This window comes from Staurois parvus, unplaced genomic scaffold (assembly GCF_062004578.1).
Source record: "Staurois parvus isolate SC_StPar_1 unplaced genomic scaffold, SC_StPar_1.0 ptg001451l, whole genome shotgun sequence".
In the NCBI taxonomy this organism is placed as follows: Eukaryota; Metazoa; Chordata; class Amphibia; order Anura; family Ranidae; genus Staurois; species Staurois parvus.
The window spans coordinates 895548-1183905 of NW_028319247.1; the positions used below are offsets into that span (position 1 = coordinate 895548).

The window sequence follows — 288358 nt, forward strand, 5'->3', positions numbered from 1 at the left end:
TATGTCTCTCTTTTATTTATTTATTTATTTATTTATTCTTTCATTATTTTCATAATGAATGCTGGACTGAAAACTGTATCAGGAAGCTGCTAACATGTCATACCTCCAGGACTGCCAGGTGACAGTACATCTGTGATCATTTTTCACATTAAACACGATGCTCTAACTGTTCTACCTGTGAATCGATAACCTGCTAGTTACTGCCTGTATAGAGAGAAAACAGGTGGCGCACACACCTAGTGCATTATCCAAGGTTTATTGTAGGAGTGAAAGAATAATAAAAACATACAGACGAAGCATGTATCTAAAAAGCATAGAAAAATGACAATGGCCACAACGGCAGGCAAGGTGTTCTCACTGTCAGTGCGGTCAAATGGCTGACGCGTTTCGGGGACGAATCCCTTTCCTCAGAGCTGATGACCAACCTCTGATGCTGTTGTATGATGAATGGAAAGTGAGAGCCTTGCTGTTGCTGTTGTTGATCAACTGCTTTTTAGATACATGCTTCGTCTGTGAGTATGTTTTTATTATTCTTTCACTCCTACAATAAACCTTGGATAATGCACTAGGTGTGTGCGCCACCTGTTTTCTCTCTATCCAGTGGCTGATTTCCCTGTCTGAGGAGGGCTGCACCCCTGAAGCATTTCCTTTGGTTGTCGCTGTCCTGGTACCCTTGGCCTCCCTTTTGGCTGTGCATATCCTGAGGCGCTGGAGAGTACATACGATATCTAGTTACCGCCTGTGCCTACAGGAAAGACTTTTCCATATGGGTGTTACATTGTGACAATCAATCAGTGTATGTTTCCTGTATGCCTACTAAGTGTCCATAGAAGCCAGGACAGGTGGAGTGTATATATTCTAAATTTCACAGGACAAGCAAAAGTCCTTTTGTGTCCAGCATGACCTATTCCTTTCACTATAGCGCTCCCGTATCCAGTGCTGTGTTATCAAGGCCGACGACAATGCAGATCTGAAATATCACAATCTTGGTACTAAATACAGCATATCCGCAATCAGTTACTAAACTGCTCATGCAAATGGCATCCTATCTTCCAGTCAGTCACTAACTGGCACATTGACCAATCATAGAACAGTGATTCTGGCAGTGATTATTCCATACTCTTAGTGATTAATGGCTAGCAATTTTTTTTTTTAATCAGGTCATTTTTATTTGCCTGATTTTCAAGAACAAAATTAACAGTTACAAATAACTATTTTTAGAATGAAAAAGATAATATACTTCACCAGGGCTGTGACTTGAAGATCATGCAGCCCACAAAGGAGGTCCGTCATACACCAAAAGAAATAAAGTTACAGTAAACACTACCCATTCAAGCAGAACCATGGCTATTAGTTCTGGGCAAAACATGTGAGCTACTAAAAATCTCCTGTGTTGGTTAGTAATGAAGACCTGAATGTTAATGAGCAATCAGATATTACTGGGCAGATGCCAAAAGTCATCAGGATGTAGGAACGGCACCTCCTATTTCATGTATGTCTGCTCTGTGTTGTGCAAAAACTGCAACATCATAAGAAGAAAAAGAGGGGTGGGCTTACTAATAGGCTGCAAGGCTGGGCCGGTCTGGGCCAAGGGGTGGGCAGAAGGGGCGGCCAGCTTGGGCGCCCAGCAGGAAGGGGTGCAAAAAGGACAGGACCTGCAATCTATGCTTCTGAAGTTGTTCACAGGTCATGGGGAGGGAGCACTTTTCACCATGGATGATGTAGGACCCTCTCCTGGCACTGGTAGGACAACTTGGGCCACCTGAAATATACAGTAGCCTCTGGTGCCACCTCTGGAACACTTCTTCTGAAAACTTACCTGCAAATTTGTGTTCTCAGATCCTATTTTTGTGTTTTTTTCAGACGTGTCCTGCTGCTCAGTCAGAATGAGAAGAACGTTTCCTTTCTGTGAAGATGTCCGTACACATGCCGAATATTCATACCACGAAACTTCCAACTTTCTGAAACCTCCAACATTCAAGATCCAACCTACCCACATTCTGAAACCTCCAACATTCAACATCCAACCTACCCACATTCTGAAACCTCCATAGCCAAGGTAAGGAAAACCAAGACCTTCCTTTCTTCTTCTACTGCCGCTGATTTACAAAAACAAGGAAAGCGTCTGCGTGACTCAGAGCGATCTGATTGGCTTTTAGCTTTCGTTATTTGGCCTGTAGAAGTGACTAGTGGAATCTTACCGGTTTCTTGATGAGAAAGACTCTTTCCTCTAATTAAAGACGCTTTCACACCTAGGAACTTTTTGTTGTGTGTGCGGCAACAAGTGTTGGATTGAGGTAGCCTATTCACTTTCATTGCCCACTTAACAAGCCTCAACACATGAAAAAAAAACGCACTTGCCCTTCAGCCAATCACAACGCTTGGTGCATTTATATCTGCTGTAGTGTGGATGCATTTGTTTACATTGTTTGACCTCCTTCACACAGGCATACCTAAGGCTCGGTTCACACCTATGCAGTTTGGGTTTGATCCGTTTGTGCAGTGCTATTTGCGTTTTTGCCACGTTTTTGATGCGTCAACTTGTTCCTGGGCAGAATAAAACACATAAAAAACGCACTACATGCTTTTCTGCATTGTCTCCATTGAAGTCTATAGAACCAAAAACACAACGTTTTGTGTTAAAAAAATACCCTGACGCACCGGGTGAAAACGCAGAGATGTGAACCTGTCCCATAGGAAATCATGTTAAATGGACTGCTGTGCGTTTCTGCACAACGCAGCGGAAAACGCTTAGGTGTGAACCTAGACTAAGTGTACATCTGTGCGAAGGACCATGTTTGCCTGCGTGTACAGGTAGTCCAATCCATGTCACCGCTGCTGCTCCCAATTTGACATCCACGTGGGCGTGTGTCCCCAAATGCAGACAGTGTGAGTTTGGGGACACGCACCCACACAGTTGTTATATTGACACCAGTGGCCGTGTCTGTGCAGCCGTTGGGTCCCAAAAGACATGAATGGGAATGCCTGCATGTAAATACACAGATCACCTGAGCATCCCATGCAGGCAACCACAGCCCTTCGCAGAGATGTACACTTAAGTACGCCCGTGTGAAGGAGGCCAAGCAGTGTAAATGCACCCACAGATGTGAATACAGCATGCGTTGTGATTGGCGATGCCTTTATATGCATCAGGGTGTCTTTTAGATCAGTTGTTGTGGTGTCTATACATTAATCCTGGGTTCACACTGATGCGGTGCGGAATTTGCAGCATTTTCAGTGAGAATTCCGCACCGCATCAGAATCACACCCCATTCATGCGAAGCGCTGCAGGTGTGTATGTTAACAACACCCCGAAAGCGGTCCGCAAAACGCGGTGTGATGTGCAGAATCGGATCGCATAGCTGTGAATACCTGTGCAATCTGATTCTAGTGCGGACCCAATAAAGGGTTCTGCACGTTTTTGGTGCGGTGCGAATAAAGCCATACAAAATGTATGGCTCTGATCGCACCGCACACAAATCGCGTGTGATTTGCAGGGAATGCGGTGCGGTTTCTGTGCGAATCACATGCGATATACCGCACCGCATATATGTGAACCCGGGCTTAAAATGCACAGTAAGAGCCCATTCACACTATCAGTAGTGCATGGCAACGCACAGTACTTGAGTTGGTGTGGTGCCATTTATGCTGAATCGCACCTTGCCGACACATGTGTGCCGCAGCATAGCATCTGGTGTCTGAAAATGCTGCATTCACAATTCTTGGTACATCATGATGCAATGGGATACCCTAACCCAATTCACACCAATGTGCAACACAACACGCATCAGTCTGTATATGCAGTGGAGCATGCTTGTTATACTCACAGTGGACTTTAATGGGTTGATCCTCTGCATTGTGCAAAAAGGCTGTTTGATCCTGTCTTCTCTGATCCTCCTTTTCTTCTACTGTCCTCAGTCCATCTGCTTATAGTGCAGAGCTCTAGGAGTCACTCTGCACATGCTCACTTTAGTGTGTATGGGTAGAGAGTTTTTCTTTTTCTTTTGGAGAGTGCATGTGATCAGCACAGGGCCAATCAGCGCTGTCCAGACTGAGGGTCAGGGGTTATGCAGTCTCACAGGACAGTCAGAGAAGAATGAATACTCCTGCAAGATTAACCAGTGCTCTGCTGGACACTGATAGAAATCACAGAACTGCTATATACATCTGACAAGAAACGGTATTTAGCAGTTTATATTTACTAAAATAATTATATTTCCAAGTTCTGTGTACTGTGGGAGACCAGATATAGTGAATGCGGGGTCCTGGGAGACCGGATATAGTGAATGCAGGGTCCTGGAGACCAGATATAGTGAATGCAGGGTCCGGGGAGACCAGATATAGTGAATGCAGTGTCCGGGGAGACCAGATATAGTGAATGCAGGGTCCTGGAGACCAGATATAGTGAATGCGGGGTCCGGGGAGACAAGATATAGTGAATGCGGGGTCTGGGGAGAGAGGATATAGTGAATGCGGGATCCGGGGAGAGAGGATATAGTGAATGCAGTGTCCGGGGAGACCAGATATAGTGAATGCAGAGTCCAGGGAGACCAGATATAGTGAATGCAGGGTTCGGGGAGACCAGATATAGTGAATGCAGGGTTCGGGGAGACCAGATATAGTGAATGCAGGGTCCGGGGAGACCAGATATAGTGAATGCAGGGTCCGGGGAGACCAGATATAGTGAATGCAGGGTCCGGGGAGACCAGATAGAGTGAATGCAGAGTCCGGGGAGACCAGATATAGTGAATGCAGGGTCCTGGAGATCAGATATAGTGAATGCCAGGTCCGGGGAGACCAGATATAGTGAATGCAGGGTCTGGGGAGACCAGATATAGTGAATGCAGGGTCCGGGGAGAGCAGATATAGTGAATGCGGGGTCCGGGGAGAACGGATACAGTGAATGCAGGGTCCTGGGAGACCGGATATAGTGAATGCGGGGTCCGGGGAGAGCGGATATAGTGAATGCGGGGTCCGGGGAGAGCGGATATAGTGAATGCGGGGTCCGGGGAGAGCGGATATAGTGAATGTGGGGTCCGGGGAGAGCGGATATAGTGAATGCAGGGTCCGGGGAGAGCGGATATAGCGAATGTAGGGTCCGGGGAGACCAGATATAGTGAATGCAGAGTCCGGAGAGACCAGATATAGTGAATGCCAGGTCCGGGGAGACCAGATATAGTGAATGCAGAGTCCGGGGAGACCAGATATAGTGAATGCAGGGTCCAGGGTTTAGTAACACTTTACCCAGCTCAGCAGAACAGGCTTATGTGGATGGACTCTCAATGACTTCATACATCCTCCCCATTTTTATAATAATGGAGATAACTCTGTGATAATACAGTATGTAATATTCATGACCCATAGACTGACACATCTCTGTTCGCTCCTTTTAGATAACGTTTATAAATGAGTTTTCTGATTGCCTTTTTCCTGTGAAAGATTTGTCAGATTGAATCCCTTTTTTCACAAGGAAAGAAGGTGGGAATCCCCCCACCCCCCTGCGTCTCCTGTCAGGGAAACCCCTAATATAATTGTCCACCATCCTCTAACAAAGCCGATTTCACACTGATTGACTAAGGCAGGCGTGTGCGGCTGGCCTTCCCACGTCGTGTCGGTACTGCGTCCTGCGCGGCATTAAACTTGGAAGTGCTAGGCTCCCTGATCCTTGTCCTTTGTCCCTGCCAAGTAATTGGCCTTGTGTCACCGGACCCCCATAGCAAAGAATGGGTTTACCAGTGCAGAATAAATTCCTTTAAAGGGATTGGGGGAGGTGTTTTTTTTTTTCTCCGAGAAATCTGTTTGTGATTAACATGGACAAAGCATTGTACAAAATTCTAGTAAACAGACGAAAAAAAAATCCCCCCCAAAACCCTCCATCTAGACCCCCCTTCTTCCTTGCACTGCACCATTGATGAAGCAGAGGCAGGATCAGATAGTTCCTGATTAATAGCAGAGGCTTTCTGACACAACCACAAGTTCTGCATGTCCTTTCAATTAGCAGTTCTTTCCCATTCCCTATGCCAGATCCAGGGGGGGTAGTAGAGGGTTGGGACTGCTGAGCAGTAAGGGTAAGGGGGGGGGGGGGAGGAGGAGGAAGGTACCCTCAGCTGGAGTGACAGAGGTGCTCCACACTTTGGAAAGTTTTCGGAGTGGATCCCACCCCTCCTTCCTCTCTCTCTTCCCCTCACTGTACAATTCATAGACAGAGCTGCTGCTGAGCTGGCTTTCCCCGATAAGCCTGTTATCTGCACCCTGCATGTATGACAGCTGCAAACAAACGCCAATTGCAGCCCAAGCTGGACGCACGTACGGTCTGAGCCTGCGAGCGGGGAGACTGCACGGTAAGACTCGTGGCTGAAAATTATTAACGTTTCTTCTTCATTGTGGTTCTACGCAGCATTTAGCCCAAAGAACTACAAGTCTCAGAGTGCCCCTGAAGGACAGGCTGAGACTTATAGTTTCTGCTTGCCTCCAGATTGGGGTACCAGTAGCGGGGGTGTCATCTGTAGCACACAATGGCAGCTCATGAGCTGGACTTATTTTTAACTCTAGTTGGAAAAGTCCCGGACTATTTCTAGGACTTCGCTTGGAACGGCGCTTTTGGTGTTTATTGGTGCCAAGCTTTAAAACAATCAATCGCGTTGGCAAGTAAAAGCTTCATTAATTCTGGCGAAGAAACATTCGCAGAAATGACAGGACCCAATCCCTCTCCTCCGCTCCGGTCCAATGGTTGACAGTCATGGAATTTTGGGTTCTTTTCCCTGCCAAGGAGGATACATTGTGTGCTTGTTTGGTGGTTTTTGTCCTATACAAGGATCCTCCAGTCTTCACAGATATTTTCTATGGCACGTTTGGATTGGGCAGTTGATGTGTCATGATCAAGGTAATGCTGAGTGCTGATTGGTGGGTGTTTGATGATTAAATGGAATAGGCGGAAAATAGCGAACCTCTCTAGGTGCAAGATAGCAGGTTCACAACAGGGATAGAAGTATTGCCGCTCTGTGTACAGTATAAACAGTATGATATTAAGAAGAGGAAATATAATGGGGAAAGAGAGAGACTGCTCCGAGCCTGCATTTATTTATGTATTTATTGTTTACAATTTTAGGTTTATGTTGTCTTTTTATTATTATTATTATTATTATTATTATTATTATTATCACTTTATTTAAAGTTTTATCTGACTGTAGACCTTTGTTTATCCCAAGCATGTTTAACTCAGACCTTCTCCCACTTCAATAACATCCTCTCAGTTGCCTCCTTCCTCACCCCCTCTTACACAATTACAGTAAAACTTTTTTTTTCTTTTTTTTTTTAACTTAAGTACCTTTTTTTTTCATGTTCACTTCCCTAATCCCTGCCTAGGCGACAATGACAATTCCGCTGTATCCTAAGATTACTACGCCAAACATCCCAGGGGGCAGTGTGCTAGATTTTTCATATGTGTAGACATGCTACAGGTCTATGCCAACTCTCTGGCAGGTCCCCATGATGTGTCTACAGGTGCAAAGACATGCTACAGTTCTATGCGATCTCTCTGGCAGGTCCCCATGATGTTTCCTCATGTGCTCAGACATGCTACAGGTCTATGCCAGCTCTCTGGCAGGTCCTTATGATGTGTCTGGTTGTGTACAGACATGCTACAGGTCTATGCCATCTCTCCGGCAGGTCCCCATGATGTGTCTGGTTGTGTGCAGACATGCTACAGGTCTATGCCATCTCTCTGGCAGGTCCCCATGATGTGTCTGGTTGTGTGCAGACATGCTACAGGTCTATGCTATCTCTCTGGCAGGTCCCCATGACGTGTCTACAGGTGCAAAGACATGCTACAGGTCTATGCCATCTCTCTGGCCAGTCCCCATGATGTGTCTGGTTGTGTGCAGACATGCTACAGGTCTATGCCATCTCTCTGGCAGGTCCCCATGATGTGTCCTCATGTGCTCAGACATGCTGTTTGTCTCTGCTTAATCTATTTGAAGATGGCAGCATGGGTGCAGAGCAAGGGCAGCTTGGCCTAGAAGACAACCCTGGACTACATGGACTAGTGTGTCTGTATGTTTATTTGCATACAGGGACAAGTGTTAGGGATTTAACATTTTGTTTAGGAATATATTGGGTGAAGTTTCTCTTTAAATTCATTTGGTATTGACTGACTAATGACATGTGCTGGATGTCTGTTCGAAGCATCCGCTACCTTCTCTTCAAGCTATTTTAACTCCCCCTGACAGTCTCCTCTGTCTCTTGGGGATTTCTGTGCTGAGTTCAGGTCTGTACACCTGCTGTGCCCATTATAAGGGGTTCCCACCTTCCCGGGTCTGTACACCTGCTGTGCCCATTATGAGGGGTTCCCACCTTCCCGGGTCTGTACACCTGCTGTGCCCATTATGAGGGGTTCCCACCTTCCCGGGTCTGTACACCTGCTGTGCCCATTATGAGGGGTTCCCACCTTCCCGGGTCTGTACACCTGCTGTGCCCATTATGAGGGGTTCCCACCTTCCCGGGTCTGTACACCTGCTGTGCCCATTATGAGGGGTTCCCACCTTCCCGGGTCTGTACACCTGCTGTGCCCATTATGAGGGGTTCCCACCTTCCCGGGTCTGTACACCTGCTGTGCCCATTATGAGGGGTTCCCACCTTCCCGGGTCTGTACACCCGCTGTGCCCATTATGAGGGGTTCCCACCTTCCAGGGTTTGTACACCCGCTGTGCCTATTATGAGGGGTTCCCACCATCCCTGTGCTGAGTTCCTGGGACTGTATGTCTGCAGTGCCCATTATGAGGGGTTCCCAAAATCCCAGAGTGCCCAGGACTCCTCCACTGTCAGAATACACTGATTGGCTCCTAATGATCAACTTCTGTTTAATGGGTACAGCCATACATGGATCGAAATTTGGCCAGTCCATTGCTGAACTGAGCAAATCCAACTATGACCGGCTTAAGAACATATATAGGTTTCAGTGATGGTGTCTTTTCATCAGATCACATTGGCACATTATACTACAATCTGTAAGCTGTGTGGATGGTTCCTTTTCTGGGGTACTTTCCTCCCTCCCACCTATGAAGTGGCTGTAAAATAACTGTTTATACGACCAGATGTGGTCAGCTCAGCTTCTTCATCCTCCTTGTTTTATATCTGGGTGGATTTGGTTCATATTCTGGAGTAGAGAAGCTCCCAGGACATTCTATTTCAGACAATCTTTCCATGTATTGCGTCCCATAGGCCAACCATAGACATTTTCCAGTAGGATGATTCTGTTTCATGGATAGCGGCTGGACAGATGGCCTCAATCTCCTAATTATTATTTGTTCTTCCTCGGATTTTGAGGGTTACTTCCAGTCTTCTCCCACAAGGCAAAAGATACTTCTAGGTCACGTCACTTTCATCCAGACTGGTCCTACTGTGTGATAGTATATCTGTGCGGGGACATTAGAGTGTCAGCTCCTCTGGTGCAGAGACTGATATAACAGACTCAGTGATCTCTGTACAGCGCTGCGGTATATGTCAGAGCTATATAAATGTATAATAATAATAGCGTGTGACTGTGGGGGAGGAGACATTAGAGTGTAAGCTCTTCTGGTGCAGAGACTGATGTGACTGTGGGGGGGGGGGGGGAATTAGAGTGTAAGCTCTTCCGGTGCAGAGACTGATGTGACTGGCTTAGTGTTCTCTGTACAGCACTGTGGTATATGTCAGAGCTATATAAATGTATAATAATAATAGTGTGTGACTGTGGGGGAGGGTACATTAGAGTGTAAGCTCCTCTGGTACAGAGACAGATGTGATTGGCTCAGTGTTCTCTGTACAGCACTGCGGTATATGTCAGAGCTATATAAATGTATAATAATAATAATAGTGAGTGACTGTGGGTGGTGGACATTAGAGTGTAAGCTCTTCTGGTACAGAGACTGATGTGACTGGCTCAGTGTTCTCTGTACAACACTGTGGTATATGTCATAGCTATATAAATGTATAATAATAGTGTGTGGCTGTGGAGGAGGGGACATTAGAGTGTAAGCTCCTCTGGTACAGAGACAGATGTGACTGTGGGGGAGGGTACATTAGAGTGTAAGCTCTTCTGGTGCAGAGACTGATGTGACTGGCTCAGTGTTCTCAGTACAGCACTGCAGTATATGTCAGAGCTATATAAATGTATAATAATAATAGTGTGTGACTGTGGGGGAGGGGACATTAGAGTGTAAGCTCCTCTGGTACAGAGACTGATGTGCCTGGGGGGAGGGGACATTAGAGTGTAAGCTCCTCTGGTACAGACTGATGTGACTGGGGGGGAGGGGACATTAGAGTGTAAGCTCTTCTGGTACAGAGACTGATGTGACTGGCTCAGTGTTCTCTGTACAACACTGCGGTATATGTCAGAGCTATATAAATGTATAATAATACTGTGTGACTGTGGGGGGACATTTGAGTGTAAGCTTCTTTGGTGCAGAGACTTCACACTTGTTCCAGGATAGTGATTTGAAAGTTTTGAAGCCACTGGATCAGAATGACAGGTTACTAACCTCTCTAGAATACTCAGATAACAGAAAACAACGCTCCTAAACCTCAGGCTTCTAGCAGACATCCACAGGACGATCAGCATTAGCAGCTTCCACATTTCTCCCATTGCGGGTCTCTCTAATGATACATAAATGTATGACCATTGGTCTACAGGTGATTGTGGCAGAAAGGTAGCTGGAAGGGGTCCTGAGTTCAGCCGCATCTTCTCATGTGTACAGCACATGTTCCTATCTACTCCTCTGGGGAACAATCATTGCTGTACAATACTAAAACTGGCTGCAGGCGCTGTACGTTCTCCACATGTCAGTGATGTCTTACAATGGAGGGTCGACTCATGAAAATCGGTCGTCTCCTTTTTTCATGCTTGCCTCCTTCACCTTTTTGTTTTTAGGCTGCAGTTACTATCTCAGTTTTTCTGTCTTTTCTAATTGGGGTATTTATTAAAAAAATGAGAGTACATTTACACTGGAGCATAGGGGCGGCCAGGAGTGGCTGCTGGCAGGAATCAGTAGATCCTGGCTGGCAGTGCTTATCATCAGTACCTGTACACCCTGTGTGCAACCAACAGCAGCTGTCAGATTTGTACTCTGTATGATTCAATGGCCAGTCTTGCTGCTGTTCGCATATATCTGCTCATCTGGGTGGTTACATATGAATGGAAGGGTTGCACACTAGCTTGACTGGTGTTTCTGTGGAGTTTTGGTCACAGCTAATGGGCCAGGTTGTATTCAGCTATAGTGTTGCTGCATCCAGCGACAGTGTTTAGCCACTTCTAAGCACAGTAACCGCCATTAGCCGCCCATGTGAATGTAGCCTTATTGTACACTGCACTATACATTGGGGTCATATTCTTGTTAAAGTGGTTGTAAACTGCTGAAATGAAAAATGAACAAAGCAAATCCTTCTATAGTGTGTACTTGCCTCAGTGCAAAACATTTAGTGTGATTTCTGGCTGCTGTCTCCTTCCTCTGCTATATGCATGAGTCACCTCTGACATTTTATGGGGACACCACAAGACCTGTAGGGATGGCCCCAACCTGCTCCCGCACAGCAGATGAGAACAGCCTCAGCTCTGCCTGTTTCTCTAAAGTGTGTAGAGGTGGGTGTGTCCATTCCCTACACTCAGGCCTCAGATTACACTCAACTCCCTGCTCTGTGCTGTGAAGTTTGTGACCTCAGATCCTGCCCCCTGCCTTCCGAAGCTGAAAAATACTGTCTAAATTCTGTACTTTGACCAGCTGTAGATAAACGATGGCTGCAGATAGACAGGTACAACTTATGTTTCATCTCTGTGTATCATCTGAGACCAGTCACATCACTGCGTATATGAAAGGGTTGACAACCACTGTAAATGCAGCTGTATTTATTTGAATGCCACTGCCTGAGGTTGAACTGACAGTTCAGGGATTTCCTGCAGTTCAAATGCAGCTCAGTAGGAACTGCGTCCAGAGATGCAATGCAAAGCAGCCCCTCCCCCCATAGAAATACTGATGTGCAGCCAATGAGTGCCTTCTGTTTGTGCGCATTTTAAAAGCGCGGTCAGCCTGGCGCACCGGTAAAAAAAGTTAATACTTCCTAATATTCTTTTTCATTGATTTTTTTTTCCTGTGTCAGTGCCAGGTGGGGCCCCGGGTGTACAGAAATACAGAAAGGCCTCATTCATGTTGTCACGCCCACTACTCCGGGCACCGGACCAATACACTAAGACCATGAATCTGTAACCTCATTCATCTACCCAGCAATACCTGGCAGACATTGGGCTGTTTAATATTTTTAATGGGTCACTCACCAGTACTCTCCGCAGATTGTCACCACTAAATAAACGCTGCCAAGAAAAATGTCGGAGATTGGCAGAGCCCCATCGAGAGGCATGTATCTGTAAAACGTTCTCCGAGTCTCCCGTGTGATGATATTCCCAGTCTGGGGGGGGGTCAGAGACTGATGACGTCATAAGGCAGCCTCTTTGTAAAAAGAAACTTTATTGCACTTTCTCCTGCTATTATATTTACTGGAAATGGGCCCCTGTGTCCTTGTCCAAACTCAAAAAAGCCTATGAAAGAGGTACCAGGGGCATCTCATGGGGCCCCCTACTGACCCCAGGCCCTCGGGCAGTACCCGAGTTTCCAAATGGTCAGTCCGCCTCTGTATGGCGCCAACCGTTTGCACAGCGCTTTACAAAATGAACATTACAGTTACAATACAATTTGGTACAAGAGGAAACAGAGGGCCCGGCTCGTTATGTTTTGTTTACAAGTCAGTTATTTTTGGTCGAAAATTACTTATAAACCTCAAAAATTACATATATATATTTCAGTTATTTTTTCCAAGGGGTGTGCCACCAAATATTACGTGGAGGGTGCCAACAATTTTGTCCAGTCCATTTTTGGGGGTTTTGCGTGGAATGTGTCAGATTTGGCTTTTTGTGCACTTTTTTGTGTCATACCAATGCAAGCAAAAGGAATAAACATGAAAATGCCGATACATTTGTAACTGTAAAAATATTTTGGGTGACGTGGTGCGTTTTCTGACAAATCATTATTGAAATATATTGAATACGGCCAAAATTGTAGCATTTCAAATATATGTCAATATATTTGGGAAGAATATTTTAAAAATATATTTCAAATATATTTTTCTTCCATATGGGTATTTCTGACCCCTTAAAGCCTAACTCTGGCCTCGGGTCCCCTCCCCCCACAGCGGAGCTGCCATGCAGTTTTTATTAAAACTATTCCCACACCTGGGCCCCCCCCCCCACCACAGACAGAAGCTGACCCCACTTTTCACAATCTAAAGCCCTGCCTCCTGTGTCACCTCCCTTCCTCCAGCTTTTTATTGGTTGGACTATGAATAAATGTCACATTATTGGGAAGGACCTCCCTGCAAGCTGCTCCCCCTGTTTCCGAGTCTTCCAGTGGCTGAAACATGTTAGGATGACAGTGGCGTACAACTGAAGGCAGATGCCTCATCATCCTGGGTAATCTCAGGTTTCGGTCACCTCGGGGCCCGGTCCACCTCCCACTACGTCTGCTGTCTTTTCATAGCCTGATTTATTATTATTATGTATATGACGAGTTGCACTTTGTTTACTAAGAAGTCTTTTGTGGATCTGCAAACTTCTGAAAAGTAAACCAAGTTTGTTTGGAAGGCCGAGCCAAGTTTGTGAGTGTCTGCTCATCTAATCATAGCGGGGGGGCTACAAGCGCCGTATACCGCCCCCTGTCCGCACACGTGTCCCCCGCCATGAAGGATTTCATTGTGCTCTCTCGTTTGGAGCACAGAGAGGAGTACAGAGAACATCAGACTAATCCGCAGACTTCTCTCATTTACTACTGAGAGTTATTTTTTTAGGTATTTGTATAAATCTGAACTCCAGAATAAGCAAAAATTGTCCAAAGTCCATTCATCGTGTGTATTGTTCCTCTAATCTCAGTGTGTATTTCCTCCAGATCTGTGCAGTCATCCACTGTGAGACTTCCTGGAATAAAGACCGCTCACTGCTGCTCTCTCTTGGTGCAGGGGGACTGGTCTTGTCTCCGCCCCCTCCTGTAGTTTTCTGTAGTTTTCGGGTAGCCTGCAGTGGGTGGGGCCTGCTGGGTCCCTCCCATAGCTCTGTTCCCTGCACAGGCTATGATGATGTCACTGATACTTTTACAAGGTTATATCTGTATTTTTAAAGTCACTTAGTGCACACAGGTTGGGTTTAAACCTTCTGGCTATTGAGGAATATATTTAAATGTAGGTTTTTGTGCTTTAAAAAGAACCAATCATGATTAGGTTTGTTATTGGTTATCTCTCGCCTCGACTACTGCAACTCCCTCCTCATTGGCTTACCTTTACATAGCCTATCCCCCTCCAATCCATCATGAATGCTGCTGTCAGACTCATCCACCTTACCAACCATTCAGTGTCTGCTACCCCTCTCTGGCAATCCCTCCACTGGCCCCCACTCAGTGTCCTCCACCCCTCTCTGGCAATCCCTCCACTGGCCCCCACTCAGTGTCCTCCATCCCTCTCTGCCAATCCCTCCACTGGCCTCCATTCAGTGTCCTCCACCCCTCTCTGCCAATCCCTCCACTGGCCTCCATTCAGTGTCCTCCACCCCTCTCTGCCAATCCCTCCACTAGCCTCCATTCAGTGTCTGCTACCCCTCTCTGCCAATCCCTCCACTGGCCTCCATTCAGTGTCTGCTACCTCTCTCTGCCAATTCCTCCACTGGCCTCCATTCAGTGTCCTCCACCCCTCTCTGTCAATCATTCCACTGGCCTCCATTCAGTGTCCTCCACCCCTCTCTGCCAATCATTCCACTGGCCTCCATTCAGTGTCCTCTATCCCTCTCTGCCAATCCCTCCACTGGTCTCCATTCAGTGTTCTCCACCCCTCTCTGCCAATCATTCCACTGGCCTCCATTCAGTGTCCTCCATCCCTCTCTGCCAATCCCTCCACTGGCCTCCATTCAGTGTCCTCCGCCCCTCTCTGCCAATCCCTCCACTAGCCTCCATTCAGTGTCTGCTACCCCTCTCTGCCAATCCCTCCACTGGCCTCCATTGAGTGTCTGCTACCCCTCTCTGCCAATCCCTCCACTGGCCTCCATTCAGTGTCTGCTACCCCTCTCTGCCAATCCCTCCACTGGCCTCCATTCAGTGTCTGCTACCCCTCTCTGCCAATCCCTCCACTGGCCTCCATTCAGTGTCTGCTACCCCTCTCTGCCAATCCCTCCACTGGCCTCCATTCAGTGTCTGCTACCTCTCTGTGCCAATCCCTCCACTGGCCTCCATTCAGTATCCTCCACCCCTCTCTGCCAATCCCTCCACTGGCTTCCACTCGACCAAGGAATAAAATTCAAAATACTAACAACAACTTACAAAGCCATCCACAACTCTGCCCCAGCTACATCACCAACCTGGTCTCAAGATATCAACCAAACCGCTCTCTTCGATCCTCCCAAGACCTTCTGCTTTCTAGTTCCCGTGTCACCTCCTCTCATGAACGCCTCCAGGACTTCTCCCGAGCTTCTCTCAGCCTTTGGAACTCCCTACCCCAACCTGTCCTACTGTCTCCTAATCTATCCACCTTTAGACGATCCCAGAAAAGCTTTCTCTTTAAAGAAGCCTATCCTGCTTCTAACTAGTAAACTGCCTTTTATTTCCTCCATCAGCTCCTGTATTAGAGCACCCCCCCTCTGGAGGAAGGAGCACGGGGACACCTTTGGACAGCAGCATTCTTAGTCTGGGGGAAGGGGAGTGTTAAATGGACTAGCAGATTTAGTTACACTAACAAACTGAAGCCACACTCCACCTAACGCTTTATAATCATTTACAGCAAACATTTTTTTTTTTCCTTTTGGGATAAAGGTTGTACATAGATAAATAAAATCTGACCATTGTAAGCACCCCTGTCAGTGGTGAATGGTTTGGCTGATCCCTGTAAACCGACCCATTGTGCTTATGAAAAACAGTATTGCTGACTGGATCACCAGATTAAAGATAAAATTAGAAAGCCTGAAAAGAAAACTAATGCAGCCACCACATCCAAGAATTGGTGAACTGCAATATAATAAATGTTTACTTTTGAGTTTAACACCTCTTTAGAGTGGACCATTTAGTAATATCACAAGCCTGGCATGTCATTCTTGAGCTCCGGTTAGTGACTTTTCCTATGTTCAGATAAAATCATTAGTCAGCTGCAGACAGGAGGAAGCATTTCCTCAGGCTCCCCTCCCCTCCCCCACTGATCAGACTGTACATTGTTACTTTGTAGCAAGGTAAGAAGCTGCAGTAGGGGGTTGATCTGTGTCAGACATTTGTGAACACAGTCAAGAACTGAACAGAAAGTGGATGGGTGATGCCTGAACAAAGATGGTGCCTTCCTTCTGAAGAGGAAAGCAGATGAAGCATTGTCAGTGGGAGTCCTGGGATCTCTGTGAGAGGTAACAAATAATTAGAAGTGTTAGATGGATATTGATGAGCATGGCACACATACAAATAGACCTGATGGTGCATTTATTTTAAAATTGGACCTCTTTTATTTGATACTGTTATGCCTTCTTAGATGCTGGGAGACAGAATGTGAGGTGAAGTGGTTGAGGGCGGGGCTTGAAATTTTGGGGTTTATTTACTAAAGCTGGAGAGTCCAAAATCAGACTCCCTTCTGCATAGAAACCAATTAGCTTCTAACCTCAGCTTGTTCAATGAAGCTTTGGCAATGAAACCTGGAAGCTGATTGGTTCTATGCAGAAGGGAGTCTGATTTTGGACTCTCCAGCTTTAGTAAATAAACCCCTCTGGGTCTATGCCCCGCCCCTTCTCATTCTTGTGGACTTCAGTGAGTCCGGAGGAGGGAGGTGAGCAGAACATGAAAGTTTCTTAGGCGGGTCTGGGGGAACACAGGGGAGTGTTGATTGCACATCATTTCATCCATCAGCACTTTACAGACTTGGTGACACCGAGCTGGACAAAACGCAGCATCCAGGGAGCCGATGGATGTACTAAGCCCTGCACTGGCTGTTCACATAACCTCACATTAATCTGTAAAGCACATGTCAGCATCACCACATATTATAATTTTCTGCTATACTGGCTCTACTCCAATCTCAGCCCAGGTATAGATCACATGGTCTCTAGCTTTGGGGTGCATTGTGGTTGTCTGACATCATTAGAGACTGCAGAGAATGTATTCTTTTTCATACCCCCCCTAGTAGATTGTAAACTCTAACCTGCAGGACCCTCTGATCCCTCCAGTATTCATTGTACTGTAATTGTACTGTCCGCCCTTATGTGCTAAATTGTTGGCACTATATAAATCCTGTATTATAATAATAATAATCAGGTAGACTTTGCCCCCCCCCCCCAAAAAAAAGGATCAGCAGACATCAGAGCTGGCATTTGGAAAGGAAAAATATCCCTGCTCTATGAATCTATACAATAATGAACTAGATATAGATACATTGTTTTTAAAAGCTGTAAGACTTGTTTACACTTGTGATTGATGGAAGTAGGGGGTGGTAAAATATGTAAACCATGCGGCTGAGACCACCCCCCTCCCCTCTTCCAGCAGCCAAGGCTGTACCCATGCTGTAGTACACTCCCTTTTGTGTTTGATGGACACTACTGGACACCGAATGCAAGTGAATGGGGCCCCATGCAGCCACTCTGCAACTGTGTGCATTGCATGTGGTTGTAGTGCAGCATTTGTGGGGTGAACACAGGCGACATATTGCCTCCTCGCTGCCTGTCAACTACCTCTGAAAAGCAATCTGAGTGGATGTTGCTTTTCAGAGTAGCAGCAGTGAATGCCGCTAGTGGAAACGTGCTCTACCACACATTTGTAAGTTTCTTTATTAAGGTGATTTATTTTCATTAGGATATTAAATATTAAATATATAGAAGTCTCTTTTAGCATCTGCCTAAAGCTGAGCTATCAGGGTGGACAGACTTTTGTTTAGGATGGGGCCGGGGAAGTCACAGGGGGGTGTTGGGTTGGGGTGGGGGCCCCCTCCTATATCATTCTTGTTTAGGTCAGTGGATGCTTCTGTGTCCAGGCCCTGATAAAGGTTGTGTTGTCCCTCTGAAGTCCCTGGCGGGAGTGTTGCAGTGATTGGGGACTGCGGAGTGACTCGGCACTTTGTCTATTCATTATCCTGAATGCTGTGCTACCCCCAGGAGAGGCGGCCTCCATGCATCTCCATCCATCTGTGAGAATGGAGCCCGACATTGTCATCCCTCCTTCACCCATCTGACTGACTGTTTGCTTATTGTTGTCATCTGAGCTCCCCAGGCCCAGCGATTGTTTTCTCCGGGGACAATGACCTTGTTACTTGTGGCACTCACATCCATTAATTACACCCATGGAGCCTGCTCTCAGGAATTCTGCAGACGCCTTGTTTTTTTGCAGAAATGGGGAGGCTTGAGTAATTGAAGGCCAGACAAAATATTGTTCTTACTTATTGGATAGAGTGAGGAAGAATTAGACCCTCTGTTTAGTTTTTATTGTTATCTGGGCCTCTGTTAAAGTGATCCTAAACCCCGGACCCTGCATTCACTATATCTGGTCTCCCTGGATCCTGCATTCCCTTTATCCGCTCTCCCCAGACCCCGCATTCACTATATCTGATCCCCCCGGACCCTGCATTCACTATATCTGGTCTCCCAGGACCCCGCATTCACTATATCTGATCCCCCCGGACCCTGCATTCACTATATCCGCTCTCCCCGGACCCTGCATTCACTATATCCGCTCTCCCCGGACCCCGCATTCACTCTATCCGCTCTCCCCGGACACCACATTCACTATATCTACTATCCCTGGACCCCGCATTCACTATATCCGCTCTCCCCGGACCCAGAATTCCCTATATCCGCTCTCCCGGACCCTGCATTCACTATATCCGCTCTCCCCGGACCCAACATTCACTATATCCGCTCTCCCCGGACCCCGCATTCACTATATCCGCTCTCCCCGGACCCCGCATTCACTGTATCCGCTCTCCCCGGACCCCGCATTCACTGTATCCGCTCTCCCCGGACCCCACATTCATTGTATCCGCTCTCCCCGGACCCTGCATTCACTATATCCGCTCTCCCCGGACCCTGCATTGACTGTATCCGCTCTCCCCGGACCCCGCATTCACTATATCCGCTCTCCCTGGACCCCGCATTCACTGTATCCGCTCTCCCCGGACCCCACATTCGCTATATCTGGTCTCCCCAGACCCCGCATTCCCTATATCCGTTCTCCCGGACCCTGCATTCACTATATCCGCTCTCCCTGGACCCCGCATTCACTATATCAGCTCTCCCCGGACCCCGCATTCACTATATCCGCTCTCCCCGGACCCTGCATTCGCTATATCTGCTCTCCCCAGACCCTGCATTCACTATATCCGCTCTCCCCGGACCCTGCATTCACTATATCCGCTCTCCCCGGACCCTGCATTCACTATATCCACTCTCCCCAGAGCCTGCATTCACTATATCCGCTCTCCCCGGACCCCGCATTCACTATATCTGCTCTCGCCAGACCCTGCATTCACTATATCTGCTCTCGCCAGACCCTGCATTCACTATATCCGCTCTCCCCGGACCCCGCATTCACTATATCTGGTCTCCCCGCACCCCACATTCACTATATCCGTTCTCCCCGCACCCCGCATTCACTATGTCCGCTCTCCCCAGACCCCGCATTCACTAGATCCACTCTCTCCGGACCCTGCATTCACTAGATCCGCTCTCCCCGTACCCGGCATTCACTATATCCGCTATCCCCGGACCCTACATTCACTATATCTGGTCTCCCACAGTACACAGAACATGGAAATGAAATTATTTTAGTAAATATAAACTGCTAAATACTTTTTCTCATTAGCAGTATACAGCAATCTTGTGACATCTATCAGTGTCTAGCAGAGCACTGGTTAAAGCTTGTAGGAGGAGTTTTCATTATGCTCTAGGAAGATACAGGACCCCTGGCCTCTGTCTGGACAGTGCTGATTGCCCTGTGCTGATCACATTCACTCTCCCAAGCAAAAAAAGCTCTCTATATGTACAGTGTTTGGGTGTTAAAGTGTTCTTAAGCCCAGGACCCTGCATTCACTATATCCGGTCTCCCACATACACAGAACATGGAAATGTAATTATTTTAATAAATATAAACTGCTAAATACCTTTTCTCATCAGCAGTTTGACCAGTCACTGTCCAGCAGAACACTGATTAAAGCTTGTAGGAGTTTTCATTCTGTTCCAGAATGATGCATGACCCCTGACCCTCTGCATGGACAGTGCTCATTGGTCCTGTGCTGATCACATGCACTCTCCCAAGAAAAAAAAAAATCTTTAGCAATACACTCCAAACTGAGCATGTGCAGCTTGCCCCGAAGGCTCTGTACTATCAGCAGATGGATTGGGGACAGTAGAAGGGGAGTATCAGAGAAGACAGGATCAAACATCCTACACAATGCGGAGGATTAACCCTTTTAGGTTCCACAGTGAGTATAACAAGCATGCTTTGCTGCATCTACAGACTGATTGTACTGTTGTGGGTTTAGTATCACTTTAATAATGCCTTCTTTCAGTTTAGATTGTAAAAGCTGGTTAGTGGTGGGTGGATCTTCCTGAAAATGGGAACTTTTATGGCCAGCATGAGTGTTATTACAAGTGTCTATACTGGGCCATCGGCTACAAGTCTGTCTTATATCTACTGTATATGGAGCAGCTTCTGTTTTACCTATAAAAGCCATTAAATCTGATGCACACAGCACTGAGGAACAGCCTGGGAACATTTATCACCACTCCGGGTTTTATGCAGAGAAGATGACAATAATGGGAGCTGAGCGGAGGCTGCGACATGTCAGAGCTGACAATGAAGTGCAGCGTGATACAGACGGGATATAAACACAAATGACAATGTACAATGTATCCTGCTCTGCTTCTCTTCAATGACACAACATACAACGCAGCCAATACAATGTAGCAAGGTCATCTGTAACAAGCACCCACCGCCACTAATGGGGCTCATTCACATTGGGCAATGCCAGTCCTAACACACAGACCAGGCAATATCTCTTCTATCCTTCTCCTTCACTTTATACAAATAATCTGAGCTGGTGTGTGCTAAAGAGAGCAGAATATCTTACGCTGACCTAGGGGAAATACTCCAATATAGACAGAAATAAAAACACTTTTTTAGTTGAGTAGGCAAAGACTAGAACCCTGTCACCTTTTTATTATTGAATGCATCCTTGTTGCAGATTTGTCCTCACTTCCTGCCTGCTGAGAGATTATGAGAAATCTAAAGTGTTACTAAACCCACAACAGTAAAATCCATCTATGCAGTAAAGCATGCTTGATATACTCTGCATTGTGTAGGATGTTTGATCCTGTCTTCTCTGATCCTCCCCTTCTACTGTCCCCAATCCATCTGCTGACAGTACAGAGCCCTAGACCAGCTATAGTAAATGCAGGGTCCTGGATTTAGTAACACTTTAAATTAAATGATAAGTTCTCCTTTGTAAAAACGAAAAAATTCACATATTTTTTGCAGGTTAAAAAAAAAAAATATATATATATACAGTTGTGGCCAAAATTATTCAACCCCCACTGAAATTGAGTGTTTTGGCCAGTTTGACATTGCTTTTGATCATTCAGTCATCTTGCTTACATTTACATTAAAGAGGCACTTGTAGGTCAGACAAATATAACATAACAGTTATAATGAAATAACCACAAATGTCTTTTCTGTGCTCACAGCATTATCAGTTTTATTCAACCCCCAAGTGACATTCAATCTTAGTACTTAGTACAGCATCCTTTTACAGTTATAACAGCTTTTAAACGTGAAGCATAGCTTGACACAAGTGTCTTGCAGCGATCTACGGGTATCTTCGCCCATTCTTCATGGGCAAAGGCCTCCAGTTCAGTCACATTCTTAGGCTTGCGCACTGCAACTGCTTTCTTTAAGTCCCACCAGAGGTTCTCAATCGGATTTAAGTCTGGTGACTGCGATGGCCACTCCAAAATGTTCCAGCCTTTCCTCTGCAACCATGCTCTAGTGGACTTGGAGGTATGCTTGGGATCATTGTCCTGTTGAAAGGTCCAACGTCTCCCAAGCCTCAGGTGTGTGACGGACTGCATCACGTTTCCATCCAATATCTCCTGGTACTGAAGAGAATTCATGGTACCTTGCACACGCTGAAGCTTCCCTGTACCTGCAGAAGCAAAACAGCCCCAAAGCATGATTGACCCTCCACCATGCTTCACAGTAGGCAAGGTGTTCTTTTCATCATAGGCCTTGTTCTTCCTCCTCCAAACATAGCGTTGATCCATGGGCCCAAACAGTTCTAATTTTGTTTCATCAGTCCACAGAACACTATCCCACAACTTTTGTGGTTTGTCCACATGGCTTTTGGCATACTGCAGTCGACTCTTCTTATTCTTTGGAGACAGCAAGGGGGTACGCCTGGGAGTTCTGGCACGGAGGCCTTCATTACGCAGTGTGCGTCTTATTGTCTGGGCTGAAACTTCTGTACCCACATCTGACAAATCTTTTCTCAGTTCCTCAGCAGTCACACGGGGACTTCTCTCCACTCTACGCTTCAGGTAGCGCACAGCAGTCGAAGTCAGCATCTTCTTTCTGCCACGACCAGGTAGCGTTTCAACAGTGCCCTTTGCCTTGAATTTGCGAATGATGCTTCCTAAGGTGTCTCTTGGTATGTTTAACATCTTTGCAATCTTCTTATAGCCATTGCCCTTCCTGTGAAGAGAAATCACCTCTTCTCTTGTCTTCCTGGACCATTCTCTTGCCTTCACCATGTTTGTAACCACACCAGTAAATGTCTAGAAGGAGCTGAGTATCACAGTCATTTTAAAGCTGCCTAATTGGTGCTTATTATGCTTGATTGCTGCTCGGTGACATCCACAGGTGTTTTCAATACCTGATGGAAAGCACCTGTATGAACCTCTGTTCTTCAGAGTGGTAGTCTTTAAGGGGTTGAATAATTGTGGCAATGAAGAAACCACATAAGAACCATTTACTACTGTATTACATAAACAATTGATGTCATTTTAGTTGCATTTGGGTAGTTACAACGTCCTTGTAGGATTTGATTCTGAATACAATTCCAAATGTACACTATAGTCCCTAAACCCCTTTACAGCATTGGGGGTTGAATAATTTTGGCCACAACTGTATATAAATACAGTGGGTGCTGAACCCATGGTGCTGATTGTTGGGGCAAGGTCAGATGAGTCTGGGCATTTAAACCTTTGAGATTGACATCACCTGGTCTGCCCAGTTGATGATTGAGAACAATCCATGACACAGGCAGGTATCAACTTGGCAAAGGGGGCAGTACAAGATATTAACTCTGCAGGGGGCCCAAACTTTTGCAGACGCCATTTTTTTGTTTTCTGTTATTTTGAAAGTGTAAATGATGGAAATAAAATCTAACTTTTGTTGACATATTATAAGAATGTCTAATCTGTAATTTGATGCCTTTTGGAGATTTTTCCATCTTTCCTTGGCTTCTTTATGCACATTAATACAAATTTTTAGCTGGGGTGCCCAAACTTTCGATCCCCACTGTACATATATATTTTTTTTTTACTAGGAGCCTGTAAAGCATTGCACCCCGGTGAGCAGATTACGGGTGCAATGTGAGGCTCCTGCAAGGTTGTCAGTGTAGGTGTCTGCTGATAGGGGCAGACAGTTTCACAATGACAGGAAGCATCAATGAACTGCCTAGAGAGCTCACCAGCACCCTGGTAGTTCATTAAGAACTACAAGCTGACAGCCGCAAAAGCTGTTGCCATTTGTAGTTCTCCCATTCACAGAACTGAATGACGCAGCCAGGTGAAACGGAAGATAAACTGATCAGTGTGAAAGGGCCCTAGAGGGAACATGTCACTAAAATTACAAGTCTGCATGAATAAATTACTAACCTCACATTATACAGGCATAATGCAGCTCCCAACTGTCCCTGATTTGGAACAAAGTCCCTCTGTCCCTCTTTCCTCCTCATTTGTCCTTCATTTTGGTCTGATCTGTATAGTTGTATATAAAATGCACTCTTTATATTTGTAAAAATGTTTTGCAATGCTAAACCTTTCATCCAATTTCTAAATGACTGTATTTGCAAATGTCAAAAGCCAGTATAAAGGAATAGTAATGTTAAAAAAGGAGACTGTTTATCCTCATGGGTCCCTTCATGGTTACCTCCTGGTAGTTTGGATGCTCAGGCTTCACCTTGTAGCTTTCACTCTAAAACCTTGAATTAAGTACTTTCTTTAACTGCCCTTTCTGGAATTTACAGCACTTTAAGATATTTTTTTCTGAGGTTGTTTCGGTACTTTGCACTCATTTTTGCTGTGGTAGTAATATACTGGGGGAATTTTATCCCATTAAATCATGCAGGGTAGCCCATTTTCCATTAGTAATGGTTTACCCTGCGGTGTTTGATTCTCTTCAACATTGCCTGTGGCCTGCAAGGTTGATAGGGATCAGTTCTTACCATCCAAACACTTGACTATTGAGTGTCCTCCAGTCATTCTGTATCCTACCCATGGCCCTGACTAATAAGTCTACCCTGTTGGCCTTTTTTCCTTCCATCCTCAATGCAGTACAAATGGTGCATTTAATAGCGAGAGGCATTGTCTTAGCTGTCTGAGCCCAATACTTTTGCTAATAGGTGTCCCTCGTTCACATCTCAAAAAGTTGGGAGCAGGGGCGGACTGACCATTTGGAAACTCAGGCACTGCCCGAGGGCCCGGGGTCAGTAGGGGGCCCCATGAGATGCCCCTGGTACCTTTTTCATAGGCTTTTTTGAGTTTGTGCAAGGACACAGGGGCCCCATGAACCCCTATTGCCCGGGGGCCCCATGAGTTGTCAGTCCACCCCTGGTTGGGAGGTATGTACAGCAACAGTATACATTTTTAGAAAGGCTGCCCCTTTTATCCTTAAAGGCCATCCTTGAACTCCAGTTAATAACTTTGTCTAAGTTCAGCTGGTGTCATCAGTCTTCTGCAGGCAGGAGGAAGCATTTTCCCAGTCTTCTCCTCAACCAGTGATCAGACTGCAACATTATAAATCAATGTGGGAGACTACAGCAGGGGCTGATCAGTGTCCGTCATTTTTAAACACAGTCAAGAATTGCACAGGCACCTGGATTTACATGATTATATCTCTGAGCTGGCATCCCACCCTGGGATGTAGTTGGTGACCCTTGATGATGCCTATGCAAAGATGACATCATCCTACTGGAAAGAAAAAGCAGCTGAAGGCATTGTCAGTCCTGTGATCTGTGTGAGAGGTATTAAAGATACCTACATATGTTATACTGACACATTACTGAGCATGCTGCACTTATCATAAAACATATTATCTGATTACAGGTTCACTTTAAGGTTCTAAAACAAATGGACCATATTGGCAGTTTTAATACTAATGTGTCCTCACAGGTCCATGTTAGTTCTTGAAGGAACATTTCATTTTGGGGTTGAGCCATAGCTGCTGACTAGCTATGACTAGCTCGGCCACTTACCTCCCCAAAGCTCCCCCTCTTCATATTTTTTGGAAAACCTCTATACATACCTTTTTTTTCTTGAAGTCTTCTTGCTGAACCAATGATGTCACCCCAGCTTCCTCTTCTTCTTCCAGTGGTGACAGAGTGGTGGGTATTCCTCATTACGTGAGGAACGATTGTCCTACAGTACTGAGTCCCAGCCTGAGTGTTGGTGTACCCCCTTGGGGATGTGGGGTGTAAACGACAGGTTGGGCTCATATGAAATGGGCAGAATGATGCCATTGTCATTCTGCCTAAAGAGGACCTCTGGTTCTGGGCCAAGAAGGCAGCTGGGGACATTGCTGGAGCTGAGAGACGGTAAGTAGAATTTGGGGATTTTTTTTTTTTTTTACACAGAGATCAGTTTTTAAGAAGGGCTCTCACTTTGTGTGTCTCTTCGTCCATAGCTCATTAGTAAAGTGAGAATTTTTTTATTAAGATCAGCATTGTTATAAATAACTCTGATTATTGGCTGAAGGAGCCTGGTGTGCAGAAAATAAATCACATCTAGAAGACGCCGTCCAATACAAAGAGCAGATGAGCCACATTCCCAGCCAGCTTTCTCCTCTAATAAACATACAAACACTCCAGGCCATTGTTTAGATGGTAAATCCATGTTATGACGAGTGGTTTTTATTATAATTCCCCATAACCCTTTCACATGTGTTTCTGTACAGAGAGCTTGTTAAGGAATAGCTTTTTTTATGAGCCGGGGTTATGTTTTGTTGAATGCACAGATGAGTATGGTTAACATAATTGTGCCCTGGTAGGGTGATGGTTGAAGCCATCTCTTTTTTTATTATATTGTTTTTTTATACAGGATTTATATTGTGTGGCACGTTACAAAATAAAGGGAGACAGCATAGTTACAACACAATTCAAGATAAAGGTGTTCATAGGGCCCTGCTCGTAAGAGCTTACAATCTAAAAGGGAGGAGCAAGTGACACAAAAAGGTAATAACTGTATGAGGATGAGTTGATGGTGAAGGTAATAACTGTGTGGGGATGAGTTGATGGTGAAGGTAATAATTGTGTGGGGATGAGTTGATGGTGAAGGTAATAACTGTGTGGGGATGAGTTGATGGTGAAGGTAATAATTGTGTGGGGATGAGTTGATGGTGAAGGTAATAACTGTGTGAGGATGAGTTGATGGTGAAGGTAATAACTGTGTGAGGATGAGTTGATGAAGAAGGTAATAACTGTGTGGGGATGAGTTGATGAAGAAGGTAATAACTGTGTGAGGATGAGTTGATGAAGAAGGTAATAACTGTATGAGGATGAGTTGATGAAGAAGGTAATAACTGTGTGAGGATGAGTTGATGAAGAAGATAATAACTGTGTGAGGATGAGTTGATGAAGAAGGTAATAACTGTGTGAGGATGAGTTGATGAAGAAGGTAATAACTGTAGGGATGAGTTGATGAAGAAGGTAATAACTGTGTGAGGATGAGTTGATGAAGAAGGTAATAACTGTGGGGATGAGTTGATGAAGAAGGTAATAACTGTAGGGATGAGTTGATGGTGAAGGTAATAACTGTGTGAGGATGAGTTGATGGTGAAGGTAATAACTGTGTGGGGATGAGTTGATGGTGAAGGTAATAACTGTGTGAGGACGAGTTGATGGTGAAGGTAATAACTGTGTGAGGACGAGTTGATGGTGAAGGTAATACCTGTATGAGGATGACTTGATGGTGAAGGTAATAACTGTGTGGGGATGAGTTGATGGTGAAGGTAATAACTGTGAGAGGATGAGTTGATGGTGAAGGTAATAACTGTGTGAGGACGAGTTGATGGTGAAGGTAATACCTGTATGAGGATGACTTGATGGTGAAGGTAATAACTGTGTGGGGATGAGTTGATGGTGAAGGTAATAACTGTAGGGATGAGTTGATGGTGAAGGTAATAACTGTGTGAGGACGAGTTGATGGTGAAGGTAATAACTGTGTGAGGACGAGTTGATGGTGAAGGTAATACCTGTATGAGGATGACTTGATGGTGAAGGTAATAACTGTGTGGGGATGAGTTGATGGTGAAGGTAATAACTGTGAGAGGATGAGTTGATGGTGAAGGTAATAACTGTGTGAGGACGAGTTGATGGTGAAGGTAATACCTGTATGAGGATGACTTGATGGTGAAGGTAATAACTGTGTGGGGATGAGTTGATGGTGAAGGTAATAACTGTAGGGATGAGTTGATGGTGAAGGTAATAACTGTGTGAGGATGAGTTGGTGAAGAAGGTAATAACTGTGTGGGGATGAGTTGGTGAAGAAGGTAATAACTGTGTGGAGATGAGTTGATGGTTAAGGTAATAACTGTGTGGGGATGAGTTGATGGTGAAGGTAATACCTGTATGAGGATGAGTTGATGGTGAAGGTAATAACTGTGTGGGGATGAGTTGGTGAAGAAGGTAATAACTGTGTGAGGATGAGTTGATGAAGAAGGTAATAACTGTGTGGGGATGAGTTGGTGAATAAGGTAATAACTGTGTGGGGATGAGTTGATGAAGAAGGTAATAACTGTGTGAGGATGAGTTGATGAAGAAGGTAATAGCTGTGTGAGGATGAGTTGGTGAAGAAGGTAATAACTGTGTGAGGATGAGTTGATGAAGAAGGTAATAACTGTGTGAGGATGAGTTGATGAAGAAGGTAATAACTGTGTGGGGATGAGTTGATGAAGAAGGTAATAGCTGTGTGAGGATGAGTTGATGAAGAAGGTAATAACTGTGTGGGGATGAGTTGGTGAATAAGGTAATAACTGTGTGGGGATGAGTTGGTGAAGAAGGTAATAACTGTGTGAGGATGAGTTGATGAAGAAGGTAATAACTGTGTGGGGATGAGTTGATGAAGAAGGTAATAACTGTGTGAGGATGAGTTGATGAAGAAGGTAATAGCTGTGTGAGGATGAGTTGGTGAAGAAGGTAATAACTGTGTGAGGATGAGTTGATGAAGAAGGTAATAACTGTGTGGGGATGAGTTGATGAAGAAGGTAATAGCTGTGTGAGGATGAGTTGATGAAGAAGGTAATAACTGTGTGGAGATGAGTTGATGAAGAAGGTAATAACTGTGTGAGGATGAGTTGATGAAGAAGGTAATAACTGTGTGAGGATGAGTTGATGAAGAAGGTAATAACTGTGTGAGGATGAGTTGATGAAGAAGGTAATAGCTGTGTGAGGATGAGTTGGTGAAGAAAGTAATATTTGTGTGAGGATGAGTTGGTGAAGAAAGTAATAATTGTGTGGGGATGAGTTGATGAAGAAGGTAATAACTGTGTGAGGATGAGTTGATGAAGAAGGTAATAACTGTGTGAGGATGAGTTGATGAAGAAGGTAATAGCTGTGTGAGGATGAGTTGATGAAGAAGGTAATAGCTGTGTGAGGATGAGTTGATGGTGAAGGTAATAACTGTGTGGGGATGAGTTGATGGTGAAGGTAATAACTGTGTGAGGATGAGTTGATGGTGAAGGTAATAACTGTGTGGGGATGAGTTGCTGTTGCATATTTTCATGATTGTGGGTGACATACATCATATTACAGTATCTGTGAGCATTCACCATGGCTGACCCTCGGTAACATAAGATGGGGTGAGTTTAGTGTTTGGGATTGGTTTGGGATCAATGGGAGCTCAGTGTCAGGATCAGGAGTGTTTATTTTATTGATTGTCTCTCCAGAAGGATGAAGCCATCTTTGTTCAGGCATCATCCAGGTTCTCCATCTACTTCCTGGACTGAGATGCTGGATCAGAGAGTGATGTAAATCTTGGTGCCTGCGCAGTCCTTGGCTGTGCTTACAAATGTCTGACATAGATCAGCCCCTCCTGCTGCCTCTCACCTTGTGCTGCAAAGTTACAATGTTGCAGTCTGATCACTGAGAGGAGACAGAGGAAATGTTTCCTTCTGCCTGCAGCAAACATCTTATCTGCTGTTGGTGTCTGCTCACTTTGAATTTCCCTGAGCTGGAGTTTATGAACAGCTGTTTAATAGAGATGAGCGAATCGAACCAGGCGAACCGGAATTCGATACGAATTTCAGGAAAAATTCGATTCGCGGCGAATCCGAATATTTGCCTACTTCGGGTGCGCGAATCGGATTTTTCCCGATCAGCCGGCAAAAGTGTCCCTGCAGAGAGCTCCGCTATTTCTGACAGTTCTCTGACAGAAGGAACACATGTACAGTGGTTGAAACATTGTATCTATTAGTTTCCATTTAGGATACAGATGTTTCAACCGCTGTACATGTGAAGAAGCTGTCAGAGAACTGTCAGAAATAGAGGAACTCTGCACATACACTTTTTGCCGGTTTGGAATTCTTATTTTCATCCTACTTCTTCTTCTTCTTCTTCATCCTCATCCTCAGAAGAAGAAGAAGAGGATGAGGATGAAGAAGAAGAAGAAGAAGAAGAAGTAGGATGAAAATAAGAATAATTCCAAGCCGGCAAAAAGTGTATGTGCAGAGTTCCTCTATTCTGCAGATACACTTAGAGGAGCTCTGCTGATACACTTAGAGGAGCTCTGCACATACACTTTTTGCCGGCTTGGAATTAATCTTATTTTCATCCTACTTCTTCTTCTTCTTCTTCTTCTTCATCCTCATCCTCAGAAGAAGAAGAAGAGGATGAGGATGAAGAAGAAGAAGTAGGATGAAAATAAGAATAATTCCAAGCCGGCAAAAAGTGTATGTGCAGAGTTCCTCTATTCTGCAGATACACTTAGAGGAGCTCTGCTGATACACCCCCCCCCATCCTATCCATCACTACTAACATCACCACCATCAATCCCGCCCCGCAAGCCAAAGTCCTTGGGGTCATTCTGGACTCTAACCTCTCCTTCCAACCTCATGTCAAATCACTGACAAACACATGCAGGCTCCACCTCCGCAATATCGCCAAAATACGCACCTTCCTTACCCCAGACACCGCTAAACTACTTGTGCACTCCCTGATTATCTCACGCCTTGACTACTGCAACTCCCTCCTCACCGGCCTACCCCAGTGCAAACTCTCCCCGCTTCAGACCATCCTGAACTCAGCTGCCAGACTCATCCACCTCACCAGCCGCTCCACCTCTGCCACCCCCCTCTGCCTCTCCCTCCACTGGCTCCCTATCGCCCAACGCATCAAATTCAAACTACTCACTCTGACCTACAAAGCCATTCACAACACTGCCCCTAACTACCTCACCGACCTGATTCCCAAGTACCACCCTACCCGTACCCTTCGCTCTTCACAGGACCTCCTTCTATCTTGCTCCCTGGTCTCCTCCTCACACGCACGTCTGCAAGACTTCTCCAGGTCCTCCCCCATCCTCTGGAACTCACTACCCCAATCCATCAGACTGTCACCTTCCCTCCTCACCTTCAGGCGCTCCCTGAAAACCCACCTCTTCAGGGAAGCCTACCCCACCCTCACCTAACTGCTGCTCTCCTTCATTCCTCCTACCACTCCATCCCCCACAGCCACTTCCTCCTGTACCACTACCCCCTCCCTCCCAGATTGTACGCTCAAAAGAGTAGGGCCCTCTTACCCCTCGTGTGCTGTTCGTAGTTGCTGTAATGTTTCATGTATTGTCCCCCCCTCTATTGTACAGCGCTGAGCAAACCCTTTGGCGCTATATAAACTCAATGTAATGTAATGTAATGTAATACACTTAGAGGAGCTCTGCAGATACACTTTTTGCCGGCTTGGAATTAATCTTATTTTCATCCTACTTCTTCTTCTTCTTCATCCTCATCCTCAGAAGAAGAAGAAGAGGATGAGGATGAAGAGGAAGAAGAAGAAGAAGAAGTAGGATGAAAATAAGAATAATTCCAAGCCGGCAAAAAGTGTATCTGCAGAGCTCCTCTAAGTGTATCTGCAGAATGTCATTTATGGAAACAAATAGATACAATGTTTCAACCGCTGTATGGAGGGAATGTCCCAGAACTGTCAGAAATAGACAGAAACTGTCACAGAACTGTCCTTCTTCTCATCCTTCTCCTTCTTCTCATCCTTCTCCTTCTTCTCATCCTTCTTCTCATCCTTCTCCTTCTTCTCATCCTTCTCCTTCTTCTCATCCTTCTCCTTCTTCTCATCCTTCTCCTTCTTCTCATCCTTCTTCTCATCCTTCTCCTTCTTCTCATCCTTCTCCTTCTTCTCATCCTTCTTCTCATCCTTCTCCTTCTTCTCATCCTTCTTCTCATCCTTCTTCTCATCCTTCTCCTTCTTCTCATCCTTCTCCTTCTTCTCATCCTTCTCCTTCTCCTTCTTCTCATCCTTCTCCTTCTTCTCATCCTTCTCCTTCTCCTTCTTCTCATCCTTCTCCTTCTTCTCATCCTTCTCCTTCTATTTCTTCTCATCCTTCTCCTTCTCCTCCTTCTCCTTCTCCTTCTTCTCATCCTTCTCCTTCTTCTCATCCTTCTCCTTCTTCTCATCCTTCTCCTTCTCCTTCTTCTCATCCTTCTCCTTCTCCTTCTCCTTCCTCATCTCCAAGGGCATTTAAATTAAAGGTACAGTGTTCTGCACTAATTTAAAGGCTCTCTGAAGCCTAGAAACCCTTTTTATAAGTTAACTTCATAGCGAATTAATTCGCATCGAATCGAATTTCTTCCTGGAATTCGCCAAATCAGCCGAATCGAATTTTTGAAAAATTCGCTCATCTCTACTGTTTAACGATAAAGGGTTTAAATGATACTATTGCAGCATATTATGACAATTTTGGAATATATTCATCCAGATTACAGAACAGGTTAAATTTAAGGAGAAGGTTAACACTGAACTCTGCCCTACCTCTATTTCCTTTACAACCATGGTGGATGGATCTTGAAGTATATATGGACATTTTAATACCAGAAAAGCAGCCAATGAGATTCCAGCTTCCACTACAAAGTGGCGTGGGCCCTGCTCTTTGCACGTCTCTATAAAGAGTGATCATGTAATTGCTCACTCTGCAAGTTCACACTAAAGTTATTCTTCCAGCATAGCCATGGCCTCAGCATTTAACACATGGAGACCTCCAAACTTCTTCTGTCAATCTGTGATGTTTGGCATCTCATCAAGTCTTTTGGTCAGCGACCCCGATACAACTGAACTAACATGAAGACTGCATGAACCATCTCAGTGGAGGCCCTTGGCTGTCCTCCGTACAAACCCTCTTCACACCGACTCTTGGATGGAGAGCCCTTCCCATAACTGCGTGTTGTTACTGTAACAAGACTCTTTCTGGTGGTTACACGGACTCCACACGCGGGGGCTTACTGTCAAAACCCAGCGGATTAATCCCCTTATCAGGCATCTGTCGTTGAGCGTTGATGGTACCGTCCATGACATCGTGGGCTGTGAGAATTTCAGGATCCTGGGAATTGTCCTCCCTTCTACTTAGTGTTCCATTTTACTGAAACGTTCCATTTTATCTACACACAGATGTTTCAAATTCCTCCTACACCTTTCTTTATTCATACAAATGCTCAATACTTTTCATCTCCTTGCATCCTGTTAGCATCTTAGCTTGTTCTGCACCAGGGGCGGACTGACCATATGGAAAGTCGGCACTGCCCGAGGGCCCGGGGTCAGTAGGGGGCCCCATGAGATGCCCCTGGTACCTTTTTCATAGTTTTTTTTGAGTTTGGGCAAGGACACAGGGGCCCCATGATCCCCTATTGCCCAGGGGCCCCATGAGTTGTCAGTCCGCCCCTGTTCTGCACCATTACCGAATATAAGAGCAGTAATTGGAAATCGTCCTCCAGTGCCCTGTGGTTCTCGTGTGCAGAGATTAGTAACAGCGGAGGCTCCTCTCAGCATGTTATGAACCTGCACAGAGGAAAGCGTTCTAGTCAGGGGCGGACTGACCATTTGGAAACTCGGGCACTGCCCAAGGGCCTGGGGTCAGTAGGGGGCCCCATGAGATGCCCCTGGTACCTTTTTCATAGGCTGTTTTGAGTTTGGGCAAGGACACAGGGGCCCCATGATCCCCTATTGCCCGGGGGGCCCATGAGTTGTCAGTCCGCCCCTGGTTCTAGCATGATATTGGCTTCATTATACAGTCCAGGTTTATCCCATTTGCAGAAATAGGACCTAATAGAGCCACCGAAAAGTCTCAAAGACACTAAAAGATCAAAAAAGGATGTGTACTGTCTATAGAGACTTAAACTCTGAGAGAAGCAAACATTCTCCATATCCATTCAGCATGTGTATTCTTCCTCTAATCTTGGTGTGCTTTGTGGATTTCTTCCAGATCTCTGCAGTAATCCAGTGTGAGACTTTCCCTCTGTGCAGGAGCTTCCTGTAAGAAAGGCTGGTCACTGCTGCTCTCTCTTCTTGTGCAGGATGACTGGTCTTGTCTCCACCCCCTCCTGTAGTTTTCTGCAGGCAGCCTGTAGTGGGTGGAGCCTGCCAGGCCCCTCCCACAGCTCTGTTGTCCACATGAGTTTTGTACAGGTGCTTCCTGTAATAAAGACTGATCACTGCTGCTTTCTCTCCTTGTGGAGGTTGACTGGTCTTGTCTCAGCCCTTCCTTTAGTTCCCTCCAGGCAGCTTGTAGGCAGGGCCTAAGTTGGGTATCTTGTTTGGGAGGAATCGGTCACACACAGAATGTGATGCATTGAGAAAGCTCCTTCGTACAACAGAACAGACAGTCTTTGGCACTTTATACAACAGCACAGTGAATATTAAGCATCCGCATATATCAAAAGTTACCGGAGGACAGCTTCAGTTACCAGGGATAGTGTTCCTTGGGGGAATACTGTAGGAATGATTTCTGCAATCTTTACTAGCCCTATGCTACCGGATCAGCCATAGCAGTGAAAATTCTGATGAAGGAGCCTTCCGTGAGCTTTCTCTGTGTGAAGGGAACCGATCCTATTCTGGACACTGTTCATCAGATTGGGTTCCTTTCCACGTCCAACCACTCACCAAAACTACACCAAACTAATGTGAGTTCCCCTATTTAAAATGGTTCTGTCAGGGTCCGGAACTGAACCCAGGACGTATGCTGTGTTCAGCAGTAACTCTTCTTCCTGAGCCACCTAGAGTGCTGGACAGCTCCTGGACAATTCCTTGAATGATCTTGCCTTGAACCTTTTTCGTCTTGAACCTTAAACTCTTTGCTCCTCACATGAACTTTCTGATTTAAGTCGCCACACTTCCTGTTTGCCACATTATTGTGCTCCCTCCAACCAATATCTTGCTCTTGTGACTCCAACTCTGTATATTCGCTACTACTCATCACCGCCCCCTTGGCTTGTTCTTCGACTATGCTTCAGCTTGATCCCAACCTGCAACCAACCATTACCAATTTTTGGCTTGTTTACGGACTATTCTTCTGCTTATCTCTACCTGCTACTTCTGCTACTGGATCCCGACTTGCTCACCTGGTGGGACGATCCTGAGAGCAACGACCTGGTACTAACAAGCAGCTAAACCTATCTTCACCTTTAGGAGCTCTGGTGGGGTTAGTACTTAGACTCCACACGTCAGGTGAGCCTGTGTCATCCACCAGGGTGACCATTTTGAATACCTATCTTGCTGCTCGATGGGTGCCTTGCTATTGCTTAGTCTCCTGTCGAGACACTGAATGGAATCTCAAGGGGCCAATTCCCCTACAAGACCCCTTCTTCTCAAGGCCACCTACAGGTGGGAATACTAACTGTACCTGCCTCCAAGCCTATAGTAGGTGGAGCCTTCTGGGCCCTTCTATTCTCTGTACAGGTATCACTGCTGCTTTTACAGTGAAAAGTCTAGTGTCTGGAGTTAAGCTTTAAAGAGACCCTGTCACCATGCCTATGCAGACAAGGCACAGATTTACGTCCAAAGCTATAACAGGACAGTCGGGCACAATCCCAACTGTTTTCAGTTTAGCTCCAGGCATAAACATGAACATCTGGCTCTCCTGAGCATTCTTTATTGTCTTATAGAGTGGGGAGGAGGCACAGTTCTGGCTCGGGAGCAACAATACCAGCCAGGAAAGGTTTTCTAATTCCTCCAGTTGGAGTTTGCCTTGACTTCTCCTGGATATGTATGAGATTAAACAAATTGGACGGTGAGCTTTTCTTTCATGATTTCAGTACATCCAAAAGGTTTTCAGCTCCACCCAAGTAGAAGTCTCACCTCTTTGGCTTTGGATCTGAACACCTCTAGGCACGCAGTCTGTTGACATCCCTATTCCCTAAATGACTTCTATTGTATTCAAATGAGAGCAGTCTGGAAGGTGTATTCCTCTCCAGAGTTACAAGGGCAGCATTTTCTGACTCAAAATAAAAAAAAAAATAGATGTTTCCACAAGGACGCAGTTTATGTGGGTTTTTTTTCCAGCACTGAAGCCAAAATAATTAAAGAGCCTTAACTAACCCTGCAGTGCCAAAACTCTTTCCATCAGTTCCAAGGCGCATTTGTCTTCCCCGGCACCTTTCATAAGTCAGCCTTGATGCTCGTTATTGGCAGCTAATCATTAAAAAAATTTTTGTTTGGGGGGGTGGGGGGGGGCTCTTTAAAGGTATCCACACCTTAATGGATGGTTTTGGCAGCCTCTTCTACCCATACCAGACGGGCCATGTGAAGTGTGAGAAAAATGCGGACAGATCTCCATCCCCTTGAAGATGTTTTTGATATGTTCTCAAACTGGCAGCAGCTAGCATTCGAAAAGCCTCAACAAAGCTGTTTTCACGCAGGAACGCTTGAATCCTGTCCAGTAAGGACGCTTGATTTGTGAAGTCGTCCGCAAGTGCTTAACGTATAGCTAGATAGTGTTACAAATTGAGGCCGATTCTACATGAGGAATTCTTGATTTGGGAGTGGCGAGACATTTTTCTGTGTTTTGATAAAATAGCGTTTGTTTTTTTTTTTTCCATGACCTTACGATAGGTTTTTTTTTAAGTCTGTGTTGAAAAAAAGTGCTCAAGTCGATAAAGTTTTGTGACCACACGTGCCCTGATGCCTGCAAGCATTATACCACTTTAGGCATCACTTCTGCGTAGCACTTCGACCTTTTAGTAAGCGTTTAGGTGGGTGTTTTTTGACCCTCCTGCTCAGCAACCACCTTGTAGAGAGGATGGAGGACAGAAGGTGTTCATGTTCCCCTTAGTCCTCCTTAGGTGTCATTGGTGAGCAGCTATCTGATTGGACGCTGCTGCACCGGCTGACCTCCACAGCCATCTTTAGTGAGGGCAGTGTTTATAAACAGTACTGGCTCACTGCAGTTGGTGCGCATTGTGTGTGTAGTTAGGATAGGGACAGGAACCCGCTGGTTAGGGAGAGTGTGCCTAGTGTAGGGAGAGGTTCCAGTAGAGGAGGGACAAGATAGGGACTCCTCGCCAGTTCCTCAGTGAGGAGCCTTTCTGTTACAGATGCCTTGTTGGACGACCGCCTTCTAGCTGCCTCTCCATGTGTTGTTGGCATTTCGTATATACAAGTATTAGGTGTGCCCCTCTGGAGGTGTCAGAGGCTGTTGCTGAGGCCCCCTATCTTTAGTAGGTGCCCCCCCCCCTCACTGTTTTAAGGGTTTCATCGCTACAAACAGTTGAGCCAGCAGATGAGGTTTTTTTCATTTGCTCCTGAGATTTTTGTGTCTCTCAGAGATTCCACATGTTGTCTATCTGCTCTCCCAAAGTGGAGGCAAAGTCAAAAACTTTTTGTCTAGTGTTGGATAAAGTGAGGACAGATTAGAACTAGAGCTCTCGGTGGCACCTTTAGAAGGATTTACCCTCACTTCCTGTCCTCCTGACAGTGGTTTCCCCAGGCAGGATGTATGGAAGGATCTGCAGCAGGGATACAGACAGAAATAAACATTCAACAGGGTTTCTAGCCATCCCCTATTCTGGTAAAAGAAGTTTTATTTCTGTCTGTAATTTTGGTGCAGAGTTACCCTATGTGGTAAAATGATGTCCGCAGGACAGGAAGTGAGGGTAAATCTCTCTAAGAGATCCCCAGATAGCAATAAAACAATGACAGAGGTTTTTACCCTCCCCCTTTTGGTTGAACATACAGACACTTTAACCCGTAAAGGGATTCCTGCTTTAAGTGGCTGTTAATGAAACACAATATGTTACCACTATCACCTCTGCTTAGGTGTAGTGCTGAGGTAAAGCCGGCCATAGACGGTTTGAATCTCGCCCAGTTCAGCAGGGACCGGCTGAGATTGGAAACATCTATGGGCAAGCTGATTGTACCCAACTCAATTGTTGTATGATTTGCGTACAACCTGCATGTTGGATTTTTACGTGCAATTTTTGCCAGCGGCTATAGCTGCTATCAGTAATCACTGTGTTCTCCTGGAAGGGATGGCTCCCCCACGCCCCCCAAACAGGAGAACACAATAGCTCAGCAGGAGGGATTCAAGTGATTTTTCTCTCATGAAACCTGTGGAAAGAAAGAAAATCACATCGTCTATAACCTGCCTTAAAGCTGTAATGAGAGCCTCAGATTTATAGTAAAGGAGTTAAAAATTGATTGTTAAACACCCAACACGTTTCAGGGGCTCTCACCCTTCATCAGGGCCTAAAATCTGCAAGGATTTGAAATGAAGGGGCTCAGTTAGGGTAGCGGTCAGAAAGGATAGAGAAGCTGATGCTCAACAGGTGCACCTACTTATTAGGCCAATAGAGTGTAAGCTCCTCTGTGCCAGAGGCTGATGGGAGGAATTTGTGTACTGTGTACAGCACTGCAGATTATATCAGTTCTACAAATACCTGAAATGAAAAAACAAAAGAAAAAGAGGATTACAGAACCCATCCCATAGCTTTTACTGTACATTTCCAGCTGTTGAAATTGGCAGTTGATAATGGGTGTGCACAACTGAGAACCGCAGTTTAATGGCGTGCGCACTTCTCGATTTGCGAAACACACCTAAAAATAACGTAAAAGTAAAAAGCGTCGGATTGCAGGAACATGTGAATTCTCATTGGATAGTATCTGTTTTGTTATCTTAATTCCTGGGATTTTCCATTGCGTTTCCCCCCGCCGCTCTCCTGATTCGCTCCCTTTCTGCCATCACAGTTTGCTTCTATAGCCCGTATTCTTTAATAGCTCCCCTGGAATGCACAGACAGAACAATACATCTGCTTTGGATAAAACATTAATTTGCTGCAAATCTTCAAGATGCCATCGCTGTGCGCTCCGTCATGGCTGCCCAGAGACTACACTCCGAGCCAATAGTCTTTGTGGCCCCGCCTGGTGCGCAGTCATGGGCCAAATATACAGCCGTGCAGGGTAATCGACTAGCGTTTTACAGTCGCCCCGTGGCTCCTCTATTACCATTATCCCAGCACTTGGAGAGGCGTTAGTGGCTTATTAAACATTCTTGTAAAACACGAGGTTGAGTGCCGAGCCGTCGTATTGAACTGTTGCCTTTATGCTTCCTTAAAGTCATAACTACAACTGCCAATGCTGAGGATTTCACTTTATAATATGGAGGTCTCATCATGTATGAGGTATGCCCACTAATATGTATATGTATTTTTATCAGTACTGTATATATCCCCCTGACTATGCCTCTGTCTGCTTTTGTTTCCAAAGCACAGCACCATCTTTGTTCAGGCATCATCCAGGGTCACCAACTACTTCCTAAGCTGTGATGACAGCTAACAGATGACACAGTCATGAGCCCCTGCTGCAGCCTCTCACCATGTGACTTGGTGCAAAGTCACAATGTTACAGTCTGATCACTGGGAGCTATGGAGGAGACTGAGGAAATGCTTCCTCGTGCTGCAGCCTCTCACCATGTGACTTGGTGCAAAGTCACAATGTTACAGTCTGATTATTGGGAGCTATGGAGGAGACTGAGGAAATGCTTCCTTAGCTGCAGCCTCTCACCATGTGACTTGGTGCAAAGTTACAATGTTACAGTCTGATCACTGGGAGCTATGGAGGAGACTGAGGAAATGCTTCCTCGTGCTGCAGCCTCTCACCATGTGACTTGGTGCAAAGTCACAATGTTACAGTCTGATTATTGGGAGCTATGGAGGAGACTGAGGAAATGCTTCCTTAGCTGCAGCCTCTCACCATGTGACTTGGTGCAAAGTTACAATGTTACAGTCTGATCACTGGGAGCGTTGGAGGAGACTGAGGAAATGCTTCCTCAGCTGCAGCCTCTCACCATGTGACTTGGTGCAAAGTTACAATGTTACAGTCTGATCATTGGGAGCTATGGAGGAGATTGAGGAAATGCTTCCTCGTGCTGCAGCCTCTCACCTGGTGACTTGTTTCAAAGGTACAACATTACATTCTGATCACAGGGAGCTAGGGAGGAGACTGAGGAAATGCTTCCTCATGCTGCAGCCTCTCACCTGGAGATTTGCTGCAAAGTTACAAAGCGATAGTTGTTGTTACCGGAACACAAAGTATGAAGAAATCTTCCAATGGGGACACCTGTCCTGGGATTTCCCCTCATTTTGGGGGAGATTTCTAATAATTTCCTCTTGTGCCGACAGGGACAGAAATGGAATATAAATCCAACTCTTTTCCAATCCCCATTGTGGCTGGAGCTGTAACTGTGTAGCTGTGAGCATGCTGCGCCCCATGAGCCTGCGAGCGTCACAGTGATGACAATACTCGGGTTTATCTCTGTCTGCCCAGACTTCCTCTGTACCCACATGGAGGGGCCGTACAATTGTGGCGTCCATAATCCCTTGTCATTTCCTATCTGTCAGAGTCAGGAAAAGGCTGAAGTGCCATCTGGTGCAGACAGACAACACTCATCACAAGGATACATACGGCGTGTCAGCCCCACTGATGGAAGGATGTTCTAGGAAGGGGGGTGGTAATACTAAGGGGATATGTTATCATGGTGTTAGTGCTCCTCAATGGTGATCTCTGACGTTGAGGTCCTGTGTCCAACTCCCTCCATGGATCCATCTGCTGCCCATCGCTGCATTGTGAAATCTGTTTTGTTTTCGCAGGAACAGTGACTTCTAAAAAGCTCTCACCTAGAACGGTTCCTTTCATTTGACACTGCTGTGTCTGTGTCCACTTTGTAGAGATCTATTTCATCCTGATCTCCGGCTGTCCCTTCCACCCAGTTGTACAGGTCCCTCTGGCTTCCTGGACTGAGATGCAGCTTCAGAGATGACAGTCATGTAAATCCTGGTACCTGTGTTCACAAATGTTGGACACAGAACAGCCCCCTGCTGCAGACTTGTGACTTGCTACAAGGTTGTAATGTAACAGTCTGATCACTGACGGGGGGGGGGACTGGGGAAATGCCCCCTCCTGCTTGCAGCGGGCGGTTGACCTCAGCTCAGTCTATGCAACTGTACTGGAGCTGAAGGATGTCCAATTTGCACCTAAGTAGGGGTGCATCATGGTCCAAAGTGTGGAGTTAGTCTTTAAATCTGACCTCCGGCCTTCCATTCAGTCTTGCTCAGTTGTAGGGGCTCCTCTCACTGTGAGCCTCTCACAAGCTGCAGCAAGTCAGATAGAGCCCGCCATATCTCCTGGCTGAAGGAAGTCCAGCATCATCTAGCTCTTTCCTCACCAGCCTGACTGTCCCTGGCCCCGCCCCTTTTCACTGTTTGAATCTCAGCTCCTCCAGTCGTGGAGTTCAGCATCACACGTTGGTTGTTACCCAGGGTGGTCTGTTTGCAAATGCAGGCTGCCTAGAAACACCCACTCTTCCAGACTGACACCCACCTTTCAAGGCATTTTGATTTTTGCTGAGATTATGTCATCATTCCGCTGGTCCCCCAGTGATCAGACTGTACATTGTAACTTTGTAGAAGGAGGAGGAGGCATTTCCTCAGTTTCACCTCCCCCAGTGATCAGACTGTACATTGTAACTTTGTAGAAGGAGGAGGAGGCATTTCCTCAGTCTCCCCTCCCTCAGTGATCAGACTGTACATTGTAACTTTGTAGAAGGAGGAAGAGGCATTTCCTCAGTCTCCCCTCCCCCAGTGATCAGACTGTACATTGTAACTTTGTAGAAGGAGGAGGAAGCATTTCCTCACTCTCCCCTCCCCCAGTGATCAGACTGTACATTGTAACTTTGTAGAAGGAGGAGGAAGCATTTCCTCAGTCTCCCCTCCCCCAGTGATCAGACTGTACATTGTAACTTTGTAGAGGGAGGAGGAAGCATTTCCTCAGTCTCCCCTCCCTCAGTGATCAGACTGTACATTGTAACTTTGTAGAGGGAGGAGGAGGCATTTCCTCAGTCTCCCCTCCCTCAGTGATCAGACTGTACATTGTAACTTTGTAGAGGGAGGAGGAAGCATTTCCTCAGTCTCCCCTCCCTCAGTGATCAGACTGTACATTGTAACTTTGTAGAGGGAGGAGGAGGCATTTCCTCAGTCTCCCCTCCCTCAGTGATCAGACTGTACATTGTAACTTTGTAGAGGGAGGAGGAAGCATTTCCTCAGTCTCTCCTCCCCCAGTGATCAGACTGTACATTGTAACTTTGTAGAGGGAGGAGGAAGCATTTCCTCAGTCTCTCCTCCCCCAGTGATCAGACTGTACTTCGTAACACGTCACAAGGTGAGAGGCTGCAGCAGGGGCTGTTCTGCGTCAGACATTTGTGAACACAGCTAAGACCCGCACAGGCAGTGGCTATACATGGTTGTGGCGTGGCAGTGAGGTATAATCTAAATGTTATATCTAATGCTCAGTCCTCTTTGATTATATTTCGGAAGGAATAGAAGTGGATAACGAGAGTGTCTAGCGGTGGATGATGCAGAGTATCTCTCCACCTTGCTGGAAGTCGATGTTCTGCAGCGGTGTCTGTCCATCGCTCTTCTATGGTGAGAAGTGAAGGATTCTTCTAGGTGGGGAACATGACAGACCTCAGTACTGGAGCTGGCCATGCAAGGGGGTGCAGCTATCCTCTGAAATGTTCCCCCTCTTCTCAGGGACAGATCTGTCCATGTACAGCCCACCACCGCTCCTTCTTCTGCCTTGTCCGGCACTGCCCGAGGGCCCTGGATCAGTAGGGGGCCCCATGAGATGCCCCTGATACCTTTCATGGGCTTTTTTGGGTGTGGTGTGAGTGTTGGCGAGGACACAGGGGCCCCATGAGTTGTCAGTCCGCTCCTGCTTGTATCATCAGGGTTTGATGACTTAGTGGTCAGCACTTCCTGACCAGGACACTATCTGTGCCTGCGTGGGTTTCCTCTGGGTAATCTGGTTTCCTCCCACACTCCAAACACATGCTGGGAGGATAACTGGCTCCTCTCCTGTTTGGTCCTAGTAAGTCTATGTGATCTAGGGACCTTAGATTGTAAGCTCCTGGGGGCAGGGACTGAGGTGAATGTAAAATGTCAGCGTTACAAATGCCTGTAAGGATCAATATTATCAATAATGTATCCTTGTAAAGGAAATGTAACCTGAACAGCCAAATCTAATACAAATGTCAACGTATTTATATTACAGATACTTCTATATCGCCGTCATTCTACGCAGCGCTTTACATATATATTGTACATTCCCTCAAGGGGCGTACAATCTAATGCAGATCATAGACGGGTTGAAAACCGGCCACTTTAAAAAAAAAAAAAAAAAATCGGTCGTTCAATAGGCCGACGTTACCACTATGGTAAAAAAAAAAATCAGCTGATTTTCTTCCCATCTACGGCCGGCATTTAATTACTTCTGTCCCTGCAGAGAGCTCCGCTATTATATTTGACATGAAAAAGTATTGCGGTTGAAACAATGTATCTATTTCTATCCATTTTGGATACAGATATTTTTATTCAGATACAAATAGATACATTGTTGCAACCGCAAGACTTTTTCATGTCAAATATAATAGCGGTCTGGAATTCTTCTTTTTCTTCTTCTTCTTCTTCTTGCAGGTCACGGCTCATGCGCAGATTTTTTATTGGTAAAACGATTGGCCGATTTGCCCATCATTGCCGGGAAAATTGACCGATCGGCAAAATCGACTGATTTTTTTCCAGCTTTGTGGATAAAAAAAAATGTGCCAAAACTCTGAAAAACGGCCGACCAATTAACCCACTAACGGTGTGAAAATCGGCCAATTTCTTTTTTGGCCAAAAAATCAGCTGATTTTCGACCCATCTATGGCCTGCATAAGGTCTCTAACTCACATTCATACATATACTAGGGACAATTTAGACAGGAACCTACCAGCATGTCTTTGGGGGTGGGAGGAAACCGGAGCACGTGGAGGAAACCCATGCAGGCACAGGGGTAACATGCAAACTCTAGGCAAGTGGTGCTGTGGTTAGGATTTGGACCAATGACCCTAGTACTGCCATGCGGAAGTGCTAACCATTTAACCACTGTGCTGCCCATAACCACTGTGCTGCCCATAACCACTGTGCTGCCCATAACCACTGTGCTGCCCATAACCACTGTGCTGCCCATAACCACTGTACTGCCCATAACCCCTGTGCTGCCCATAACCACTGTGCTGCCCATAACCACTGTGCTGCCCATAACCACTGTGCTGCCCATAACCACTGTGCTGCCCATAACCACTGTGCTGCCCATAACCACTGTGCTGCCCATAACCACTGTGCTGCCCATAACCACTGTACTGCCCATAACCACTGTACTGCCCATAACCCCTGTGCTGCCCATAACCACTGTGCTGCCCATAACCACTGTACTGCCCATAACCACTGTGCTGCCCATAACCACTGTGCTGCCCATAACCACTGTACTGCCCATAACCACTGTACTGCCCATAACCCCTGTGCTGCCCATAACCACTGTACTGCCCATAACCACTGTGCTGCCCATAACCACTGTACTGCCCATAACCACTGTGCTGCCCATAACCACTGTGCTGCCCATAACCACTGTACTGCCCATAACCACTGTGCTGCCCATAACCACTGTACTGCCCATAACCACTGTGCTGCCCATAACCACTGTACTGCCCATAACCCCTGTGCTGCCCATAACCACTGTACTGCCCATAACCCCTGTGCTGCCCATAACCACTGTACTGCCCATAACCCCTGTGCTGCCCATAACCACTGTGCTGCCCATAACCACTGTACTGCCCATAACCACTGTGCTGCCCATAACCACTTCAAAAGTCCTTTTCAGTCTCTTCTAAATGTGACTTCGCAGTAAACTCGGGTGATCCCGTCATGAAGGCCCTTGTTCCGGCATTTTTTGTTGTGGGGTGACAACTGTCCCTCTATTGTGCTCCTGTGTTGTCACCCTGTCACAGCTGCCCCTGGTGGAGACTACAAGTGGCTGCGCTATGTCGCCTTACACAGACATGGTTCATCGCTGTCACTATCAGTGCAGGTTCACACATATGCGGTGCAGCACATCACTTGTGATTCGCACAGGAACTACACCGCATTCCTGTGCAAATCACGTGCGATTTCTGTGCGGTGCGATTGGAGCCGTACAGTTTATATGGCTGAAATCGTACCGCATCCACACCAAATTCATGCAGGACCCTTTTTTGTTGTCCAAAACCAGAATCGGATCACAGGGGTGTTCACACAGGATTAGAGGGACAGGTAGATGGTCTGCACCCTGCCTGCTGAACATTGTCTGCTCTCCGCAGAGCTCCCGCTTTACTGCTGCAGGAACATTCTTCACGTTTCTCTTTTACATAAACTACGGCCTGAGCTGCACCGTCTGTCTGTCCTTGTCATGGTGGGACTAGGAGGAGCAGGACAGTTGTTCATTGTCCACATTTCTCTACACAAGTCTGTCAGATGCCTTCCTGTACTCCCCCCCCCCCCCCCCTCCCCCCATCCTCCTATACACAGACCTTCCTTCTTGGTATTTTCATTTTTAGTTCCTTCTCCTCCCCCCCCCCCCCCCCATCAACATGCTGATTACATTTTCATGACATACCTTGATATCATTACTGGGTCTCTGTGTTCCTCTATGAAATGCAGATCCTGGCTGTTGGGAGGGGCCACCAGGGTGCTGTACTTAGCTTCTTGAAAACATCCCAGCACCCTGCTGTGAGGAAAGGCTGAGGAGGGAAGTACGAGATGATGCTGGACGTTCTCCAGCCAGGAAATGAGGCAGGCTCTGACTTGCTGCAGCTTCTAATGCACATTGTGACAACATAACCTGATAAAACAGCACAATGTAATACAACTCACCAAACCAGCACAATGTAACATAACTCACCAAAACAGCACAATGTAACAACATAACACAACATAACTCACCAAAACAGCACAATGTAATACAACTCACCAAAACAGCACAATGTAACATAACTCACCAAAACAGCACAATGTAACAACATAACACAACATAACTCACCAAACAGCACAATGTAACAACATAACTCATCAAAACAGCACAATGTAACAACATAACACAACATAACTCACCAAAACAGCACAATGTAACAACATAACACACCAAAACAACACAATGTAACAACATAACTCACCAAAACAACACAATGTAACAACATAACTCACCAAAACAGCACAATGTAACAACATAACACAACATAACTCACCAAACAACACAATGTAACAACATAACTCACCAAAACAGCACAATGTAACAACATAACACAACATAACTCATCAAAACAGCACAATGTAACAACATAACACAACATAACTCACCAAAACAGCACAATGTAACAACATAACTCACCAAAACAACACAATGTAACAACATAACTCACCAAAACAACACAATGTAACAACATAACTCACCAAAACAGCACAATGTAACAACATAACTCACCAAAACAACACAATGTAACAACATAACTCACCAAAACAGCACAATGTAACAACATAACACAACATAACTCACCAAACAGCACAATGTAACAACATAACTCATCAAAACAGCACAATGTAACAACATAACACAACATAACTCACCAAAACAGCACAATGTAACAACATAACACACCAAAACAACACAATGTAACAACATAACTCATCAAAACAGCACAATGTAACAACATAACACAACATAACTCACCAAAACAGCACAATGTAACAACATAACTCATCAAAACAGCACAATGTAACAACATAACACAACATAACTCACCAAAACAGCACAATGTAACAACATAACTCATCAAAACAGCACAATGTAACAACATAACACAACATAACTCACCAAAACAGCACAATGTAACAACATAACACACCAAAACAACACAATGTAACAACATAACTCACCAAAACAGCACAATGTAACAACATAACACACCAAAACAACACAATGTAACAACATAACACAACATAACCTGACAAAACAGCACAATGTAACACATAACACAACATAACACAACATAACCTGATAAAACAGCACAATGTAACACATAACACAACACAATGCAGGAAAACAGTTCAACAGAAGATTACATTACAATGTCCAATATCCTGGCATATTAGTATTTCCTCTTCTCTTTGTTTGTAAATCTCACACTGTGATTGTTAGTCTCCCACTTACATAGTTTTTGTTTTTCCTGAGAATGCCTTTAAAAAAAATGATGTTATAAAATAGTATTTTGGTTGTGTTGTTGTTTTGACTTTTGTGATGTGTGCTTTGTCACACGTTTGTATTTGTTGTTTGTTTCCTGCTTTCTTTGTGTGTTTTGTGATTAGTGGTGAGGCTGTGATTTTTCTTATACATCTTTGTTGTTGTGTTTTGTTACATTTTGTTGTTTTTGGCACCCAGAAAATTGACATTTTATTCCTGGAGTCCTGGAGGTTGACTTTGTGTACCAGGCCTGGAATCTGATAGTAAAAGCAGTTGTGGTGGGGGGTGGTATAATCATTGTGTGTATAAACACTGGAACAGGATGGTTGCAGGGGGGCAGTGACACTGGGAATGCTGATTATGTGCTATGATAATGGAATAGGCCGATGCCTCCAGTGACTCTGGATGCTGAGAGTGACCACAGGGTGGTGGAGTCAGGAAACGGGGTCACCAGCTGTAATGATATCGGATGCAGGGATCACACTGTCTGTGTATGGGCTCCCCGCAGAATTAATGGCATGTAATGCGGGACTCTAAAATAATGGATACAACACAAACCAATAACCTTCCTTTACGTCTATCAGTATCCTGAGTACAATATACAAATACCACCGAAAATAAAAACCCTGAACTATGGTCCTCTACTTCAACCCACATTACAGGATCTCCAGAATTATGACCGTTCCTTATGTTCCTGGTTCGGTCAGATCAATATATTGAAAATGGATGTTGCTCCCCATTTTCTTTATTTGTACCAGACTCTGCCTATTACCATCCCCCGGCCCTTTTTCAGAAGGTTGCAAACTGCTTTTACGAAGTTCATCTGGGGTCCTCAGAAGACGAGATTACATAGAACGATTTTGACGCTTCCTAAGCAGAAGGGCGGGGAATCTCGATATGTGTCTTTCTCATACAGCGGCGGTTCTTACTCGTCTGTTAAACTGGTTCCACCACGCCTCTATGAAGCAGTGGGTTTCCTTGGAACAGGTCATGGTACCGTGTGACCTTTTGGCGCTTCCCTGGATAGTCGCTACATCTCGGAGTCCATCTTCTGCCTTACTGTTTCTGACTGCCCATCTTTTGTGAACATGGGATAATGTGGTCCTGCGGCTTGGGGTTTCTTCCCTGCTTGGCCCCATGACCCCTCTGTTTGGAAACTCCTGGTTTCCTCTGGCTCAATCTCCCGGACATTTCCTTTGTTGGAGCAAGGCCACTCATAGGCATTTGGTACAAATACTTCTTCAAGGGAGTCTTCCATCCTTCCGACGTTCCTGCACCCTGGGTCGGGCCTCCTTTGCCCAATGGATGGAGTATAAGCAGCTTTGCTCCTTTATGCTTACTTTTGCTGATTTTGACTTGCTGACCAAAGACTCCACCCGCTTGAATCCTTGTTCCTTCGGGATCTTCCTCCCTTGTGCCCTCTTTCTGTGATTTATCAGATCCTTCTTGCTACAGTACATCCGGATCTTCCACCATATGCCTCTAAGTGGGCTGGGGCCCTTGCTACCCAGATATCGCATGAGGACTGGCTGGAATCCTTTACCCTTACCCATCTTTTGTCTCAGTAGAGTGCAGGAAACCAATTTCAAGTTGCTCACTCGGTGGTAGAGATGTCCTACCTTACTTCACAGGATTTTTCCTTCCATCTCTGTTGGCGCTGTCAGGCTGCCCCCGGCTCTCTTCTCCATGTCTGGTGGGAATGATCCCCTATTCATGTGTTTTGGGATCTTATTCTGCGAATCTATTCTGCGGGAACAGACCAGATGGTCTCCAATACGTCTCAAGTTGTTCTGCTCTCTATCCTGCCTGGCTCTTTCAAAAGTATCAAACGCCGACTTCTGCGCCATTGTTTGACGGCTGCCAGGCTGGTTATACCTCGCCATTGGAGAACTAGCTGTGTCCCGACTCTTTTGGAGTGGGTTGAGGAGATGGGTCACATTGGACGTATGGAGTCACTCTTGGCTCAGGAATTGGGCACTTCGGAACACTGTGGTCAGACCTGGCTTTCCTGGAATATGTATAGGGAGTCCTCCGCACTCCGCGCTCTCTTGGCTGCTTCAGCGGGAGTTATCTTTTCTCTCTCTTTCCGGTCCATACTGGATTGTTGTCCCATTGGGCGCCTTTCCTCAGGTGAATCTATTCTTCTTCTCTTTCTTTTTCCTCCCTTTCTCTTTTTCTTTCTTTCTCCCGTTTGCGCATGCGGGTTCACTCGGCCCTGACACAGGTGTACGCTGTAGTATGGCCGTGTGACTGAGGCATTAGGGTTCACACACACTCACTCACACTTGACTATTTTACCAACTCTTGCCAAACGCCCCTATAGCATTTGGCAAGCGTTGGTCCGGCGTTTGCGGAACATTTTTAATGCTCGGCAAGCACTCCGCAAATGCCACATGCGCGGTTCAGCGGCGGTTGCTAGGCGTTTGCTGATAGTTAAACGCCCCACAAACGCCTATAATGAAGTTTAAATGGTGTTACCGCTCCGCAAACGCCCCACAACCGCGTCGCAAACGCCAGTCGGGCATTTGTGGAGCGGCACCATAGACTAGAATAGGAGGCTTCAACGCCTCCTGACTCGTCCAGAGGCGTCCATTTTGTCGCGACGCTACCGCTCCCGTTAGAACAGCACCATGTGCTGCAATGTGCAGCATTGTCCGAAGCGTTTGGGAAGTGGTAAAAAATGCTTCCCAAACGCCTTTCTTCCGCCTGCACACAACGCTAGTGTGAACGTAGCCTAAGATAGATTTACTTTCACCTAAATCGTTCCTTCCAACCCCTTTTGAGTTCCACACTTGCCGCAGATGGCTGTAGACTTCTAATACCCATTCTTTATCCCTGAATATAATTCTCCCTTTACAAGGCAGAAAATCTTGCATTGCAGCTCTGTAATGGTTTTGCAGTTCTGGGCCAACACCACAACAAGCCCTGGAAGTGTAATATTGGCGCACTGTAAATGGCGGGAGGTGTCGGGCCGGCAGTGAGACGGCTTTGTTGTTACCGTGAAATCGTCGGACTGGCGCTGGATCCCTATGAAAGAGCAGCCATTGAGGAAAGAGATTTTCTTTTCCTCTTTTTACGGTTTGATTTGATTAGTCTCTGCGGTCCCCCATAATTCACCGCAGACCAGAAATGTGTGAGACGGTAATGGGCCTGGCTGATCCAATACAGACCTACTGGCTCGCGGTTTCCACGCTTAACCTGCACATGGCTGGCACATTCTCTATCAGTGAAGAGGATCTGAGACTCGCTGACCCTAGGTTCACACCTATGCATTTTTCAGAAACGCACAGTAGTCTATTTAACATGATTTCCTATGGGACACGTTCACATCTCCGCGTTTTCACCCAGTGTGGTTTTTGGAAACCATCAGGGACTTTTTGGAACGCAAAAAGTTGCATTTTTGGTTCTATAGACTTCAATGGAAACGCTGTAGAAAAGCATGTAGTGCGTTTTTGCGTTGTTTTTGATGCATTTTGTGTTTTAAATCTGCCTAGCAACAAGAAAAAAAAGAAACCGCAAAACACATCAAAAACTTGGCAGAAACGCAACACAAAACGCACTGCAGAAATGGATCAAATGCAAACTGCATAGGAGTGAACCCAGCCTTAAGGTAAACGGGTGATGTGGGCGTTAACTGTCATTTTTTACATTTTCATAAACTTTTTTTTTTAAATGCAGGCCATACACGGGTCAAATTCCGAACAAATTTTCTTTAGAAAATCTGAAATTTTGTGTGTTTTGTAATCCAATGGCGCCACCTTTGATTTAGAAATTTGACCAACCCGGTCACAGCTCACGCTCATTTCTTTTTCGATTACATTTCTTGCACGATTCTCCCATCATTGATTTAGAAATTTGTTCATTTTTAAAAAAATTTCCAACATGCCCCATCACTCAAATTCGATGGTCACACGAAAATCGACCATTGCTATGGCCCACTAATGGTGCGAAATTCAAACTAAAATTCTTCGAAAAGATTTTCCGTGTATGGCCGGCTTTGGATATAATGGGAAAATCATCAAAGTTTTGGCAGGTTTTTATTTTGATCTGTGACCCCATTTAAGAGATTGTGACACCCATACAATAAATAGGGGGAGGGGTTGTCAGTGGGAAGGGAAGGGATATAGAGGGCTGATCCCCCCCCCCCGTTTGTTTTCCAGTTGGGCCTTAAATCTGACCTCCGGCCTCCCCTTCAGTCTTGCACAGGTGTACCGGCTCCTCCCCTTCAGTCTTGCACAGGTGTACCGGCTCCTCCCCTTCAGTCTTGCACAGGTGTACCGGCTCCTCCCCTTCAGTCTTTCACAGGTGTACCGGCTCCTCCCCTTCAGTCTTGCACAGGTGTACCGGCTCCTCCCCTTCAGTCTTGCACAGGTGTTTCGGCTCCTCCCCTTCAGTCTTGCACAGGTGTACCGGCTCCTCCCCTTCAGTCTTGCACAGGTGTACCGGCTCCTCCCCTTCAGTCTTGCACAGGTGTACCGGCTCCTCCCCTTCAGTCTTTCACACGTGTACCGGCTCCTCCCCTTCAGTCTTTCACACATGTACCGGCTCCTCCCCTTTAGTCTTTCACAGGTGTACCGGCTCCTCCCCTTCAGTCTTGCACAGGTGTACCGGCTCCTCCCCTTCAGTCTTGCACAGGTGTACCTGCTCCTCTCCTGGACTGAAATGGCTTTCTCTAATTTCACTGCACACTGTGAGCTTCTCACAATGTGCATTAGAAGCTGCAACAAATCAGCTTCTCATTTCCTGGCTGGAGGACGTCCAGCATCATCTGGCACTTTCCTCCCAATTTCAGTTCTTTCAATCATGAAGGCTCAGCATCACATGTGGACGTTACCTAGGGTGGGCTGCATGCAAATACAGCCAGCCTAGGAATGCCCACTCCACCCATCAAGGCAGTTTGATATTTGTGTAGCGTCCTCCCAGATAGGCTGATAGGAAAGTTAGGTAAATTTAGTTCCGTTTGGCTCCCCTGTAATTAATGGAGCTGTTTGTGATTGCTTTGGACTGTTCTGGGCCCTGTAGGCTTGTTTGCTTCCCCTGTCTTCTGGAGGATTCCAGAATATAGTGGGTTGGGAGGATGCAAACCAGCAGTCTGAATATGTATGCTATCTCGGCCAATCCCTGGTGGAGGGTGCCCAGTAGGTGGCTGGAGAGTGCATATATAGTCTGGGGCCTGAGACCGGTTTTCGGCTAGGCAGTCAAGCTGAAGTTCTGCCTGAGTTCACCAACGTCCCAACTTCTGCTGACCTGAGGGGCCACTTGCTGAGATTTGCTGCAACTATACAAGGGATTGTCTTCCAAGGATCCGGTCTGGAAAGGTCACTAAGGGAAGTCTGTTGGATATTGGAAGGTGGCATCCAAGTATCCGGGTTTCTGCAGCTGCCTGGCCTGGGACATTGCATATGGTGTCTCTGCGCTGTCCATATCTGGGGCTACCACTCAAGGGACTGTTTGCAAGAGTAGTTTGGCCTGGCTGATATGACCCTGAACTGGAACAAAGGAACTTGGGGCAAATCAGCAGCCCTTTTGGGGGTGAACACTATATTGGCATAACACCTACCGAAAGCTAGATCACTGCTTGCATCAGGACTGAGGACTCTTGACAGAAGCACTGAGGCAGGGTGCTGTGATGTTTTCAGGAAGTTATGTACAGCCCCTGCTGGCCCCTCCCACCAGCCATGATCTTGCCTGCATTACATAGAGAAGCACATGGACACAGTGATGACATCACTAGGCATAAAATAATACAGAAACCAGGGAAGACAACATAGAAGAAGACTAAACTTCGCACAGAACCAACCTTATGTCATTGCAGAGTATTGAATGAATTGCAGATTGCTCCTCTAAATTGATGGGAAATCTTCCTGTTTATTGAGTCCCTCTTCATTTTGCTGAGCCTGTTTTGCCTGCGTCACTGTCATGGACCATAAACAGAACAACTGCTTTTCTCAGAAACTGTTTCCACAAATGGCTGTCCTGACACCCGGGAGGTTAATGCCTTTTAATATCGTGTCATCAGAACAAGCTATGTGACCCAACAATAAACAAATTCCTCAGCCCGATTTGTCCTGCCCTTCAGGGGGGAACAACCTCCGGCCCGGCACTGAACTTCACAGACAGAAAAGTACCGATGATGCAGAAGAAGCGTGGGAACCCGAGGAATCCGAGAAACTGTTACTTTTGGACATGTCCGGAAAGAGCAATAAAGCAAGCTGTGCCATTGTTTCCATTATCACGCATTGCGTGTTTTCTGACTCTCGTGCCGAAAAGTCTGTTCTACTCTGTGAAGAGATGCTAGTCTGCCTGTGTATTGATTGGCTGTATGGGACAGCTGTTCTTCTGGATGCAATTTCATTGCACAGTCCTACTTCTCCTGTCCTGGATGCTGGGTGTCATTCTCGGTATCTGTTCTTATTCTGTATGTATTGACTCTGCACAGTCCTACTTCTCCTGTCCTGGATTCCGGGTCTCATTCTCGGTATCTGTTCTTATTCTGTATGTATTGACTCTGCACAGTCCCACTTCTCCTGTCCCGGATGCCGGGTGTCATTCTCTGTATCTGTTCTTATTCTGTATGTATTGACTCTGCACAGTCCTACTTCTCCTGTCCTGGATGCCGGGTGTAATTCTCGGTATCTGTTCTTATTCTGTATGTGTGGACTCTGCACAGTCCCACTTCTCCTGTCCTGGATGCCGGGTCTCATTCTCGGTATCTGTTCTTATTCTGTATGTATTGACTCTGCACAGTCCCACTTCTCCTGTCCCGGATGCCGGGTGTCATTCTCTGTATCTGTTCTTATTCTGTATGTATTGACTCTGCACAGTCCCACTTCTCCAGCCCTGGATGCCGGGTGTCATTCTCAGTATCTGTCCTTGTTCTGCATGTATTAACTCTGCACAGTCCCACTTCTCCTGTCCTGGATGCTGGGTGTCATTCTCAGTATCTGTCCTTATTCTGTATGTATGGACTCTGCACAGTCCCACTTCTCCAGCCCTGGATGCCGGGTGTAATTCTCAGTATCTGTCCTTGTTCTGTATGTATTAACTCTGCACAGTCCCACTTCTCCAGCCCTGGATGCCGGGTGTCATTCTCAGTATCTGTCCTTGTTCTGTATGTATTAACTCTGCACAGTCCCATTTCTCCTGTCCCGGATGCCGGGTGTCATTCTTGGTATCTGTAGAAGTGTGTTTAGTCCCCTCTAACCTGTTATGGTTCATCCTATCAGATTGTGGTCACAGTACTGGCTGTGGTACAGTTTTACATCACATTTCTCATGGTTTATACATTTTATTTATGGAGCTAACACTTCATTTGTCAGGATGAACATTACAGACATTCCCCAGACCTAGGAAGAGGAATGATGCTGTCACAACCTATCAATACAATGATTAGTCACTCCTGGAATGAGTCCCTTATCCCATGGAGCCGCGGGATCCGTGTCCTCCTAGCACTGCAGTCACAGATCTGTTCTTTAATTGGGGTCCATATAATACTGTTGCTGCAAAGAGGTTTGTTATAAAGTGATTCAAAACCTTCAGTTTTTTTTTTTATAAATACATGTCTTACTTGCTCTGTGCGATGTTTTTGCACAGAGCATCCTCAAACCTCCTCTTCTGGGGTCCCCTGCCAGCACTCCAGGCTTCACAGCCACTTGCTGCAGGGGCGCTCCTGCCAGCTTGATCCAGAGCCGCACTACCTGAGTCCATAAACACGGCTTGGTCCAGCCCCCCACCGCACCCTTGCGCAGGATTTGATTGACAGCAGCAGGAGCCAATGGCTCTGACTGCTGCCTCTCTGTCCTGTGAGGAGAAAGAATGGAAAAGGCAGTTGTTTTCAGGCACAGCGCTGGATCGAGATCAGGCTCAGGTAAGTATAAGAATATAATCACAGTAGGTTACAAATCTTAATACAAAGGATGTATTAAAACCATAACGCTTTATAACCACTTTAAGGTCGCTGCAAAAGACAAGATGGCAATCTTGGTGCCCAGGAGGAAAAGATTATTTCAGGATGGAGCAATGTGCTCCATACGTTAAAAATGGTTTTCCATTTCCCTGAATCAGCTGCAGATTTCAGGTTCTGAGGGTGCGGGTTCTTATTTTTTGTTCGTCTTTGAGTTGAACTCAATGGACATGTGTCAACCTATGTAACTATTAGTCGTGTAATAAAGAGCTTCTGTAGTTTTGTTGGTTTTTTTTTGCTTATGTATATCGCTATGTATCTCATTATTAAGGAATAGCTATGTAGCAATTCTCTTCTTGGATTGGTGGAGAATGACCCCCTAAGTAGTGACACAGGCCTACATTTCAATCGCAGGGTCTGTTTGGGAGAACAATAAGTTGGGGCTCAGTCACTTTAATCTTTTTACCTTTTATTGGTGAACGCAATTCTAGGAGGGAGGGTTTAGAGGTGCAGAATACCTAAAAGACAACAACAGAAGATCAGGTATTCTGAAGTAGCGATAGTAATAGTTATTACCTTTTGTACCACTTGCCCCACCCTATTAGATTGTAAGCTCTTATGAGCAGGGCCCTCTTAACCCCTTGTTTTTTATTGTAGTGTAACTGTACTTTCTCCCTTTATATTGTAAAGCGCTGCTCAAACTGTTGGCACTATATAAATCCTGTATAATAATTCTAGTAATAGAAGTAGGCCTTGTTAGAGTGGCCTCTTCCTAACTACTGGCCCTGTGAGAGCAACCTGTCAGATCTATGACCCTGTACCAGCAGTGGCAGGTCTTTCTCAAGTTGCAGAGGATCCGTCTACTTTAAGCAGAACTTTGTGTTAAAGGGAAAGTTACACTTTATGCCCTCCTCCCCCTTATCGTTTGGCACTTTTTTATTGTGGGGGGGGGGTTTGTTAGCTGGTACCAGGTGCCCACTCCAACTTCTGGTGGTAACGCCGAGGCAATTCCACCAGAAGTTCTACTCCCTTTTCTGCCTGCAACCTTCTAGGACACATCATAGGTCCCAGAAGGCTTCAGGAGCATTCACGAAGTACAACGTTGCAGTGGGAAGCTGGCCATGAAACCGCAAGGAATTTACAGTATTGGTATCTACTGACTTTTCATTTTTTTCAAACAGGGCGTAGATCTTCTTTAATTTGGTCTTTGACCCTTTTGGAGCAATCAGAGATACCTTGATTGATGGGTAATAAATCCTCCTTACAATGTTCTTATGGCAGGTCCTGCCCAGTTCCTCTGCAACACTCTTCAGCAAGAAGATCCTTTCCCAGACCAGCTTCTTCCAGATATCCACTCCAACAGACAACTTAGGTTTTTGAGCCTCTAGCACATGCCCCAGTCTGTGGCAAGGCCCACATGAAGAGGCACTCTTAAGTACGTAATCCTGCCCAGACAAAGCCCATGAGGAGAGAGAACCATCTCAAAGGGTCTCCTAGATATTTATCTCCCGAACCATACAAGAACAAGAATCTAAGGGATTGCTTGGGTCCAGCTTCCCACACTGCTTGCTGGAACCTCCTTTACCATAATAGGCAGAAGCAATGATCCTAAGGAGCTTAGGGAAGACCTTCAGAGCCTGTCTGGTTACAACCTTGCATCAAAACCCTATAACTTGGTTAGGGACACCACAGCATAGGGCAGGGTCCCTACAGTTAGATATTTTTTAGGTTTTTTTTCCTATCAGTGGCCATATATTATATGAAATACTGTGATTAAACTACCAAAGAGAAAGCAGGTGAGCCCATGAGTCACTCTACACTGATGAGTACACAAAGACATTTGGTTTCCTTTGTGCGTACTCTCTTTTTTCCCCTTGTCATAGAAAAGTAGAAAAAAAATAATCGCAAAAGCAAAAAAACCAATCTTGAAGTTGATATTGGTGGGTCATGGAAGGTCTTCCAGAGGCCAACACTGCAGGAATACACCCCATGCCGGAAGTAACGCTCTCGTGGTGAGTATTGATGTCCTTTTGCAGCTGAATTGCAGCAGGTGTCCACAACATTTTCCACCCCCAGCTTCATGCCTCTTAATATAAGCAATCAGAAGTCGTTTGGACAGTTTAGAGTTTAATTCTGCTTTCTGCAAATATTTACTTAGTCCCTGAGACGCCTGCAATTTATCTAATAACTCATACGGAAATGACTACAGATGGACCTAAAAATGTGTTACCCAAAAATAGCACCCTAGGCAGCACTTTGGACTTGTACTTGTCTAGGGAACAGGCACATATGAAAGGATGCTGAGAATGCTTTTATATAATGTAATTCTATATGCACAGAGCCCTGTGTCTGCAGATTAAATATCAGAAAATATCCAAAATACTTGGCAGGACCTTCATGATTTTAAGGAAGTTCTCGGGACAGCAAGAAAAATGATAATAGTAAGTTGTAAGACTTGCTTGGATTTTTTTTAAAAGTTGTGATGAGTTAGTATTGCTAACCCCCAACCCCTTCTGAAAATGGCAGCTGCCTGACTGTTGAGGTCAATAATCTTGGTACATTTTTGAGTCATCATAGATAAATATAAGCCGGCAATTCGGTGGACTTAAACGTTGAAAATCTTTAATGGTTAAACAAGTACATCCAGTAAAGCCCCGTGGCCTTACACATACCATGCTATGAATAAGGCCATGGCAGCTGAAATGCGTTAGCATTGTTTTACTGGATGTACTTGTGTAGCTGATAAGGATTTTCAACTTTTGAGTCCACAGAGTTTCCGGCTTATATCAATCTATGATGACTCAAAAATGTACCAAGATCATTGACCTCAACAGTCAGGCAGCTGCCATTATGAACGTTTGAGTCCACCAAATTGCCGGCGTTTATCTACGTTCAAAGTATTGAGGGACTGCACACAGGGCTGCTGTTAGAAACCACAGGGCCCCATACAGCCAACCTAACAGGGCCCCCTTCAAAAAAACAAAACAAAAAAAAGCACATTTTACGATGCTTCAGTTATGAATGAACACAGTGAGTGATCAGCAACGATCACTCATTGTGTTAATTCAGGAAAGGAAGTGGCTGGTTAGTGTACCATATTTACCCCCACTCTCCATCCTGAAGGATCCTATTGTGTACTTGCAGCTGCCGGTGGGAAGGAAAGGAGGGAAGCTGGCACTGTGGGGTCCCAGGCAGCTGGGTGAATCAGATGTGCACAGGGAGGGTGATCGGCTTTGGTGGATGGGGGTTGGGGGCAATTACCATAACTGATCCCCTGTATGACTCTTTCTGCAGCAGCTGAAAACCAGCAGGAGGGAGAGGAGAAGAATCAGGCTTTCAGATGCTGCAGAGAAAGCCATACAGAGCATCAGTTCCAGTAATTGCCCCCCCCCCCACCGTGGCGATCACCTTCCCTGCGCATATCTGATTGACCCCGTTCCTGGCCCCCCCTGCTGGCCTGGGCTCTGTACAAGAGGACAGTTGGTACTCCTTATCCATGGCCCTGACTGCACATCCCAACCATGAGTGCCAGTGTTCAGCCTTGGATAGCGTCACCAGCAGTAGAGCTTGGGTATTGTATTCAGTGATTTTTGAGTCATCGACCCCAAACTAGTATGCAGATTAGGATATCCTATCTACTCAGCAGGAGGCACACATTAGAAGAGGACAAATACGCCAGACCCCATATATTATTTATGTATTTATTTCAGGTACTTATCTAGGGCCATCAATTTACACAGCGCTTTACATATGTATTGTACATTCACACCAGTCCCTAACCCTCAAGGGGAGTACAATCTAAGGTCCCTAACTCACATTCATACATACACATACTAGGGCCAATCTAGACACATACTAGAGCCAATTCACCTACCGGCATGTCTTTGGAGTGTGGGAGGAAACCGGAGTACCCGGAGGAGACCCACGCAGGCACAGGGAGAACATGCAAACTCCAGGCAGGTGGTGCCGTGGTTGGGATTTGAATCAACGACCCGAGTACTGCCAGGTGGAAATGCTAACCATTTAGCCACTGTGCTGCCCATTATATAATATACAGTACACAAAGGCGGTGACTTTCTCCTATATATCTAAAACATACGCTGAGCTGACATCTAAATGAAATGTGCAGATTTCAGTTCAGAGTCTCCCAATGTCTGTTTGACATCAGCCGGTTCCTTAGCGTTGCGTATTTTTAGGAGAGTGACATAACCCGCCTGCTCCAGTCCAGTCACAGAGAATTTATGCTGAACGTATTAGCAGCCGAGAAGAGCGCGCTCCTAATAACTTAGCCGTCAGACAGCGGTAAGGAAGGCCTCTCTGGAAAGTGGAGAGGCCTGCCAGGACTCGCACAACATCCAAATCAATGCTTCATCTCATATGAATGCGCTTCCCATCCAGAAATCGTGGTGGACACTTCCAGTCGTCTGCCCAGCGCATACTCAATAAATATACCTTGGCGCTGCCTGAATGTTCTGACCCTGTAGAGTTAAAGCTGAACCCCAGACTAATAGAAAAGACACACACGAATGCAGTTTTACCATCAATAGATCATTAAAAAATTTTTATAGACTACAACCTCAATTTAACCTGGTTCAGCTTCTTGCAGTTCTTGTAAATCAAGGCTCTATTGTGTGAGGAAGAAGCATTGAGCCAATCAATGTTCTAATAGCAAGCATTCTGATAGGAGAAGAGAGCAGAGTGAGAGAGAGATGAGCTCAGCTGCTTCTCCTTTCACTGTCTCGTCACAGGCTGGGGTTGGGTCAAGGACCAGCTAAGGACTCTATTTCAGCTCCTTGAGACAGAGCTTCTTTCCTTTAGCATCCAAGGAGAAAAGGCCAAAACTTGACCTTACCATGAGCCTCATAGGATGCAAGTCCTGCCCTTTTTGCACCACCCTCATGCGGAAGTGTTCAAGTCAGCCACCTCTTCTGCCTACCGCTTGGCCCAACTGTGGCTGCACCAATTGCCAAGATCAGTACCATCACATACACTCAACAGCCACTATATTAGACCCACCTATTCAATTGCTTGGCAACACAAATTACTAATCAGCCAACCACATGGCAGCAACTCAATGCATTTAGGCATCTAGAAGTGGTGAAGACGATTTGCTGAAGTTCAAACCAAAATTCAGAATAGGGAAGAAAGGGGATTTAAATGACTTTGAATATGGCATGGTTGTTGGTGCCATACGGGCTGGTCTGAGCATTTCAAACACTGCTGATCTACTGGGATTTTCACACTCAACCATCTCTAGGGAAATGGAGACTCATCATGCCAGGCAACGTTTTTCCAATCTTTTGTTGTTCCTGTTGTTAGATGACAGGAGTGGCACCCAGTGTGGTCTTCTGCTGCTGTAGCCCATCTGCATCAAGGTTCGACGTGTTGTGCGTTCAGAGATGGTATTCTGTATAACTTGGTTGTACGGAGTGGTTATTTGAGTTACTGTTGCATTTTAAACCAGTCTGCCCATTCTCCTCTGACATTAACAAGGCATTTTCCTCCATAAAACTGCCACTCACTGGATATTTTCTCTTTTTCGGACCATTCTCTGTAAACCCTAGAGGTGGTTGTGCGTGAAAATCCCAGTAAATCAGCAGTTTTTAAAATACTCAGATCAACCTGTCTGGTACCAACAACCATGCAACATTCAAAGTCATTTAAATCTGCTTTCTTCCCCATTCTGATGCTCGGTTTGAATTTCAGCAGGTCGTCTTCACCACGTCTAGATGCCATTGAGTTGCTGCCATGCGATTCGCTGATTAGCAATTTGTGTTACCAAGCAATTGAACAGGTGTATCTAATAAATTACCCGTCGAGTGTATTACACCTACCTGAAAATTCGGGTATTTTCTTCACTCCTGGAAGCTAATGGGGCAGCAAAGGAAGGCTGAGTATGATGCACTGGGAAGGGGGAATTCGAGTAAGCCTGCTGCTTTGCCTGGCTTTGGATCTCTCGCTCCCTCACTTGATAAATTCTGGAAATCTTTATCTCTGTCTTTCTCTGATAGAAAAGAGGATGTTGGGTAAAAGGAACTTTGCAGATTTTGAAACTGCACAACAGAATTTTTTTAATGGCAAGTTGCTAGTTTGGACAGCCCTGGCTGACCATTCTCAAGGGAATGAACCAGGGGCGGACTGACAACTCATGGGGCCCCCGGGCAATAGGGGATCATGGGGCCCCTGTGTCCTTGCCCAAACTCAAAAAAGCCTATGAAAAAGGTACCAGGGGCATCTCATGGGCCCCCTAGTGACCCTGGGCCCTCGGGCAGTGCCCGAGTTTCCAAATGGTCAGTCCACCCCTGGAATGAACTAATAAAACCTTGTATGGTCACCTATCTTCATGTGGAGGTAGGCTACTGCTGTCCAAGTGAACTCCCCACTCACGAACACCTTATTAATACCTTCTTCTAGCCCAAAACATTTCTTTCAGAGGTCCTGATTGAACCTAAATGAGCCAGCTTTGGAGCAGATATTGTATCTGCACCTGATGGTAACATTGCAATTTTTATTAAATATTTTCCTATATGCAGATCTGGTAACACGCTATGTTTATGTTCCATTTTATATGACTTAGCTATTTGAAATGTGATATTCCATTTGGGAATGTGGCTTTGCGGTCAATGTTTAGATTAATGGATGATAGGTTTTTCTTTGATTTGGACAATACCCGCAATACGATACGTTAGATGCAATTATGCTCCGGTCTGGCTCCCCAAGGATCCCCTGAAGTCCTCCTTTCCACATTACAGATGTACTTCTATATGCATTGATGGTGATATTGTCGTTTGCAGTAACTTTATATACACAGATTCTATATACAGTATATTCTAGAGGAAATGGGCCGCTGGCCTAAGAAATGGGTAGAGTTGTGCACACTGAATCCACACTGTGCGATGTATTCATATTATGGATGCCAAGATATCCGTTAATGGTAACGTAGTCACAATGCCACCCTTCCAGAACATTGGTGTCATGCAGTTGGCTCTGCCAAGTGGCGTTGTCCTTGGAACCATGCAGGCAACATCAACTGGAAAGACAATTAACCACAACTCAAGGAACCCCTATTAACCTCTGGAGGAACCCTGGTTGAGAATGGCTGATCTAAACACCACCACTATGTCTTTTTGGTTACCATTTGAAATATAGTGTTCGTTTCCTAATCCAAAAATATCCTAAATAGTCTGTAAAGCCAAAACGTGTGTTTTTTTTTTTTCCCTTTTAGTTTTTGGATGCCCTGTCAGGTTTTCATTGATGTCCCTGCTGGGGTAATTCAGGCTCTGTCCTTGTCACTATGGTCGCTCCATGCAAAATTAAAAATAATAGGAAAAGTTTTGGTTTTCAGTACTTGTTAATTCTTGTCACGCTTGCCCTTTAGTAGACTGTTTCTTTAGCTGTGCCTGGAATGTCAAGTAATTATTTATTTGTTCTCGACATCTGCATCCACATAGCTCCGCAGTAAATATTTTCAGCACAGCGCGCTCGGAGAAATGTAAACTTGCTATAACTGGTACTTTATATGGAATCAGAATTTCAACTTTGTTGTTGTTTAGATTCTTTTGCTCTTTATAAAATCAGAAACAAATGTTTCTCGGTGTTGATGTCGTTGTAACCTGTTTGGGTCTGCAGAGAGGTCCTGGCCAAGATCTGCCTGGTTAATGGTGCAGCACAGCCCGCGCAGGGTTTGGCGCTAGGTCCCGTCTCCCCCCCCATCCAGAATCTTTCATCTCTTGTACGATGTCTTTCCAAGCTGTGCAGGCCAGAGCTGGCAGACAGTCAGCTGCAATAACCTGGATATTGCGCTGTAATATAATTGTTCCTCCGATAGGACAAATGACTATCACACTTGTGGCTTTCCTGTCTGTCTCGTCGCTTTCCACATTAGATAGCCATGATGGATGTCTGCAGTAAGGCTCCAGCTACATGGACCATAAAGGGGAACTATAGCTTGTTGTCAATGGCTATGAGATACTTAACAACAGCCTTTCTCAACCAGGGTTCCATTAGACCCTAGGGTTCCTCCAGAGGTTGTTAAGGGTTCCTTAAAGTCTTTGTAAACCTCTGAAATGAAAAATGTACAGAGCATATCCTTCTATAGTGTGTACTTGCCTCTGTCCAAAGCACCTAGTGTGATTTCTGTTTGCTGCCTCCTTTGTCTGCTATCTGCTTGAGTTACATCTGATAGGTTACAGCACACAGCCTTTGATTGACATCCTCAGATGTACATGTTCCCGTATGAGACTGTGTAGAGGGGTGTGTGTATGTGTCTGTTCCCTCCACTCGGGTCTCAGATTATACTCAGCTCCCTGCTTTATGTTGATAAACATCAGATCCCTGCCTCCTGGAGCTGAGAAATGCTGTGTAAATTCTGAATTTTGAACAGCTGTAGAGGAGAGATGGCTGCAAATAAAAAGGTACAACCTGTAGGAGGATTTGTTTCAACTCTGTGCTTCACCTGAGGCTAGTCACTTCACTGGGTATATGGAAGGGTTTACAACGCTTTGGCCTCCAATCTTGATTGTACCTACAGTTTCAGGACAAATGCTACTTGGCAGAAACAGTGGCAAGACACCAACAATCTTTTTAACTTTTTGTAAGGGGGCATTCTGATTATCACTGTAAAGGGGTGCTTTCTTACCACTGACCACCAATGTAAGGGGCATTTGTCACACTGATCCTCTATGAATTGGTTTTACCAGAGGTTACCTGAGACCTGCAAAGGGTTCTTGTAAGCTGAAAATGTTGAGAGGCTGTTTTACAGGGCACAGCCTTATAGCGCTGAGTTGGTTCCCCGTCATGCCATCCTTGGGTGAAAGGGACAGCTTTCCCCTTTTGTGTCAGTATGCTTTAAATTAATATGGCAAACCATCCCCTTACTCTGCTGGCTGTTCATTTGTAGGTGTACGGCCCTATGCTACGGCCTATATCAACCAATCTCGTCTACACCATCTATTGCCATTGGTGGAATCATGAAAACAGGGTCAATTGATACCTTTTTTTTATAGGTTCAATATTTAGATTAATTACATTGTCTGCTTTTTGAAATAGCAGGTCTTTTCTGTAGGCATAATTACACCTTGCCTGATGAAAAGTCTCTTAAGTGTTAGCATGCTTGCCTTGTGGCATCCTATTCATTATAAATGGCCTACCATTACCACACAGATTAAAAATGTACATGACTTTTTTTTTTTTAAATGCAGTACACCGCAGTACATGTATATGCAGTGTGTTGTGCGTTATGCACTACCATACAATGTATTGAGGTGCCATTCACAAAGAATGGTGCCACAATATACCACGCACGGAGCAGGGGTCATTCCTTGTTGTAATGCTCATTAATGGTTTTAGCTTGCTTTTCTACAATACACGAGTGTGAATGGCCTAGCATCAATATATATATATATCTTATCTATTATATGTATGTTAAGTGCAGAATCTACTGGTATGAACTTCCTCTTACAGAGATTACAGTATTCCCCCTGACAATGCCTTCATCTGCTTTTTACTCTACAAGGGGACCACCGTTGTTCAGACATTATCCCGGGCCACCATCTACTTGCTAGACAGAGATGTCAGCTCAGAGGTGACACAATCATGTAAATCCTCGTGCCTGTACAGATCTTGGCTGTGTTTACAAATGTCGCACACAGGTCAACCCCTGCTGCAGTCTCTCACCTCATGACTTGCTCCAAAATTGCAAAGTACCAGTTTTGCCACTGGAGGAGAGGAGACTGAGGAAATGCTTCCTCTTGCCTGCAACTGACATCATTGCAGCTTAGGCAAAGTCACTGGACTAGAGCTTATGAACAGTTGATTAATGATCAAGAGTTAAAAATGATACCATTGCTGCATGTTATGTCGATTTATTCATATGTTCATGCAGACTATAGTTGCAAGTTGGCAGTCTTGTCAGTGGGGGAGAGGTGACTGAGGAAAAGAAATGCCCGCAGCGATAAAAGAAGAAAAGAATTAGCGAAGGGCAGGCATGACTAGGCCCAGAGTGGAAAGAAAGACGTGTGAGGGTTAATGATTGTTTAGAGTTGGTAAAGGATAGCTGGGGGATCTGGTTGGTAGAGGAGAGTGTAGGTGGGGTCTCCTGCAATTTAGGGTGGGGTGTTCTGGGGAGGGGCGTCAGTTGGGAGCTGGACGTGGGAGAGAGAGCTTCCCTCCCACCCGCCCTGTTTGGTGAATGTTGTGTTACTGCTGGGGGGGGGTTAATTTGGTTCCTGGGCGGTGGTTGGTCTTTGGAGGCGGTTCTTATCTTGGAGGTACAAAATGGTGTGGGACCCATCGGTGGTATGGGATGCCCGGGAACATTCCCAGTTAACCGAGGTTTAACTGGAAGGTGGTGGTGCTGCACTGCGGACGGTATGGTTGTCTCCGAGCTGGTTGGTTGCGGCTGGAGGCCTAGTGGAATATGGTTGTCCACAGGTGCATTTTGGATCGTTTTGGGGGTGCCTTCAAAGACCAATGACAACTCTTTATGTTTTCTGTTATAAGGAATGGTTGATGTGTTTAAACTTGATTTGTTAATAAAAGGCCGTGCTGGCCATTTTACTCCAAAAATTGGTGTTGTGTTTTTTGTAAGTATAGTAAGTAAAGGGGATTGGTATGGAAGGGTAAAGGGTAACGGTGGTGTAGTGGGGTCTGGATGAACCTATCTCGGGTGCACTAGTCATGCTTCCTCCTGTCTGTAGCCGACTGATGATTTAATTTCAGCCCGGACAAACTGACTGACGTTCAAGGATGGCTTTTTACAATAAAAGGTGGAGATTTTGTAAAAAAAAAAGGATATTGTTGCTGTATATTGTAACAGGACAGAAAATGACTGACAGGTTCTCTTTAAGGGTAGCTTGTTTTGGTACAAACAGGTTTTTAGGTGTCCTGGTAACAGTATGTTCATTCTTTCTGCAGGAGCCTCCAGGAAGGATGTCGGTGAAGCTGAGGTTCACCTCTCCTAGCGATGGTCTCGCCGCGGTTGGCCGCAGCCGGTCGTTTGCTGGCTTTAGCACAATACAAGTTCGACAGTCCTCGTAAGTAACCAAGCTCGGTCACTAGCCACACGCTTTACAGCCATAAACGTCTTTCATTAGACCTGCAGCTCTGGATCCCATTAGAGCCCTTCCAATTTTTCCTGCAAAGCTTGTGTAAATGGTCACCATCCAGCGTGCCTTGATTGATGGGGGTTCCAGCCCCGTAAAGTCTCCTTTTCAGATTACTTTAATGCCTTTGTGGTTTTCAGACACTTCTGTGTGAATTCTGTGGCACCTTTACAAGGCTGCCTAAATCTCCACGCCTCCCAGGGGTCTTTAGAAGATCTCGGAGATTACCGCCATGCCGTGTTTTACCGGACAGGTGCACATTGAGCGTTCCGACAGCCACATAACTCGGGATCTTTGCAAAATGGTTTCTTGATACCCTTTAATTCAGAATAAGTGCGGCGGTATCGTACTATGGCAGCAGACGCCCGGCAGGAAGCCTGTAAAATCCATCTGTCTGCCGGCTAGTGAAACTTTAGGTATTTGATGTACGAGGAGGGACTTGGAAGCCGGTGTGAGGAATAATGAAATGGATAAGACAAGTCATTTCAAACTTCTGATGGTGTGTAAGATATAAACCAGAGCGTGTTCCTGATGACTAAGCCTTGTGTACAGGGATGGGGCAACCTGGCCGAGGCAATGGGCCACTCTGTGATATCTTAAACACATGGCTTTATCAATGTGTAAACTAACATGTTAATGCCATTTCAATATTTTTTTAAATTTGCAGCTTAAATAATCCCTGGTGATCTTGCCATAAAGGTTCTTTTCAGGCACTTCCTGTTATAGGGTGACAACGGCCTGTCTCTATCTCCCAATTGTGCTCAAGCATTGTCGCCCTGTCACACAGGCTTTAAGTGAAGGCTACTAGCGGCAATTTCAATGCACATTTGACAGCATTGATTCACTGTTGTCATCATTAGGAAGTCGGCCCTGAGAAATGCCATGCAGCCATCAGTGGAGTGCATTTGGATGGAAAATGGCTGCAGATGGGCTGCAGGAGAGCAACACAACTGAGATGTAACAAAGGATGAAAAAAGTGATCTGTTCCCCCATCTCCTCTGTGACAAATGAGGCAAGATGTGATGAAGATTTTGTCATTTCTGCTTTCAGAGCTGTCTTTTCCCAGCCATTACAGTCAGGGAAGCAGCTGATCAGACAGATCTGTGTTTGATCAGCTGATGTCAGGGGGGACATCAGGGGTCTAATAGATTCCTGATGTCTCCATAAAGAATAATAAAAGTGTAAAACATTTAATTGAAATAAATGAAAATTGTTAAAAAAAATTTTAAAAGCACCCCGCCCCCCTTGCTCACACATAAAAAATGCAAACATGTACATAGGTCCAACACAGGGGCGGACTGACCATTCGGAAACTCGGGCCCTGCCCAAGGGCCCGGGGTCAGTAAGGGGCCCCATGAGATGCCCCTGGTACCTTTCATAGGCTTTTTTGGGTGTGGTTTGAGTGTGGGCGAGGACACAGGGGCCCCATGATCCCCTATTGCCTGGGGGCCCCATGAGTTCTCAGTCCGCCCCTGGTCCATCATGCATATGTAAACAGTGATTGCACCACACATGAGATATTTCTATGAATATCAAAGTAAGGGAAAACATTATGGCACCATAGCTCACATATAATTCTAAACTGCTAACCTGCAGCGACTTTTAAATCGTCACCTTTGGGCCATTTTAGGTACTATAGTTTTTGCCATTTCACAGGTTTGTGCAATTTTAAAACATGATATGTTTGGTATCTACGTACTCTATGCAAGATAATTTTTTACCAAAAATTGGATATTATATTGTGTTTGTGTGCACTAAAACACATTTGGGTGTATTTTTTTCCAGAAAAGTTGATAAACTTCTGCACAAATATCATGTGACACAATATTGCAGCAGCCACCATTTCATTTTCCAGAACCTCTGCTTTCTGAAAATATATAATGTTTGGGGGTTCTAAGTAATATTCTAGCAAAAACAAAAATGCTGATTTAGCGTGCGTAAAAAATGAAATATTTGCCCTGGTAGGCAAGCGGTTAAACAAGCGTTTGTTGGTGACATGCAGTTCACAGAGAAAACAAATTAACAAAGTGATGCCATTGTCATTTCTTTAGTTCACTTTTGTTTCTCAAAATGTGGCCGTTGTCATTTTCCTTGGAAAACAGACCCCCAAAAGCTTTGAGATCTGAAATGCCTGACCATGTGAACCATGTGTTTCAGATGCTTTTCAGGAAAACATCATTCTAAAAAATAGTGGTGGCTTCACAGAACCCAGCCAAAGAAAAATGCCCTGGCATGTCAGAAATCCGTCAACATCATGAAGGGTTTCCAGGCATATCACAGTGCTTATTTTCTGTTGATTGGTGAGGGTTTCCCTGCTGAGGAATACTGCCAGTCAACTATTTTCACAGCATTGCTCTACTCCAGGCTAGTGCCATTCAGAGAGCCCTCATTGTTGGAACACATGCAATTTCTTCAGCGTAGTCTGTCCAAGGTCTGTGCAGGTCGGCCTCAGATTTTCTAATCCTTTCTGTGCTGGAGCAAGCTGATCGATTGGAGATGCTAGTCAGTGCTGTTTAATCGGAGAGATCCTCGCCAGTCAGCGTTGTGACACATAGACACATTTTCCACCATTGGCTGAAAGTGGAAGACCACAACAATGCGTTGAAGAGTCTTCCAAGTTGTTTGAGACCAAATGTAGAAACGTCCAAGCCCTCAGGTGTTGGAAGAAAGACAGCTGGAAATAAAAAGGGGACCTGGAAAGGTGGACCAGAGCTGGATCATCATAACGCAAATTTGGTAGGAGCCTAGGGCCCGGTATATGTACCTGGGGGTCCAACTACAACCTCCATAATCCTGCAGTAAACCAGGGGATGGTGCAATAGGTCAAAGCTGTGCAATTGCCTGTTACTTCACAAGAGAGATTGCACCTGTACTGTTGGCAGTTGATGTCTGATGGGGCAACCCGTGCCAGAACAGACAATGCAAATGGGGCAACTTCTCTGATCATATTGAAATCCTAATCAATGTCAGTGGAAGGGGGGGATGCAACCTTTCCTTGGCCCCATTATTTTAGTCGGACATATTGCCTTTTACTGTTCATGGGTCCTAAAGAAGTACAGGAGGAGCCCAGTTTTGGGACAGGGTTGTGGATTGTGTTTATGAGTCACCTAGGTTATCTACATATCATGAGAGGCTCCAGGATTTGTGTCTGTTTATAAAGAAAACTTTGTTGTTTTCTCAGATCCTAAGAAATTCTGGTATGGGGCCTGGAGGCTTTGTAGAGTAGGTCTCTGCAATAGAAGTGGTATTATACTCACCTCTCTGGTAGGTCCTTTGTCTTCTATCTTCACTCTGTTCTGCCACTGCAGCCTTCACCAGACTCTTCAGAATCTGTCAAGTTTGAGATTGCCGGTTGCCTGTGTGCCCCACTCCATCTTCTGACCCCTATGTCATAGGACAAGAGCAGTAAAGTAGGAAGGAAGCATAGCATGGACTATAAGGACATAGGCATCCAAAACTCTGGAAAGTGTTGAATGCTGAGGACTTGGATGGAGGCTGTAGCAATGGAGTAAGGAAAGGGAACACTTTTACTCTTCTACTGCAGAGAGCTGCATTGGGGATTTTTGGGGGCCATCAACAGTGTTGCTTTAAAGTTGAAATCCAGGCAAATAGCTAACTACACTGATAAAATGAATACACTATATTGCCAAACGTATTGGGACACCCCTACAAACATTGGTGAAAGAATGGGTCGCTCTCAGGAGCTCAGTGAATTCAAGCGTGGTACCATGATAGGTTGCCACCTGTGCAGTAAGTCCATGCATGACATTTCCTGGCTACTAAATATTCCACGCTCAACTGTTAGTGGGATTATAACAAAGTGGAAGCAACTGGGAACAACAGCAACTCAACCGTGAAGTGGTAGGCCACGTAAAATGACAGAGTGTGGTCAGCGCATGCTGAAGCGCACAGTGCGTAGAAGTTGGCAACTGTCTGCAGAGTCAATAGCTAAAGACCTCCAAACTTCATGTGGCCTTCAGATTAGCACAACAACAGTGCATAGAGTGCTTCATGGAATGGGTTTCCATGGCTGAGCAACTGCATGCAAGCCTTACATCGCCAAGTGCAATGCAAAGAGTCGGATGCAGTGGTGTAAAGCACACCACTACCGGACTCTAAAGCAGCGGAGATGTGTTTTCTGGGGTGCTGAATCATGGTTCTCTGTCTGGCAATCCAATGGACGTGTCTAGGTTTGGCGGTTGCTGGGAAAACGGTACTTGCCTGACTGCATTGTGCCAAGTGTAAAGTTTGGTGGAGGGGGGATTATGGTGTGGAGTTGTTTTTCAGGGGGTTGGACCCCCTTGTTCCAGTGAAGGGAGTTCTTAAGACGTCAGCATACCAAGACATTTTAGACAATTTCATGCTTCCAACTTTGTGGAAACAGTTTGGGGATGGCCCCTTCCTGTTCCAACATGACTGCGCACCAGTGCACAAAGCAAGGCCCATAAAGACATGGATGAGCCAGTTTTGGGTGGAGGAACTTGACTGGCCTGTACAGAGTCCTGACCTCAGCCCGATAGAACACCTTCTCATCCGACATCAGTGCCTGACCTCACAAATGTGCTTCTGGAAGAATGGTCAAACCTTCCCATAGACACCCTCCTAAACCTTGTGGACGGCCTTCCCAGAAGAGTTGAAGCTGTTATAGCTGCAAAGGGCAGGGCCAACTCAATATTGAACCCTATGGACTAAGACTGGGAAGCCATTAAAGTTCATGTGCGTGGAAAGGCAGGCGGCCCAATACTTTTGGCAATATAGTGTATATAGAAGTTGTTTTACATGTCTATCCAGTCCTGAAATTTACAAATCTCTGCCAGCCCTGTCTTGCAGGGAAGGAGACATGACTTTTTTCTGCTGAAGTTTGGTACCACTTCCCCCAGCCTGTGAATGGACAGGAAAAGGAGGAGCATCAGCAGACTAATGAGCTCTCTCCTCCGATCAGGAATGATCCCTGCACAACTGACTCCTTGTGCTGATTCTCTCTTTCCCATTCTGAGCGCTGCTCCACGAGGACTGATACTAGGTCAAATTCAGATACTTAAACTGACTGTATAAAAATATACATTAAAAAATATATGAATAAGTACATAGCTGCATTTTTGTGCCTCATATCTTCCTGGAGTCCAGTTTTAAATCGGTGTTGGCCTATAGCATTTACAATGAGTGGTAATCCTTGGGGAATACATGAAGTGAAATGGTTATCCCTCGTAGTGATAAGACTTCCTGTCTGTTCTGTAGGAGGAATCGTCCTATCTAGAAGAGCCAATAATAGAAGACAGTAACACATGATTAGGTTGATCTCCATCAGTGATTTATATGTGAATTCCTGTTATGTTACAAATTAGCATTCAGTGATAAATATGTTCATTCCTGTTCTATATGGGAATTCATACGTGTTTATTACCCACCTATTGTAAACCAGCCATGTCACAACTGGAGTCCACATATCGTGTTAAATATAATATATTATCTCTTCACAGATTACGGTCTCCTCTTATCAGCTGGGTTTTAGGATGTTTATGGCATATAGTAAGTAATTGTACGGAATTCAGGCACCATGTGAAACCCAGACAATGGTACATTCCTAAGTGATTAAAAATAAAATGAAGGGGAACAATAATGTAAAACTGTCTATAATCTAGAGTGGATTGTTTCTGCATTGCCCTTAGGTATCTGTGTCTGCAGTATTTATTTATTTATTCCAGGTACTTATATAGTGCCATCAATTTATGCCGCGCTTTACATATATATTGTACATTCACATCAGTCCCTAACCCTCAAGGGGTGTACAATCTAAGGTCCCTAACCCTCAAGGAGGGTACAATCTAAGGTCCTTAACTTACATTCATACATACACATACTAGGACCAATTTAGACAGGAGCCAATTAGCCTACCAGCATGTCTGTGGGGGGTGGGAAGAAACTAGAGTACCCACAGGAAACTGGCACAGGGAGAACATGCAAACTCCAGGCAGGTGGTACCGTGGTTGAGATTCGAACCAATGATCCTCGTGCTGCCAGGCGCAAGTTCTAACCATTTAGCCACTGTGCTGCCCCAGTAGGCAGCCATTCCTGTATAGGGATTGGTGGGTGATCAGCTCCAACTCTAGTCTATTGAGAGCTGATTGATATTGACTGGATAAGGTCAAATCTGTTCCCGAATGAGCCCTGGATGGACTGTCTGTTGTTCCCCATGGATGTTAGATTGTTGGCCAATTTGGCTGAAAGAAGCCTGATGAGAAGCTGTCACCTGATGCATGTAATGCAGACCACACATGGGTTGGATTCTGAATGATATTTCTTTTGAAAATTGAAAATTTCATGTGTTTTGTAATCCAATTAGTCCACCATTGATTTCAAAATTTTACCAACTAAGCCTCCAATTTCACCTCATGTTGTTAAAGAATAAAAATTTTGTTTCTGGGATACTTCTTTTCTTTCCGGGTCAAAGCCTATGCTCATATCTTTTTCAATTATATTTCCTGCACGATTCTTCCATCAATGATTAAAAATTTGTTTGTTTTTCAAAAAATTTCCAACATGCCTGATCACTCAAATTCAATGGTTGCACAAAAAACGGCCCACTAATGGTGCGAAATTCGAATGAAAATTCTTAGTTACGATTTTTCTTCGGAATTCAACTCGTGTATGTCCTACATAACTCTGTGTGATAGGGCCCACCACTTTATTTTTTTTGAAGCGCTGGGCAATGGATTTGAAAAATAACCAACAAAGTGGAGTTTGGCTTTTGTTTCCGTACTAAATCAATATTGTTCCCATGGTCAGGCAGAGAAGAAGTCTTTTTCTTCATTTATTATTATTATTATTATTATTATACAGGATTTATATAGCGCTAACAGTTTGCTCAGCGCTGTACAATATAACATTATAATGGGAGACAGTACACGAGACAGTACAGTAACAATATGATTCAATACACGAGGGGTTCGAGGGCCCTGCTCCTTGGAGCTTACAATCTGAGGGAGGGGATAGTGGTACAGGAGGAAATAGCTGTGGGGGATGGAGTGGCAGGAAGAGTGGAGGAGTTCAGTAATTAGCTGAGGGCGGGGTAGACGTCCCTGAAGAGATAGGTTTTCAGAGTGCGCCTAAAGGTGAGGAGAGTAGGTGATAGTCTGATGGATTGGGGTAGGGAGTTCCAGAGGATGGGGGAAGCCCTGGAGAAGTCCTGGAGACGAGTATGGGGGGAGGAGGAGACCAGGGAACTAGAGAGTAGGAGGTCATGTGAGGAGCGGAGAGTACGTTTTGGGTGGTATTTGGATACCAGATCGGTGATGTTGTTTGGGGCAGTATTATGAACAGCTTTATACGTCAATGTTAGTATTTTGAATTTTATCTGTTGGGCAATCGGAAGCCAGTGGAGGGATTGGCAGAGGGGGGTGGTGGATACGGAGCGGTTAGTAAGGTGGATGAGTCTGGCCGCAGCATTCAAGATAGACTGAAGCGGGGAAAGCCTGCGGTGAGGTAAGCCGGTGAGGAGGGAGTTACAGTAGTCGAGGCGTGATATAATGAGGGAGTGAATGAGTTGCTTAGTGGTTTCCGGGGTTAGGAACGGACATATTTTGGAGATGTTGTGGAGGTGAAGTCTACATGAGTTTGTCAGCGAATGGACCTGGTGCTGGAAGGACAGATTGGAGTCTAGGATAACACCTAGTACTCTGGCTTGAGTAGAGGGACTGATGGTGGTGTTGCTGGTCTTGATGGAGAAGTCGGAGGGAGGGGCGCGGGCTGGGGGGAAAACTAGGAGCTCAGTTTTGGAAAGATTTATTGTAATAAATACACACTTAAGCTGGCCATAGATGGATCCAAATTCAGCCGCTGCCTGTCTGCTGCCAGAATAACAGTAACATAGCTTGGAGGATTCCTGCATCCACCTCCCTTGTGTGGATGGGGGAGTCCGTTCATTTTTTCTTCAATCAGTCCTCTGGCTAATCGAAAAAAAACAAATCATCTATGTCCAGCCTTAGACAATGCTCACACTGGATGACAGGAACTCAGTCTGGTTATCTAACATGTTAGGAAGTCCACTAACTGGCCGTTGCCTGGGGGACGTTAAATCAGACAAGTTAAAGAAATTTCCCTATATGAGATAAGCACTGCCCACCCTCCAGAGCCAAGTGAAATACACTGTACTTCCAAGTATGAGGCCCATGTAACTCTGTGTCCTTTTCCTGCTCACTAGACCCAAGTGGTATCACATGGGGCCACGGAGGGCATTTAACACTCTGCAAGCTCTGCCAAGACCAGATTGGAGACCAGGAATTCCAGTTGATTTTGTTTCAGCAGCTGTTCAATTGAAATTATTTGATATAAATCTTTAATTTGTAGACAAGCTTCAGTTGCAGTTGATGAAGGTCTAGGTAAGACACTCAGGGTAACACGAACTATCATGAGCTCCTCATAAATTGAAGACCTTTAGCACTTGTGCCTGCTGTATCTATTGATGTGTTCCTTTCATGTGTTATTCAGGCAGTCGCTCCGGAGAAGCTCCATAAAATCAAAGTTGTCTGTCCATTCAGAAAAATTGTACCCATCACTGCGGAAAGGATCCATCAGACTGGACCCGCATCCCCACCAAGTCAAGAAAATATTTGATGCCTTAAGGAAAGGACTAAAGTAAGTTGTCCTGTTCACAAGATGGTCTACAGTATATGTTGCTCCTACATTGGCCATTATTGTTCCACACTGGTCACAGTAAGAGTATCTCCATCAGTTTTTTTCTGGTGACATTGGTGACCTGGAATGTTACCTGATGGTGAATCTCTCTGGTAGGGGCAGACCGCAATACAGACAGTTTTTATTTAAGACATAGTGTTAACCACTTGAGCTCCGGAAGGTTTTACCCCCTTCATGACCAGGCCATTTTATACTCTTTGGCACTGCGCTACTTTAACTGCTAATTGCGCGGTCATGCAATGCTGTACCAAAATAAAATCTTTAGCATTTTTTTCTCACAAATAGAGCTTTCTTTTGGTGGTATTTGATCACCACTTGGTTTTTATTTCATTTTATAAAAATGGAACATTTTGAAAAGTAAAAACTAAATTCTTTACTTTCTGCTATAAAACATATCCAATAATTTTTTTTTTAAAGTCATCATAAATTTAGTCCAAAATGTATTTTGCTACATGTTTAGTAAACAAAAAACCCCAATAGGCGTATATCGATTGGTATGTGTGAAAGTTATAGTATCTACAAACAATGGTACATATACTGAGATTTTTTAAAAAAAAATTTATACTACTTATGGCGGTGATCAGCGACTTATAGTAGAACTGTGATCATGCTGATGGCAATCTGACACTAACTGACACTGGGTGGAAACTGACTAACTGACTCTGACATCACCATTGAAACTAATACAGTAATCAGTGATAATACTATACACTGTCACTGTACTAATGACAGTGGCTGGGAAGGGGTTAACATGTTGGGTAATCAAGGGGTTAAATTGTGTGCCTAACAAGTGTTAATGTGTGTATTATGTGCTGCTTTTTTACTAAAAATCTCTTTGTTCCTTCTCCCTGCTTTGCAGGGAGAAGAAACAAAGAGATTGTTCCCTCTGTAAAGAGTCCTGTGTTGATTGTCAACACAGGGCTCTGGGCTGTGATTGGACTCAGCCGATCAGCAGGTCCTGGCCATGAATGTGTACATTGGGCCAGTAACATACAGGTAAGTTGCTGTGCCTGTGCAGGCTGCCCGTCCACAATACATTGCAGGCAGGCGGTCCTTAAGTGGATAACCTATTAAAGGTTTTTCAAAAGCAAAACTTTTTTCTAAACAATGTATGTTTTATAGTTTCTTGTAGCTGCCTATTTAGATATGTGACGGGAGTCACTTTGGGTGGGGGGCCCATGGAACACAGCTCACTTTGGAGAGGTGGGGAGACCCCTGTCTCAGCTCCCCATATCCCTATTATGTGTAAGTCACCCTGTGCCTGTTAGGGGTACAGGGTGATCTGTCCTAATATTGGGGTGGGGGGTTGTGGATTGTTTAATGCCATGTGGTTGCATCCCATTGTTCTATTGTGTATCTTGCTTGGGAGCAAACTATTATGGGATGTACCGTATTTGCCAGCGTATAAGACGACTTTTCAACCCCTGAAAATCTTCTGAAAAGTCGGGGGTCGTCTTATACCCCGTTATACGGCGAGCCGGTGTGTCAGGGCGGCACTTTTTCCAGGGGCGGTGTCCTCCAACGGACACTAAGTACAGGGGTGGGCAGAGGGGCTGCTGTACCTTACCTGGCTCCGGTCCCACGATGATCCGGTCCAGGAAGCGCGGCTGCTCCTTCTTTCAGTTCGGCCGCTCGATGGTCGCGCGGCCGCGCGGCTCCGCCTCCTCACCGGTGATTGGGCGCCAGCGCACACAGGCGACCGATCACCGGCGAGGAGGCGGAGCCGAACGGCGCCGTGAAAATCAAGCTGCCGAACTGAAAGAAGGAGCAGCTGCTCCTCTCCCCCACTGACACGAATGATGGGGCACTATTCCTCCTCCACACTGACACTAATGATGGGGCACTATTCCTCCCCCACTGACACCAACGATGGGGCACTATTCCTCCCCCACTGACACCAATGATGGGGCACTATTCCTCCCCCACTGACACCAATGATGGGGCACTATTCCTCCCCCACTGACACCAATGATGGGGCACTATTCCTCCCCCACTGACACCAACCATGGGGCACTATTCCTCCTCCCCACTGACACCAACGATGGGGCACTATTCCTCCCACTGATACCAATGATGGGGCACTATTCCTCCCACTGACATCAATAATGGGGCACTATTCCTCCCACTGATACCAATGATGGGGCACTATTCCTCCCACTGACTAATGATGGGGCACTATTCCTCCCACTGATACCAATGATGGGGTGCTATTCCTCCCACTGACACCAATGATGGGGCACTATTCCTCCCACTGACACTAATGATGGGGCACTATTTCATCCACTGACACCAATGATGGGGCACTATTCCTCCCACTGACACTAATGATGGGACACTATTCCTCCCACTGACACTAATGATGGGACACTATTCCTCCCACTGACACTAATGATGGGACACTATTCCTCCCACTGACACTAATGATGGGACACTATTCCTCACACACTGATACTACTGATGGGGCACCATTAGTGTCAGTGGGAGGAGTAGTGCCTCATCATTGGTATCAGTGGGAGGAATAGTGCACCATCATTGGTATCAGTGGGAGGAATAGCACCCCATCATTGGAATACCATACTGAAATACCATACCATATTGAAATCAAATCTGATGTTTTTTCATTTTTATTTGGTGTGCGTTGGAAGAGGGGTAGTCTTATACGGCAAGTATAGCTCAAACCCTATATTTTAACAGGAAAAGTAGGGGGTCGTCTTATATGCCCAGTCGTCTTATACGCCGGCAAATACGGTATGTGTTTATGTGTATTGGCTTGGTGGGGGGTGTCTCCAGCAGCCCTCCCTCCTGATGGGACTGTCTGCTGGTGTGTCTCTTGTCATTAAATGTAGATTGCCCCGCCCTGTGTCCTTATGCAGGGTGGGGGGATTGTTCCCTTGAATGTATATATCTTGTATCTGTGTTAAAATAAACTAGTCTACTTCCTGGTTCAATGTTCAGACTGGTATCGTCTAGTCATGTATGGTCAGCGGTGGTGTCTGCTGTCGGTGTTCGGACGGGGAAGCGGTAGTCTAACAGAATTACTCAAGTGCAGTCTGGGGTCGGTTCCGTTACAAGATATCTAAGGACTTGTTCACACTTGACTCAAAATGCTGACTCTTAACAAACGCACATATAGCATTAATAGGTGCATCTGACTTGCGTTTAACGAATGCTAAAAATGCTCCCCATGTACCCTATGTGCATTTTTGGCACATGTGACGCACGTTAATGATGCTTTAAAACCACACTACAAATGCCTATAATAAACGGTAATGTTATTAACGTACCACAATCACACCGTGACCGCACAGCAACCGTGCCTGCAGAGCATTAACAATGACTTGAATGGGAGGCGTTGAAAGGCTTCAAACTTCTTCAGATTAAAGTTTTGAAGCGAAGCAATGCTAACGCTTCCAGCACTGTGTGCTGTCCATATTATCATTTGCGTAGGCATTAAAACACCCCTCAAATGCCTGCTTTCAATGCCAGTGTGAACTAGGCCTGACTGTATTATAATGTATGAAATGTTGGAGAAGTGTCAAGAAGACAGGCTATGAGTATGAGTTTACTTTACATGGCCGGCTTGGAATTTTCATGGTTGGGGCCCATCTAGAAAGGGGATCCTCTGACAAGCAGCTGCCCCCCGGTTCAGTCCACGAGAGGTAGCAGATTCACATTTTTGGTAGGGTGTCCCTCTGCCTGACCCGGGTAATCTATACTTCCATTTTACCATTTTCTTCTACCAGAAACAGGTGTGAGGACCGATGCGTTTCATGAGATACTATTTCAGTTAACTCACCCCATCTGTATTGAGTGACGGATGTTGTATGCCTGCAGTAAGACAGCATCGTGTACATACTTTGCTATATAGCACTGACATATACAGCAGTGCTGTACAGAGAACACAGCATCAGTCAGACCTTGTCCCAGAGGAGCTTACAGTTTACTATGGCAGGAAGCCCAAACAAACAGGGGATGTGGGTACCCCACGCTATGAGGATGCTGTCCATTGTTATGTTAAGCCCAGGGCCCCAGCGCTGCAAGGCAGGATTGCTGATCACTTTTTTGCGGTCTCCTTTTTTCTTCTTCAGTATTTCTGTACAATGTATCTGAAGCTTACATTTTAATATTTTGAAAAGAGTAGAGCTGGTCATACATGGGCCAGCTAGCAGGCTGAATCAAATAAACAAATTTCTTCACAAATGAGGTGAATGGAGAAATCTCCCCCGCCAGGATATTATATTCTGGCAGCAGCACCCACAGCTGTCAGAATATACTGATCAGCGGCAGCAGCTGATTAACAGGCAGCAGCCTCTAATCGATGAAAGTGTTTGTAACATGTCCCTCCAACAGAGATCCATTACACCAGGGGCGGACTGACCATTTGGAAACTCGGGCACTACCCAAGGGCCCGGGGTCAGTAGGGGGCCCCATGAGATGCCCCTGGTACCTTTTTCATAGGCCTTTTTGAGTTTGGGCAAGGACACAGGGGCCCCATGATCCCCTATTGCCCAGGGGCCCCATGAGTTGTCAGTCCGCCCCTGCATTACACCATCGACTTCTGTCAAGTAGGGGAGACCACACACTGATAGAAATTCGTCCAGTCATTGCTGGACCTGGCCGAGGTTCGATCAGTGTACGGATAGCTTAGGGAACGGTTACAAACATTTGCCCTCTGCGTCCCAGAATAAAAGATCACATGTGGACTTCTTTCAGATGGTGAAATATAACTTCATTTTATGGAACTTCAAAGCATCCCCTCCTGCTTTAAAACATCTGTCTCTGTATGTGGTGTGTGGCTTTGAGAAATTTGTTTTAAAACGCCTCATTAATTCACAATATCTCTCCTATGGAACTGATAAGGCTCTAGATGGAAAGCTTATGGGCGCCGCCACCATGTTCTTTAATCTTTACATTCCTCTCTCTCCATCCATTTCTCTGGCAGGCTGTATATCACATTCCCTATGAAGACCGTCCTGTCACTGCTAACTACCTGAAACCATAAATGATCCAAATGATCGCACACTCTGCAATCTCACTGTTCACATTGGGCATTGTCAGGGCATTATCAGGCATTGTATCGATAGCCAGAAATAGAAAAATGCAAGCTGTACACACATGGATGTAAATGTAGGCAGGCGTGTTGTGGGTCATAACGTGACAATGTGGAATGCTGTCTTTTTGGTCCCTCCACAGTGCTCAGACAAACAGCAACTTCAGAAGTATTCCATACTAAAGGGGTCACAAAAGTTTTGCCCATAAAATTGTTCTTTGTACTTGGGGTGAATCATTTGTCTGCTGTTTTATTATTATTATTATTATTATACAGGATTTATGGCGCCAACAGTTTGCTCAGCGCTTTACAATGTAACGGGAGACAATACAGCAACCAGGGGCGGACTGACCATTGGGGAACTCGGGCACTGCCCGAGGGCCCGGGATCAGTAGGGGGCCCCATGAGATGTCCCTGGTAACTTTCATAGGTTATTTTGGGTGTGATTTGAGTGTGGGCGAGGACACAGGGGCCCCATGATCCCCTATTGCCCGGGGGCCCCATGAGTTGTCAGTCTGCCCCTGACAGCAACAATACAGTTCAATACAAGAGGGATAGGAGGGCCCTGCTCCTCAGAGCTTACAATCTAGGAATGGATCATGAAACTACAAACAAAGTACCTGTCTTGTGCCAGGTGGGGAAGCCTGTCAGGATGAAGACAGCCTCTCTTACACCGTCAGCTCAGGGCTCCTGGAACAAGTGGTGCAAATTCACAGATTGGCAGGAGTGTCATAGATCTTGCAAGAAGCTAGTATGGGTAGATAGGCTGAATGTCTGCAGAGTCTGACCAGGATGAGCAGCTGGTGGACAATCAGGCGAAAATTGCTGGGCAGCAAGCAGGTGATCAGCAGAGGCTGGCTAGTCAGCAGACAGGTGATCAGCAGAGACTGGCTGGGCAGCAGTAGGTGATCAACAGAGACTGGCTAGTCAACAGGCAGGAGATTAGCAGAGACTAGCTAGTAAGAAGGTAGGTGATCAGCAGAATCTGACTAGTCAGCAGGCAGGTGATCATCAGAGACGGGTTAGTCTGCAGACGTGATCAGCAAAGATTGGCTAGTCTGCAGGTAGGTGATCATCAGAGATTGGTTAGTCAGCAGGCAGATGATCAGCAAAGATTGGCTAGTCAGCAGGTAGGTGATTAGCAGAAACTGGCTAGTCATAAGGTAGGTGATCAGCAGAGACTGGCTGGGCAGCAGGAAGGTGATCCCCAGAGACTGGCTGGACAGCAGTTGGTGATCAGTAGAGACTGGCTGGGAAGCAGTTAGGTGATCAGCAAAGACTGGCTGGGCAGCAGGAAGGTGATCAGCAGAGACTGGCTAGTAAGAAGATAGGTGATCAGCAGAATTGACTAGTCAGCAGGCAGGTGATCAACAGAGACTGGCTGGACAATAGGCAGATGATCTGCAAAGTGAGGTAAGCTGTGTCATTAACTGATAATCAAATTGGGTGTGATCATGTAGCACCCACCTAGGTGCTAGGCTTAGGTAAATTTAGTTGTGCTCACTGTAATCAGTGGAGTTGTGTTGAATATTGTGGTCTTTTCAACTGCTGCAAGTTTGTATAATTGCCCTCAAAGGGCCAGTTGTATCTACATACAGAATGCAGGGTTCAGGAGTGCGCTATATACAGAATGCAGGGTTCAGGAGTGCGCTATATACAGAATGCAGGGTTCAGGAGTGCGCTATGTACAGTGTGCAACATCTCATTTCCACCCCTCCTTGAGTTCTGACCTCTGCACCCACCACTTTCCCCCCGTCTCCTCAACTTCTGCACACACTTGTCTCCACAGCCCAAGTCCCACTACCCCCCCCCCCCCCCCCTCCGGCTCGGCTCGGCTCCAGTACCTCCCTGGCAGATCCATGTACTGAGCTCCAGTATCAGTGAATCCAGTTCTGTCCTAGTGTGATATGTTTTTTTCGCACCAAATCTTAAAATGAGTTGCACTCACCAACCACCTGAGCTGTCATGTACCTCCACCACTGACAGGCTATACCAGACCAACCGCACATGCTCACAGCTACACACAAAAGCCTGTGCCTCTGGCGGGACGAAGGAGAGACGCTATAAGCAAGTGGAGGGAAATATTTATGCCTGTTGCCAAGACAACCTGTTTTATGACAGCGGAAAGCAGAGGGTGAGAGCAGGAGGTAGTGACCAGTGGTTGCTGCAAGAGCCACATGACAAGGCCTGGCGGGCCGGATACGACCCAGGGGCCTTGTGTTTGCCGCTTGTGCTCTAGAACATTGGTGTTGGACAAGACAAATAGGCAGCATGAATATTTACACAGGCCTGGCCAATCCCTGGGAGCATGGCCTAGATGTCTGCTGGGAGTCTGTATAAATACTCTGAGACACAGAGAGCTTCTGGGTCTTGTCCTGTAGAAGAAGAACTCAGCCTAAGGGAGTTGATTGCTCACCTAGGCTATCCTGTCATGTGCTTGTGGGGTGCTGAGGCCTTAGGTGGGCGACCTCAGGGCCTGTTTTCTGAAGTTACAGAGAGCTGACTGAGGGGGCTGTCATCTGAAGATCTAGTCTAGCATCACTGAAAAAGGTGTTGCATGGATGTTGGAAGGAGGCAACCAACTTTCCAAGGACACTTGTGAGTACAGACTGCTGTGAGAGATCTCGACTTTTGGGCTGCTGCTACTCCTCTGGTGCTAGAGTGTCAGTTGTGTGCTTGTGTAGAGGGAACATTGGCTGGTGTCCTGAAGTTCACAGTCTATCTAATTCTTTGTGAAGGGACTCTGCTCTATTTGCTCTAGAGCAGAGGTATTGAATTAAAATTCAAGGAGGTCTGGTCACTAAAATTCTCTTCTGGCCGAGGTCCGAATCTCATGTTTTGCTATGACTCAGAGTATAGTCACTGTATGTCTACAAAAAAATGAGAAATGTACAATTTCCATAGCAAGGAAAGAAGGGGTGGATAGAAGGAAGAAAGGAAGGGAGGGGTGGATGGAAAGAAGAAAGGAAGGGAGGGGTGGGTTGAAGGAAGAAAGGAAGGGAGGGGTGGGTGGAAAGAAGAAAGGGAGGGGTGGGTGAAAGGAAGAATGGGTAGAAGAAAGGAAGAAATGGGTGGATGGAAGATAGGAAGGGAGGGGTGGGTGGAAGGAAGAGTGGGTAGAAGAAAGGAAGAAATAAGTGGGTGGAAGGAAGGAAGGGAGGGGTGGGTGGAAGGAAGGGGTAGATGGAAGGAAGGAAGGTAGGGCTGGAAGGAAGGAAGGGAGGGCTGGAAGGAAGTAAGGGAGGGGCGGAAGGAAGGAAGGGGTGGGTGGAAGTAAGGGAGGGAGGGGTGGGTGGAAGGAAGGAAGGGAGGGAGGGGTGGAAGGAAGGGGTAGATGGAAGGAAGGAAGGGAGGGCTGGAAGGAAGGAAGGGAGGGCTGGAAGGAAGGAAGGAAGGAAGGAAGGGGTGGGTGGAAGGAAGGGATGGAGGGGTGGGTGGAAGGGAGAAGGGGTGGAAGGAAAGAAGGGAGGGGTGGGTGGAAGGAAGGTAGGTTGGACTCATGTGACTCATTCAGTTTTATCAGAGCTGTTGGCTGCTGTGTTCAGTTTCCCGCCCACACCTCCTCTGAAGCTGCACGGACTGGAGTGTGGGCGGGCACAGGGGAAGGCAGAGCAGACTCAGCCGCTCTCCCCTCTTCTCCTATTGGTGCGGAGGATGGAGGGAGGGGCTGGGCATTGAGAAGAACACAGCGGCAGTGGGAAGGAGAGGGGGCGGGGGGTTAGAAAGAAAACTGAGCCGTCAGGTTTGTTCTTTGCAGCACGGGCGAGTGGAAATTATGAGGACTGCAGGGATGGTTGGCAACTCTCCTATTGGGGGGGGGGGTTCAGACCCCCCTGACTACCCCCTTATCTACGCCCCTGCTGCAAGGGGCAGGGTGCACACTGTGATGTCATGTTGCTGTGACAACTGCCCTGCTCAGCGGTGGATCTGGTGTAAATGGTATAAATTTTGTTTGAGTACAGCGTTGCATGACTGCACAATTACCAGTTAAAGTAGTGCAGTGATAAATAGAAAAAAATGGCCTGGGCATGAAAGGGGGAAAACCTTCCTGAGCTGAAGAGGTTATAATGGAAGTTCAGTTGGGAGAGTGGTTGAATCTGATCAATGGGTGATGTTGATCTTGTAATTTTTAAACCCCAAACCCATGAAACCTGAAGGCTATTCCATAGATTTATATACACGTGTCTTTAAGTGGTGGATTTTTCTATGCAATTACCATCTCCAGCCTTGACATCCAGCTGTGCCCCCTTGTAATCTGTGACCTGTGTTGTGCTTGGCGTGCACGTAACTGGAATGTTTTTGGCACATTTTGCAGCGAGTACCTTGAAGAACATCAAACCCAGCTGGATTTCCTGGCCGGCCAGCAGAAGGACTTAAAACGCAACTCCAGGCTGGTAAGACTGAAAGCTTTCCTGTCGTGAGTAGAACTGGCGCTCTGCCTGCCATGAGCGGGATTCTCCACTTCTATTGTCCTGCCATAATATCAGCCACTCAAACTGCTATGTGTCCTGATGTTTTCATTTATTAATTTGTTTTCCTGTATTCTAACTAAGAGGGGATTTCCAGAATAATTGTAAGTCCGATGTAATATAGAAAGTCCCCTATTGGGACAGAGGTCCTTAAAGTGTATGGGAAGTGTTTTATTTTGTAATTTTGAAAAGAATATGGAAAGAATGTCATCTTTTTTTTTTCCTGTGCCCCCCTTAAGAGACACAACAGGAAGTGGAAGGAAATCCCTTCATAGTAAGGGAACACAAGTGTTCCAATAGGACGATTCCAACAACAACTATAACATTCTGGATTCCTCATCACTGTCTGTCTTGATGACACCAGGTTACCAGGGCAAAGAGGGTTCATCTCCCCAGTGGGAACACAGACAGCAATAGAAACCCCTGTAACCCTTCTGTTGATCATTGGAAATTGTTTCCACGTCTCTTTAATCGGCTTCTGTTAACTGGGGGAGGCCACATAATAGTCAAAGTTTGGCAGGTCCCTGCTGGACTGGCTGAATTTTGATCACATTATTGCAATTTTTAGACTAGTGTTCAGTGTAAATGTGAGCTTTTAGATTGGTGTTCAATGTTGAAGTGACCCTTTAATTAGTGTTCAGTGTAGAAGTGAGTCCTTAGATTGGTGGTCAGTGGAGAAGTGACCCCTTACACAGGGGATCATTTTAGAAGTGACCCCTTAGATGAGCAGTCAGTGGAGAAGTGACCTCTTACACTGGGGGTCATTGTCGAAGTGGCCCCTTACACAAGGGGGTCATTGAAGAAGTGACCCATTGGATGCATGATCAATGTAGGAGTCTCCTCTTTGTAGAAGTGGTCCTTTACATTGGTGGTCAGTGGAGAAGTGACCCCTTACACTGGGGGTCATTGTAGAAATGACCCCTTAGATGGCTGGAGAGTGGAAAACTGACCCCTTAGATGGGAGGTCAGTAGAGAAGGGACCCCTTACACTGGGGGTCATTGTAGAAGTGACCCCTTATATGGCTGTTCAGTGGAGAAATGACCCCTTAGATGGGCAGTCAGTAGAGAAGGGACCCTTACACTGGGGGTCATTGTAGAGGTGACCCCTCACATTGGTGATCAGTGGAGAGGTGACCCCTTAGATGGATGGTCAGTAGAGAAGTGACACCTTACACTGGGGGTCATTGTAAAAGTGACCCCTTATATTGGTGGGCTGTGGAGAAGTGACCCTTTATACAAGGGGGCCATTGAAGAAGTGACCCATTAGATATATGGTCAATGTATGATTGTCCTCTTACACTGGAGGTTATTGTAGAAGTGACCCTTTATTTTGATCAGTGGAGAAGTGACCCTTTACACTGGGAGTCTTTGTACAAGTGACCCCTTAGATGGGTGGTCATTGGAGAAGTAACTCCTTACATTGGTGGTCAGTGGAGAAGTGGTCCCTTACACAAGGGAACCATTGAAGAAGTGACCCATTAGATGTGTGATCAACGTAGGATTGTCCCCTTACACTAGAGGTTATTGTAGAAGTGACCCTTTACATTGGTGGTCATTGGAGAAGTGACTCCTTACAATTGTGGTTAGTGAATGTAGCAGATCAGTTTGTCACCTCTGTCTTCTCAAGGAACACCTAGCAATCTGTGGATGAAACCTCGGATTCCTGGGAACCCTGGATGAGAAAAGCTGCATTATAGATTTCTATTGAGTTTGTGTGGTCAGACATCGATCCCTTAAGTATTTTAAGTCACACAAGGAAAGGGTTCCCAATATTGTTTGTAGAGGGTTGTGCAGGGAAAATGATAAGTGTGCATGGTATTATGTATTTATCTATCTATTTATTGCACACTGACTTTACCTTTCCTTTATTGCAGGGTTTTTTTTATGATCTGGATAAAGTAAGTCCCACACTTTTTTACCTCTTTTTGCCATTACCCATTTATGTTTGAACTTCTAGTTCTTGCTGTATATTAATTGTTTGTCCTTTATTTTTTTAAGGAAATCCGTTTAATGGAAAGACACATCCGGAAACTGGAATTCCACATCAGTAAAGTAAGTGAATTTGTGATCTCTACATACATCTGTATACTTTGGGGCTTCATATATGAGCAGATCATGGCAACCAGAAAAATCTGAGGGAGTGGGCACAGCCAAACAGACACATAATCCAGAAAATAAAGAGAATATGGCTAATTAAATAACCTGTTATCCATGTTGAACCTTTAATAGCCCCTAGTTCCAAAGTCAGGCTAGTATCACAGTGAAGCTGGTTTCAGAAGGGCACACATAGAAGGATTTTTTTTTTTGCTTATAGAGATCAAAAGGCATCTTGGGTCTGCTCTCAGGCAGGAATTTTACTTGGTAATAAGAAACTGAAAAATGTGAATGTAAGTGTGTAAACAGTGCGCTTGTAAATTAAGATTCTACCTATCTGTCCAAATTTGGTGAGAAAAAGCTTATCGCACCAGGTAAATATATAGACTGTCAACTAGGAAATTGGTGCTTTGTGTATCCTACTGCAGTGTAGTCACTAGTTCCTAGGGGATCTGGTTGTCTTGCCCAGAATTTTGGTCGGGTCATTTTTATGCATGGGTTACAGTTTCTCTTTAGTGAGGCAGACAGGAGTGCCAATCTGGAACCAGAGATATGGTCGTTGTCACATCTGGAGGACAGATGTCATTTTCTCTCACTCACACATTCTTTACATACATGTGCCGTGACTAATGGATTCCTGTCACACATTTGTTCGATTTTGTTAAATAGTTGCGGTCAGCAGAGTGGCGGCAGCTGACAGGAGTCGGTGTGCTGAGTCTTCTTATAATGTCATATGATGTATGAGCTGAAAGAGCCAATCACATCCTTTCTTTACACCTCTAAACTATAAAAGAAAGCAACATTTGTGTAGCCCTTTGCAAGCAGAGGAAGGAGGCCACACCATGGTATTTCTCCAACTGGAGGCATATCAAATCATGTTCTCTGCAATTGGAGACTACCTAATTGTATTTCCTCCAACTGGAGGCTGTCAAATCGTATTCCCTCCAACTGGAGGCTGTCAAATCGTATTCCCTCCAACTGGAGGCTGTCTAATCAAATTCCCTCCAACTGGAGGCTGTCTACTCATATTCCCTCCAACTGGAGGCTGACACATTGTGTTCCTTGTAACTGGTGGTTCAGTCATGTTATCATAAACTGGAGAGCTTGTGATCGTACACTTTGCAACTGGAGGCCCGTCTGATCATGTTCCCTTCAACTGGAGGCCATTTGGTTATGTTATGCCTCAACTGGAAGCTATCTGATTGTGTTTCCTCCAACTGAAGGCCACCTTGATGTATTTGCCCCAACTGAGGGCTTCCAATCATATTCCCTGAAACTTGAGGTCACCCCATCATGTTTCATTCAACTGGAGACTTATGTGATTATGTTCCTTCCAGCCGGAGGCCATCTGGTCATGTTACGCCCCAACTGGAAGCCATCCAATTGGGTTTCCTGCAACTGGAGGTCACCCTGTTATATAAGCCCAACTGGAAGGCTTCTAATCATATTCCCTGCAACTGAAAGCCACCCCATCATGTTTCATTCAACTGGAGACTTATCTGATCATGTTCCCTCCAGCTGTAGGCCATCCAGTCATGTTACGCTCCAATTGGAAGCCATCTGATTGTGTTTCCTGCAACTGGAGGCCACTCTGTTGTATAAGCCACAACTAGAGGTCTTCTAATCATATTCCCTGCAACTGGCAGTTACCCAGTCATGTTTCATTCAACTGAAGACTTATCTGATCATGTTCCCTCCAACTGGTGGCTATCCAATCATGTACCTTCCAACTAGAGCCCTGTTTAATCATGTTCCCTCCAACTGGAGATTGTCTAATTGTTTTCCCTCTAACTGAAGGCTAGCTGATTGTGAGGCTCTCCATTAGAAGCTTTCCGATCACTTCCTATTTGAGTTACAACTCTGAACTATTTGATTTTGATCACTATACTGGAGACAGTGGTCACTAGGACACATAGGAAGGGTGAATCACTCCAAAAAACCCTGGCGGGGGATTCAACACTTCTGATGGGCATGTAGGAATTATCTATGGTATAATATTTTCCATGAACAAATTACATTTAGCTTCATAGCAGTCAGCATGATGCAGGAATTTACCAGCATGCTGTAAAACCTTGAGGGATGCCAACCGATCATTCATGAAGATTGCTACCCCCAATCTCTTCGTTTGGCTGGCCTTGAATCTGAACCATCGCCAGTACAGATTTAATTGTTTCCAGCGAGTGGAAGTTTAACGCCAAAAGCTCTTCAGCTTCAGCTGTAACCCTGTAACCTTGCTTAAGTTATACACAAGCTGATACACAGCGTCCTTCTGTTACGCAGAGATAAATCGCAGCATTCATAGAGTCCTACTTAATGGCAGAATATTTTTAGAACTTATATGCTTCTTCTTAAGAACCATGGAGAAGACCTAAGAATGGTTCCTCGTTGATGGCCACAGATGAACAAAAGACCATGGTCCTCCGTTACACGGATGCCGGCTCTTCGCAACATGTTACTTGCTAGTACCCTATCAGCCGGTGTCCCTCTCCTGATTCATCTTCTGTCATTAGGGAGCAATCCTCACTGGCTATTTGCCTGGGTGGAATTTGTAGCATTTTCAGGAAATAGCTCCATCCTCAGCCTGTAATTTGAAGGTCGTCAGTAAGATAATGACCCCCCTACCGCATTCCTGAGCTCCAGAAATGGCCATCAGAAGGTTCATTGTTCCAAATGACAAGTTTTGAGGATGCTAAACAAATATGAGGAAAATATTCTCACATTACAGCATGCTGTATTCACATAGAGATGACTTAAAGTGAATCTGTCATCCAATATATGTCTCATGGTGAATGCAACATGCTAAGTAATGTGTAGAGTTTCCAGGTACATATTATCTCTCACAGAGATCATAGTACTCCCGCTGAAAATATCTTCATTTACTTTCTTCTCCAGAGGACAGCACCATCTTTGTTCAGGCATCATTCAGAGTCACCATCCTCTTCCTGGACTGAGATGCCGGCTCAGAAATGACCCAATCATGTAAATCCTGGTTCTTGTGCTGTTCTTGGTTGTGTTCACAACCTTCTGACACAGATCAGCCCTTGCTGCAGCTTCTCATCTTTTGACCTTTCTGACACAGATTAACCCCTTCTGCAGCCTCTTATCTTTTGACCTTTCTGACACAGATCAGCCCTTGCTGCAGCCTCTCATCTTTTGACCTTTCTGACACAGATCAGCCCTTGCTGCAGCCTCTCATCTTGTGGCTTGCTACAAAGTTACAATGTACAGTCTAATCACCGGAGGTAAGGAAACTGAGGAAATGCTTCCTCCTCCTTCTACAAAGTTACAATGTACAGTCTCATCACTGGGGTAGGGGAGACTGAGAGAGGACCACCTGGTGGCAGGGAAGGAGCGGCCCAGCTTATAGGCCTGGTAGCAGCCACTGACCCAACAACAGCACAGAAGATGGACTCAGTGAGTACACCTACAACCCCAGGGCCAGAGAGGGTAGAGAGCATTTGGGTGGGAAACCTAACCCACTCTGCAGCTGGAACTATTGCCCTTCTAGTAGTAGCTACTGGATCCCCTGTCCAGGGATTCCTCCCTACAGCCGGTTTGAGAAGCATCTGGGATTGGAGAGGTACATTCGGAGATCCTGGCAAACTCTCCAGAAGAGGATTTCTGTGTAAAGACTTGTAATATAGTTCAGGACGTTTGTCCTCAGTTGCTTATCCCTTGGGCATCCCATTACCCCATCCAAGTTCTAAACTTCTAATAGAACTTCAAAACCAAGCTCAAGGACTGGTTTCTGTCTCCTGGTACAAGTTCTGAATGGAAAATGTGTATTGCCTGGCTGTACAGGACAAAAGGGAGACCCAAATCTTTAGCGACTCCTAAGGGGGTAGTGCTACAATTGGGCGCTGCAGGAAGGTTGGCGATTGAGGAGCTTAGAGCAGGTACAGGGCCTTCGGGGACAGGGTAGCATAGAGGACACAAGTGAAATGGACTATAAGCAAGGCTAATATTGGTGTGAGCAGGTCCCACATTGGTGTTTGGTTCCATCATCCCCTACACACCAGCTGTAATTTCGACTCATTTATGATGCCAACAGAAATGCATGCAATAGCTTCTTGGATGCAGAAGATGGAAAATTCGTACCTGTCGTCTCTCATCCACAGTCAGGACTGGCTCAGGGGAAAGGTGGGGAGATATCTGGTCACCTGCCATGGCTGGCTGCATGCTGCCATTATAAAATAGGCCCATCTTGTTTATTACACTGCCGACTTCATCCAGAACCTCTTTCCAGTAATCGTAAATTAACTTTAAGAGAAAACAACTGGGTCGTTATCCCATTATGTGTGTCTGGTACCTGACTCTACAACCAAATATGAGTCACATCAGAATTTTATATTTCCCTCTGGAACCCAGATCTGGACCGAATTCCAGAATAGTTTGGATGTGAGGCTGCCAGGAATTAGGAAACTTTTTGTCCTAAAACCTAAAATAAAATAGAGTTTGTTTCCCATTAGGGATTATCTCCATGTTATCTGTATGCGAACATTCAGTAAACATGAGAATTATTAGATCGTTAGGTCAAATGTGTTTTGAATACCGATATGACAGCGTTCAGAACTGTGAAAACATAAAGCTGAGCTCCAGGCAAACAGCTAAATATAGCAGTGACATTCAGATATGGGGGGTGTATAACCTGCCAATGGATTTGCAGTTTTTTTTATCTATACAGTCCTGAGATTTGCACAGTTCTGTCACACAGCACAGCCCTATCTGGCAGGAGACCTCATTTTTCTCTGTTGCAATTAACACTTACAGGTCTGGTCTCCCTAGCAAGCCAGCCTGATGACCTGTCTTTTCTCAACATTGGTTAAGTGACACAGCTTGGTCACTTCCCCACCCCCTTGCCTATGATTGGATAGTTCACGTAGAAGTCCAGTTTAGAACTTACCAAGCTTAAAACTGCTTCCACCCCTCTTCTAATGCCTATACTAAGGTCTCGTTCACACTTGGCTGTTTTACCAACGCTTGCCAAACGCCCCTATAGCGTTTGGCAAGCGTTGGTCCGGCGTTTGCGGAGCGTTTTTTAACGCTCGGCAAACGCCGCATGCGCAGTTTAGCGGAGGTTGCTAGGCATTTGCCGAACGTTAAAAACGCCCCACAAACACCTATAATGCAGTTTGAATGGTGTTACCGCTCCGCAAACGCCCCGCAACCGCGTCACAACCGCCGGGCGTTTGCAGAGCGGCACCATAGACTAGAATAGGAGGCTTTAATGCCTCCTGACTTGACCAGAGGCGTCTGTTTTGCCGCGACGCAACGCAAATGCTCCCGTTAGAACAGCACCATGTGCTGTAATGTGCAGAATTGGCAGAGGCGTTTGGGAAGCGGTAAAAACGCTTCCCAAACGCCTCTCTGCCACCTGCACACAACGCTAGTGTGAACGTAGCCTAACTACCCTGTAGAAGGAAGATATTCATACTTACCTGTTCTCAGGGCACTCTGATCAGGTTAATTGATCGCTTCACAGCGGCCAGCTTCAGGGGCGAGGAGGGACAGTCGACAACGGATGGCTCATAGTAAGTGCACGGGTGACATCACCGCTCAGGCATTCCATCCATTGTTGGCGCTCTCTCTCCTCTTCCCTGAGGCGATCACATGACCGGACTGGAGCGCTCAGAGAACAGGTAAGTAAAGTAGCATCTTCCTTTTACAGGGTAGTTGTTATAGGAGTTAGAAGATGGGTGGAAGGCCATTTGAGCATAGTTCTAGCCCAGACTTCCATCTGTTTGCTCTCCCCTCCTGTCAGCATCTTCCCCATCAGCACACGTGCATGATTTGTCCCCAAGTCCTAACTGTCCCTTGCCCAGTCTGAGTGCTGCTGTACAAGAGATTACGAGAGACTGAAATCCATTGTATTCATGTATTTAACCTTGCTAGAATTAAAATTTCAAGATTGGCTGACCTAGGCTCTATAGTCTCAGGTCAACTGGTATTTCAGTTTTTTGTACCTATTCCAAAGATATTTACTATATAATCCTGGAATCTTCACTCTCAGAACTTTTGTTGTGGTGAAACTACAAACCCCATCATTCCTCTGCTTCTGGAAGGTATACCTGTGGCTGTCATAATCATGCAACGCCTCCTGGATTTTGTAATTCCACAACAGCTGGAGTGCCGGAGTTGGCTACCCCAAGGAGTTGGAAAGATCATCGCAGTTGAGTTCTTGGATCAGCACACCTCATGTAACTGTTAGGTGGTGTTCCTTGCCCCCCCCCCCCACTTTCAATATTGGGAACACCCCAAAGTGGGTGCTCAAATTTCCTAATGGGCGACAAAAGAACCAGAACTGATGAAAGGGAGCTCCAGCCATTGCTGGAAATAAAGGCTAGCAGGTGAATCTGCCCATCAGACTTGCAATGTTGAGACCTGTTTAGCACCACTGTATCTTTATCTGTATAGTGAGGATGGTGGAGCTCCACTCATTGCTGATGTTGTCTCATCCTTCCTTCACAATGCTGCAGTGACCAATCTAGATGATTTGTGTGTCTTTCAGATCGAGGAGCTATATGAGGCTTACTGCATTCAATGGAGACTTCGAGTGGGAGCCAGTAACATGAAGCATGCCTTTTCTCTGTCCCCTACTACAAAGGCATCACGGGAAAGCCTCATCGAACTGTACAGGAACTTCCAGGAGTGCACAGAGGTGGGTCACAAGCTTCTTTACTGCTCATTCATGACCAGGGGCTGACTGACCATTTGGGAACTCGGGCGCTGCCCGAGGGCCCGGGGTCAGTAGGGGGCCCCATGAGATGCCCCTGGTACTTTTCTTAGGCTTTTTTCTGTGTGGTTTAACTGTGGGTGAGGACACAGGGGCCCCATGATCCCCTATTGCCCGGGGGCCCCATGAGTTGTCAGTCCGCCCCTGTTCATGACTGACACGAATGATGGGACATCATTCCTCTCACTGACACCAATGATGGGGGAACTATTCCTCCCACTGATATCAATGATGGGGCACTATTCCTCCCACTGACACCAATGATGGGGCACTATTCCTCCCACTGACACCAATGATGGGGCACTATTCCTCCCACTGATATCAATGATGGGGCACTATTCCTCCCACTGACACCAATGATGGGGCACTATTCCTCCCACTGACACCAATGATGGGGCACCATTCCTCCCACTGACACCAATAATAGGGCACTATTCCTCCCACTGACATCAATGATGGGGCACTATTCTTCCCACCGATACCAATGATGGGGCACTATTCCTCCCACTGACACCAATGATGGGGCACTATTCCTCCCACTGATACCAATGATGGGACACTATTCCTCCCACTGATACCAATGATGGGACACTATTCCTCCCACTGATACCAATGATGGGGCACTATTCCTTCCACTGATACCAATGATGGGACACTATTCCTCCCACTGATACCAATGATGGGGCACTATTCCTCCCACTGATACCAATGATGGGACACTATTCCTCCCACTGACACCAACGATGGGGCACTATTCCCCCCACTGATACCAATGATGGGGCACTATTCCTCCCACTGATACCAATGATGGGACACTATTCCTCCCACTGATACCAATGATGGGACACTATTCCTCCCACTGATACCAATGATGGGGCACTATTCCTTCCACTGATACCAATGATGGGACACTATTCCTCCCACTGATACCAATGATGGGGCACTATTCCTCCCACTGATACCAATGATGGGACACTATTCCTCCCACTGACATCAATGATGGGGCACTATTCCCCCCACTGATACCAATGATGGGACACTATTCCTCTCACTGACATCAATAATGGGGCACTATTCCTCCCACTGACACCAATGATGGGGCACTATTCCCCCCACTGATACCAATGATGGGACACTATTCCTCCCACTGATACCAATGATGGGACACTATTCCTCCCACTGACATCAATGATGGGGCACTATTCCTCCCACTGACACCAATGATGGGGCACTATTCCCCCCACTGATACCAATGATGGGGCACTATTCCTCCCTCTGATATCAATGATGGGGCACTATTCCCCCCATTGATACCAATGATGGGACACTATTCCTCCCACTGACATCAATGATGGGGCACTATTCCCCCCACTGATACCAATGATGGGACACTATTCCCCCCACTGATACCAATGATGGGGCACTATTCCTCACACTGATAACAATGATGGGGCACTATTCCTCCCACTCATACCAATGATGGGGAGCTATTCTTCCCACTGACACCAATGATGGGGCACTATTCCTCCCACTGATACCAATGATGGGGCACTATTCCTCCCACTGACACCAACGATGGGGCACTATTCCTCCCACTGATACCAATGATGGGACACTATTCCCCCCACTGATACCAATGATGGGACACTATTCCCCCCACTGATACCAATGATGGGGCACTATTCCTCACACTGATAACAATGATGGGGCACTATTCCTCCCACTGATACCAATGATGGGGAACTATTCTTCCCACTGATACCAATGATGGGGCACTATTCCTCCCACTGACACCAATGATGGGGCACTATTCCTCACACTGATAACAATGATGGGGCACTATTCCTCCCACTGACACCAATGATGGGGCACTATTCCTCCCACTCATACCAATGATGGGGAACTATTCTTCCCACTGATACCAATGATGGGGCACTATTCCTCCCACTGACACCAACGATGGGGCACTATTCCTCCCACTGATATCAATGATGGGTCACCATTCCTCCCACTAAAACCAATTATGGAGCATTTTCTAATCCCACTGGCCACAGTCTGGCCTTCCCTCTAAAGCCTTAAGGACAGTTACCTGGCCTTTTGTTTAGAAAGTTTGGAGACCCTTGCCCTAATTCCTTCCACTGACACCAAAGATGGGGCACTATTCCTCCCACTGACATCAATGATGGGGCACTATTCCCCCCACTGATACCAATGATGGGACACTATTCCCCCCACTGATACCAATGATGGGGCACTATTCCTCACACTGATAACAATGATGGGGCACTATTCCTCCCACTCATACCAATGATGGGGAGCTTTTCTTCCCACTGACACCAATGATGGGGCACTATTCCTCCCACTGATACCAATGATGGGGCACTATTCCTCCCACTGACACCAACGATGGGGCACTATTCCTCCCACTGATACCAATGATGGGACACTATTCCCCCCACTGATACCAATGATGGGACACTATTCCCCCCACTGATACCAATGATGGGGCACTATTCCTCACACTGATAACAATGATGGGGCACTATTCCTCCCACTAATACCAATGATGGGGCACTATTCCTCACATTGATAACAATGATGGGGCACTATTCCTCCCACTGACACCAATGATGGGGCACTATTCCTCCCACTCATACCAATGATGGGGCACTATTCCTGCCACTGACACCAATGATGGGGCACTATTCCTCCCACTCATACCAATGATGGGGAACTATTCTTCCCACTGATACCAATGATGGGGCACTATTCCTCCCACTGACACCAATGATGGGGCACTATTCCTCACACTGATAACAATGATGGGGCACTATTCCTCCCACTGACACCAATGATGGGGCACTATTCCTCCCACTCATACCAATGATGGGGAACTATTCTTCCCACTGATACCAATGATGGGGCACTATTCCTCCCACTGATACCAACGATGGGGCACTATTCCTCCCACTGATATCAATGATGGGTCACCATTCCTCCCACTAAAACCAATGATGGAGCATTTTCTAATCCCACTGGCCACAGTCTGGCCTTCCCTCTAAAGCCTTAAGGACAGTTACCTGGCCTTTTGTTTAGAAAGTTTGGAGACCCTTGCCCTAAATAAAACAAGCAATGAGCATGTGCGGTCACAGCCCAACTGCAAGGGATATTTTTTTATTTATCCAGATTTGGACTTTATATCTGCAGCATTCAACAGAAAAGGCACTTCCTGTTATGGCTTGACAACTGTCCTCAAGCGTTGTCACCCTGTCCCCACCCCCATTTGTATAATACAAGCAGCTATGTCACTATCAGTCAGTCCAGAGCAATGATGTGCAGCTGATTCTACATGTAGGCTGAGAGTGACTGAAAGAGGCTGCAGGAGATCCGCAGCACTGGGATCGGAAAAATGGATTAAAAAAAACCCTGAATTTTAGGGGAAAAGAAACATTAGAGCAGGCGGAAGATCCCAAACAATTGCAAAAAAATTTCAAGGGAACAGATTGGAGAAAGAGGATCCACCCACCCCATCCCCTTCCTATGCTAATCCAAATTTATTAAATCCCTGTCCTTCCTGAAAGTGCCTAATAAAAACTCCCCCAGCAGGCAGCCAGCCAGCAGAAAGGACCTGATTTAAAAATTGCTTCCTACTTTTTATTACAAACTTAGAAAGAGGTTTTAATTAGGTCCTCATTGCTGCAGAACACCATCTGTTGGGGGATTTAGGCATTATTAGGCATTTCCTGTGAAATGCACCTCCCTCCCCATCTAAACACTGACTGACTTACTTGCCATTTCTATTTAGTGAAAGAATTGGAGATTTTGCAGCTAACATATGAACTACATAGGCTGCTTAATTGTCTGGCAATTACACCCCGGTCACACCGATCCTGACTTTGAAATCCTGCAATTTATAGTGAAGTCGCACGATTTCAAAGTCGGATGACATGCCAATTTGAGGTGCGATTTGCAAGACATCTGACAGCAGGGGTGGACTGACAACTCATGGGGCCCCTGGGCAATAGGGGATCATGGGGCCCCTGTATCCTTGCCCAAACTCAAAAAAGCCTATGAAAAAGGTACCAGGGGCATCTCATTGGGCCCCTTTCTGACCCCGGGCCCCCGGGCAGTGCCCGAGTTTCCAAATGGTCAGTCCGCCCCTGTCTGACACAGATACCAAAAGTACAAATTGTACAAATCGTACCAAAAGTAGTGCGACTCCAACCAAGCCGAATCCGCACCGATATGACCGCTGTAATTGCGGACAATAGGGTGCAACTTGCCAAGCGATTTGCAAGTCATACGACATGCAAATCGCATGCGAAGTCGCACCAAGTGGCACCGAGGACTAAGGGCCCATTTACACCACTGCAGTACTTCAGTGCACACGCATTAATCTGTGCTGTGTTAATTCATTTGATCGGGCTGCCTAAAATACCAAAGTGCATAAAAAAAAGATGCATGCACCAGTTCTGTTGCATGCAATGCATGCAGGGGCGGACTGACAACTCATGGGGCCCCCGGGCAATAGGGGATCATGGGGCCCCTGTGTCCTTGCCCAAACTCAAAAAAACCTATGAAAAAGGTACCAGGGGCATCTCATGGGGCCCCCTACTGACCCCGGGCCCTCAGGCAGTACCCAAGTTTCCAAATGTTCAGTCCGCCCCTGAACGCATGTTAGTGCATTGCCATGTATTGCTCTGCAAGGTTTCTCACCATTGCATGTTCCCCACATTAATGCAGCTCAGTAAAGTGAATGGGCACTTTGGTGCTTAACCCGGCACAGGGTAACCTGGTAACAATGTACCACCTCAGATATCATTGTTGCATTAATGACACCAATTATATGAATGTATGTAAATGACACCGCTGCCATCCCCAAGGGTCGTTCTGTAACTCAAGTCCTGTTAGGGATAGGCCAGACATCTGCTATCCATTAGCCTAAGAACACCCATACACAATGCAGAACATGCCGGAAATACAACTGAAAATGATTTTGAAGATCTGCTGTTTCATGATTTTCTAGGACTGTTTGTCCTGATTGTTGCAAAAGTCCCCAATCTCACCAATACAAGTCATCCGGGGGCAGAAATGTCCTTGGGATGTTGAGGTCTTTTCTGATGCTATATATGTTTTTTTCTTTCCTGTAGGACATGTGTACAATCGAAGGAGCACTGGAACTGCATCTGGGGGAATTTCTCATTAAGATGAAAGGTAAATTTGTACCCTGAGTGAAATCTCATAAATAGATATTCCTTTAGATAATCCTTGTATGGACATCATAGTCATCGTTTTCATAGTCTTCATTCTCCTGGTATAGCATTCTGCTCTGTATCCGAATGGGTACCAGTGTTTGACCCCACTTACCAATGCTCTCCATAATCGTACGAACCTGGTCAGACATGCCCCCCTATCTCCTCACTGTGTGAAGGTACTTGTGAGGAGGAATGTGGATTTTGCTCATTCAGGCCAACATGAATCTTCAACCCAACCCCTGCTGATCCCCTGGATTTTAGACACTGGCTGTATGCAAGGCCTTATCTTCTATTCCAAGTGACAACTGCTCTTCTTTAAATGGTCAACCTATTCTAAAAGCTAACGCCAGTGCCTCTAGCCCTCTGAGGACCAAGGGACGTATTTGTCCCATGTTTGTAATTGCGTGTATCATCTGATTAAGAACTTAAAACTCTTTTTTTTTTTTTGGTTTGAGTCAAAATATTAGTTCTTATCAACAAACAACAAATGGATCTAGCTTTTTGCCAATTATTTCATGAAATGGCTTAGTTACAGCAACTGAATTGTACGAACTTTAAAAACAAAAAAATTGATTCTTTTGGCGTTCCAAAACCTTACGGTCCTCAAAGGGCTAGAAACCACTGAGTTTAGACTGTTTAGCGGTAGGGAGGTGGAGCTTGGTTCCAACTTACATTAACCCCTCGCCCTCCTGAGGATTTCCCCCCTTCCTGACCAGGCAATTTTTTGCGTTACGGCGCTCTGTTACTTTAACTGACAATTGCGCGGTCATGCAACGCTGCACCCAAATTAAATTTACGTCCTTTTTTTCCCAGGAATTGAGCTTGCTTTGGGTGGGATTTGATGTGTAATTTTTATTTTTTGTGCTTTTAAAAAAAAAAAGACGTACAATTTTGATTAAAAAACTATATTTTTTTACTTTTTGCTATTAAACATGTACAGTAAAAAAATTTAAAAAATCTAATTTTGTCATAAATTTACGCCAAAATGTATTCTGCTCCGTGTCTTTGCTTAAAAAAAATTTCAATACGCGTAAATGAATTGGTTTACGTGAAAGTTATAACATTTAAAATGGCGATATAGATACTGGAATTTCTTTTTACTAGTAATGGCGGTGATCAGCGACTTATAGCAGGACTGCGGTGGGCATTCTGACACTGGAGGGGAACTGACTTGGTGTCACTGACATCCCCAGTGACACCAATACAGTGATCAGTGCTAAAAAAATTACTGACACTGTACTAATGACTCTGGGCAGGAAGAGGTAAACATGAGGAGCGATCAAAGGGTTAACTGTGTGCAGGGAGTGTTTTACTAGGGGGTTGGTGTCTATTTCTAGGGGGCTGGGGTGGGGGGTGCTTCACTGTAAGCACAATGCTCTGGATGGCTGTGCTGTGCAGTGTGCCCAAGCCGACAGAGAGGAGGACTGCTACTAAACAAAGCAGTCCTCCTCCCCGTCAGAGATGCTCGGTAATCACCGGGCGCCGGCATGGAATCACCGGCCCGGGACCCGGTGATTGACAGCTGTGGCCGCGAATGGCGGCATGTGGTCCATGAGCGCCCCCTGCCTTGAAATACAAAATCATGTATATATACATAATTTTGTGCACCCCTGCCGCCCTGTAGCAGTATATCTGCTATAGGGTGGTCAGGATGTGGTTAAAGTCAATGTTCCAGAACAATGTAGAAAGGGTTCCGCAGTGTATCACAGATACGTACACAAGGTGGCTGCACTTCAGCAGTGTTGTGTTCCTTCATCCAGCGTGGGGATGCTCTACCAAAGAAGGTGTGTTACTGGCCAGATTGCTAGGTGAAAAAAAGCCTAAATACAAAACTAATGCAGCTACCACATCCAATGATTGTTAAGCTGCAATATATTACATGTTTGGTTTGGGGTTTAATACTGCGTTAAACGGTTTATCTTGTAAGATGGACTCCACCTCTCTCGGCCTTGAAAACAAGTTTAAACATTTCTAACTATCCATTGCTGTATTACAAGCAGGGTGTTTTATATGTGACCAATTATTCCTTCAAAATGATCGCTTCCCTATATCAAAACAGAAAGGCTCACCAGAGATAAAACTACAAATGTATTTTTGCATCCAGATTTACTACCGGTGTTAAATCACTGACAATCTTCCAGTAGGTTTGTGAGTGATTAATGACCTTTCAAACGACTCTAAGTTTTTAAACAAAAAGCCTTTATATTTACAAATGTGCTGAAATGAACCGGAAACGGGTCATAAAAATCTTCAGAGTGTTTAACTGTCTTTCTCTTGTCTAGGTCTGGTGGGTTACGCCCGGCTTTGCCCTGGAGATCACTACGAGGTACAGTAACCATTTATTTTTCCCATCCAGAGACCATACACCGTGCCCTGGTCCATAAACCATGGAATACTGACTTCATTTTCCCAGAATCCTCTGCAGTGTTTACTGTGGAACCCTTGAACCAGGCAAGCGCTATGCCAAGCCCAAGAGATCGTGGACAATCCTGGCTGCAGATGCATAGTCATATATTCAGAGAGAGGATTTAATGTATGTCCTGACTTGATAGACGGTATTAGGGAGAGACATGTGGCTTGGGGAATACGAACGTTGTCGGTCAATTCCCTGAACTACTAAAAGTGGGTTTTACTACCAGCTCCGGCAGACATTAAAACCCGCCAAGTCTGGCACACAGCTCCGGTAAACTAAGATTCTAGAACTGAGAAGTGAAGTGGTGAAGGATTCAAATAGAAGACAGACTGAGCTCGTTTTCTCTGGATACGTTCATTTAGACGTCGGTCACCTAAATTGTAAAACACAGTTGTCCTGTTATGTATCCTATAATAGTTCTGCACTGCTATTATGCTATTACATACAAATACAATAAAACCCGGACTGACTATAAACATTAGAAAATAGATGTACACTCACAAATGAATGTTGTACTTGTATGAAATTATACAGTCATGGCCAAAAATATTGGCACCCCTGCATTTCTGTCAGATAATGCACAACATCACCCAGAAAATTGTTACAATTACAAATGTTTTGGCATTCTCATGTTTATTTCTTTTGTTTGTATTGGTATGACACACACAAAAAAAAGCCAAATCTGACACATTCCATGCAAAACCCCGAAAATGGACTGACTAAATTATTGGCACTTTCTCAAAATTGTAAGAAATAATTCCATTCCAAGTTTGTGATGCTCCTGTAATTTGTCATTAAACGTCCGTGTATCACTGACCAGGAGATGATAATATAGAAATCACACCGGCAACCAGTTAAAATGGTGAAAAATGACCTCCACCTTTCTGTTGGGTGTCTCGGTGTGCCACCTGGAGCATGGAGGAGAGAAAGAGCCGCAAAGAATTGTCTGAGGATTGGAGAACAAAAATGATGGAAAAGCATGGACTAACTCAAGGTTACAAGTCCACCTCCATAGATCCTAATGTTCCTGTGTCCACTGTGCACAACATTGTCAAGAAGTTTCCAGCCCATGGCACTGTAGCTAATCTCCCTGGAAGTGGATGAATGAGAAAAAATTGCTAAAAGATTGCAATGAAGGATTATTTTGTGACTAAAGAACCTCAATCAAATTTAAGCTGAACTTCTGGCACAGGGTACAACTGTGTCAGTTCGCACGATACGTTGCCATCTGAATGAAAAGGGAAGCTATGGTAGGAGACCCAGGAGGACCCCACTGCTGACACAAACAAAAAAAAGCCAGATTGGAGTTTACCAAAACTTACCTGAGGAAGCCAAAATCCTTTTGGGAGAATGTGCTGTGGACAAATGAAACAAAATGGCAGCTTTTTGGTAAAGTCCATCATTCTACTGTTTTTCAGAAAAAGAAATGAGGCCTTTAATGAAAAGAATCCAGTCCCTCCAGTCACACATGGTGGGGGGTCACTGATGTTTTGGGGTTGCTATGCTAATCTGAAGACTACCAAAGAATTCTGGGGTGCAATGTAGGGCCCGGTGTCAGAATGTTGGGTCTTCGTTAGAGGTCATGGGTCTTCCAGCAGAACAATGACCCAAAGCACACGTCAAAAATCCCCCAGAAGTGGTTTCAGACAAAGCGCTGGAGAGGACAGTTGACCCCATACGAGTGACAGTTGACACCCCATATCAGTGACAGCTGATCCCATACCAGTGACAGCTAATCCCACACCAGTGATAGTTGACCCCATACCAGTGACAATTGACCCCATACCAATTGACAGTTGACCCCATAACTGTGACAGCTGACTGCATACCAGTGACAGCTGACCCCATACCAGTGACAGCTGACCCCATACCAGTGACGGTTGATTCCATAACAGTGACAGCTGACCCCAAACCAGTGACAGTTGACCCCATATCAGTGACAGTTGACCCCATACCAGTGACAGTTGACCCCATACCAGTGGCAGTGGATCCCATACCAGTGACAGTGGATCTCATACCAGTGATAGTTGACCCCATACCATTGACAGTTAACCCCATACCTGTGACAGCTGACCCCATAACATTGTGGACTCCAGCTTCACTCACAAGGACGGTTCTTCTACTTCGTTGTCTGAATCAGGCTTACATGTGTAGTATCTCTCCCATTTCCCTCGTATAACTCCGCTATCGTTGTTTTGTAGGTGTTAATACGACTCGGCCGCCAGAGGTGGAGGTTAAAAGGCAAAATCGAAACAGACGACAGCCAGATGTGGGATGAAGAGGAGAGGATATTTATACCGAATCTCTGTGAAAACTTTGAAATCAAGGTATAATGTGTATACTGCACTACAAAGCTCAGCATGTCACTTCCTGGTAAAGCTGACTTTGTAGCCACATTGGCTATTATTTCTCTCTTTAATCTGTGCAAAGACATTTTATCTCATGTCGCTGTAGAAATCATATGTCATTCTCTCCTCAATCTCTCCCTATGGATCTCAGCTATAGCCATTTTATAATCACTTTCAACCACGAACAGGGGCAGACTGACCATTTGGAAACTCGGGCACTGCCCGAGGGCCCGGGGTCAGTAGGGGGCCCCATGAGATGCCCCTGGTACCTTTTTTATAGGCTTTTTTGAGTTTGGGCAAGGACACAGGGGCCCCGTGATCCCCTATTGCCCAGGGGCCCCATGAGTTGTCAGTCCGCCCCTGACCAAGAAGAAGGGTGGACTGATTTTTGTGCTTTAAAAAATTGTAATCATAATTATATAAAATGCACATTGTTTATTTGATATTTTTAGAGTGTTAAATCATCTCATATCATTCTGATTGAAGTTTGACTCAAAACAAACAATTCATAGGGTGTTTGGCACTCTTATAAGACAAGATGCATCCTGAGCGTCTCAGAAAACCAAACGCAAAGTTTATACATAAGTGTTGAATAATGTGTATCGGGAAGTGCTGGAGGCGTCAAGTCTTTCTTTTAATTGTCAGAAATGAAACCTGTAATATGTCAAAGTCTGTTGGGCTGTGTTGTAAAACAAATGTTCAGAAATACGGAGCGGGGTGAGATTTCAGGACAACTGATTAGCTGGGTGTTTTGTTTGGGTTATTGTCTTATGCTCCCGGTTAATGGGAGAGCTCTGGTTCAGCTGGGGGCAGACTTCTGCAGAGAGACTACTGCTTCCACCTGAAGGGCAGGTGACCCTTCCTTACAGCATGTTGGCAGGGACAAGGCTTTTCTACCTAGGCTGAGGCTGCCTATTAACAAAAACTATACTTTTAACTTTTGTTTTGATGATTTTGGGATGTACTTAGTTGATTTAAACTGAAAGATCAGTCGGACTTCAAAGACCCACTCTGGGCTGCTGTTAAATTTGCCTATGTAGTGTCTTCTCCCCACCGCCACACTGCAAATGCTTTTATGGCTGGGGTGGGTAGAAAATCCTAACCTCACTTCTGCAGGCCTTCTTCTCTCAGTGTGACCTTTCCCTTAAAGCTGTTCACTTTGCCGTCCAGCCAGTTGTAGTTCTCTGACCTCATCACGTACAATGCAGGGCCAGCAGCCCTGCATTGTATGGAAGGATGGCATGAACCCTTCATATTCTAAGGCTTCAGACATCAGGAGAATGCTAGCCTCCAGGGAAGCAAAGTAGTTATACATTTTCCCCAATCCAAACCAACATGTAACCCTTGCAGCACAGTAAGGAGGGGGGTGGTGGCCAACTGCATGGGTAATTCTAACAGCAAGCCAGAGATGGGCTTCAACACCTACTTGATTGTTTTGTTTGAGGGTGTGACCAGGGGCAGACTGACCATTCGGGTACTCGGGCACTGCCCAAGGGCCCGGGGTCAGTAGGGGGCCCCATGAGATGCCCCTGGTACCTTTCATAGGCTTTTTTGGGTGTGGTTTGAATGTGGGCTAGGACACAGGGGCTCCATGAATCCCTATTGCCCAGGGGCCCCATGAGTTGTCAGTCCTCTCCTGGGTGTGACTGAAGAGCCTTAGTGGAAGAAAGCAAAGAAGGGGCGCACTCTTCTCGTGCATTAACATGATAACAAGGAATTTATTTAAAATGACAAAAGTGTATACTCACAAACCAAGATAAAACAAGCTGGAAACCAGTGTGACAGTCCGAACAAACGGTACTCTGACAGCAGGGTGTGGTAACGCGTTTCGGGAGACGTACTCCCTTCTTCAGAGCTAAAACAACTATGCAAAGCGCAAACCTATATAGAGCCTTAGTCCAGATAGTACAGAAACTATTTTTTAATATTGCACCACTCAACCTAGTGTAATGAAAAAAAATACTGTTTGTGACTACTGCAAGAGTCAATTTTTTGTTTTTGTTTCTGGAGGAGGGCAATGTGGATTCTTTATCTTTTAGGAAGAAAGTCTGTAAAATAATTCATCAAAAAAAAAAAAATCATAAAACTTCCTTCTATATTTATGTTTTTTACTGTCACATTAAAGTGCTGGCTCCAGGTTTACGGGGCAGAGTTACATTCAAGCAGCGTAAGAGTTAATCAAACCCTTCCAGATGTAAAGGAACATATGGAGCTCCAGAAGGGGTCTTGTTATGGGATTTGGCTGCCCTCCAAACATCTCTCAGTGTTAAAGGTCTTTAGGGTAAAAAGCTATGCATACCTTGCATTAAATCTCTGCATCCAGCCATAGACATAGTGTTGTGCACAGTGGCATGCGGCGTATAAATAGCAGCCCCCCCCCCCCACTACACCTATAAATCTGCTGGGGAACCTCTGACATAGGAGTGATGTTTTACTGACATGCCTGGAATTTACAGGGGAGATTTTATAGATGATGCTTCACCCTTTGCAGATTTTCCCAAATAAGTGTCGATTAAACGCACCATCACCACATCTTATTCTGTTCCGCTGATCTCACGCCAGTTCAGCCATTCTCATAAGGGGTCGCCTGTCCTTGTTTTTATGAATGCTATTCTTGCAAGTGGTCAGTCAATTTTGTATACTGCTTGTGCATACATTATAGAAAGTATACATAGCATCCAGCTGTACCTGATTTTGAGGGCCTGTCCTTTGATTTGGAACATATTCCCTCTGTCCTCCTCTTTTGTCCCTCATTTTGGTCTGATCTATATAGATGTATATAAAATGCACTTTTTATCTTCCAAAAAGTGTTTTCCAGTGCTAAACCTTTCATCAAATTACTAAATTGCTTCGTTTGCAAGTTTCAAAGGCCAGTATAGAGGAGTAGTAGTGATAAAAAAAAGCACTAATCATTTATTTTTGTATAATTCTCCTTTAAGGGGGCGTGTTCTATGTGTACATGTTTTTGCTAATATGTGTCCCCTATATTCATCTTCAAAAGTTGGGAGGTATGAATATATCTTAACACACTACAGCAGTGGTTCTCAACCTTCCTAATGCCGCGACACTTTAATACAGTTCCTCATGTTGTGGTGACCCCAACCATAAAATTATTTACCCAGTAATTATAATTCATGAAGTGTCGTTTTACCTCCAATGCTGCTGCTTTCTACACAGTAGTTGCTTTCTACACAGTAGCTGCTTTCTACACAGTAGCTGCTCATTACACATTGGAAATATGTGTTTTCCCCCGATGGTCTTAGGCGACCCCTGTGAAAGGGTCATTCGACCCCCAAAGGGGTCGCTACCCACAGGTTGAGAACCACTGCACTACAGCTCTTTTATTAAATTTATAAAGACAGTCAAGCAATTTACCAAATATAGAGTTTTGCCTTGCTTCTGCTGTCCCCAGGGAACTATGCTGAGATCATTAACCGTTGTGCCATTCAAAGTTTAATATATGACCCCCCCATCTTTCTAAATGTGATTACATCTAGTCTCCACTCTCCAGCAGGAATGAGCAAGGAGCGAGCAAGCACCTCTAGATGCATACGAGAAATGACCTCTCCTCCTTGCTTCTGGACCTCTGTAGTCCTGGACTGCAAAAAGGCTTATGGTTATAGAATGGTTGGCAGGGATCAGCCCAGCCTGGGGTGCCAGTACTAGGACAGGTTCATCTAGTGCCCAATGCATGATGTTCAATGGGTGTACCACCCTGTGCCCAGTCTCTGCCCCCTAGCTCTGGTTGTACATGGTTGGTGTGTAGTGTGCACCGCACATGCGTGGTCAGTCATTTGCCTTCTAGCAGATAGAAGGCACTGTGTTTTTTTTCTCACCTGTGGGTGAATGGGGTGTGAGTGGGATTATTCCAGCACAGTGTGACAACAGTAGCTGTAAGAACAGACATAAAGCTTTCGGTTGCCAGCCACTAATCTGAAGCATGCAGAGCGGGTGACCCATCCTACCAACATGCCTAGAGCGGCTGCCCCTCCTGCCCACCCCTTGTCTTGGCCTTGTGTTGAACAACATGACACATTATTGTGTCCAGAAGGTGTTGTCTAGAAGGTGCGCCCATTCTTAAAGGAACAGTTATGGTGAGTGTTCTCTGATAGCACATTTTTTTTTGTGCAATGGGAAATTATCCTCTGCAATCTTTTTATTTATAATAGTTGTCGGTAATAAAAAAAGAAAATGAATTTGTACTCAACACAATTACATATCCATTGGCAGATAAATGGTGACGCTGTATTTAAGATGTTTACTCCTATTTTGGTAGGTCGTGGAGCTGCGCGGGTTATCCACCATTTCAGTTGGTGTTGTGACATGTGACAGTGCAGACTTCTTTACTACTCGGCCAAGAATCATCATAGTAGACATAACAGAACTTGGTACCATCAAACTGCAGCTTGAAGTCATCTGGAAGTAAGTGGTCTAACTTATAACTATTCCTCCGCAGCTGAAAGCAGCTCCCACCAGCCAAAAAGACTAAAGCATCTTTATTGGTGATCACACTAACAGGCCCAAGAGGGCCCTAGTGTCAGCTCCTCTGGTACAGTTTGGCGCAGTGTTCTCTGTACAGCACTGCAGTATTTGTCAGAGCTATATAAACCTGAAGGAGGATTATTCGCGTTCCAGACCAGACCCATATCTGTTAAGGAGACCTCCATTGATTCATACACTGCGTACTTAAATTACGCATATGGTGAGTGCGTAATTTTTACGCACCGCCACTGGATTTGATTGTTATGCTACACCATTTAATTACACAGTCTGTCACTTTTATTGAGGAAATTATTTAAATTCATAGTGATTTTATTGTTATTTCCAACTTGGAACAGACTTTACCAATACTCATTTTTAGCGCTGCACTTATTTATTATATGTCTATGACCAGGTTTTATATTGGTTACCTTGAGTGTTTCAGCTGCTGACCGGAGAGCGCTCACTTTATTACTTTATTTATACTTTCAAGGTTGGTCTATTGGTGCGTTCCTATACTCCTGCCTGAACCTGTATGAATATAAATTTAAAGTCAGATTAGATTAGATCCAGTGACATTTGTTGTATTCCTCCTGGACTCTAGGAAGCCCCTGTCATATTTAATAATATACAGATGTATACATTCAGCCATGAAGTTGCTTACCTGCCGTCCTATAAGAACATCCTGTCATGTATGTTTTTTGAGAGGTAACAGACATGTAGGGTCACAGAGTAACAGCTGACAGGGAGCATTAAACAGAGCTACGATGAGTAATTAAAGAGGCTTCAGCCAGAGAAGAGGAAGCATCTGGTGGCTGACTTAGAAGCCATAGAATAGGTAATCTAGATACAATACAACACATGAAGTCAGGATTCCAGATGTGCAGGAATTATGGGGGATAACAGCTGCCAAAGCAGAGACACACAGGATGAGTACACCATTGCGGCTTCTTGATTTTCCTCTCCTTCATAACATTGCATTGATGGACACAGGTACCTTTTTTTTCATCGCTGAAACTCATTTCTGTTTGTATTCCTACACTTGAAAAATAAACCGCTCTGCCCCAGGGGCGGACTGACAACCCATGGGGCACCCGGGCAATAGGGAATCATGGGGCCCCTGTGTCCTCGCCCACACTCAAATCACACCCAAAAAAGCCTATGAAAGGTACCAGGGACATCTCTTGGGGCCCCCTACTGACCCCGGACCCTTGGGCAGTGCCCGAGTTCCCCAATGGTCAGTCCGCCCCTGCTCTGCCCTGAACACATAATGATAAGTCTGCAATCTGGCATGGTCCATCCAACACTTAAGGTTGCCATCATCTGACTTAAACATTGCTTGGTCTGGGACTCACAAGAGACTGCCCATGATGCTGCAGAGGGGTGCTGGACCCAAAATTAGTGACATCTTTTGAACTTAAACTATAGCAGCCTCCAGTGCTGGATGGGAACCCCCATAATGCCTCATAACAGCTGTGCTGGTAAGCTCTCCATTAGTCTACTTGTAGGTTAGCCTGAAAAATATTTGTAGGCTACCACTACACTACTTTACTTAGAATGCATCTGGACTTTAAACCAGTGGCCACAGATAGACATTTGGATAAATGGCTCTATATTTAGGCTGTATCCGGTCTATAAACTGGAGGCTCTGGATGGACAGTTGGATAAATGGCTCTATATTTAGGCTGTATTTGGTCTATAAACCGGAGGCTCTGGATGGACAGTTGGATAAATGGCTCTATATTTAGGACGTATCCGGTCTATAAACCAGAGGCTCTGGATGGACAGTTGGATAAATGGCTCTATATTTAGGCTGTATTCGGTCTATAAACCAGAGGCTCTGGGTGTACAGTTGGATAAATGGCTCTATATTTAGGATGTATCCGATCTATAAATTAGAGGCTCTGGATGGACCGTTGCATAAATGGCTCTATATGATGTATCTGGTCTATATCCAGAGGCTCTGGATGGACAGTTGGATAAATGGCTCTTTATTTAGGATGTATCCGGTCTATAAACTAGAGGCTCTGGATGGACAGTTGCATAAATGGCTCTATATGATGTATCCGGTCTATAAACCAGAGGCTCTGGATGGACAGTTGGATAAATGGCTCTATATGATGTATCCGGTCTATAAACCAGAGGCTCTGGATGGACAGTTGGATAAATGGCTCTATATGATGTATCCGGTCTATAAACCAGAGGCTCTGGATGGACAGTTGGATAAATGGCTCTATATGATGTATCCGGTCTATAAACCAGAGGCTCTGGATGGACATTTGGATAAATGGCTCTATATTTAGGATGTATGCGGTCTCTAAACCAGAGGACCTGGAAGGGTTGTTGCATAAATGGTTCTATATTTAGGATGTATCCGGTCTATAAACCAGAGACTCTGGGTGTACAGTTGGGTAAATGGCTCTATATTTAGGATGTATCCGGTCTATAAACCAGAGTCACTGGATGTACAGTTGGGTAAATGGCTCTATATATAGGAGGTATCTGGTCTATAAACCAGAGTCACTGGATGTACAGTTGGGTAAATGGCTCTATATTTAGGATGTATCCGGTCTATAAACCAGAGTCACTGGATGTACAGTTGGGTAAATGGCTCTATATATAGGAGGTATCTGGTCTATAAACCAGAGTCACTGGATGTACAGTTGGGTAAATGGCTCTATATTTAGGATGTATCTGGTCTATAAACCAGAGGCTCTGGGTGGACAACTGGGTAATATCTGCTTTGAGTAGACTGTACTGTTTGTTTCCGTAACAAAGGAAAGCTTTTAGTTTAGTTATGGCCCCTCACCATGACCTGACTGGTAATCCTGTCTTAGGAACAGCAGGCTGGGTAGTTTTACGTATTGGGATGACCTGGCCTTCACCAGCAGTGCTTAGGAAAAGCACAGAAACAGGCAGATGGCCTAAAGGGGTCTAAAATGCTGACTTCTGACATTTCTCTGGACCGTACACCAAACATCTACAAATGTATTAATAAAAATAAGAGAAATATTTATCTGGGGACCCAATAAAAAGATAATATTTATTTTCCTTCTCCTCCACCTCCTGTGATTAGACAATGACTGATGGCCTGACGTCATTGAGCACATTACAAACAGCAGAACATCGCGTTGGCGGCTGCGCCTCCTTTTACCGTTAAGCGTCAGAATCGTTTCCCGGCACTGATGTTGTTGGAAGAATTGTAAAGTTTGTTCCCGGCACGCATCGCACAAAAAGTCCCTCCGCCTCTCTGCGGGGCGACGCTTATTTCAGGCCCTCCCTGTGGAGCACGCTTGCATTGTGTCGATAAATTATACATTCTGTACATGGAGCGCCTCCGATATCTCATCCAACACAAATAATGCGAGATGTCCCGCTGACTCAGGAAACGGCATTTGCAGATTCAACACACTGCCTTTAACCCTCCCGTGTGACAGGAGGTGTCAAATCTGACTGAAAGGTTTGTAAAGTGGGGAAATTCAGCTGGTATGGGGTGAGAGCAGGAGAGCAAGATCCAAGATCTTACGAATGTCAAGACTTGTTATCTTTATCTTTTCTGTCAATTTTGAGTGAATGGTGGCTAGGCACATCGGCCAGGAGTTTCTTCCATCTCTTGGTGACTTTGGGATGAAAGTCGCTGCCCCTGTGTTCCCAGCTCCACCCACCCTCCATTAGTTATAAAGAATGGATTGTTGCCATTATGCCGTTGACTTTTAGTTTATCTTTCTTTTTATATAATGGAGCAGAACAGCTCACTGGGGATGAGGTATGTAGTAATAGTTATTTATTCTTACAACCCAGCTCCACCTCTTTTTTTTTTTTTTTTAAATATTAATGTTTGCTAGCAGCAATCTCTAAAGTGAACCTTTCAATAAAGGTTGATGGTTGGAATTACGATTTCAATGGCTGAATACTGTTTCCTTGGTGTCCCCAAGGGCCGCTGTAAAGCTGGTCACACACATACATTTTTAGGCTTCACTCCAATTTTTATTTGTATTTTTCTTGATTATTTTCTTTTTTTTTTTACTTTTTTAAATTTGATTCAAATAGCATTTTGTATTGTTTTCACATAAAAATGTTATTAGGTTGATTTTGCTTTGGTGATTTAAAGGGACTGAAGTGAAAAAGTAATGTTTGGTAGAGCACACCATATACAACCCCTTTGACAATGATCCAAGGTTTTCGTAACATGGCTGCTTCCTTTAGGAATAAAACGAAAATCATTTAAAACTGATTCTAAAGCATTTTTCATACACATCATAGGATTGCCGAGCTTTCAGATGAGAATGGACATTGTTAGGGCCTACAGGTTTTTTATAGTAGCAGCCAGGGCCGGATTTAGGGGAGGGGGGGGTGCTGGGGTGGGCTATGCCCCCCAGATTTTAGTTGTTCCCCCCAAAACCAAAGCTATCTGTGTGGAGAGGAGGAGCTCTGCTGCCTATGCCCAGGCTGTGTGCAATGCAGAGATGGGAGAAGGAGCTCTGCTGAGTGCCCTGGCAGCAGCAACCCCTGTCCTGCTAAAAGTGACCCCTATCCTCTGCCCTGCCCGCAGTGACTCCTGTCCTCTGCTCTGCCAGTTGTGACCCCTGTCCTCTGCCCTACTGACTCCTGTACACTGCCCTGCTGACCCTGTATACTGCCCTGCTGACCCCTGTACACTGCCCTACTGACCCTGTGTATTGCCCTGCCGACTCCTGTACACTGCCCTGCTGACCCCTGTACACTGCCCTGCTGACCCTGTGTATTGCCCTGCTGACCCCTGTACACTGCCCTGCTGACCCTGTGTATTGCCCTGCTGACTCCTGTACACTGCCCTGCTGACCCTGCATACTGCCCTGCTGACCCTGCATACTGCCCTGCTGACCCCTGTACACTGCCCTGCTGACCCTGTGTATTGCCCTGCTGACCCCTGTACACTGCCCTGCTGACCCTGTGTATTGCCCTGCTGACTCCTGTACACTGCCCTGCTGACTCCTGTACACTGCCCTGCTGACTCTTGTACACTGCCCTGCTGACTCCTGTACACTGCCCTGCTGACCCAGTATACTGCCCTGCTGACCCCTGTACACTGCCCTGCTGACTCCTGTACACTGCCCTGCTGACCCAGTATACTGCCCTGCTGACCCTGTACACTGCCCTGCTGACCCCTGTACACTGCCCTGCTGACCCCTGTACACTGCCCTGCTGACCCCTGTACACTGCCCTGCTGACTCCTGTACACTGCCCTGCTGACCCAGTATACTGCCCTGCTGACCCCTGTACACTGCTCTGCTGAACGTCCATTCTCTGCCCCACCTGATATTTTTTTATTGCACTCTCACATCAAACAGGCTAGATCTGGCCATGGTGGCAGCATGTCTGGAGTAGGATGGGTTAATTTACATTCGGCCTCCCACGGAGTAATCTGGATGTCATCCTTCTGGCATGCCAAGTTTTCTTGTTTATTTGTGTTTTCTGTGTCCCAGGCAAGGTGTTAATTAAGAGATTCAAATCGTGTGTGTTAGTGAGAATTCCATATGAAATCAGTTTACATGTAGACGTCAGGCGTGTAGTGTTGTGTCTGCCATGACAATCATCCATATTCAGATGTTACTTTATTTGCAGCTGTTTATATACTGACTGACCAGAATGCAATAGGGTACAGTAGACATGGCAGTTGTGGGACCCCAAGTGTCAGTGTGTCATTGTTCTGGGACCCCTAGATGTAAATGTGCCATTGTTCTGGGACAACTAGATGTCAGTATGGCATTTTTCTGGGTCCCCCAGGTGTCAGTGTATCATTGTTATGGACCCCCAAGTGACAGCGTGCCATTGCTCTGGACCCCCAAGTGTCAGTATGTCATTGTACTGGACCCCCAAGTGTCAGTGTGTCATTGTTTTGGGACCCCCAACTGTCAGTGTGTCATTGTTCTTGGACCCCTAGATGTCAGTATGTCATTGTTCTGGGACCCCTAACTGCCAGTGTATCATTATTTTGTGACCCCCAAGTATCAGTGTTTTATTGTTCTGGGACCCCCAGCTGTTAGTGTGTCATTGTTCTGGGACCCCCAAGTGTCAGTGTGTCATTGTTCTGGGACTCCCAAGTGTCAGTGTGTCATTGTTCTGGGACTCCCAAGTGTCAGTGTGTCATTGTTCTGGACCCCAAGTGTCAGTGTGTCATTGTTCTGGACCCCAAGTGTCAGTGTGTCATTGTTCTGGGACCCCCAAGTGTCAGTGTGTCATTGTTCTGGGACCCCCAAGTGTCAGTGTGTCATTGTTCTGGATGCCCAAGTATCAGTGTGTCATTGTTCTGTGCCCTCCAAGTGTCAGTGTGTCATTGTTCTGGGACCCCAAAATGTCAGTGTGTCATTGTTTTTGGACCCCCAAGTGTCAATGTGTCATTGTTCTGGGACCTCCAAGTATCAGTGTGTCATTGTTCTGGGACCCCCAAGTGTCAGATTCTCAGTGTTCTGGGACATTAACATGCGTCCACAATTCTTAAAAAAAGAAGACTTTCTATGGTTCATTGATCTTTTCTGTAATAATTCCTGTACGATGATCCTTGCATGATTAAACCAACTGAATCCTTCAGCAACGCTCCCGCTGTCTCCCTCTGTGAAGATCTCAGAATCTTCGTCTTCCAGGAGAAGGGTGGTTCTCTTATATTCTGGTCACACGGTGTTCTGAGATTTGTACAGCCCTGGTTTAGATGATCTATTCTTCAACCTAAATAGGCCACGTCTGACTACCCTGCACCGTCCTCTGGTATTTAATGTCACGTAGGTCTATGCACATATGAAGATCGCTCCAACAGGCACACTCTATTCCATGATTAAATCTCAGTGATTCATCACCCAGACTCCTCTGCTCATGGAGGGGCCAAAGCCGCATCTAGCACATCTTTTTCCATGACCTGTACGAGCGCAGCACGCTCCTTTAGCGGCGTCATTCCTCAGTCGCAGCTGTGCTGGACTCCTAATGGTAAAACAGAGCTCAAAGGATTCAGCCAGAAGGCCCTGAGATGTCCCCGCGTACAAACTAAACAGATATTACACCACTTGACTTCACATCGGAACATTCTTCACATTCCTCGTCCTCTTATTTTATGAAGAAATGTGTCTATTTACAGACTTATTTTCCAATTAAGAGGATTTATGAGGAGTTGAAAATACCTCTTTATACAATGTCTGTTCCCCGTACAGCGCTGCCGTATATGTCAGAGATATATAAATGTATAATAATAGTGTGCAACTGTGGGGGAGGGGACATTCGAGTGTAAGCTCCTCTGGTACAGAGACTGATGTGACTGTGGGGGAGGGGACATTAGAGTGTAAACTCCTCTGGTACAGAGACTGATGTGACTGTGGGGGAGGGGACATTAGAGTGTAAGCTCCTCTGGTACAGAGACTGATGTGACTGTGGGGGAGGGGACATTAGAGTGTAAGCTCCTCTGGTACAGAGACTGATGTGACTGTGGGGGAGGGGACATTAGAGTGTAAGTTCCTCTGGTACAGAGACTGATGTGACTGTGGGGGAAGGGACATTAGAGTGTAAGCTCCTCTGGTACAGAGACTGATGTGACTGTGGGGGAGGGGACATTAGAGTGTAAGCTCCTCTGGTACAGAGACTGATGGGACTGGCTCAGTGTTCTCTGTACAGCACTGCAGTATATGTCAGAGCTATATAAATGTATAATAATAATAGTGTGTGACTGTGGGGGAGGTGACGTTAGAGTGTAAGCTCCTCTGGTACAGAGACTGATGTGACTGGCTCAGTGTTCTCTGACATTGGTGTTCTACAAATCTGGAATAATATGATATATTTATCCTCACCATTTATGGGCTTGGTTGCACCTATTGTGTGTATAATTTGTCTTATTGCGGCTGATGAGATAAGTATCAGGTCAGGGGCGGACTGAGCATTTGGAAACTTGGGCACTGCCCGAGGTCCCGGGGTCAATAGGGGGCCCCATGAGATGCCCTTGGTACCTTTTTCATAGGCTTTTTTGAGTTTGGGCAAGGACACAGGGGCCCCATGATCCCCTATTGCCCGGGGGCCCAATGAGTTATCATTCCGCCCCTGTATCAGGTTGTAGTCGGTGTTACTCTGTTATGCATGTGAAGTTGTATGTTTAGGAAGCAGCACTTTGTCTGGCCACACTCCGCTGGAAGTCTCTCTACCATCCTGGGGTTTGGACTACAGATCAGATATCTGCTCCCATCCAACAGCGCTGTCAATGGTGCTCCTAGTTATTCTGCAGAATGTGAAAAGTCTAAATAAAATATTTGATCTTCCTGGGGGGGGGGGGGTCGGGGAATGCCAGGCCATTGTGTGGACATTGGTCATCGGAGACTACAGCTTGAGGTTCTTGGTCATCAACCAGTAGGATTACCAGGGGTAAGTTAGCTAATGTATCTATATGCAGTTAATCCAGCCAATTACTTTTCTGATCAGTTTCTATTGTAATTGGAAGCCCGTGTTCCCTAACTGAATAAAATGTAGAATATTTTATTGTCCTCCCTACCGTGGCAGCTGATATCCTCCATTGCTTCAGCCCCAAATGTTGGTTTGCACTTACGACATCATGTACAATTGAGGTCCAGCAAATGTTTAGCAGGGATGATGTCATAGTGCCTGTATATAGATAGATACTAGAGGGAGATTCCTCAATATGTTCTGTAGATGCAGAAGAAACAGCAAAACTCCCAGCAAATATTTATTTTGGGTTATCTACCTGTATTAGAAAGCCAAGCCTCAGATTTCAGGTGTTGCACCCCCCTAGCTAGTGCAGGCTGTTTGGACAGAGTAGTATAGTTCTTATGTAATCAGTGGAGCAGGGGTTGATTGTTTCGGCCTGCTCAATGTCTCACAGGCAGCTGCTCTGATTGCTTCCCCCTGTATTTTAGACCATTCTAGAATTATAGTGGAAGGAAGAATGAGAAAAGCAGTCTGATTACTATGGGAATCCAGCCTACCCCTGGAGAGGTGTACCCAGTAGGTGGCTGGAAGCCCATAAATAGTCTGGGGTCTGTGGCAGGGGGAGTAGAGTTTCTGGGTACAGTCCTGCCAGAAGAGCACCCTGTGCAGGGTCTCTGAGGCAGGATTATTGGAGGTGCTATTCAGAAGACATTGAGGTCCCAGCTGGTTTGATTCCGGAGAAGCTCACTGGAGAGTACCAAGAGGAAGTTGGGGGGAGAGTAAGTGCCCAGCTGTCCTCTGGTAATGTGAGTCTGTGTCTTTCTCACTGAAGAGTGCCTGGTGGATATTGGAAGGAGGCAACCGATGATCCTGCGGCATTGTAAGTGACCTGTGTACTGGGCATTCGTGACTGTGTGTAGCTCTTAGTTCTTTGGAAGAAGACATAGTCGCCTGTGAGCAGTAGGGAGTCATGTGGGACTTTTTGGGTTGTTTAGTGTGATAGAGAAGAGTCCTCATAGAATTCAGTTCAACAGTTTGGTGTATCCCATGCTTCCTTCACCTCATCCAAGTTCAACTTTACAATAAAGCATCAAAAGACACCCCTAGACTGATTTGAGCCAGTGTAAGTGGAGAAAATTCTGTGTGCCTGGCTGTGTGTGCAGTAGTTGAGGGGAACAGAGAGTTCACCAGTGGCCCCCTAGGGGGGGTGCTCTACACATGTGTATCTATAACAGATGTACAGATACAGACGCCAGGGTACTAGGTGTTACCCTAGACTCCAATCTGTCCTTTCAGCCCCAGGTCCAATTGCTGACAAACTCATGTAGAATTCACCTACGCAACATCTCCAACATCACCTACGCAAGATACGCCCGTTCCTAACCTCGGAAACCACTAAGCAACTTATTCACTCCCTTATCATATCACGCCTCAACTACTGTAACTCCCTCCTCACTGGCCTACCTCATCGCAGGCTATCCCCACTCCAGTCCATCATGAATGCTGCTGCCACACTCATCCACCTTACTAACCGTTCTGTATCTGCCACCCCTCTCTGCCAATCCCTCCACTGGCTCCCAATTGCCCAACGGATAAAATTCAAAACACTAACACTGACGTATAAAGCCGTTCATAACACTGCCCCTAATTACATCACTGACCTTGTCTCTAAATACCACCCAAACCGTCCTCTCCACTCCTCGCAAGACCTCCTACTCTCTAGCTCCCTTGTCTCCTTCTCCCATGCCCGTCTCCAGGAGATCTCAAGGGCTTCACCCATCCTCTGGAACTCCTTACCCCAATCTATCAGGCTATCGACTACTCTGCTCACTTTTAGGCGCACTCTGAATCCCATCTCTTCAGGGAAGCCTACCCCGACCCCAGCTAATACTGGAATCCTCTACTCTTCCTACCACTCCATCCCCCACAGCTAATTACCTCTTGTACCACTATCCCCTCCCTCCTAGATTGTAAGCTCCAAGGATCAGGGCCCTCTAATCCCTCTTGTATTGAACTGTACTGTCTCCCTCCATAATGTAAAGCGCTGAGCAAACTGTCGGCTCTATATAAGTCCTGTATAATAATAATAAAATAATAATGTCAGTGCTAGGAAGAGAGAACATCAGGACATTCAACAATAATAAACACCTACTGTACCTACAATTCCATGGGTAAAATTTCCCTGCTATGGTTAATGGTTCTCCCTCGTCTCACCCTAGCATGGGAGTTCTCTATAATATAAAATAACAATTAAAGATGGCCCCCAGCCAACTGAAATCTTACTTCAAGTCAAATAAAATCCATGGTTATGTATTAGAGCCCCTGTTTTCAATGGTGGAGCCCACATGGGTATTCATTGGTGCAGGAACCATGCAGGAAGTCCTGTTCATGTCATTTGGGATGCAGAGGCTGCATGGACACAGGCAATGCTCCCAATTTGACATCTGTATGATTTGCACAGCCCATAATGGAGACAGTGTACACTCAGGACCATGCACCCACACCTGCATGGATGTCATATTGGGAGTATCCACTGTGCCTGTATAGCCTCTGCATTTCTATTGACATGAATGGGACTACCTGCACAGGGATGCATGAAATACCTGTACATCCCTATGTGGGTAAACACGGCATGGGCCTGTAGTACACCCCGTGTAAATGAGTCCTTTCTCTTCAGCCTCCACCCAATATTGAAATATCAGTTTTTAGGTGCACTGACTCTTTAAAGTAGAATCCTATTCAAAACCATTTGTTTCCCCTCTGGGGAGGGTCTTCCTTTCTTCCTGTGTGGTTACTGGTACAAGACATGAAAGGAACCTCTCCAATGGGGACTCAGATGGCCATATCTTCTTAGTAGGTCATGTGGCAGGTTAAACTTTTCATCTGTGCTCAATCAAGCCTTGCAAAGTCTTCTGATTCTCCTCAGTTACATCCCTGGAGTTAATCCAGATTATTAAGCGATGGCATGTGAAGATTACAGCCGATACGGCAGACTCTACCACGTTCTGACCGCAGTGCGGTTTAGAGTGTCCATTGCTGCATATTCATGGGGGGCTTTTTGTCATTCCAGCAAAGTGGAGGATGGGCAGCGGCCACCTTCCCTCCGACCTTTGATGTGCGCTTCCCGCAGACGCCAACATGGCAAGCTACATTTTGCCCCCCGCTGCTGAGAGAGCGTGCTGGATTACATTAACTAAATATACGTAGCAGCCAAAAATATCAGCGCTGTGACCAGAAGGGGCTCTGATACTTCCTAGTTCCTGGTCATCGGCAATGCACATGCTGTAGATGTATGTCGAGATGTTTCCTCATTACCGGCCTGTGTGTTATATCCTGATCCAGTATTTCTACAGCTGCCCTATACATGTTCGTCTCTGTCCTATGTTAAAGAGGAACTATCAATACTATCAAACTTTCAATGCTGAGAGCAGCATCAGTAATTTGTCTCAGATCAGATTTAAGTCTTTATTTCTAATAAATCAGTGGTTGGCACATATCCTTTAAGACAGTGGTCTCCAAACTGCGGCCCAGGGGCCGGATGTTGCCCTTTGCTTGCTTTCATCCAGCCCTTGGGGCACTATTTCACCCACTAACACCAACAAAGGGATACAATTCCTACCAATGACACCAACGATGGGGCACAGTTCATTCCAATGATACCAACAATGGGGCCCAGTGACACCAATGTTGAGGCACAATTCCTCCCAATAACACCATAAATGGGGCACAATTCCTCTCACTGACACCACCTGAGCCCCATCGCGATCCAGCGATGTGAATGACAACCTCAGCTGTCCCGGGTCTCTGCCTTCTCATTGGCTCAGAAAGCAATGGGGCATTGCTTACTCCCACTGATGCCAGGACATTTTCTACTCCCGATGGCCATGGTCCGGCCCTGCTAAAGACTGACGGACAGTAAATTGGCCCTTTGTTTATAAAGTTTGGAGACCCTTGCTTTAAGAGCTACAACTCTTAGTATGCACCACTGGCTGGGTTCATTGATTTGGATCAGTGATAGGGTTACAATTCCCAGCAGGCACTGACAGCCCAGACCTGTATAGCCTGTCTTTGTCTGTCTTTCAATGTCGATCTATTTGTAGTCACTCTTGCAAGGTGGAGGCCAATCATGTCTTTGTGTCCAGCTACCTGTCTGATGTCCCCCAATGTAACAGCCAGAATAGAGGACGAGTGGGGGGACTGTAGTCTTTATGGTTTATCTATGGGTCAGTGAACAGTGTGTCGCTTGACCGTGATCTGCATTGCATACAAATATTTGTACATTGCACATTCACCGGCTCATGCTCCGTCTGATGTTTTTGGGTTGAAGCACGAATCAAAATGGAGAAGGAAGGGAGCCGTGTCTCCTGACGGCTGTTCTCATTCATGGCATTTAGCGGATTACATGAAAGTTGTCCTATGGTTTCCAACTTGCAATGAGAAAAGGCAGCTTGTGTTCCTGGCATCTCCTGACCACACTTACTAGTGAGCACTCCCAGCTGCTGGTCCTTGTGATCGATCATCCTTCATGGCTGGGGCCTGCTCTCCATCCCTAGCAAAAATCACGTCTTTTCTATTCAGTTCAGTATAGACTTTAGTTTCACAGGTCAGTTCCATCAAAACTGATATTTAGGGTTTGCTTGATTAGTGGTGGGGTTCAATCACGTCTGCTTTGTATTCAGGGCAGCAGAGATAACTCTGTTAGGATTCCCAGTGCTGCCCCAACTGCCATAGCTAATACAAGACCTAATGGTGGTGTCTTCCTGATGGGTTCTTCCGAAATCCTGTATCCATCCAAAATCTTTTTACGTTTTTAGGCAGAGTGGGGAAGAATTTAATTTATCCACCAGGTTTTATTTCTGTTTGTCCTTTGGGGAGATTTTCCCTCACTTCCTGTCCATGTGACACCTGTACCCAATATTGGGGAGAGTGGTTGTCACCAGGACAGAAAGATGGAAAGTGCAATCAGGAAGTTCTGCTAAGAGTGTGTTATTGTCTTTGTACCCAGTGGAGAGATTTTACACCATTTCCTGTCCTGACAGGACGTGAAGTGAAATCTCCTTAGTAGAGGCACACGTAATAACACATTCTTAGTAGACTAGGTAAAAGTTTGAAATTGTCCTGGTATCCCACGGACAGGAAGTGAGGACAAATCTTCCCAACCGGGACCCATGTGGCAATAAAAACCTGACAGAGGAGATAATTCTTTCTTACGTCACCTGTAACAAAAGGTAAATATTGGCTGGAGTTGGAGAAATAAGGAGACCAGTGGGACTGTGACATCCTCGGTCCAGAAAGCATGTGGTACCTTCACATGGACTATATGTGATGATGTGGAGATGCAAAGCCCTGCATGGGAAATTTAGGTACCGACACCTTCAAAATGTCTAGGAAACCATGGAAATACCACAAACTGACATACCAGATTTAGGTGGCTTTTTCCTGTAAGGGTCACATTTCCTTGTGTCTCCCCTACCATTACTTTACATGTAGGGTAGAGTAATTATTATGCTCCAACTATATAGCACCATCATATTCTGCAGTGTTGTACAATCTGGGGAAGTCACATGAAACATGCAAAGGTTTACATAACCTAAACTGTGAAAGAAGGTTGAACTCAAGAGCTTACAATCTAAGGGACATGAAATAAGTTTTGAATAACTTTTCTGAACAGAAATTTTCCATTGTACTTCCTTCATTGGTGTTTTGGTTTATCCTCAGCCCATTTGACAGCAGCAAGGTCCTGACTACACCTGGAATGAGCAACAAGCTCTCATCAAGCGCACGGAGAGTGTCTATGTACCACTGGACTCCACCCAACACACCCAGCTTCCGCGACAAGTTCTACCTTGTGAGTATCATCAGTGGTTCTGCTCATAGAGGCGGTGGAATGCCACACACTTTTGCGCCTAAATAAACCAGTTTTGTGCTCTGCCATTTTTTTTTTAACTTAAGTCAAGCAGATAATAAACAAAAACACCAATGAATACAACTGTCTACATGTAGCTTGGATGCAGTTAGTATAAGTACCTGAGTCTTGATATTAGCCACTTGCAATCCTCTGTACAGCAGCACTCAGACTGGGAGAGGAGGGGGCAACATTAGGTCTAGTCAGGTGTCCTGAAAGCACATGAGCTGACAAAGAGCATGCTGACAGGAGAGAGTAGAGAGCTGACCTCATCCATCTGTTGCTGCTTCATCACTGTCCAGTCCCACAAATCCAAAGGATCTGCACACCGGAGAAAACTCAAATATTGGTAACTTTATTCATCCAGACAACATCAACAGAGAATCCCCACCTGGAGCCTCCCAATAGGCTGGACCTAAAGTGACAGTAAAAGAAAAAAAAATGCCCCCCTTCCCCCACGGGTTTAAGTCATAATGTACTGGGTAAGCACCTCACACTAGCACATTATGACAGACTTGCCTGTCATAATGTGCCCTTCAGTGCTGTGGTGTCAGCAATCCTGTATGTTCTGTGTGCCTCCATCTTCATTCCGTTTGAATGGCCAGGCCACGATGACGTCACTACCACACATGCGCACAGGAGTCACCATGGGACATTTCGGGGCCATTAATGCACTCTAAGCTGCACATGTGCGGCTCAGTGTACATTACAGCTGACATACATGGAAAGTATTTATGACACAACAGACCTATAGGTTCTCTTCTGTCATAAAATCCCTACCTGTCAGCAGTATAAAACATGGGTTTTATACCACTTTAATTGTAGAGAGATTAGGCCCAGCCTTGTGGGTGAGACACGTCAGTGGAGGAGGTCCTGGGTAGGTACTCTCTGTTCATACTCAGCCTACTGTCTGGCTCGGTGAAAACAGAAAGTGAGGGAAAATCTCCCTAATGGGTACAGAATTAGGAAAGACTATCAGAATTGATATTTTCTATGAAAAAAAGATGGAAATGTAATATTGATTTTTCATCAATACGTTCCTAAAAACTGGTCTTACACGATAGTACATGTTAAATGGAAGACAATGTAATGTACATAATGTTTTTAGGTGTTTATTAAATGTTATGCTCATTGGGTTTTGTCTTTCCTCCAGCAAAGTGACCTGGACAGCACATACCCATCCCTGGATAAGGATATCCAGACCCCGTATATACTGAGCTACCTGGCCAGCAGTGGCCTTCTCAGGAGCCACAGAAGTGTGGAGACCACTACAGAACTGAACAGCGTAGAGAGTCTAAGGAACCTGGAGGAGAACGAGGACGAGCCCACCTCACATCCCAGTCCACCGTCCTCATGTGGGGACACCCTGCCTTATTCTTCCACCCCAGAACTGAGAAACACATCACACCCCGACAGAGGCAATCAACCGCAGAGCCACGAGACTCTGGACATTTTAAAAGAGACACCCAACCACTATACACACCAGACCATGAAGCCCACACGGCTGGAGTTTGACAAAGACACCACAGCAGAGTCCATAGGAGAGAGCCTAACCAACATAATCCTTCTAGAAGAGAATCCGGAGGACGAGGAGCAGACGTCAGGAGGTGCAGAAAGTGACAAGAGGGATTCTTTAGCAAGTCGGTTGGAGGAGGTCCTTGACCTGATCAGATCAGAAGATGTCACAAGGCAAAAGTTGAAGGACATGGAGCAGTCAGTTCTGAGCTTCAGTGAGAGAGTCAGGGTAAGGGTGACTCAGGGGTGCCTATAGTCCGCCTTTAAAAAACGGAGGGTGACTATGGCTGCCTCTGAAATAATAATATTGTTGTTGATTCAGGATTTGATTATAATTCAATCACAGTGTTCTTGTTATATGCTAATTCAGTGCTCAAGCATTGCTCCCACTCCCACTCCGGGCTCTTACAGATGACTGGTAGTAGGGTGACTGTTGTACTCTTATAGTTGTTGGTTCTAGATGGACAAACCGTCCTTTTCATGTTCTCCATGCCAGTCTTGAAAGGTTGCCTAGAATATATGATTTTGGTAGTGTGATTTGAAAAGTAGCTAAATATTTAGGGCTGTGGAGAGGGGCACTCAAGACAACCAGCCTTGGGGGAAAGGAAATATAATGACCTTAAATTATCAAGCTGCAATGACACTAAACAACACTAAAGCCACACCTGAATAACATATTATATTGACTGAGAAGCCACTTTAGCATGCCTTAAACACACTTTAAGGTTCCTTAAAATATAACCAAAGGCAAAACTTCTTTTTAGTTTTGGATAGAGTGGAGAGGGATTAGAACCCCAGTCAGTGTTTATTGCAGTCTGTGCCACCTTTAGGGAGATTCATTCTCTTTATTTGTCCTGTTTACCATTCTCATTGAAAGTGGAAAAAAAAATTCCCAAATATTGGGTTGTCCCCAGAAAAGTAATAGAGAGGAAATCTTCCAGTGAAGATACTACTTGTGATGACCTGGGGGTCCCCAAGGAATTCCCTTAATTTGCAGGGATTTTTTTTCACTTCCTGTTCGGCTATGGGACAGGAAGTGAAAGGAAATCTCCCCAATGGCCCGCAGATGGTGAAAATGCTCTATCCAAAATGAAAAAAAAAAAATTTGCCTATAGTTCTGCTTTAAGTACTGCTTGAAGAATCATGGCTAGTGACTTCCGATTTCAGCATTGCGTGATGGAGGCTTCCACCAGTGTTTATGTTTAAAGCAATATGTAATGGGATTGTTTGTGTTAGGTTGAATTCCCTCATGCACTACGCATGTTTACTTTTCATTAACAACAAACCAAACGCCCACACTGCCATCTGAGGGGGATGATGACTGAATCTGTGATAAGGCCTCGGTGATGGCGCAGTCTTCCTGCTGGGATCTGTCATATTCTCAAGTCATAAAATTGTCTTTTTTATTTCATCCAGCTCAGCATGCAGCTTGTGCTTTAGATGTAGTTGGAGATTGGTTGGCTGCTTAACCCTTTTATTTCTTATCCCTGTCTTGGGGTTCTGCATGCCTGTCATTGCCATGACAAGAGGAATTACACTACTGGATTCTGAACGTATTCTTCTTAATGGTTAATGAAGCAGGAGGAGTGGGACTCCTTGGTTTGGTTTCATAATGGCAATAGCAAGGAAATAGGAAGCTGGAGAGTGACTTCGCTTATGGGAGTCCACCCAAAAACTGATCTAAAACAGGAGCTTTTCTTTAAAGGAGTAGCTGATAGCAACCAGACTTTGCCAGGTAACGTTGGTAAGACACCATTGGCCAGGTAAAGTTGGCCAGACACTATTGGCCAGGCAAAGTTGACAAGACACCATTGGCCAGGTAAAGTTGGTCAGACACCAATGGCCAGGTAACGTTGGTCAGACACCAATGGCCAGGTAACGTTGGTCAGAAACCCTTGGCCAGGTAACGTTGGTCAGAAACCCTTAGCCAGGTAAAGTTGGCCAGACACTATTGGCCAGGTAACGTTGGTCAAAAACCATTGGTCAGACACCATTGGCTAGGTAATGTTGGTCAGACATCATTGACCAGGTAAAGTTGGTCAGGTACAGTTGTGACCAAAATTATTCAACCCCCAATGCTGTAAAGGGGTTTAGGGACTATAGTGTACATTTGGAATTGTATTCAGAATCAAATCCTACAAGGACGTTGTAACTACCCAAATGCAACTAAAATTACATCAATTGTTTATGTAATACAGTAGTAAATGGTTCTTATGTGGTTTCTTCATTGCCACAATTATTCAACCCCTTAAAGACTACCACTCTGAAGAACAGAGGTTCATACAGGTGCTTTCCATCAGGTATTGAAAACACCTGTGGATGTCACCGAGCAGCAATCAAGCATAATAAGCACCAATTAGGCAGCTTTAAAATGACTGTGATACTCAGCTCCTTCTAGACATTTACTGGTGTGGTTACAAACATGGTGAAGGCAAGAGAATGGTCCAGGAAGACAAGAGAAGAGGTGATTTCTCTTCACAGGAAGGGCAATGGCTATAAGAAGATTGCAAAGATGTTAAACATACCAAGAGACACCTTAGGAAGCATCATTCGCAAATTCAAGGCAAAGGGCACTGTTGAAACGCTACCTGGTCGTGGCAGAAAGAAGATGCTGACTTCGACTGCTGTGCGCTACCTGAAGCGTAGAGTGGAGAGAAGTCCCCGTGTGACTGCTGAGGAACTGAGAAAAGATTTGTCAGATGTGGGTACAGAAGTTTCAGCCCAGACAATAAGACGCACACTGCGTAATGAAGGCCTCCGTGCCAGAACTCCCAGGCGTACCCCCTTGCTGTCTCCAAAGAATAAGAAGAGTCGACTGCAGTATGCCAAAAGCCATGTGGACAAACCACAAAAGTTGTGGGATAGTGTTCTGTGGACTGATGAAACAAAATTAGAACTGTTTGGGCCCATGGATCAACGCTATGTTTGGAGGAGGAAGAACAAGGCCTATGATGAAAAGAACACCTTGCCTACTGTGAAGCATGGTGGAGGGTCAATCATGCTTTGGGGCTGTTTTGCTTCTGCAGGTACAGGGAAGCTTCAGCGTGTGCAAGGTACCATGAATTCTCTTCAGTACCAGGAGATATTGGATGGAAACGTGATGCAGTCCGTCACACACCTGAGGCTTGGGAGACGTTGGACCTTTCAACAGGACAATGATCCCAAGCATACCTCCAAGTCCACTAGAGCATGGTTGCAGAGGAAAGGCTGGAACATTTTGGAGTGGCCATCGCAGTCACCAGACTTAAATCCGATTGAGAACCTCTGGTGGGACTTAAAGAAAGCAGTTGCAGTGCGCAAGCCTAAGAATGTGACTGAACTGGAGGCCTTTGCCCATGAAGAATGGGCGAAGATACCCGTAGATCGCTGCAAGACACTTGTGTCAAGCTATGCTTCACGTTTAAAAGCTGTTATAACTGTAAAAGGATGCTGTACTAAGTACTAAGATTGAATGTCACTTGGGGGTTGAATAAAACTGATAATGCTGTGAGCACAGAAAAGACATTTGTGGTTATTTCATTATAACTGTTATGTTATATTTGTCTGACCTACAAGTGCCTCTTTAATGTAAATGTAAGCAAGATGACTGAATGATCAAAAGCAATGTCAAACTGGCCAAAACACTCAATTTCAGTGGGGGTTGAATAATTTTGGTCACAACTGTACCATTGGCCAGGTTATGTTAGTCAGACACCATTGGCCAGGTAAAGTTGGCCAGACACTATTGGCCAGGTAATGTTGGTCAGACACCTTTGGCCAGGTAACGTTGGTCAAACACCATTTGCCAGGTAAGGTTGATCAGACACCATTGGCCAGGTAACGTTGGTCAGACGCCATTGGCCAGGTAACGTTGGTCAGACGCCATTGGCCAGGTAACGTTGGTCAGACACCATTGGGCAGGTAAAGTTGGTCAGGCACCATTGGCCAGGTAAAGTTGGTCAGACACCATTGGCCAGGTAAAGTTGGTCAGACACCATTGGCCAATCCAAGCATCGCCTGCACATGCACCACTGCCGATCCCAGTGAGTTTGGCAGAGGTCTACCATTGAGCTACCGGCCCATCAGTGAGCACCCTAAGGCTGGCCATACACATATTGCTTTTTGGTTATTGCATTCAATCCGATGTAAAGATTCAATCTTCCATAACTTGACTGAACTAGTTTCTTCCCGATGAGGAATAATCTCAAAGCGGTAATGGACAGAAATAACTTTGCAACAATTTACAGAAACATTTTGTCCACCATCTTCCATTTGTCTTCTAGAAATCTTGCTGTGTGTGGCCAGCCTTAGCGCAGTTGAATGCGGATTGGTGTCCGCTCTGTCCGCCTTAATTTTCTAAGATTTTACATTCGTATTCCTACTTTCCTGCAGATGAGTCGCACCGTGCACCAGTCGCGTAGCTCCATGGACAGTTTGGCGGTGGAGACGGTGCTAGAAAGTTTTGACTTCCTCAATACGGATTTCAGCGCAGACGACATGTCGGTATTTGGCAGCATCCGAACTCACAGCAAGAGGTAAAATACACATTGTGTCTGTGTAGAGGCTCCAAATATGTGTAGCATTTCCTGTGTGTGGAGTTGGGAACCCAAACCAAGTCTTCTCTGAAGGATTAAATAATATAGATCAGATGACTGATAGCCATGTAAACATTCCCATAGTATCATACAACACCATAGGGCTTCTGTGCGACTTACCAATGGCCACTGACTGAAGAATCCAGAAACCAACACCCTCCCAGGCTATGGGGTCTGTTTATAAATCTTCTCCCACAAGATTTACACAACCTTCCAAAATATTCTAAATTCCTGTTTTCAAATGTTGATAACATGCTTTAGTTTGCGGTCCAAACTTTATTGTCCTTCAAATTTTAGGGGGGCTGGAATGTGGCCAGGGGGAGTAGAAAATATCCTGCTGTCAATGGGAATAAATAGTGTCTCCTCTTTGGGAAGAGTACTGTCCAATTGTTGGTGTCAGTGGGAGGAATAGTGCCCTATCGTTGGTGTCAGTAGGAGCAATAGTGCCCCATCGTTGGTGTCAGTAGGAGAAATAGTGCCCCATCGTTGGTGTCAGTAGGAGAAATAGTGCCCCATCATTGGTATCAGTGTATCACTGGGAGGAATAGTGTCACATCATTGTTGTCAGTAGGAGGAATAGTGCCCCATCATTGGTGTCAGTGTGAGGAATGGTGCCCCATCATTGGTATCAGTGGGAGGAATTGTGTCCCATCATTGGTATCAGTGGGAGGAATAGTGTCCCATCATTGGTATCAGTGGGAGGAATAGTGTCCCATCATTGGTATCAGTGGGAGGAATAGTGCCCCATCATTGGTATCAGTGGGAGGAATAGTGCCCTGTCATTGGTGTCAGTGGGAGGAATAGTGCCCCATCATTGGTATCAGTGGGAGGAATAGTGTCACATCATTGTCAGTAGGAGGAATAGTGCCCCATCATTGGTGTCAGTGGGAGGAATGGTGCCCCATCATTGGCATCAGTGGGAGGAATGGTGCCCCATCATTGGTATCAGTGGGAGGAATAGTGTTCCATCATTGGTATCAGTGCGAGGAATAGTGTCCCATCATTGGCATCAGTGGGAGAAATGGTGCCCCATCATTGGCATCACTGGGAGGAATAGTGCCCCATCATTGGTATCAGTGGGAGGAATGGTGCCCCATCATTGGTATCAGTAGGAGGAATAGTGTCCCATCATTGGTATCAGTGGGAGTTATAGTGCCCCATCATTGGCATCAGTGGGAGAAATGGTGCCCCATCATTGGCATCACTGGGAGGAATAGTGCCCCATCATTGGTATCAGTGGGAGGAATAGTGTCCCATCATTGGTATCAGTGGGAGGAATAGTGCCCCATCATTGGTATCAGTGGGAGGAATAGTGCCCCATCATTGGTATTAGTGGGAGGAATAGTGTCCCATCATTGGTATCAATGGGAGAAACAGTGCCCCATCATTGGTGTCAGTGGGAGGAATAGTGCCCCATCATTGGTGTCAGTGGGTGGAATAGTGCTCCATCATTGGTATCAGTGTGAGGAATAGTGCCCCATCATTGGTATCAGTGTGAGGAATAGTGCCCCATCATTGGTATCAGTGCGAGGAATAGTGCTCCATCATTGGTATCAGTGTGAGGAATAGTGCCCCATCATTGGTATCAGTGCGAGGAATAGTGTTCCATCATTGGTATCAATGGGAGAAACAGTGCCCCATCATTGGTGTCAGTGGAAGGAATAGTGCTCCATCAGTGGGAGGAATAGTGCCCCATCTTTGGTGTCAGTGGAAGGAATTGTGCCCCATCTTTGGTGTCAGAGGAAGGAATTGTGCCCCAACATTGGTATCAGTGGGAGAAATAGTGCCCCATCATTGGTGTCAGTGGGAGGAATACTGCCCCATCTTTAGTGTTAGGGGGAGGAATAGTGCCTCATCATTGGTGTCGGTGAGAGGAAGAGTGCCACATAATTGGTGTCAGTTGGAGGAATAGTGTCCCATCTTTAGTGTTAGTGGGAGGAATAGTGACCCATCATTGGTGTCAGAGGGAGGAATAATGCCCCGTTGTTGGTGTCAGTGGCAAAAACTATGCCCCACTGTTGCTGCCAGCAGAGGGAATAATGCCCCAAGAGATGGATAAAAGCAAACAATGGGTCGCAGTTTGAAGACCACAGCTTTAGATGAACTACGTAGGTGATATTGCAGCATATCTGAGCATTGTCACTATAGGAATATGAAGGCTCCACAGTTCTGCTTCAGTGTCTGCCTGTGTGTGTGGCTTGTGCAGATTACCTCTGCTGACTATTGTGTGCCTTTGCATGTGTGTTCCAGCAACGGGACCATCAACGAGTCCACTGTTCGGTCCTTCCCTTGTAGCACTGAAGTGGAACGCGCTGGACAGAGCACGGGATATGAGGACCTGGACAACCTCCTGTCCATCCACCTGGAGATCTGTAAAGCACTGCTGAAGGTAGGTGACCTCTGCCCAGTCTTGGATGTTACAGGTGGAAGGTTGTTTAAATGTTATGTTTTATAGAGGGCGGAGCTGTTGGCAGATCATATAAAAAAAATGTTATATGTTACATTTGAAGGAAAATAAACACAAGCAAAGGTGATCCAGGTGATTAGCAGTCCATCTATTGACCGCTTAGGGTGAAAGTGCTAGCCCAGCCTACATGCAATCAGAATCCGATGCACTTCTTCGAGCTTTATTTTCTATTCTATTTTGTTTTGTTTTACTCTTTTATTTTCTACTGTATTCTGTTCTCTTCTGTTATTTTCTATTCTGTTCTTTTTTCCCTCTATTCTTTTCTGTTCTTTTTTCCCTCTATTCTTTTCTATTCTGTTCTTTTTTTCCCTCTATTCTTTTCTATTCTGTTCTTTTTTTCCCTCTATCCTTTTCTATTCTGTTCTTTTTTTCCCTCTATTCTTTTCTATTCTGTTCTTTTTTTCCCTCTATTCTTTTCTATTCTGTTCTTTTTTTCCCTCTATTCTTTTCTATTCTGTTCTTTTCTATTTCTTTATTTTCTCTTCTATTTTATTTTATTCTTGTTTTCAAATTTAAATTGGTTTTTGAGTTCGAAGTTCAGACGAATTTTGTTTTGTTATTTCAGATTCGTTTGAATTTGTTACTATTGTAATTTGGATATATCCAAATCTCTGAATAACGGAAAATTTCGGAACGAAACGCACATGTCTACATTTCCCCCCTCTAGTCACCGCTGCCACTCTCCTCCAAACAAAACCCCTCTCCTCCCCCCAATTCCTGCAAAGAGAGAGCAAGATAGTGAAGTACTAACCTCTCCAGAGCCAAGCCAGTGTCTTCCTTCCTTGTGCGGGAAGCCTACACCCTCCAGCAGTGCGCAGCCTCTTTGGGTTCCATGGCGGAGTTTCACTAGGTTCCCTAGGCGGTACCGACCCCTCCCCTCCTTGAAAATTGCTGCCCTAGGCAAACGCCTTGTTTGCCTTGCAGTAAATACGCCTCTGGGTATGCTCCCTAGGGACCCTGTGAGGTGCTTACTTGGTTCTGCCTACTCTGCATTATAGAGATCCTCATTTATAACTTTTCGAGTGGAATTTCTGATTTTAGCACGGGTCCTGTGTTTGCGGGGAAACATTAGTAGCTCAATGACTTCTCACATTTGTTCTTTAAACTGACCTATGGGGACAGTCCCTATGGGGTTTTTTTCCCCATTGGAGAATAGTCCTCTCTCCAATCCTCCTCTCTCACCCCTCCTCTTTTTCTCACCCCTATGGAGAACCCCCTTCTCTTTCACCCCCTCTAATTTTGTCACCCCCTCTCTTTCTCACACCCTCTCTCTTTTACCCCCTCTAACTTTTTCACCCCCTCTCTCTTTCTCAGCCCCATCTCTCTCTCCCACCTCTCTCTTTCTCAGCCCCTCTCTCTCACCCCCCTCTCTTTCTCACACCCTCTCTCTCTCTCTATCCCCCTCACATCCCCCCTCTCTCTCACCTCCTCTCACTCTCTCACCCCCCTCTCTCACGCCCTTTATGCTTTCTGACCCCCTCTCTCTCACCCCCCCCCTCTAACTCTCCTCTCTCTCTTACATTCCCCCTCTCACTCTTACATTCCCTCTCTTTCTCTCACCCCCCTCTCACTTTCTCACCCCCTCACGTTTTCACTCCTCTCTCTTTCACCCCTCTCTCTCACCGCCCCCCTCTCTCTCTCACCCCCCTTTAACCCCTTCTCTCTCTCCCCCTTCTAACATCCCTCCTCATGCCCTTTTCTCTCTCAGCCCCTCCCCCTCACCCCCCCCCCTCATCCTCCTCTCTCTCACCCCCCCCCATATCCCTCTCTCTTTCTCACAGCCTCTCACTTTCTCACACCCCTCTCCCCCTCTTTTCCCCCTCTCACCCCCCTCTCTCTCACCCCCTTTTCTCTCTCACCCCCTTCTCTCCCATCCCTCCTCTCTCTCTCACCTCCCTCTCTCTCACCCCCTCTCTCTCACCCCCCCCTCTCTCTCTCTCGCCCCCCTCTTTCTCACCCCCTCTCTCACCCACCTTCCTCTCTCTCTATCACCCCCTCTTTATTTAAGTTAGGATTTACTGGCTTAAACTGGATCTGTGGTGATCTCATCCTTCTCACATTCCCAAAGTCACTGGATATCTAGTCTTGGACAGTTTTCACTGGACCCCATTGAGAGATTTTCCGTTTATTCCTGTTGAGGTGACAAGTGTAACATGTGTGACAGGACCAGGGCTTTCTTTCTGCCGGAACGCGGCGGTACTGCGTTCCGCCACCTTTTTCTTCTTGTCCCCGCTCACCGACTGCCTCTGCAGAGCTGACAAGCTATGCAGAGCAGCGAAAGTGACAGGTGCCGGACGCGGCTTGTTTATGTCATGCTTGCGCGTGCCCGGCACCTGTCACTGCCGCTGCTCACAGCCGGTGAGCGGGGACATGCACGCTTCACCCCCCCCCCTCTACCGCCAGCGTGTAAACATCGGGGGCGCGCGGCCACCCCCATAGGAAAGGTGTATCTTAGTACACCCGGCGGTGCGCGCTGACGTCATCACGCCCTCTGCTCGTCGATCCTACCATAGCGCGGATCGTCAGCATCAGGTAAGGAGCGGCGATACAATTTTTCTCGCTTTTCTTGCTAATGTGGGGGGGGGCAGTGTTACTCGCTATTCTTACTAATGTGGGGGGGGGGGCGGTGTTAATTCCATACATTTACTTTTATAGCCCCTCCCAAATTTTACTTGCATTCCTGTTCTCTAAAGGGGTGGTCCTAGGGTTTGATGGGGGCGTGGCCAGGTTTGGGTGGGGGAGTTCCACCACCTTTCCTCTGAGAAAAAAAGCCCTGGACAGGACAAATAAGGAGAATGCATCTAAAACACAACAGGGGTTCTAACCCTCCCACACTATATCCCTTGTGGTTTATTGCAGAAGCTGACGTCCCGAAACACTGCGCGGCTTATACAGAACCATCTTGTGGAGGAGCTGTGCTGGCAGAGAGAAGTCCTGCAGGATTTGTCTATCATCTATTTCCAGAAGTCGGAGGAGAAGGTGTCTATAGAAGACAGTATGTATGACCTTCCCTTCCTTATCACCTCACCTTTTCTACCCAAAAACAAAACTGTAATCTGTTGCATCTTACCATAGTGTCTGCATTAGTTTTCTTTTATTTCTTTATTTTCACCTGGTGATCCTCATTCACAGAACCTGTGGAGGAGCAGCATTGTCACCTTAGGACAAAATTAAAGGACATCTCCCCCTCTCTCTTTCTGCATATCGTAGAAGGGGGGGATTTAACTGGGAGCAAGATATCTGCCTATCTGGCCAACGTCTATAACCCTGGTCTATGATTTGCAGTCCTTTCTTACAATTCTGTGCTGAAATGATGGCTTTGTGTATTAGTCCTGGGCATGTTTAAAAGATTACATGAGTGAGTTTTTGGTTTCTTTGCTGTCTCTTTGCAGTCTTCCCCAAGACCAAAAAGATCCGACATTTCCTGAAGCTGTGGGAGAGCTGTACGCAGCCAGATTGCATCTGGTTCTGCTCGGCGGAAGCCTTCCTTAACCGACTTAAGAAAATGTTTGTGACGAAAATCAAAGGGAAGTTCCCGGGACAGCTGGAGGCAGGTGAGGTGCTGGCCGACATTACTGAATCTGAAGAAATGCGCTGACGCGTTTTGAGGACTCAGCCTCTTCCTCAGAGCCAACCAAGTCTCTGAGGAAGAGGCTGAGTCCTCGAAACGCGTCAACCAGTTGGTCACCCAGGGTTCCATCGTTGTGGACTCAGATGCTATATGGATTGAACACCTTTGATCATTTTGATATGCCTATGTTTTATATGTCCATTGTGAGTATGATACCTACTTTTTTATAATTTCATTAAATATTTTTACAATAATGCACTAGGCCGGTGCGCCCTCTTTTTGTTTTTTCATTTGTATTCACATTCCAGGTGACCTCATGCTGGCATTTAAGCCTTTCCAATCACAAAAATGACTAAACAGATAAAAGCGGCCTGTCAGTTGGAGGTCCATAAAACCTCATAAAAATCCCCGACATACTCTGTCAGATTCCATTGATAGTAACAACAGAGCAATTACAGAGCCTTCAAATAGAATTTGTGCAGATGTCTCAAACCTGCATCCAGCACGGAGCATGCGGAGGCCGTGTCATAGGAAGTGAAGTATTTCCGTATATCGGAGGCTTGGAAATAATGGAGTCTGCAGGCGCTGAGGAGGCGGAAATGTGGTTCGTAGCGTCCGCTCTTCTCCCGGCAGATCACGTTACGTGTACCGCTCTTCCTGTGTTAGGCAGGCTCAGATTCTGAAATGGGCTGTTATAGAGCTGGCTGGACTGAAATGGGAGCGGTGCCCACGCTCGGGAAGGAGGCAGCGATCTGTCGGAATCATTATCCACTTACATCTCTTCCCCCTGTGTTTGTGCTATCGGATTTCTCAGGTGCCCCGTCTATGGTAAAGCCATTATGCAGCTCCGCAGTCTCTGATCCCAGCAGGCTCCACTCCGAGCCGTGTGTGCTGACATTTTCCAGGCTGCAAACAAATCTTCCATGTACCAGATTCAGCGCAGACTACTGATCTGTATCACGTTAACCCATTACAATCAACCCAAACCATCCATTTCTAGCTGGTGACACCAATCACCTGACAAACCTAGAATCTGTAAAGGAATCTATTAGTGACATCTGTTATTAAAGAGAATTCAAACTTCTTATGGAATTTCGCATTGTATTTATGTTAGGAACATTACAGCGGGAGGAGGAAGACTCTGGCAGAACATGGAAATGCAGCAAGTAGATTTCACCGCTGGAGTCCCCAAGCAATAATTTGCCAGAATCCACCCATGACTTGATGTCATATGTAATGAAAGTACAAGTCCCCCACATGTACTTATGGACATTGGCAGTCTCTGTGCACATGACAGGTCCTCTTTGCTTGTAACGTAGCCTGTTTTTCAGGTGAAGAGACTGTAAGTGACGTGTCTGTTTTCTTTGCAGTTTTTCGGAGGACGCTGGAGCAGATGTTCAGTTTTGGCGGGATCATGACAACAGAGGAGGTTTCGGAGAATGTTGTCTCCATCTTTCTCTTCTACGGGTACCTGCGGCGATACCATGTAGTGGATCTGGAGAAGCACTTTGCTGCACTCACTAGGGAAGGTAAACAATCACTGTATTGTATATTGTGGAAGGCAGCCAGGGCGGTAGGCTTCCAGCTCATGAAACCAGGAGGGAATTGACTACAATTACTAGAAGGGCCCTTACATTCAAAAGATTGTGGAGAGGGGGAGAGGATTTGCGCTACAAATTGCACACAGATATTGGCTATAAAGAGTTCCTGTCATGTGTTGTCAGAGAACATTAAGCCACAAAGAAGACGTTGTCACTACAGGGATTGGAGGGTCTTGTCCAATGTGGTTGCAGATTAGAATGGAGTTGTTAAAAGGGTAAGTTGACCTTTTCATGAAATATGAGAAGGTGAACTGTTTCCTGGTGGTCAACTTACTTGATATAAGTGTGGACCAAAAGATGCCAAGGGGCCTCACATAATATGCAGTGAATGTACTGCTACAGTAAGCTGTAAGAGACTGCAACCGTGATCAGGGACTGCAGAGGTGGCACAGGAGATGGTCAGGGACTGCAGAGGTGGCACAGGAGATGGTCAGGGACTGCAGAGGTGGCACAGGAGATGGTCAGGGACTGCAGAGGTGGTACAAGAGATGGTCAGGGACTGCAGAGGTGGCACAGGAGATGGTCAGGGACTACAGAGGTGGTACAAGAGATGGTCAGGGACTGCAGAGGTGGCACAGGAGATGGTCAGGGACTGCAGAGGTGGTACAAGAGATGGTCAGGGATTGCAGAGGTGGCACAGGAGATGGTCAGGGACTACAGAGGTGGTACAAGAGATGGTCAGGGACTGCAGAGATGGTACAGGACATTGTCAGGTGCTGCAGAGTTGGTACTGGAGGTATTCAGAGACTGCATACATTCTACAGGAGATGGTAAGAGACTGCAGAGGTGGTAAAGAGATTGCTAGACATACTATAGGAGATGGTCAAAGATTGCAGGCATACTACAGGAGATGGTCAGAGACTGTAGAGGAGATACAGGAGATGGTCAAAGACTGCAGAAGTGGTACAGGAGATGGTCAGGGACTGCAGAGGTGTTACAGGAGATGGTCATAGACTGGGGAGGTGGCGCAGGATGTCAGAGACTGCAGAGGTGGTAGATGAGGTGATTAGGGACAGCAGAGGTGGTACAGGAGATGATTGGAGATTGCAAAGGTAGTACAGGAGATGGCCAGAGACTAGGGAGTTGGCCTAAAAATACCCTTCCTTTACTGGATTGAGTAAGTACCAAAACAGACCGTGAGGGCTGCACAGTAAGTAACAAAGGGCTAAATAAGGCACCTGAGTGATGAACTAATATAATAAACAAGATCCCTTGGCATGATAAAGGTTGCTGGGAAGGGAAGTCTGGTTGGGAAGGGTTCTCCTAAAGAATTTTTATACCTTGTGTTCTTGTGACTCAAAAAGTGAAACCTCCAAATTGTCATCATAGTCCAATTTCTTGACATCAGAGCAGCATGGATGATGTGGTGTCTGTGGCTTGTGGCATTTGACACATTTTCTTTTTTTGTTACAAGCCTTTATCTTTCTGTTTCTCACCCTGCAGTCACACTGGTAGGGGGTCTACAACTTCCCGGGAGGCTCAAGAAGATTAAAAAACTGAAGGCGAAGCAGATCGCTCGTCTCCAGCCTCTGCCGCAGTTCCTCAAGCTGGTCGCCACCTTCCAGATAGACGAAAACCTCAAGCTGTGCAAAACCGCCGCCAGCTTCTTCTGCCGGGCGTCTTCCAACAAACATTTCAAGCAAAAGGTAAGAGCGGAGAGCTGCTGTGCTATGAAACAGGGACGGCTCCCTTGTTACAAGAGACTGCTATGCTGTTATAAACAGGAAGTGAAAAAAAAGCTTCTCAGTGAGGTCACAAATGACCATTAAAACCTGCCAGAAGCCCCAACTCTTCCCTCTCTATCATCAATGTAAAAAAGAAATGCTCCAATTACAAACAGCACCCCATATCCAAACATGACTTTGTATGAGGTCATAAAATGTGTTGGGCAGACCAAAGTATTTTGACCACTATAGGTTCTGTAGTCTCTACCTATGTAGAGGATGTTGGGTGACTGATGGCAGGACATGGGTTAGATATACAATGGTCATCCCCTCACTCCCATGATCTTCTGACAGAGATCACAGGATGGGCACCTCAGTCTTTATTATTACAGCAAAATCCATGTTATTGTAAAGTGTTTTTATGCTATATCATATATACTGTATACAGGGCTTTTTTCAGCGGGAATGCGGTCCTGACACCTCCAGCACTGAATGTATGTAATGGTCAAGGGGTGTGCTGGAGGATCTATTGTTCCTGGCTGCTAGGGGATCTATTGTCACTGAAAGGGGTCTATTTTTGTGTGAAGGTGTATTGTTGCTGGTGAGGTCTGTCGTTGTTGGTAGGTGATCTTTTGTTGCTGGAGGTCAGTTGTTGTTGGAAGGGATCTACTGTTGAGGGAGGGGTTTATTGCTGCTGGAGAGTGTATTGATGCTGGCTGTTGAGAGATCTATCGTAGCTGATGGGGGTCTATTGTTGCTGGGGTGGTATTTTGTTTTGGGGGTCCATTGTTGCTGGATGAATCTATGGGTGCTGGGGGGGGGAGTCTATTCCTGCTGGCTGCTTTTTCTTGTTATTCCCATACACATTCTTTAACACCACAAAATGATACTTGGCTCTGTATTCTCTAAAAGGAGAAGTACTGGGAGGTGGGTAAGGGATGGAACCAAGTGATGGTGCTCGGAGGTGGGTAGGAGGGCAGAGACAAGAAGTGATTCAGAAGAGGGGAGTTCCTGCACCTATTTTGTGAGAGAAAAAGTCCTGACTGTATGTGATGACTCTTCTTTTCCTCCTCCAGGCCTTGCTGTACTACACTGAACTTTTATCCGACAAAGATCCCAAACTGCAGAGATCTGCCTGTCTGGCCCTCAAACATCTCAATGTAAGTGCCCATCCCTACCGCCACATGGTGCAACACTTGGGTGAGCTGCGGATATATGGTGGAATCATTGCTAACCTATAGGTGTCATGAGGTACACATTGCAGGGCATCACAGAATCTATCTAGGGGTGGGCCCCAGGGAAATTGGGATGTCCCCAGCCCTTACTTTAAAGTGACTATGTAACTAAAACATAGCTCCCTACTGTCCCTGACTTTGAGGGACTGTCCCTGATTTCGAGGGACTGTCCCTGATTTCGAGGGACTGTCCCTGATTTCGAGGGACTGTCCCTGATTTCGAGGGACTGTCTCTGATTTCGAGGGATTGTTCTTGATTTGGAACTAAGTCCCTCTGTCCCTCTTTCCCCCTCATTTGTCCCTCATTTTGGTCTGATCTATATAGTCATATCTCAAATGCACTATTTATCTTCCAATTATTTATCTTTCCCAGTGCTAAACCTTTCATCCCGTTTTCATCCCATTTCTGCATTGGTAAATTTCAAAAGCCAGTATAAAGGACTAGTAGTGGTAAAAAAAAAACACTTGTGGGTTTATCTAATCTTTTTTTGTTGTTGTATACTTCTCCTTTGAGGGGGCGTGGCAGGGGGCGTGTCCTATGCCTGCATACTTTTGCTAATAGGTGTCCCTCGTTCCTATCACAAAACGTTGGGAGTTTTGCTAAAGTAATGATATGAACGAAATGCCCTGCAAAGGAAAAAAGTAAATACTTAGTATAATACTTCCGCCATTGATCTCTGCTGTAGTGAAGAGAAGCCCCTAACTCAGCGGTTCTCAACCTGGGGGTCGCGACCCCTTTGGGGGTCGAACGACCATTTCCCAGGGGTCGCCTAAGACCATCGGAAAACACATATTTCCGATGGTCTTAGCAACCGAGACACCACTGCTGTCTCCGGCGCTGTGTGGGCGGGATGATATGCTGCCCCTGTCACCGCCTCCTCGCCGCTGATTGGCCACCGGAATTGTAGCTCAGGAGAGGCACACAGGCGGCCAATCACCGGCGAGAAGGTGGAGCTTGGAGAGGAGGAGCCGAGCGGCAGCGCGCGGAGATCGAAGAAGATCGAGGGAGCTGCAGGAACGAGTGAAGAGAGAGGCCAGAGAAGGAAGACAGCTGACAGGTAAGTGCAAATTTTGCTGCTGCAGCCAGGTATGCAGGCTGTAGATGGGAGAGGGAGAGAGCGAGCCCAGGCTGGAGCAGGAGTCAGCAAGGTAAGTATCATTGGTGTCAGTGGGAGGGATAGTGCCCCATCATTTGTGTCACTAATACCAACGATGGGGCACTATTCCTCCCCTCACTGACACCAACGATGGGGCACTATTCCTCCCCCCACTGACACCAACGATGAGACAGTATTCCTCCCCCCACTGACACCAACGATGGGGCACTATTCCTCCCCCCACTGACACCAATGATGGGGTACTATTCCTCCCCCCACTGACACCAACGATGGGGCACTATTCCTCCCCCCACTGACACCAACGATGGGGCACTATTCCTCCCACTAACGCCAATGATGGGGCACTATTCCTCCCACTGATACCAATGATGGGGCACTATTCCTCCCACTGATACCAATGATGGGGCACTATTCCTCCCACTGACACCAATGATGGGACACTATTCCTCCCACTGATACCAATGATGGGGCACTATTCCTCCCACTGACACCAATGATGGGGCACTATTCCTCCCACTCATACCAATGATGGGGCACTATTCCTCCCACTCATACCAATGATGGGGCACTATTCCTCCCACTCATACCAATGATGGGGCACTATTCCTCCCACTCATACCAATGATGGGGCACTATTCCTTCCACTGACACCAATGATGGGGCACTATTCCTCCCACTGACACCAATGATGGGGCACTATTCCTTCCACTGATACCAATGATGGGGCACTATTCCTCCCACTGACACCAATGATGGGGCACTATTCCTCCCACTCATACCAACGATGGGGCACTATTCCTCCCACTGATACCAATGATGGGGCACTATTCCTTCCACTGACACCAATGATGGGGCACTATTCCTTCCACTGACACCAATGATGGGGCACTATTCCTCCCACTGATACTAATGATGGGGCACTATTCCTCCCACTGACACCAATGATGGGGCACTATTCCTCCCACTGACATCAATGATGGGGCACTATTCCTCCCACTGACACCAATGATGGGGCACTATTCCTCCCACTGACACCAATGATGGGGCACTATTCCTCCCACTGACACCAATGATGGGGCACTATTCCTCCCACTGATACTAATGATGGGGCACTATTCCTCCCACTGACACCAATGATGGGGCACTATTCCTCCCACTGATACCAATGATGGGGCACTATTCCCCCCACTGATACCAATGATGGGGCACTATTCCCCCCACTGACACCAATGATGGGACACTATTCCTCCCACTGACATGAATGATGGGACACTATTCCTCCCACTGACACCAATGATGGGACACTATTCCTCCCACTGACGCCAATGATGGGACACTATTCCTCCCACTGACACCAATGATGGGACACTATTCCTCCCACTGACAGCAATGATGGGACACTATTCCTCCCACTGACGCCAATGATGGGGCACTATTCCTCCCACTGACGCCAATGATGAGGCACTATTCCTCCCACTGACGCCAATGATTGGGCACTATTCCTCCCACTGACGCCAATGATTGGGCACTATTCCTCCCACTGACGCCAATGATGGAGCACTATTCCTCCCACTGACACCAATGATGGGGCACTATTCCTCCCACTGACACCAATGATGGGGCACTATTCCTCCCACTGACACCAATGATGGGACACTATTCCTCCCACTGACACCAATGATGGGGCACTATTCCTCCCACTGATACCAACGATGGGACACTATTCATCCCACTGACATCAGTGATGGGGCGCTAGTCCTCCCACTGCAAAATTACAGTTATGAAGTAGCAACGAAAATAATTTTATGGTTGGGGGTCACCACAACATGAGGAACTGTATTAAGGGGTCGCGGCATTAGAAAGGTTGAGAACCACTGCCCTAACTGAAGAATCTTCAGAATCCAACACCTCTGGGAGTGCCGGATTCTCTGTTTCCTGCACATGGTGGATTGACTTGCGGGAACATTCATGGCTACTGTGTCCTATAGTGGCATAAAGGCCAATGGGAGCAATCACTGAGCCCGGCAGGGGAACAAGACACAGGTACACCCAGAAGTATGTAGAGATACCCTCAGACGCCCTCACAGCCTATTTATGCCTTTATCCTGGAGGTCACTCTCCTTTGTATTGAATGACTTCAGACTGATCTGCAGTATACACATAAATATCACAGAAGTGATTGCTCTTGTCACAAATGTATGCACTTATCTGAGATTTTTCCCATGTTTGTTGGCCAAGGTCATTTATTATGGTCCTTTGTACATCATAAGCAGATTCAAAGACACTTGATAGAAAATATCTAAAGGAAATGCTGTTCACGTCCCTGTCAGCCAATCACATTATCTCTTTAACTCTGCCTGGCTGAGAAACATCAGTTGAAGAATCTCATTGGTTGTTTGGGGCAGTAGAATGGTCCTTCAGACATTCAGTCAGTCCTGTTATACCGGATGCCTGGTATAGACTACTGACGACAAATGACGACTATCTGTCTTGCAGGGGACGGCCAGCATTGACCAGATTGCCTGTTTGTGTCAGTCGGAAGTGGAGGAGGTCAGGAACACCGCCAGGGAGACCATTGTGTCCTTTGGTAAGTCAACAAAATGAAACATCAGAGATATGAGAAGATGTTCTTAAACCCATACTGGAATTGTTTGCATCAGCTCCACCCAAAACCATTTCCTGCTTTGGGAGATGCTGAAGAGTAAAGTCATATAATTCTATCTATCTATCTATCTATCTATCTATCTATCTATCTATCTATCTATCCCTCCCATATCTATCTATCTATCTATCTATCTATCTATCTATCTATCTATCTATCTATCTATCCCTCCCATATCTATCTATCTATCTATCTATCTATCTATCTATCTATCTATCTATCCCTCCCATATCTATCTATCTATCTATCTATCTATCTATCTATCTATCTATCTATCTATCTATTATCTATCTATCTATCTATTTATCTCTCTATCTATCTATCTATCTATCTATCTATCTATCCCTCCCATATCTATCTATCTATCTATCTATCTATCTATCTATCCCTCCCATATCTATCTATCTATCTATCTATCTATCTATCTATCTATTATCTATCTATCTATCTATCTATCTATCTATCTATCTATCTATCTATCATCTATCTATTTATCTCTCTATCTATCTATCCCTCCCATATCTATCTATCTATCTATCTATCTATCTATCTATCTATCTATCTATCTATCTATCTATCTATCATCTTCATTATCTATCTATTTATCTATCTCATATCTGGGGGATGCTACGTTGGAGAGGTCTATTGAGTCCTCATGCACACGGGACGTTTTTACGTTAACTCTTAGAGAGTTTTAACAAACCGTTTCTTCAAAAGAAAGAAAAAAAATTGGAGAGACAGATTAGCTATCAGTGAAAAAAGAGCATATAAATGGCCTGGAGCTTGTTATTTACCTGTAAAAGCCTCCAAATGCCCTCTGAAAAGTGATTCAACCACGATAAATCTGCTTAAAGCCTTCTGTCCACACTGCACTTACATAAGCTGAAGATGGTATGACCAAGGCCTTAGTGTCCTGGCTCATGGTCCTTGCATGAAACATAATAAAGAAAATAATTGTACTTTAGCTGGTTGTTGGAGTAGAAAAGGTTCTTCAACCAGAAGCAGAAGAAGTGTCCATATATACATTTTTTCTGAATTACGCCCCCTGTAGGATACCAGCAGTAATCACATTTTCCCCTTTAGGCAGCCAGAGCGGTGTGCTGCACCAACACTTCTTCTTCCAGACATAGGACGTTGAATGATGTTCTACAAGTTTCTAACTAGAGATCTTGTTTCAGGTCAAAGAGGGCGGCAGGTCTTCAGGAAGACGGACAAGATCTGCCGTGAGCTCCAGGAGACGTTGACGCTGGATGGGGAGATAGAGATCACTGTGTTCTGAAAGAGGCTGCATATACATTTCTCTGCACTTTGTATATTGTCACTCCACACTCGCTGCACAAATATTTTATTTTTCCACACAAATTGGACTTCTAAGACATTTTGGGTTTGGAAGGTATATCCTGATGAGGCTCTCCATTTCCTCCCACGTGCTCCATATCTGGCCAAGGTCTATCCACTCTTGGTGCATGGGAAATGTGATGACTTTGTGTCACACCCCTGCTGGACTATTTCTGTTTCTGTAATGAAGAGGTGGCATCCGCTAAGCCCCCCCCGCCATGACAACGCCAGAGGAAAGTTACCTGCCTATCTGTTGTTCTGACACCCATGGGCTCAAGTCACAAAGACCTAAAGAGGAACTTAAGTTTGATTATTTACAGCTGATGACTTTTAAAAATCAGGTACTTGCCAGTGTTTTGGGTCCAGCATTGGTTCTTCTTACTGCTGCAGGTCCCCAGCACCACCATCTTGGATACAAGAGTCAGCTGTGGCTTCCTGAGGAACCACAGCCAACACCCCACTGTGCATGTGCAACCTTGCCTAGCACTTTCTGAATGGTCCTGCAGCCTCCTGGGATCTGTGATGTGTCCCAGGAGGCTGCAGGAGGGGAGAGGACAGTGCAAGGAACACTAGCGCTCGCCTAAGTGAGGATTGATGAAGTGGGAGTGGGTACCAAGAAAAATCGGTACTCGCTCCCCCCTCAGAAAAAAAAACTGAGGGACAGTGCAACCCAACAGGACTTCACTTATTAAGTGAAGGTCCACTTTAAAGCTGAACTCCAGGCTGAGGGCTAAATACAAAGATGGATTACATGTAACGGCGCCACAAGGAAATTCACACATTCAGAGCTGCTTTGATGTGCGTCTTCTATATCTGCCTGGAGTTCAGCTTTAACAAAAGAATAAGGATCGTTATTTTCGTCTCTTTGGAATCTCATTGGACTGTAGAACGAGGCACTTTTTTTTAACAAAACCAAGGATCCTTCTCCTGGCATGTTATCTTTGTGACTTGAGCCTGACATCCATTCTATGTGTGTAGTAGTGAGTAAGGGGGGGGAGAACAGTCTCACTCAGCGGTTCATGTAGCAGTGTTGGACGCCTCCGGTGAGATGTGGACGTTCGCTCTGCTGAAGCTGCTGGACTGTGTACATGACAGGGTTTGTTTTTTTTTTTGTTTTCTTTTTTTAAGTGACACTTTAAAGAACTTCTGTAAATAATGTTAAGGAGAGGAATTCCTGAGCGAGCCGTGAATAGGCATTCAGATCTGTACATTCTATATATAGTTGTGTATATGAAAACGATACATTCCGTATTTTACTTGTGTACACAAGGAGGAAATAAAAGCCTAAATGTTCTCATTGGAGTTGTCCTGTTTGGATCTGTTATCTGTTTAAAAGCAATTGGTGCACATCAGAGATTCAAGTCCTGTATGGTTATTGGGGAATATAATGAAATGATTTGCTCATATTTATATTGAACAACAGGAGCATGTTTTCCAGTGGTAAGGCTCAACCTACATGTTCCACTACGCCTGAGGCCTCATTCACTATAGTGTACACCCGTATGAGGGCTGCATCTGCCCGCACGGGGATATACAAGTGTTCCCTCACAGGCACATAACACCTGTGCCTCCCTGTGCGGGCAGACACAGCTTTTGCACGGGTTTGGAAGAAGCTTTAAAGAGTAACTCCACTTTTGTTGAGGGAAAAACCCCTCACCTCTGGGTGATCTGTGTACATTGTAGGGATTTTAATAACCTTTGTTGCAGATTCCTACCTTTTGTTCTTCTGAAGGAATACAGTATCTGTTTAGCTGTTTGTTTCTCTGTGTCCATGTGCTGAGTGACTCTGTATGGGAGTGGTGTTATAATGATCAATCTGCTGCACCTGAGAAAAGTGTCAGGTTCTGCATCCGTTTGGGAGTATTTCACCACTAATGACATCTGTGTTACAGGGGATGCCAAAAATGTTACTTGTATCTTAGTGCAGACTTCTGGGAAAATCAGTGAGCCAAACACAGAAGCAGGAAATGACATTTATACTTATATTTCTATAGACCGTCTGTGTCCAGAGCGCCTCCAGGTGGCCATATTGCATTTTACAGAAAATTACAGCGCTGCTGATTGAAAAGGAAAGGTCATTTTTAATAACATCCAATTACAATATGGCCTGAGTCGCCATTAGATACACTATATTAATATTTGTTTTATTTCCTAATTTTGTTTTTTCCCCACAAAAGTGGAGTTAACCTTTAAGGAGATTGTACAATCAGATTAGATAAGTGGGGTGATTTTAAGAGGGAAATTGTCCTCATAATTCTTGTATTTCCGGGACATAGAGAAATCTTCCCAAAAGGGACACATGGAACTACAAAAAAACCGTCCCCAATGGTTTGAAACTGAGGTTTGTTTTTTTTGATTGTTTGGAGTTCCAGGATTTGCCTTTCCTGATGATGCCACACCAATACTGGCCACCAGGTGGAAGCACAACACAGCCAAAGATCATAGAGGACTGAGATGTAAGATTCTGGGTTGCACAAAGCTGACAATTATGTATTTTGTTTCCATCTTTCCCTAGAAAAGTGACCTCTGGGATCAGGTTGCTATAGGAAACGTTCCTGCAGTGTTTAACGAAATATTAGGAGTAACTCTTCTCCATATCATTATAAACAAAGTCAATGAGAGCCAGCGCATCAATTGTCCGGAAGAAGCTTTATTTGACAAGGTGTTGAGCTACAAGCCAGATGGTAAACTTGCTGCCATTTTTCAATAAGTGTCATCCTCCAATAATCTATATATACCTCTCATGAAGGATTAAAAACAACTCTCCTCAGATGTCGTTTGGCTCAGGTTGTCAGTACACATAAAGTTGCCTGGATTTTTTTTTTTGAAGACCTGGGTTTGAATCCTGGAGCCAGAATGAGTACCGAAATGGGGGTGTTGGCTATAGTGATGATGATGATGATAACGACTGTCAGCACTAATTGATCATTTTATTAAAGTGTTGGTTGGTTGGTAAACTCCTGAGCCACAATCTAGAAGAGAAGAAAGAATTCTAAGTCTCGTTTCTCAGTTTTGGAGTCATTTTATATATTAGTCTGGAGTTATTAACAACCAATCTTCGAACGTCAACACTGAATATTACCCAAACCAGGACTTCTCGATGGTGAAGTGGTTTAGCAGCTTTTGAAGTTGCCGGTTCGAAGCTTGGGCCATCTGCTTACATTTGTAGGTGTCAGTGATCACATTTACACTTACTAAGGCTTGAGTGAGAAGCCCCTTGCTCAATGCCCTGGATGGCTTAGAGGTCTAGGGTGAAACCTACAACTCTGTAGAGATATTTAAGTTGCTGGTTCAATTCTTGGTTTGTCTTTTTGAATTTGTGGAAAATTTAACTCTTGAAATAGACAAACCAAGATTTGTTCTCCTATTTGAATTTGTAGGTGTCAGTGATCACATTTACACTTACAAAGGCTTGAGTGAGAAGCACCTTGCGCAATGCCCTGGATGGCTTTGAGGTCTAGTGTGAAGCCCACGACGCTGCAGAGATATTTAAGTTGCTGGTTCAATTCTTGGTTTGTCTTTTTGAATTTGTGGCGAATGTAACTCTTGAAATAGGAGAACAAATCTTGGTTTGGCTATTTGAATTTGTAGGAGTCAGTGATCATATGTCACTTGTTAAGCTCACTTCTCAAAGGCCTGGCTGGCCCAGAGGTTTGGCAACTACCACTGACTCACTGGAAGTTTTGGAGTTGTGGGTTCAAGTCTAGCTCTATATCTGTTTTGATTCCAGTCCATGGATAAAGAGCTGGCCAGCTCAGGGGTTTAACAGACTGCCTCTAACACAGCAGTGATTTTAGAGGAGCTGGTTCGAATCCTAAGTCATCTTTTTGGATTTGTGAATACATTTTACTCCTGAAATAGGAGAATGAACACCTCAGTGATTGAGCAGAGGCGAGTAGCTCAGTGGATAAGAGTGTTGACCAGGGCGCTGTAGACTCCGGTTCAAATCCACACAAGCGCTGTAGACCCTGAGTGCAATTCCAAGAGAGCGCTGAAAACCCACAATGTGTGTTCACAAAGCACTGTAGACGCCAAGTGTGAAACCATGAAAAGTGCTGCAGACCCCGGGGGCAAATCTGTGACACACAGTAGACTCGAGCTCAAATCCCTGAGTGAAAGCTTGGAGGCCATGGACAACCCACCAGTCTGCTCCAGTCCCAGGTCCCCACAGGCCTGTAACATGTGTGGGCATCACATTAGGTTGTGGACACCCCGCCTCTTCGGTCCACGGTCTGTGACATCACTGCAACATATATAAATACAATGGGCTGTCTTACCGGGGCAGCCCATTCAAAAAGCAGGGACTTAGGTTTTTATTGCCCTCACCATACACATATATACTTACTGCACAGTACCTGAACCCCCCCTGCTGGTGGGATAGAGTAGTGGGCCTCAAACATCTCCCACTGCCCTGTTCCACCAACAGGTACAGGTACTGTGCAGCACCCAGGACACACACAAGGCTTTTCCTCCAAGGGATTCGAACTCCAGTCTGCAGCACACCAGGCAGAGTTCTTACCCTCTGAGCTATCCCCTTCTGCTCGAACCCAATCCTTCCCATTCTCCTATTTCAGAAATCACAATGCACATACTTAACAACCACCAAACAATTAAGTATATAAGTATGAAACCCATTCACAAAAAACACACAGCAGCCACAACTCACCCAAAATTTGAAAAAGAAAGTAACACCTGAAACAAGCATCACCGATGTCGATTAAAGGGGTCTTCCTGGAGACCTGTGTTACATAGGATGGTGACCCTAAGAAATTCCATCTCCAATGTCGATTAGGGGGGGTCTTCCTGAGGACCTGTGTTACATAGGATGGTGACCCTAAGAAATTCCATCTCCAATGTCGATTAGGGGGGGGTCTTCCTGAGGACCTGTGTTACATAGGATGGTGACCCTAAGAAATTCCATCTCCAATGTCGATTAGGGGGGTCTTCCTGGAGACCTGTGTTACATAGGATGGTGACCCTAAGAAATTCCATCTCCAATGTCAATTAGGGGGGGGTCTTCCTGAGGACCTGTGTTACATAGGATGGTGACCCTAAGAAATTCGATCTCCAATGTCGATTAGGGGGGGTCTGCGGTTCAATAACCCAAGCTGGTGGTTCGGCTCTAAATTTGGAGATCTGGAAACTAATCTCTGTCTGTAAAAGATTCCCCTTGTAGCTTCTCTCCTGCTCCCCTGTGGTTCAAAACCAGCAACAGACTGGCCATCCAGCTCTGCTTCCGGGAGACCTGTGTTACATGGGATGGTGACCCCAAGAAATTCCCATCTCACAATGGGGGGAGTTGACACCGCAGTGGTGTTGGAATCCCTTGTTCTGGCTCTGCAACAGACTCGGGTTTTATTATCATTTAGATTTAAGGGGGCAGCAAAAGACACGTTCTACTAATTTACAAAGGACACAGCTTCTTGTAAAGCTGCAAACACAGATGCATTGGTAATAATGTCAGCTTGTCACACTTAAAATGTACGTATAGCCAAAAGTTTATTTTTTAGTTTTTGGAAGGGTTAAACCCCCCCTTTTTTTTTTTGCTGTGTACCATAAGGGAAATGTCCCCTCACTTCCTGTCCCAGGGACACAACAGGAAGTTAGAGGAACTCTCCCAATGTGAGGGGAATTCCCCCGGGAACAGGTGTCCCCATTGGAAGAATCACCCTCACCTTTTGTTCTGGGGAAAACTCTCAAATTTGGGATTTCACCTCACTTTCCTGCTCGATGACAAGGGTCGGCAGGACAAAGAGAGGGTTGAATCCACCCAATGGGGACACAGACAACAATACAAATGTGGGGGTCTAACCGGGAAGGTTATCTAAAACTGAAAAAAAAAGTATTTTTAGATAAACTGCATCTCCAGGCAAAACCTAACAAACCCAAAAAATCAGTTTATCCCCGGGATCTCCACACTTTTCAGTACCGGCGGCCATATTGTATATTTTCCAAATATTTGCAGGATGAGAAAAGATCTTAGAAGTCAATGAATAATAAATGAATGGATACGTTTACTTGGACCTTTTCTGGAATCAGCCAGATATCAGTCAGAACAAAGAGAAAGGGCTTCAGTAAAACAAAGCAAAGCCCCCCTTACATCAGAGTCTGCCTCAGGAGTCCCAATCAGAGCCCCCTTATATCAGGGTCCCCATTAGAGCCACCCATACATCAGTGTCATCCTCAAAGTATCCCTTATGTCAGAGTCTCCTTCTTACACTAGGGTTCCACTCAGAGCCGCCTTACATCAAGGTCCCTATTAGAGTCACCCATATATTAGGTCCCCCCTCAGAGCCTCCCTTACATCAGAGTCTGCCTCAGGAGTCCCAATCAGAGCCCCCTTATATCAGGGTCCCCATTAGAGCCACCCATACATCAGGGTCATCCTCAAAACCTCCCTTATGCCAGAATACCCTGCTTACATTAGGGTTCTACTCAGAGCCCCCTTACATCAAGATCCCTATTAGAGTCGCCCATATATTAGGTTCCCGCTCAGAACCTCCCTTACATCAAAGTTCCCCTTTTACTTCAGAGTCCTCATTAGAGACACGCATACATCAGAGACCCACTCTTACATTAGGATCCCCATTAGAGCACCATATACTAGGGCCCCCTCAGAGCCTCCCTTACATCAGAGTCCCCGTCTTACAAAGGGATCTCCATTAGAGCACCCTTACATCAAGGTTCCCATCAGTCACTCATACATTAAAGTCCAGCTCAGAGCTTCCCTTACATCAGAGCCTCCTTACATCAAGGACCCCATCAAGTTGCCCATATATTAGGGTCCCTCTCAGAACCTCTCTTACATCAGAGTACCCTGCTGACATCAGGGTCCCCATCAGAGCCCCCTCATATGATGGTTCCCATCAGAGTCACCCGTACATTAGGATCCCCCTCAAGTTTCCCTTACCTGGGAGTCCCTCTTAGAATTCTCCTTTACATCAGAGTCCTCCACATCAGAGTCACCCATATGTTAGAATCCCCCTCACAGCCCCCCTTACCTCAGAGTCCCCCTTAGATACATCAGAGTTCCCATCACAGCCCCTTACATCAAGGTCCCCCTTAGATATCTTCTTTACATCAGAGACCACCTGTCACATCAGGGTTTCCATCAGGACTCACTTACATCAGACTCCCCATCGGTGGTAGGCAATTACCTTCCTTAAGCTGGCTATAGACGTTCATCAGGGACCAGCCGGGATGTGAACCAAGTAGTGGGCAGGCTGAATGTACCCAAGTTGATCGATTGATACAACCAGCCTGTTGGACTTTACAAGTGATTACTGCTGACGGCTATTATAGCCGCTAGCAGTAATCACTGTGTTCTCTCGGCAGCTTCCCACTGGGAGAACACAATGGCTCCGCGGGAGGGATTCCCTCATCAGCTCTGACTGTGTTGATGGGGGAATTGAGTGTTTTCTTTCCCGCAATCGTGAGGGAATCCAACCACTTTTTTTTCCTGCAACCGAAAGAAAGTCGCTCCGTCTATGGCCAGCTTTACAGTGTGGCTGTAGTCAGTGTAGCAGCAAGGTGGGAGCTGGAGCAGCTATGAACAGAGGAAGTTCTGTCCTCCTGCTGGGGCCATCAGGTCGTCAATGGTCCTAGCATCCAAATGCCTTGCAGAAAGACAGCGCAGCGGGAGAAGCCAACCCTGCTGGGGCAAGAATATCTACAGTTGCTAGGATGCTGGCTGTCCTAGAAGCCAAGCGATGGGATGATCACAGTGCAGTGGGGGGAACATGAACCTAGCTGCGGGCCGGGTTTGGTCTGCAGCCATAGTTTGGAGACCTTTGATCCCTTCAGTAAAAAATTAAAACGCAGTCGTCCTTTAACTATCGTGTCAAATCATTCACACGGACATTCAAAGCAAAACCAATAACATTCTGTACAGCAAACAATTTTGCAACCAACCCCTTTCCAAGTCCCAATCGTTTTCCACAATCACTCGCAGCAATGACCAATCGAGTTGGAGGCAGCATGATGGAAGGGAGGAAATAACAGTTTATTGGACCAGCACATAATTCCAACACATTCGAGTGTCACAAGTGCATTTTTGTATTGAGTCAGGCTTAAACAGTATCGTAAACTTCGCTAAACATCATCATCCCTCCCCCCCCCCCCCACCCTCTAATCCCCCCCCCAACCCCCCCCCCCCTTCCAAACAGCATCAGTAACACGACTCAACACATTGTACTGTGTATAAATGCAAAAGAGGCAAGGAAAAAAAAAAAAAAAAGCTTATACAAAAAAAATACAGAACCGACTGCCCCGGAGTAGACATGGACCTTCCGCCGTCATTTTTGAAACAAAGCACCAGTTACCCACGGCAAGATGTTGGCTCCACGGGTCAAAAAAAACTAAAGGAGGAGACGTCGGCGTATATTATCACGATGAGTAAGCTCCGCTTCCCAGGCACCGTGTGGTTGAAATGCTGGTGGAGGCTTTGTATTTTGTAGGATCCTGTGGGAAGTTCGTATCAGCACTACTGGCAAACATAGGGATCAAGGTATCAAGAGATATTTGGAGAAGGGGGGAAAAAATTGAAAGAAAATTGTAAAAAAAAAAAAAAATTGTAAAAAAAAAAAAAAATTTGTAAAAAAAATTAAAAATTGTAAAAAAAAAACAACAAATTGACGGGGAAGAAACGGATGCTGTTGGCCTACCCTGAGCAAATGGAGAGAAAGCTGCTTATTTCCTAATCTTTAGAAACATACGGTAATGACAATGAAGCATCTGTAACAGTTACGTATAGAGGCACAGCCCACAAGCTTGAGTCAAGAAATAAAAAACAAAAAAACAAACATTCTATACAATCTCTCTGCTGCTTCAACCCCATACTCTAAATTTAATAATAATAATTATTATCATCATGATACAAACCCCCTTTGACAGAACAAGAAAATAAAAAATACATTCCTTTGACACAATCTATTTTTTTTTTAATCTTTCGGGAAGGGGGGGGGGGGCAGCATACCGGGGAGTGAGTCCAATAGAAAAGGAGAATGATTTTGGTTACAAAGATGAAAAAAAAAAAAAAAATGCGCCAAGCTTGTATATCATGACGCCAGTAAAACATAGCAACACAAAATAAGGTTTCTTAATAAAAAAAAAAAAAAAAAAAGAGGAAAAAAAAATACCTGGTCGATAAAGAAAATTAAAAAAAAAAAAAAAAACAACAACAATGTGTTGTAATACCACTATTTTATTCCAAAAAAAAAATATTTGGCATTATTTGTTATTTTTTTTTTTTTTTTTTACTCCTGAATTGTTTGCAGCCCTGAGATGTGGTTATTTCCTCTGTGGGATTGCAGGGCTCGTCGACACCCCATAATAATGCATTGAGACGCATGGGCTAAAGTTCAGGTTCAGCTGTTCCAGCGCTGCCGCAGTCAAACCGCAGCTTGGCGATTGTTTCATTTTTTTTTTTTTTTGTTTTTCCCTCTCATGATTTGGTTTCCAAGTTTGCGTCTCGCTCGCCTCGTACAGCTCGATACCAGGTGGGTGTCCATTAATGGTACCAGACCCGGTAGCATAGGATGGCGCCGGCGGTCAGCACAGTGAACATACAGATGTTTATCACCAGGGACCTCCATTCTTGGCTGTCGTTTTTGTCGTCCGCGGGGCTGGGTTTGATCTGGTCGTCTGTGTCGGGTGAGGAGTGGGTCTGGTCCGCACCTGTGGTTCTCCTACGGATTTCAGTGTCTTGACTAGTGCTGTGCAGAGAAAACAAATATACAAAATTGATGAAGGAGAGCAAGGAAATGGTTAAAGAGAACCTGTACTTACACACATTAACCGCATAAGATCTGGAAGATTTTACCCTCTTCATGACCAGAGAATTTTTCGCTATTCAACACTGCACCACTGGCAATTGCGCAGTCATGCAATGTTGTACCTAAACGAAATTTATATCATTTTTTTCACACAAATAGAGCTTTCTTTTGGTGGTATTTGATCACCATTGGGTGTTCCTTATATAAATGAGAAAAGATTGAACATTTTGGGAAAAAAAAAAAAACAGTATTTTTTACTTTCTGCTAAAAAATCCAATATAATCGATATATCTAATAAAAATTTTAATTTCTTTAAAAATTTAGGCCAAAATGTATTCTGCTACAAGTCTCTGGTAAAAAAAAAACAAAATCCCAACAAGTGTATATTGATCTATCTGTGTGAAAGTGATAGCGTCTAGGAACTATGGGATATATGCGCTGGAACTTTTTTTATACTACTAATGGCGATGATCAGCGACTTATAGCGGGACTGTGATGGGCAATCTGACACTAACTGATGCTGGGGGAGGGGGGAACTGACTGACGATGACATCTCCAGTGACACTAATACAGTGATCATTGCTAATTCTATACACTGTCAATGTACTAATGACATTGGCTGGGAAGAGGTCATCTAGGGGCAATGAACGGTGTGCCTAACAATGCGTAATGTGTGCTGCGGTTACTAATAGATGTGTTCTGCTTTGCAGGAAGAAAACACAGCCACATCGCTGCTCCATGTGCAGAGCCCTGTGTTGTTAGTAAACACAGGGCCCTGTACTGTCATTCGCCAAGTCGATCAGCAGGTCCCGGCCATAAATCAATGGCCGGGACCTGCGCTGTAATGAATATCAGACGAGGCAGCGGGCCAGAGATGGTGGGGGGATGGGAAGATAACATGGCACTGGCAGGGATGAAGTGAACCTTGGACCTCACTTGGTTGGAGGAGGGCAGATCCAGAGGTAAGTGTGTCACAATGTACGCTGCGCATTAGGACAAATGCTGCCTACCCCCACCACTTTATATAGTTACCAGAATACAATATTTTACCCCTTTAGTGGACCCTAAAGGGTAACCCCACCTTCGACAGTTATAGGTCAACCAGGAGAACACTCCAGCCACAGGTGTGTTAGGGACAACAGGGACTGTGGTACTTGTAGGTCCTGCGACCCGTATGCATATCAAGGCTTAATCTTCCATTTTAAATGGACTGTATATGTAATGATTTTATGGTCTTGCTTGAGGAACCCCGCCCCCCCAACACCACCACCAACCCCCCCCCCCCATTCCTTTCCAATTAACGTCTTGGCAAAGTTCAAATGCTAACAGACAGTAGAAAACAAATACCACCATCTCCCTAGTACCTACCTTTCTACCGGGGGCTGTGCAGATAGGTGGGCTCTGCCATCCGGTAGGCTCTCCTCCACCACGCTGACTGCCCGTCTGATCACCTCCTCCACCACCTGCTGCGGGAAGAACTCTGGCTGCTCGATCATTCTGCCGTTCAAGGTCGTCTCCATCATGCGTTTAGGGGGCTGTGGTGGGGGCGGGGTGTGTTCCGGAGGGGGGTCCATGTCCTCGTTGGACAGTTCTTTCCATTGTTCCTGGGGTACAAACAACACTTAGTAACATCAGTCCAGCCATCTGCCTGTCTTCATTAAAGAGACCCTGTCACCGAGTTAAACAAATTGCAGGTAAAAGCACAGAAAGAGTATTTTAAAAGGCGAAGTTCACCTTTTATAGAAAAAATAAAAAATAAAGAATGCACTTCTTTTTGCAGGTAAAAAAAATTAGCATTTTTTATTTTTTGCTCTGCAGCCTGTAAGGCATTGCACCTGCAATCAGCAGATCACGGGTTCAATGTCAGCCTCCCAGTACACTGTCTGCCCATACCTCCTACAGTCACACAGTTACTACAAGAGCGCTCACCAGCACCCTCATTGAGAACTACAAACCATCGGCCTCAGCGGCCAACAGAACTTGTAGTGTATTCATTCACAGAACTTTGTGAATGAATGACACGGCCTTGTGGGCGGAGCCCCGCACAGCCGCGTTGTTTAGAAATTATGACACCGGGTGCGGGGCTCCACTGTCACAGGGAATGGGGGAATCAGAGGGAGATGAGTAAGGCACTAGAACATGTTACTTGTTCTACTCTACATACGAGTAGAACATATAACATGTCCCAAAGGTGAACTTACCCTTTAAGTGTTTACTTGCAGTGTTTTTCCTTTTCATAAATGTATTCTCATTCACTTACAATGTGCCTTTGAACTTGCTACAAATCTGATTCAATTCCCTACCATAGCCCCCTTCCTCCTTACATGTCAAAGCTCTCTTCTCTACTGGGAGTGTCTAATAACTGTCTGTGCTGGCCCAGCTCCTCCCCCACATTATAAGAAAAGAGAAAAGAGGAGTACTAGAGACGGGCACTGGAGTGACAGCTCTGAATCTGCTGACATCACATCCAAGATGGTGTCACCCAGGAGCAGTCTCATAACCTTTAGGATGTCTACACAAGGAAGGTGTTTACAGGTAAATAACGTGTAACTGCAAATATATACTTATGGGAAGATTTTTGTGAAAATGAATGCTCTGGCGACAGGGTCTCTGGACATCTGAATTCTGGGTAAACGGCTAATGTACACGGATAAGCACACCTGTACTGAAGAATCTCCCATGATAAATTTGGCGCCCTCGATGACGGCCAGGTAAGAAAAGCGCAGCTGGTCTGCCGTCTGGATGAGACCCATTCTGTATTTCCTCATCTCTAAGAGAACCTGTTTTATGTCCACGGAGGAGGGGTCTTTCCGCTTGTCCATCTGTGTGAAAGACGGGGTGATGTTAAGAATTCAAAGCACAGCGCACCCAGCTGGACACAAATATAAAGAAGAAGGGCCTTCCCATAATAGAGAATACATCAGGAAACATCTGTTTAAAAATCACACGGGCTTAAAACATGCAAAATCTGCACACTGATCTCCCAGAGATCTGCTGTTTATAACACACAGGGCTCAATTCACAAAGCTTTAGCACCAGGAGAGGGGCCTTTCTTTTGAGTCATGTGACTGTAACTTTCAAATCTTATTGGACACAGCTAAAAATACCAGTCATGGTTATTAAAATTAGTATCCTTATCCTGGCGTGTTTGCCTCCTGAATTGAGCTCTGTAGTGGTGAACATTTGCATATCACAGCAAAGAGGGGGAGGGGTCTTCAGGATCTGGGCCTGGACCTTTGACACCCCCTTTGGCTAACCACATGCGTTGCACATTGTGCCAAGGTGAGTGCCCATGTGGGATCCAGTGCCTGAAGTGACATTACAGGCCATCCCTACAGATTGGGGACCACTTCCCACGGTTTTACTGGGGTCGCAATAATCTGGATGCATTTCTTCTATAGTTGTATTAAAAGACAGTGAAGTTGATTGAAGAATCCAAAAAATTAAATAATAAAAAGAGTTAAATGGATGTTAAAGGTTAAAATTAAAAAACAAAATAACAAACATGTCTATACTTACCTGCTCTGTGTAATGATTTTGCACGGAGCAACCCGGATCCTCCTCTTCTCGGGCCCCTCGCTGGCACTCCTGGCTCCTCCTCTTCTGCCAATGCCCACTCCCAAGTCCATAAGGGTCCTTTCACATGGGGCGGACCTGTTTAGAGGATCCGCTTTCTCAGCGGGAATCTCTTCGCTGATCCCCACTGAGCAAAAGGATGACAGGTCTGTGGCTGCAGATCGGACACAGAACAACTCACTCTCTTCAATGGGCAGACGGGTGAAAATGAATCGCCTGTCTGTTTCCATCCAGGCCCGATCTGACAGATGGAGAGGGAATTGGATCCCCAATCGTCCCTTTTTTGCAGGTCGGATCGGTTGAGATGTAGGCGGGTGTAAACGGTCCATTTACACCCGCCGCTCCATAGAGGAGAATGGAGGTTCCGATCAGGTCTGCCTGCTAAACGGGCAGGCGGACCTGATCGGCGCGTCCACATGACTTGGCCCTGCTGCTGCTGTCTCTCAGCCATTGAGGAGGCAGAGACCTGGGAGAGCAGCCACTCTCATGCACGTCATTGGATTGTGTGCCTTTGCAAACCGGTGCGTCAACAAGCGCCGCATATTCCTCAGTAAATAAAAAATAGGAAAATCTGCATTGTTGGTCAGTAATTTACGCTGTGTGTACGCAAGTATGCTACACAAACGGTTATAGCGGGGAAGTCAAGGATGTTGGTCCACAAAAGTGTTTACAGTGTCCAACCACCTGAAGGTACCAGCCTGTGACTCTGTCTATATATCTATGAATACGCAGCCTGTGTCCTGTACTGTACGATGGAGATATTCGTTTTAGCAAACAAATGTCTAAATTAGGAGAGGGACCTTTAGCCTCATGAATAACTCTAGAATTCTACTACTATACATGGCCAAAGGTTTATCATGTGACCATCACACCTATATGATCCAGTTGGACATTCCATTTTGCAGCGGTGGGCATTAGTTATGAATTGGCCGGCTGTGCTGCTACAACACCCTCCACTCATCTGGAAAGGCTTTCCACAAGATATTGGAGTGTATCTGTGGGAATTCACGAGGTCAGGTATTGATGCTGAACGGGAAGACCTGACTCACAATCGAAATTCCAGTTCATCCAAAAAAATATTTATTGGTTTTGGTGTTCATAATCTTTATGCCAAGATACAATGCTAAACATGAAAATGTGACAAGAGCACCACCTGCTGACTGTAATATTAATATGCAATATTTTCACGTTTTGTTTGTTTAGTAATTTGTAGAAAACTACTGTACATTCCCTTTAAACGAGGTGCAAAAAATGTGACACTCACCAGCAGTAAACAGGTGTCAGCCAGGCAGAAGGTCCCCGATCGGCCGATGCCAGCACTGCAGTGCACCACGATAGGCCCATGTTCGGGGTTCAGGCACCCCGACTCTCGCACCTTGAAGAGGAAATTGAGGAATGATGCTGGAGACTCAGGAACACCAAAGTCCGGCCATGTGGTGTAATGAAAATGCAGAATCTCTCGGGTCTCTTGTGTCTGCAGAACAGAAACAAGAAATTAGCATAGTTTTAAAACCAGAAGCGCCTTCTGGATCTCTAAATACAACCAATACACACTTATCTTTTTTTGTCCCGCAATGTATGTGAGAAGCGAATGGGAAGTTCAAAACCTGACACCGTTCCATATTAAGGGGCCTGTGTCAACCCTTGCACAATGTTGGAGGGACAAGCAACACAGCTTATGGACAGATCAGGTAAGCCTTACAACACACCTTGGCAATCCAGTTAAAGCGGAGCTCCACCCAAAAGGGGAAGTTCCGCTTTAAGGACTGCTGCCCTGCTCCCCATTAAGGACTGGCACCTTTTGGGGGGGGAGCGGGTACCCGAATTTGACAGGTACCCGCTCCCATTTCTGGTCCGATCGCCTAGGAAATCGGAAACGGAAGGTGTCCTCCCTGTGCAGCCACACACACATAACAAGCAACAAAGGAGGCACCAAAAATGGCAGTTATCTTCATAAAACGGCCTGGGAGAGTTCTTCCTCCATTAGTCTAAGTTTTCAAAACAGCTCGCTGAAGGGAATGTGGCCCCGTCTGGAACCAACATGTGTGCAATGGGTAGTCTGTGGTCTACAGAATGTCTACAGAATAGGGATATTGTCTAACTGTCTTCAATGCAAACCAAGTTCCAAAAGCAGTTGACACAAAAAGCAGCCATAGAAAAATGTCTTCCCATTTTGTAATTGTAAAGGGAACCTGTGCTTTGCCCTTTGAGGTTTGTATTTACCTCAGAAGCTTTTTTTAAGCTGCCCCGATTGCCTGCTGACCCCACATGGGAGGTGAGCAGTCAATATTAGTATGGTAGACATTTTACAGGAATGCAGAGAATATATAAAGGTAGAAGGATCTAATTGTAATCATCCTAGCTGACTAGAGTGTCTGGATGTTGGCATGTACTGGGCCACTAAGCCACACAATAATTGCTTATTAAAATGACTCTGTCCTTCTGCCTGTAGTGTCAATATTCACTCTCTATCGCTGCCAAAAAATCTGCATCTAATACTTGAGGTGTATCTCCTTCACAAAAAGTGGAATCTCCCTTTCGGTGTCTCCCAAATGTTGCTCCACGGTTTCCTTTCTGTGCACCGCTATTTCTCCTAAGTGTCCTCATTTCCCTCCTATTGTCCCTCAACTTACCCCTAGTGCCACACCACCCCCCTTAATACCCTTTAATCCCATCAGTACCCACTCAGCATCCCCCAATTATCTCTAATGCCCTTAATCTTCCCCCTCCCCCAGTGTCCCCCAATCCACCTCAGTGCCATACTAATAATGTTCCCCAAATCCTTCTCATTGCCCCCAATTCCCTTAGTGTCCCCAATTCCACTCAAAATCCTTTAATTTTCCCTTCAGTGTCCCCAAATCTATTTAGGGGTTTCTTAATTTCCCCCAATAATTAAAAATAATTGTTAAAGTGCAGGTGTATAAATAATACACGCTGCAGTGAATGCACACTTTAACATATTTTCTATCACTGCAAAACTTTAGGCTCACAGATGTCTGGTCCCATGCTGAGTGTTGTGGTTCCTTCCGATGTTAGAGCAGTACGGATGTGGAACTCCCTTCCACAAGCAGTGGTGTCTGAGGGAAGTATCAATAGTTTCAAAAAAAAACTCTTAGATGGGTATCTTAGTGAATGTAATATACAGGGATATGGGACATGATATTGACTTGTACACACAACCACACAGTTTGAACTGGATGGACTGGTGTCTTTGTTCTTTGTGGATGGACTGGTGTCTTTGTTCTTTGTGGACAGACTGGTGTCTTTGTTCTTTGTGGACAGACTGGTGTCTTTGTTCTTTGTGGACAGACTGGTGTCTTTGTTCTTTGTGGACAGACTGGTGTCTTTGTTCTTTGTGGACAGACTGGTGTCTTTGTTCTTTGTGGACAGACTGGTGTCTTTGTTCTTTGTGGACAGACTGGTGTCTTTGTTCTTTGTGGACGGACTGGTGTCTTTGTTCTTTGTGGACGGACTGGTGTCTTTGTTCTTTGTGGACGGACTGGTGTCTTTCTTCTTTGTGGATGGACTGGTTTCTTTGTTCTTTGTGGATGGACTGGTGTCTTTGTTCTTTGTGGAGGGACTGGTGTCTTTGTTCTTTGTGGAGGGACTGGTGTCTTTGTTCTCTGTGGAGGGACTGGTGTCTTTGTTCTTTGTGGAGGGACTGGTGTCTTTGTTCTCTGTGGAGGGACTGGTGTCTTTGTTCTCTGTGGAGGGACTGGTGTCTTTGTTCTCTGTGGAGGGACTGGTGTCTTTGTTCTCTGTGGAGGGACTGGTGTCTTTGTTCTTTGTGGAGGGACTGGTGTCTTTCTTCTTTGTGGATGGACTGGTGTCTTTGTTCTTTGTGGAGGGACTGGTGTCTTTCTTCTTTGTGGATGGACTGGTGTCTTTGTTCTCTGTGGAGGGACTGGTGTCTTTGTTCTTTGTGGAGGGACTGGTGTCTTTGTTCTTTGTGGATGGACTGGTGTCTTTGTTCTTTGTGGAGGGACTGGTGTATTTGTTCTTTGTGGAGGGACTGGTGTCTTTGTTCTTTGTGGAGGGACTGGTGTCTTTGTTCTTTGTGGAGGGACTGGTGTCTTTGTTCTCTGTGGAGGGACTGGTGTCTTTGTTCTTTGTGGATGGACTGGTGTCTTTGTTCTTTGTGGAGGGACTGGTGTCTTTGTTCTCTGTGGAGGGACTGGTGTCTTTGTTCTTTGTGGATGGACTGGTGTCTTTGTTCTTTGTGGACAGACTGGTGTCTTTCTTCTTTGTGGACGGACTGGTGTCTTTCTTCTTTGTGGACGGACTGGTGTCTTTCTTCTTTGTGGACGGACTGGTGTCTTTCTTCTTTGTGGACGGACTGGTGTCTTTCTTCTTTGTGGACGGACTGGTGTCTTTGTTCTTTGTGAAGGGACTGGTGTCTTTGTTCTCTGTGGAGGGACTGGTGTCTTTGTTCTTTGTGGATGGACTGGTGTCTTTGTTCTTTGTGGATGGACTGGGGTCTTTGGTCATCCTTACCAACTATGTAACTATGGTGGCTCCTTCATCAGTACAGTGTAGGGGTCGACTGTGGACCCCACAAGGCTCAGAGGACCAGACATCTGACAAACTCACAAGTATTGCATGTAGAAGATTCTTCAGGCAGCAATAGCTCTGCAACAGACTGAACATTGACAGCAAGGGGAGGGGACAGGTACTATTTGTGCTCTTCTACAGGCACTGCTTTGATCAACATTTATTTATCTGGAAATGACAGGGTCACTTTAACACCAACATGCATAAAACCTCCAATAACAAATCTGTGAAATAATGACAGTTTCTGGAAAAAGTCTGTCATTGGTCATGGAAGAAAGATGGATAGCATATGATAGCATAGATGGATGATAAATGGGCTACTCACACCAAGGTTCTCCAGCTCCAGCACACGGATTGTATAATAGGATTTGATGTCTTCAGAAAGGAGGGTCAGTTTCAAGTTTGCATCATCAAACACCATCGGGCTGTCCTCTTTCTTCGGCCAGTACTGTGCACACTTGATCTGCGGGGTACAAATGCAACATTTAGTCAAAAGAGCATTTGTGAGGTCAGGTAGTGATGTTGGAAGAAAAGACCTGGTTCGCAATCATCATCCAACTCCTCCCAAAGATGTTCAGTAGGGGTGAGGTCAGGAATCTACGTAGGACCCTGGAATCATCCACAACAAACTGGGCAAACCATGCTTTGTACTCAGGGGAACAGTTCCAGTGCTGGAACAGAAAGGGGCCTTCACCAAACTGGAACCACAATTAGAAGAACACGATTGTCTAAAATATTATTGTAAGCTGTAAAATTAATAGCACCCTTCACTGGAAGAACCTCAACGATTTGAAGAGGGGTCCACATATTTTAGGCCATATAGGTTGGTGTGGTGGTCAGGAGTCCATATACTTTGGCCCATATAGGTTGGTGTGGTGGTCAGCAGTCCATATACCTTGAACCATACAGGTTGGTGTGGTGGTCAGCAGTCCATATACCTTGAACCATATAGGTTGGTGTGGTGGTCAGCAGTCCATATACTGTGGGCCATAAAGATTGGTGTGGTGGTCAGGAGTCCACATATTTTGGACCATATAGATTGGTGTGGTGGGCAGGAGTCCACAAACTTGGGACCATATAGGATAGTGTGGGGGTAAGCAGTCCACATAGTTTGAGACTATATGGGATAGCATGGTGGTTTGGAGTTCTCATACTTTGGGCCATATAGGTTGGTGTGGTGGTCATGAGTCCACATACTTTGGGCCATATAGGTTGGTGTGGTGGTCATGAGTCCACATACTGTGGGCCATAAAGATTAATGTGGTGGTCAGGAGTCCACATATTTTAGACCATATAGATTGGTGTGGTGGTCAGGAGTCCACATACTTTGGACCGTATAAGATAGTATGGGGGTCAGTAGTCCACATACGTTAGGTCTGTATGGGTTGGTGTGGTGGTTTGGAGTCCACATACTTTGGGACATATAGATTGGTGTGGTGGTCAGGAGTCTACATATTTTGGACCATATAGATTGGTGTGGTGGTCAGGAGTCCACATATTTTGGACCATATAGATTGGTGCGGTGGTCAGGAGTCCACATATTTTGGACCATATAGATTGGTGTGGTGGTCAGGAGTCCACATATTTTGGACCATATAGATTGGTGTGGTGGTCAGGAGTCCACATATTTTGGACCATATAGATTGGTGTGGTGGTCAGGAGTCCACATATTTTGGACCATATAGATTGGTGTGGTGGTCAGGAGTCCACATATTTTGGACCATATAGATTGGTGTGGTGGTCAGGAGTCCACATATTTTTGGCCATATAGAATACATATTGTGCAACACATACACTGGTAGATAGCTCATCTCCTGGCAATACACAGAAGTTGAATCTCACGCTAATGACAGTCAGGAAATGCATACGAGTCACTGCAGCTTTTCCTCGAAGATTTCTGGAATTACTGACTGTACAGGATGGAGCTCTATTCTGGCCGGGCTATATGTATTTCCTGCAGTCTCCCCGAAGACGGTTAGAATTAGTCCTGTCTCATCCTAGGTCTCTATAGCCCACCTTTCCTATGCATAGCAGTACTGTGCCATTGTAGTCACCCAACGGAGGGACAAAACACTTTATTTCTAAGCAAGAAAATATCAAATAAATGAATAATCGAATTCTGTATATTTTCCATTTATAGATTTTATCATTTTGGCTGAAACAGTAATACATTTTCATTAGATTTGAACCCGAAAAAGCTTTTAAAATGGGAGGCATGCCTTTTGGCTGCAGAAAAACCCAACCATCCTCGTGAAAATGAGGCAATCTAGAATCACCACAGCATATTGTATATCAGGCGACTCCAGGCACTCAGCGATAGTCAATATCCGACCGCCAGACCACCAACAAATGGATTTTGCACGGCTCCAAAGATTAAAATACCAGGCCAGGCAATACCGTTCAGCAGCAATGGGAAAGGAAACAGAGGCTGCACATGGTGTAAAATGGCTGAATAAGCATTTATTAAAACAAAGACAAGTACTCATATATTAAAAAAGAGATCAGTGCAAAACACAAACGCCACACCGGCAGCACCTTGACGGGCGTGATGACGTTACCAGTTCAAGACCCTCCCAACGCGTTTCGTCTCCGTGGCACGTCATCAGGGGAACAGAAGCAACGGCTAATATGTGGTGGAGGGCACAAGGTGTTTTTGCTAGTTTATTACAATCATCATTCACTCTGTTGGTGGAAAGCTGTAATTTGCACATTTAAAAATCTGATGGATGGACTCAGTAATTCTTAAATATTTTTGATGCAACATTTGCAATTGGACTTTAGACGTTGTATACCATATTTCTTTGTTTTTATGTTTGATTTTTCTGGAAGCACACGTGTTTCACATATGTATATTTGCACATCAGCATGTATTCGGATGGTTAATGAGTGCAGCTATGGATATATTAATTACACTGAGTGCAAATTTTTCTTTTTATTATTAATCTAGGATCAGGTGACCCAGGGAACCAGTCACACTGCAGGAACATCCCAGGGTTTCTCCAACCAGTAACATCTGCAATGGCTGTCTTGGAATAACAAAGCAGCCAATAAATCATAGACGGTAATACCGCAAAGCACAACCCTAATAGCCTCCACCAGGACTTGGCTTAGTGAAAGCTCGTCCTGTTACTCTGTGGCTGAGCATTCCATGGTTCATCTGGCAATAGATAAATATCCACAATAGTTTATACTCACTGATCCCTTCTCTATGACTCGGTTCAGCATGACGACTCCGCTACTTTTCTGTTCCCACACCATCTCCCAGAAGTGACCGCACGTAATCGGAAGAGGACCCTGTCGGGGACAACAAGACTTCATTATCCAACAGACCATCAGCTACAACATTGGACTGCTCTTTGGATGCTATAGAAGCCTGCGCTTGGGGCATAACAATGCAGAGAATGAATGCTATTCAGTCACTCACTAGGTAGTGAAGCCAGGATATGTTTGGCAGCCCTGGAATCAGTACTATAAAAAAAAAAAGTCAGCAACAAAAACCAAATAAACAATAAAAGCTGTTTGTGTCTTCAAAATCACCCTAAATGCTCCCTTACCCTCCCCGATGTCCCTATTTCCCCCTATTGTGCCTCAACCTCCCTTCCCCAGTGCCACCTCATCCCCTTAGTGTCCTGATTTTTTGCTTAGTACCCCCCAAACCTGTCACCTTCACCCTCAACATCCCCCAATCACCCCTATTATTTCCAAATACTCTTCACTGTCCTTCAATCTAGCTCAGTGTTCCTCCCAAACCCTCTCAATGTCCACTAATTCCACAGTGTCCCTCAGTGCCCCTTAATCCTATCAATGTCCCTGTTCCCCCCAGTACCTCCTCATTACCCTCAGTGCCACTAATTACATGCAATGTCCTTCAATTCCCCCTCAGTGTCCCCCTATTCCTCCAAGTGTCCTCCTGATTCATTTCAGTGCTCCCCAATTCTCCTAAGTACCCCCTCATTACCACCAATTACATGCAACGTCCTTCAATTCCCCCTCAGTGTCCCCCTATTCCTCCCAGTGTCCTCCTGATTCATTTTAGTGCTCCCCAGTTCTCCTAAGTACCCCTCATTACCACCAATTACATGCAATGTCCTTCAATTCCCCCTCATTGTCCCCCTATTCCTCCCAGTGTCCTCCTGATTCATTTCGGTGCTCCCCAATTCTCCCAAGTACCCCCTCATTACCCTTAGTGCCACCAATTATATGCAATGTCCTTCAATTCCCCCTCAGTGCCTCTTAATCCTTGCAATGTCCCTGTTCCCCCAGTACCCCCTCATTACCTTCAGTGCCACCAATTACATGGAATGCCCTTGAATCCCCCCTCAGTGTCCCCCTATTCCTCCCAGTATCCTCCTGATTCATTTCAGTACTCCCCAATTCTCCCCAGTACCCCCTCATTACCCTTAGTGCCACCAATCACATGCAATGTTCTTCAATTCCCCCTCAGTGTTCCCCTATTCCTCCCAGTGTCCTCCTGATTCATTTCAGTGCTCCCCAATTCTCCCCAGTACCCCCTCATTACCCTTAGTGCCACCAATTACATGCAATGTTCTTCAATTCCCTCTCAGTGTCTCCTTATTCCTCCCAGTGTCCTGATTCATTTCAGTGCTCCCCAATCCTCCCGCTGGCCTCTAAGACCTAAGACGCTACTGTATCCACGAGTCACAAAAGGGCCAGCATATAGAACCATAGCAAGCAGTGGAGGATGCGGGCATCCAACCCTGCCTGAAATATCAGATGCTGCAGAATCAGATGAAGGTCTTGAAGATACACAAGTAAGGACCCATCACCAGAGACATAAGTATTAGTAATGTTCCTTGCAGAGTTTTTTTTAATTTAAATTTCTTTTTCAAGCAACAAATAAGATTTAAAAGGAAACCTATCCAGAGAGGAACATTGGAGCTGCCACTGCAAACTTGGATTAAGGTGACACCATCAATGGTTCTACTTTAAAAAAAAAAAAAGACATTTTTCGGCAAAAACAACTCCCGTATATCTATTCTGGCTGATGACGTTTAAAACTTTGTAACCCCCATGCAGCTCTGTGAACGTTCCTTTTTTTTTTTCCTTTTTAATGCAAGCAATATAAGTATCAGCCTCTAGCAATCCCTGTACAGCAGGGCTGGAATGTGGAAGCAGTACAAAGAGCCAATTAGATCAAGTCCTGACAGGAGGACAGAGCAGAGTGACAGAGCTGCTTCTTGTTTCACAATCCGATCATAGATTTGGGGGCTGGGTCCACGGTGACCTGAGCTCACAAAATGTAGGTTGAATGATGTTGGCCATCAGACTGAGGACATCAAACGGCTAAAGAAGTGCTGCAGGGGAAATATCTGGATTGAAGGTGAATATTGCAGCAAGTTCTGTTTTTGCTATTCTACCTTATAATCTGTGCTTTAATACATTTATGAATGATGTTTAAGCACCACTACCTACCTGTGTCAGTATATAGCTGCGCTGAGCTTCCTCCATCTTGATCAAACTGGCATTGATGTAATCATTGTCTTCTCTGTGTAGCTTAATCCGGCTGTGATCAACTGTGTGATAAACAATACACATAATTAAATCTGATAAACACACCTGTCATGGGTGACAACACCTCTACTGGTTGGTTGCGGTGACCACCGTCACTAGGACAGGAAAGACTGCAGAAAACATTTTACAGTGGTCACTGGGAGAGGACGTGTGGGAAATCTTCCAATGGGGGTCACCTGTCTCAGTGACAAGTGTCCAAAATAGGATTCCCTCTCGCTTTGAAGAGAATTCCTCTCACCAATTTGTAAAGAAAACTGGGGTTTGTTTAAGACCAATCTTACCCTTTAAAGTCAATGTAGTTTTCTGAGGCCATGTGCAACGCGTTTCGAGGACACAACCTCTTCCTCAGAGCCCTCGAAACGCGTTAGAAAGTTGGTCATCCAGGGTTCCATCGTATGGACTCAGATGTTGTTTGGATCATACATCTTGTTCAGTTTGACATGCCTGTGTTATTATGTCCATTGTGAGTATGATACTTACTTTGTTTCTTTAATAAATATTTTAAACGATAATGCACTAGGTCGGTGCGCCCTTTTTCTGTTTCTCAATTTGCATCCTGGGTTCTGTTGCCACCTTGCGTCAAAAGGACTCCACCACTGGACAGCCAATGGGGAGAGTCAATATCATCCAGGCAGCAACATGTGTTCCCAAAGTAGGACCTTCCTACCCTAGTCCAGAAGAAGAGAAGAATGGAGACCTGGCATGTCACATGACATTCATTCACTGAACCCAGCGATAAGCGGAGGGAGTTAAGGTTAAAGGGTAGTGGGGAGGAGAAGTTCCCCAGCATGAGCTTTACAGGACACCATGGGACACTGACTAGCAAAAATGTGCTTTTAGTAGGGAAATGCCTTCCACCACTAAACCACCTTTTCTTTATTTTTACCTTTTGTGATTGAACAGATTTTCCCACAGGCCTACAAAAGTGTTAAAAACTGAGCGCTATTTTTAGTCGCCCCAACAAGTGAAAGTGCGTTGTACTCACATGGACTGACGTCTCTATAGCGATTGCGGGACTTGTTCTCCAGGAGTCTCGCCACTTTGCACGGGAAATCGCTGGCTTCATTTCGGATTTCCTGCAAGACAGAAGGATGGGAAGCAGTTGAGGTTTGAGGTCTCCGGTGGCGTTAGGTTCCAATGATAAAGTGGGTTGGACCACCCCCCCCCCACCCTCAATCCCGGTCCCCCCCCCCGCCCCCCAACGTCTAATCTGCTTTCCTTGGCAGCGAGGGCTTTGCTGGTTTTGGCAGGGCAGTCTCGGAAAAGAGATTACATTTAAACAGGAACTATTTGGGGGCAACGTTAGATATTCCAGACAAGGAAGAGAAAGATGCATATCAGCGGATCTACGGGAAACCATTGACGACTTACTGAATACATCAACCAGCCTTAAAGGAACAGGCCTGTCGCTGAGGATCATTCGTAAAGGGTAACCGAGGATCAACAATCTGTTCACTCAGATATTCACATTCATTTTCTGCAATTGTTTACACTTACTACACAACTGACATTTTAATGAGGCAATAAATATACTTGTTTACTGCCTCCTGAGTGTTTTGGTGCTTTTTGGATGTTCACTTTCCTCCCAGCTGGGTAAAAGCTTTAAAGTTTAGTTCCAGGAACACAAAAAAGGAAACGCATGAATACTTTGAAGTGGTTGTAAACCTCAGACATGAAATATGAACAAACCACATCCCTCTATAGTGTGGACTTGTCTCACTGCAGAGCACTAAGCGTCATCTCTGTCCGCTGCCTCCTTCCTCTGCGATCAGCATGAGTCACTTCTGACAAGTTTTCCTGACACCAAGAAATAAAAAGGTGACGGGGAGGTAGCTCCAGTGCACAGCCTGTGATTGAAAGCTTCAGCTCTGTTCCTGTGTGAAGGGGGGCGTGCCCCTTCCCTGCAATCAGCTCTCTTAGGCTACGTTCACACTAGAGTTGTGTGCAGGCGGCAGAGAGGCGTTTGGGAAGCGTTTTTACCGCTTCCCAAACGCCTCTGCCAATTCTGCACATTACAGCACATGGTGCTGTTCTAATGGGAGCATTTGCGTCATGTCACGTTGCGTCGCGGCAATACGGACGCCTCTGGTCGAGTCAGGAGGCGTTGAAGCCTCTATTCTTGTCTATGGTGCCGCTCTGCAAACGCCCGGCCGGCGTTTGCAGTGCGGTTGCGACGCGGTTGCGGGGGATTTGCGGAGCGGTAACACCTCTCGAACTGCATTATAGGCGTTTGTGGGGCGTTATTAACTCTCGGCAAACGCCTAGCAACCACCGCTAAACTGCGCAAGTGGCGTTTGCGGAGCATTAAAAAACGCTCCGCAAATGCCGGACCAACGCTTGCCAAACACTATAGGGGTGTTTGGCAAGCGTTGGTAAAACAGCCAAGTGTGAACGAGCCCTTAGTTATGGAGAGTGTAACTCCAGCTCCCTGCTTTCTGAAAGCTCAGACAAGCTGTATAAATTCTGTACTTTGAAGGGATGTAGAGAAGACTGCATATAAACAGGTGCACCTTGTGTAGGAGGATCTGTTTCATCTCTGTGTATCACCTGAGGGCGAGGCCAGTCATTTCACTGGTTAAATAAAAGAGTTTACAACCACTTTAAAGTGTATGGGAAAGAGAAATCTTTCTTCTTTAGTTTTTGGATAAAATGGGGGACAATTAGACCCTTTGCCAAGTTTTTATTGCAGTCTTTGTAAAAATGTACCACCCTCTATTTGTCCTAGTCTACCTAGACCACGGTCCCTGAGACAGAAATGAAAGCAGACCTTCATGAAAAGTGAAAGTACTGCTAATCCTTGTTGGGTATCATCAGCACAGTACATGGAAACCATGGTTACTATGAAGTAGGGCTTGGGTACCAAGGTTGTATCGCTCTTTAGAGGGCATCTGAGGTGTTTATTTGTATTTTCTTACTTATATCAAGTACTTATATAGCCGTCAATTTACGCAGCACTTTACATATATATTGTACATGCACATCAGTCCCTAACCCTCAAGGGGCGTACAATCTAAGGTCTCTAACCCTCAAGGGACGTACAATCTAAGGTCCCTAACCCTCAAGGGACGTACAATCTAAGGTCCCTAACCCTCAAGGGGTGTACAATCTAAGGTCCCTAACCCTCAAGGGGTGTACAATCTAAGGTCCCTAACCCTCAAGGGGCATACAATCTAAGGTCCCTAACCCTCAAGCGGCGTACAATCTAAGGCCCCTGACCCTCAAGGGGTGTACAATCTAAGGTCCCTAACCCTCAAGGGGCGTACAATCTAAGGTCCATAACCCTCCAGGGGCGTACAATCTAAGGTCCCTAACCCTCAAGGGGGGTACAATCTAAGGTCCCTAACCCTCAAGGGGTGTACAATCTAAGGTCCCTAACCCTCAAGGGGCGTACAATCTAAGGTCCCTAACCCTCAAGGGGCGTACAATCTAAGGTCCCTAACCCTCAAGGGGCGTACAATCTAAGGTCCCTAACCCTCAAGGGGCGTACAATCTAAGGTCCCTAACCCTCAAGGGGCGTACAATCTAAGGTCCCTAACTCACATTCATACACATACTAGGGCCAATCTAGACAGGAGCCAATTAACCTACCAGCATGTCTTTGGAGTGTGGGAGGAAACCCACACAGGCACAGGGAGAACATGCAAACTCCAGGTATGACCCTAGTGCTGCCAGGCGGAAGTGCTAACCACCTGTCTGAACCACTGACGGAAGGTTTTGGTAGCATTGGGTGCCCCTCAAACAACACCACATCCCACATTGCTGCGCTACGTACCTTCCACTCACTGCCATTCACCACGGTCCCCACTTCAAGGGGCGTACAATTTAAGGTCCCTAACTGACATTCATACATACACATACTAGGGACAATTTAGACAGAAGCCAATTCACCTCCCAGCATTTCTTTGGAGCGTGGGAGGAAACCCACACAGGCACAGGGAGAACATGCAAACTCCAGGCAGGTGGTGCTGTGGTTGGGATTTGAACCAACGACCCGAGTACTGCCAGGCGGAAGTGCTAACCATTTAACCCCTGTGCTGCCCGCAGGTGTGACAATTTAACCCTGTAAATGCCACGCTACAATCACACATGGCCCAATAGATTTGCATTGGTCACATTCGGCAGGAGTAACCCCAGCCTAAAGCAACATCCTTACTTTTGCATCAGCTGCGAAGCACAGCATAAGGGCACATGTACAACCATGAGTTCCCGCACGCTCAGGTTCACACAGGTGGTAAAACCGTGGCTCAACTGCCTGCTTCTACTGCCCCCTAGCCGCACATGTGAATGAACCCTCAATGTTGTAACACATCTTCATCACTGAGCAGAAAACACGTCTTTTCTTCCCACAAGATGGTGACATCCTGAAGACTGCGGGAAGATGCAGCGTACAAGAGGATGCCATCACAGAGCTGGCCTGTACAACCTTCGGGCACAAGAAGCAGCATGGTGGCAAAGTGTTTACAATTATTTTAGAACCGTCATTGGTGACCAACCTCCTAATAGTTGGCAGTTTATATGACCTGAGTTGAAAAAAGTGCATCCCGTTGCATTGCAATCTGTCAGGAACACGGCTTGTTCTCCGCTGGTGCTAGGCAAGTGTGGGAAGCAGAAACAGAATTCGTTTTTGTTTCCCTTTTTTTTTAATTTCTCTCTACACAGAAAACACCCTTGTTGCAATAGTGGACCCGGGACATTTGGTAGTTTTGTCATTTCTCTGAAATGGGGTGTCAAACTGGCAACCCTCCGGCTGTTGCGAAACTACAAGTCCCATGAGGCATTGCAAGATTGACAGTTACAAGCATGAATCCCAAAGGCTGGGGTAGGATGGGACTTGTAATTTTGCAACAGCTGGAGGGCCACAGGTTGAGCAACCATGCATTAGATCAGGGGTGTCAAACTGGCGGCCATCCAGCTGTTGCGAAACTACAAGTCCCATGAGGCATTGCAAGATTGACAGTTACAAACATGGCTCCCAAAGGCTGGGGTAGGATGGGACTTGTAGTTTCGCAACAGCTGGATGGCCGCCAGTTTGACACCCCTGATTTAATGCATGGTTGCTCAACCTGTGGCTCTCCAGCTGTTGCGAAACTACAAGTCCCATCATGCCTCTGCCTTTGGGAGTCATGCTTGTAACTGTCAATCTTGCAATGCCTCATGGGACTTGCAGTTTCGCAACAGCTGGAGGGCCATAGGTTGAGCACTCGTGCATTAGATCAGGGGCGTCAAACTGGCCGCCCTCCAGCTCTTGCGAAACTACAAGTCCCATGAGGCATTGCAAGATTGACAGTTACAAGCATGACTCCCAAAGGCAGAGGCATGATGGGACTTGTAGTTTCGCAACAGCTGGAGGGCCGCCAGTTTGACACCCGTGATCTAATGCATGGGTGCTCAACCTGTGGCCCTCCAGCTGTTGCGAAACTAGTCCCATCATGTGTCCTCCTTTGGGAGTCATGCTTGTAACTGTCAATCTTGCAATGCCTCATGGGACTTGTAGTTTGGCAACAGCTGGAGGGCCACCAGTTTGACACCCGTGCATTGGATCATTGGGTCAGTTTGACACCCTCAGGTCATTCTGTGCATGCCCACAGCTGCATCAATCACTTGGGGGGGGGGGTTGTAATTAACAATAGCGTGCCATTGGAGGCAGCGGCCTACACATTACTGATATCTATACGTTGGCCCTGAGCACCGGCGGAGGCCAGTACGCTTTATTTGCACTTTATGCATGTAAATGTTAGAAAAACACTCACATGTGTAAAGTGTAAAATACGGTCCAAACGCAGAACAGTGAGCGCAGAGATTTCAAGTTTATGCAGCTAAACGGGACGGACCGGAGCTGTGTGTGTGTGGGCCATAGTATATAAAACACGTATAAATTACGGATCGGACTGCAGCGGTAAGCCCATGTGCACGAGCCCTCAAATTGCACGCATGCGATGCAAACCCTGCTGCACTTTTTAAGAGCCAGACGTGAATTGGGGCTCAGAAAGGGTTAAGCCAGCAAGCAGAGGATGTTTGCGGAAGTAACGGCGAGCTTCTTCCTCCCCTAGGGTGACTCGTGCGTCATTTATGCAAATGGTGACCCGTAGGGGAAGCATGTCGGAGGAGGATGAGGCCGAAGCAGGAAGATTGGGCAAACCGCAGCTATGCTGCAAAGTGCAATGTCAGCTGATGCATGCTCTCGCCTGCAGGGTATGCTCAACGACACGCAGGACCTCGCTTGTGTCTTCCTGGAGCACTGCGGTCTGAGAAATACAAGAAACATTTCTCTATAGCGTGTAACGGTAGAGCAGTTTGTATGTCTCTATAGAACCCCGAAAACTGGGAGGAGCCGCTAGTAACCGATTTCCAAAAGCAGACACCCATCGATAATTTGCAATGCAATGGGTGAACCTACTGCAGGGGCTATGGGCTCCCCACATGACTGCACTGATTGGTCCAGGGCTGTCATGTGGAGAGGGTCGAGTCTCTCCATAACAGGGGAGGTAATGAAAGGTGACTTCATGTGGCTGGGCAGATTTAAGCAAAACTTGTTGAGGTGCCCTGAATGGGCCGGCTTACGTGGTAATTCTACTTTCAGGAGAAAAAAAATAGCAAAAAAAGATAATAATACAGCATACACAGTACAACAATTGAATGTTATAAAAAAAAACCTTTTCTTTTCAATCCGCAGGGCTGTCATTTTCTGTATAATGCAATGCAGTAAGGTAACCCAGTGGGGTTCTGGTATACAGAACACCCCCCCCCCAGAAATGTCATTTCCTGCGTGTGTGATTGGCTCACTGATTTTCCCAGAAAAAGTCAGATTTTTGGCATCACCTGCAACAAAAATCTAATTTTTTGGGTGAAATACTCCCAAAAGAAAAAAAAAAAAAAATCACACCTAAAAGGGATGCAGACCCTGCCACTTTCCTCACTGGAACCCTGCAAGTGCAGCAGCCGATGGATAATGATAAAACCCGTCCCATACAGAGTCACTCTGCACATGAACACGGAGAAACAAACAGCTATTCCTTCAGAATAACAAAAGGTAGGAATCTGCAACAATGTCTGTTAAAATCCCTGCAATGTACATGGATCGCCCATAGGGGAGGGGTTTTTTTTTCAACAAAAGTGGAGTTACTCTTTAAACGTAATAAAAAATAAAAAAAAAAAAAATATGAGGTCGTACTTACCCGCTCTGTGCAATGATATTGTACAGAAAGCATCATCTCCTGCTCTTCTGGCAGTCCCCCACTGGCGCTCTCACCTTCTCCCTGTTCCAGTAGCCTCCTTAGCAAGCCAGATGCCAAGGAGGCACCCGCGCGGGCGTGCTCCTGAGCCGGGCTGTTTCTGTCCATAGATACACACAGCGTCTGTTAGCCACGCCCCTGCACCCGCCTCACAGAAATTTGACTGACAGCAGCAGGAGTCTATTGCTGCTGCCCTCAGTGTCTCCTGTGAGACCAGGAAGTGCGGAGAGTGAAGCTGCAGCTGATTTTGGACCCTAAGCCTCATGGTGTTGTTGATCACAGGTCCCAAACCCTAGGAGTCAATCCCCCACTGGCGCTCTCATCGTCTCCCTGTTCCAGTAGCCTCCTTAGCAAGCCAGATGCCAAGGAGGCACCCGCGCAGGACCACTCCTGAGCCGGGCTGTTTCTGTTCATAGATACACACAGCGTTCGTAAGCAACGCCCCTGCACCCGCCTTACAGAAGTTTGACTGACAGCAGCAGGAGTCTATTGCTGCTGCCCTCAGTGTCTCCTGTGAGACCAGGAAGTGCGGAGAGTGAAGCTGCAGCTGATTTTGGACCCTAAGCCTCATGGTGTTGTTGATCATAGGTCCCAAACCCTAGGTGTCAGTCCCCCACTGGCACTGTGGGAGAGTGCTGGAGCGGTGACAGGAGCCAGATCAGGCAGATCAGTGTTTCAAGGGGGGGGGGGGAGTTAGGAAAGATAGTGTGGTAGACCCTTCCTATTGGACGGTCAATGGCAAGGTCCTCTCAGGGGAGCAAACCGGTCCCAACATCATCACAAGGGGATGTCATGGGACCTGCCAGCTCAAGGCACCATTAGCAATGGATTAGTGGGCCTGCGCTCTGGAACTGGCGACAGTGAGGGACCTGGATGGGGAATTTTGGTGAGCATTACTGGCTTCACAAGGGGAAATGGGGAAAGCAAGACAGTCAGTATGGGTTAGATGTATCGGGAAGGGAAGGGGGGGGGGGGGGAGTTGGAAAAAAAAAAGTATCCCGGAGTGGGGCTTTAAGATAATTGGCTGCAATGGGAGGTGTATCATTTATTTACCTCCATTGTACTATTATTTATTTCAGGTACTTATAAAGTGCCGTCAATTTACGCAGCGCTTTACATATATATTGTACATTCACATCAGTCCCTGACCCTCATGGGGCGTACAATCTAAGGTCCCTAACCCTCATGGGGCGTACAATCTAAGGTCCCTAACCCTCAAGGGGCGTACAATCTAAGGTCCCTAACCCTCAAGGGGCGTACAATCTAAGGTCCCTAACCCTCAAGGGGCGTACAATCTAAGGTCCCTAACTTATAGTCATACATACCCACATATTTGGGCCAAATTAGACAGGAGCCAATTCACCTCTCAGCATGTCTTTGGCGTGTGGGAGGAAACTGGAGTACCCGGAAGAAACCCACGCAGGTACAGGGAGAACATGCAAACTCCAGGCAGGTGGTGCCGTGGTTGGGATTCGAACCAATGACCCGAGTACTGCCAGGCGGAAGTGCTAACCATTTAGCAACTGTGCTGCCCCATCACTTTTTGATTGTGGCCTGCTCACCTATGCTGAGGAAGTCCTACTCTTTCCAGTTCTTCATTGGTAGTGCACATAAGGATCCCCTCACCCTCATCATCTCACAGGGGTTGTAACCCAACAGCAGCAACTGTTCATTAAACACTCCACAGACTGGCCATGTACGAGTACAGAGTTTGTTTTTTTTCTTTTTAAACGAGCTTTCTGTCGTTATTGAAACCCAACCAGGGGCGGACTGACCATTTGGAAACTCAGGCACTGCCCGAGGGTCTGGGGTCAGTAGGGGGCCCCATGAGATGCCCCTGGTACCTTTTTCATAGGATTTTCTGAGTTTGGGCAAGGACACAGGGGCCCCATGATCCCCTATTGCCCGGGGGCCCCATGAGTTATCAGTCCGCCCCTGAACCCAACTATCCCACCAACAACAGCAATCTGCACACATGGCGCATTGCCAATACAGAACAAACACTGATACAGAATTCTGTACATGCCAGCCAAGCACACTGCAGCTCAGAGCAGCCTCAGTGACAGTGAGTGTTTAGTCCCAACACCTGAAAAGAGGGCAGACTGCAGACAGGACCGCGGGGAGCAGCCAGCTCCAGCATGTACACCGTTGTATGTGTAGGCTGGTCATCATCGGGGAGCATGGAATGCAGAAAATATCCCAAAAATCCTCTGTTCAGTAGCCGGCTAGGAATGGTTATTTCCCGGATCCTGTGATGTCAGATATGGAGGAAACGACATTAATGATACATCCCTGTTGTGACAGGAAACACCAGAATCTTCATTGTGTGATTAAACCGGTATTTATGTCATGTTGAGGCTCCCACAACAATGACACCCTGACACCTGGGGGTCCCACAATGACACCCTGACACCTGGGGGTCCCACAACACCGCCCTGATACTTGGGGGTCCCACAACAATGACACCCTGACACCTGGGGGTCCCACAATGACACCCTGACACCTGGGGGTCCCACAACGACACCCTGATACTTGGGGGTCCGAAAATGACACCCTGACACCTGGGGGTCCCACAACAATGACACCCTGACACCTGGGGGTCCCACAAGAACGATACCATGACACCTGGGGGTTCCACAACAACAACATCCTGATACTTGGGGGTCCCACAACAATGACACCCTGACACCGGGAAAGTCCCACGACGACACCCTGATACTTGGGGGGCCCACAACAACGACACCTGGAGGTCCCACAACAATGACACCCTGACACCCGGGGGTCACACGACAACGCCTTAACACCTGGGGGTCCCACAACGACACTCTGACACTTAGGGGCCCACAACAATGACACCCTGACAATTGGGGTCCCACAACGACACACTGAAACTTGGGGTCCAGAACAATGACACACTGACACTTGGGGTCCAGAACAATGACACACTGACACTTGGGGGACCAGAACAATGACACCCTGAAACTTGGGGTCCAGAACATTGACACACTGACACTTGGGGGTTCCAGAACAGTGACACCCTAACACTTGGGGTCCCAGAACAGTGACACACTGAAACTTGGGGGGTCACAGAACAATGACACACTGACACTTGGGGGTCCAGAACATTGACACACTAACACTTTGGGGTCCCAGAACAATGACACCCTAACACTTGGGGTCCCAGAACAATGACACACTGAAACTTGGGGGTCACAGAACAATGACACCCTGACACTTGGGGGTCCAGAACAATGACACACTGACACTTGGGGGTCCAGAACAATGACACCCTGACACTTGGGGGTCCAGAACAATGACACCCTGACACTTGGGGGTCCAGAACAATGACACCCTGACACATGGGGGTCACAGAACAATAACACAATGGTATTTGGACCAGTGATAATTGAAACACCAATGGCACTTAGGATCTGGGACTCACAATCAACAACACCAAGAACTTAGGGTCCCAGGGCAAATAAAGCATGACACTTTCGGGCTCCTGATCACAGATACCCTGACCCCTGGGGTTTCAGAACCTGCAGACACCATGAGTGACAGTTTCATGTTGGTTTAACATCTGAAAACAGAACTAGGCATTGCACGGTAACAAGGCCTCCCAACTATATGAGGAGCATTGAATATCGACTGAACCAGAGTAGAGCCAGCGACACACAAGGCCAGCCCTGGAACGATCGCTCTTCCAAGGAAATCACTTTTAATCCCATCCATCCACTCTACACGCAGCTCCTAACCCCACACTCCCACCTGTAAGAGTTTCCAACGAAAGAGATAAAAATAAAAGAAGTTACCCAAATCCTCCGTCATTTCTACAGAAATAAGGAGTCAAATGGCAACAACACAAACGTTCGACGTTTCCCAGGAAAGAGGAAAAAAAAACCTCAAGGATTCATATCACGAAGAAAGTAAACATTGTCCAGCGGGCCCATCTGGTCCTCTATGGGGAAAGAACTTACAGGAATTATGCGTCTTATTCTGCTTCATCTGTACAGGCTCTTGAAGTACCAATCATAGACAGTTGGCCATCATGTATAAAGCAGTAAGGCCTTGCTTTGGTTTTCCTGTTCAGATACGAAGCAGATCGAGGCAGAGCAAGGAATGGGGTATTAGTCCTCATGCACATGAAGATATACAACGTCTTCTTAGTGTACAATGACCAGGCCATTATTTTTTTGCTTTTCAGCACTGCAAAAGGGGCCATTACGCCATGACGTCTTGTCGCCGGCACCTAGAACAGGTCCGGCGGCCATCTTTTTAATTTAATGGTCAGTATGCCATTTGCTTATATACCTTTTATGTCCTTAACCACGTGGATTAATAAATTTAAATTTTTTAAAATTACTACATTATGGGCCATTTTTTGGTTGGCTCCCCGGTGAGCTAACATTCACTTTCAGAGCCCAAATTTCAAGATTCAGGAGCTGAATTATATTCGGCACCAGTCCAGAGGAGGGAGCTGGTTCCAGTGTAAGCTGATAAGCATCCTGCCCACCCATTAAGGAGGCCTCTACCTGGATTCCCTTCTACATACACCAAGGGAGACGATCGTTTAGCTGCCTACTACCCAGAAGGAGGAGAGTCCATTAAGACGGCCCAGCTCATCCATCCCATCCCAAGAGGGGGACCTCTGGTATAATTGAATATATGCGTATTGAAAGATACGCATCTGGTGAGTGCGTATTTTTACTATTTGCCAACACACAACTGGAACGTGAAGTCACTATCAACTCCTGTACTGAGCACCTATCATGAACTGTCACCAATTTTATTACATTATTATTTCATATTTTATTACCAGACTGGAGTATTTACCTTTTAGCGCTGCACTTTTCTTATATATGTATCTTATGAGGATTTATTTTGGTTACCTTTTATGTGCTACAGCTGCTACATCATTGAGCGCTCACTGATTTTATTCACTACAGCACTGCACTACTTTAACTGGTAATTGTGCGGTCATGCATCGGTGTACCAAAACTAATTTTATGTAATTTTTTTCATATAAATAGATCTTTCATTTGGTGGTATTTGATCACCGCTGTTTTTTTAAATATTATTTATATTATATTATTTATATTTTTTTTTTATATAAACGAAAAAAGTAAACGAAAATGTTTAAGAAAAAAAAAATTATTATTTAATTTCAGTTATAAAACATACACAATAAAAACATTTAAAAAATCAAATGTATTCATAAATTTAGGCCAAGATGTATTCTGCTACATGTCTTTGGTACAGAAAAATCCCAATAAGTGTTTATCATTGGATTTGCGAGGAAGTTACAGCATCTGCAAACTATGGGATTAATACTGGATTTTTTTTTTTATACTGGTAATGGCGATGATCAGCGACTTATAGTGGGACTGTGATAGTGTGGTGGGCAATCTGACACTAACTGACTAACGTCGACATCAATAGTGACACTAATACCGTGATCAGTGCTAAGCCTATAAACTGTCGCTGTACTAATGACATCGGCTGGGAAGGGGTTAACATCTAGGAGCGATCAAGGGGTTAAAGTGAAGCTCTGGCCAAAATGTGTGTGTGTGTGTATATATATATATAAAAAGTCAGAGCTACAAAAAACTGTAGCTGCTGACTTTAAAAAAATAGCCACTCACCTGTCCCTCAATCCCGTGATGTCCTCGGCAGTTTTATCGGCCGTCCTCTCTCCCTGGCGCCGCCATCTTAAGTGTGGGCACGTGGCTGTGACAGCTTTCCAGCGGTTGCCCGCATAGTCTTCTGGGACCTGTCACATGTCCCAGTAGACTACAGGGAGGGGGGTGGGGGGAAGACAACTTCTGCTTCTGATCGACTAGGACTCAGGGGTCTCCAAACTATGGCCCTCCAGCTGTTGAAGTACTACAAGTCCCATCAGGCCTCTGCAAGTCTTGCCTGTGGCTGTCAGAGTCATGCGAGGCCTCATGGGACTTGCAGTTCCTCAACACCTGGAGGGCCATAGCTTGGAGATCGCAGCGGAAGTGGGATCAGGGGGACAAGGCCTTAAAGTGGAACGTCCCCTTTTGGGTGGGGCTCCGCTTTAACTGTGTGCCTAACCATGTGTAATATGCATTGCTGTTTTTACTAAGCGATCTTGTTGATTTTCCCTGCCAAAAACACGCCAGCAGGATCGCTTGTCAGTGTTTACCAACACAAATCTCTCTTCCGTCAATCACTGAGCCGATCGGTGGGTCCAGACGATCAATCACTGGCCGAGACTCGCTGATCGGCTTCTGCTGTGATTCCTTAGGGCGACAGACGCACCCGGAATAGCTGATCACATACCAGATACGTGATCCAGCGCAGAACGGCCGCCCTGCAGCAACATGCCTGGGTGGGGGTGTATGCGGCTCCCCCCCCCCCCCGGGGACACAGATCTAGGAAAGCAGTTATTTCATGGCCTCCAGTCCAGCTGTGTCAGCGACTTGTAAATGTCGGCTTGCTGGCCCTTTAACAGTGTGAATGGTTACTGGAAGTCAGCTGGAAACCACAAGACAGCATCTGCTACAGAGGGGAGAATTCATCGTCTCCTGTTCCTGGAAAGCAGATCGTTCAATACAGATTACCATCTATTACAGAGTCTGATGACAGCCCACGCCGGGCTTTGCTGGACCAGTACTGATACATAGATGAATGACACCAACTGGAAGGGGATCCAGCATCTCATGTATGTCTATGAGAGGTGCAGCATGCCAAGTCATGTGTAACACTTCCAGGTATTTATTCCCTCTCACAGAGATCACAATACTCACCCCCCCCCCATGACCAATCACGGCGGTCACATGACCCTAAACCCCGCCCCAGAAACCCCTTAAAAGGCGGGGAGGGGTTAATAATGACTTGGGAATAAGTCAAAGCCCCATGTACAGCTTTCTGATCATATGACCAATCACGGCGGTCACATGACCCTAAACCCCGCCCCAGAAACCCTTTAAAGGGCTGGGAGGGGTTAATAATGACTTGGATTAATAAGTCAGAGCCCCACTTACAGTCCGGTTCTGCAGTCCAAGGCGGCCCAATAGAGACACAAGGATCGCTCTGACTAACACAGGTACTGGCAGAGGCACCACAAACAGCGGCACTGACACCCTGATAGCCGGGAAGCAGACTGTAGGGTGTCAGCAGGATCTGACAGCTGATAGGCTCTTACAATAGCCAGCTTGGCTCCCCCCACACCAAGAGAAGGAAACTGGACAGGTGGCAGAGAAGGAGCCACCAAGTGACGAATGGGCCGTAATAGAAGAGGATCAGAATGTAGAACATTCCACAGGCAGACAATCAGCCGGGATAGCAGGGCTCTCACCTCTCACAGAGCATGCTCAAACTTGTTCTATATCGTAGCCGAGAATCTTGGACGCCGGCCAGTGATTGGTGCGCCTCCTCTCTAAGCCTGCAATGGAACAAAACATGGCCGGGACCTGAAAACACAGCTCCTTTCCCAGACAGAATCATCTTATTCAGATTTCACTGCACACTGTGAGCATCTGCTTGGGCTTCCTAGGCTAGTGGTCCCCAAACTGTGGCCCTTTGCTTGCCTTTATCCAGCCCTTGGAGCATTATTTAATCCACTACCAACAATGGGGTATAATTCCCTTCGCTGACATCAATGGAGGAGCACAATTCTTCCCAATGACACCAATTATTGGGCACAATTCCTCACAATGACACCAATTATTGGGCACAATTCTTCCCAATGACACCAATTATTGGGCACAATTACTTCCACTGACACCAATTATTGGGCACAATTACTTCCACTGACACCAATTATTGGGCACAATTCCTCACAATGACACCAATTATTGGGCACAATTCCTCACAATGACACCCATGATGAGTCACAATTCCTCCCAATGGGGTGCCATTCCTCCCACTGACACCAAAGATGGGGCATGGTTTATTCCCACTGACATCGGGGCCTTATCCACTTCAAATGGCCACAGACCCCCCGCCCCTAAACTCTGAAGGACAGTAAACTGGCTCTTTGTATAGAAAGTTTGGAGATCCCTGTACTAGGCAATCCGGGTGGAATTGGCTGTGGGTGCCAAAAACAGGTACCCACTCCCCACCCCCCTTCCCCCATAAAAAGTGCCCAAAAGTGAAAGGGGGGGCAGAATAGCTGAACATCTGCTTGAAGGGGTGATTGACTTTTGGATAGTGCAGGTAATCTCTGCTTCTTTCCATCTCTGTCCCATCGCAAAGATCTCTCTTCTCTCATGTTCCTGTAGACATCTTAGGAAGTGAGAGGACATCTCTACAAAATTTGAGGGAAATGCCCTCTTAGTGGTCATGGAACAAGTGTCCCCTGTGGGAGATTTTCCCTCTATTCCTGTTTCAGTGACAACTCAACATTTTGGATTTTTGGGATCCCAGTGGCAACGATCATTGGGACAAAGAATACACTTCCTAATGCGAACACAGACAGCAAAAAAAAAGACCTGAGAGATGTTCTAACCCGTCAATTCTCCATCCAAAGCAAAACAACATCCCCTACGTAGGACCTAGACGGGAAGGTGGCAGCCACAACAGATGGGCAGAGATAGGAGGCAGAATCCACACAGAACAAAACATTACATGAACTAGAAAGCAGAACCAGACCCAGCGATTTAACAGTTACAGTGAAGGCATGCCACGAATGAGAACTGTCACAGTTGCTTGTGTCCTCAACCAACCTATCAAGCCATCAAATGGCCGGTGTCGTAACTGATCACATGTGCAGCACCACAGCAACTGCAGGTCAAACAGAGGCCAATATGGCAGCTTTCTTGGGTATAAAGGGGAGGAGGGTTTAGTTCCGCTTTAATAGCAATCTTAAAAGTTGAAATGTTCAACGGGAGTGTGAGCCGTTGTACCGGGATGATGCCTGCAGCTGCATCCGGTACCAACGGTTGGCTCTCTTGTAACAGCGATCAAAGTGGCTAACTAGCTGCTCAATCTCTACTACAAGAAGCAGGAGGGGACGTTCCCCCTCCCACAGCTTTAACGGGATCTCCAGTACCCCCGGGATAGAATAGCCGGCGTTGCCGGGTGATCATAGAACCCCACAAAGACCTTTCAAAGCGTCGCTTATGGATAATAAAAAATGATGTCGTTTGTCGTCGTTGCACAGGCGTTAAAGTGTGACATGTCTGGTATCTATTTGCTCGGCCTAACATCACCTTTTATATTCTACAACAAAATGGGTTGTGCATTGTGTTTTTTTTTTTTTTTTTTTTGGCACTAAAATAAAAAAATGACAAAACCCACCAATTTATTCTCTAGGGCCTCTGCTTTAAAAAATATATAATGTCTGGGTGTTCTAAGTAATTTCTTTTTTAACAAAAAATACTGATAGTTACACGTAAACAAAAAGTCGCAGAAAAGGCGTGATCTTCAAGCAGTTAAAAAAGTTGCAAACATAAAATTTGTATTTAACCTGCTCCTGGCATCCAACCAGGACTGCAATGGAGGGCGTTATTCACATTTTCAGAATGGTCCCTGAATCTGATCCTAATAAAATGCAGCTAGTGGGCTCCCGAGTTCTCTTTGAGCTCACTGGTCCATGTACAAAAACACCAAATGGCAGTGGCATGGTACAGAAACATGTGACATGACCCTGTAGTGCCACACAACACTCTGTGAGAAGACCACCGAACGTGCCTGCTGTGGATTTTTTTTTTTTTTTAAGACCAATCCAGACTGAATGGAAATTCCTGGACTGAATAATGATACCCTGAAATGTGTTCACTGATTGACTTGTCTAGTGGAGCTCCTGGACCATAATCCAAGCAGTAACCCCATTCCCCGGGGTCATTCTCATGTACATGACAAGGTAGACAGATGGGCAGTGGAAGATGTAGATGTAGAAGGTCATCCACGCATCCTGAGGAAATGGGTGTAAGGCAACGGTACCACATAGGAAGGGAGGGGTGACTGGGAAATAAGGAAGAGGTCAGGCAGGTTGACTGAATTGGAGAAATTAAAGCTGAACTCCGAGCACGAAAACTTCCATTTAAATATATTCCTCAATAGCCACAAAAGGATAGAAATTTTTTTTGTGTGCACCAAGTGGCTTTGCAAATCCAGATAGTTACTTGTAAAAGTAATGGTGACATCGTCAGTGTGGATAGCCTGTGCAAAGAGCAGAGGTGTGGGAGGGACCCAGGATGCTCCACCCACTACAGACTGTGTGCAGAACACTACGGGGGGGAGAGGAGACCAGTCACCCTGCACAAGGAGAGAGAGCAACAGTGAGTGGTCCAGGAAATCTCACACTGGATTACTGCACAGATCTGGAAGATATAAGGGGGGTCTCTAATAGGGACTCTGAGGGTGGGGGGAGTCTCTGATGTAAGGCAGACTCTAATAGGTGTGTGTGTGTGTGTGTGTGTGTGCGTGCGTGCGTGCGTGCGTGCGTGCGTGCGTGCGTGCGCGCGCGTGTGTGTGTGTCTCTCTCTCTCTCTCATGTAAGGGAGGGAGGTCTCTGATGTAAGATGAGGTCTAATAGGGATTTTATTTGTTTCAGGTACTTGTATAGCGCCGTCACTTTACATATATATATTGTACATTCACATCAGTCCCCGCCCCTGAGGGCCATACAATCTAAGGTCCCTAACTCACATTATACATACACATACTAGGGACAATTTAGACAGGAGCCAATTAACCTACCAGCATGTCTTTGGAGTGTGGGAGGAAACCGGAGTACCCAGAGGAAACCCGCACAGGGAGAACATGCAAACTCCAGGCAGGTGGTGCCGTGGCTGGGATGCGAAATGACGACCCTCGTGGGGGGACTCTGATGGGGAACCTGATGTCAGTGGGGACTCTGGTGGGGACCCTGCTGTAAGGGGGACTCTGGTGGGGACCCTGATGCAAGGGGGACTCTGGTGGGGACCCTGATGCAAGGGGGACTCTGGTGGGGACCCTGATGCAAGGGGGACTCTGGTGGGGACCCTGATGCAAGGGGGACTCTGGTGGGGACCCTGATGCAAGGGGGACTCTGGTGGGGACCCTGATGCAAGGGGGACTCTGGTGGGGACCCTGATGCAAGGGGGACTCTGGTGGGGACCCTGATGCAAGGGGGACTCTGGTGGGGACCCTGATGCAAGGGGGACTCTGGTGGGGACCCTGATGCAAGGGGGACTCTGGCGGGGACCCTGCTGTAAGGGGGACTCTGGTGGGGACCCTGATGTGAGCAGCGACTCTAATGTAAGGGGTAATTAGATGGGGACTAATGTAATCCAATATTTTCTTGGCCTGGGAATATTTGTAGAATTGATGAAGTGGCTGTTGTGCTGAAAAGTTTGGGGACCCCTCTTCTATTCTATGAGAAAATAAAAGCAATCCGATTGGTCACTCCAGGCAGCTTCTGCAGAAAAGCGTTCTGCGCTGCGGTTTTTATAAACAGGCCGCAGTCCGTTTCCAAAGAAATAGAAAAGCTAGATTAAAATAAAGAAAAAAAAAAAACCCAAAACAAACATTTGAACAAAAGCAAACATCCTCCTTATCGAACGCATTGCCCGCTCTTTGATTGGGCAGAATTATAGAGAATTCTGCTGTGTAAAAACAGGATATGGTTTTCGAATGACGAGATAATGAGCTAAATATAACCGGTGATCACATGTACCACCTCTCCTTATAATGGGGAAGCGGATGATATGCAAAGCTCGCTCAGGTACAAGCTGCACGAAACTGCAATGCATCATGGGAGATGGGTAGAGGCTCCGCTCATTTGCATATTAGCAAAAACAGGGGTCAACAGCCAATTACGTTTCAATAAACAACAAGTTCTGTAGAAACGTTTCTGTGTGGGGAGGAGTCCTCCTAAAACTGGATGTGATCACTGAAGCCTCATGTAAGCGTTAACATGTTGAAGTCATTTCAAAGTCATCTTTAAATCTAGTTAAAATCTGCAGGTTTGATCAAAATAATCTCTGGTGATCCTGCCATCAAGGCCCTTGTTTAGGCACTTCCTGTTACAGGGTGACAACGCTCTGTCTAGGTCTCCCAATTTCTTTCCTGTGTTGTCACCCTGTCACACGGACTCCTGAAGGAGACTAAAAGTGTCTGCTTTCACATAAAAATATGTTGGCATGACCCACTGTTGTCACTAACAGGAAACCCGCCCTGAGAAATGTCATGTAGCCACCGCTGGGGTGCATGGAGACAGGAAGTGGCTGAAAGAAACCAGCAGCACTGAGATAAAAGAAAAGAGGGAAAAAAAGTAGTTGTGTGCATTCTCCGGGAATCTCGGTGTGATTTGTGTATTTCTTCCAGATCTGTGCAGTCATCCAGTGTGAGGCTTCCTGGAATAAAGACCGCTCACTGCTGCTCTCTCTCCTTGTGCAGGGTGACTGGTCTTGCCTCCGCCCCCTCCTGTAGTTTTCTGCAGGCAGCCTGTAGTAGGTGGAGCCTGCTATGTCCCTCCCACAGCTCTGCACAACACAATGATGACGTCACTGCTACTTTTACAAGGTAATATAAGCAACTGGAGCAGACAACATGGATTTATATCCTTTGCGGCTATTAAGGAATATATTTAAAATATAAATTCACTTTTTCAGAAACGGTGAAAAGGTGAATTAACAACGTACATCTTCTCCCCACCCCCTGGATCCTGATGTACTTCCCTCCATGGGTGATAATTGCCCACGCTGGCGGTGTAGTGGTCCAGGGATTTGAAATCAACATTCTTCTCCCCCTTCTTCCTGCAGTGCTCCCAGCACAGATCAGAGTGATTCTGATTGGTCAGCATCAGCACAGAGCATTGCTCTGATCCATCTCAGAAGCCCTGCAGAAAGAAGAGAGGAAAGAACGGGCAACCGTAGCTGCATGGGCAATGACAGCTCATCACCCAGGGGGGTAAGTACAGTGGGGACCGGGGGGTACAGTGTTAGAGGCCAACTCCGGGCAAAAAAAAAGGCTCTCAAATGCAATGGGGCAATGCCAGGAGTTGGCAACCTGCGGCTCTCTAGCTGTTGTGGAACTACATTTTCCATGAGGAATTGCAAAGATTACAAAACTAGTTACAGCTATAACTTGCAGAGGCATGATGGAACTTGTAGTCCTGCGGCTCTCAGGTTGCCTACCCCTGGGCTATGCCCACAATGCACAGGTCAACAACTCATTCTGTCCAGGGGAGAGGAGAAAGCTGTGTACTCACCCGATCCTCCCTTCACCAGAAAATGGTGCCACCCCCCTTCCCGATCCAGTGGTGGACTGTTCCCGATGTCCTCTTGTCTACAGCAGCGCTGAGGGAACAGTCCACCACACAAGACCGCGGGGGAGGAGGAAGCCGCCACAGGGACTGGTCTTCTGTGGGGAGAATCAGAGGATTAGGTAATTATATCTCCATTCTCCAATCCCCTGGACAAAAATAGGCAGCTGACCCATTAATCCATTTAATTTTTTGCGCTTTTAAATAAAAAGTCGTTTTCCTGGAGTTCACCTTTAAAGGGTCGTATTACCCAATCCTCGGTATAAACACGGAGCTGCTTGCTGTAAACATGAATCCCCAGCCCTGCCCCAGTCCGGCTATCCTCTCACATTACATAGTCTATCCTCTATGTTTTGTTCTGTGAAGAACCGGCTATAACCTTCGGCACTTTCCAAGTAAAAGGCATTCCGTTCTCTTCCCTGGAAGAGCAGACATTCTGCTACTCTACGAATTATCAGGGAAAAAAAAGCAGCGTATGTTCGCTGAGCGAGCGACACGGCGGAGCGGGGATTCTTAGAAATTAAAATTGGCTGCAGTCTGAGATTCCGGGTTAAATGATCCGCCGTCCCGGCTTTTCTGTACGAAAGTATCGGCTTGCTCAGGAGGAGCGGAAAAAACGTTTGGTAATAATCAACCTAAAATTATAGAATTCCCACTACAATCACCCCTGAAGAAAAGTAACACTTTCACCCTTGAAAGCAAGTAATAATAATAATAATAATAATAAACCTTTTCCTTCTCTATTACTCAAAAACCCCAATAAAGAATAACAAAATTAAGGAATAAATAAATAACTAAATAAATAAAAACCAAAATATTATCCAAAGATAAATGAAAATAAAATAATTGAATGTCCAAAATAGTGCCCAAAGTTTATTTTATTTTAATTTATCTTTGGATAATATTTTGGTTTTTATTTATTTAGTTATTTATTCATTAATTTTGTTATTCTTTATATGGGTTTTTTGAGTCATAGAGAAGGAAAAGGAAAGGACGCTTGGCTATCACGGCCAGGAGGACTTACTGGACATAAAACGTAAAGTCATAACTGGTTCAGGAAAGTGGCAAACCATTCACAGGAAAAACACAGCATTCCTCCGCCTCTAAGGGCTGGCTCACACCTATGCGTTTTTTGGGGGCTTTTTGCTTTTGCAGAGTCCATTTAGCATTGTTTCGTACGGGACACATTCACGCTTTTTTTTTTTCAGCCGCTGCGTTTTTGGAAAGGGTCGGGGACTTTTTAAAACCCAAACGGTGTGTTTTTAGTTCAATAGACCTCAATGGAGACACTGCAGAAAAGCGTGGAGTGCGTTTTGACGCATTTTGCATTTTTTTAAAATCAGCCAACTTGGCAAAAAAAAAAGGCATTAAACATTAAAAATGCGTCAAAAACACGTACAAAAATGCAAAACGTAGAGCAAAAAGCACTGGAAATGGATCAAAAGCAAACTGCGCAGGCGTGAATCAGGCCTCACTGCTTTCAAAGCATGCAGAGAGATTTACATTTTAGTTTCAGTGAGCGGCCGCTCTTCCTGCTCCATGATTGGACTTGAGAATGATACATTAGCCCCTTGTCTAGGTCAAGGTATGTTCATAAACGTCAACAGAGGAGAGGATCTGGGAGACGGAGAAAATGTTGTCACTCTGCATCAGCAAACGCCAGTGTTGTTACACTGCACAGGTCAACTCATTTTGTCCAGGGGAGAGGAGAAAGCTGTGTACTCACCCGATCCTCCACCTCACCAGCAAATGGCGCCACCCCCCTTCCCGATCCAGTGGTGGACTGTTCCTGACGTCCTCTTGTCTACAGCAGCGCTGAGGGAACAGTCCACCACACAAGACCGCAGGGGAGGAGCCACCACAGAGACTGGTCTTGTGTGGGGAGGATTAGGTACAATGGAGACACTGCAGAAAAGCATGGAGTGCGTTTTTGACACTTTTGCATTTTTTTTTAAATCTACCAATTTGGCAAAAAAAAGGCATTAAAATTAAAAACACGTACAAAAATGCAAAACGTACTGCAAAAAAGCACTGGAAATGGATCAAAAGCAAACTGCGCAGGTGGGATTGAGGCCTCAAAGCACGCAAAGAGATTTACATTTTAGTTTCAGTGAGCGGCCGCTCTTCCTGCTCCATGATTGGACTTGTGATACATTAACCCCTTGTCTACCAAGGTATGTTCACAAACGTCAACAGAGGAGAGGATCTGGGAGACGCACAAAATGTTGTCACTCTGCATCAGCAAACGCCCATATTGGCAGGATCACTCGGAAATTATTTTCTCAAAAGCCGTAGCCTGAAAAATGTTAAAAATTACTTTTGAAATGGCAATAACATGTTAATATGAGATTTAAAATGTATGTAATGATCCTGCTAGGAATGTTGTGAGCCCATAAATAGTGGCAGCCATAGTCGGTGGCTGAACATGTGGAGTTGTAGAAGCCGCTTGCCATGTCTGAGTGATTCCTGACAAGATGCTGAGACTGATCAAAGCTGAGACACGTCCAGAAAAGGGGAAGCTCACCCCCGGGACCTGGAACATGTGCTGTCCACACAGCCGCCATTGTTTCCATGTCACGTTAAGGTCTCCAGCTACAATTAACCTCAGAGGTGAGGAAACCGCACAAGGCGTCCCATTGGGCCACTTCACCAAGATGGCGCATGGAGAAAAAAGAACAGCGCCGGCCTTACAGCCCCGGGGCCCTCGGATCAAAAGTGGACTATATGTTGAATAAAAGTTCAATAAAGCAATTTTTGGCCCAGAGTATGATGTCGCGGTGTGTGATTTCTCCAAGTGATCTGCAATCCTCCCAAAACCAAAAATAAAAGAAAGTGCCATTCACCTGAACCTGCCCGAGAATGTGCTGGAATGTTACAGCAGGGTTTTTCAACCGGGGTGCCGCAAAGAGTCCTCAGGGGTGCCGCGGCCACAAATCAGTCTGAGTGCTGCTCTGTGTAAACACCCACGCACTGCGACTCTGCGAGGAGAGAGAGAGCACAGCCTGCACAGTCCTCTGCATAGTGAGGGGACAGAGTGTAAGCTCCTCTGAAACAGAGACGACATTAGAGTGTAAGCTCCTCTGGTACAGAGACTGATGGGACTGTGGGGGAGGGGACATTAGAGCGTAAGCTCCTCTGATACAGAGACTGACAGGACTATGGGGAAGGGGACCTTAGAGTGTAAGCTCCTCTGGTACAGAGACTGGTGTGACTGCGGGGGAGGGGACATTAGAGTGTAAGCTCCTCTGGTACAGAGACTGGTGTGACTGCGGGGGAGGGGACATTAGAGTGTAAGCTCCTCTGGTACAGAGACTGATGTGACTGTGGGGGAGGGGACATTAGAGTGTAAGCTCCTCTGGTACAGAGACTGATGAGACTGTGGGGGAGGGGACATTAGAGTGTAAGCTCCTCTGGTACAGACTGATGTGACTGTGGGGGAGGGGACATTAGAGTGTAAGCTCCTCTGGTACAGAGACTGATGTGACTGTGGGGGAGGGGACATTAGAGTGTAAGCTCCTCTGGTACAGAGACTGACAGGACTATGGGGAAGGGGACCTTAGAGTGTAATATCCTCTGGTACAGAGACTGATGTGACTGTGGGGGAGGGGACATTAGAGTGTAAGATCCTCTGGTACAGAGACTGATGTGACTGTGGGGGAGGGGACATTAGAGTGTAAGCTCCTCTGGTACAGACTGATGTGACTGTGGGGGAGGGGACATTAGAGTGTAAGCTCCTCTGGTACAGAGACTGATGTGACTGTTGGGGAGGGGACATTAGAGTGTAAGCTCCTCTGGTACAGACTGATGGGACTGTGGGGGAGGGGACATTAGAGTGTAAGCTCTTCTGGTACAGAGACTGATGAGACTGTGGGGGACGACGACGACATTAGAGTGTAAGCTCCTCTGGTACAGAGACTGATGGGACTGTGGGGGAGGGGACATTAGAGTGTCAGCTCCTCTGGTACAGAGACTGATGGGACTGGCTCTGTGTTCTCTGTACAGCACTGCGGTATATGGCAGAGCTAGATAAATGTATAATAAGTGACTGTGGGGGAGGGGACATTAGAGTGTAAGCTCCTCTGGTACAGAGACTGATGTGACTGTGGGGGAGGGGACATTAGAGTGTAAGCTCCTCTGGTACAGAGACTGATGTGACTGTGGGGGAGGGGACATTAGAGTGTAAGCTCCTCTGGTACAGAGACTGATGTGACCTGCTCAGTGCTCTCTGTACAGCGCTGTGGTATATGTCACAGCCATACAAAGCATGTTGTGAATATTCATCAGGGCAGAAAGAAGAAGTAGAAATGTACCAGGGAGGTGGGAAAGGAGGTCGCTCCACGCAGTAAACCGGATGTCCATGGTTTGTTTATTAGCGACATGCTGGATTTTTTCCATACTCAGCATTTTTTCCCAGAAGAAACAAACCCCCAACCCCCGCCCTACATCACGGGAGACGGCCATCGTTTTCTTGTGGGAAATATGACAGGGACTCTTCTGCTGTTCAGAGATAAGCAGCCAGAAAAGGACATTTGTGGCAGCCACGACCAGCGCAGACACCAGCTGTATTGTAAAGAGCACCTGTCATGTGTAGCAAGGTCGCATTTCCCCGTGACAGGCCAGGAAATGGGTGGGAGTAGACAGGAACGTTTTTCAGCACGCTCGCACTTTTCTGCAGAAGCCGTTGGACGTGACACTTCATCTACTACACAATAATGTATACAGGGTGTCTTTGTGTAACACTAAGCAGATGACTGTCTTTATATTAGCTGGACAGATTGCAGCAGAATGATGGGAGGAGATTTGTAAAGAGTCAACCGAGCGTTAGAAATTCTGTATATATTTCCATGTTCGGTGCAGCTTCCTCAGCTATCTGCTTCCAACACTTCCAGGGATTTACTACCTCTTAGAGATCATAGTACTCCCCATCAGTGCCTTCATCTGCTTTGCTCTTCAGAAAGATAGAGCCATCTTTGTTCGGGAATCAATCAGGGTCACCATCGACTTCCTGGACTGAGATCCCGGCTCAGAGATGGCACATGTAAAAAACTGTAAATATGAGCCCAAAATTTTGATTGTGCTGCTTTATAAACAGGGTCCTCTGTCTATAATGACAGCATAGAGCTCCGTTCTCAGCAGCGCACATCCTCTCCCACGCACTGGCCAGATGTCAGACATCCTGTGCTACTCTCTCTCACAGTCCCGCGTTTCAGGCCCATTCATGTCAGGCTTCACCCTGAGATTACCGGCGATACAAAGAAGGAAAGCAGCAATGGTTGTGGTGTGTTAAAGCAATCAGATGAACTCGCTGGATGGGAGATGGTGTACAAATCTGTAACCACAGTGATCACTCGGTCATGTTCTGAGCGGTCTGCAGGAAAAGTCTTTCATGCTCCTAACAGTCTCAACAAGGTAGGAAATATCCACTTATAGAGGAACGGCAGAACAACCACCGAGGGATTCTGTCAGTGAAGTAAAATAATGTATAAAAAGCAAGACCTGCAAAAGAACATTTTTACTTGTACGGAAACAGCGATCTCTCTACAGAAGTCCAACATCCCCCTGTTGGATAAAGCTCTGTGCAGAAGCCGTGGTCTCTCTGCAGAGATCCGTCATCCCCCTGTTGGGTCAAAGCTCTGTGCAGATTCAGTTCCCACTATACAGAGGTCCAACAAACCCCACGATGGATAAAGCTCTGTGCAGAAGCCGTGGTCTCTCTGCAGAGATCCGTCATCCCCCTGTTGGGTCAAAGCTCTGTGCAGATTCAGTTCCCACTATACAGAGGTCCAACAAACCCCACGGTGGATAAAGCTCTGTGCAGAAGCCGTGGTCTCTCTGCAGAGATCCGTCAACCCCCTGTTGGGTCAAAGCTCTGTGCAGATTCAGTTCCCACTATACGGCGGTCCAACAAACCCCACAGTGGATAAAGCTCTGTGCAGAAACCGTGGACTTTCTACAGAGATCTAACAAACCCTGCCGGGTAAAGCTCTGTAAAGAAGCCATGGCCTCTCTGCAGAGGTCCGACAACCCTACGTTAAGTAAAGCTCTGTGCAGAAGCCATGGTCTCTCTGCAGAGTTCCAACATCTACTGTTGGTTGAAAGGCCTGTGCTAAGGCAGTCCCCTATCTAAAGAGGTCCCACTTCCCTGTGTTAGGTCAAAGTCCTGTGCAGAAGCCATGGTCTTTCTGCAGAGGTCCGACAAACCCTACGTTGGGTAAAGCTCTGTGCAGAAGCCATGGTCTTTCTGCAGAGGTCTAACATCTGTCTTGGGTCAAAGCTCTGCTCAGACAGTTCTCATTATACAGAGGTCCGACAAACCCCATGTTGGACAAAGGTCCAACATCCCGTTAGTTGAAAGGTCTGTGCTAATGGAATCCCCTATCCATAGAGGTCCCACCTCCCCGTGTTAGGTCAAAGCTCTGTGCAGAAGCCATGGTCTTTCTGCAGAGGTCCGACATTCCCTGGTTAGGTCAAAGCTCTGTGTGGATGTAGTAAACTATCTAGAGATGGTCAAACTTCCCCCTGTTGGGTAAAGCTCTGTGTAGAAGCCATGGTCTTCTACAGAGGTTCGACATCCTCCTGTTGAGTCAAAGCTCTGTGGAGATGTAGTCCCCTGTCTACAGAGGTCAAACTTCCCCCTGTTGGGCAAAGCTCTGTGCAGAAGCCATGGTCTTTCTGCAGAGGTCAGACATCCCCTGTTGGGTCAAAGCTCTGTGTAGATGCAGTCCCCGCTCTACAGAGGTCCGACATCCCCGTTTGACAAAGCTCAGTGCAGAAGCTTTGGTCTCTCTGCACAGGTCCGACATGCTTTGTTGGGTAAGAAGAAGTCATAGCCTTTCTGCAGAGGTCTGACTTTTCCCTGTTGGATCAAAGCTCTAAGCAGATGCAGTCCGCCCTTTACAGAAGTCAAACATCACCCTGTTGAGTAAAGCTCTGTTCAAAAACGAAGGTCTCTCTGCAGAGGCCCAATATTTGCTCTCCAGTCAGCGGAGAGCATGAGCTTTACCAATTCACAGACATGGTGGGGATGTCAAACCTCTTCAGAGACCACAGCTTCTACCCAGATAGCATGGGCCCTACAGACTTCCTACAGAAAACTAGACTTTGCACACAATTTAACACACCTGAAATCTTCACAGCAGATTTATACGGAAGGATTGACTGATCTATAGGTGTGGCTTTTCTTGAAAGGGATTGCATTAAAAGCGGCATTCTATCCAGATACATACCTAGCTAACAAATGCAAGAATATTTGTATTAGAATATTAGTGTCTCTTCAACCAGTTGTACTTCACACCACACTACACAGCCAGAGTGTGACACCACAATACCAAGACTGCTGCTTAGCACCTTCCTGTGTCACCACCCCCTCCTCCCCTCCACCTGCTCACTGGGCCGTGAATGGTACTCACTATGCTCTCCCCTCCAGCAACGCCACGTATTGCCACTACTTTCAGCTTCCAGTGCCTGAAAAATGTTAGTGAGATGCTACGCAATGAAACCCAGCGGCACCGTCCCTTCCTATCCCAATTTTCTGAACTGTATAAATTCTGCACTTTGAATGGATTTACGGAAGAGAAGGCTTTAGATAAACAGGTACAACTTATGTAGTAGGATTTGTTTCATCTCTGTGTATCACCTGAGGCCAGTCACTTCACTTGGTATATGGAAGGGTTTACAACCACTTTAAATTACAGACCTAACTTCATAGAAGCAGCAGCGTTAGAACTTCTGTCAAGCATAAACCGACACCGACACCCTAGACAGAGCATTCCGATCATACTTTTCCACAAGTACTTGAAGATAAAGCAGGAGAGGATCAGATTACGAAACACCGTTCTACCTGATAATGTCATTTTCTGCAGTTATTATTATACAGGATTTATATGGTGGCAACGGTTTGCTCAGCGCTTTACAATATAACGGGAGACAATACAGCAACAATACAGTTCAATATAAGAGGGTTAGGAGGGCCTGATCCTGGGAGCTTACAATCTAGGAGGGAGGGGCTAGTGATACAAAAGGTAGTAACTGTGGGGGATGGACTGGTTGGAAGAGTAGAAGATTCCAGTATTAGCTGAGGACAGGATAGGCTGCCCTGAGGAGTTCGGTTTTCAGAGATCGCCTAAAAGTGAGAAGAGTAGGCGATAGTCTGATAAATTGGGGTACAGAGTTCCAGAGGATGGGGGAAGCTCTGGAGAAGTCCTGGAGACGAGCATGGGAGATGGAGACAAGGGAGCTAGAGAGTTGGAGGTCTTGTGAAGAGCGGAGAGGACGGTTTGGGTGATATTTGGAGACAAGATTGGTGATGTAATTTGGGGCGGAGTTATAAATGGCTTTATATGTTATTGTTAATGTTTTGAATTTTATCCGTTGAGCAACGGGAAGCCAGTGGGATTGGCAGAGAGGGGTAGAGGACACTGAATGGGAAGCCAGTGGAGGGATTGGCAGAGAGGGGTGGAGGACACTGAATGGGAAGCCAGTGGAGGGATTGGCAGAGAGGGATGGCAGATACAGAACGGTTAGTAAGGTGGATGAGTCTGGCAGCAGCATTTATGATAGACTGAAGTGGGGATAGCCTGCGATGAGGTCGGCCAATGAGGAGGGAGTTACAGTAGTCAAGGCGAGATATAACAAGGGAATGCATAAGTCGCATAGTGGTTTCCGAGGTTAGGAACGGGCGTATCTTGGAGATGTTGCGGAGGTGAAGTCTACAAGATTTGGACAGTGATTGGATTTGGGGGTGAAAAGACAGGTTAAAAAGACTAAGGGCTCGTTCACACTCGACTCATTTCTAACTCTTGCCAAATGCCCCTATAGCGGCACAACGGGGCACTATTCCTCCCACTGACTCCCACAACGGGGCACTATTTCTCCCACTGACGCCAACAACGGGGCACTATTCCTCCCACTGACTCTCACAACGGGGCACTATTCCTCCCACTGACTCCAACAACCGGGTATTCTTCCCACTGACTCCAACAACCGGGTATTCTTCCCACTGACTCCAACAACTGGGTATTCTTCCCACTGACTCCAACAACGGGGCACTATTCCTCCCACTGACTCCCACAACGGGGCACTATTCCTCCCACTGACTCCCACAACGGGGCACTATTCCTCCCACTGACTCCCACAACGGGGCACTATTCCTCCCACTGACTCCAACAACGGGGCACTATTCCTCCCACTGACTCCAACAACGGGGCACTATTCCTCCCACTGACTCCAACAACAGGGCACTATTCCTCCCACTGACTCCAATAATGGGGCACTATTCTTCCCACTGACACCAAGGATGGGGCACTAAATCTCCAACTTACACCAAGAATAGGGTGCTATTCCTTCCCTAATGCCAAAGATGCATTGTTTACTCCCAATGATGCAGGACAATTTCTACTCCCAATGGCCATAGTCCCCCCCCCGTCCCCCCCCTAAAGTCTGAAAGCCAGTAAACTGGCCTTTTGTTTAGAAAGTTTGGAGACCCCTGGTCTATGCTGTGCAGCCGCCCTCACATTCCCTGAAGCTGAATTTTTGGGACTACTTCACAGAAATACCGGCAATCACAGGGATTTAGCTAGCAGGCCAGATGCTTGGATAATGCCAGGGTGAAAAAGGGCCACGTAGCAGGAAGGCTATGTCCCCAGTCTGAGTCTGCCTATAAACCGCTTCTACAGGAAAGTGTCTCAGAGAGCCGACTTGATTTGGATGGGTTTGGACTTGTTCAGAGAAATTCTTCAGAAATGGTGCAGGCAGTACAGAATATATTCTGACTCAGAGGATGATGAGCAAACCTGGGAGACATATGGGGGCTGCCATTGTACATTCCCTTCTGAAGATCCTGGTTGCCTGGCTGCCAGCTGGGCTCAGTAAGGTCAGGCTGGGACAATGAACAAGTCAGATATCATTGTTTTAGGTAGAGGACACAAAGATCAATATGAGAGCAAGGACACTAGAGATTTCTGAAGTAACAATGGCAGCCACCATGTCCTTCTCTGAGAAGATCAGCTATCTTGACTGGTCAGGCCAGGATGCCGCACATAGGCATGGGAAACCATTAATCACGGCAGGTAGATGTGCAGATTCAATAGCATCTTGCAAGGAAGAAAGTGTGGTATAGCATGGCTGGGGGGGGACGCTTGGTCCTAAAGATGATGAAAGCCAGAGAGGATTCTGGGAATTGTATAATTTTAGATAAAGGTTAAGATATACAAAAAATCCAGGACATGCTCTAATTTTAGTTATAGAGTAACCAAGAAAGATAGAGAAGATTCTGGGAAACCCATGACTATAGTTCATTAGAGTCAATGTGTACAGGGAAGAGAAGATTCTGGGTATCCTATAACTATTGTTTATTAGAGTTAATGTTTAGACAGCAGAGAGGATCCTGGGTATTCCTTAATTTTGGCTCATTAGAATCAGTGCACAGGGCAGAAAGAATCCTGGGTATCCCTTAACTGTGGTTTCATTAGGATCAATGTGTACAGGGCAGAGAGGATTCTGGGTATCCCATAACTATGGCTCATTAAAATCAGTGTACAGGGCAGAGAGGATTCTGGGTATCTCATAACTATGGCTCATTAAAATCAGTGTACAGGGCAGAGAGGATTCTGGGTATCTCATAACAATGGCTCATTAAAATCAGTGTACAGGGCAGAGAGGATTCTGGGTATCTCATAACAACGGCTCATTAAAATCAGTGTACAGGGCAGAGAGGATTCTGGGTATCTCATAACTATGGCTCATTAAAATCAGTGTACAGGGCAGAGAGGATTCTGGGTATCTCATAACAATGGCTCATTAGAATCAGTGTACAGGGCAGAGAGGATTCTGGGTATCCCATGACTATAGGTAATTGGAAACAGTGTACAGGGCAGAGAGGATTCTGGGTATCCCATGACTATAGGTAATTGGAAACAGTGTACTGGACATAGAGAATTCTGGGCATCCCATAACTATGGCTCATTAGATTTAGTGTACAGAACAGAGAGGATTCTGGGTATCTCAAAACTATGGCTCATTAGATTTAGTGTACAGAACAGAGAGGATTCTGGGTATCCCATAACTATGGCTCATTAGATTTAATGTACAGAACAGAGAGGATTCTGGGTATCTCATAACTATGGCTCACTAAAGTCAATGTGCACAGGGCAGAGGGGATTCTGGGTACTTGATAACTATGGTTCATTACAGTCAATGCATACAGCACAGAAAGGATTCTGGGTATCTTATAACTATGGCTCATTAGAATCAGTGTAGAGTGGAGGGGATTCTGGGTATCTCATAACTTTGGCTAATTAGAGTCAAAGTGTACATGGAAGAGAGGATTCTGGGTGTCCCATATCTATGGCTCATTAGAATCAGCACACAGGGCAGAGAGGATTCTGGGTGTCCTGTGACTCCGGTTCAGGACAAACTGTTGCATGGCACCAGCATGTGGGCTGTTTTGTCTCCGTTCCCCACCCCAGCACCCCACGTACAGGGTAAGTTTGGGTTCCGTCACGGGCCGAGGTCTTGCTTTCAGTATAAAACACTTCCCTCCTCTTCAGATTTACTGGAGCATGGAGGAAAAGTGTAGGCTGCCAAAAATACAACATGGAAACCTCACAATTGAATTTGAAGTGTACCTGCCTACTTGCAGAAACAAGAGCGATGAGTGATGTTCAGAACTCGGCCATGTCCTTAGATCCGCAGCATACCTGCAGGAGTGGTGACATCTCAGTACAGGGTGCCGGGGAGGCAACAGTCCTTTATTGCAGCACTGACACTGACCATGTGATAACTGCAAATACAGAACCCCCCTAGTTGGCACAGATAGATAAGGATTTCAGCAAGAGCACATGAATGTCGTATTTTAACTATATCTGGTCTCCCCAGACCCCGCATTCACTATATTCGGTCTCCCCGGACCCCGCATTCACTATATCCGCTCTCCCCGGACCCCGCATTCACTATATCCGCTCTCCCCGGACCCCGCATTCACTATATCCGCTCTCCCCGGACCCCGCATTCACTATATCCGCTCTCCCCGGACCCCGCATTCACTATATCCGCTCTCCCCGGACCCCGCATTCACTATATCCGCTCTCCCTGGACCCCGCATTCACTATATCTGGTCTCCCCGGACCCTGCATTCACTATATCCGCTCTCTCTGAACCCCGCATTCACTTTATCCCCTCTCCCCGAACCCCCCCATTTACTATATCCACTCTCCCCGGACCCCGCATTCACTATATCCGTTCTCCCCGGACCCCGCATTCACTATATCCGCTCTCCCCGGACCCCGCATTCACTATATCCGTTCTCCCCGGACCCCGCATTCACTATATCCGTTCTCCCCGGACCCCGCATTCACTATATCCGTTCTCCCCGGACCCCGCATTCACTATATCCGTTCTCCCCGGACCCTGCATTCACTATATCTGGTCTCACCGGACCCCACATTCACTATATCTGCTCTCCCCGGACCCTGCATTCACTATATCTGCTCTCCCCGGACCCTGCATTCACTATATCTGGTCTCCCCAGACCCCGCATTCACTATATCTGGTCTCCCCGGACCCTGCATTCACTATATCCGCTCTCCCCAGACCCCGCATTCACTATATATGGTCTCCCCTGGACCCAGCATTCACTATATCTGGTCTCCCCAGACCCGGCATTCACAATATCTGGTCGACCCGGCATTCACTATATCTGGTCTCCCCGGACCCTGCATTCACTATATCCGCTCTTCCCGGACCCGGCATTCACTATATCTGGTCTCCCCGGACCCTGCATTCACTATATCCGCTCTTCCCGGACCCCGCATTCACTATATCCGCTCTCCCCGGACCCGGCATTCACTATATCCGCTCTCCCCGGACCCCGCATTCACTATATCTGCTCTCCCCGGACCCTGCATTCACTATATCTGGTCTCACCGGACCCCGCATTCACTATATCTGCTCTCCCCGGACCCTGCATTCACTATATCTGCTCTCCCCGGACCCTGCATTCACTATATCTGCTCTCCCCGGACCCTGCATTCACTATATCTGGCCCCCCCGGACCCTGCATTCACTATATCCGCTCTCCCCAGACCCCGCATTCACTATATATGGTCTCCCCTGGACCCAGCATTCACTATATCTGGTCTCCCCGGACCCGGCATTCACAATATCTGGTCTCCCCGGACCCGGCATTCACTATATCTGGTCTCCCCGGACCCGGCGTTCTATCAGCAGATGGATTGGGGACAGTAGAAGAAGGGGAGGATCAGCGAAGACAGGATCAAACAGCCTTTTTACACAATGCAGAGGATTAACCCCTTAGGTTCCACAGTGAGTATGACAATCATGCTTTACTGCATATATTATTATTATACAGTATTTATATAGCGCCAAAGGGTATGCTCAGCGCTGTACAGTAGCAAGGGGGACATAACCTGAGACAAGACAGTAACAATACACTACACGAGGTATATATACAGACTGATTTTACTGTTGTGGGTTTAGTAACAGGCTAATCCTCATCAGAACAGAAATCCATTTTTCCCCAAGCTCTGTACTCAGAATTCCTCAGGAGGTTTATACAATGAACTCACCATCCAGGGTTAGAGAAGGAACAGTCAGTGGAAGGTAGCACAGTATCTGCCATGTGGGAGAACGCAATGTAATTGTAATGGCTGAGTGAGCAGCACTGCATGCCCTTCCCACAATGCCAGGCATCCAATAATACCTCTGGGTGCACACAAAGTTCCTGCAGCCGCAGCAAAGAGACTCCAGACATAGCAAATTCTTTATTAAAATCACTGAAGCCTTCAGCCATGAAGCTGGACAGAGATACATGTCTGAGCTACTCATAGCAATTAGAGATTTTCACTTTCCAGCTGCAGGATCCCGCACAATAAAATGTCAAACTGCTGCACTTGGAAAACAAAAAAGCAGCTCACAGGACAGATCTGATCTGAACTTAAATTGTGTCCAGTACCAAAATGAATTTTGTAAAGGGAAGAGTGGAAGGGTTCAGACAGATATCAGCTTCTTATTGCTATCTCGTATCCCAGTCATGGGTCATCAGCAGCTACAAAGCACTGATCGGTCATCAGCAGCTACTAAGCACTGATCGGTCATCAGCAGCTACAAAGCACTGATCGGTCATCAGCAGCTACTAAGCACTGATCGGTCATCAGCAGCTACTAAGCACTGATCGGTCATCAGCAGCTACTAAGCACTGATCGGTCATCAGCAGCTACTAAGCACTGATCGGTCATCAGCAGCTACTAAGCACTGATCGGTCATCAGCAGCTACTAAGCACTGATCGGTCATCAGCAGCTACTAAGCACTGATCGGTCATCAGCAGCTACTAAGCACTGATCGGTCATCAGCAGCACCGAAGCACTGATCGGTCATCAGCAGCACCGAAGCACTGATCGGTCATCAGCAGCTACGAAGCACTGATCGGTCATCAGCAGCACCGAAGCACTGATCGGTCATCAGCAGCACCGAAGCACTGATCGGTCATCAGCAGCACCGAAGCACTGATCGGTCATCAGCAGCACCGAAGCACTGATCGGTCATCAGCAGCACCGAAGCACTGATCGGTCATCAGCAGCACCGAAGCACTGATCGGTCATCAGCAGCACCGAAGCACTGATCGGTCATCAGCAGCACCGAAGCACTGATCGGTCATCAGCAGCACCGAAGCACTGATCGGTCATCAGCAGCACCGAAGCACTGATCGGTCATCAGCAGCACCGAAGCACTGATCGGTCATCAGCAGCACCGAAGCACTGATCGGTCATCAGCAGCACCGAAGCACTGATCGGTCATCAGCAGCACCGAAGCACTGATCGGTCATCAGCAGCTACGAAGCACTGATCGGTCATCAGCAGCTACGAAGCACTGATCGGTCATCAGCAGCTACGAAGCACTGATCGGTCATCAGCAGCTACGAAGCACTGATCGGTCATCAGCAGCACCGAAGCACTGATCGGTCATCAGCAGCACCGAAGCACTGATCGGTCATCAGCAGCACCGAAGCACTGATCGGTCATCAGCAGCACCGAAGCACTGATCGGTCATCAGCAGCACCGAAGCACTGATCGGTCATCAGCAGCACCGAAGCACTGATCGGTCATCAGCAGCACCGAAGCACTGATCGGTCATCAGCAGCACCGAAGCACTGATCGGTCATCAGCAGCACCGAAGCACTGATCGGTCATCAGCAGCACCGAAGCACTGATCGGTCATCAGCAGCTACGAAGCACTGATCGGTCATCAGCAGCTACGAAGCACTGATCGGTCATCAGCAGCTACGAAGCACTGATCGGTCATCAGCAGCTACAAAGCACTGATCGGTCATCAGCAGCTACGAAGCACTGATCGGTCATCAGCAGCTACGAAGCACTGATCGGTCATCAGCAGCTACGAAGCACTGATCGGTCATCAGCAGCTACGAAGCACTGATCGGTCATCAGCAGCTACGAAGCACTGATCGGTCATCAGCAGCTACGAAGCACTGATCGGTCATCAGCAGCTACGAAGCACTGATCGGTCATCAGCAGCTACATTAGATGACATAACAAGACAGTAAAACCGGTAAATCTGTAACTAGCCCTAAACACTGCAAAAAGTCCAGGTCTGTGACTGGCTGAAATACGCAGCAGGTGGATGCTCTACTGAGTGGTGCTTGTGTGTAGGGATGTATGGGGATACGCCTCAGAACGCATACAGTACAGAGTACAGCCTCCATGTATTTCAGCCTATTATAGATTTTGACAGGCTGCCGGCAAATGGGTTGTCATTGCACCTGTGCCTCCAGGGCATCTGAAAAATGCCAATATTTGACACACACAGTCCAAAGTGCTTGTGTGCAGGAAGCCTTAGAGCTTAAATGTTCTCTGGTCCAAGCATTGCCCATCTTCCAAGCTCCACACATAAATCGAGAGACCCTCCAGTGCCAGGGTTGGTGCAGTCTAGAGCATTGGTTCTCGAATACTGCTGGGCTCTGGCTACCCTCCTCCCTGGCCTCCAGCCAGATGGAGATACCCAAACCTACCATAGCACCTTCCAGCTCCCCCAACCTGCTATAATAGTCCTCAGTGCCCGATAACCCCCCGCAGTCCCCCCCCAGCCTGCTGAAAAGCGTCCAGACCCCCATAGTGCCCTCAACCTTTCCTAGAGTCCCACAGTACCTCCTCACAGTGCTCCCCAGCCTGCTGAAGAGCCTCCAGTCCCCCATAGTGCCCTCCACCTTCAATAGTGTCCCACAGTGCCTCCCAACATCCCCCAGTGCTCCCCAGCCTGCTGAAGAGCCTCCAGTCCCTCATAGTGCCCTCCACCTTCAATAGTGTCCCACAGTGCCTCCCAACATCCCCCAGTGCTCCCCAGCCTGCTGAAGAGCCTCCAGTCCCCCATAGTGCCCTCCACCTTCAATAGTGTCCCACAGTGCATCCCAACCTCCCCCAGTGCTCCCCAGCCTGCTGAAGAGCCTCCAGTCCCCCATAGTGCCCTCCACCTTCAATAGTGTCCCACAGTGCATCCCAACCTCCCCCAGTGCTCCCCAGCCTGCTGAAGAGCCTCCAGTCCCCCATAGTGCCCTCCACCTTCAATAGTGTCCCACTGTGCCTCCCAAACTCCCTCTGAACCCCAGAAGTGCCCCTCAGTCTCCCATAGTTCCCCTGTAATGCCCCGATCCTCCTCCAGGACCTCCATTTTCACCTAGGAGTAACTCCTGGCCCCATCAAGATCCTTGCAGCATTTCAATACTTATTTTGCATTCCCATACTTCTATAGTGTGAGCATAAACTTTTTTTTTCTTGCTGTTGGGGCATGACAGGTTTTGGAAGACTTTATTACATATAATATCTTTCCATCACAAATACAAAATGACACCTAAAAATGGGCCACCACCTTAAAATAACACTGATTTCCTGCCCCCTGCATGTTATTAATGAGATGTTAACACAGCCCAGATAATCCAGACATACGATACACCAGGGATAAGCCGAGTACAACACTCCGATGTCTGATGGACTCCAATCACCCCATGAGTGACAGGCCTTACAAAGACAAGGAAACACAAGCTGTAAACAGAAGGCCGACACATTGCTGCTCGAAATAAAATGGCCCTATAGTGTTTCTGAGCTCACCCTGCATGTCTGCAGGGCTGACGGAAATATCTGTCCTCCATGCAGGCCTAAACACGTCTCCTGCAGATCTCTCCATTTCTGAAGAGTGACAGAGGCTTTCCAAACTCTTCACGTGCATTCTGGGATGATGACGGCCTCAGACTACATAACTCAGCCACAACGATTTCCACACAAAGGGAACCAAGACCAGGGACGTAATACAGGAAAACCGGTCAACCAGCCATGCAGTTTAGGAAACATGACATCTGTGCTGTGGTCCAATCAATAGCAGTGGCTATCTGTATTGCAGACAGGGCAATCAGCATACTTGCTGAATGGGAGGAGCAGGACTGCACAGCCAATACGTTTGACTGCTTGAACAGCTGAGAGTGGTTGGGTGTGTTTGGCCCCAGGACACGGATTTTCTCATATGTTAAGATATTCTACCCGAAGAATTAATTCATCACCCGATAAAGTTCATACCTACTTAAAAGACAAGTTCACCTTTTGACAAAAAATAATAACTACAAATTTTTTTGCAGGTAAAAAAAAATATGCATTTATTATTCGTTTCTGGAGCTTGTAAAGCAGTGGTCATCAAGGAGCGGCCCGGGGGCCAGATACGGCCCTTTGCTTGCTTTTATCTGGCCCTTGGGGCACTATTTCATCCACTGATACGAGCAATGAGGCATTCCCCTATTGACACCAATGAAGGGGCACAATTGCTCCCAATGACACCAATGATAGGGGCACAGTTTCTGCCAATGACACCAAATGTGGGGCCCAATAACACCAAAGATGGGACACAATTCCTCCCAATGACACCAACGATGGGGCACAATTTCTTCCAGTGACACCATAAATGGGGTCCCATGACATCAATGATGAGGCACAATTCCTCCCAATGACATCAACGATTGGACATTGTTTCTTCCAACTGACGTCAGGGCCTTTTCTATTCCCAATGGCCGCAGTCCGGGCCCCTCCCCCTAAAATCTGAAAGACAGTAAACTGGCCTTTGTTTCCCACTCCATGGGAAGAAGAAAACTTTGCCTGGAGTTCAGCTTTAAGAAAAGAAAATGTGCCTTTAGAACGACTTTAAAGCAGAGCTCCGGTCATTTTTGTAAAAATTAAAAGTCAGCAGCTTTTTAGCTGATGACTTTTAATAAACAGACACTGACCTGTCCCCGGAACCAGCGCTGTGCTCACCCGAAAGGGCCCATCTTCAGTCCCCAGCATCTTAGCTGTGGGCACCTGGCTGTGACAGCTTGCGGCTTCATAGCCGGGCGCCCACTGCGCATGCGCGAGCTGCGCTGTGCACTGTGATAGGCCCAGAAGACTGTGGGGAGGGAGGTGGGGAGGAGCACTTCCACTCGGATTGCCTAGGTGATCCGAGCGGAAGTGGGAGCAGGTACCTGTCAAAAACCCATTCACGCCCCCCCCTCCCAAAAAGATTGAGAATTGTCAAAGAAGAGGCTGCAATTCCAGCTGCAAGTCTTCTTGAGGATGTCTCTCCAAGCTCTGCCCATTCTTCTTTGCAGAATCCCTCAAGCTCTGTCAGATTGGATGGAGAGCATCTGGGAACAGCAATTTTCAGGTCTGGCCACAGATTCTCCATTGTATTTGGGTCTGGACTGTGACTGGGCCATTCTAACACATGAGGATGCTTTGATCTAAACCATTCCATTGTAGCTCTGGCTGGATGTTTCGGGTCGTTGTCCTGCTGGAAGGGGAACCTCCGCCCCGTTCTCAAGTCTTCTGCAGACTCTAACAGGTTTTCTTCCAAAATTGCCCTGTATTTGGCTCCATCCATCTTTCCATCAACTCTGACCAGCTTCCCTGTCCCTGCTGAAGAAAAGCAATCCCACCACATGATGCTGCCACCACCACGTTTCACGGTGGGGATGGTGTGTTCAGGGTGATGTGCAGTGTTCATTTTCCACCACACATATTGTTTTGGTTTTAGGCCAAAAAGACCCGTTTTGGTCTCCTCTGACCAGAGCCCCTTCTTCCATATGTTTACTGTGTCCCCCACATGGCTTTTCCCAAACAGCAAATGGGACTTCTTATGGCTTTCCTTCAACATTGGCTTTCCTCTTGCCACTCTTCCATAAAGGCCAGATTTGTGGAGTGCATGACTAATAGTTGTCCTGTGGACAGATTCTCCCCCCTGAGCTGTGGATCTCTGCAGCTCCTCCAGAGTTCCCATGGGCCTCTTGGCTGCTTCTCTGATCAATGCTCTCGTTCCCCAGCCTGTCAGTTTAGGTCAGGGGAAAGCAACCTGCGGCTCTCTAGCTGTTGTGGAACTACATTTCCCATGAGGCATTGCAACATTACAAAACTGACAGTTACAGCTATGACTTGCAGAGGCATGACGGAACTTGTAGTCCTGCAACAGCTGGAGAGCCGCAGGTTGCCTACCCCTGATTTAGGTGGACGGCCATATCTTGGTAGGTTTGCAGTTGTGCCATTTTTGGATGATGGATTGAACGGTGCTCCGTGAGATGTTCAAAGCTTGGGATATTTTGTTATAACCTAACCCTGCTTTAAACTTCCCCACAACTTTATCCCTGACCTGTCTGGTGTGCTCCTTGGCCTTCATGATCCTGCTTGTTCACTAATGTTCTCTAACAAATCTCTGGCTTCACAGAACAGCTGTATTTATACTGAGATTAAGTTACACACAAGTGGACTCCATTTACTAATTAGGTGACTTCTGAAAGCAATTGGTTCCACTAGATTTTAGTTAGGGGTATCAGAGTAAAGGGGGCTGAATACAAATGCACGCCACACTTTTCAGATATTTGAGGGCTTCACAGAACAGCTGTATATATATACATATATACTGAGATTAAATTAAGCATGGGTGGACTCTATTTACTAGTTAGGTTGCTTCTGAAGGCAATTGGTTCCACTAGATTTTAGTTAGGAGTAATACAAATGCTCACCACACTTTTCAGATTTTTTTTTTTGTAAAGAATTTAGAAAACCATTTATCATTTTCCTTCCACTTCACAACTGTGGAAAATTGTAAGGGAGACAAATACTTTCTCAAGGAACTGTATATAAGATTGTAGATCTACCATAAAGAAAATAATTCCATTAGTGAACACACAAGATGTCGGCCATGTTGGTGCAGGTTGGGGGGCATTTCCTAGGTGGGGGGTATTTTTACTATTAGTTTACCCACTAATGCCTTACAGGAAACAGGCCCAGCCGGCAGGGAAAAGGCAGCAGAAGAGGACAGTCACACGAAGCATTAGAGCGGCACATTACGGGAACAGACGCTTCCGATGACAGCTTGCCGTGTCTCAGAATCCTAATGACCCCGGAGAGGGGCCATGCCATGACATTGACACATCTCTGCCTCCCTGGAGCTCAGGCTTAATGAATTACCAGCGCAGCAGGACAATAAAAGCTGTAAGCCTCTTCAAAGGCAGGAACGGCCCAATAAAGGGAAGCCGCATGACTCACCTTTCAGCAGATGCTAAGCCCCAAATACGAGCGACTTCATAATGACAAAGAATAACAGATCACCTGGAAGCTTTATGTGAAGGTTCCCATAATAATTGGGAAGTCATAACGCAGAGTACACAAGGGGACATGCTAGAACTTGTAGTTCCATAAAGCGGTATTAAACCTGAAACCAGAAAAGTAAAATATTGCAGCTTACCAATCATTAGATGTGGCGGCTGCATTCGTTTTTTTTTTAGGATCCCCCCCCCCCCCCGCCTCTGTTTTCACCTGGTGATGTCGCCAGTAACACACCTCCTGTAATAGAGTGGAGGAAGAAGCACTGTGGGCACCTCTGGACAGCAGCACTGTCGGTCCGGGGGGGGGGGGGTGTTAGAAGTACTAGCAGATTTAAATACACTAACGACGAAGCCAAACTCCAGCTCACACACTTACGGCAAACAGTTCTTTCTTTTTAGAATAAAGGTTTTACATAAATAACTAAAAGCTGCTCATTGTAGGCACCCCTGTCAATGGTGAATGGCTTGTCTCATCTCTGTAATTTATACATTCCCCTGGAGTTTGTTCTTTTTTAAAATCAACAGACTTACTGGCCGGATCACTAGGTGAAACCAGAGGGGGTAAAAAGCCTAAAAAAACCTGGCCTGATCCCCTCACTTCTTGGCTGATAAAACGTTGTCAGCATAACAGGAAATGAGGATAAACCTTTTTCCTGAAAACAACTGCCACAAATCAGAAGGCCTTTTGCAAACCAGTGGATTCAAATTTTAAAAGCAACCCTTCTCTATGATGGGTATAGCAAAGCCTGTCCCTCTTCTCCCCTCAAGCTGGCACTGGGAGCTGACCATGTGACCAGACCAGAGCGGCCGTAGATTGGATAAGTATACATATTCTTCCTTTACAGTACAAGTGTCAAACATAAAGCCTGCAGGCCAAATCCGGCCCATCAGGCCATTTCATGTGGCCCTCGCACCTCTCCTACAGCTGCAGCACCCCCCTTGTCTCCGCCCCCACCCTCTCCCAAGAGGAGGACAGAACTTCTTCTGCCAGATCCTGCGCTTCTCTGTGGAGCCACGGAGAGGCTCATCTCCACCCTCAAATCTTAGGAGTCGGTGGTAGAGAGGAGGACAGAACTCCTTCTGCCAGATCCTGCGCTTCTCTGTGCAGCCACAGAGAGGCTCATCTCCACCCTCAAATCTTAGGAGTCGGTGGTAGAGAGGAGGACAGAACTCCTTCTGCCAGATCCTGTGCTTCTCTGTGCAGCCACGGAGAGGCTCATCTCCACCCTAAAATCTTAGCAGTCGGTGGTAGAGAGGAGGACAGAACTCCTTCTGCCAGATCCCGTGCTTCTCTGTGCAGCCACGGAGAGGGTCATCTCCACCCTCAAATCTTAGCAGTTGGTGGTAGAGAAGAGGACAGAATCCTGCCAGATCCTGCGCTTCTCTGTGCAGCCACGAAGAGGCTCATCTCCACCCTCAAATCTTAGCAGTCGGTGGTAGAGAAGAGGACAGAACTCCTTCTGCCAGATCCCGCGCTTCTCTGTGCAGCCACGAAGAGGCTCATCTCCACCCTCAAATCTTAGCAGTCGTGGTAGAGAGGAGGACAGAACTCCTTCTGCCAGATCCCGCGCTTCTCTGTGCAGCCACGGAGAGGTTCATCTCCACCCTCAAATCTTAGCAGTCGGTGGTAGAGAGGAGGACAGAACTCCTTCTGCCAGATCCCGCGCTTCTCTGTGCAGCCACAGAGAGGCTCATCTCCACCCTCAAATCTTAGCAGTCAGTGGTAGAGAGGAGGACAGAACTCCTGCCAGATCCTGCGCTTCTCTGTGCAGCCACGAAGAGGCTCATCTCCACCCTCAAATCTTAGCAGTCGGTGGTAGAGAAGAGGACAGAACTCCTTCTGCCAGATCCTGCGCTTCTCTGTGCAGCCACAGAGAGGCTCATCTCCACCCTCAAATCTTAGCAGTTGGTGGTAGAGAGGAGGACAGAACTCCTACCAGATCCTGCGCAGCCACGGAATGGCTCATCTCCACCCTCAAATCTTAGCAGTCGGTGGTAGAGAGGAGGACAGAACTCCTGCTACAGATCCTGTGCCTTTCTGTGCATCTGCGGAGAGACCTATCCTTGCCCCCATGTCTCAGCAGTCAGCGGCAGAGAGGAGGACAGAAATCCTGCTACATATCCCGTGCCTCTCTGTGCAGCCCGCAGCACCCCCTTGTCTCTACCTCCCAATGGTCTCAGCATTCAGAAGACTCCAGCCCTGCTATGGTCCTCCTCCAGATCCTGCACTTTCAGCTTCCCAGCTTCTTCACATGGTAAAGGGGGGCAGCACTGTAATGTAAGGTTGCGTGGGGAACTCTTGACTTCTGATGATGATGGTGGTGGTGGTGGTGGTGGGGGGGGTTCTTGACATCTGATGTAAGGGGGGGGGGGGTGCTCTGGACATCTAGATTTACAGACACAACTGGCCCTTTGAGGGCAACCATAATATTGATGCGGCCCTCGCCGAACATGAGTTTGCCACCCCTTGGTCTACAGGGCTGGAATGGGGGCGGGAACAGGTTCAAGCTTAGTTAGGTTTTGACCGAACTTCTACTTTATGACCCGAATCATTGTGGCCACAAAGGTACAAAATGACTCCCGTGACAAAAGGGCGACCGAGACAGTGAACGTGAGGTGCCAGGCCCGCCGACGTTACAACACATCATTGCGTCACCTGGTCATCTCAGCAGATTACGCGGGGTCAAATCACTACAACTGCATCACGCTGATGTCAACCAAGAAAGTCGGGGATGGCGATAAAATTACAACACAGGAAAAATGAGGAAGGATTCTGTGAAAGAAGCAATGTGGAAATCGTTCTGATGACTCCGTGAGCTCTCGGAACAATGTATCACCCAATACAACTTCCTGGAAAAGACCTTAGAGTGGCCATAAAGGTCCTGGTCCCATTCAGGGCAGTGACAGGGTCTCTTTAAAACCTACACCTGACTCACGTATACTCTCCTCCGTTGCCACTGAGGCGTCCAGGTATGGAGAAGCATGTAACCCCGTAACCCCCTCCCATGATGCAGTGCTCGAGTCTGAGCGACCAATCACAACAACCAAGTGAGGGAAGGGTTGTCACCATCAATCTGGTGTAAGCTCCGATACCCACCAACACAGGGTTAGGTCATCAGAGGTACGGAGCGATGGGGTACTATGAGGAGGGTTGCGAGATCTGGGTGCCAACAAACAGCAATGAAGGGAGCCCGCAGCAGTATTTTCCCCAGGATAATCTTTCTATAAGGCTCCATGTACACTGCAGCCGATAGACTGACGTTTAGGAGCTTTTCTGCGTGTTTTTCAGCAGCCCCTGAACTCTCCCTAACGTTTTCCTATGTCTCCATGTACACATCGTCCTTTACAGGCAGTTGAGTTTACAGTTTTTTTGAACGCACCAAAAGTGCGTTCAGGATTGGATTTTATCAGCGTTTTAAATGCCAAACGCTTGTAAACGCGGCTGACCGCGTTTATAAGCATTTGCGTTTGGAACTTTTTTTTTAACTCTTCCATTTCCAGATGCTGCCCAGAGCCTTTTTCATCATGAAAAATCATGCAAAGCTTTTCTCGGAACTCAAATGGACCCGGTACACCATACTTTGAGGTTTCACATGAAAGAAAATATATTAGACACGGCTGCAATAATTTCTGCACAGAAATGAGCCGGAACATCCAAACACCACAAAAAAAAAAAAAAAGACAGCTAATCTCAACAAATACTGCTCTCTCTGCTTCTTCTATTTCTCTCAAAATGTCTGAAATAGTTAATTTTTTACAGGTTTTCGGTGCATTCTGGGCATTTGGAAGGTCTCCTGAGGTTATCTTTAAAAAAACGCTCATAAACACAAACGCTTATAAACGCGGTATGCAAACGCGGTTAAACTGCCGTTCTTTAACCTACGTTTTCCAGCAGTCAGTTTCCATCGATCAGAAGTGTCCCGTGTACATGGAGCCTAACCCTTTATTTATCTTTCCATGAAAAACTGCTTTAGTAGCTTTATGATAAAGAGTCTGTATAACCAAAACCTTTTTTTTTGTTGTTTTAGATTTTGATAGAGTAGGACGGCTTTAAAACACGTCAGTATATTTTTTGATGTGATTGGCCTGTGTCCCATAGGGAGGATTTCCATTTACTTCCTATCCTAGTGACACTATAAGAGGTGAGCAAAGAGAAAAGGGCCAGAGAGGGGACCACTGTCATTAGACCAGGTGTCCCCACTGGAAGAATTCCCCTCACCTGCCTTTCTGGTGACAACTGTCATTTTTTTGGATGCCCTGTGATTGGGGTCAGAAGGAAAAATGAAGAGATTCAATCTCATCTGTGGAATAAACACCTGACAGGGGTTCTTAATCTTTCCCAGCTCCTACCACAACTAAAAAAAACAAAAACGTTGTGGCTTTAACATATCATATTACTGATACGTTTTAATGCTGAACTCCAGTCACAAACACATTTAAATATATTCCTAAATAGTCACAAAGGATATCAATCTCACTTTACCTTTGCAAACACAGAGATTACCTGTAAAAGTAGAAGTGACATCATCAATGTATTGTAGGTAGCCTGTGCAGAGAGCAGAGATGTGGGAGGGGTCCGGTAGGCCCCACCTACTACATGCTGCCTGCAGCAACTACAGGAGGGGGCGGAGACAAGACCAGTCCCCCTGCACAAGGAAAGTGGGCAGAGTTGTGTGAGGGGCCCAGCAGGCTCCACCCATTATATACTGCCTGCAGAAAACCACAGGAGGGGGCGGGGACAAGACCAGTCTCCCTGCACAAGGAGAGCAGAGTTGTGGGAGGGGCTGAACAGGCTCCACCCAATACATACTGCTTGCAAAAAAACACAGGAGGGGGCGGAGACAAGACCAGTCCCCCTGCACAAGGAGAGAGGGAAGAGTTGTGTGAGGGGCCCAGCAGGCTCCACCCATTATATACTTCCTGCAGAAAACCACAGGAGGGGCGGAGACAAGACCAGTCCCCCTGCACAAGGAGAGCAGAGTTGTGGGAGGGGCCGAACAGGCTCCACCCAATACATACTGCTTGCAGAAAAACACAGGAGGGGGCGGAGACAAGACCAGTCCCCCTGCACAAGGAAAGTGGGCAGAGTTGTGTGAGGGGCCCAACAGGCTCCACCCATTACATACTGCCTGTAAAAAACCACCGGAAGGGGCGGAGACAAAACCAGTCCCCCTGCACAAGGAGAGAGGGCAGAGCTGTGTGAGGGGCCCAGCAGGCTCCACCCATTACATGCTGCCTGCAGAAAACCACAGAAGAGGGCGGAGACAAGACCAGTCCCCCTGCACAAGGAAAGAGCAGAGTTGTGGGACGGGCCTAACAGACTCCACCCAGCACATGTTGCTTGCAGAAAACCACAGGTGGGGGCAGAGACAAGACCAGTCCCCCTGCACAAGGAAAGCAGAGTTGTGGGAGGGGCCGAACAGGCTCCACCCATTACATACTGCCTGCATAAAACCACAGGAGGGGGCGGAGACAAGACCAGTCCCCCTGCACAGGAGAGAGAGCAGCAGTGAGCGGTCTTTATTCCAGGAAGTCTCACACTGGATGACGGCTCAGATCTGAAAGAAATACACAGAGCACACCGAGATCCAAGGACAATACACATGATGAATGGATCTATACAATATTTGCTGATCCTGGAGTTCAGCTTTAAAATTATATCTTCAAGAATGATTCAGCTTAAAAAAAAAAAAAAAAAAAAAAAAAAGGTACTTTCTTGCAAGTGGAGATTTTCAGTAAGTTGTATTCCCCTGGCAGCATCAGGCAGATGATGAAGCTGAGACTGGAACGAGAAGCGGTATTCCCCGCGGTTCTGCAAACAATTCCCGCACCCGCCCCCCAAAGACAATACAGGTTTCACCTATTGATCGCTTACGCAAAACAATTGCCGCTTGGCAGAATGATGAGAAAAGAAAAGCTGCACATCCCCGAACGGCCATGATGGGAGGTCTCCATGGAAAAGCCGTAACTCATTTATCTGGGGGGGGGGGGGGATCAAGAATCGCTGTCAGGAGAAGCGGCCTAGCAGAGCGCCGCGTCCATTAGGAGTTATAGAAAATTGATTTTTGCAGTGAAAGACAAAAGGCGCGAGGGACGCCGGGAATGGGGGGGGAGGAGATCGATGACAAAAGCCTAAAGCCTGATAGTAGAGAGCGCAGCGAGAGCCTCGATCTGGGATGGGGGGGGGGTCATATAAAGGAGAAATTACAATTGAGGTCATGAATCTGGTAGATGTGGCGTTAAAGTGGAGCTCCAGTCATCTTGTCATTTTTTTGTTTTTTAAATCCCCCCCCCCCCACCGATTGTGGCTGCGACTATGCTCCAAATTGGCATTCTGTATGTTTGTAATCTTTTCTTTCATTTTTTTTTTTTTTTTTTTAAATAAAATCCAGCATTACTTATCGCACCCCCTGGATCATGTAAGCGGCCATTCAGACTGTGGGCATCTGAAGCCCGCTAGGAGTTTCTTCCAGGAGTTACCCAATCTCACGCATGTGCAGTGGGAACTAACCACAGAGATGGTGGCATCGGAGGAAGTTCCCGCCCCCTTGTCATGGCAATCCGTCAATCAATCAACTCTTGGGATTGATGACACTGGTATCCCAGGAGCCAATGGGAGAACAGAAATGATGAACCTGGCTGTTCCCGGGTAGGATGTTAGTGGAGCGATTTCTTATGTCTAAAAGGTACTAAAACTGAAGAAAAATAAAAAAACAATATCAGAGATATTACAGAGATCGCCAACAAGTGAGGTCGCAAAATAAGGTGGGACTCCGCTTCAAAGAGACCCTGTCACTTTGCCCTGATTGGTCCTTAAAGTCTTACTAAACCCACAACAGTACAATCAGACTGTAGATGTAGTAAAGCATGCTTGCTATACTCACTGTGGAACCTAAGGGGTTAATCCTCTGCACTGGGTAAAAAGGCTGTTTGATACTGTCTTTTCTGATCCTCCCCTTCTTCCAGTGTCCCCCCTCTTATCTCCTGATAAGACATATTGTGTGAAGTCACTTTGCACATGCTCAGTTTGGTGTGTATTGCTAGAGAGTTTTTTTTTTCCTTGGGAGAGTGCATATGATCAGCACAGGGCTAATCAGCACTGTCCAGACAGAGGTCAGGGGTTCAGCATCCTCCTAGAGCAGTGATCTCCAAACTGTGGCCCTTTGCCTGCCTTTATCTGGCCTTGGGGCACTATTTCACCAACTGACATCGTCAATGGGGCACTATTCCTTGCATTAAGACCAATGATGGAGTACTGATATCAGGCATTTTCTAATGTCACTGGCCAAAGTCTGCCCCCTCTAAGCCTGAGAGACAGTAAACTGTCCCTTTGCTTAGAAAGTTTGGAGACCCCTGTCCTAGAGCAAAATGAAAACTCCTACAAGCTTTAACCAGTGCTCGGCTTAACACTGATTGAAGTCACACGACTGCTCTAACTTCTGATGAGAAAAGGTATTTAGCAGTTTATAATTACTAAATTAATTGCATTTCCATGCTGTGTGTACTGTGGGAGACCAGATATAGTGAATGCGGGGTCCGGGGAGACAGGATACAGTGAATGCAGGGTCCGGGGAGAGCGGATAGTGAATGCGGGGTCCGGGGAGACCAGATACAGTGAATGCAGGGTCCGGGGAGAGCGGATAGTGAATGCGGGGTCCGGGGAGACCAGATACAGTGAATGCGGGGTCCGGGGAGACCAGATACAGTGAATGCGGGGTCCGGGGAGAGCGGATACAGTGAATGCGGCGTGCGGGGAGAGCGGACACAGTGAATGCGGGGTCCGGGGAGAGCGGATATAGTGAATGCGGGGTGCGCGGACATAGTGAACGCGGGGTCCGGGGAGAGCGGACATAGTGAACGCGGGGTCCGGGGAGAGCGGACATAGTGAATGCGGGGTCCGGGAAGAGCGGACATAGTGAATGCGGGGTCCGGGGAGAGCGGATATAGTGAATGCGGGGTCCGGGGGAGAACAGATATAGTGAATGCAGGGTCCGGGGAGAGCGGATATAGTGAATGCGGGGTCCGGGGAGAGCGGACATAGTGAATGCGGGGTCCGGGGAGAGCGGACATAGTGAATGCGGGGTCCGGGGAGAGCGGATATAGTGAATGCGGGGTCCGGGGAGAGCGGATATAGTGAATGCGGGGTCCGGGGAGAGCGGATATAGTGAATGCGGGGTCCGGGGAGAGCGGATATAGTGAATGCGGGGTCCGGGGAGAGCGGATATAGTGAATGCGGGGTCCGGGGAGAGCGGATATAGTGAATGCGGGGTCCGGGGAGAGCGGATATAGTGAATGCGGGGTCCGGGGAGAGCGGATATAGTGAATGCGGGGTCCGGGGAGAGCGGATATAGTGAATGCGGGGTCCGGGGAGAGCGGATATAGTGAATGCGGGGTCCGGGGAGAGCGGATATAGTGAATGCGGGGTCCGGGGAGAGCGGATATAGTGAATGCGGGGTCCGGGGAGAGCGGATATAGTGAATGCGGGGTCCGGGGAGAGCGGATATAGTGAATGCAGGGTGCGGGGTCTGTCATGTGACTGTATTGGGGGCCAAGCCTTCAGGCACTGTATTGGGGTGGTGGTCACATGCTCACCCAATACCCAGAAGTAACGGGTACTATGGCATGGAAGTGCTGGTAAAGCTATGTTGCCGGAAAAAAAAAATATCCTTGCAGTGAAGCTCCCTCCTACACTGCAGGGGTTAAATGCTGTTTTTTCCCCCTAGAGTACCAAGAAAAGGACTTGTACTTACCTTACCCCTCGCTGTCCTCTGCCCTCCGGTGCTCCGGGTTGTGCGCAGACCCTCTGCACCCTCACAATGGCAGATGGTCGGTCCTGCTTTGTACATGATGACATCAGAGTGCGACCGCCTGGAGCACCGAAGGGAAGAGGCTTTGGTGGACCATTTGTATAAAAGAAGGAGCTTGCTGGAGTAAAGTATCAAGACAGTAAAAAAGTTATTTTCCTGGTAACCCAGGCAAAAATGAGCATTACCCTTGCAGTGCGGAGGGAGTCCCAAGGGTAGTTTCTTCATTTTCCCGGAGTTTAGCTTTTAGGTCCATTAAAGGTAAACCTCCTAAAGCCCTGGTGCCCAACCTACAGCCCGAGGCCCTTTGGTATACGATGTGTGGACCGGGACCTCAGCAGCCTGTAGTGAGAACATTGATTAGGGTAATAGCATTGATCTCTACTAGCCTCATGTAACACGTTCATAGTCAGTACTGGGACAGGTTCACCCAGCGCAAGGATGTGGAACTGCACCCCACGCCTAATGTCTGTTGCAGAATTGGTGCACTGCCCTGCGCCCATCCTCTGTTCTGGCTGCCCATGGTTGGCATGGAGTGAGGCCAATTGCTTGCTTTCTAATAGCTAGAATGTATTTGCGCATGCATGGTGTGGGCAGATGGGATGGAGAGTGGGCATTGTGGAGCACAGCAACCTTAACCACTATGCCCAGTGTGGGTGCCCCCTCTGCCCACCCCTTGTCCCGGCCCTGTTCTCAGCTTCGTATTGTCTTCTGCAGCACATCCCCAGCCAACAATCCTGTCCTCACTCTCCGACCCTCATTTCCTCCATCGGGTCTGTCATTTTCTGACAGTCCTCTCAAGCATGACATATGCTCACAAGTTGACAACCACTTATGTAGAAAATTCTTGTATCTCTCAGCAACTCCAGTAGCTAGATATCTGTGCGAAGGTTTCTGTGTCTGCACAACTGCTGCACCCTGTTCTGAGGGGTTCCCACTATCCCTGCTGAATTGTTTATTTATATTAGGCTGCATCCACACCTGAGCATTGCATTTTTGAGTGTTTTTTTTTTTTTCAGACATTTTGTTGAGCGTTTGTATGCGCATTTCTGAGCTTTTTGTAAAGCGTTTTTGAGCTTTGGCGTTTTTTAATAGCCAATAGAGAAAAATATCATCGGTTTCATCATTTATTTGTAGGCTTTTCACCTTTTTTTGATTTTCCATCAGCCTTTATTTCATTTTTTTATTATTATTCCTTTTTATTTATTTTTGCTTGTTTGTTAGGGTTCGTGGTTAGAGTTAAGGTTAGGTGTTAGGGTTTGTGGTTAGAGTTAAGGTTCGGTGTTAGGGTTTGGGGTTAGAGTTAAGGTTCGGTGTTAGGGTTCGGGGTTAGGGTTAAGGTTCGGGGTTAGAGTTAAGGTTCGGTGTTAGGGTTCGGGGTTAGAGTTAAGGTCCGGTGTTAGGGTTCGGGGTTAGAGTTAAGGTTCGGTGTTTAGGTTCGGGGTTAAGGTTCGGTGTTAGGGTTCGGGGTTAGAGTTAAGGTTCAGTGTTAGGGTTTGTGGTTAGAGTTAAGGTTCGGTGTTAGGGTTTGTGGTTAGAGTTAAGGTTCGGTGTTAGGGTTCGGGGTTAGAGTTAAGGTCCGGTGTTAGGGTTCGGGGTTAGAGTTAAGGTCCGGTGTTAGGGTTCGGGGTTAGAGTTAAGGTCCGGTGTTAGGGTTCGGGGTTAGAGTTAAGGTTCGGTGTTAGGGTTCGTGGTTAGAGTTAAGGTTCGGTGTTAGGGTTTGGGGTTAGAGTTAAGGTTCGGTGTTAGGGTTTGGGGTTAGAGTTAAGGTTCGGTGTTAGGGTTTGGGGTTAGAGTTAAGGTTCGGTGTTAGGGTTTGGGGTTAGAGTTAAGGTTCGGTGTTAGGGTTTGGGGTTAGAGTTAAGGTTCGGTGTTAGGGTTTGGGGTTAGAGTTAAGGTTCGGTGTTAGGGTTCGGGGTTAGAGTTAAGGTTCGGTGTTAGGGTTCGGGGTTAGAGTTAAGGTCCGGTGTTAGGGTTTGGGGTTAGAGTTAAGGTTCGGTGTTAGGGTTTGGGGTTAGAGTTAAGGTTCGGTGTTAGGGTTTGGGGTTAGAGTTAAGGTTCGGTGTTAGGGTTTGGGGTTAGAGTTAAGGTTTGGTGTTAGGGTTTGGGGTTAGAGTTAAGGTTTGGTGTTAGGGTTTGGGGTTAGAGTCAAGGTCCGGTGTTAGGATTTGGGGTTAGAGTTAAGGTTCGGTGTTAGGGTTTGGGGTTAGAGTTAAGGTTCGGTGTTAGGGTTTGGGGTTAGAGTTGAGGTTAGGTGTTAGGATTTGGGGTTAGAGTTAAGGTTCGGTGTTAGGGTTTGTGGTTAGAGTTGAGGTTAGGTGTTAGGGTTTGGGGTTAGAGTTAAGGTTCGGTGTTAGGGTTTGTGATTAGAGTTACGGTTAGGTGTTAGGGTTTGTGGTTAGAGTTGAGGTTAGGTGTTAGGATTTGGGGTTAGAGTTAAGGTTCGGTGTTAGGGTTTGGGGTTAGAGTTAAGGTTCGGTGTTAGGGTTTGTGGTTAGAGTTAAGGTTCGGTGTTAGGGTTTGGGGTTAGAGTTAAGGTTCGGTGTTAGGGTTTGGGGTTAGAGTTAAGGTTCGGTGTTAGAGTCAGGGGTTAAGTTTAGGGTTAGACGTAGGGTTTGGGGCTAATATTTTATTGTCTTATTATTATTTATTGTTTGTTAATTTATCTATTTATTATTATTTTATATACAGTTGTGACCAAAATTATTCAACCCCCACTGAAATTGAGTGTTTTGGCCAGTTTGACATTGCTTTTGATCATTCAGTCATCTTGCTTACATTTACATTAAAGAGGCACTTGTAGGTCAGACAAATATAACATAACAGTTATAATGAAATAACCACAAATGTCTTTTCTGTGCTCACAGCATTATCAGTTTTATTCAACCCCCAAGTGACATTCAATCTTAGTACTTAGTACAGCATCCTTTTACAGTTATAACAGCTTTTAAACGTGAAGCATAGCTTGACACAAGTGTCTTGCAGCGATCTACGGGTATCTTCGCCCATTCTTCATGGGCAAAGGCCTCCAGTTCAGTCACATTCTTAGGCTTGCGCACTGCAACTGCTTTCTTTAAGTCCCACCAGAGGTTCTCAATCGGATTTAAGTCTGGTGACTGCGATGGCCACTCCAAAATGTTCCAGCCTTTCCTCTGCAACCATGCTCTAGTGGACTTGGAGGTATGCTTGGGATCATTGTCCTGTTGAAAGGTCCAACGTCTCCCAAGCCTCAGGTGTGTGACGGACTGCATCACGTTTCCATCCAATATCTCCTGGTACTGAAGAGAATTCATGGTACCTTGCACACGCTGAAGCTTCCCTGTACCTGCAGAAGCAAAACAGCCCCAAAGCATGATTGACCCTCCACCATGCTTCACAGTAGGCAAGGTGTTCTTTTCATCATAGGCCTTGTTCTTCCTCCTCCAAACATAGCGTTGATCCATGGGCCCAAACAGTTCTAATTTTGTTTCATCAGTCCACAGAACACTATCCCACAACTTTTGTGGTTTGTCCACATGGCTTTTGGCATACTGCAGTCGACTCTTCTTATTCTTTGGAGACAGCAAGGGGGTACGCCTGGGAGTTCTGGCACGGAGGCCTTCATTACGCAGTGTGCGTCTTATTGTCTGGGCTGAAACTTCTGTACCCACATCTGACAAATCTTTTCTCAGTTCCTCAGCAGTCACACGGGGACTTCTCTCCACTCTACGCTTCAGGTAGCGCACAGCAGTCGAAGTCAGCATCTTCTTTCTGCCACGACCAGGTAGCGTTTCAACAGTGCCCTTTGCCTTGAATTTGCGAATGATGCTTCCTAAGGTGTCTCTTGGTATGTTTAACATCTTTGCAATCTTCTTATAGCCATTGCCCTTCCTGTGAAGAGAAATCACCTCTTCTCTTGTCTTCCTGGACCATTCTCTTGCCTTCACCATGTTTGTAACCACACCAGTAAATGTCTAGAAGGAGCTGAGTATCACAGTCATTTTAAAGCTGCCTAATTGGTGCTTATTATGCTTGATTGCTGCTCGGTGACATCCACAGGTGTTTTCAATACCTGATGGAAAGCACCTGTATGAACCTCTGTTCTTCAGAGTGGTAGTCTTTAAGGGGTTGAATAATTGTGGCAATGAAGAAACCACATAAGAACCATTTACTACTGTATTACATAAACAATTGATGTCATTTTAGTTGCATTTGGGTAGTTACAACGTCCTTGTAGGATTTGATTCTGAATACAATTCCAAATGTACACTATAGTCCCTAAACCCCTTTACAGCATTGGGGGTTGAATAATTTTGGTCACAACTGTATTTTTGTTTGGGTTAGGATGTTATTTTATCATTATTAATATTAATGGATATTTTTTTTTTAGGGTTAGGGGGTTAAAGTAGTTGTAAAAGCTGAAGGTTTTTTACCTACAGGTATTCTATTCATAAAGGTAAAAAAACCTTCTGTGTACAGCAGTGCCCCCAGGCCCTTCAAAACTTACCTGAGCCCCATCGCGATCCATCGATGTACACAACAGCCTCAGCTGTCTCGGGTCTCTGCCTCCTCATTGGCTAAGACAGCAAGGGGGTGCCATTTGCTCCTGCTGCCGTCAATCACAGTCAGTCAGACAAAAGAGGGAGGGGGCGGGTCCAAGCTGCAGCTCCATGTGTGAATGGACACACAGAGCAGCGGGTGCCCCCATAGTAGGCAGCTTGCTGTGGGGGCACCCGACAGAAAGGAGGAGCCAGGAGAACCCCCAAGAAGAGGAGGTTCCAGACTGCTCTGTGCAAAACCACTGCACACAGCAGATAAGTATAACATGTTTGTTATTTAAAAAATAATACCTGAACCTTTAGCCTGGGTTCACATACATGCAGTGCAGTATATCACGTGATTCACACAGGAACTGCACCGCATGCAATTTGTGTGCGGTACGATCGGAGTCGTACATTTCGTATGGCTCTAATCGAACTGCAAAATCCTACTAGAATAGTGCAGCGCTAAACAGTAAATATATATTAAAAACATGCAATCAACTATACCTCAATAAATGAGTGACAAAAAAAAATATAAGTGTATAAATAGATAAAGTGCATGAAGTGCTTCAACAAGTGTGACCAATAATCATAAACGTGACCTATAATTATAATTAGTGCAAAAAAATCACACTAAGCATGAGTGAAATTCCTCTCGTATATAAATAACGATGCCAACCTCTTATTAAACAATGAAAGAACCCTTATAATAAGGGTAGTAATCATACGAGTGATAAGTGCCAAGGTGACCAAACAATCAATCACATAAAAAAAAAAAAAAAAAAATCACACAAAAATATATAAAGTCTCTATCAGTCCATGAACATTTAAAGAATGGTATTTTCAAAGAGCAAGATATCATGCAATGTGACAAAGGTGACGATATCCGTGACAGTGTCAGCACACTTATCCTCAGCGGCTAAATTGCCCCCTCACCTCCTTTAGACGACCCAATGGGCCACTTCGCTTTCAGGATCACTCCTGGATCCTACTCCAATCCTGGTTGGTAGTATTCCACCTGTGGTCCCTCTCTCAGGTATTACATATGGTACTCCAGCCCTCTCAGGAAAGGTATATCTGCTAAATATGTTTCTCACCTAAAGCCACGGTGAGAAAGAAAGAGATCCTCCATAGAGTAGTCATTAAATGTATAAATCTCCTTTATTAATTATTATTATTATTACTACGAGTTTATATAGCGCCAAAGGGTTTGCTCAGCGCTGTACAATAGGGGGGGACAATACATGGCACAGTACAACAACAACAAACAATGTACGAGGGGTAAGAGGGCCCTACTCTTACGAGCTTACAATCTAGGAGGGAGGGGGTAAAAGGTACAGTAGGAAGTGGCTGAGGGGGATGAAGTGGTGGGAGGAATGAGGGAGGATGGCCGTTAGGTAAGGGTGGGGTAGGCTTCCCTGAAGAGATGGGTTTTGAGGGAGCGCCTGAATGTGAATAGGGAAGGCGCTATTAATAGTAAAAAGTGCCCACTGACGTTTATAAGAGCATAAACACACTTTCTAACCACATGCCTGGGTGTACTGCATGGGTTAGGGATATCTGGGTGTTCCAATATGGCGTCCAATGCCGGATGTGCATCACCACGCACCGGAAGCTGCGTCACGGCGTATCTAATCGAACTGCAACCGCATCAAAAACGTGCAGGACCCTTTTTTTTTGGTCCGCGCTAGAATCAGATCGCATGGGTATTCACAGTTATGCAATTCGATTCGGTACATCGCACCGCCGTTTCAGGGCACTGTTAACATACACACCCGCAGCAATTCGCATGAACGGGATGCGATTCTGATGCGGTGCAGAATTCACACTGAAAACGCAATAAATTCCGTACGGTATCAGTGTGAACCCGGGCTTAATATCGCTTTATGGTTAGGGGTTAATTTTTATTTATGATTATATAATATTTATTTATGATTATTTTTATTTATTTGTGTATTTATTCATTGTTGTTATTATTTTTAAATATGTTTTCATTTGAGCAGAAAAACGCTCCAAAAACGCGCAACAAAATGCTCAGAAATGAGCAAATAGCGTGTTTCTATTCATTTCTATGGAGTTACACCTGCAGAAAAACGCAAATCTGCCTCACTTGAGTGCCAAAAAAACTTGTTTGATCCTCAGGCGTTTGGCTTCAGGCAAGAACAAAGAGAGGGCGCACAGGCCTAGTGCATTACCATAAAAAATGTTTAATAAGAAATAAAAGTATGTGTTGTACTCACAAACGACAATATAGTCAAGGCACATCATAAAAGAACAGCTGGGCCAACACCGCACTGAGTAACAGTCCGCAATAGGGAGCGTAGACATCCAATAGGCTGACGCGTTTCGAGGACTTGCCTCTTCCTCAGAGCCCCAGTTTGGCTTCAGGCGACTCAGGAGTGGAGATGTGAACCATCTCCATTCAGAATCATTTTATTCTCCACAATCGTTTTGGAGCTTCGAGCTACAGATCGCTCAGGTGTGAATGGGGCCTTATGGAGGAGTCCAAAGTGGATGGACAGGAACCATGACAGGTTCATTCTCACCAGTGGAATCCCCAAGGTGAATCCATCAAATGGAAAATGTCTCTTACATACGAACTGACCCTTTCAATTCACAACCGGAGACATAAAAAAGAAGCTGATACCACAAAAAGAACAAAAATGGAGGCGCTAAGGAATCACGTTGCTTAATTTATCTGAACGCGGACGTGTAATTAAGTCGTTTGACAACAAATATACAATGATCGTTTTCTGTGTCACTGCAACCTCTTCCACATTCATATTTATAAAGACTTCACCAAACAAGACAACAGGTCCTCTTTAAAGCATTGGTTCAGTTTGGACCAATGTCAGAGTGCACGTGCCATACCTGGGGGATCCCCATGGAGGAGGATAATCACTGTAGTAGTCGCTGCTACTACAGTGCTCTCCTTTGTCAAGCGGCTGCCCTGCTGCATGGTGAATGCACTTGGTACAAGCACAGGGGTGTGGACATTTTTTTTAAAAAACGACTTGTCCAGGGATTGAATATGTGCCCCAATCTACGTCCCTCATGACAATCTACTTGTCTAGATAAAAAAAAAAAAATACATTTTAACCAAAACCGTATTGAAATCGGAGGTGATTTTAGGAATGTCGGGGGCTATTAAAATCAAAAGGGGCTTTATGGCGATTTTTTGTAAAATTGCGCTGTATATCTCCTTCTCCCCTCCCTGCCTGTCTCCAGCACCGCACCAGGGAGGGGAGAGACCTGGCAGTGTACTGAGCACCGATTGGCTGCTCGTCAGGATAGGGGAGTGCCCGGCTTATCCTTTATCCCTTTCGCTGCCGGAGCTGTTTTTGCGTTTTTTTGCACAAGTATTAAAAATCATTTTAGGCCTGAAGATTACACAAAAGCCCCCAAACATGATATATTTTCTGAAAGCAGAGACCCTAGAGAATAAAGTAGTGGTAGTTCCAATTTTTTATGTCACACAATATTACCGCAAAATTTCAGTAAACAATAGACTTAAGTTAATTTTAGGGCACACAAAAAGCAATAAATGACCCTATTTGCTGTCAAATATAAAAGACGAGGTTGCGTCGAGTAAATAGATATCCAACATGTCAATCCTTACATTTTTTAAACCTCGTAAAAGGGCGACGGTACCCTATATTTTCTATAGGCAAGACTTTTAAAGCCCCTTATAGGTCATCAGTATAGTGTTATGGAGGACGTCTGGTGCTAGAATTATTGTTCTCATTCTGGCGTGCGCTGCGGTATGTAACATGTGTGTGTGGGGGGGGGGGGGTGTGTTCAATTTTTTTTTTTGAGGGGATGTTACATTCTTGGGTGTAACTTTCATTTTTTTTACAATCAAAATGTTTTTTTTTTCATCATACTTTGTCCACTATGCGATTTTTAGTGACAGGTTCTCTTTATTGAGACATCCGAGTTCTAAAAGACCCCGGATGTCTCCCCTGTACGTAATGCAGTGCACATCGCACATCATTACATTCTTTCCTGGCCTCCATGGCCGGCAATCTCTCAACGGGGATCCAGAAGTGACATCATGACGTCACTTCTGGGTCAGGACAAGAAGGTGAGGGGAGCGAACGTGTCTGCTCTCCTCCCTCCCCTTTAGTCAACAATGGTGAACCGGTTCCGGGCCCGCAGATGGGCAAGCAGAGCCTGGGAGACATCACGTGAGCGGGGGGAGGTTCACACGGGGATCGGGGAGTGGAAGGTGAGGAGAGTGGAAGTGTCTGCTCTCCTCCCTCCCCTTTAGTCAACGATGGTGAACCGGTTCTGGGCCCGCAAATGGGCAAGTGGAGCCTGGGAGACATCACGTGGGCAGGGGGAGGTTCACACGGGGAGTGGAAGGTGAGGAGAGTGGAAGTGTCTGCTCTCCTCCCTCCCCTTTAGTCAACGATGGTGAACCGGTTCTGGGCCCGCAAATGGGCAAGTGGAGCCTGGGAGACATCACGTGGGCAGGGGGAGGTTCACACGGGGAGTGGAAGGTGAGGAGAGTGGAAGTGTCTGCTCTCCTCCCTCCCCTTTAGTCAACGATGGTGAACCGGTTCTGGGCCTGCAGATGGGCAAGCGGAGCCCGGGAGGCATCACGTGGGCGGGGGGAGGTTCACACGGGGAGCGTGGGCAGGGGGCGGAAGCTGCCACCGGAATGCTTCTACCTGACAGGTGAGCCCTGCTGCTTTCCTGCAGCAGGGCTAAAGGTTGAAAAACGACCTGCCCTGCGCCCAGAACTACATGTCCCAGACATCAGGTGATATGAATTCAACATCCCTGCAAGCACCATTCGAAGAACAGCTTGCATTCTTCTCAATCCCAGACATTTTCTGATTGGATGAGATGGTGAGAGCGCGGTGACAAAAAATGATTTCGATCTCGTCCAATCAAAGAACGGCTTGCCTTCTTTTCAAATGCAGACATTCTCTGACTGGATGAGATGGAGAAACACAGCCAATCAAAGATCGTCCTGCATTTGACTCTCTCCCAGACTGGATTGGGTGAGGTGGAGAGGAATAGTGGTGACCAACATTAACTCCTCCCTGTCCAATCAGAGCACCCCTTCCATAGAGAAGTATACAAGGCATTCTGTGAATGGCATCCATGCCAAGCGAGCAACCCAAGAAGATTTGTAAATTAGCTGCATAGAACTTTGGCGCAAGTGTTTGATCATCTTGCATCACGCATTAATAGAAAATGCTGCACATCACTTTAAAGGTCTGTTTACACTAACAGTTGAAAGACGGAAAAACCAAGCAGTTGAACCACTTTTTTACACCCCCCCACCACTGCTTCCCCTATAGTTGCAGAGGCAACATGCCACATCCATGATGCTTTGCTTCAGGAATTATGCCTCCCCCTCGGCCGCTTTCAAGTGAATGGGACCACTTTGCAAGCAGTCCTCGAGCCAGGTGCAAGCACCGCGGTTTCAGCTCGCAAATGCGGGGTTCAAGGGGTTTAAACAGGCAGTGGGGAGGTGACAGCTCTCCTCCTTACTGCCTGTCAAATGCTCTTCAGAGACCAAAGCCGGTGGGAACAAGCACATAATTTGGAGCAGCTGGGCCAACAACAAAGAACTTGTGTAAAAATGGCATTCTTGATTTGGTGCAAGGAAGATTTTTTTACCCTAAAAAAAAGATGTCTTTACCTTTGTTACCCCCCCCCCCTCCCCCTGTGTCTCTTTACTGCTCTAACTAAGACCAGCCTGTCCCAAAACATTCTGACCAGAAGATGAGACCGGCGGGACATACTTCTCATGGAACCTGATGCACATCGTTTTACAAAACCTGGTTTGAAGTTTGCTGCTTTATGCAGTGCAGACAAGCTGAATGTAAACAAAGCCATGTTCACACACAAGCCCGAGCTCTCTAGGGACGGGAAAAGGTAACATTGTATATATTTGATTCTGGCCAGAAGATGAGACCGGCGGGACATACATCTCATGGAACCTGATGGAATCCGTTTTACAAAACCTGGTTTGAAGTTTGCAGCTTAATGCAGTGCAGACAAGCTGAATGTAAACAAAGCCATGTTTACAAACAAGCCCGAGCTCTCTAGGGACGGGAAAAGGAAGCATTGTATATATTTGATATTTATAAAATGTGCTGAGTTTCCCGTACACAGACATGTTTATAAACACGGTCTTCTTTCACTGTATACACCAGGGTATTATTTGGAAGTAGTGTTTTGAATTCCCCCTCCAATTCATCTTCTCTAGAATTATGCTGTTGTAACCAAGCAGCAGAGAACTTCTCCATCTGAACCTTTCCTACACATCACATCCCAGGAACCAGACACAGAACATGCTGAGAAAAAAAAAAAATCACAGCTCCTTGCTTTACTGAACTCAATTTATAAAGAGACCCCCCCACCAAATTTAAATCATTGCAGTTCAAAGCACAGGAAATGTAAGTGTTTTATAATCCCCAACGTACCCACAACCAGGTGAGCTGGGTGCTGAGAGATGAAGGGTGCAGGTGAGCTGGGTGCTGAGAGAAGAAGGGTGCAGGTGAGCTGGGTGCTGAGAGAAGAAGGGTGCAGGTGAGCTGGGTGCTGAGAGAAGAAGGGTGCAGGTGAGCTGGGTGCTGAGAGAAGAAGGGTGCAGGTGAGCTGGGTGCTGTGAGAAGAAGGGTGAAGGTGAGCTGGGTGCTGAGAGAAGAAGGGTGCAGGTGAGCTGGGTGCTGAGAGAAGAAGGGTGCAGGTGAGCTGGGTGCTGAGAGAAGAAGGGTGCAGGTGAGCTGGGTGCTGAGAGAAGAAGGGTGCAGGTGAGCTGGGTGCTGTGAGAAGAAGGGTGAAGGTGAGCTGGGTGCTGAGAGAAGAAGGGTGCTGAACTTTCAGTAGGTGGTAACAAAAGGTTGTATAGAGGTGTGGTGGGAGATGTCAGTGTCATAGAGTACAGTATACAAATGGGAGATGTCAGTGTCATACAGTGTACAGTATAGAGATGGGAGATGTCAGTGTCATACAGTGTACAGTATAATGGGGTAGATGTCAGTGTCATACAGTGTATAGTATAATGGGGGAGATGTCAGTGTCATACAGTGTACAGTATACAGATGGGAGATGTCAGTGTCATACAGTGTACAGTATACAGATGGGAGATGTCAGTGTCATACAGTGTACAGTATACAAATGGGAGATGTCAGTGTCATACAGTGTACAGTATAGAGATGGGAGATGTCAGTGTCATACAGTGTACAGTATAATGGGGTAGATGTCAGTGTCATACAGTGTATAGTATAATGGGGGAGATGTCAGTGTCATACAGTGTACAGTATACAGATGGGAGATGTCAGTGTCATACAGTGTACAGTATACAGATGGGAGATGTCAGTGTCATACAGTGTACAGTATACAGATGGGAGATGTCAATGTCATACAGTGTACAGGAGAAAGAGAGATGTCAGTGTCAAAGTGTACAGTATAGAGATGTCAGTGTCATACAGTGTACAGTATAATGGGGGAGATGTCAGTGTCATACAGTGTACAGTATAGAGATGTCAGTGTCATGCAGTGTACAGTATAATGGGGGAGATGTCAGTGTCGTACAGAATAGAGATGTCAGTGTCGTACAGTATAATGAAGGGGACGTCAGTGTCATACAGTGTACAGTATAGAGATGGGAGATGTCAGTGTCATACAGTGCACAGTATACGGATGGGAGATGTCAGTGTCATACAGTGTGCAGTATACAGATGGGAGATGTCAGTGTCATACAGTGTACAGTATAGTGATGGGAGATGTCAGAGTACAGTATAGAGATGGGAGATGTCAGAGTACAGTATACAGATGGGAGATGTCAGTGTCATACAGTGTTCAGTATACAGATGGGAGATGTCAGTGTCATACAGTGTACAGTATAAAGATGGGAGATGTCAGTGTCATACAGTGTACAGTATAGAGATGGGAGATGCCAGAGTACAGTATACAGATGGGAGATGTCAATGTCATACAGTGTACAGTATAGAGATGTCAGTGTCATACAGTGTACAGTATACAGATGGGAGATGTCAGTGTCATACAGTGTTCAGTATACAGATGGGAGATGTCAATGTCATACAGTGTACAGTATAGAGATGTCAATGTCATACAGAGTACAGTATACAGATGGGAGATGTCAGTGTCATACAGTGTACAGTATAATGGGGGAGATGTCAGTGTCGTACAGAATGGAGATGTCAGTGTCATACAGTATAATGGGGGAGATGTCAGTGTCGTACAGTGTACAGTATAGAGATGTCAGTGTCATACTGAGTACAGTATACAGATGGGAGATGTCAGTGTCATACAGTGTACAGTATAATGGAGATGTCAATGTCATACAGTGTACAGTATAATGGGGGAGATGTCAGTGTCATACAGTGTGCAGTATAGAGATGGGAGACGTCAGTGTCATACAGAGTACAGTATAATGGGGGAGATGTCAGTGTCATACAGAGTACAGTATACAGATGGGAGACGTCAGTGTCATACAGAGTACAGTATAATGGGGGAGATGTCAGTGTCATACATTGAACAGTATAATGGGGGAGATGTCAGTGTCATACAGTGTACAGTATACAGATGGGAGATGTCAGTGTCATACAGTGTGCAGTATAGAGATGTCAGTGTCATACAGTGTGCAGTATAGAGATGTCAGTGTCATACAGTGTACAGTATACAGATAGGAGAAGTCAGTGTCATACAGTGTACAGTATACAGATGGGAGATGTCAGTGTCATACAGTGTACAGTATAGAGATGGGAGATGTCAGTGTCATACAGTGTACAGTATACAGATGGGAGATGTCAGTGTCATACAGTGTACAGTATACAGATGGGAGATGTCAGTGTCATACAGTGTACAGTATAATGGGGATGTCAGTGTCATACAGAATAGAGATGTCAGTGTCGGACTCTAGTTCAGAGGGGCACACAGTCAGTGCTGGTTGTCAGTGAGGAGCCCCTAATTAGCGCAGAACACGTTAGGGCCCTCCCTGCAGGTCACATGGCCCCTCCCCCTTGGTTTCAGGCCCCTCCCCCGCGCTCACCTGGTATAAGGAGCCCCAGCTGTTGTTGGTGTCGGTCTCCCGGAACTCCCTTTCTATGTCCATGTCGGGCCGCCGCCGCGTCTCCTCTCCCTCCTCCTCCCGCTCCGGCCTGACTCCACACCGCACGCAGCCGGAAGGGCGCACTCCCACCCCACTGTCACTTCCGTCTCTCTGGCCAACCATCGCCGGGGTGGGCGGAGACGAACCCGGAAGAAGCCACCCTGGAACGCAACCATATTCTGATTGGATATGGTGTGTGTACAGAGGCATGCTTTTGTCACGTGACCCATCCAAGCCTTTTTCCTCTACAGAGCAGTGGTCGCCTGTAATCAGTGCTTGTTACTGTATACAGCGCCCCACTGTGGGGTTCATCCCGGTATGGATGTATTTATATATATCATGGTAAATATTTCCCGTCCTTATAGTTTATATGTGATAATGGGAGGCTTCCTGTGGTTACCAATACAGTAGTCACATTTTTATTAAAAAGTCTTATATGTTCTGTAGGATTTCCCCATTTTTTATATTTTATGAGGGTTTTGTATTCATTAGAATTCTGTGAGGTAAAATTTCTCTCATTTCCTGTATATTGTGAGGTAAATTTTCTCCCATTTCCTGTATATTGTGAGGTAAAATTTCTCCCATTTCCTGTATATTGTGAGGTAAAATTTCTCCCATTTCCCATTATATTGTAAGTTAAAATTCCCCTGTAATATATTGTGAGGTACAATTTCTCCCATTTGCCAGTATAATATGAGGCAAAATTTCTCCCATTTCTTGTATATTGTGAGGTAAATGTTCCCAAACAAATATGAGGTAAAATTTCTCCCATTTCTTGTATATTGTGAGGTAAATGTTCCCAAACAAATATGAAGTAAAATTTCTCCCATTTCCCAGTACATTGTGAGGTAAAATTTCCCAAAATAGTATGAGATAAAATTTCTCCTATTTCCAAGTGTATTGTGAGGTAAAATTTCTCCCATCTTCCAGTATAATGTGAGGTGACGTTTCTTCAATATTGCAGTATATTGTGAGGTAATTTTTTTTTTAATTTCCCAGTATCATGTGCGGTAAAATTTCTCCCATCTCTCAGTATACATCTCCCAGTATACATCACTCAGTATACATCTCCCAGTATACATCCCCCAGTATACATCACTCAGTATACATCTCCCAGTATACATCACTCAGTATATATCTCCCAGTATACATCCCCCAGTATACATCACCTCCCAGTATACATCACTCAGTATATATCTCCCAGTATACATCTCCCAGTATACATCACTCAGTATATATCTCCCAGTATACATCTCCCAGTATACATCACTCAGTATATATCTCCCAGTATACATCCCCCAGTATACATCTCCCAGTATACATCACTCAGTATACATCTCCCAGTATACATCTCCCAGTATACATCTCCCAGTATACATCACTCAGTATATATCTCCCAGTATACATCCCCCAGTATACATCACTCAGTATATATCTCCCAGTATACATCCCCCAGTATATATCTCCCAGTATACATCTCCCAGTATACATCACTCAGTATATATCTCCCAGTATACATCTCCCAGTATAGATCACCCAGTATAGATCACCCAGTATAGATCTCCCAGTATACATCACCCAGTATAGATCTCCCAGTATACATCACCCAGTATATATCTCCCGGTATACATCACCCAGTATACATCACTCAGTATATATCTCCCAGTATACATCCCCCAGTATACATCACTCAGTATATATCTCCCAGTATACATCTCCCAGTATATATTTCCCAGTATACATCTCCCAGTATACATCACTCAGTATATATCTCCCAGTATACATCTCCCAGTATATATTTCCCAGTATACATCTCCCAGTATACATCACCCAGTATATATCTCCCAGTATACATCTCCCAGTATATATCTCCCAATATAGATCACCCAGTATAGATCTCCCAGTATACATCACCCAGTATAGATCTCCCAGTATACATCACCCAGTATACAGTATATCTCCCGGTATACATCACCCAGTATATATCACCCAGTATACATCTTCCAGTATACATCTCCCAGTATACATCTCCCAGTATACATCACCTCCCAGTATACATCTCCCGGTATACATCACCCAGTATACATCTCCCAATATAGATCACCCAGTATACATCCCCCAGTATACATCTCCCAGTATACATCTCCCAGTATACATCTTCCAGTATACATCCCCCAGTATACATCTCCCAGTATACATCTTCCAGTATACATCTCCCAGTATACATCTTCCAGTATACATCTCCCAGTATACATCTCCCAGTATACATCTCCCAGTATACATCTTCCAGTATACATCTCCCAGTATACATCACCTCCCAGTATACATCTCCCGGTATACATCACCCAGTATACATCTCCCAGTATATATCTCCCAATATAGGTCACCCAGTATACATCCCCCAGTATACATCTCCCAGTATACATCTCCCAGTATACATCTTCCAGTATACATCTCCCAGTATACATCCCCCAGTATACATCTCCCAGTATACATCTCCCAGTATACATCTTCCAGTATACATCTCCCAGTATACATCTCCCAGTATACATCTTCCAGTATACATCTCCCAGTATACATCTCCCAGTATACATCCCCCAGTATACATCCCCCAGTATACATCTCCCAGTATACATCTCCCAGTATACATCTCCCAGTATACATCTTCCAGTATACATCTCCCAGTATACATCCCCCAGTATACATCTCCCAGTATACATCTCCCAGTATACATCTTCCAGTATACATCTTCCAGTATACATCTCCCAGTATACATCTCCCAGTATCATGTGACATACAATAAATCCCCAGCATGGGGGAAAATACATATACGTTGTCACAATTTTTTTTGTCCTTTACTCCCTCTTGTGGTGACACAGGAAAAGAACACCCTACTAATAATCTGTAATAGTGCCTGCTCTGGGTTAGGGGTGCACTGCGCGCCCCTCCTGTGACCGCTGTGTCCACCAGACACGGTAACCGCGTATCATGTGATCGCTACTGTGAAAAAATGGAAAACGTTCAAAAAAAAAAAAAAAAAGGAAAAAGGTTTGAGAAATGTAATTAAAAAAATGAAAAAATGTATTTGTAATTTTTTTTAACCTACTGTTACCAGTCAGTGTCCCCGATCCCCGCCACTCCAGTCATATGGTGGCGCTATACATCTTCCCCAAAAAACTGCGACAAAATAAATACTTGCCACGCCTCTTACTAAATACCTACTTTCCAAAAAGGGGTAATTGGGGGGATTTGTACCGTCCTGACATTTAGGGGGATTTGTACCGTCCTGACATTTGGGGGGGGATTTGTACCGTCCTGACATTTGGGGGGGGGGGGGATTTGTACCGTCCTGACATTTGGGGAGGGGGATTTGTACTGTCCTGACATTTGGGAGGGGGGATTTGTACTGTCCTGACATTTGGGGGCTGGGGATTTGTACTGTCCTGACATTTGGGGGGGGGGATTTGTACCGTCGTGACATTTGGGGGGGAATGTGTACCGTCCTGACATTTGAGGGGATTTGCACTGTCCTGACATTTGGGGGGAATTTGTACTGTCCTAACATTTGGCGGGGAATTTGTACCATCCTGACATTTGAGGGGATTTGTACTGTCCTGACATTTAGGGGGATTTGTACCGTCCTGACTTTTGGGGGGATTTGTACTGTCCTGACATATGGGGGGATTTCTACCATCCTGACATTTGGGGGGATTTGTACCCTCCTGACATTTGGGGGGATTTGTACTGTCCTGACATTTGGGGGGATATCTGTACTGTCCTGACATTTGGGTGGATTTGTACCCTCCTGACATTTGGGGGGATTTGTACTGTCCTGACATTTGGGGGGATTTGTATTGTCCTTACATTTGGGGAGGATTTGTGCTGTCCTGACAGGTGGGGTAATATCTGTACTGTCCTGACATTTGGGGGGATTTGTACTGTCCTGACATGTGGGGGGATATCTGTACTGTCCTGACATTTGGGGGGATTTGTACTGTCCTGACATGTGGGCGGATATCTGTACTGTCCTGACATTTGGGGGGATTTGTACTGTCCTGACATTTGGGGGGATATCTGTACTGTCCTGACATTTGGGGGGATATCTGTACTGTCCTGACATAAGAGGGGATTTGTACCATCCTGACATTTGAGGGGATTTGTACCATTCCTGACATTTGGGGGGGATTTGTACCATCCTGACATTTGAGGGGATATCTGTACTGTCCTGACATTTGGGGGGATTTGTACCGTCCTGAAATTTGGGGGGATTTGTACCGTCCTGACATGTGGGGGGATATCTGTACTGTCCTGACATTTGGGGGGATTTGTACTGTCCTGACATGTGGGGGGATATCTGTACTGTCCTGACATTTGGGGGGATTTGTACTGTCCTGACATATGGGGGGATATCTGTACTGTCCTGACATTTGGGGGGATATCTGTACTGTCCTGACATAAGAGGGGATTTGTACCATCCTGACATTTGAGGGGATTTGTACCATTCCTGACATTTGGGGGGGATTTGTACCATCCTGACATTTGAGGGGATATCTGTACTGTCCTGACATTTGGGGGGGATTTGTACCATCCTGACATTTGAGGGGATATCTGTACTGTCCTGACATTTGGGGGGATTTGTACCGTCCTGACATTTGGGGGGATTTGTACCGTCCTGACATTTGGGGGGGATTTGTATTATCCTGACATTTGGGGGGGATTTGTACTGTCCTGACATTTGGGGGGATTTGTACCATCCTGACACTTGGGGGCGATATCTGTACAGTCCTGACATTTAGGGGGATTTGTACTGTCCTGACATTTGGGGGGATTTGTACTGTCCTGACATTTGGGGGGATATCTGTACTGTCCTGACATTTGGGTGGATTTGTACCCTCCTGACATTTGGGGGGATTTGTACTGTCCTGACATTTGGGGGGATTTGTATTGTCCTTACATTTGGGGAGGATTTGTGCTGTCCTGACAGGTGGGGTAATATCTGTACTGTCCTGACATTTGGGGGGATTTGTACTGTCCTGACATGTGGGGGGATATCTGTACTGTCCTGACATTTGGGGGGATTTGTACTGTCCTGACATTTGGGGGGATATCTGTACTGTCCTGACATTTGGGGGGATATCTGTACTGTCCTGACATAAGAGGGGATTTGTACCATCCTGACATTTGAGGGGATTTGTACCATTCCTGACATTTGGGGGGGATTTGTACCATCCTGACATTTGAGGGGATATCTGTACTGTCCTGACATTTGGGGGGATTTGTACCGTCCTGACATTTGGGGGGATTTGTACCGTCCTGACATTTGGGGGGATTTGTATTATCCTGACATTTGGGGGGGATTTGTACTGTCCTGACATTTGGGGGGATTTGTACCATCCTGACACTTGGGGGCGATATCTGTACAGTCCTGACATTTAGGGGGATTTGTACTGTCCTGACATTTGGGGGGGATTTGTACCGTCCTGACATTTGGGGGGATATCTGTACTGTCCTGACATTTGTACTGTCCTGACATATGGGGGAATTTGTACTGTCCTTACATTTGGGGAGGATTTGTACTGTTCTGACATTTGGGGGGATTTGTACTGTCCTGACATTTGGGGGGATTTGTACCCTCCTGAGATTTGGGGGGATTTATACTGTCCTTACATTTGGGGGGATTTGTACCGTCCTGATATTTGGGGGGATATCTGTACCATCCTGATATTTGAGGGGGTTTGTACCCTCCTGACATTTGGGGGGATTTCTACTGTTCTGACATTTGGGGGGATTTGTAACGTCCTGACATTTGGGGGGATTTGTACTGTCCTGACATTTGGGGGGATTTGTACGGTTCCTGACATTTGGGGGGGATTTGTACCGTCCTGACATTTGGGGGGATTTGTACGGTTCCTGACATTTGGGGGGGATTTGTACCGTCCTGACATTTGGGGGGATATCTGTACTGTCCTGACATTTGGTGGAGATTTGTACTGTCCTGACATTTGGGGGGATATATGTACTGTCCTGACATTTGGGGAGGATTTCTACCCTCCTGACATTTGGGGGGGATTTGTGCCATCCTGACATTTGGGGGGATATCTGTACTGTCCTGACATTTGGGGGGATTTGTACCGTCCTGACATTTGGGGGGTATTTGAACCGTCCTGACATTTGGGGGGATATCTGTACTGTCCTGACATTTGAAGGGAATTGTACCGTCCTGACATTTGGGGGGGATTTGTACCGTCCTGACATTTGGGGGGATTTGTACCGTCCTGACATTTGGGGGGATTTGTACCGTCCTGACATTTGGGGGGATATCTGTACTGTCCTGACATTTGAGGGGAATTGTACCGTCCTGACATTTGGGGGGGATTTGTACCGTCCTGACATTTGGGGGGATTTGTACCGTCCTGACATTTGGGGGGGATTTGTACCATCCTGACATTTGGGGGGATATGTACCGTCCTGACATTTGGGGGGGATTTGTACCGTCCTGACATTTGGGGGGATTTGTACCGTCCTGACATTTGGGGGGGATTTGTACCGTCCTGACATTTGGGGGGGATTTGTATTATCCTGACATTTGGGGGGGATTTGTACTGTCCTGACATTTGGGGGGATTTGTACCATCCTGACACTTGGGGGCGATATCTGTACAGTCCTGACATTTAGGGGGATTTGTACTGTCCTGACATTTGGGGGGATTTGTACTGTCCTGACATTTGGGGGGATATCTGTACTGTCCTGACATTTGGGTGGATTTGTACCCTCCTGACATTTGGGGGGATTTGTACTGTCCTGACATTTGGGGGGATTTGTATTGTCCTTACATTTGGGGAGGATTTGTGCTGTCCTGACAGGTGGGGTAATATCTGTACTGTCCTGACATTTGGGGGGATTTGTACTGTCCTGACATGTGGGGGGATATCTGTACTGTCCTGACATTTGGGGGGATTTGTACTGTCCTGACATTTGGGGGGATATCTGTACTGTCCTGACATTTGGGGGGATATCTGTACTGTCCTGACATAAGAGGGGATTTGTACCATCCTGACATTTGAGGGGATTTGTACCATTCCTGACATTTGGGGGGGATTTGTACCATCCTGACATTTGAGGGGATATCTGTACTGTCCTGACATTTGGGGGGATTTGTACCGTCCTGACATTTGGGGGGATTTGTACCGTCCTGACATTTGGGGGGATTTGTATTATCCTGACATTTGGGGGGGATTTGTACTGTCCTGACATTTGGGGGGATTTGTACCATCCTGACACTTGGGGGCGATATCTGTACAGTCCTGACATTTAGGGGGATTTGTACTGTCCTGACATTTGGGGGGGATTTGTACCGTCCTGACATTTGGGGGGATATCTGTACTGTCCTGACATTTGTACTGTCCTGACATATGGGGGAATTTGTACTGTCCTTACATTTGGGGAGGATTTGTACTGTTCTGACATTTGGGGGGATTTGTACTGTCCTGACATTTGGGGGGATTTGTACCCTCCTGAGATTTGGGGGGATTTATACTGTCCTTACATTTGGGGGGATTTGTACCGTCCTGATATTTGGGGGGATATCTGTACCATCCTGATATTTGAGGGGGTTTGTACCCTCCTGACATTTGGGGGGATTTCTACTGTTCTGACATTTGGGGGGATTTGTAACGTCCTGACATTTGGGGGGATTTGTACTGTCCTGACATTTGGGGGGATTTGTACGGTTCCTGACATTTGGGGGGGATTTGTACCGTCCTGACATTTGGGGGGATTTGTACGGTTCCTGACATTTGGGGGGGATTTGTACCGTCCTGACATTTGGGGGGATATCTGTACTGTCCTGACATTTGGTGGAGATTTGTACTGTCCTGACATTTGGGGGGATATATGTACTGTCCTGACATTTGGGGAGGATTTCTACCCTCCTGACATTTGGGGGGGATTTGTGCCATCCTGACATTTGGGGGGATATCTGTACTGTCCTGACATTTGGGGGGATTTGTACCGTCCTGACATTTGGGGGGTATTTGAACCGTCCTGACATTTGGGGGGATATCTGTACTGTCCTGACATTTGAAGGGAATTGTACCGTCCTGACATTTGGGGGGGATTTGTACCGTCCTGACATTTGGGGGGATTTGTACCGTCCTGACATTTGGGGGGATTTGTACCGTCCTGACATTTGGGGGGATATCTGTACCGTCCTGACATTTGAGGGGAATTGTACCGTCCTGACATTTGGGGGGGATTTGTACCGTCCTGACATTTGGGGGGATTTGTACCGTCCTGACATTTGGGGGGGATTTGTACCATCCTGACATTTGGGGGGATATGTACCGTCCTGACATTTGGGGGGGATTTGTACCGTCCTGACATTTGGGGGGATTTGTACCGTCCTGACATTTGGGGGGGATTTGTACCGTCCTGACATTTGAGGGGGATTTGTACTGTCCTGACATTTGGGGGGGATTTGTACTGTCCTGACATTTGGGGGGGATTTGTACTGTCCTGACATTTGAGGGGGATTTGTACTGTCCTGACATTTGAGGGGGATTTGTACTGTCCTGACATGTTAAGGGTCTCAAGAAGGCCGTCAGTACATTAGGGATGATTAATGTTTAAATATATATCCCATAGTTTGTAGACGCTATAACTTTCACACAAACCAATCAATATACACTTAGGGGGAATATGTTGGAGGAATATGTTGGAGGAATTGGGGGAATATGTTGGAGGAATAGGGGGAATATGTTGGGGGAATATGTTGGAGGAATAGGGGGAATATGTTGGAGGAATAGGGGGAATATGTTGGGGGAATATGATGGAGGAATAGGGGGAATATGATGGAGGAATATGTTGGAGGAATAGGGGAAATATGATGGAGGAATATGATGGAGGAATAGGGGGAATATGATGGAGGAATATGATGGAGGAATAGGGGGAATATGATGGAGGAATATGATGGAGGAATAGGGGGAATATGATGGAGGAATATGATGGAGGAATAGGGGGAATATGATGGAGGAATAGGGGGAATATGATGGGGGAATATGATGGAGGAATAGGGGGAATATGATGGGGGAATATGATGGAGGAATATGATGGAGGAATAGGGGGAATATGATGGAGGAATAGGGGGAATATGTTGGAGGAATAGGGGGAATATCATGGAGGAATAGGGGGAATATGTTGGAGGAATAGGGGGGAATATATTGGGGTGATAGGGGGAATATGATGGAGGAATAGGGGGAATATGTTGGAGGAATAGGGGGAATATGATGGAGGAATATGATGGAGGAATAGGGGGAATATGATGGAGGAATAGGGGGAATATGATGGAGGAATATGATGGAGGAATAGGGGGAATATGATGGAGGAATAGGGGGAATATGATGGGGGAATATGATGGAGGAATATGATGGAGGAATAGGGGGAATATGATGGAGGAATAGGGGGAATATGATGGGGGAATATGATGGAGGAATAGGGGGAATATGATGGAGGAATAGGGGGAATATGTTGGAGGAATAGGGGGAATATCATGGAGGAATAGGGGGAATATGTTGGAGGAATAGGGGGGAATATATTGGGGTGATAGGGGGAATATGATGGAGGAATAGGGGGAATATGTTGGAGGAATAGGGGGAATATGTTGGAGGAATAGGGGGAATATCATGGAAGAATAGGGGGAATATGTTGGAGGAATAGGGGGAATATGTTGGAGGAATAGGGGGAATATCATGGAAGATTAGGGGGAATATGTTGGAGGAATAGGGGGAATATGTTGGAGGAATAGGGGAAATATGATGGAGGAATAGGGGAAATATGATGGAGGAATAGGGGGAATATGATGGGGGAATAGGGGGAATATGTTGGAGGAATAGGGGGAATATGATGGGGGAATAGGCAGATAATGTTGGAGGAATAGGGGGAATATGTTGGGTGAATAGGGGGAAAATGTTGGGTAAATAGGGGGAATATGTTGGAGGAATAGGGGGAATATGTTGGGGGAATAGGGGGAATATGATGGAGGAATAGGGGGAATATGATGGGGGAATAGGGGGAATATGTTGGGGGAATATGATGGAGGAATAGGGGGAATATGTTGGGAGAATAGGGGGAATATGATGAGGGAATATGTTGGGAGAATAGGATGGAGGAATAGGGGGAATATGATGGAGGAATAGGGGGAATATGATGGAGGAATAGGGGGAATATGTTGAGGGAATATATAAATACTGTATAATAATAATAATATGTTGGGGGAATATATTGGGGTGATAGGGGGAATTTGTTGGAGGAATAGGGGGAATATTATGGAGGAATAGGGGGAATATGTTGGGGGAATATGATGGAGGAATAGGGGGAATATGTTGGGGGAATATGTTGGAGGAATAGGGGGAATATGTTGGGGGAATAGGGGGAATATGTTGGAGGAATAGGGGGAATATGATGGAGGAATAGGGGGAATATGTTGGGGGAATAGGGGGAATATGATGGAGGAATAGGGGGAATAGGGGGAATATGATTGAGGAATAGGGGGAATATGATGGAGGAATAGGGGGAATATGATGGAGAAATAGGGGGAATATGTTGGGGGAATAGGGGGAATATGATGGGGGAATAGGGGGAATATGATGGAGGAATATGATGGAGAAATAGGAGGAATATGATGGAGGAATATGATGGAGGAATAGGGGGAATATGTTGAGGGAATAGGGGGAATATTATGGAGGAATAGGGGGAATATGTTGGGGGAATATGTTGGGGGAATATGATGGAGGAATAGGGGGAATATGTTGGAGGAATAGGGGGAATATGTTGGGGGAATAGGGGGAATATGTTGGGGGAATAGGGGGAATATGATGGAGGAATAGGGGGAATATGATTGAGGAATAGGGGGAATATGTTGGAGGAATAGGGGGAATATGTTGGAGGAATAGGGGGAATATCATGGAAGAATAGGGGGAATATGTTGGAGGAATAGGGGGAATATGTTGGAGGAATAGGGGGAATATCATGGAAGATTAGGGGGAATATGTTGGAGGAATAGGGGGAATATCATGGAAGAATAGGGGGAATATATTGGAGGAATAGGGGGAATATGTTGGAGGAATAGGGGAAATATGATGGAGGAATAGGGGAAATATGATGGAGGAATAGGGGGAATATGATGGGGGAATAGGGGGAATATGTTGGAGGAATAGGGGGAATATGATGGGGGAATAGGCAGATAATGTTGGAGAAATAGGGGGAATATGATGGAGGAATAGGAGGAATATGATGGAGGAATATGATGGAGGAATAGGGGGAATATGTTGAGGGAATAGGGGGAATATGATGGGGGAATAGGCAGATAATGTTGGAGAAATAGGGGGAATATGATGGAGGAATAGGAGGAATATGATGGAGGAATAGGGGGAATATGATGGAGGAATAGGGGGAATATGTTGAGGGAATATGTTGGAGGAATAGGTGGAATATGTTGGGGGGATAGGGAGAATATGTTGGGGGGATAGGTGGACTATGTTGGGGGAATATATTGGGGTGATAGGGGGAATATGTTGGAGGAATAGGGGGAATATGTTGGGGGGATAGGTGGAATATGTTGGGGGGATAGGTGGAATATGTTGGGGGAATATATTGGGGTGATAGGGGGAATATGTTGGGGGAATACGTTGGAGGGATAGGTTGAATATGTTGGGGGGATAGGGGGAATATGTTGAGGGGATAGTTGGAATATGTTGGGGGGTTAGGGGGAATATGCTGGGGGGGATAGGTGGAATATGTTGGGGGGTTAGGGGGAATATGCTGGGGGGATAGGTGGAATATGTTGGGGGGATAGGTGGAATATGTTGGGGGGATAGGTGGAATATGTTGGGGGAATATGTTGGGGGGATAGGGGGAATATGTTGGGGGGATAGGTGGAATATGTTGGGGGGATAGGTGGAATATGTTGGGGGAATATGTTGGGGGGGATAGGGGGAATATGTTGGGGGGATAGGTGGAATATGTTGGGGGGATAGGTGGAATATGTTGGGGGAATATGTTGGGGGGATAGGGGGAATATGTTGGGGGAATATGTTGGGGGAATAGAAATTTCTCATGGCAACCACGAAGTAACCAGGAGCCTAGAAGCAGGATAGGACACGGGGGCCAGGCTCCAAACCATTGAGGACAAGACTTAAATTATTGATCCATCCCCTTAATTACGTTCTGAGTAATGAGTAGCGTTGTCAATCATTCCAATGTTCTTTACCTCATGGTTCTGATTCTGTCACAGCTGAAATATTTGAACACTGATCCATGTATCTGTTTATGAAGAAGACGATGGAATGGCCGCAGCTTTCAGCCCTGACTGCATTAGAATCACTTTGGCCCTCATTATAAGAGAAAGAAAATGGGATTTCTGAACTGCAACTTATATTGTAGCTTACCAATTCCTAGATGTGACGGTTGCATTCATTTTTTAGTCCTTCTTTCTTCTGTTTTCTCTGGTGATCCGGCCAGTAAGTCTGTTTTTTTTTGGGGGGGGGGTTAATCAAGCTGTATTCCAGATGTATCGGTTTACAGGGATGAGACCAACCATTTACCACTGATAAAGGTTCTTACAATGATCAGCTTGTATTTATTCGCCCTTAAGCCAAAAGGAAGAAAAAAAACAGTTGCTGTAACTGAATATAAAGTGTGACCTGAAGTTTGGCTTTAATTTGTTAGTTTCTCTAAATCGGATAGTTCATCTAACACAACCTTCCTCCCAGACGGACAGTGCTGCTGTCCAGTGGTGCCCCCTGTGCTCCTTCATCCAGGTGTGTTACTGGTCAGATCACCAGGTGAAAACCAAGGGGAAAAAGCGTAAAAGAATAAAACGAATGCAGCCGTCACATCTAATGATTGGTAAGATGCAATAAAGAACATTATTGGTTTGGGTTCTAATCAGGGGCGGACTGACAACTCATGGGGCCCCCGGGCAATAGGGGATCATGGGGCCCCTGTGTCCTTGCCCAAACTCAAAAAAGCCTATGAAAAAGGTACCAGGGGCATCTCATGGGGCCCCCTACTGACCCCGGGCCCTTGAGCAGTGCCTGAGTTTCCAAATGGTCAGTCCGCCCCTGGTTCTAATAACTCTTTAACACGGAATCCTTTTCTTGGAATCCATTGAGGGACATGAGTTCCACCCCATACAGGGGCCAGCCTTCCATTTTTCTATTAGCCTAGTGCCCACTCTTCCTGTAGGCAGCGGTATAACCCGACTCTAGCTGAATGCTTGTGTTCCTCAATGGACTCCTGGAAACAGAAATGAAAGCATAACTAATGTGTGTGATTGTGAGTTCGGGACCTCAGGTTGTACGCTCCTTGGGGGGGGGGGGGGCAGGGACTGATGTGAATGTATAATATACATGTAAAGTGCTGTGTAAATTGATGGCACTATATAAAGGACCTGTACTAAATACAAAACAGTTTTGGATGGAGTGGAGAGGGATTAGAACCCCTGTCCGTTTTTATCACCGTCAGTGCTCCTGTTAATAAAATTCACCCTTTCTATTTGTGCTGTCTACTGTTACCATTGAAAGTGAATGTAAAAAAGTGATTTTCAGAAAATCCCAAATTTGGGGCTGTCCCCACAACAGGAATAGAGGAGAAATCTTTCAATGGGGACACTAGCTGTGGTGACACCCAGGGATTCCCTCACTTTAGGGGTTTCCTCTCACTTTCTGTTAATGCTATGGGACAGGAAGTGAAGAGAAATATCCTGAATGGGACACGGATGGACAAAAAAAAAATGGACAAGGGTTATAACCCTCCGTTACTTCATGCAAAATGGGGAAAAAAAGTTTTGCTTTTAGTTAGTGCTTGTTGCTTTCCTCATTGTCCACTAGCTGGCAGTGCAGATTAGGAGACAGAGCGCTGCATACATGTTAATTGCATTACCTGATGTATGGCACTGCTGGGATTTATTTATTTATTTCAGGTACTTACATAGCACTGGCAGGGGCAGACTGCCCATTTGGAAATTCGGGCACTGCCCGAGGGCCCGGGGTCAGTAGGGGGCCCCATGAGATGCCCCTGGTACCTTTTTCATAGGCTTTTTTGAGTTTGGGCAAGGACACAGGGGCCCCATGATCCCCTATTGCCCGGGGGCCCCGAGAGTTGTCAGTCTGCCCCTGAATATGCATACTGTATTTACAGTGATCCAAGCTTGACCAATATAATTATCAAAAAAAAAAATCATACCTGGATTTCAGCTTTAAAAGAGAAGCTTTTCGGCCATACTTCTCTTCTGGGTCACAGCAGCGCACGTATTTCTACTCCTGTGATTCGGCCGATAGCATGCTAAAGCTCGCTTACGGCTGACGTCACAGAGTCGGTCCCAGGTTCTGGAAGGATCCCCACTTTAAAGAGGAGTTCCAGATGAATAAAAAATAAATAAAAGTCAGCAGCTGCAAAAACTGTACCTGCTGACATTTAAAATACAGACACTTACCTGTCTCTCGGTCCAGGGGTGTCCTCACCACCGCTGGTTTCACCGGCTCTCTTCTCTACCCGGTGCCGGCATCTTCAGTGTGGGCACCCAGCTGTGACAGCTTGCGGCTTCACAGCCAAGGTGCCCACTGCACATTCGTGAGTAGCGCTGCACTTTGTGAATGGTCCTGTAGTCACCTGTCTCAGAATCAGGGGCAGACTGACCATTTCGAAACTCGGGCAGTGCCCGAGGGCCCGGGGTCAGTAGGGGGCCCCATGAGATGCCCCTGGTACCTTTTTCATAGGCTTTTTTGAGTTTGGGCAAGGACACAGGGGCCCCATGATCCCCTATTGCCCAGGGGCCCCATGAGTTGTCAGTCCGCCCCTGCTCAGAATACTACGGGGGAGGGAAAGGGTAGGACAACGTCCGCTTCCGATGATCGCCTTAGGTGATAACAGTGGAAGTGGGAGTGGGTACCTGTCGAATTCGGGTACCTGTTCCTCAAAGGTGTGAATCCTTAATGGGGAGTGGAGGACAAAGGCTTAAAGTGGAACTTCCCCGTTTTGGTAGAGCTCCGCTTTAATGTTGGGATCCAACCAGATGCCTGGCTGGCAGCTGGCTCAGCCTCTCAGTGCACCGCTAAGAGCCTGAGCCATCCTTTCTCACCCCCTCCACAGCCTAGTGCACCAGTGAGTGCTGGAGGGGCAGAGCAGAGAGCTGGTGACTGACGGTCATCACTTTCTGCTCAATGAAGACTGAGAACTGAGCGATCAATGTTCATGTGATCACTTAGTTCTTGGTCTTCAAGCCGGGGGGGGGACAGCTGTAGCATCAGACTGATACTGGCGCTATATACTGTAGGTGAGTATATATATATTTGCTTTTTTTTTTGTCCCACACTTCTCCTTTAACTGCAGAGTAAGTAGTGGAGAGGTGTACAGGAGGAGTGAATAGTAGAGCTGGTCACTCCCCCACAGGCCATATAATTGGTCTGGCTATGTAAACTGGGACAGGGAGACCTGCCAAGGTTTTCAGCCAACTTGTGCCCTTGTCATCCTGCTGAGGCTTGCAGATGCAAGAGCGACATTGTTCGCCAGCTCCTCCCTGTCAGATGTTTTGACCAATAGATGATGGGGGCTGTTTATAATTTTTTCCACACAACTTTCCCCCAGGATTCACACATTTATCGAATAGAATCCGATTAGAAAAATTTGCAAATCTGGTGTTAAAGCTGTGGGAATCCTGTGGGAAAACATTCAAGAACAGACCCCCTACATTTTGTGTTACTGTTAAGTATTAGTGGAGTTTTTCTTTAAAATATGAGATTTTGTGATACTGATAACACTGTTCAACAAATTTTTATTTTTTGCCAGTTTTGGAAACAAAAGGATCCATTTCTTAATGAATTTCACATTCTGAGTTCAAATATAACAATGAAATTTGTCAATTGGCTCTAGTTTTTCTGTAAACGGAAAGTTTTCTACTATAGGCGTAATGACTACATAATGCACAATAATTCTATAGATAGATGTCTTTCCACAAATATAAAGCAAGTGATATTGACTACATAACAAAGCCTAAATGGCATAATATATTGCATAGGATTACCAAGAAAAATTATAGCCATAAGCTAAGTTGAATCATTTTAATACTTAGGATTCTCACTAGTTTTGTCTTCAGTTTGTGTCGGTTTTGCTTCTCTTGGCTTTTCTCTTGTATTCGAGGAAAGGGCTATCTCTTACAACTGCACGTGACTACACGCTTCAGGTTCTTCCTCACTTGACTCAACCACGAAGGATTCTGGTGCTTTAGGAATTGGTAGCCCCTCTCCATGAGGAACTGGACGTATTGCCGATGGAATATTTGGATAGTGCACAGATAACGTTTTCTTCTTATTTAGCCCTTTTACAATTGGAGGCACCATACAAAAGTAACAATTACTAACACGATCTGTTGGCTCTCTCCAAATCATTGGCACAGCGAAAGGCATAGATGCCTTTTTTCCATTCAACCATTGCTCCAGTGCCGTCCCACAAGAATTGCAGCATATATGTGGTGCCCAGCTCTTGTCCTGGTCTCCTATCTTGCAGCCAAAATACAAGTTGTAGGCTTTCTTAATCATTCCTATTATCCTCCTTTTTTGTGAGATAAAAGTTATTTCACCGCAGATATAGCAGAAATTATCTGCTTTATTCACACAAGTTCGAGGCATTACTGAGTAGCCTATATAAGCAGAAAACGAAATGTAAAGACGCTGTCCAACTACAATCAGCTACAGATACTGCAGCTTTTATGCAGTGAAGTGATGTAATTAAAGGCTAATATTGCATCATCTCAGTATACATGCAATTTTCTATTGGTCACCAGTATCAATTGCGCAATATGCAGCTGAAGTTGCATCATAATTTTGAATGGCTTACGTCATTAGATGGGTGAATATATCATGGAAACTAGAGCCAATCAACATTTTTTAGGGTCATTTTCATTTTCAGCACCCCAAAATTATGTAAGATTAGCTAATTTTATGCCCAAAACTTTTTACCTGTTGAACAGTGTAATGTGCAAAAGATGCCAATACAGTATAATGGGAAAAGCAACAGTATGTACACACACAAAACGTTTCAGATCTTTCAGCAATGGGGTCTTTGGTTTGACCCCCGGCAAGGACACTAAGTGCATGGAGTTTGTATTCAGTCTGTGTGCTTGTGTGGGTTCCTCCGGGCACTCCAGTTTCCTTCCACACTCCAAAGACATGCTGGTAGGTTACAGTGGAACTAAACTGAAAGACTCACCTCCTCATTCCCTTGCTGGCCGCTGTCACCTTCTTCCCGGCTATTGCTGGGTGCTGGCTTTTCTGCCTCTTAATTGGCTGGTGGCAGAATGACGCCATCCTACGCATGCGCACGAGAGCCCATCATTCCAGCACAGCCAAGGTTTCTCAGGAATGCACGGTGAGCTACGCATGCACAGCTCAGTGTGCATTCAATAGAAGGTTGCAAGCAGGCAGGTAAGTGTTTGTTTTTGCAGAAGATACAAACTGGAGAGGGCAGAATCTGGTACAGTTCTACATAGAAACCAATCAGCTTCCAGGTTTTCTTGCCAAAGCTGAGGTTAGCAGCTGATTGGCTACCACACACGGCTGCACCAGATTCTGAGTGCTCCAGTTTCAGTAAATCTTCCCCATTGCATCCTATTGTCTCCTGTCTAAATTGACCCTTGTTATGAGTATATGGGATAGGGACCTTAGATTGTAAGCTCCTTGGCCCTTTCGCTGACGGAGCCATTTTTGCACACATGTTTAAAAAATTATTTTAGGCCTGAAAATTACACAAAACCCCCAAACATGATATATTTTCTGAAAGCAGACACCCTAGAGAATAAAATATTGGTAGTTCCAATTTTTTATGTCACACGAGATTACCACAAAATTTCAGTAACAAAAAAACACTAAAGTGAATTTAAGGGCAAACAAACACAATAAATTATACACATTTTTGGTAAAATATAAAAGACAAGATTGCGCTGAATAAATAGATACCCAACATGTCAAACCTTAAATGTGCGTGCACCAGTGAAATGGCAATGAACTTTAATACCCTACATTATCCATAGGCAACGCTTCAAACAGGTCATCAGTTTAGTTTTACGTTCTTGTGCTAGAATTGTTGCTCTCACTCTGGCGTGTGCGGCGATATGTAATGTGTATTGTAAACGACGTTATCACGCATAGGCGCCCCTGATGCATGCGTTTACGTTTGTACATGGATATATGTGGGGGGCCTCAAATTTTTTTTGGGCGGGGAATATTATGTGCTTGGGTATACCTTTGTTAAAAAAATATTTTTTTTACTTAATTTTTTTTTCGTCACATAGGGGACACATTTTTAGGTGACAGGTTCTCTTTATTGAGACATGCAGGGTCTAAAAAAAACTTGTATGCCTCCTCTGGGCTCCACTGGAGGTATTGCAATGCAGATAGCTAGAAAGGGACAGTGGTAACTTGGAAGTGACGTCATACACGTCGCTTTCTGGGCCAGAGCAAGAAGGGAAGGAGAGCAGACACACGTCCCCTCGGCCCACCGGCACCTGCCATGTCGGCCCCGAGCCCGCAAATGGGCAAGTGGAGCCCGGAGTACATGGTGGAAGCACGCACATATGCGGGGGGGCACATTACTGGGGCTGTGGAAGCAATCAGATGGCAGCGGAGCCACCCAACTGCTATCACCTGACAGGCAATAGTCTGCCTGTCAGTTCTAGACATAATCCCGATGGCTGCAGCCACTGAATTGTGTGTAAAACGCCCTGCTGTCAGGGACCTGGAATTGAAAGGGTTAAAGGATATGTTCTCCTTTTCTAACATAAATACATGTTACACCCATACTTAGGGTGTAACATGTTACGAAAGGATTGGCCCCCGCTCCCCTGTTTTGACAGCTAGCGGGGGATCTTTTCCTCCCTGCTAGCTTTTGAAATAATTAAAAAAAATACTCCACCCAGCCGCATCACTTATTCTGTGAATGGGAAAACTACAAGTTCCAGCAGCCTTTGCGGCTTTCAGCTTGTAGTTCTCAATGAACTACCACAGCGCTGGAGCACTGTGGTAGTTCATTGATTCTTCCTGTCAGTGAGTACCGGCTTGCCTGTAGAAGGTACGAGCAGACAGATACACTGACAGGTCTGCAGGAGTCCTGCCTGGCACCCGCGATCTGCTGATCCCTGGTGCAAAACAAAAGATAGTAAATGCACATTTTTTTTTACCTGCAAAAATTGTGCATTTATTATTTTTTTGTTAAAGGGTAAACTTATCCTCTAAAAGGGCAGGCAGTAATATGAATGTATGTAAAGCACTGGGTACATTGTCAGCTCTATGTAAATGCCTGTAATCAATCAATAAATATGAAATAATTTGACTGAAGAATAAAGAGGTGAAATTCAGTTTGAAAGGCAACGTTTTATGTGGAACTGACCAATCAGCATAACCCTTGACATGACTGACTTTTGTAATAGTGCCCTTGGAACAAGGCGCTGTGGCAGTAATATCGGGAGCGTTGACCTGTAAAGTATTGATTCTTTTCTCTGCTGGGATAAGGATTTAATATTTAACTTTTCTGGCACTGAGCTACCTCTCACATCAAAGCCTTCTTCGACCCCCCCCCCTCCCCCAACACACATCACCTCCATCTAGTCCTATTTGATAAAAGAAAATTATACTTGTAATTTAGTCTGCATCTGCCATCATTGTCTAAAACTAGCCAACATAATACACAATTTCTACCCAAAAAAATGTTTTTCTACCTAAAAAAACATTAAAGCAGCCCGTAGATGACCTGCTTTTCTTTCCCTCATCCACAGGTGGAAGGAAAGAAAATTGCTTGATTTCCCCATTAACACAGTGAATGTTGATGGAGGAATGCCTCCCGCAGTAAGGATGGAGCCTGGGGAGCTTTCCTGGAGGGCAGAACACAACGATTATAGCTGCAAATGTAAAAAATCCTACAGTCTAGTTGTACCCAAGTCGATTGATGGATCGACTTGGGTACAATCAGCCTACCCATACATAGATCGAATCTTGGCCGGTCCCTGCTGAACTGGCCGAATGTCGATCCATGTATGGCTGGCTTTAGCGCTTTGAGTGAAATATGGCATCCCTGGAAATGTATTTACATTTACTGCCCTTGTATCCTTTATGACAGGGGTCTCCAAACTTTATAATCAAAGGGCCAGTTTATTCAGACTTTAGGGGGGCTGGACTGTGGAGAGTGGGAGTAAAAAATGCCCTATTATTGGTTTTAGTGGGAGAAATAGTGCCCCATCATTGGTGGTCAGTGGGAAGAATATCCCTTACATTGGTGGTCAGTGGGAAGAATATCCCTTACATTGGTGGTCAGTGTGAAGAATGTCCCTTACATTGGCAGTCAGTGGGAAGAATGTCCCTTACATTGGTGGTCAGTGGGAAGAATATCTCTTACATTGGTGGTCAGTGGGAAGAATGTCCCTTACATTGGTGGTCAGTGTGAAGAATGTCCCTTACATTGGCAGTCAGTGGGAAGAATGTCCCTTACATTGGTGGTCAGTGGGAAGAATGTACCTTACTCTGGTGGTCAGTGGGAAAAATCCTCCTCTTACATTGGTGGTCAGTGGGAAGAATCCTCCTCTTACATTGGTGGTCAGTGGGAAGAATGTTCCTTACATTGGGGGTCAGTGGGAAGAATGTCCCTTACATTGGTGATCAGTGGGAAGAATGTCCCTTACATTGGGGGGTCAGTGGGAAGAATGTCCCTTACATTGGTGATCAGTGGGAAGAATGTTCCTTACATTGGTGGTCAGCGGGAAGAATGTCCCTTAAGTTGGTGATCAGTGGGAAGAATGTCCCTTACATTGGGGGTCAGTGGGAAGAATGTTCCTTATATTGGGGGTCAGTGGGAAAAATGTCCCTTACATTGGTGGTCAGTGGGAAGAATGTTCCTTACATTGGAGGTCAGTGGGAAGAATGTCCCTTACATTGGTGGACAGTGGGAAGAATGTCCCTTACATTGCTGGTCAGTGGGAAGAATGTCCCTTACATTGGGGGTCAGTGGGAAGAATGTTCCTTACATTGGGGGGTCAGTGGGAAGAATGTCCCTTACATTGGTGTTCAGTGGGAAGAATGTTCCTTACATTGGGGGTCAGTTGGAAGAATGTCCCTTACATTGGTGGTCAGTTGGAAGAATGTCCCTTACATTGGGGGTCAGTGGGAAGAATGTCCCTTACATTGGTGATCAGTGGAAAGAATGTTCCTTACATTGGGGGTCAGTGGGAAGAATGCTCCTTACATTGGTGGTCAGTGGGAAGAATGTCTCTTACATTGGTGGTCAGTGGGAAGAATGTCCCTTACATTGGGGGTCAGTGGGAAGAATAGCCCTTACATTGGGGGTCAGTGGGAAGAATGCTCCTTCCATTAATGGTCAGTGGGAAGAATGTCCCTTATATTGGTGGTCAGTGGGAAAAATGTCTCTTACATTGGTGGTCAGTGGGAAGAATGTCTTTTACATTGGGGGTCAGTGGGAAGAATGTCCCTTACATTGGTGGTCAGTGGGAAGAATGTTCCTTACATTGGGGGTCAGTGGGAAGAATGTCCCTTACATTGGTGGTCAGTGGGAAGAATGTCCCTTACATTGGGGGTCGGTGGGAAGAATATCCCTTACATTGGGGGTTAGTGGGAAGAATATCCCTTACATTGGGGGTCAGTGGGAAGAATGTCCCTTACATTGGTGATCAGTGGGAAGAATATCCCTTACATTGGGGGTCAGTGGGAAGAATGTCTCTTACATTGGTGGTCAGTGGGAAGAATATCCCTTACATTGGTGGTCAGTGGGAAGAATGTCCCTTACATTGGGGGTCAGTGGGAAGAATGTCCCTTACATTGGCGGTCAGTGGGAAGAATGTCCCTTACATTGGCGGTCAGTGGGAAGAATGTCCCTTACATTGGTGGTCAGTGGGAAGAATGTCTCTTACATTGGTGGTCAGTGGGAAGAATGTCCCTTACATTGGTGGTCAGTGTGAAGAATGTCCCTTACATTGGTGGTCAGTGGGAAGAATGTACCTTACTCTGGTGGTCAGTGGGAATAATCCTCCTCCTACATTGGTGGTCAGTGGGAAGAATCCTCCTCTTACATTGGTGGTCAGTGGGAAGAATGTTCCTTACATTGGGGGGTCAGTGGGAAGAATGTCCCTTACATTGGTGATCAGTGGGAAGAATGTCCCTTACATTGGTGATCAGTGGGAAGAATGTCCCTTACATTGGTGATCAGTGGGAAGAATGTCCCTTACATTGGGGGGTCAGTGGGAAGAATGTCCCTTACATTGGGGGTCAGTGGGAAGAATGTTCCTTACATTGGGGGGTCAGTGGGAAGAATGTCCCTTACATTGGGGGTCAGTGGGAAGAATGTCCCTTACATTGGGGGTCAGTGGGAAGAATGTCCCTTACATTGGGGGTCAGTGGGAAGAATGTCCCTTACATTGGGGGTCAGTGGGAAGAATGTCCCTTACATTGGTGATCAGTGGAAAGAATGTTCCTTACATTGGTGGTCAGTGGGAAGAATGTCCCTTACATTGGTGGTCAGTGGGAAGAATGCTCCTTACATTGATGGTCAAAGGGAAGAATGTCCCTTACATTGGTGGTCAGTGGGAAGAATGTCCCTTACATTGGTGGTCAGTGGGAAGAATGTCCCTTACATTGGTGGTCAGTGGGAAAAATGTCCCTTACATTGGTGGTCAGTGGGAAAAATGTCTCTTACATTGGTGGTCAGTGGGAAGAATGTCCCTTACATTGGGGGTCAGTGGGAAGAATAGCCCTTACATTGGGGGTCAGTGGGAAGAATGTCCCTTACATTGGTGGTCAGTGGGAAGAATAGCCCTTACATTGGGGGTCAGTGGAAAGAATGCTCCTTCCATTGGTGGCCAGTGGGAAGAATGCTCCTTCCATTAATGGTCAGTGGGAAGAATGTCCCTTACATTGGTGGTCAGTGGGAAAAATGTCTCTTACATTGGTGGTCAGTGGGAAGAATGTCTCTTACATTGGTGGTCAGTGGGAAGAATGTTCCTTACATTGGGGGTCAGTGGGAAGAATGTCCCTTACATTGGTGGTCAGTGGGAATAATGTCCCTTACATTGGGGGTCAGTGGGAAGAATGTCCCTTACATTGGGGGTCAGTGGGAAGAATATCCCTTACATTGGGGGTCAGTGGGAAGAATGTCTCTTACATTGGTGGTCAGTGGGAAGAATGTCCCTTACATTGGTGATCAGTGGGGAAAATGTCTCTTACATTGGGGGGTCAGTGGGAAGAATGTCCCTTACATTGGGGGTCAGTGGGAAGAATGTTCCTTACATTGGGGGTCAGTGGGAAGAATGTCCCTTACATTGGGGGTCAGTGGGAAGAATGTCCCTTACATTGGGGGTCAGTGGGAAGAATGTCCCTTACATTGGCGGTCAGTGGGAAGAATGTCCCTTACATTGGGGGTCAGTGGGAAGAATGTCCCTTACATTGGGGGTCAGTGGGAAGAATAGCCCTTACATTGGGGGTCAGTGGGAAGAATGTCCCTTACATTGGGGGTCAGTGGGAAGAATAGCCCTTACATTGGGGGTCAGTGGAAAGAATGCTCCTTCCATTGGTGGTCAGTGGGAAGAATGTCCCTTACATTGGGGGTCAGTGGGAAGAATGTCCCTTACATTGGAGGTCAGTGGGAAGAATGTCCCTTACATTGGTGGTCAGTTGGAAGAATGTCCCTTACATTGGGGGTCAGTGGGAAGAATGTCCCTTACATTGGTGGTCAGTTGGAAGAATGTCCCTTACATTGGAGGTCAGTGGGAAGAATGTCCCTTACATTGGTGGTCAGTTGGAAGAATGTCCCTTACATTGGGGGTCAGTGGGAAGAATGTCCCTTACATTGGTGATCAGTGGAAAGAATGTTCCTTACATTGGGGGTCAGTGGGAAGAATGTCCCTTACATTGGTGGTCAGTGGGAAGAATGCTCCTTACATTGATGGTCAAAGGGAAGAATGTCCCTTACATTGGTGGTCAGTGGGAAGAATGTCCCTTACATTGGTGGTCAGTGGGAAGAATGTCCCTTACATTGGTGGTCAGTGGGAAAAATGTCCCTTACATTGGTGGTCAGTGGGAAAAATGTCTCTTACATTGGTGGTCAGTGGGAAGAATGTCCCTTACATTGGGGGTCAGTGGGAAGAATAGCCCTTACATTGGGGGTCAGTGGGAAGAATGTCCCTTACATTGGTGGTCAGTGGGAAGAATAGCCCTTACATTGGGGGTCAGTGGAAAGAATGCTCCTTCCATTGGTGGCCAGTGGGAAGAATGCTCCTTCCATTAATGGTCAGTGGGAAGAATGTCCCTTACATTGGTGGTCAGTGGGAAAAATGTCTCTTACATTGGTGGTCAGTGGGAAGAATGTCTCTTACATTGGTGGTCAGTGGGAAGAATGTTCCTTACATTGGGGGTCAGTGGGAAGAATGTCCCTTACATTGGTGGTCAGTGGGAATAATGTCCCTTACATTGGGGGTCAGTGGGAAGAATGTCCCTTACATTGGGGGTCAGTGGGAAGAATATCCCTTACATTGGGGGTCAGTGGGAAGAATGTCTCTTACATTGGTGGTCAGTGGGAAGAATGTCCCTTACATTGGTGATCAGTGGGGAAAATGTCTCTTACATTGGGGGGTCAGTGGGAAGAATGTCCCTTACATTGGGGGTCAGTGGGAAGAATGTTCCTTACATTGGGGGTCAGTGGGAAGAATGTCCCTTACATTGGGGGTCAGTGGGAAGAATGTCCCTTACATTGGGGGTCAGTGGGAAGAATGTCCCTTACATTGGCGGTCAGTGGGAAGAATGTCCCTTACATTGGGGGTCAGTGGGAAGAATGTCCCTTACATTGGGGGTCAGTGGGAAGAATAGCCCTTACATTGGGGGTCAGTGGGAAGAATGTCCCTTACATTGGGGGTCAGTGGGAAGAATAGCCCTTACATTGGGGGTCAGTGGAAAGAATGCTCCTTCCATTGGTGGTCAGTGGGAAGAATGTCCCTTACATTGGGGGTCAGTGGGAAGAATGTCCCTTACATTGGAGGTCAGTGGGAAGAATGTCCCTTACATTGGTGGTCAGTTGGAAGAATGTCCCTTACATTGGGGGTCAGTGGGAAGAATGTCCCTTACATTGGTGGTCAGTTGGAAGAATGTCCCTTACATTGGAGGTCAGTGGGAAGAATGTCCCTTACATTGGTGGTCAGTTGGAAGAATGTCCCTTACATTGGGGGTCAGTGGGAAGAATGTCCCTTACATTGGTGATCAGTGGAAAGAATGTTCCTTACATTGGGGGTCAGTGGGAAGAATGTCCCTTACATTGGTGGTCAGTGGGAAGAATGCTCCTTACATTGATGGTCAAAGGGAAGAATGTCCCTTACATTGGTGGTCAGTGGGAAGAATGTCCCTTACATTGGTGGTCAGTGGGAAGAATGTCCCTTACATTGGTGGTCAGTGGGAAAAATGTCTCTTACATTGGTGGTCAGTGGGAAGAATGTCTCTTACATTGGTGGTCAGTGGGAAGAATGTCTCTTACATTGGGGGTCAGTGGGAAGAATAGCCCTTACATTGGGGGTCAGTGGGAAGAATAGCCCTTACATTGGGGGTCAGTGGAAAGAATGCTCCTTCCATTGGTGGCCAGTGGGAAGAATGCTCCTTCCATTAATGGTCAGTGGGAAGAATGTTCCTTACATTGGTGGTCAGTGGGAAGAATGTCTCTTACATTGGTGGTCAGTGGGAAAAATGTCTCTTACATTGGTGGTCAGTGGGAAGAATGTCTCTTACATTGGTGGTCAGTGGGAAGAATGTTCCTTACATTGGGGGTCAGTGGGAAGAATGTCCCTTACATTGGGGGTCAGTGGGAAGAATGTCCCTTACATTGGGGGTCAGTGGGAAGAATGTCCCTTACATTGGGGGTCAGTGGGAAGAATATCCCTTACATTGGGGGTCAGTGGGAAGAATGTCTCTTACATTGGTGGTCAGTGGGAAGAATATCCCTTACATTGGGGGTCAGTGGGAAGAATGTCTCTTACATTGGTGGTCAGTGGGAAAAATGTCCCTTACATTGGTGGTCAGTGGGAAGAATGTCCCTTACATTGGGGGTCAGTGGGAAGAATGTCCCTTACATTGGGGGTCAGTGGGAAGAATGTCCCTTACATTGGGGGTCAGTGGGAGGAATGTCCCTTACATTGGAGGTCAGTGGGAAGAATGTCCCTTACATTGGTGGTCAGTGGGAAGAATGTCCCTTACATTGGGGGTCAGTGGGAAGAATGTCCCTTACATTGGGGGTCAGTGGGAAGAATATCCCTTACATTGGGGGTCAGTGGGAAGAATGTCCCTTACATTGGGGTTCAGTGGAAAGAATGCTCCTTCCATTGATGGTCAGTGGGAAGAATGTCCCTTACATTGGTGGTCAGTGGGAAGAATGTCTCTTACATGGGTGATCAGTGGGAAGAATGTCCCTTACATTGGTGGTCAGTGGGAAGAATGTCCCTTACATTGGTGGTCAGTGGATAGAATGCCCCTTACATTGGTGGCCAGAGGGAAGAATGCTCCTCTTGCATTGATGGTCAGTGGGAAGAATGCCCCTTACATTGGTGGCCAGAGGGAAGAATGCTCCTTCCATTGATGGTCAGTGGGAAGAATGTCCCTTACATTGGTGGTCAGTGGGAAGAATGTCTCTTACATTGGTGGCCAGAGGGAAGAATGTCCCTTACATTGGTGGCCAGAGGGAAGAATGCTCCTCTTGCATTGATGGTCAGTGGGAAGAATGCCCCTTGCATTGATGGTCAGTGGGAAGAATGCCCCTTACATTGGTGGCCAGAGGGAAGAATGCTCCTCTTGCATTGATGGTCAGTGGGAAGAATGTCCCTTACATTGGTGGTCAGTGGGAAGAATGTCCCTTACATTGGTGGTCAGTGGGAAGAATGCCCCTTACATTGGTGGCCAGAGGGAAGAATGCTCCTCTTGCATTGATGGTCAGTGGGAAGAATGCTCCTCTTACAGATGACTGAAAAGATTGTTGGTATCTGTGGTATCTTACAGTATCTGAGAGACAGAATCTCTTTATTGCTCAAGGAACCTCTAACACCCTCTAGAGTCTAGATGAACCCTGGATAAAAAAGGCTGCTATAGAGACTGAACAAACATGAAGGCACCCAGGAACCCGACATTTAATAGAATAAATGAGGTTGCCCAATGTGTATTTAAAAGACACAGTGTATGACATTATCACATTGTGTCAACAGAGGGCACAAGCGTTTCGTATCTCCTATTCCAGATGTGCGTTGGGATCAGTCACTTTTACAACCAAAATGAAACATTTTTTCGTATCCTGAATTATTGTGACATTGGCTGGAAGATTATTGTGGACATTTATTTGGCTTACTGTTTAATAATTCCAATGCTTTATAACTTTTTTCCCATTCAGGGTTCCTCCAGAGGTTTCTCAAGGCTCCTTGAGAAATGACCTGTCTACAATGACCACAGATGTACATTTTCACTGGCAGATAATATAAGGGGACATGTCTCCACTAACCTCCAGTGTAAGGGGACACTACAATTTCCTTAGTCTGTTTTTCTTAGGTTGTTATTATTGATTATATATTATCACTGTTTTTATATTGAAGAAGGGGATTTGTGAAACGATCTGCACTGGGTGTCAAATACTGTAGGTACACATTCTTGATTATTTACAGACTCTTTCAGCTTACTACTTATGCTAATGTATTGTGAGCTTTAGATATACTACATTTCAGCAGGGGGTTCCCTGGAACCTGACAATTATCGCAAGGGTTCCTCTGGGGTACCAAGGTTGAGGTTTATATTAAAGTATACAGGTTTACAGATGCTCCCCTCTAGTTACTGGAGCACATGAGGGGTGAGGGGGGTATATTTTCCAACGCACATCTCATTTCCTGTCCACAGAAGGTCACGTGTGCTGAGTCTCTTGTGAGCCAATGGTGACAGAGCACTTTTGTCAGTTAGGCCAGTAAAATAATATTGCTCATTAGAAATCAGAGACTGGCCTTGATTGGGACAATCTGCCTGTTGAGTAGTCTTGGACTTTTAAAATTATGAAGTCTCTCTTCTCTTCCAATCCCTCTCAGTCAGCTGTTAATAACTTCATGAAGTTGATGAAGTGATTGCAGTTGTCATCTGATAATAACACTTTACCATGTATCTGGGCTCCTCTGTTGTGTCTGATGAGCTTAGATACACTGGCTTGGCAGTAAAGTGTCCCTGGAAATGGCTTGGAAGGTTTCCCAACTGAGTGTTGTTTTTCTTTCTTTATTTTTGTCTTATTATCATTATACCTCTGTGGATGAAAATGGGTCTGATATTGCAATACATTATTAGAATGATCAATAGCAGGGCTCTCTCTGAATGGCCAGTTTACTGTCCTTCAGACTTTAGGGGGGCCAGACTGTAGCGGTGGGAGTAGAAAAGCCCTGGCATCAGTGCCCCATCATCATTCTTAATAGGAGAGAATAGTGCTCCATTGTTGATATCAGTGAGAAGAATAGTGCTCCATTGTTGATATCAGTGAGAAGAATAGTGCCCCATCATTGGTATCAGTGGGAGGAATAGTGTCCCATCATTGGTATCAGTGGGAGGAATAGTGCCCCATCATTGGTATCAGTGGGGGGAATAGTGCCCTATCATTGGTGTCAGTGGGAGGAATAGTGCCCCATCATTGGTATCAGTGGGGGGAATAGTGCCCCATCATTGGTGTCAGTGGGGGGAATAGTGCCCCATCATTGGTGTCAGTGGGAGGAATAGTGCCCCATCATTGGTGTCAGTGGGAGGAATAGTGCCCCATCATTGGTGTCAGTGGGAGGAATAGTCCCCCATCATTGGTATCAGTGGGAGGAATAGTGTCCCATCATTGGTATCAGTGGGAGGAATAGTGTCCCATCATTGGTATCAGTAGGAGGAATAGTGCCCCATCATTGGTATCAGTAGGAGGAATAGTGCCCCATCATTGGTATCAGTGGGAGGAATAGTGCCCCATCATTGGTATCAGTGGGAGGAATAGTGCCCCATCATTGGTGTCAGTGGGAGGAATAGTGCCCCATCATTGGTGTCAGTGGGAGGAATAGTGCCCCATCATTGGTATCAGTGGGAGGAATAGTGCCCCATCATTGGTATCAGTGGGAGGAATAGTGTCCCATCATTGGTGTCAGTGGGAGGAATAGTGCCCCATCATTGGTATCAGTGGGAGGAATAGTGTCCCATCATTGGTGTCAGTGGGAGGAATAGTGTCCCATCATTGGTGTCAGTGGGAGGAATAGTGCCCCATCATTGGTATCAGTGGGAGGAATAGTGTCCCATCATTGGTGTCAGTGGGAGGAATAGTGCCCCATCATTGGTGTCAGTGGGAGGAATAGTGCCCCATCATTGGTATCAGTGGGAGGAATAGTGTCCCATCATTGGTATCAGTGGGAGGAATAGTGTCCCATCATTGGTATCAGTGGGAGGAATAGTGCTCCATTGTTGATATCAATTATCTATTTTATTTATTTCAGGTACTTGTATAGCTCCGTAAATTTACGCAGCACTTTACATATATATTGTACATTCACATCAGTTCCCTAACCCTCAAGGGTTGTACACATTCATACATACACATACTAGGACCAATTTAGACAGGATCCAATTAACTTACCAGCATGTCTTTGGAGTGTGTGAGGAAACCGGAGTACCCGGAGGAAACCTACACAGGCACAGGGAGAACATGCAAACTCCAGGCAGGTGGTGCCGTGGTTGGAATTCGAACCAACGACCCGAGTACTGCCAGGCGTAAATGCTAACAATTTAGCCACTGTGCTGCCCATATTACAAGTATAACCCCCCATTGATGGTGTCAGTAGAGGGAATGGTGCTCCACCACTGGTGACAGTTGGTGGAATAGTACCCTAATGGCCAGATAAAGGCCCCCAAGCCACAGTTTGGAGACCACTGATCAATAGGATGGAATTACTTGTATTCATGGAATTTGGCCAGTAGAGGTCTCCATCAGGTATTCAATGTCTTGCTATTTGTCCACTTCAGAACTGTGTGTGTTTTTTTTTTTTTTATTATGAGAGTTTTGTTACTAATTTGTTGTTTTGTTTTAATTGCATAAATGTCAATAGGCAATAACAATGATCCGCAATGCAGGAGGAGGCAGAAAAGAGGTGGATGTGTATAGACAGACAGCGCACCACTATAATGAAACAAATTAATGACTTATTATGCACCAATTTTTTTTTTTATTTGGCTCATAAAATGCTAAAAAGTAAAGTAGTGCCTAAAGGAATTAGCACATTTTCTCAGTGTGCCAGTCTTTATTCATTCCTCATTTGTGTTAAAAGTGTCAAGGTTTCTTCTTTCACGTATTTCGCACTTCTGCATTCCGGTGTATTTTTACAGTGAGCCTACAGTCAAGCAATGGAGCAGCATTGTTATACTGAAATTTTGTACAGTATTGTGCATATTTAAAATCTTAGTAAATGTGCTTCAGATCTTCTCTTTTCTGTCCTCTCTACCTCTGCCCTCAAGTATCCCTTTTTAAAGTGACATCTCAATGTCTTCTTTCAGGTACCTTTGCGGAGGTCACACAGTTGTAGTGTTCCAGACTCTACAAGGAAAATCTGCAGGACAACAACATAACAAAGGACTGACGTGGATTAAGGTAAGACATTTTTGCAAGATAACATCACAAGATAAGGCATAGAAATGTCTATTTACCCATGGCTGAGCAAAACAGAAGGAATTTTTATTTGTTTTCATATCTATACAGATGGGTGTACTCAAACTGTGTGGCAGAAACTGGTTTGCCCCTAATTTAAGGACCATGTAAAGCTGAATGTCTGGTATGGCTATTGGTAATGAATCCAAATCCTTTTCTGTTTGGACATTTTGGAAAGGCAGGGCGGTGATGTCACAATCCCCACCTTGTCTATTGAGAAAATGCAAAGTGTTCTTTGAATGGCACCTGTTCTAGTTAATTTTCTTGCAGCCCTCTGTTGTGGTTTAAAAGATATATAAGTGTCAGGGATCCTACAGCGGTAGCCTCTAGCACTCCACAGACCGGATTCCCCCAAGGCGCGGAATCTAAGTCCCTACCTGCTTGTTCACCAGGGCCCCTGATGGTGGGGATGGACTTGGAGCAGGCCGAGACCAGGTTGCGGCCCCTGAGTTCACCCAGCTGTGGTAGAAGCACGGTTGGAGGTGTATAGCAGGTGAGAGTCTGATGTGAGGAGGTCACAAGAGCAGCGTCAGGCAGGCCGGGTCGGTAACAGTGGTGGCGGCGTGGTACAAAATCAGCAGGCAGCGGAATAAACAGGTCACAAGCCGGGTTCGTTAACAGGAGATCAGAACGTGCAGGATTAAGCAGGAGAATGGTCAGACAAGCCAGGGATCAGAACAGGAGACAGACAGCAAATCAGGGTCAGGCAGGGTCGGCAACAAGACAATCTACTAAACAGGAACTTCAGGAAACAGGTAAGACCATACAGCACTTGAGCATTGCAAGAGCTGGGTTTAAATAGGCCACCCAACTCCTGACAGGCGCTCCTGGGTCCTAGTGCCTGCTTGCCTGCCTGTATGTCTTGTCAGGATTCTATGCATGTGCAGATTCGATCGCCGAGGCGATCTTCCCATTCCCTGACAATAAGATAGCATCATGCACATATGAAATATGAAAATAGGGTCATAAGTTAAATTCAGGAAAATTTTTTATAATAAAATCACACTATCACTTTACCCTGAGATCCCAGCACCCCCAGAAAGTTAAATTAATATGATCTTTGCTCCCTCACTGATCCCCATCCCCCCACCATCCCTGCTCCCTTCCCTTAAAGCAGGGGTGTCAAATTCAACACATCAACATTATAGTTGTCCTCAAAGGGCAGGTTGTATCTGTAAGACTAAATGTCCAGAGAACACCCCCCCCCCCCCCCTTTACGTTAGATGTCAAAAGCCCCCACACTATCAGAAGTCAAGAGCAGTGGTGGCTCTCTAATTAGGCGGTCACCTAAGGCCTTGCGCTCACAAGGGCCCCGTGGCCGCCTAATTTGCCTAACTCAGCCGGCCTGAAAGTGAAATTGATGCGGCAGCTTCATAGCTGCCGATCACTTTCACGGACTTGGCAGCACGGTTCCTCACCCCCCTTTCATCAAAATGCACCCCCCCTTACCTTGTGCTGCTGCTGGGAAGAAGCTGGAGGAGGAGCTGGGAAGCACAAAGTGCAGGATCTGGAGGAGGACCAGAGGAGTGCTGAAGGAAGCTGGCAGAGTCTGCTGAGACCAGGGGAGTCAGAGATGAGAGGGTGCTGTGGCTGCACAGAGAGGCGCAGGATCTGTAGGAGGGGTTCTGTAGTCCTCTCTGCAGCCAAAAAGGTCTAGTGGGCTGGATTCAGCCTGTGGGCCGTGTCTTTGACACATGTGCCTTCTAGTCTTCACCCCTTTACTCTAATGGGGTTGGCCTCTTTGGTATGGGGGAGCATGTGACATCCCCTATGTGATGGTGCTCACACCAGAGGGGCTAATAACTATTCCTGAGCATTTTATTGTGAGGAAGGGGCAGCAATATCCAGCCAGGTAAGACCTGACACCATCCGACACTTGAGCTTACCCAAAGTGGAAACCAGGGGAGATAGTGGGGGAGTGTAGATTGGCAAATATGCCTTGCTGGAGGGTGGGTGGGCCATAAGCTGAGACTAAATGAGAAAACTGACCATGTATTTTCAAGAAATGAATTATCAGAAAAAGGACTGGTTTTCTTCTACTCTCAGTACAGGACTGGGATTCTGCTTTCAAAGGCTTCTTTTGTGAAACCATGCAACTTATACACAGAAATTCCATGCTAAAAAGCCAACAGAAAGCCTCATTGGTTGGGGAGAGGGAGGAAAATCATCAATGACCACTCTTGGACTGTTTTTTCTGGGAAGTGTCATTTTGTTCCTCATATGACACATTTGTAAAATAAGACAGCAGAAAATAATATCAGATGTTCGGTGGGTGGTTTACATCTCTTCCTACTCACTCACAGCAGTTAGCCCTTGACCCACGAATGAACTGGCATCGGCTCCAACTTGGAAATTTGCACCGTCAGCACTAAAATATCTTTTCTGGCATTCCCGGAGATTATTGGCCGCTTCACAAAAAGCTGCAAGGCAGTTATTTCAGTTTCAGAGTTTATCTTTTACACATTTTCACAAAAGAAGTGTCAAACTAAAGAATGCATGTTAACTGAAATATCCATTTGGTTGGTCGTCAGAAGGTTAAATGACTTGCTGGCTTCCAGTGATGAGATTTCCCAGCATCGGTCTGGGGTTTTTATCCCCTCCCACAGGGCTGTAAGAAAGGTTTCAGCATGGGCATTGGCAGGCACATGTCTCCCTGGGAAAGATTGGCAACGATACAAACTTCTCCCCACCTTTAAATCTTGTTACATTGTTACAGGGGCTCTCTGTGTTCTTCTCTGTGACTGTGTCCATATGGAATACATGCTGCTTGAACTTAATTCATGTAGACTCCACAACAAGTGCTGCTGATCTCCTGCTGCCTCCTTGCAGCCACTTCCTGTGTTCATGCACCTCAGCGATGGCATTTTTCAAGGCAGGTTTCCTTATGGTAACCGCAGTGGATAATGCTTATGGGGTTGATTTACTAAAGGCAAATATACTGTGCACTGCTTAGGAAATGAGGCAAGTTTCACTTTGCAATGAGTACCCAATCGCATGCAAGGAAAATTTAAAAAAAACTGTATTTTTGCTTGCACATGATTGAATGATAGAAATCAGTAGCATTTCTCTTCATTTCAGAGCTTCCCCTCAGATCTAGAGGAACTGCACTTGAAGTGCACAGACTATTTGCCTTTAGTAAATCAACCCCAATGTGTGTTGAAACGGACGCTTGTAGTCTCCATTGGAAGCCTGTGTGGCCAGGGATGGATTTAGACCTTTCGTGGCCCTTTATACACAGGAATTAAAATATGCAACAAATCAGCAGATTGCAATGCAAACATTTTTTTCATTTATATTGTTAGTTCACCTTTACAAAAAATGTATAGGTGAACTAACAAACGTACATGCTCCCCACCCCCCAGGTTACCTCTGTACTTGCCTATAGCGATGCTCATCTGTCATATCCATGTAGCTGGTCTAGCAGTCTGGGAATTGGAAATCCCCGCTCTCCTCCCTCTTCTATATGCAGTGCTTCCAGGACAGACCGGAGCAACTCTCTTTGCCTGCACTGACCTATTAGAACCGATCTGGTCCATCCTGGAAATGCTGCACAGAAAAGAGGGAGAAGAGAGGGGACATCAAATCCCTGGACTTTTAGACCTGCTAAGTGGATCAGACAGTTCTGCGTCGCTGGAGGTAGGTACAGCGAGGACCGGGGGGTTGGGAGGGTGCACAAGGCTATTTCACCTTAGCATTTATATTTGTGAAGGTGAACTAGCACATTCTTTGCTAAGTGCAGTACCACCTAGCTAAGTACAGTAAGTTTTACCAACTTTCAGCTGTATGAATCAAACTACAATATCTACAAAAAGTCTTTATTTCTGCACTTGGCATTTGAAACATCATGGGTCATGGTAGTTCGTAGACAAGTCTTTATAATTCCAATTTGCTGAAAGAACAAACGTCAAGGATTGGAAACTCCATTTATTCTTTAACATTGTTCCCCTGCTACATTTATACACTTATCCCAGCATTTAACTAATGCCTGGAAAGCTTCGGCATAGAAAGATTTGTCAGTACGCCTGAACCATCCTAGGACAGCCGGCTTCACTTCCTCATCATCGTGTTCACTGTTCCCACAGAAAGTTTTGACTGTGCAATTTCACAACAGGCTATGCGCTGATGATCCAGGATCAGGTGTTCCACGCGCTGAATGTTCACAGGAATGACTGATCTGGGCTGGGAACCACCACGGCCGGGATCGTCACTGACGGGCGTACGACCATCTTTGAAACATTTACACCATTCATATGTCTTACTGCGGATGAGCGTCTTATCACTGTACTGCACTTGAAGTCTTCTGTAGATATCCGCGGGTTTTACGCCTTCGTGCACAAGAAACTACTGCCACAGGCTGTTCCATGCACGTGGTGTTGTCTGCCATCTTGGTTAATGGTCTCTGGACTGGCCCGCAACATGTGTGCCGCCTATAAATAACAGGACACACCACTTAGTACTGCATGTAGTACCGCCATGCTAGCATCCCTTTTTTATACCCATAAATCTAAAAAGTCCCTGTTTGACTTTAATGCCCCTCGTATATTCTAAAAGCTACATTGACACTTGAAAAGGTATCAGCAGCAAGTCCTTCATCATGGATTATCGCATGTGATTGTAGGCTAACCTCCTTCAGCGCTCTATGCGTGGTTTGCCCAAAGCAGAATTTAGCTTGATCTTTTTTTTAAGTCAACAACTACAAATACTGTTAAATAATAAGTGTTGCACTAATGCATCTGTGCACAGAACATCTGATGTCAACTAAACAATGCTAAGTTGCAAATAAACAAAATTAATAAATATGAAATAATTCAGAAAATTCAACAAATATTGTCATTACAGTGCAAAAATTATAAAAACCAAATAGTCCAGTGAAGAAAACATCAAAGTGAAAAATGTCCAAGGGTGAAAACTATATAGCAGTCCCCTTAGAAGGTGAACAATCCAAAACCGTTGTGACACCAGTGACACCCAACACCGTAGTGGAAGCAAGATGTGGGCTTACCAGATACACTGACCCACTTATTAGAGTGGTCAGTAAGCACTTTGGTAAATACACCAAAAGAGGAATTATATACATCAATCCAGACACTGATATCTCAAACCGCTCCTCAGATGGATGGCGAATATAGGTAGTGCATGTAAGGTCACAGAAACAAAAAATACACTTTTCACAGTGCAGTTAGTATTAAACACCATTTAATAGGATCCAAACTTACAAGCATAAATATCATAAAACTTTTCAGTATAGTCAACAAACTGCATAAAGAATTCAAACTTCCAGTAAAATTGTATGAATTGACGTCACAGGAAAGGCCCAGTCCAACGCGTTTCGTCATACCAGACATTTTTCGGGGCTACAAATACCGTAGCTGCTGTCTTTTAAAAAGCAGGTAATTACCAGTGCCTGGGGTGCAGCGCTGTCTTTCACCAGCCATTTCTGCTTACCACTGCAGGTCCCTGGTGCCACCATCTTGGACACAGGAGCCAGCTGTGGCTTCATGAGGAACCACCGCCAGTTCTCCACTGCACATGTGCAAACTCATTCGCTTTGTGAATGACCTTGCAGTCTCCTGGTACATATGCCATATCGCGGGAGGGGAGGGGGTGGAGCAAGGGATTCCATCCTTGCCTAGGCAAGAATGGTGGAAGTGGCAGCGGGTACGAACAAAAACTGGTACTCATTTCTCCCACCTTCTCCCCCAAAATAACTCAGTTACAGGCTGGGGTGAGGGAGCAAAGCAGCGGGGGCCTCATTTTTTGAGTGAAGTTCTGCTTTAAGCTGCCAAAATTCATTTAAAACTGGTTCAATTTATCAGGAGTGAAAACATTTATAGACAAAATATGGTTTCCAAATTTTACAAAAGTTTACATTTACAAGAAACTCATTATTTTAATTATATTTTTGTATGAAACTGATCCCCTGGCGTCAGAGGGCCCAGGTCATTTTGCTCCTTTTGCCCCCATACAAATGCAGCACCGTGTATGATGAGGGAGTCCGATTGGGAGGCAGGGGCAGAGCATTGCAAATTAAATAGATATTGTTACAAGTAAACTGAACAGCACCTCTTTTTAAAATGAACAAGAAAAATTATCTTTGCAGAAGAGAAGTTGGGACTTTGTTAAAAAAAAAGGTTGGTGTTGGTAGAAAGTAAATGTGCTCAATTGACGATTGTTATGGTGGCAACATTGAAAGAAAACATCTTGCGCTACAGACCTGTGATGACGCTAAAAGTATTTTCCAATACTGTTTACCTGAAAGCTTTGAAAGCTTCTGAAGTGTGTATCTACCTAAAGCACTTCAGAGCATGAGGATTATCTCTACAAATGAAGAAATAATTATTGTTTCCTGCAAACATATCACAATAATTGAATACAGCTCGAAGGACCACTACTGGTTCTTGGAAAAAATACCTCTTTGCTCCCACCCAACACAGATTTTCTCTGTTTTCCACATTCTGAAGAAATTCAGTAGAACACGACATATAAACAATTTTTCTTACTGTCAAAACATTATGGGATGTTTTCCGTCAAAAGATTTTTTTTTGCAGTATACGTAGTGTTCAGGGGTTTCATGTATTATGTACGCGACAGATGAAGTCAACATTGGATGAGCTATTTTATGACACCCCATAGATCTTTCTGTCCCACATATTTCTGATAAGGGATGACATTTCAGATGCTTTTGTATCAAAAAAGTTTAAATTTAGACATTAAATTGGGGAACGCTCCAAGAGCCTATTTGCTTCACTTAACTCCTATGGTATCCAAACGTTATAAAATGTCACTTACGATTCGGTTACTTAACGCTGCCAGGACCTGCATCCCGCTTTTCTGGAAGCAACCTATTGCTCCCCTGCTAAGTCTTTGGTCACACAAAATTGAGGAAATATACAGAATGGAAGATATCCTTGCCTCTGCAAATCACAGAGAGGAGACGTTTCATAAAACTACTGGACAGGGGTGGACTGACAACTCATGGGACCCCCGGGCAATAGGGGATCATGGGGCCCCTGTGTCCTTGCCCAAACTGAAAAAAGCCTATGAAAAAGGTACCAGGGGCATCTCATGGGACCCCCTTCTGACCCCAGGCCCTCGGGCAGTGCCAAATGGTCAGTCCGCCCCTGCTACTGGATTGGCTATAAAAAAAAGGAGAGATGACCTGTGAGCCACCCTAGATATTCAATATTAAATTAAGTTTATAAGTTCGCAGGCTCCCAATTACATCCTCATTCTATGTAATATACTCAAAAGAAATTTTTAAAAGAAAGGTGCCGCGCTCTTATATTGGAATAAGAATATACAAATATAATCAATACAGCATTTGAATGAAGATATATGTGAATATGATCAATACTCAATTAACAAACGTAATATTTCTATGAAGATTTAGTAAAGAAGAAAAAAAAAGAAAACCCCTCAATTAATAAATAATTGATCTCCCTCTAAAATCAATTTAATCTGTAAAAAAAATATTAATCTGTAAAAAATATCTCAAAAAATAAATTAAAAACGTGAATTTATGCTATTTTAAAAATAAATGTAAATTAATTTATAAATACATAAAAAATGCATGTAAATCAATTTAAAAATACATAAAAAAATGAATTTATACCGTTTCAAAAATAAATTAATAAATATAGATCAATTCATGTATTTATACATTTTCCACTATTGTATAGCAATAATCAATAAAGTTCACCAAGTCCCCTCAGAGTGAAATTAGATGAAATCACTGCAATTATTGGACCTTTTGCTAGACTTGATACCCTTGTCTGCAATCAATTGCTGGGTCAGTTCCTCTGTGGAAAGGCAAGCTGTAAAATTATCCTCCTTGCTCCTATGGATTAGGCTGTGAATAGATCCTATATTGGGCTTGTATCTTCAGCCGAGGACCTCTGGTTTTTCTCCCTATTGCTCCTCGTATAACCGGGAGGAAAAAAGAGAAGAAGAATAGTGCCTTATCCTTGATATCAAGGTGGTTTTATTCATGCCAAATTCACACTTACAATTTTTACAGTTCAATAGCGCTTTTTGTGTAGTGTCCAGCCTGCACGGCATGGAGACACATGCTGCCTATACTCACCGTTAGTGAGAGTCTGGTACGCGGTGACGTCAGTGCCCCTCCCCAACGCGTTGCGCCACAGGGTCACGTGGCTTCGTCCGGGGGATGTAATAGCAACTGGATTGGCTATACCTTTTCCGCTAGTTATATCACAGACCTCGCCACTTGAATCTGTCCAGTTTATAGCCCCCACTCCTAGTGCCTTGACAGGTACAATCTGGGAGGCCACCTCCGCCTAAAGGGACCGTTGTATGGGACGCCTAGGGTTGAACCCTTGCTTGCACTTTTCCTACCCCCTTGCTTCCACCCTCTTTTTTTTTCTGTACTTTGGAGGCCCAGAATGATAGCTTTATATATACGTGGAAGGCAAACCCTGATGGTGGCGGAGGGGCCCCTGCTTTTTCTATGGTTTTGAACCCTCTTGCAGTAGATTGATATATTCCAATACATTTTCCTGAACTCTACAGCTACTGTATGTTCCGGTGTAGCCACAGTTTTTGTTTTCGTCTTTCTTTTAGCACTCTTTGTACCAGAGGGGTTTTCCCAGAAGATGTGTTGATTTGTTTTTAAATGGTGTCCTCATGCCATGTTTTGTATTTTGCTAAAAAATGTAAAAAAACTTAAAAAAAGAAAAATTTGAACCCAAGACAGATGTAAAAGACACAAAATAATTTAGCTCTGAATTAATTAATTTTCTTAAACTGGTAATAAAGTCTCTAGTTAAAAAAAAAATCTTCTTCCTGCAGGATAATGTCGTAATGTGCTATTATGCACCCCATACTAGCACATTATGACAGACTTACCTGTAAAGAAGATCCCTCCAGAAGCACTGTCATCCCTGATAGGGCTCCCATCTTCATCCGGTCTTCCTCACAAGTTCATGGGCTCTGGCCAGTTTAATGGCCGGGCTACGATGATGTCACTCCCACACAAGCGCACGGGAGTCACGATCGCAGCACAGCGGTCTGAATAGACGGCACACTCGAAATTGTCATCCATTCAGAGGCAGTGTGCACGCGACGGTGACGTCACTGGCTTCTACAGATTGTGAATATCTCCTAAATGGTGCAGGCTCTACTCGGGTGTAGGAACACTGGATCATGTAGAGGAGGCCTGGATCCCTGACCCAGAACAAACAAACAGTCGGTGCAGCCAAAGCTTTAATTGGATTGCCATGTCGGCCAGGCAACTGGCATTATTAGAATGAAGACCATTGTGTAAAGTAGAAAAATAGGTAATTACACCCAGTGCTGGAACAAGGTCATCCAGCTGCCATGGCAAAGGTGCCCCCCCCCCTTTTCATGATGTGCAAGCTTGGGGGGTGCACAATCCAAAACTCCTCCCGGTTCTCTGCTCGCTGGGCTGACAGGAGTAGTGATGCCACTGTCACTACTCCTGTCAGCCTTGTAACAGAAGGAACACAGCATAGGGTGCCCCCATCCCTACAATAAACCCCTGCACCCAGGGCAGTCGCCCCTTCTGCCCACCCCTTGTCCCACCCTGATTGCAGCCATGCTTTCTATGTATAAATACATCAACCCTCCTACTATATCACCCCTGAATGTATTTCCTAATCTATTTCCTTTTCCCCCTGCACGCTGTAAACATAAGATGGAGATACATTCCCCTTTTTTTGTCCCCCCTGTGCTGGTGACTGATGACAAGTGAAGTGAAGGTACCTGTCCTAGTGAGCACATAGACAGCAATCAAAGTCTGACAGAGGTCCTAACATTCCCCTCACTCTAACCAAATCCTGATTTTGGCTGGGGTTCCATTCTAAGACAGGCGGCTGTATCTCTGGCAAGGTGTAGGAGGTTTGACATTTTGTGATCTGGTGTCTGTTGTAGTGATTCATGCTCATCTCCCTCTCTTACTTCCCGTAATGGTCCACGTTCTAACCAGCTGACTGTCTCTTCAAATATGCTGCCTCACGGAACCATGCGATGAACCATACGAAGTGATAACAAATTAATTCCCTGATTTGCTCACTACACACTATGGCGGTCCTGCTATCAGAGATAGATTCACCTTCGCTGAATCACAGCCCAGCGGGAAATGAGGACACACTGAAATTTCCATCCGTGTCTGCTGGATGCCTCACTGACCTCTTAACGATTAATGCACAATGTTCTAAACTTGGGGTTCTGTTTGCAGAGGTCAACAGAATCATAGAGCCCATCCTAACGTCATTAAAGTGGAAGTCATTTAAATGAAGGTGTTGGCGCTCGAGTTCAGCATTTGTGTGCTTTCATAAAATAGTATACGAGGTGCTATCAAAATTTTCGAGATGCCAACAGATGGCAGCACAAGGCTGCACGCACAGTCACAGGAAGCACCGACCTTCATAAGTCAGTGTGCCAAAGGACATCATCCTGTGTACATTGGGAGCTGCGCAACTGGTGCTACTCTGATCACGTGCGTTACCACATCTGCTATTTCATCATGGACAGGAAGTTAGAACAAAGAGCAAATGTGATATTCTGCATGAAACTGGACAAATCTGCCACAGAGATCTTTGACATGATTAGGCAAGTTTACGGCAATGCTGCAATGAGATGTTTGAGGTGTTTTGAGCTGCATGCACGCTTCAGGAGCGGGAGAACATCACTGGAAGACAGTGAGAGATCAGGAAGACCTTTAACGAGCTCAACCTCCCTAAATGTCAAAACCATTCAGCAACTTGTGCGTGATGATCATCGGAGAACAATCCACAACATTGGGTGTACAGGTTTCACGCAGAATTTCACGCTTTCTCTTTGTCCTAAATTGGTGAAATAGCAGACGTGGGCAGAACAGCAAAAAAAAAAGAAAAAGAGAGGAAGGCACCTCTAAGTGCAGTATTGACAATTTATTTAGTAAACAATGGATAAATTGCACTTACAAGATAAATAGTTAAAAAGACTCATCTTGTGGTAATTCGATCCAGGTGGGACATCCAGTGTCAATACTGCACTTAGAGGTGCCTTCCTCTCTTTTTCTTGTTACTGCATTAGAGCCTTGCTTCCACTCTAAGAAGAGCTGCCTCAGTGTTACTGCTCCCGTCCATCCCTGATATCCATCTGGCACCTTTATCCTACAGCTACAGAGGTTGGGCTCCAACTAGCACGTCCTATATAATATACATTTTGTGGTCAGAACAGCACCAGTTACACAAGACAATGTCTATAAGGGCACTGACTTATGAAGAGTCAGTGTTCCCTGTGACTGTGCGTGCAGCCTTGTGCTGTCATCTGTTGGCGTGTTACAAAGCTAGTCTCAAAACTTTTTGATACCTCGTAGAATCACACCTACACACGTTGCAATAAAGCAGGCTATTCATTTTGTAGGAGCTGCCGATGCACAACACAATGGGCCCCTTAAAGCATTGTATCTTTTTTTTTTAACAGGTGCATCACATTGTACAGAAGGTTCATATCTGTGGGTTATGTTGCGCTAAAATGCAGGTTCAGTTTGATGCATCGGGGAGACATTCTGAATGGTAAAATGCGCATTACTGCAATGCATGGTGGTGATTGAACCGTACTGGTTATCAGGGAACAAGAAGATCGCATGAATCTGCGCAGGATCCCGACAAGGCATACAGGCAGGCGGGCACTAGGACCCAGGCGCGCCTGTCACCAATGACGGCACCGGGCAGGCACTAGGACCCAGGCGCGCCTGTCGGCGCTGGGCGGGCTATTTAAAGAGCACCTCAGTGCTGATTCAGTACTGACTGGTCTTCAGCTCCCCCAGTGTCCTGCTTATTTCCTGTGAGATTCCTTTGGTGCTGACCCGGCTTGTTCCTGACCCGACTCTGAGTTCTCTTCTGCCCCCCGGTTCCTGACTTCGGCTCTGTTCCTGACTTTTGGCATTTTCCTCCTGATCCTGTACCGCACTGTCCGACTGTTATGACCCTGGCTATCCTACGACTCCGCTCCAGTCCTGTGTCCTGGCTGCAAACCTGGCTCTGCTGTGCATCTGACAATCCACGGTACCTGCCTGGTCTATTTCTACAGTATCCGAATCAGTGGATATCCTGCTTACCAAGGTCATCATCTGCAAGACCCGCTAGCAGAACCCTGGCGCTCTTGTCCCCCCTGGTCCTTAGACGCCCTCTGTTCCAACCTCAGCGGGCTCAGGATTAGTGACACAAGTGAGGCCGACCTCGTCAATTCAGTCTCCATCATTGGCTGACTGGTACTGTCACGTACCTGATGGGAGACTGAATTGACGAGGTCGGCCTCACTTGTGTCACTAATCCTGAGCCCGCTAAGGTTGGAACAGAGGGCGTCTAAGGACCAGGGGGACAAGAGCGCCAGGGTTCTGCTAGCGGGTCTTGCAGATGATGACCTTGGTAAGCAGGATATCCACTGATTCGGATACTGTAGAAATAGACCAGATGCACAGCAGAGCCAGGTTTGCAGCCAGGACACAGGACTGGAGCGGAGTCGTAGGATAGCCAGGGTCATAACAGTCGGACAGCGCGGTACAGGATCAGGAGGAAAATGCCAAAAGTCAGGAACAGAGCCGAAGTCAGGAACCGGGGGGCAGAAGAGAACTCAGAGTCGGGTCAGGAACAAGCCGGGTCAGCACCAAAGGAATCGCACAGGAAATAAGCAGGACACTGGGGGAGCTGAAGACCAGTCAGCACTAAATCAGTACCGAGGTGCTCTTTAAATAGCCCGCCCAGCACCGACAGGCGCGCCTGGGTCCTAGTGCCTGCCCGGTGCTGCCATTGGTGACAGGCGCGCCTGGATTCTAGTGCCCGCCTGCCTGTATGCCTTGTCAGGATCCTGCGCCTGCGAAGATTCATGCGCTGCCGCGATCTTTTTGTTCCCTGATATTGGTATTCATTGTGTATCCCCAATCTACTGACACTGGTTCACATCTGTGCATTCTGGTGCTCTAAAAAAAGGTGCTTTAAATGGTCATTTGGGGCTGACTGGTAGCACATTCAAAGTGCTCAGGCTTCCTTCCAGCTAAGTATGTTAACACATGACGTAACACACGGCAGAGCTCTGAATCCAGCCTTAACCTGCGCCAAAAAAAACAAGGAAATACCATTGCGCAACAATGTGACTTGTGCTTTCAGTGACGTGTAACATAGACGCTAATGAGCAGTAGCACTAAACATAAATAAATAAATCTTTGTAACCCAGAAATAGGATGAGAAAGTTGTTGTCTTCCTTTTTCACAACAGAATCAATAACAGAGAAAACAAGTACACAGCCTCTGTGTATACAGTGATGCAATGGCGGTCGTATCTGTGGAGATGAGGAAAGCGATTGTGAACGCGGTCTGGGTTTGTGAAGCAGCATACGCCATACATTAACCGCAGGAGGGCAGTCACCTGCGATACACACAGCACCAGAATGACAAAAGTCCTGTTTCCTGTGTTCTACTTTCTACTCAACAAACACAACCGCATGTGTCGGATCGCTGACTCAGCTCTAGACAACTGTCGCTAAGGAAACCATACGTAAAGGACCAGCAAACCTAAAATAAAAATCTGCTGAATTTAAAGCAGCTTTTAATAATACCTGCATGCAGACTGACGCTGGGAATATTTGATTGCTTCTCTATAATAAAGTAGATGTAAACCCAATCACTAAAATCTCCGGTAGGCTTTAACCGCTTGCCTGTCGACGCAACTTTCATGTTTTTCACAGACATGTTAAAGTCAGCAATTTTTTGCTAGAAAATTACTTAGCACCCCCAAACATTATATGTTTTCTGAAAGCAGAGGCCCTGGAGAATAAAATGGCAGCTGTTGCAATTTTTTTATGCTGCATAATTTTTGTGCAGCCATTAAAGTAGTAGTAAACTCACTTTGTTCCTTTTTACCTACAGGTGAGCTTATAATAAAATGAATATTTCCTAAACATGCACTGTTTAGGCGATATTCAGGGTTTTTTCTTTGTTGCGCATGCGCTCTGAAGGAACGGCATACCCGTGCCATTCCATCAGAACAGTGTGCCTTTGCCGGAGTGACGTCATTGCTGCTGAGCCAATCAGATGGCTGGAGCTGGCGAACCTGGAAAGAAGACCGAGTGAAGATGGAAGCCTTTACAGGGGTTACAACGCGCCGCTGGAGGGATTCGTCTTAAGGTAAATTTCACATAGTGTGCTAGAATGCAATGCATACTAGCACATTATGCCATTGCCTTGCAGGGAATGTTTTTTTTTTTTTAATGCGGTTTACTACCACTTTAATCAAGTGTAAATTTTCAGACAAAAATACACTTTGAGCCCGGGTTCACACCAATGCGGTGCGGGAAACGCTGCAAATCCTGTGCTTGTGTTTCCCGCACCGCATTGCAATCGCATCGTGTTTATGTGATCTGGTACAGGTGTCAATGATATATTAATGACACCTTGAAATGGATAGCAAAATGTGATGCAATTGCCAGAAATTGCATTGCATGGGTGAGAACAGTCAGGCTCGGTTCACACTGCTGCGACTTGAGATCCGACTTGTGAGAACCCAAGTCGCATGACATGAAAAATCCTGTGTTAGTCAATGAGAGCCGTCTTAATTAGCACTACTGAAGTCACTCCGACTTTAGAAAAGGTCAAGGCGACTTCTACCTGACATGTACCCATAGACTTTAATGGATTCGCCTCCAAGTCGGATCCTGACATTGATGTGATTTGGATCCGACATTACAGGAAGATTATCCAGGCATTCCCTGAAAATCGCTTCAAAGTCGCATCAAAGTGCTACTCAAGTTGCCAGGAAGTCGCCTGGCAAAGTCACACTGTAAGTTGTGCGACTTTCAGGACACTGTAGTGTGAACCGAGACTTACCAGCAATGGAAAATAAGTGGGTTTGGAGCCTTCTGTGTAATCTTTGACACAATAACCGAAAGCTGAGATCTGCCCTGTGCATAGACATTGCTGAGCATTATCCCATATGGGCTGCAAAGTATTTTTTATATATTACATTCTAACCTTAATCCAGGCTTACTGTGGTACCATGAACATGAGCTGACACATATAATCCTATGTATGTAGGAGGTTCCTGAACCTGCTGGCCTGGCTGTAGAAATAGTCACCCTGCCACAATTAATTTTTTTCCTAGTAAGATAGTTAGCCAATGATTCCCATCCCTAGCATGTTTGTGCACCCACCACTCAGTCCTGATGGCTAAGGCCCCTTTCACATGCCCGAACCAATCAGGTCCGCCTTTCCGTTTTTCAGGAGGACCCGATTGGACCATCCATTGCTTTCTATGGGGAGGCGGATTAACACCTGCCTGCATTCAATCCAATCCGCTAAAAACAGACGAATGGGGGATCCGTTCCCCATTCGTCTAGCAGATCAGATGACCATCTGTCTAGTAGATCACATGACCTTTGGATGTAAAAGGACAGGCGGTCAGTTTACATCCGACCGCCCAATAGAGAGTAGCTGTTTCTGTGTCCGCTCTGCACAATCAGAGTGGACACGGACCTGTCATCCGCCTGCTCAGCAGGGATCAGCGGCCAGATTCCCCACTGAGCAGGCGGATCTGATTGGTGGAGTCCGCCTGTGTGCAAGGGCCCGAAGAGCGGTTGGACTATGTATGGGCAGCATTACCATGATCCATTTACTTTAATCAGTGAAGTGCAGCGGCGCTGCTCACTCTCTCCCTCCTCACAGGACTCAGGACTCACAGGACTCAGCCATGCTTTGTGTGCAGGGGCGGACTGACAACTCATGGGGCCCCCGGGCAATAGGGGATCATGCGGCCCCTGTGTCCTTGCCCAAACTCAAAAAAGCCTATGAAAAAGGTACCAGGGGCATCTCATGGGGCCCCCTACTGACCCCGGGCCCTCAGGCAGTGCCCAAGTTTCCAAATGGTCAGTCCGCCCCTGTTTGTGTGTCAATAGACACACAAAGCCCGTTTCAGAATCAAGCCTGCACGTCTGCCCACATATCAAGCAAGAAGAGGAGGAGCCGAGAGTGCCGGTGGGGGACCCCAGAATAGGATAGGGGCCGCCCTGTGCAAAACTACAGAGCAAATAAGTATAAGGCTCCATGCACATGGGGGGGGGGGGCGTTTTAATAACGCTGGTAACATTAGCTGCTTAAAGTCATGTTAAAAACGTGAGTTTTTCAGCATTTTTTATTATTTTTACATTAGCATTTAGCAGCGTTTTGCTGGTTTTTTGTGCTTTTTAATAAAAAAAAGTCCAAAAACTCCGGTTTGACGCATTTTACTGTGTTTTTCAGAGTTAGAGCACTCACTCCTCTAGAAACCCACTAGTCCTGGTTTTTTTTTCCAGCCAAAAAACGCCCCTGCCAAAAAAACATTGATTACAGTCTATGTGTGTATGGACACCTAGGATAACATGCTGGGGGAGTTTACTGGCTGTAGAAAAAAAATTTCAAAAGCCAAAAACAGCCGCTGTAAAAATGTCCCGTGTGCAGGAGGACTAACATGTTTATTGTTAAAAAAAAAAAACCACAAGCTATTGCAATGACTTTAAATAATGTAAAATATTGAAAGCAAATATTGATGAAAGCATTCTATCCTACACGGTAGTGGGGAACGAGGGAGTAATGGGATGTACAGAAATCTTAATATAGGAAGCCGTATGCATAGATCTCTTTTTATGTGATTTCATTTGTGAGTAAAAAACCTTTTTGACATATTGTAGTTTGTGGCACTGACCTGAGAAGAGCGCATCAAAAAAGTCCCATGTCTAATTATAATTTTTGGGTACCTTAGACGTCACCGTATATCACACACAGTCCGGGGCAGAGAGGAACACACCGCTCAGTGGTTTCCTGCGGCCAAGATACAAACAAACATTTCTAGGTACTGAGTAAACTTATTGTGACTGCGGCCAAATCTCCGTCTTCTCATCACACTTTTTTTTTGTGAATGACACAAGCGAGGAGGAAGTGAGGTTTGACTGGAGAATTCAGAGAAAGCGTTACCAGGACAAATTACGCCAGCATTGTGTTCTGTTATTTCTGTTATTCTAAATAGTTTTGGGGGGGGGCTCGGTCGTAGCAACAGGAGAGGTCAAAATTGTTTTTCAAAAATTTCAGAATTTGAAAAATAAAAGCTGCATTCCCTCCGAAGTAATAAACACATTTTCAGGTCAGCTGGAATTACCTAGAATCTGCTTTGCCGCACACTAGATGAAAGCTGAGCTCAAGCTTGCAGTGGGAGTGGATAAGTACACTGATTAAGGCTGGGTTCACACTGCTCCAATGGCATTTTCAGTGTATGTAGGGCAACTTGGATGCTACTTTGTTTGCATTTCTTATGGGGTAAAAATCTTGCTGGAATCCCACCAAAGTAGTACAGGACCTTTCTCCAAAGTTGCGCCACACGGAGTCACATTGATATGAACAGAATCAGCAGCAGGGATGGCCAAATCTGCGTAGTTACACTCAGGAAACGCTCAGGGACCAGACTGTCTATGCTTTATGACCTCGGTCACACTGGATGTGAATTGGCATGCGATTTGCATGCCATGTGACTTGGGTGGCGCCTCGGTGTGTGACGTCACCGCGCTCTGGAGCGACGGCAGCCATCTTGTTGGTTTGAAACTTTTCTGATTTCAATTATTATTATTATTATACAGTATTTATAAAGCGCCAATAGTTCACTCAGCGCTGTACATTACAAAGGGGGACAGAACATGTGACAGAACAATACCAATACAATGCAAAACATGAGGGCTGGTTATCTTACAATTTGATGTATGTGGATCCTTAATAAATTTGCCAAAGTTTTAACTACTGCACTACGAGTTGCCTTTTCTTTTTACTTATTTCCTGACTGTCGGATGGGAGTTTCTTCAATTTTGGAGATCTTTAAAAGTGGAGAAGTTATCTTTCATCTGGGAGAGGATTTCTGCTGAGGATCATTTGCTGTATTGATGTTATATCACACTGCACTTGCTGACCGGATTTGTACGGTCAAATTGTCTGGTAAGAGGCCAATTTGTTTCGGGTGTATGGTGATGGTTTCTGGATCGAAATCTTTTTATGCACCTGATTCCATTCATTTGGGGACTTATATGGACTTCATCTTGACTTTTATACGATTTCATAATTAGCGCTGCATTTCTTCATTTTATATTGTAACATGCCAAATTGCAGCCTATTATCCGCAATTAGATATCGGTGCGGTTCCATGTTAGTCATGCCCATCTAAAAAAATGAAAACAAATGCAGCCATCGCATCTAAATATCAGTAAGCTGCGATATATGAAATGTTTTGTTTTGGGTTACCGCTTTAACATGTTACAGGTTACACCCGTATTCAGGTTGTAATAGGTAACATGTTATTAAACTGGCAGCCTCTACTGTGACAACGGATGGGGGATCCTCTCCCCGCACTCACTGTCACAATTTAAAACAGCGCAGCCGTGCAGGGCTCCGCCCACACAGCCAGGTCATTCACTCTCAGAGTTCTGCGTAAGCATAAACTACAAGTCCCGTCCTCCACTATGGCCGACGGCTTGTAGTTCTGCAAGGGTGTTGGTGGGCGCTCGCCAAGTTCATTGATTCCTCCTGGACTTCAGTCTGGCCGTAAGTGACGGGAAGCATTGGGAAACAGCTGTACTCAGCATCTGCAGGAGCCTGACATTGCACCCGCAACCTGCTGAACGCAGGTACAATGCTCTGCAGACTCCTAGGGGGGAATAAATAATAAATACACCTGCAAAAACGTGTTTTTTGTTTTTTTTTTTACAAAAGTGGATTTTGCCTATAACTTGGCCAGCTACTCAGTCACAGTCTCCACAAGGTTGAAAGAACAAAATAAAAAATAAATAAATAAAAGGAGATTCAATGGAAATCCTCTAAATGTTCACAGTTTCTCCTGATGCCCCCTGGTGGCCATTGTTTAATTGAAACTTGTAGGGAAATGAACCACTGCTTATACAGCTTTTGATTGGCTTTCAGTTATTATTATTATACAGGATTTATGGCGCCAACAGTTTGCTCAGCGCTTTACAATGTAACGGGAGACAATACAGTTCAATACAAGAGGGATTTGAGGGCCCTGATCCTGGGAGCTTACAATCTAGGAGTTCATTTGTACTTCTGCCAGGAGTTCTGATGAGGTTTATCCTGGGTTGGTGGGTATATCTGGAGCAAGTCATCTGGTCGTTATACAAATGCTCAACTGACGGGCTCAATCTGTCAGCGACTGCCTGCTCTGTGTATATGTGTTATTTTCCTTGCAGGTTACCCCGGGGTAAGACAGGATGTGTGTAGGCGGCATGTGTATGTGTTTGGACAATGTTCGCATATCTGGGTGAATCACAAGTATATAATCAGGAACTTCAAGATGTACAAAGATGGTGCTACAACCCTGACATAACCCCTTCTATTATCAGGACTTGTGTACACAAGTACAAAGGCCAACCAAGTACAACTCCTCACTACCGGATCCTGTGCAGCTTAGTAAGCTGTATCAGAATGTACCATAAACGATACTATTCCATTGGAAGATACCACTCTGTCTCATTTGGGAGATACAGTATTTTCTGGCGTATAAGACTACTTTTTATACGTAAAAATATACCCCAAAAATTGGGGGTCGTCTTATACGCGGGGTATAAAATGTGAACCTTGAGTTTGTTTGGGTCAAGCTGTCTGAATGTGTGGTAATACTGTACATACAGTATACCGCGCTGAGCCAAGCTGGCTCAAAACAAATGTCCCTATGACGGATTAATCTGTCAGCCTGCTGGATGTGCGGTATATACAGTATACTGCGCTGAGCCAAGCGGTTTCAAAACGTAGCGGTACGTCCCTACTGTAATCAGCCCGCTGGATGCGTGTATGTACGGTAGTTGCAGCTACATACAGTATACACTGGGCCAAGCATGGCGAGTGATGTATTCTACTAATGAATACAAAGCCTGCTCAGAGAGGTGGGCTGATGATGTCACAACCCCAATCCGAGCAGGCTTTGTATTCATAGATGTCATTCATGAACTTATGATGTCAGAGGATGAACATGAGGATTTTGAAGGATTTTAAGTACCGGTAAGTCATAACAATTTCAATTAAAAAATCTGATGTTTTTAAATGGTGTTGCCTCGGAAGGGGGGTAGTCTTATACGGCGAGTATAGCCCAAAACCTATGTTTTAACTGGAAAATTAGGGGGTCGTCTTATACACCGGAAAATACGGTACTACTTTTATCAAAATATACAGTAACTATAACCAAAAATGTTTAAGCTTTACACACAGCGGGGCAAGGTTGGAACATACAGTGATGTGTGTGCATACAGTGATGATGTCACTGCTACTTTTACCAGGTAATATCTGGCTTTGCAAAGGCATTCGGTGCACAGTGTCAAGTGCCGCTTCTGCTGTTAACACCAGCATTGACTTGTTTATAACAGATCGGTCTGCTTAGGAGAATTTTTGAGTTCAATTCAACCAGCCCTAATGAAGGGGGATTGTGTGGCCCCCGAAACATGTTGGCTGTCTTTTGCTTCCTGTGTTGTAACCAGTCGAGCAATAAAGTAGTTGTAAACCTTTAAAGTGAAGTGAGTGACCTCAGGTGATACACAGAGATAAAACAAATCCTCCTACAAAGGATGTCTGTTTATCTACAGCTGACTCTTCTCTACTGGCCTCTGCAGTTATTACAGAACGAATTTTGTTGTCCTCCATTGGTGGCGACTTTATACATGACATGTTCTACAGTGAGAGGAATTTATGGAGCAGTTTATGAGGGTGATTCATAGTGTACACAGCTTCTCCTTGTTATCAGGAAATAGCTGCACCCTGTACATTGACAGTAATGGCATATTATCCATCAACTGGAATTCACAGCAAGATGATAACATATGTACATGTATACATACAGTTTTTGAATGATATTTCCTGTATGTGTGTAAAATGGACAATGATGTCACAAAGTGCTGTACGGGCACAAAGTCTACTTGATAATGAGTGATTGCATGGTGATGTCATGGTGTCTACATGGCATATTAGTGTGTGATTAGATGGTGGTGTCATGGAGTGAGTGATGTCACAGGTAGCATGATCTCATGGTCTACTGTATGTGGCATACTAGGGCATGGGAAGATGGTGATGTCATAGAGAAGGCAGTGAGGTTTCACCATCTATCTAACATGTTGGAATGTAGTGGTACTCATTCTGTGACATCACCATACTCTAATTATGATATGTATTATAAATGAATAAGCAGTGATGTTACAGTGCCTTGAAAAAGTATTCATCCCCTTGAAATTTTCCATTTTGTTTTGTTACAACCAAAAACGTAAATGTATTTTATTGGGATTTTATGTGATAGACCAACACAAAGTGGCACATAATTGTGAAGTGGAAGGAAAATGAGAAATGGTTTTCAACATTTTTTACAAATAAATATCTGATAAGTGTGCATTTGTATTCAGCCCCCTTTACTCTGATAGCCCTAACTAAAATCTTGTGGAACCAATTACTTTCAGAAGTCACCTAAATAGTAAATGGAGTCCACTTGTGTGTAACTTAATTTCAGTATAAATACAGCTGTTCTGTGAAGCCCTCAGATATTTGTTACAGAACATTAGTGAACAAACAGCATCATAAAGGCCAAGGAACACACCAGACAGGTCATGGATAAAGTTGTGGGGAAGTTCAAAGCAAGGTTAGGTTATAAAAAATATCCCAAGCTTTGAACATCTCACGGAGCACTGTTCAATCCATCATCCGAAAATGGAAATAGTACGGCACAACTGCAAACCTACCGAGACATGGCCGTCCACCTAAACTGACAGGCCGGGCAAGGAGAGCATTGATCAGAGAAGCAGCCAAGAGGCCCATGGGAACTCTGGAGGAGCTGCAGAGATCCACAGCTCCGTTGGGAGAATCTGTTCACGGATAACTATTATTCGTGCACTCCACAAATCTGCCCTTTATGGCAATCTGGCAAGAAGAAAGCCATAAGAAGTCCCGTTTGCAGTTTGCGAGAAGCCATGTGTGGGGGACAGCAAACATGTGGAAGAAGGGGCTCTGGTCAGATGAGTCCAAAATTGAAGTTTTTGACCTAAAAGCAAAACGCTATGTGTGGCGGAAAAAAAAACTGCCCATCACCCTGAACACACCATCCCCACCGTGAAACATGGTGGTGGCAGCATCATGTTGTGGTGATGCTTTTCTTCAGCAGGGACAGGGAAGCTGGTCAGAGTTGATGGGAAGATGGATGGAGCAAAATACTTAGAAGAAAACCTGTTAAACCTGTTATCTGCAAAACTTGAGACTGGGGCGGAGGTTCACCTTCCAGCAGGACAAGGACCTGAAACATTCAGCCAGAGTTACAATGGAATGGTTTAGATCAAAGCATATTCATGTGTTAGAATACTTTTTCAAGGCATTGTACACAAAGATGAATCATTTCATGCCACAAAGTGTTTTTGGTTATGACCTACCCAGACTAATCTAGGCATCTAGATATCTGATTAGGGCAAAGTGACACAGTAATTACATGGAGGTTCACAGGAGGAACAAATCAACTCATTGAAGGGACACAGCAGATCAACACTCTAGAACAGCCTTTCTGACACAGAATGTTCACTGAATTTTATGTGCGGCCCTTTAGTCATGTTGAGGGTCGTACTTGAGGTCACCCATATCAAGAAAGCTGACCACCATTCAGTGCCGGGACAAATTCATTCAGTGCCCAGAGCAAAGATGCCAACCTGTCCAGCCTTGTCACAGAAGGAAGGTGCCACCCATCCCTACAGTAAACCGCTGCGCCCAGGGCAGCTGTCCCTCCCGCCCACCCCTTGTCTCAGCCCTGCCACCACTGCTCTAGAGCTTGCTGGGTGTTCCTTGATAAGAGAGAAGTGACAGATTGATCTCCTGCCTAGACTGACCACCAATGTAAGATGTCCCTTCCCACACTGACCAACAATGTAAGAGGTCTAGTCTTCCCTGTAACTAATGTAAGGGGTCACTTCTACACTGACCAACAATGTAAGGGATCACTTCTTCCTTGACCCCTAATGTAAGGGTTTTTTTGTACACTGACCAGCAATTGGGGTCACTTTTTCACTGCCCAACACTGTAAGGGGTCACTTCTGCACTGACCAACAATGTAAGGGGTCACTTCTACACTGACCAACAATGGCGTCACTTCTGCACTGACCAACAATGTAAGGGGTCACTTCTACACTGATCAACACTGTAAGGTGTCACTTCTACACTGACCAACACTGTAAGGTGTCACTTCTACACTGACCAACAATGGGGTCACTTCTACACTGACCAACACTGTAAGGTGTCACTTCTACACTGACCAAAAATGGGGTTACTTCTACACTGACCAACACTGTAAGGTGTCACTTCTACACTGACCAACACTGTAAGGTGTCACTTCTACACTGACCAACACTGTAAGGTGTCACTTCTACACTGACCAAAAATGGGGTCACTTCTACACTGACCAATAATGTAAGGAGTTACTTCTACACTGACCAATGATGGGGTCATTTCTACAATGACCAACACTGTAAGGGGTCACTTCTACACTGACCAAAAATGGGGTCACTTTTACACTGACCAACACTGAAAGGTGTCACTTATTCACTGACCAACAATGTAAGGAGTTACTTCTACACTGACCAACAATGTGGGGAGCAGGGGCGGACTGACAACTCATGGGGCCCCCGGGCAATAGGGGATCATGGGGCCCCTGTGTCCTTGCCCAAACTCAAAAAAGCCTATGAAAAAGGTACCAGGGGCATCTCATGGGGCCCCCTACTGACCCCGGGCCCTCGGGCATTGCCTGAGTTTCCAAATGGTCAGTCCGCCCCTGGTAAGGAGTTACATCTACACTGACCAACAATGTAAGGAGTTACTTCTACATTAACCAACAATGTAAGGGGTCACTTCTACACTGACCAACAATGGGGTCTCTTGTACACTGACCAACAATGGGGTCTCTTGTACACTGACCAACAATGGGGTCTCTTGTACACTGACCAACAATAGAGTCACTTCTACACTGACCAACACTGTAAGGTGTCACTTCTACACTGACCAACACTGTAAGGTGTCACTTCTACACTGACCAACACTGTAAGGTGTCACTTCTACACTGACCAACAATGGGGTCACTTCTACACTGACCAACAATGGGGTCACCTCTACACTGACCAACAATGTAAGGGGTCACTATAACTTTCACTGTCTATATTTCTTTTCTGCTCATTATTGGTATTATTTGTTTAATTATACGATTATTAAGTAATTCCTGTGCTTTATTTGTTTATTTAAAATCCTCTTCAACCTGCTGATCTCACTAATATATCAAAAGCTGTAAGTTCAATAATAGTAGCAGGGGTTCCCTGAGATCTGAAAACTATTTCAAGGGTAAAAAGGGGAGCAAGGCTTTAGGAAATGTCATTTTCAAGAGACACTTCAGCAGATGATTTACATTGCATTCAGCGCCGAAGGCAGCAAGAGAGCTAAGTGTTCACTTTATTCCTTTACAGGGAGAGCTTTTTTCATCACCTTTCTTCAATTGGAAGAGTCTCTTCAATGCATAACCCCAGACCTAATGTACCTCTCCCAAAATCATCCCATGTGAAACACAAAGACACATCATTCCAAATAATTCATCAGTGAAATCCAAATCCATCTTGGAATTGATCATTTATACAAAAAAATCCATTCCATTTGCAAAATCTAGTTCCTCTCCGAACCAAGGAAGCAAAAAGTAAGAGAACTACAAAAATCAAACAGTAAAAAAAAATACAGTTGTAACAAAAAAAACCAAGGGCACATAAAGCAGCACTCAGCGTAAACAGAAGGAATCCTTTTCTATTCACATACCTCAACCAGCAGCGGGTAAGCTGTACCCGGTACACCACCCTGTGCTGTTCATTTCTACCCAGCCTGAACCCACCAAAGTATCGGCCAGCTCAAGTCAAATCTGAGTCTCTAGTCTATGAATCTTCAAATTATTGAGTTGTAAACTAAAGCCTATAAAAAAAGCTTCTTTAATACTTTAAACTGTGTTTGTGGTCAGATTTTTTTCTCTTTTAGTTTTGGTTAAGGTTCACCCAGTGAAGTGGAAGTAACTATCCTCACAGATACACAGATATGAGATGAAACAAATCCTCTTACATAAGTTGTACTGGTTTATTATTATTATTATTATACAGGATTTATGGCGCCAACAGTTTTCTCAGCGCTTTACAATATAACGGGAGACAATACAGCAACAATACAGTTCAATGCAAGAGGGATAGGAGGGCCTGATCCTGGGAGCTTACAATCTAAGAGGGAGGGGCTGGTGGTACAAAAGGTAGTAACTGAGGGATGGACTGGTTGGAAGAGTAGAAGATTCCATTATTAGCTGAGGGCAGGATAGGCTTCCCTGAAGAGATCGGTTTTCAGAGATCGCTGAAAAGTGAGCAGAGTAGGCGATAGTATGATAAATTGGGGTAGAGAGTTCCAGAGGATGGGGGAAGCTCTGGAAAAGTCCTGGAGACAAGCATGGGAGGAGGAGATAAGGGAGCTAGACAGCAGGAGGTCTTGCGAGGAGCGGAGAGTACGGTTTGGGTGATATTTAGAGACAAGATTGGTGATGTAATTTGGGGCAGAGTTATAAATGGCTTTATACGTTATTGTTAATGTTTTGAATTTTATCTGTTGGGCAATGGGAAGCCAGTGGAGGGATTGGCAGAGAGGGGTGGAGGACACTGAGTGGAGGCCAGTGGAGGGATTGGCAGAGAGGGGTGGAGGACACTGAGTGGAGGGATTGGCAGAGAGGGGTGGAGGCCAGTGGAGGGATTGGCAGAGAGGGGTGGAGGACACTGAGTGGAGGGATTGGCAGAGAGGGGTGGAGGACACTGAGTGGAGGCCAGTGGAGGGATTGGCAGAGAGGGGTGGAGGACACTGAGTGGAGGGATTGGCAGAGAGGGGTGGAGGACACTGAGTGGAGGCCAGTGGAGGGATTGGCAGAGAGGGGTGTCAGATACAGAACGCTTAGTATGGTGGATAAGTCTGGCAGCATTTATCTGCAGCCCCCTCTTCTATACAGCCTTATAAAACACACAGATAGAAGGCTTATTCTCAGCTTCAGAAGGCAGGGGACTGGGGTGTGATGTCACACACTGCAGAACATAGAGCAGGGAGCTGAGTGTAATCTGAGACCCGAGTAGACAAATGTCAATCACCGTCTGTATGCTGGAGAGGTAGGGTGGTGGGCATCTTTTGCGATTTCTTGGTGTCCAGTTAAGACTGTGAAAAGTAACTCATGCAGATAACAGAGGCAAGGGAAATCAGATAGAAACCACTCTAGGTGGTTTGGATTGAAGTACACACTATCGCGGGATATGCTTTGTTCATTTTTCCTTTTCAAAGATTTGCAACTACTTTAATTTTATGGTTGTTACTGGAACAGTAGAAGAGGGAAAACCTTTTGAGACCTTTTCTGGTGACAGCTATCTGAGAGGCCACAAGGGTCAGGAAAGTGGCATTTGCATGTTCCATATATCTAAGTACTTTTACCATCACTATTATAAACCTGACCTTGAGTTACTTTGCAGGACAGGTTAGCATAGTACCAGGTCATGTAGCCACAGCCCATAATAGACACCACTAGCACAAAACTCAGCTTTGTGGGTCTCGTTCATATATATGCAAATCATTGACAGAAAGCTCTTCATCAATTTCTTGGAAGGAGATCGTAAGGTTTCATTTTTGATGCATTTATGCGCCCAGGTTTCTGTTTCTCTCTGTAGCACTGACACCTGCAGGGGTCGAGGATCAGATAACAGTTTCTTTTTCTGTAGTAAGAGTCCCTTTGACATTGCCTGTAGCTGGGACAATGGTACGTAGAGTCATCCATGTGTCTAATTTATGACTTGTGCAAGTTTCATTCTTACTATAAGATTGCAGAATAGGGTGTAGGCAGGAGAAAAGCCATATTACATTGTTTATTATACCAGTGGCTCCTCTTTTATGTATGATATATTCTAAATAAAAAATACAAAAAACATTCAATAACATTCAAAGTGTAGACTGGCCATTGAAGGACTCTATTATATATCTAAGTAAAGCCTCATACATGTGATGAGACTATCGGACAAATGATTCTTTTTTTTTTTGCTAGTTTCCAT

The 288358-nt window shown here is 45.9% G+C and overlaps 2 protein-coding genes across 2 annotated transcripts; one reads left to right on the plus strand and one right to left on the minus strand.

The window, feature by feature from the left end:
• Positions 1 to 6128: 6128 nt before the first annotated feature.
• On the plus strand, positions 6129 to 144800 carry RIPOR3 (RIPOR family member 3). The gene is made up of 22 exons (XM_089662271.1): positions 6129 to 6341; positions 65735 to 65853; positions 74410 to 74556; positions 83982 to 84060; positions 86010 to 86033; positions 86134 to 86187; positions 92738 to 92887; positions 98113 to 98176; positions 100500 to 100543; positions 102832 to 102957; positions 107255 to 107400; positions 121573 to 121702; positions 122913 to 123503; positions 127646 to 127788; positions 130099 to 130237; positions 133175 to 133310; positions 133708 to 133869; positions 135257 to 135415; positions 136931 to 137133; positions 138228 to 138311; positions 142000 to 142090; positions 143344 to 144800. Exons 2-22 carry the CDS (start codon positions 65750 to 65752, stop codon positions 143442 to 143444), a joined length of 2877 nt encoding a protein of 958 aa, XP_089518397.1. The 5' UTR covers positions 6129 to 6341; positions 65735 to 65749; the 3' UTR covers positions 143445 to 144800.
• Positions 144801 to 152467: 7667 nt separating this feature from the next.
• PTPN1 (protein tyrosine phosphatase non-receptor type 1) lies at positions 152468 to 230531 on the minus strand. Its single transcript, XM_089662272.1, has 9 exons — positions 230393 to 230531; positions 167921 to 168011; positions 166837 to 166937; positions 164599 to 164697; positions 161729 to 161866; positions 158117 to 158326; positions 155937 to 156098; positions 154645 to 154880; positions 152468 to 153216 (listed from the first exon to the last, which is right to left on the minus strand). The coding sequence occupies exons 1-9, from the start codon at positions 230453 to 230455 to the stop codon at positions 153012 to 153014; spliced, it is 1305 nt and encodes a 434-aa protein (XP_089518398.1). The 5' UTR covers positions 230456 to 230531; the 3' UTR covers positions 152468 to 153011.
• Positions 230532 to 288358: the final 57827 nt, after the last annotated feature.

Bases quoted from the DNA above. Each gene is read 5' to 3' on its own strand.
- RIPOR3 (XM_089662271.1), top strand. From the start codon at position 65,750: ATGTCGGTGAAGCTGAGGTTCACCTCTCCTAGCGATGGTCTCGCCGCG. The intron at 92,888-98,112 runs GTGGGTCACAAG...TCTTTCCTGTAG, and splicing joins ACTTCCAGGAGTGCACAGAG to GACATGTGTACAATCGAAGG. The intron at 133,311-133,707 runs GTATGTATGACC...GTCTCTTTGCAG, and splicing joins GAAGGTGTCTATAGAAGACA to TCTTCCCCAAGACCAAAAAG.
- PTPN1 (XM_089662272.1), bottom strand. From the start codon at position 230,455: ATGGACATAGAAAGGGAGTTCCGGGAGACCGACACCAACAACAGCTGG. The intron at 168,012-230,392 runs GTGAGCGCGGGG...TCTGTCTTGCAG, and splicing joins GCTGGGGCTCCTTATACCAG to GAAATCCGAAATGAAGCCAG. The intron at 156,099-158,116 runs GTGAGTGTCACA...TCTTTCACACAG, and splicing joins CTGACACCTGTTTACTGCTG to ATGGACAAGCGGAAAGACCC.